Here is a 283,894-nt window from a genome sequence, read left to right on the forward strand (position 1 = left end):
GGCGTCAGTTTCTCGGTGCTCGATTCCTTACCTTTCTTTTGATTGGGGACAGCGCTTCGATCGTGGGGTCGACGTGCGTGCACCAAATCATAGTACAGGTAGCTTGCTGCGTACCCGACAAGCGGTGTGGCAAATCCATTTCGTTTGTGGTCCGGCCAGCGTAGCTTCCCGAATAAGAAGCCCTCTTAGCCGACGGTTCGGAAATCGCGCCCCCGCTCTGTATGATCGAATCCTGTCCGTCTATTCCATCCACCGACCTCCCCCACTCCTCTCTCTCTCTCTCTCCCGCCTCGATTCGTCGTCTAGCTCAGAGTCGAGAGAGAGAGAGAGAGAGAGAGACGTTGCCTGGGCCACTGCAAGTAACGACAGCACTTCAGCTGTCGACGTCAACGAGGTATAGCTCTTTTGTTTTGTTCCCTTTTATTCGTTCGCCGGAACCTATCTACGGAGTTTGTGGAAACCTACAGACCTCCGCGAGCAGAGAAAGGCCCGGAGATGATCGATTCCGAGGACATAGTTCAAATATGGAGTCCCTTCCTCGATTATCTGGTGAAATTGGAGTTGGAGCTCAAGTGTTCCATCTGGTCTGAATCAAGTCATTGACTTCTCATCTCTTTACGAGACGAAAAATGCATGTTATGGAGAAAACGTTTTTGAGTTTTGTGTGTTACTCTCTGTGCTTTCGTTTAATACGTGGGACTATTCGAACGATATGCGTTCTTCTTTTTCTTTCTGGCACTGAAAACTCAAATTTTTATGACGCTCTTGATACTTCTCATCTTATAATAATTTTCTTTGTTCTTTGTGCAGTACTAACTTGCTTAAGGTGCCGAAAGTGTTGCCCTGCGATCATGTGTTTTGCAGGTTTGATTTTCGTACCTTTATCTGTTGGTAGAAAGTTGATTATGGGTAATTTACCTTGATGGTACTGATTCCTGGGCAATGTGGTCTTGAGTTCATGCAGTGGTTGTATAAGTTCTTTGATCGACAAGGGTTCTGTTTGTCCTTCCTGTGACCTGCCTTTTCTTCCTAAAGGTGCTTCTCTCGTGTTATTGGCGGTTTTTTTGTGTTACGCCGACAACATTTATGTTATGAGGTTCTAAACCACCGATTGCAGATATAAGGCTTGCTTTACATGTGGAAAGGCTTGTGAGCATTTTTCAAGAGATGGATGATGCTATCGGCACCATTGTTCAAAGGAATGCATCTCCTCTTGGTTCCCCTGGTATAGACAATTTCTCAAATCATGAATGGTCTCATTTGCAGTACTTTGGTGATCATTAATTGTATAATCATCCTATGCCTTCGTGATGCAGGTGTAAGGATACCTGCCAAAAAAAACCCAGTCTCAGTCAACAATCATATCGAAGCTAAGTCAATAGGAGTACAACATATGCCCCAAGAGAAATCGGGCCATCTCCATTCGCATGGTTCTCCATCGACTGGTGAGGGTAGTAATAAAACTAGACATGATGGAGAAAATCAGGAAATAATTTTAGTTGGAAGCATGAATTCGGAGCAAAAGTCTGGTATAGTTCCTTTGGACAAAGGGTCGCCTAATTGCCCTTCAACATTTAGCGAGAATGGGGATTCTAATTTGGACATTCATGATAGATATTCTGAACATGTAAGTTCGTTGATCTTACCTTTTGCACTTCTTATGCAGATTTACATATTCATGTTTTAGAAGCATCCCCGTGCATTTGCTACAAGATTGTGCTATGTATGGGGTACTATACGTTTCCATCTGCACAGATTGAAAAATATAAAGTAGTAAGGCTTATTTACTTATCAGAAAGGTTAATGCTAGTCTCCTTGCTATCTCTGATAGATTTCAAGTTCAGACTGGCATGGTGGGTGTGTGTAAAATTTCATGTTTTTTTTTTTTTTTTTCTTCAAGTCTTCGACATGCGAGCATTTCTTAATTGGACCTAGTACAAAATAACCTACAGCTTCTTATGAAATGACAGGAATTAGAATATCTTAGTGTGGGCATTAGATTGGAGTTATGTCAGAATCTGTCAACTACATACTTCATTTATCGGTTGTGTTGCAGACTACCAAGAAGTCACCGACAAAGACTATCAAAGCTGATTCTTATGCATCACATGAAGTTAGGAGGCCTCAACTCTCACCTTCCTCTGTTACTGGGCATCCTATAGCAAAAGACGATGGTAAGACAGCTGTAGGCTCTTCTCAAACGAGAGCTGGTGTTAAAAAACAAAAGACTTCCAAGAGGCAGAAGCTAAACAATAAACGTGTCAAAAACCATACCATTCAGCATGTTCGTACACCTAGCATTGTGTTTGGTGATGAATGTGCATTTTGCCATTCCTTCAGGACCACTGAGGTGATGCTTGCAGCAGAGTTCTTTTCTTTGTCAATTTCAGTTTTTAGGTGATTGTTATGGTGTTATGTTAGACACATTGAACAGCTTTGATAGATATACTACATTATTGTTTTTCTGACAAGATGGCATGTCAGGCGTCTGGGCCAATGTGTTGCTACAAAGATGGTAGACTCGTAGCTATGGAGGAAGCAGGCCAATCTCATGTGACACATGCACATCAAAAGTGCATTGAATGGTACGATCCCAATCAACACATGCTCAAATGTCTTTGTATTTTGGACTGTAAGATCGTCGAAGTTTAGCTTAGCAAATTCTTGTTTAAATAAGTGAGTACATCTGAGTTACTGTGGTTGTTTCAAAGAGTCAACAAGTTTAAACAACTTGTTTTATCATTATTGTTGTTCTTCTTTCAGCTGTTCTTTGTTATCCTGTCTGGGTTTACTATGTTGTTGTATATGTTGGATGTTCTCTTTGGTCGACTTTGAATATTTTCTTCGATGACTTTGCATCTGTGCAGGGCTCCACAGATATATTTTTCTGGCGATACTGTAAAGAATTTGGAGGTGGAACTTAGACGTGCCTCAAAGATAAAGTGCAGCAAATGTGGGCTGAAAGGTGCTGCTCTTGGTTGTTACTTTGGGAGCTGTCCTAAAAGCTTTCATGTGCCCTGTGCAGTTGAGATCTCTGATTGTCGATGGGATTGCGTAAGCTTGAACCATAACTTGTTGCTGTTGTCACTATCTTTCTTAAGTGTCAACTTCTTTGTTTACTTATCCAACATGATTGCCTTCTGGTAACAGGTAAATTTCCATGTGTTGTGCCCTAATCATTCTTCAGAAAAATTGCCATGTGATGATGATGGGCGACTTGAAAAAACTTCTGGAACTACACATTTTCCATCAATTCAGATGTATGTCTTCTTGCTGTTGCCATCACCACCAATTTCTTGTTTATTCTTCACGGTCAAGCCATTGAGTGTATATTTCATTTTGCATCTCATCTTTTTCCGATAGAGAATGTCGAAAATCTTCGGGGAAGCTAACAGAACATCAAAGTAGTGAACATCACGCAGCTGCTGTTGGTGTTAAAAATGATAGAATATTTATTGGATCTGCTCTCATGGATTCAGAAAAGGTGATGTCGAAGGCAATGTTTGTTTTCAGTGTTTTGAGTATTTAGATCATAAGATGCAATAAGTGTTATCGTTCTCCAACTTTAAATTAGAACCCTATGATGTTTATTGAATAACTTTTCCTTTATTTTGGCTTATATTCTGTAAAACTGTTTTTCTCGCATATTGTTATTATTTGCTTCTGAGATAATAAATTGCTTGATATTTCAAATAATTTGTGCCTTATTGATCTATTGACAGGAGCTACTGGTCAAGTTTGCTAGCTTGGTTGGTGGAACAGTGACCGAAATGTGGAGACCAGATGTGACCCATGTCATTGCTTCAACCAATGAGAGTAGTGCATACGGTAGAACGCACAATGTCCTAATGGCTATTTTGACGGGGAAATGGGTTCTTACTACAAAGTGTGAGTTTTAACTAAAAGAAATATCATTCTTTATTTTGTCGGCTACACTTTCCTAGATTGATATTTTTGTTTGCCCAATTTAGACAGCATAAGTGCTATAGATGTCTACTATTGTAAACATATATATATATATATATATATACATAAATACATACATACATACATATATATACATACATATATATTGAAGCTATTTGCTGAGAACAAGGACCCTTATGCTTATACACAGGCATGAACTAGAAGATAAGTATGTCCTTAGCTGAGCTCCTGTGTCACTTATCTTAGTGCTACATCACAAATTTTTAAGCCTTCTAATGCTCGTAAATCATATGCATATCTGTGAATTACACTGCACTTAGAAATTATTCTGGTTGATATCAATCTATTTAGTTACATCTTACTACCGGATGATTCCTGTTATGTTTGTTGATACAAAATAACATTTTTCTTTGGCACCACATATCTTTTTATATAGACTGCTATTAGTTGCACTTGCAAGAGAATATGGTTTGAGTGGTTCATTCGTTCTAATTAAGTGTGTGCTGATATGTCGTGCAGCAAATTATCTTAGTGTTGTGTATTCATTTTGATTTATTATCATATGCAGGGGTTAAGGTTTGCATGGAGGCTGGGCATTTTGTTTGGGAAGAACCCTATCAAGTCCGCTTTGATATGCATGGTTTTACAGATGGGCCGCCCATGAGAGGAAGGCTTGGAGCAATGGAGAAGGTACCTCTACTTGTTTATGTGTCTCTACCTTGCTCTGTTCCTACAAGAAATGGATTAGTATTTCTTTTGTCTTTTCTTGATATTGGGAAACCGAATGGGTCATGGGTCATTTTATCCAACCAAATTTGTTACTATAAAAATAATTACTTTGAATTAAATGGATTATTAATTCTTCTCTTTTGTTAAAATTAACACCTTAGTGCAGGATATCTGATCCTTCGGTTTATGCTGGTCTTCACAGACATCCAATAGCATTTTTTCTCTCCTTGTTTTAGGATGTATGATTTTTAAATTTCACGTTGCTAATCATGCTTACTACTATTATATTACACATTGATACATTAACTTGCATCCATTTGGCATCTTTCTGGCAGGCACAAAAGTTGTTCGCAGGTCTAAGTTTTCGTCTAAGTGAGCACTTCACTCTCTCATGCAGGCAGTCCCTAAAAGAACTTGTTGTCACTGCTGGTGGAGTTGTATTAGAGGATGATATCTTAATTCCACAGGACCCTTTTGCCATAGGATTTCCAGCTCTCTGTTTTATTTACAATGAAGAACCTCCACAAGAATATGATCGAAGAGGTCTTGCAAAGGTTAAAGATGAGAGATGTGAAGAGGCTATTGACTTTTTTAAGAAGACTGGTGCTCAAGTTAGAGGCCACACCAGGGTTTTGGATGCTATTGCTGCTTTGGATATCCGATATTTGCTTATGGAAAGTGCGCCTAAGGTAAAAATGTTGATGCTTTTGTTTTGTTGGCTGAGCTTGAACTTTATGATTCTTCTCAGCATGTACTATGTCATTTTTGTTGCACTTGTAGACAGTTGGAAGCGCCATCTGTATATAATGCTACATTTGGCTTGGTGATATTTAAAACTCAAACTCTTCATTATGAACTGCTATTATGCATGAAGTAGGCATTCGGTTGATACAATATCAACTTCATCGTAAATTTATTAATGTGCTTGTTATTATGTAGTGGCTTTTTAGAAATGATGCCAATATCATTTCATTTATTAAAAATTCCAGACTTTTGGTTTTATCTTACCTTGGCAAAAAACTTGCACATTTGATATCTTCTAGCAGCCAGTCATGTCATTTTGATATTATATATACTTGTTAGCTGCTATTCCTATTGATCAATCTAAAGTAGGATACTAGTTTCTGTTGTTTAAATTGAGTTTTCACAGTGGTTTAGAGGTAATGAGATAAATTCCATTAGCCCATGAAATCTTACGAGGTAGTAAACTTTGATAGACCAAATAATTACAAGTTCCTTTTAGTGGCTGAAAAATAGTGGTTTTGTTGCGCTCTTTGGGTGTTTATTCAGAGATTTTATTTGAGTATGACAGGAAGCATGTCTTTTTTGTTTGAACCCCCAATGATAACTTCTGATTTAGGATTCTATAGTTGAATTAGGATTTTATTTTGTTATTTTTGGGAGCATGTGGGCAGAAATCCACCAACTTCATTTCACAAGATATTTCAAATATCTTGCGAAAAAATGAAAGAGAAAAGAAAATTCTTGGGGTTAAAAATTGAAGAACAACTCCAAGTGGAAAGACACATTACTTCTACACTCTAAAACCCAAAAGTGAGATGAGAGGCATGCTGAAGATTCTTTACTTGAGAATTTGATCTTTTCTTGGTTGAGTGCCTCGTAGAAGAAAGGAACGCCAATATTTCCAGCCAAGGGGATTCCGAAAGCACTTTACTATGTGCAGCCAAGGGGATCATACACAGTTTTCCTACCTGAAAGCTGTGTATGATCATTTCACAATGGGAAGAAAGGAGGGGCTTTGCTTGTCACCTTAGGAGGCATAACCCCTTGGACTGTTACTAGTAAATGATAGTAACCACAAGACTTTATTCTCATGAAGATCCAAGATTCAAACAAAGTGGAAACCATGGACAAGATCAAGGCAGCTTTAACAGCAAACTCTTGGCATAAGAAAGGAAGATGGACTCTTAACATAATTTATTGTCGAGACACCACCAATAACCTAGCCACCATCATCGACATCATTTTCACCATGTTGTGCTCATGTAGCAGAGTTGCAATGCTTGGTGCAGAAGCATCGGCGACGGAGGCCCCTGCAATGGCCTCCATGGAAGCCTTCTGTCTTGCAGACATTTGCACAGTTGCTGGCCCGAAAGCAGAGCCCCTTGAACTTGTGGCTCGCCGACTCGCACTTCCTCGCTTCCACTGATGTCATCCCCATGTCTTCCACAGTGAGAATAAAAGCATTATTAGTATATGAACACTCACACAACAGTTTACTAGAAGCAAGAAGACTCCTTGATGCAACAGAACCTTGACTTTTATGGAAAATATATTAAGAAATAAGAGAGTTACATGGGCCTGCTTGATACTTGCATGTCTTATTGCTTAGAATCCTTGTTTCTATTAGTTTCAGACTGCTAACATGCTATGTGTTTTACTGTTCTAGTTGGATCCTGATAACACCTAACTGCAACATGTATGGGGAGAAGAAAGCAGAACAGGAGAGCACCAGAGGAGATCAGTAGCAGGAAGAGCAGAACGATGGCTGGAAGCATTCTCCGAGAATCCTCCATAGCCGAAGAGAGAGTGAGAGAGAGCAGGGGAAGTTAGATGCATATGAAGGAAATGCTTCTGCATTATATAGAAGTTCTCCAGGGTCCTGTAAGCATTTTACAGATTGTCATAGCTGGTATTTTAATAGGATTTTATGAAAAGTGACCTACTTAAAACAACCCCACTAGATTTTCTGTGCTGCTTACGAGTTCATGCAGTCATGATGCATCTTCTTTTTTTCAAAGAAAGGATTCTTTCTGTTCTCACTGGTTTCACGAATTAGTACTGCCGACAAAATTTAAAAAGTCATTGATAAGGCTGGATTCTTTTCATGTCTAGATCATCAAAGAAGCAAGATATAGTGAGGTGAAGAAAGTTCAGAGCATCTGAAAACATTTCTGGTGTTTTCTCATCAAGATTGTGTTGACTTTGTGGATTCTAGTGTGATAAAAATGTGCACGAGTGAAGTAAATGCTTAGCGATATGATACTTAATATGGTTTCATATTTTTCTTCAAGTGAAATATTGCTTCATATTATCATTGACTCATGGTAAGGATTCAATTTTAAAGCTATCTAGGTTTCCAAGGTCTTTATGATGGAGTCAGATATCCATAAGGAAGGTTGTCATGAACATGGGGTTGTTATGAAATAAAACTGTGATCTTACAAAGCTTTCTAGCATACCTTTAGACATGCTTAGTTTCTACAGGCTTGCCGTCATACCAAAGTAATTCTTATTTGTGAGAGCACAATGAAAAAAGAAGCCAGATGAGTCTAGAAAATGAATAAAGTGATGAAAGATGGCACACACTAGTGCTTCAACTATTGGCTTTTGTAATCTCTTGATCTTCTGTGCTTGAATCCAGCCAGCTCCTGCCGGAAAACTCCTAGACATGCTTACTCACACCTGAAGTGGGGGGTTGGCAAAAAAGCAACAGGCATAAAGATGGCAGCAGGATCAGCAGCTTTTGTGAGCAATCTCAGTATCCACCAGTGTTGCACATCCAGTTGGTTTTAGATCATATGCAGCTTTCCAAAGCATGGCTTTAACCATCAATGTTTCACATTCAAATTGGTGTAATGCCAGCTGAGATGTCGATGCCTGTTTTCTTCAAGATCAGCAAGCTGGAGTGATGGCATTGCAAAGGAGAAGGCTTATTATTATTCAATGGTGAAGTTGTATTCTGCTTTCCCTCTTTTATTATCTGACAACCTGGTCATGTTGAACTATCAAAACTAAATATTATTTAACATCTTTTTGTACTAAATTTGATTGGTGGTGCATTTATATATTACTTGTGGGAAATCTTGCTTGTTCAAGTGGCTGAGGGAGAACACAAGCCCAGAGATGGTCATCATGTTTGTTTTCTGATTGCTAACCTAGGATCACATTGCTTTGGATTGGCTACTTGCAGCATGCAGCTTCTTTGTGAACTTTTAGGTGGGATAACAACAGCCATCATATGTTGATAAGTCTGCATATTTGTGAACTTATATATATTAGTTTTAAGATAGCAAGTCCATTGCAGGCTTCTTCCAGTGATGCCAAATGTCAAATTGGGTGTTTTTTCAACGTCATAGACATAGTTAGCACGTTCATCATAGTTAGCAACTCCTTATGGAGGTCATGAACAATATCATCATCATTATTATTATTAATGTTTATATGGCTACTATCATCAATAAGATAATCTTTAGGGTTGTCATCTGTGAATTTGTTCGGAAATATCTTATTTGACTAAATAAGATCGTCCAGTCTCTATTGAACCTATCACTACTTATATATATATACTCTATACAGTGATTAACATCATGGAAAATGTTGATGAATTAGAAAGAAACTTTGACTACAGCTTGAACATATCCCATATCGGACGGTCGTTCGAGCGCACTTGTTCGGGGAATCTTAATGCAGTGATAAAAATAACTGCCTTCCTTCTCCATCTTAAATAGACAAATCTCGAATGTTAATGCAGTGATCAAAATAACTGCCTTCCCTCTCATCTTAAACAGACATCTCTTCTCTTCCCTTCGTTTCCTCCTCTCATCCTTTCCCCTATTTCTATTGCTTGTTCTTAGGGTTTCTGCTTGGATCATTAGGGTTTTCCTTAGGCTTCACCTCCTCTCGTCCCTCCCATGTTTCTTTTTGTCCTTGGGGTCTCTCTAGTTCCTTCTCGATTCTTTAGGGCTTTCTCGCCCCTCGAGATTGGCTCTCCCTTTTGCACCACCCAGAAACTGGCGAGAGCTCATTGACGGTCTCCGACGCCTCAGATGTATGTTCTGTGTAATTGCGGCTCTTCGACCGCGCCACGACCTCCAAGATTGTGTCTCCGCTCTTCAGCGTTTGCCTCGACTCGTTGAGGACTCGCGTGGCTCGTGTTCTTTCTCCTTGTTCTCTCCGTAGCACCGGAATTTTCTTTAATCTTTCGCTTTTGCTCTATTGTGGTTTCAGCAGTTCACGGGGTTACTAAATGCCAAGGCGTCGAAGAAGTGCAAGAACGACCTAGAGAGCGCTTTGGAGGATCCAACTACTAAATGTAACAAGGTAAAGCGCCACAGACTCATTTTCTGAATCATGATGTCAATCGGTGATCATATAATTATTGATTATGTGGTGAGACACTTGTTTTATGATAATGTATGTGAAGTGGTTGTTGAAATGGCTGAACCACAGAAAAACCAAGAAGATGGTACAAAACTATGTGTAATTAGCAAGTATCACGAGGCGAAAAGAAGATTTGGGAATATGCAACGATCAACGGACGGGTGGGTGGTCATTCTTGATTTGCCACTGATAGTTCTTCATTACTGCATAAAATGATAGGCTATGATCCCACTTGTATTCTTCATGTAAAACGGAAGAGGAAAGATGATTGACTAAGACTCGGCAACATGTCGTTGTCAAGTTTTGTTTGTCAATCGGTTGCCTTAACTTGCGAGTCCAAGTAAAATTTCATTTGAACTACTCGTTACTAGCATCTTTAGACTGCTTGTGCATTGTTCACCTCACAGAAATATGAACCCTCGCGATGTGATGATGAATTTCACTTTTGACATTTTGAGAATCATTGTCTTCGAAATTTTCTTTCGGGTTCTAATATTGATCACTGCAGTGGCAAATATCTATTCTACATCTAAGGTGTCTATACTATTATATTTATATATAGATAAGACATTTAGCTTCTACATCTAAGGTGTCTATACTATTATATTTATATATAGATAAGACATTTAACTTAGGTTCGTCGGGAACGTAAGGAGCATCACATGTATAGTAAAAATAAAATAAAATTATTTTTAAAAAAAATTATATTGATCATCGTGTAAAGATAAAGAGTGTAAAATTTATGAAAAACGTACTTAGAAGATATGGTATATTTCTTAATCTACATAACAACTTCGTTCAATGAACCATTCGTCGTTTTTGCATGCTTGTACATAAACATGACAACCTGTTTTGCCTTGGTCTTGTGTGTTTTTGCTTGTAAAAATGCATGTTCGAATAGGTTGCAACGTTACAGTGCGATCGCTTGCCGCGCCAAGCCGAAATGCCCCAAAATGGCTCCATTTTCGTGAGCCATGACTTGTTTTCTGCAAGTCGTAGCAGCACACCAAAACATCAACCATCTCAGCACCTTGGAACCCCCCGGATGGCACAAGGCTGGATGGGGCTTCGATATATTATCGAGTATTAAAAAATCTTCACAAGTTCACATGTTAACTTGATGGAAACTTGCCTTTGCGCTCGGCACCCGGTGAGTAGTTGTTTGTGGACCTACAACTATTCGTTCTACCTTCCAAAGTCCTTGTTTTCTCATTCCTCTCTTTTCTCTCTTGCACTCAAGGTGTTTGCTAAATTGCTCGTAAAGCTTCCCTCTTCGCGAGACATCGAGACTTATCCATCGCTCGTTTTCAAACTAATTAACTTTCTATTTTACAAGTCCTTCGGGGCCTGTACGAGGTTGCAACTAGGCTAAACCTTTGCGGACGCATATGTCGCAAGGGCGCCTTATGACTTAAGCAATCCCAACTAAGTCCGAGGAGTTGGTGCAAGGGTACTTCATGACTTAGGCAACTTTAGCTAAGTTTGTGACTTTGCCGTAATAGTGCCTCACGACTTAAGCAATTTGAGCTAAGTTTGTGACACCCATGTTGCTATGGAGGTGCTAGGGATGCAAAAGAGCTCGAGAATTTTTTGTTTGACATGAAATAGTACTTTCGAGCTATAAGGCCTGATTCTGAAGATACTAAAGTTTCAATAACAACCATATATCTGAACGGGGATGTAAAACTTAAGTGGTGAACCCGTTGGGGAGATCCAACAAGGTCAGTGTCGAGTGGACACATGGGAGGACTTAAAGCTAGAGTTGAGAACTCAGTTCCTACCCGAGAACACAGAGATCGTCGCAAGGAGGAAGTTGAGACAACTTCGCCAAAGTATTTACATCCAAGACTACGTGAAGTAATTTTCTATGCTAATGCTGGACATACAAGACATGTCCGAGAAGCATAAACTATTCAGCTTCCTCGATGGCCTAAAACCATGGGCTCAACAAGAATTACATCGAAGGAATGTCACCGATGTGATCGGGGCAATTGCGGCCACAAAAAGGCTCACCGACTTTGTTTTCTCGGATGACTCAGGGAAAAGGAAACAATCTTCAAGAAATCGCCTTCTAAAATATTCTCGAGGGAAGGAGCCCGGGGGCAAACAAAGGAAGAAGAGTTCCCGCAAAGGGCCAAGCTCAAAAGGCAAAGCCCTAAAACCTAGCGGTGCTTCTTGTGCAGAGGGTCACACATGGTGAAGGAGTGCCCACATAAATAAGCACTCAATGCTTTAACAGCTTCAATCCACCCTCCCAAATCAGACAAGGGCAAGGTCGTCGCCCTCAGTTCAAGTAGTTTAGAATCTAGTAGTGACAATGAGGAGTCGTAAGGTCCCCGAATGGGAGCAATGTGTTTGTTGAATGCATTGTAGGGTCAAGTGGGGGAGAATATGAAGGCAAAGCCATTGAAAGCAAAGAGTAGCGAGCTGATGTACGTGGACATTAAGCTCAATGGCCAAACAACCTATGCAATGGTGGACACTAGTACTACCCACAACTTTATTGTCGATCGAGAAGTAAAGCAACTTAGGCTGATCTTGGAGAAGAACCCAAGTCGGATGAAGGCAATGAACTCGGAGGCCAAGCGAATCTCCAGATTGGCAAAGGGAGTCCCCATCAAGATCTAAACATGGAGCGGGAGCACGAATATGATGGCGGTGCCATTGAACGACTTCCAAGTGATTTTTGGAATGGAGTTTATGCACGCAATGAAGTTGGTGCCAATGTCGTTTCTAAACTCTCTATGTATGATGGGAAGTGACGACCCTTGTGTGGTTCTCATCTCTCGGAGAGGAACCAAGAACCCTCAACAGATATCGGCATTACAACCGAAGAAATGGGTACAAAAAGACGAATTAACATTAATGGTTGTTGTGAAGCTAAAGCCACTCGACGAGAAGGTCATTCATGAACTTGTTGTGGTGACAAAAGTTCTGAAGGAGTTCACAGACATTATGCCACCTGAGTTGTCGAAGACTCTACCACCACGCAGAGGCATGGATCATCATATCGAGCTAGAGCCAAGAGTGAAGCCTCCAACGAGACCACCCTACTGCATGTCCCCTCCAGAGCTGGCAGAGCTCAGAAAGCAGTTAGATGAACTACTAAGCGATGATCTCATCCATAGCTCCAAAGCACCATTCGGAGCTCCAATTCTCTTCCAAAAGAAACAAGATAGGAGCCTCCAACTATGCGTCAATTATCGAGCCCTCAACAAAGTGACGGTGAAGAACAAGTATCCCATCCCACTCATCGCGGACTTGTTCAACCAATTGGGTAAAGCCAAGTATTTCTCCAAACTTGACCTTCGGTCAGGGTACTAGCAGGTGCGCATTACTGAAGGCAACGAAGCAAAGACTACTTACGTGACCAAGTATAAAGTGTTTGAGTTCTTGGTGATGCCTTTCAACTTAACCAATGCTCCGGCCACGTTCTGCACTCTTATGAACCAACTATTCAAAGAGTATTTGGATAAGTTTGTGGTCGTCTACTTGGACGATATCATCGTCTACAACCAAACGCTCGAGGAGCATGTCGAGCACGTTCGAACAATTTTCTACTAGTCATAGGTGCCCAGCAAGCCAATCACGTGAGTGATGGCACGTGTGATTTGATACAGAATCTTTTTGCTTATTATATTTTGATATATATCACTTTATAACTATTATATATATATATATATATATATATATATATATATATATATATATATATATATATATAGTGTTGTCCTTGGATTTGTGCAATGGGAATCGGATCGTGATGAGATCACGAAAATGAGATCGATTCACCTTTAAACACATATCCTAAATAATCTCGGGCATAGGTTCCTCGAGAGGGACATCGTGATAACTGGACAGACTGGTGTGCTGTATACCCATCCATATGATGGATGCAGCTGGTCTCATAGTTGCTCGTGTAGGGACACTAGGGATACACTACAGGTGCTCATTGGAGAATGAGTTCACTGATTGATCCGCTTACGGAATGTTGGATGGTTGATGATGCCTTATTGTCATACAGCGATTCTGTAGTCCTAGTGGTATATCTGGTCCTTAGACTTGAGACACCAAGGATGTCCTGTATGAGTACTTCACTCTTTGATACCAGACTTATAGGTCTGGCTATCCCAGATCTAGTACAACTAGTCATTGGGAGTGGTAGTCGACCTTACGAGGGCTATTGAGTGTCGATAGAGGATCATCCACTCTCGGCATCATGAGAGGAATATCCCATGTGTTTTTGCTTAGATAAATCCCTGGCCAGGGTTATTCGGGTTGAGAGAGAAAGAGTTCTTCGGGAGAATCCGATTAGAGCGAGACTCGAGTAGAAACCGTATGGGTCTGACAGCACCATGCTCGATATACGGTCTTTGGGATATTAGATGGATAAGGGACTATAGGTACATGGTAACTGAGGACAAACAGGTCCAATGGATTGGATTCCCCTGTATCGTCTGGGGACTACAACATAGTGGCCTAGTACATCCGTAGTTGGTGAGTCGAGTGAATTATTACAAAGATAATAATTCACTGAGTTAGAAGGAGTTCTGACAGGTATGATTCACGGCCAGCTCGATATTGGGCCTAGAGAATCACACACATATGGTAGGCATTGCGATGAGTAGAGGTTCGGATATGAGATATCCGACGGAGCCCTTGTCTTATTGGATATCCAATAAGCCCCTGAATTATTGGATCTCATGGACGAGATTCAATAAGAGCCCATGAGAGATTATTGGATAGAGATCCACTAATCTAAAAGGCTCAGGTTATTGGATGTAGATCCAATACCCACTAGGGGAGGATCCATTAGGGTTTGATAGGGGACTTCTATAAATAGGAGGGATTCAGAGCCTCATAGGCTAGAGCCTTTACTTGCCTCTCCTATTCTCCTCCCCCTCTCCACCTCAGAGCAGGCCTGGAGTTTTGAAGAGTGTCATCGTAGTCTTGCTGTGTGGATCACCGCTAGAGAGGAGGACGCTTGACCTCCTTCACCCTCTCCTAAAGATCTGCAAGGAAACAGGGATATACGATCTCCCTAGGTAACACAATCTACTCTATACGCAATTTTAAGTTTCGCGGATTTTGCGCACCAATCTTCGCACGACGACGAACATCTCTTTGGGAATTGGGGATTTTGCTTTCTTGTTCTTCCGCTGCGCATGTGATGTCGCCCCCCAAAGATTTTCCCAACGTTTTCAAGGTTCTTAGGGAGAACACTTTGTTTGTGAAAAAGGAGAAGTGCTACTTTGTCCTAACGAAGATCTTATTCTTGGGGCATTGAATCGGTGATGGCTCCATTCGGATGGACAAATCAAAGGTGCAAGTTGTTGCGGAATGGCGAACTCCAAAGAAGGTGCTAGAGCTGAGATCCTTCCTTGGTTTTGTCAACTACTATCGGCGCTTCATAGCGGGGTATTCGAAGCGTGCAACTCTACTAACGGAGTTGCTGAAGAAGGAGCAGCTTGGAGATGGTCTGATAAATATGAAGATGTATTACAAGATCTGAAAGCTGCTGTGTTGGAAGAACCAGTACTCAAATTGCTGGACTATGGAGAGCCCTTCAAAGTCCATACAGAGACTTCAGACTTTACTATTGGAGGAGTACTCATTGCAGGAGGGTCACCCGGTGGCCTATGAGAGCACCAAGCTCAATGAGACCGAGTGACAGTATCCAGTGCATGAGAAGGAGATGACAGTGGTGGTCCACTGTCTACGAGTTTGGCAGCACTACCTTCTTGGATCGTGATTTGTGCTGAGGATAGACCATCATTTTGAGCTATTTCCAAACTCAAAATAAACTCTCTCTAAAGCAAGCACGATGGCAGGACTTTCTGGCTGAGTTTGATATGGTAATGGAGTACAAGCCCGGAAAAGCAAATGTTGTGGTTGATGCATTGAGCCGGAAAGTGGAGCGAGTAAATGCCATACAGTTGGAGGGCAAAGGCCAAGCAAGTCAGTTGCACTCCAGCTTCCTTTCCAGGATAAGGGATGGACTGTACAATGATCCTCAGGTAGTAACCCTAATGCAGCTCATCAAAGAAGGCAAAGCACAACGATTTTGGGTCTATGAGAGACTCATTTACACAAAAGGGAATAGAGTTTATGTTCCTCGGGTAGACAATTTGAGGCATGAACTCTTAAGAGAGTATCACGATTCCTTTTGGGTTGGACATCCAGGTATTCACCGAACCTTGGCTCTCGTGGAAAGGGCCTTCTACTGGCCGAAGATGCCGGCAATAGGGGGACTCGGATCGATACTCGCGGTAGTTGATCGATTTTCAAAGTATGTAACTTTCATTGCTACACCTCTACACTGTTCGGTAGAGGAGGCGGCCAAGTTAATGATGAAGAATGTGGTGAAGTATTGGGGAGTCCCACACAATATCATCAGTGATGGAGACGCTAAGTTCTTGGGACGATTCTAGACCGAGCTATTCAAATTTTTTGGGTCTAAGTTATACTTCTCTATAAGACTCCACCCCTAGACGGATGGTCAAACTGAACTGATAAAATCGCTCCTTGAGCAATATCTTCGGCACTACATGAGTGCCAACCTACGAGATTGGGTGAAACTATTATACATAGCTCAATTCTTCTACAACTTACAACGGAGCTCTGTGTCAAACAAGAACCCCTTCGAGATCATTACAGGACAACAACCGTCAACTCCTCACACCTTAGCTATTGGATATATTGGGAGTAGTCCGTCAACATATCACTTTGCAAAAGAATGGCACCAAAATGCAAATATTGCGTGGGCTTACTTGGAGAAGGCAATCAAAAAGACGAAGAAGTGGGCAGACTTGGGAAGGCGATCGCAGGAATTCAAAGTCGATGATTTGGTGTTGGTAAAGCTTCAACCAGCATCACTCCAATTCTTTTTTATGCTAGCAACTTGAAAGCCTACCACTCAGATCCGCAAGATGATTCCCGAAGTGTTCCAACTTAGCTACCCCCCACCAAAGCCTCCTACAAAAAGCGAGTTGAAACCATTTTAGCGGATCGCAAGATAAAGCTACCCAATGGAGCTGAGCAGACCGAGTACTATATGAAGTGGCGAAAGCTTCCCCGAATTGAAGCCAGTTGAAAGCCCGAAGATGCCTTACGACATGAAGAAGTAGTCATCAATAACTACTAATAAGCCTTGACGAGGGCGTCGACAGTTTAAGTGGGGAGAATGTCATGAACGGTCGTCGTGCACTCGCAATAACTTCGTTCAACGAACCGTTCGTCACTTTTGCATGCTTGTATAGAGATATGGCAGCCTATTTTACCTCGGTTTTATGTGTTTTTTCTTGTAAAAATACATGTTCGAATAGGTTGCAACGCTGCAGTGCGACCGCTCGTTGCACCGGACGAAATGCCCCAAAATGACTCCATTTTCACGTGCCACTACTCGTTTTCTGTAAGCCACAGCAGCACACCAAAACGTTAGTCATCTCAGCACTCTAGAACCCCCCGGGTGGCACAAGGCTGGATGAGGCTTCGGTATATTGTTGGGCATTGAAAAATCTTCACAAGTTCACATGTTAACTTGATGAGAACTTGCCTTCGTGCCCGGCACCCAGTGAGCAGTTGTTTGTGGACTTGCAACTGTTTATTCTACCTTCTAAAGTCCTTGTTTTCTCCTTCCTCTCTTTTCTCTCTTGCACTCAAGGTGCTTGTTGAATTTCTTGTAAAGCTTCTCTCTTCGCGAGACGTCGAGACTTGTCCGTCGCTCGTTTTCAATCTAATCAACTTTCTATTGTACGAGGTTGCAGCTAGGATGAACCTTTGCAGACGCATATGTTGCAAGGGCACCTAATGACTTAGGCAATCCTAGCTAAGTCCGAGGAGTTGGTGCAAGGGTGCTTCACGACTTAGGCAACTTCAACTAAATTCGTGACTTTGTTGTAAGGGTGCCTCACGACTTAGGCAATTCTAGCTAAGTCTGTGACAATATAGAATCCATCAGAGTTTTACTTTGTCGGATTCTCTTAGAGAATTTTTTCAATCCGAATGATCATGGCCAGGGATTTGCCTGAGCGAGAATACAAAATATTCCTCTCATAACACCGAGAGTGGACGATCCTCTATTGATACTCAATTGCCTTTATAGGGTTAGCTGTCATTCCCGATGACTAGCTGTGCTAGATCTTGAACTTTCAGATCTATAAGTCTGGTATCAACGAATGAAGTACTCATACATGGCATCCTTGATGTCTCAAGTCTAAGGACCATATACGCAATTGAGACTAAAAAATTATTGTTTGACGATGAGGTATCATTAATTAACCAACATTTCGTAAGCGGATCATTCGGTGAGCTTATTTTCTAATAAGCACCTATGAGACCAGCTGCCTCCATCATATGGGTGGGTATATAGCACATTGGTTTGTCTAGTTATCTTGATGTCCCTCTTGAGTAATCTGTGATCGGGAATATTTATGGTCTTTGTTTATAAGTGAATTGGTCTTATTATTATGATCTCATCATGATCAATTTTTTATTGCATAGATCAACAGACGTCAAAATATATATTCATCATCAATATAAAGAGATAAAATATCATAATAATAATAACCAAAAAGAGATCAAAGCTTATTATATATGTGATATATACATTTGTGAGCCTACATGCTCGTAATTAAGTTATAAATTGTACAAGAATGTGCAAGGGGAGCATGTAGGTGCTAGAGGGACCCAAGAGTACGAGGCAGATGATCGTCAGGCATGGAGGTGCATTGAGGTGTCGGTGGAACCCATGAGACAAGATAGATGATTACCAAGCATAGAGATGCGTTGAGACACACATACATCTTTATGTATGCAATCATGCCTTTTGGCTCAAGCCTGATCACACTAGGTTCTAGTCCATGATCATATGGTGTGGATGAGTGTTTATGTATATGATATATATATTTCTACACATACTAGGTGTGTGTGTGATCGGGAATATTTATGGTCTTTGTTTATAGGTGAATTGGTCTTATTATTATGATCTCATCATGATCGAATTTTAATTTTATAGATCAACAGACGTCATAATATATATTCATCATCAATATAAAGAGATAAAATATCATAATAATAATAATAACAAAAAAGAGATCAAAGCTTATTATATATGTGATATATACATTTGTGAGCCTACATGCTCGTAATTAAGTTATAAATTGTACAAGAATGTGTGAGGGGAGCGTGTAGGTGCTAGAGGGACCCAAGAGTACGAGGCGGATGATCGTCAGGCATGGAGGTGCATTGAGGTGTCGGTGGAACCGATGAGACAAGATAGATGATTACCAAGCATGGAGATGCGTTGAGACACACATAGATCTTTATGTACGCAATCATGCCTTTTGGCTCAAGCCTGATCACACTAGGTTCTAGTCTATGATCATATGGTGTGGGTGAGTGTTTATGTATGTGATATATATATTTCTACACATACTAGGTGTGTGTGTGATCGGGAATATTTATGGTCTTTGTTTATAGGTGAATTGGTCTTATTATTATGATCTCATCATGATCGAATTTTCATTGCATAGATCAACAGACGTCACAATATATATTCATCATCAATATAAAGAGATAAAATATCATAATAATAATAATAACCAAAAAGAGATCAAAGCTTATTATATATGTGTATATACATTTGTGAGCCTACATGCTCGTAATTAAGTTATAAATTGTACAAGAATGTGCGAGGGGAGCGTGTAGGTGCTAGAGGGACCCAAGAGTACGCGACGGATGATCGTCAGGCATGGAGGTGCATTGAGGTGTCGGTGGAACCGATGAGACAAGATAGATGATTACCAATCATGGAGATGCATTGAGACACATATAGATCTTTATGTACACAATCATGTCTTTTGGCTCAAGCCTGATCACACTAGGTTCTAGTCCATGATCATATAGTATGGATGAGTGTTTATGTATGTGATATATATATTTCTACACATACTAGGTATGTGTGTGATTGAAAATATTTATGGTTTTTGTTTATAGGTGAATTGGTCTTATTATTATGATCTCATCATGATCGAATTTTCATTGCATAGATCAACAAACTGTCACAGACAAACTTTTAAACAAGGTGTTTGATGTAATGCTTATGTATGTCCATGTCTTTTGACATGTTCTTGCCTTGTACAGCATGTAGAGGGGCGGCCGAAGGCTTAATAGTCCCATTTTAGTTGAGTTGGTTGCCTCTTTAGGCTTGTAAATAAAGGTTGTGTCATGTGGACACGTGCGAGAGATTTTCGGTCTGTAATGGACCATTTTACCCTTTGTTGTGCCACTGTTCAGAGCTTATAAAGTCTGTTTGTAATTTGCATTGTCTATGAAGTGTTTTTCGGAGATGTTTGCTTGTGGATCCTGATTGAGGCGTTCTCTCTATCCCGTTCTCTCTTTTGGTGGTCCTAAGAGACAATGGGAGGCTTCGGGGAGGCTGACCTTTGCGGACGGACACGCAAGGGTGCGGCACGGCTTAGGCAAAACCAGCTAAGGTCGTGACAGATGGTATCAGAGCGGGACAAGCACTCATAGAAACACTTAGCATGCAAACGTGGGGGACCTAGCGGGACTGCGTTGAGGGCAGTCAGCACACGCGCGACCGTTTGAGGGAAAACGGGCATGGAGATGTAGGGAAAAGGAGTCGCTCGGAGGAGCGGGCATCTGACATTGGCATTCAGAGGAATGACCAACCCTTCGCGCAAGAGGCACCACGAGAACAGGCAAGCTTGGAAGAATGTGGAGTGCACAAAGGTTGGGATGGCTGAGTTTGAGCTACGGCTCAACGTTGACAACTATACTTGATGGTGCTCAAGGCAAGCAAGGCGCATGGTAAAGGATGAGACCATCCAAGGTGGAATGGGTTGCTCAACGACTAAAAGAGTTATGCAAAGCTCACAGAGGTGAGGGGAATTGCTAACTCGAAGAATTTGGTACTCATGCATGGGCTTGTATGCGGACGATGGAATGTTCGTGGCCATCCCAAGGCGCCGAAACTCGGTGCCATTGAGCATTGAAACTTTCTCTTCGACATGTGAAGGATACGTCCGTAGGAGGTTGAAGTGTGCAACGAGTTCAGCATGTTGCTAGGCCTTGAGGGGTGCAGTGGGGGCTGTATTGACGTGGAAACGCAATCTAGCAAGTGCGTTTGCAGGAGGAAGAACAATGCATAGTTTGTTCAGAAGATCGGAGTAGTCCAAGGGGATGGTGGTCTCCGAAATGAAGAGAGATGTTGCTCCAATGGGACAGTTATCTAGGAGGGATAAGTCTCGGCTCTCTAGAGGGAGAATTATGTGCGATGGACCGCACATGTTGAGGAGGAGTACCTCAACAAACAACAACTCCACGAAGCTCAATGGACTGAGCAAGCGGCGAGGAGTCGTCGCATGATCTCGCTTGAGAGAATGCATTGGTGGATGCATTGTGAGATCAAGTGGGGGAGCGACCCAAAAGCAACTTAAATGAAAGCACACTTGGAGTCGATATGGAGATCGGACTCAAGGGAGGGCTGACCCGTGAAATGGTGGGCGCGAGGGCCACCATCGACTCAATGCAAAAACGAGGAGCAGAGCAACTTGGGTGTAACTTAGCGAACTACCCAAGCCGCATGAAGGGAGCCAGCATAGAAGTTGGAACATGGAGCAGAGGCACAGTGCTTTCCTTAGACAGAGGTCAAGGACATGAACTCTTGCAGAGGCAAGAGTAGGATCATGTTGTTCTATGGGTCCTTCATTCTGACGGAGTAGACTCATCTTGCATGGTGCCAAAGACGAAGGGATCTTCGGGGCACATGCACCTTATCTCGGAGAAGCATTTGATGGAGGAACTAAGGCGACTCAATTTACGGAGGCGAAGTTGGGTACAGAAGGCCTTAGCACGGGGCAAGAGGACTCAGAGGCAGGTACTCTTGAAGAATATGCCACAGTGTTTCCATTCGAGTTGCTATGAAGGAAGCGGTGCGCAGCGGAGATTGTGCTGGTAGGGGCAGAGGCCCAGGATCCAGACAATGGTGCACAAATTACAGTGAAGTCGGTGGACTTCGGGAGCTACTAGGCGACGGACTATCCTAGAGCGGTGCTTCATCTAGGTGTGACCCAAGAGTGAGTGGATGAAGGTCGATTGCCAAAGGAGCGAACAAAATCGAAGGTGGAGGAGACCCTGCGATGTATTGGCAGAGGCCACACATGGAGGGTTCACAATTCGAGTTTATTCCACAAGGATCACAATGCAATGGAGATGTCACCAGGAGACGACATGGTGCAGCGGATCATGGTGGAACAGTTCGTGGCAATGCGATACACACGACCTAGTCCCGGGAGGGACTAGATCATATGGAGGTATGATCGGGAGCTACTAGGAGCTCCACTTCGGTGAACAACACGACGGCAAGAAGGGCTATGGATTCAAGGAGTGAAGGCCATGGTACCGCAGAGGCGGGTCTTCCGGGCGTGCATCGAATTTTGCATCGGATGAAAGTCTTGGTCATTAGCATATGGGGGCTATGTTCCACCAAGGAAAAAAGTTCGAATGCAAGTACCAGTGAGTCCCATGGGAGGGACTTGATCATGCTGAGGTATTATCGAAGCAGCTGGAGAGTTGGATTGCTCCAGAGCTCATATTCGCTTAAGGGAGCCCGGCAAGTCAGAGGACAAGGTCGAGTAAGCGAACGTTGCTACCAAGGAAGCTAAGGAGAACAGAATCGGTGCAAACCCTACAACGTGATGGCAGAGGCCATGCATGGGAGTTGTAGTCTGTCTTTCCATCGACTAAACGGACTGCTTGGAGAACACAGAGGTATTGAAGCAGGGGGTCGAAAGGGGCGAGGAAGCGACGACGAGTCCAGAGGGACTTAGCTACCCAAAATCAAGCAATCAGTTAGAATGGAGGTGGACTCGGAGGAGTGTCACGGAGGCATATCTACTGATTGTGAAGAAAAGAGATGTAGATGCGAGGCGACGGATAGTAGGGCCATGGGCATGGCAGCGCCATGGTACCGCAGAGGCGGGACTTCCGTGAAAGTCATTGATCCCTTGCTCTCATGGAGGGAGAGCGCTTGGTCGTGAAAGGGGCAGAGGAGGTGGAGAATGCAGAGGCAATCTCCAACTACCGAGACAAGGCTGAAGGGCAGAGGCCGAAGAACTTCGTAAGACCGGTGTCAATGTGCTTCTCATCAAGATAGCTGAAAGTGAAGGACTTCGGGTCATGCAAGAGTGCATAACCAAGGAACGAAGCAGGCAGTACGCAGTGTTGTACCTTTGCTACTCAGAGGAGTAGGCGGTAGGGTTGATGGAGAAGACGGTACAATCCCAGAGGCGACCAAACCTATGAGAGAATTACTCCAAGTTGGGGTGAAAACTTCCTGCATTCCAAAAGTTCAATGGCATTGAGAAGGTGAATCACAGTAGCTAACTCAACGCAAGGAGTGCAAACACTTCATGTGCTTCAGAAGTGTGAGCAAAGAGCAGGCGAAGGCCAGTAACCAGCTCTATGCATGAAGTACAACCTCGAGGAGGCGGGCGAAGTCAAGTAACCTTTGCCTTCTCAACTCTTAAGAGAATGGGCGAAACCGAGTACCTCAATTCTCTTATCTATCCAGTAGAGGAGCTCTACATATGTTCAAAGACCCTTCGAAGATAATGGAAGACAATAGTTATCAAATCCTCACCAACGGTGATCAGTGCTACTGAGAGTAGATTGTCCGCTTCATTTCCTAACAAAATGCCAATCGAAAGCGGAAGTGATGCGAACCTGCTTGGATGTGACAACTAAGTCAAAGAAGAGTCAATGAGCAAATTTTATGGAGGAAGGACCCAAAACTTCAGAAGTTTGCGAGACGATGCTCGTTAAAGCTCCAACAAGCATCCACCCAGTTCAAGCAGCATGAGGAATTTGAGAGACTAGCGCAGTAAGGATGGTATTTTCCTTCATCTGGGGGATCCGCAAGAATCAACAATGATCAACACAACTCAGCCAACCCCACACCAAAGTCAGAGTCAATGGTGAGTTGCAACAGCATGGCGGATCAAAGGTTCGACTACTCAAAAACAGCAGCGGAGAGCAGTTGGGAGCCAAGAGGCGCATTGTAGCTGGAGTAGAAGATTGAAGACTCAGCAAAGGCGAGGAGTTGTAGTGTCGACAAAGGCTTCAACGAGGACGTCGAAGGAATAAGTGGGGGAGAATGTCACGGACAAACTTTTAAACAAGGTGTTTGATGTAATGCTTATGTATGTCCGTGTCTTTTGGCATGTTCATGCCTTGTACAGCATGTAGAGGGGCGACCGAAGGCTTAATAGTCCCATTTTAGTTGGGTTGGTGGCCTCTTTAGGCTTGTAAATAAAGGTTGTGTCATGTGGACACGTGCGAGAGATTTTCGGTCTATAATGGACCATTTTACCCTTTGTTGTGCCATTGTTTAGAGCTTGTAAAGTCTGTTTGTAATTTGCATTGTCTATGAAGTGTTTTTCGGAGATGTTTGCTTGTGGATCCCGATTGAGGCGTTCTCTCTATCCCGTTCTCTCTTTTGGTGGTCCTAAGGGACAATGGGAGGCTTCGGGGAGGCTGACCTTTGCGGACATGCAAGGGTGCCGCACGACTTAGGCAAAACCAGTTAAGGTCGTGACAAGACGTCACAATATATATTCATCATCAATATAAAGAGATAAAATATAATAATAATAATAATAATAACTAAAAAGAGTGTGCCGCATATCGCACGTGTTGTCACTTACGTGATTAACTTGTAGGGCACATGTAACTAGCAATCTCTCACTTGACCTAAAATCAATCATCTATATGTCTTATTCCCATTAGACCCTTGTGACACTAAAAAATAATATGAGACAACGGCTTGGTTAGTGGATCTACAATGTTTTCTTCAGATAAAACTCTTTCCACTGCTACATCACCATTAGCTATGATCTTTATGATCAAGTGGAATCTCCTCAAAACGTGTTTGAACTTCTAATGAGACTTGAGTTCCTTTACTTGAGCAATCGCTTTGTTATTGTCGTGATATAAGGGAATCAACTCTTCGTTGTTCGATATATATATATATATATATATATATATATATATATATATATATATATATATATATATATATATATATATATATATATATATATATATATATATATATATATATATATATATATATATATATATATATATACACACACACACCTAGTATGTGTAGAAATATATATATCACATACATAAACACTCATACAAACCATATGATCATGGACTAGAACCTAGTGTGATAGCCAAAAGGCATGATTGCATACATAAAGATCTATGTGTGTCTCAACGCATCTCCATCCTTGGTAATCATCTATCTTGTTTCATCGGTTCCACTGACACCTTAATGCACCTCCATGTCTGACGATCATCCGCCTCGTCCTCTTGGGTCCCTCAAGCACCTCCACGCTCCCCTCGCACATTCTTGTACAATTTATAACTTAATTACGAGCATGTAGGCTCACAAATATATATATCACATATATAATAAGTTTTGATCTCTTTTTGGTTATTATTATTATTATGATAATTTATCTCTTTATATTGATGATGAATATATATTGTGACGTCTGTTGATCTATGCAATAAAAATTCGATCATGATGAGATCATAATAATAAGACCAATTCACCTATAAACAAAGACCATAAATATTCCCGATCACACACACACCTAGTATGTGTAGAAATATATATATCACATACATAAACACTCATCCACACCATATGATCATAGACTAGAACCTAGTGTGATCCGGCTTGAGCTAAAAGGCATGATTGCGTACATAAAGATCTATGTGTGTCTCAACGCATCTCCATGCTTGGTAATCATCTATCTTGTCTCATCGGTTCCACCGACACCTCAATGCACCTCCATGCCTGACGATCATCCGCCTCGTACTCTTGGGTCCCTCTAGCACCTCCACGCTCCCCTCACACATTCTTGTACAATTTATAACTTAATTACGAGCATGTAGGCTCACAAATATATATATCACATATATAATAAGCTTTGATCTCATCAAGGAGAGGTACAACACTAAGGGAGATAGAAATACATGTTGGATATAATGAGAGAGAGGGAGGCTCGTAGACCCCAATAATAATAATCATATATACACATCACATCATCACACATGGCTCATGATTATATATCCACATCATATATCGTATGTATATAAACATGTAGGACTACTAGGTAATAATTAATTAGACTTAGATTAACTTTTAATCTAATTTTGAAAACCATATCCCTAAGGTAAGGTGCCCTTGGTGGTCAGGAAACCCTGGCCGCTAGGGCTACCCCTATAGCCAAGAGTCCTGGTCGCCATGGCTACCTCTAGCCAGGCACTCCTCGACTAGGGTTGTAAGTAGCACTTGACCAAATATGTAAGGCAACAACTTTTACTGCCCTTCTGCCTTACCATATCAAATATCCAAAAGTTCTTAGGCAACAAATCGGTAATAGCGCAACTTGTTTACGAAATACCAATTAAACACACATGCAGTTTATAACCAACCTTCACACAAGCAACTTAGCTCTGATACCACTGTTCGAAAACCACAAAGAGCATCACATGCATAACGGAAATAAAAAAACAAAACTGGTTTGCCAAAAGAATCAAATCGAATCGTGATGCAAAGATCGAGAGTGTAAAACTCGTGAAAACTGAAAACTGCGTAAGATATGTAAAACACTCTCACCTAGGGGATATCGTATATCCCATAATTTGTAGATCCTAGTTCATGGATGAAGGAGCTCTCGTAAACTCCTCTCTAGCAATAATCCACACGATGGATGAAATGGTGATGCACCTCCTCTCATAGTACGTTCTTTCCTCGCCTTTGTGCACACCATGCAATGGCAAAACAAGAAGAGGTCAACCCTTCTTACTATCCTCATGCCCAAGTAGGGACCAATGGTAAGGGAAGAAAGGGGAGGAGAAGAAAGGAGGTAGGTAACCAAAGGAGTTCAACCTATGACCCTTTAGTCCATCTCCTATTTATAGAGAGCCCTCTCAACTTAACTCTAATGGATCCTACCATATTGTGCATTGGATCTTCACCCAATTATCCTAGTATATTGGATATTGGATCTCCATCCAATTATCCCTAACTTAATGAAAATTGGATTTCTATCCAAATATCCACTCTATGCTTCTATTGAGTTTCACCCAATGGATCCAATAAAATAATGGCTTATTGGATATCACATATCCAATCCTCTATTCGTCATGTCATCCACCATACGTGTGTGACCCTCTAGGCCTAATACTGAACTGACTGTGGGTTGCACCTATCAGAACTTTTTCTGACTTCGAACTCCTTCTAACTCAATAAATTATTATCACATAATAATTTACTCAATTCATCAATTATTGGGACTAAGAACCAGATACACAAGTGGGATTACATAATTGTTGTATGACAATAAGGTATCATTAATCAACTAGCATTTCGTAAGCAGATCATACAATGAACTCATTCTCCAATGAGCACTTGCACTATGTCCCTAGTGTCTCCACACAAGCAGCTATGAGACTAGCTGTCTCCATCATATGGACTAGTGTATAGCATACCGGTCTATTCAGTTATCTCGATATCTCTCTCGAGTAATCTATGATCGAGAATATTTATGGTCTGTATTTATAGGTAAATTGATCTCATTATTATGATCAAATTCTCATTGCACATATCTAAGGATGTCACAATTTATATTCATCATCAATATAAAGTGATAAAATAATAATAATAATAATAATAATAATAATAATAATAATAATAAATATTATACAACGTGTAATATATGTAATATCCGTGTGATTGGCTTAGAGGGTATCTATAATTAACATAATTTTTAGTGCCGACTCAATCCTAACATCTCATAGAGCATGAAGAACTTCAAAGGCAAGTGGATGAGTTGGTGAAAAAAAGATTAATTCGGAAGAGCATAAGTCCTTATACAGTTCCAGCCTTGTTAGTGCTTAAGAATGATGGTTCTTGGAGAATATGTATGGATAGTCGCACCATCAACAAAATCATAGTAGACTATCGTTTTCCCATTCCAAGGTTAGATGATTTACTTGATCAATTATGTTGTACTTCTATTTTCTCTAAAATTGATTTAAGAAGTGGCTATCACCAAATAAAAATGGGACCTAAAGATGAGTGGAAAACAACATTTAAAACTAGAGAAAGCTTATATGAATGGTTGGTTATGTCATTTAGACTATCTAACGCTCCTAGCACTTTCATGAGACTTATGAATCACATACTTAAGCCTGGCATTGAGACTTTTATTATGGTTTACTTTAACGATATATTAGTATACTGAAAAGGAGTATGTGAATCATCTTAAGAAGATCTTTTTTATTTTGAGACAACAAAGGCTTTATGCTAATATGAAGAAGTATGATTTTTTTACTCATAGTGTGGTATTTTTTGGGTATATTGTTTCAAAAAATAGAATTATAATAGATCAAAGCAAGGTAGAAGTTATTCTCAATTGGGCAACACTTACTTCATTGCATGATGTGAGGAGTTTTCATGGCTTAACTTTCTTTTACAAAAGATCCGTCAATGGTTTCAGCTTTATTGTCGCTTCAATCACCAAATGTCTGAAATGTGATAAGTTTAAATTGACTAGTGGGGCTAATGATGCTTTTGAACTTCAAAAAAAAAAAAAGACGATCGATCTTAGTACTACATAATTTTGATAAAGTGTTTGAAGTTAAATGCGATGCATCTAATGTGGGAATTGGTATTGTTTTGAGTAGAAAGTTCATTGCTTCTTTTACTGAGAAGCTAAATGATACAAGAAGGAAATATTCTACATATGATAATAAGTTATATGTCATTTATGGAGTTTTATCTCATTGGAGTCAATATCTTCTTGCCAAGTCATTTGTCCTATATTATGATCATGAGACATTAAAGTTTATTAATCACCAACACAAGCTAAATAAGAGGCATATAGGTTGGGTGTAGTTCTTGCAATCTTATAATTTTACAATCAAGCATAAATCTGGTGTTCAAAATATAATTGCTGATGCATTGAGCAGAAAATATTCTTTATTATCAGCAATGGAAGTCTAAGTGGTTGGATTTGAAATATTCAAAGATCTCTATGAGAATGATATAGATTTCAGCTCAATATGACATAATTGCAAATTAGGTTCCTTTCAATAATTTTCTATCTTTGATGATTTTCTTTTTCGAGCTAATATATTGTGTGTTTCATCTTCTTTGAGACAAGTAATTCTAGTTGAAGCTCATGGTGGTATTTTAGGAGGGCATTTCGGTAAGGACAAGACTCTAGCTCTTGTTCAATCAAATTTTTATTGGCCTAGGATATTTATGTTGAATCTTGGGTTTTGATGATGAAACCAATTAAGAGTGTTTATGATCTAATGAGTGTTTTGAGTAATGCAAGGCTAACGTCGATCAGAAAAGGCAAATTGATTAAAGCAGGAGGAATTGAACGTTGGGCCAAAGCAAACATGTCAGAAGATTGGACGTCGGGCCGGAGGAACAGTCGATGTATCAATAGAAGGCTTCGGGCCGTGAATTCGAGCATCGGGCTAAGAAGATCGGATGTTGCGAGAAGACAACATGTGGATTGGGTAATACATCGAAGGAGAGGATGATGCGTCGAAGGATCGGATGAAGCGTCGGATGAACCAATGACATGTTGGACAACAAGGATTCGCTTGTGATCAATTATGTCTAGATCGAGTTAGTTTAGAGTATAATTGAGTGGGTTTAGAATATAATTAAGCCAACTCAGTTAGGGGCCAACTGGGCCCAAGTTTGGGCTATGTTGGGTCAAGTGGAAGGCCCAAATAGTGACCCAATATGTGGCATTGTCATGGCACAGTCTTCGAGATTATGTCAGGCGGTGGTACTATCAGTCTGAGCAGTGGTACCACCCAGTGTCAGTGCTGTAGGCAATGGTACCGCCCAACATAGGCAGTGGTACCGCTAGGACCCCGAAAATCGGGGATAAGACATTTTTATGCTCCAAGTTTAAATCAACTTGAGGCCTATAAATATCCCTCTCATCCCAAGTTAAAATACATAAGAATTGAGAGTGAAAAAGAAAGAAAATGTTGCTATAATCTTGTGTGAACTCCTCTCAAACTCTAAATGTATAGAATTCTATTTAGGGAGGAGTAAGTGGGGGTATAAAGGTTATCTCCTGAGCCTGCAAAAAGAGAATAGAGTTATAAAGAGATGGTTGGTCTTCGCCTATTGAAGGAATACCTTTAGTGGATGCTAATGGCCTTGACGGAAGAAGAATCAGGAATGAATATAAGTCATGACGACCGAACCATTATAAACTCAGTTTGCATTTCTTTTGAGCAATTTACTTTAACTGCAAACTTCCTTACTTACTATACTCTTCCGTACACTTTCAATTTAAGTATCTTTACGAAATGAGTTTTTTTCGTACGAAAGATTTTTAAAACCGACGACTTTTATCCGTTGTACTTATTCAATCCACCCCCCCAACCCCCACCCCCCCTCTCTTATTGTCGACTCATTCCTAACAATTCAGAGATATGGAGAGACATGTAAAGCAATGTCGAGTGTCATTTAGCAAAAACAAGAAGTCAAAATTTTAGTTTGTACATTTCATTGCTAGTACCAAATGCTCCATGGGAGGAAGTGAGTCTTGATTTCATTTTAGGACTATCAAGAACTTAAAGGAACAAGGATTCTATCATGGTTGTTGTTGATAGATTTTCAAAAATGTCTCACTTTGTTTCATGTAATAAATCAAATGATGCATCTCATATTACTTATTTATATTTTAAGGAGATTGTTATATTACATGGTATTCCAAGAACTATGGTGTTTGATCGAAATTCAAAATTTCTTAGTCATTTTTGAAGACTCTTGGAGGAAGCTGAGTACTTCTTTGAATTTTAGTAGCTCACATCATCCACAAACCAATGGACAAATTGAGGTAACAAATAGAAGCTTGAGAAACTTAGAAGTTATGTTGGAAAGAACATTAAGCAATGGGATCTCGTTCTTTCACAGATTAAGTTTGCCTACAATTATTCCATGCATCATAGCATTGGTAAGAGTCCTTTTGAGGTTGTTTATGATACTAATCATATTGGTCCTTTGGACTTAGTCCCTCATTCGACAACTAAGCAATTTAGTGGAGATGTTGATGAGAGAGTTAAGCAGATAAAGAAGCTACATGAGAGTGTTAAAGCAACCATAGAAAAGCTAAAATGAGAGGCATATGCAAGTTGCTAATAAACATAAATAACATGTGAAGTTTAATGTAGGTGATTTGGTTTGGATTCATCTAAAGAATGAGAGGTTTCCATCGGGCAAATTTAAAAATTGAAACAAAAAGCTGATGGTCCATTCAAGGTGCTTAAGAGAATTGACAAAAATATTTATGAGATCGAGCCACCTGTATATTACAAGTGTCCCCAACATTTAATGTGGCTGATTTAAGTCCTTATCATAATCATCTTGATGAAACAAATAAGGACTTGAGGATAAGTCTTTTTCAACCAAGGGAGATTAACATAAAAATGCCTAATTTATTACAATATACTCATATGAACCATACTAATGCTATGGTATTTTTTTCAACTCATAATGTTGCCTCATAGTCTTCAACTCAGTCCACTCAAATATGACAACTCATGAGTATATTCTCAACATAAAGTTAAAACGATTTCAAAGTACTTTTCTTCGTGACTAAGGAACATATTAAATGAGTTAGTTATCGATTATAAAATATTTAATCTCATAATTATCAATGAATGGTTGTTTCATGCTCTAGTACTTATTTTGGTATTTTAGGGTTAAAAGTTTAGAAATCGACGATATTGGCATAAGTTCTCTTGGAGTTCTCTTTTAAACTCTATATCTCTTGGATACTTCTTTGAGTAGTGAGTCTTTTGTTTTCAGTTCTATATCCATGTTTATTATCCTTAGAGTGATAAACTTTCTGTATCCCTTTGTGATTTTAAACTTATAAGCTATTTTTTTGTTTGATTAAAGTATTATCATAAATTTGTTGCTTTTCTACTATTCACTTTCTTTTAAAATCCATTCTACGTTATACCTCCTATCAACATCTCTCTCTCTCTCTTGTTTACTTATGGTTTCGAAGCGTTCTTGATTACAAGCGGAAGTTGCCCCTTTCTCACTCTCTTGTTTGCTTCTTGTTTCAAAGCATTCTTGATTGCAAGAAGAAAGTGCCTTTTATGTATTTGTTTGTGTTTAGGATTTTGATCTTCTAGTTATATACAAGTCTGGGAATGCTTAGGGTTACATATATATTACATGAAGGATCCATGGGGCGTTCTGCCAAACAAAGTTCTTCAAATTCGTCAACACAGTAGGAGATCAGTGGGTGCAATGAAGTCGTCGACTCCCTCCGAAGCGAGATCACTACTAAGGAGGACCAAGTGCAGGCAATGGACGAACTCATCAAGCAACACTAGGTCTGACCTCTTTCTTGGGTCATCTTCCTCAGCTTTGTGCTCTCATGGGAATGCACGATGATCAGGCGAAAGTGTCCGACATCGATCAGCAGCCGAGCGATCACATCCAAGAGAACGCGGAGATGAAATCCAAGTGCCGAGAGAAGTTGATGAGTTCATGTCAGGTGAGATGATTGAAGATGTTTTTTTCCACAAAGACGCAGTCGGAGATAATTGACTGAGGTATGTGTTTTTGGTACAAGATCATAAATTATCCATCAATCTTTATTTAATCAACCCGAATCTTAACGCAAGGATATATATATATATATATATATATATATATATATATATATATATATAAGTCCTCTCTCTCTCTCTCTCTCTCTCTCTCTCTCTCGTTTCTTGGGCTGCTGGGTTTGGAGGTTTCTTGGTCCCAAACCAAGATCCTCATCCTCCCCTTTGTCCTTTTCTAGCCTCTTTATCTTGCGACCATTAAACACTGCTCACCGCCAAACAATACTCAATTCCGCCCCTTGTACTTTAGCCTCTCTCTCTCTCTCTCTCTTCTTGTGTGCGCTGGGCATCCAAGGGGAGGATGGATCGTGTCACCCGGCTTTCCCATAACACTTGTGAAAGCCATCTCGAGTGATAGCTAATTGTGAATGCATTAAATCTTTAATTTGTTAAACCTCTTTCCAAATAAAAACTCATTATTTAATTTCCCTCCATATCGGACGGTCGTCCGAGCTCCTCGTGGTGCGTTAATCTTAATGCAATGTGGTGGTGCACCCCTATATAAGACCACCGCCTACTCTCCGCTCCCTCCGTTCCATTTATCTTCCTCCGATCTTTAGGGCGGGCTTTGGTTTCCTCGAACAATGTCTCGCGCTCCTCCATCGGACGCCGACAAGGGCTCGCCCGGCGACTACGAGCTCGAGGAGGACTCTCTGCAGAAGCTCGTCAACTGCGAGAATCGCTGCCGCGAACTCCAAGATCAGATCTCGTCTCTCGAGCGTGAGGTTCTCTCGTTGGAGGATCGCCTGGAGAAGCGCCGGGTTCGTGTTCTTTTCCCGTTCCTGTGTCAGATCCTTTCCCTTTTTCTTTTTTTTTTTGTCTTTTGCTTTGCTCTGTTCCTGACCTCGCTATGGTGGTCGCAGTACGGGGCGAGACTGAGCGACGTGGCGTTGGACAAGTGCATTAGCGCATGGAACGATCTGGAGATGGAGAAAAAATTCTGGGTTGATACGTATGGGAAGTCACCGAGAACTTGGTACAAAGTCGACGATGATGTGCGGTGATATCCTTTTTGCTTTTGGTGTTGATTGAAGAATCCTTTACGCTTTTCTCTTCATGTTGTTTCTTGATCGAGATCATGCTGTGTGATGATGTCGTCTCTTGATAGTCATATTGCTTTTAAATTGGCTAAACTAAAGGAAGATGAAGAAACTGGAAGGGAAATTAGGGTTTAATTGATGCCAGTCGACAGCGCAATAACTGTGGAAATTGGTTCGAAATTTTTGTTGGTTACACAGAGAGTGTTGTCTTCAACTTTAAGTGGCATTCATGCATCAAGTACCAATTCCCCTATTACTCATTGCTGCGTTCGTTAGATCGATGCGTTGCGGGCTGAGGTTGGATCCTTAAAAGATAGCAGGCAAGTGCTGTGGACCAATGTGCGACAAATTCAAGAAGAGGTATCAAAGATAGATGAGTTGTTACTCTCCTTTGCCTCATCACATCAGTAATCGATGTCATATTTTGTTGAAGGTCAAGAAATGCAATGAAGAGAATCGACGATTGCTGAAACAGTTGAGCAAGAGGAGAGATGACAAAGGATCAGAGGCCGAACACAACAGCAGTGCTGATAAAGTGAGCGAAAGTTTTTTTTTTTTTTAAATAAATCATTCTTAATTGATTGATTATTTTGGTTTACAATTCAATGTTGTGTCTCCGCTAATTAGTTCAAGTCTCATCATGCGCATAGGGAAAGCGAATTCGGGTATGAAAAAGCGAGGCATTCCCCTTGATCCTTGGGTTTAGGTTCCTTTGATGTTTAGGGATCGCTTCTTGTATGCACCATGAAGAAGCTTGTTAGTTAGTAATTCTTGCTTTGTGATGGCTTTCAACAGTGATACTGCCATCTAATGAGTGAGGGGTATTCACCATGGCTTGCAACATGTACAAGGAATTGACTACCGGAATATAATGAGTGAGTGGGTAATTCAGACTCATGTCAATGAGTAATTGCCTTTCAAGATTGATTGATTCAGAGTGGAGCTTTCTTGGTTCTCCCTTTTCTTCTCTGTCCTCTTTATCTTCTTCCGCTGCTACTGCTGCTTTTGTGTTCAAAGCTTTGTTTATCGCCAGCAAGGTCCTCCTCTTCTTCTCCCTCTCTTCTTTCTCTTGTTGCTGTGTCCGGGTTCACAGCAAAGTAATTCTCACTTTGCATTTCTACTGTCCTACATAATTATTCCATGTTTGGTTATCTGTTCTCAATTTTAATCAAAAGCAAAACAAACAAGGCGATGCTTTATGTTTTGATCATTTCTGACACCAACATGTTTTTTTCTTTTTTTTTTTGGTCTTTATCATGATGTTGCACCTATCTGATTAACTGCATTTGGAAACAGAAATGGAGCTGGAATAACCGGAGGCCAGCGTCACCTCACCCTCCACCTCCACCACTTTGTGATAACATAGGTAGTGCAGCCTTTGACCATCCTTGTACTACTACCAGGATGGTTCACAATGAAGAAAAAGTGCATCGCGGAGTCGTCGGCTTTGGTGGTTCTGTATTTGGATTATGGTTGCAAAAGAGACGAAGCCGGTGAGATTGCCAAAAGGTGCTATTTGATGATTACTGGTTTCTTTGATGTTCGTCTCTTTCTTAAATAACATATGCAGAAGAAAAACACTAGGATTCAAAGTGCATGGCATTGTGGAACTATACGTGTGTTACATGTGTGTGTGTGTGTGTATAATATATTTATATTACAATATGTAGTCAGAGCTACGAAAAGTTAACAGCTTATGTCGATGGGCACAAAATTCATAGGTCACAAGTTCAAGTTTGGCAGACATTCAACAAATCGAACAAGCTTAGAACCAATAATCAAGCATTTGAGAAAAGTTTGGGCAAAACTTAGAACCAATCAACAAATCGAAGTTCTGTCTTAGAGGTGATGATAACCATCCGATCAACTCTCTACTACAAATGATACTTGATCTTTCAACTAGAATGCTTTTCTCAATAGGTGGGGCAGACTTGAAGTGGAGAACAATAAGTTGGATATGTGTAAAATCATTCAAACATTATTGCAAAACAAACTACTATGATGATTTTCTGAATAAAGGAATGAAGCTTCTAACTTTGATATGACGACTAATTAAAAAAATACAAAAAATAAAAAGTTTTAGTAAAGGTCAATTTGGAAGTTCAGATATTTTGGCTGTTCAAATTGTGGAACATGATAGTAGAAGCATTCTGCACTTGTATACTTAGGCACGGTGATAGCTGCTGCCAAGTAAATGAGCTAGGAGGGATTCACATGGAAATCGCCTATCCTATCATCAAGTGTCAATAATTTTAACCAACAGATCGTAGCTCTGAATCAAAATTCATAATTAATCAGATTTTGAAATTTATAAAGTTCAAGAATTTTTCTCGCTTGAGTTACTGGAAGCACTTACGATGAACTTACAGATCCTTTATTGTTCACTTCTGTCACAACTCTGCTTTCTGCAAGAAGAGTACGAGCATCAATATGATCAAAAACCACTTTTTGATGAGCCAACCATTTCTTTTTCCTATCCTCATACCTTGCCCTGGGTTGTTTTAGCTGTTCTTGATCATTTGCCAAGGTCTTAATATGATCCTCCAGTTGTTCAATCCAGATGAGGGGGATTCCGCCGGGCCCTTCGAGATCTTTTCTTGGATGGAGATCATACATGCGGTCTCAGAGGTCCCGAACCCACCAAGATTCCTTCCCGGCACCGAAGTGGGCACGAGCAGAGAAGGTATTGGTGTTGACAAACATATTCGTTTTTGATCTGACAATAAGGTCAATAAGTTAATCATTATGCAACTAAAAAAGCACTGATGAACAGTGCAACACACCAAATGAAGAACTATGCAAATCCATCCTTGTTTTGCCAACAAGTAAAGAGGGTTATCTATACACACGGAAGATTTACTGGTTGGTTCTTTCTTCGATCTTTCGCTGCAAGGCAGCTGCCGATTGATCCTGCAGATTCCGGAGTTGCTGCGTCTTCAGATCGTCTGGTTTTTGTTCGTCGTCTTTGCTGCGGGAACCAACAACGGCAGCAGGGCGTATCCCATGGGGAACATCCAAACCATTCTCCACACCTCGGATCCAACGACAGCAGGGCAACAGCGACAGCTTCGCGACTGCCTGAAACTTCTCTCTCGTCTACGAAGTCTGCTCTATCAGGTAATCAACGAGGACAAGGCGATGAAGAAGCGCGTGGGAGAACTCTGGGTTGCATGCTTTCAGCCAATCTACTCTCTCTCTCTCATGACATAGTTTCTTGAATTCGTTGACGACCAAGATTCCTTCCCGGCACCAATGGAGTTCCAAGAACTCCCAAGAAAGAACTCCGATGGGGGATCAATAAGGAGAGGCGCAGCATCGAACATTCCAAGAACCAACAGAAGAGAGAAGAGAGACGGGACGGGCAGGTCATAACACGGGTCCTCTTAGGGTTTTAACCCCAGAGAGAGAGAGAGAGATCCAAGAAACAGAGGAAGCGCGGAGAAGCAAAGAAGAAACGAATCAAAGGGTATATATATATATATATATAACGCCTGACCCGATTCAAAATCAAGAATCTGGATCCGACCCGGTACAATATCGGGTTTATCGGGGTCCAAGACTTATGACCCGGAACCAATTCGAAACCCGACCCGGTTCATAATCAACAACACACTATGGATCCGACGCTTACTGCTTAAAACCGACCACACCGCCCCCACCCGCCCCCCCCTCTCTCCCTCTCTTTCTCGTTCCATTAGTCTTCTTCCTGAAGCAGTCCACCAAAAGGAATCAACGAGGCGATCCATGGGGAACGACCAAAGCACCCCCAGGAACGAGGCGGCCTTGCTTCTTCAGCTCAGCAACTACGACGACACGATCCGTCGGCTCCGGAACAGGCTCTCCGCGGTGGAAGACGAAGAACAGTGGATGAACAAGCGCGTAGAGAGCGACCGGGTCTGGGTTCTCTTGCCAAGCTTCTCTCTTGGATTCCTTCGTGTGATGATGTTTTGATTGGAATGCGTAGGTTAAGTCAATCAAATCCGCTGAGGAGTTGAAGGATTGCATGGCGGAGTGCCAGAAGATGGAAAGCAAGCACGATCGTCTGGTGAGGCGCAAAGCTACATACGATGTAGAGGTAGGAAGGATAGAGACTTTTCTTGATAGCATTGACTTCTTGGAATCAATAACCAAGAAAAGAAGATGTTTCTTTAAGCACTCACTCGATCTTTCTTCTTATCTGTACATTTGTGATCCGGAAATTGTTGCATTCCGTAGGCTGCAAGATTGGCTAATGACATCAAGCTTCTGGAAATCATGAGGTGAGCCGCAAAAACTTCTTCCTTCTTCCGTGGATGATGCATATCTCCGGCCGCTCATGTGTATACATAGTCATCATATTTTCTTCATACTGACATCCAGTCATCATGAGCTCCAAGATCTCTAGCATGCATAAGATCACCACTAAACATTCTCTCCATGGGCAGGCCGCAAGATGGAAGAAGAATGTGAGGAGACGGACGAGTCGATCACTGTCGTAAATGTTACTGAGCGTGAGTTCCTGAGAAATATGGCCATGCATGGCTGGAGCAATTGTGAAGCTCCCAAATCAACTGTGAGGATTCAAAATTTTGTTGGGTTTGAGTTCATGTACTAATAATCAAGAATTGTCGTGTTTGCATGCTTTTTTTGGTATAGCGGTATCCTTTGTCAATCAATTGATTGACAAAGAACATCAATCAATTCATCAGAACTTGACAAAGAATCTTTAATGTTTCTTTGTTCACCTTTTAACTTGGAGTTGTTTTATGTTCTTTAAGTACAACTGTTCCAGCTAGAAATGCGACCTGGTAGTATTCTCTGCTACATGACACCAATGTGGGCAGGAGCAGAGAAGGTATTGGTTTTCAAAAACATAATTCATTTTTGATCTGAAAATAAGGTCAATAAGCTAATCACTTTTGCAACTAAAAAAGCACTGATGAACAGTACGACACACCTCACGAAGAACTATGCAAATCCATCCTTGTTTTGCCAACGAGCTAATCATTTTGCTGGTTGGTTCTTTCTTCGATCTGTCGCTGCAAGGCAGCTGGCGATTGATCCTGCAGATTCCAGCTCTGCTATCTCTCGAGCCAACGTCTCCTTCTCCCGGTCTGAGATCTCGTCTGCTCGCTCGTTGCAGCTTCGTCAAGGCCGCAGAGCAGAGCTCGGGTGGAGGAGCAGATAACCAAAGAACAAGAAAGCCGTTCCCAAGAACACAAGAATCTTGATGCACCATATTGCCTACCTCGACCCACTATAAAAGCACGTCGGCGTTCTCCCTCTGCATGCCTCCCATTCTCTCTCGATCTCCCTCTCCCGGTGAGATCAAAGGTTTCTTGAGCTTTGCTTTCTCCTCCCATTAGTCCTCGTCCCGAGTTGCTGCGTCTTCATATCGTCTGGTTCTTGTTCGTCGTCTTTGCTGCGGGAACCAACAACGACAGCAGGGCGCATCCCATGGGGAACATCCTGACCATTCTCCACACCTCGGATCCAACGACAGCAGGGCAACGAAAACAGCTTCGCGACTGCCAGAAACTACTCTCTCGTCGCCGACGTCTGCTCTATGAGGTAATCGACGAGGACAAGGCACTGAAGAAGCGCGTGGAAAAACTCCGGGTCTGCATCCTCTCTCTCTCTCTCTCTCTCTCTCTCTCTCTCTCATGACATGATTTCTTGGATTCGTTGATGACAGGCTAAAGCACGCGAGACTGCGGGCGAGCTGAAGAAATACAGGGATGAGTACCGGGAGCTGAAATCGAATCACCGGGATCTGGTGAAGAGCAAGGAAGAATATGATGCGGAGGTACGACCCGAATCTTGTAATGTGTCGAATCTTGATTACCATGAGAATGGAAAACAAAAAGATTAAGGAGAAACTTCTATCCGTCCATCATCTGAGAACTGTTTTCCGGCTAGATCAAGAGATTGACAGATGAGATCGAACTTCTGGAAACCGGGAGCGGAGACAATGATGCAGAGGTACGTGGTGTGAATCAAAACGTTTAGGTCTGCTTCTTGCAAGTCATGTTAGCTCTGAATTATTTGCTCGATTTCCTCGGTATTTATTCTGTACGTTAAACCTTCTTTGATCCGTTTCTATCTATCTGGATATCGCTGCACTGTGTAGGCAAGCGGTGAGATCCAACATGCAGATAATCCAGACAGATATCGAAGAGGTATGAAGTAGAATTTTTTCCTTTTTTTTTTTTTCTCTTTTGGTGTATCGACCATAATATTTTCCAAACAATTAATTTACCGACGAGAGGAGAAGAAAAAATAATAATTAAAGGAATGTGAATTATATTATTTTGAACTGTTGCTCATGGCACACGTACACCACAGGTTGCACCATCGGCTAAGAACTCGGAAATGCACTTATGGGGACGGTGTTGATTCCGGTGGCTTCAGCCGTTCAGGGCATGTGAAATGCACATGAATCTTGTTCTCGTGTAATGGTTGAATCTTGCAAGGATGTGTGTTTGACTTGGAAATGAAACAGGCTCTCAACTGGTAAGTTATTCTGTGCGTTTGACTTTAGGTGCCAGTTCTGCATGGCATGCTCGATCGCAGATTCATTCACTGGATTGGGTTAGTAGGATCGATTCGCACCGAAGATTGGGTTACTGTTGGCCACGAATCCGACCCAACTCGAACGCCTACGTGCACAATCCAACGCCGTTGCTTTCAGCACAAAGGCTTGTTTTGTTGACATAGAAGCTGGTAGGAGTACACCGTCGGTCATTATAATCATCACAGTGTGTCCGAGAAGATGATAAGATATTCTATTATTTATTTATTTATAGTAATATTTATATTTATATATTTTGAGTTGCTAACTTTTGAGTGTCCAAAGAATCCGAACTAATTCAGATCGTATCGAATTAATCAGTTCGTCAATAACTTAATCCTTCGACAAAAGCCTCGATTGAAATGTCAAGAACACAAATAGAAAGCTCGGATCGGAACACACTGAGACACAATTCTTCACGTATAAGTCGACTAGATTCAGGCTTTCAAGTCCAATCAAAAGGGTCAAAATTGCAGTCAGGTAGCTTGGTTCGTCGAAACGATTAACGTAATCATTCCTTCCCATCCAAATCTGCGTCGGTGATTACCCATCTTCCATGGCTCGCAGGAGGCGGAGTGGTAGCAAAGCGCAGTACAGTGCAGTACTAAGATACTACACAAACCACACAATAGAAGTACCACTATTTGAAGCTCGGGCAGTGGGAAAAGTACACCTTTGTACTGCCCCGACACACTCGTTCTCGGGTTTATAAAAGCAGAGCCGATAAGAACGCATCACAGGAGAGGGACAGAAAGAGACTAGAAAGAAAGAAGGGGCGCTGAGGAGGTAGCAGTAGCAGTGGAAGGGGCATGCAGAGGAGAGGAGAGGAGAGGAGAGGAGGGAAGGCGAAAGAAATCCTGTCTCCTGTGCCTGCCCCTCCCACCCCTGCTGTTACGACTCGCTTCTGCCGGTCACGGCAATTCCTCCTCGACATCTTATCGACGAACGGTATGGTTTGACTGATGACTCTTTGATCTTTATTTCTTCTTTGTGGTTTTATCATGGAATCGCTGCAGCTTATAGCGAACGAAGGTAAGGGGGAAGGGGGGAAAGAGGTCGATTGCCATCTTGGAATCGCTCCTCGCTCCTGGATCTGAATCTGGATTTTGGCCTTACGAACGAACAGGTAGCAATCTTTTGTACACGGACGGACATAAATGAATTTGGGTTTCATAGCAGGAAATTGCGTGTAGGATTCTTGAAGCGAAGACCTCGATTGCCAGCGGTAAATGATTTGTGGGAGTCAGCTGCACGTTTGCTGTTCCCGGAGAAGCAAGCGTATTTGGTAATCTTAATTTTTCTGTGTGTGTGTGTGTGTTGTGAGCATTATTATGTTGCAACTTCTTGCTTATTGGTCAGTGTGTGTCTCTCCACCAGACACCAGTTGCTTATTTTGCTGCAACTTGGTTGAGAAATATTACATTTTATGGAGATGTGCATTGTTTGTCTATCGCTAAGGTAAGTGTGAGGGAAATTTGAAACAAAAATATGGCAGCATTTTGTCTTGGTTTGTGCTGTGTCGTCTTTGTTCTCACACGTAATTATTGTGAACAGATTTGCCGTTGGATGGATATTCATCACTCATAAACAAAAATGAATGGATGGATATTCTCACAAACAAGGATATAAAGAAAAGAGTACATTTTATATACCAACAAATATAGATAGATCGTAACACACTGAAATAGAAATTATAATTTATTATAAGAATAATAAAAATATAAATTTCAGAATCTTTTCTTCAAAATTTAAACAACGATATGAATAACTAGGATACAAGGATTATATACATAATATCTAAATTCTTCCTATTACATTACTATACATAATAACTAGGTAAGAATCTACTAACTTGAGATAAGAACACTGTTTAGATGATTGAGAATAGTCTTCCTATGTTATCATTGTCTTCTTCCTTTTCATTCTTTTTTTTATTTTGTTTAAATCAAGCTGCTATTGTAGTTTTCTATCTTGTTGCTGTAATATTTCTCCTAATTTTTCGTAATCATCACTTATTAGATCTAGGGTTAGATTAAAAAACATGTAAACTATGGGTTGAACTCATGCGATGTCGGCCCAACACACAAGGATGAAATTATTTTGAAGAGTTAAAGCCAGGGTGATGTTCAATTGAATTTTTTTTTAAGAAAGCTTCAATTCAATTCAATGATATTGAAAGCTTCTGATAAACCAATCATGAATATTGAAAGCTTCTGATAAACCAATCATCATGATGATTCTCTATCAAGTTAATAGAGAAGATTTATATACAAATAAGATTCATTTATGTTTGAAATAAGAGGAGGGAGAGATAAAACAAGAGTTTGGTTGTGCATTTGTTCTGAAACTATTTTGGTGATTACAGGTTTTTAATACACCTGCAGGTTAGAAGGCAGCAGTTATGATGATTTCTTATCTAATAGTGAAGGCGATGATGTTTGGGTCAGTCTTTTATTTTGGATAAAGATTTGTATCTTTTGGGTTTGAATTGTGGTTAGTTGACAAATTCTATTTGTTTTGTGTCATCGGATACAAAAGTATATTTCTTTTTGTCACATATTATAGTTGCGTACAAGCATTTACCAATTCATCACCATTCCACGATGCAACACTAAGAATACACATTCATAAATTGAGTGTTAATGAATTTTCTATTCATTGCATTTCTCCGTTAGAAGGGTACAAACAACAATATTCAATATCTGTCCCAAATTTGTAACTACAGGTCCCTCCCTTACACATATAATTAATTGATGAAATATAAACAAAATAACATAATCAAATAGAACAAATTAAATGAAATCATAATCAAATAGAATACTAAGATTTACGTGGAAATCGTTTCAATGTGAAAGGTAAAAATCATGAGACAAACTAAAGATAATTTATTATGTTAATAATAAATATATAAATATCAATGTTTTACCCAAAATCCTAGCAACAATCATAAGAGAATAATTGGGATACAAGGATCACGTCACTATGCACAATATCTAAATCCTCCATAATTCTCCCCAAGTAATCATAGTAAGAATTTACCTCTTTGTTGTCTTTTTCTATCTCTTTTTATAACCACCATATCTCTCTAATATAAATAGGGTTAGATTAAGAGGGAATGAGCTATGAGCTGTCAGTCCAACATTAATCGTATACAACTTGATGCAAATGTAGAGATTGGACCCTAACACAATCTAAGCAAACACATTACATTTTTTGCAAAAACAGAACAATTAACCACAATTGCAACCCAAGAAATGATAAGGGCTCCTCAATAAAAATTCCTCCATCTACTTTTTGCCAATTCCACTTTGAGAGGATTGGAACTACTACTATGTTTGCTCGTTCACACATATAGGTGGATCTCAATCCAAGTAAAAAATTGACATCTCCCTATGCTTCGATCACACCATAAACACAAGCATATTGATTACATTATCAAATAAATCTTAATAAATAACTAGACCACAAATCATTACAATGAAATCAATGTAACTGGTAAGAATAAAATCCTTCACAATCCTCTAGTAAAATAAGTATAGTTAGAATGACAAGAGTAAGTAACTCTTTGAACTCACAAGTACCACTTTGACACAAATCAAATCAGGTTCTTCTTCGTCTAAGATATTTCTATTGTAAATTCATATGTCGTAATAATATAATTTATTTATATTCAAGCTAGAGTTAAAACTTTGACTTAGACAATGACATTCTTATTCTAAATTACATACTAAATTAATATCATTGTAATCGGTAAAGATAAAATCCTCAATAAATTCTCGATAAAATAAATACGATTGTGCAACCAATAAAGGTATAATCATTAGAATGATAAGAACAAGTAATCCTTCGAATTTACTCGTAGCACTTGATGCAAAGCGAATTGAGTTCTTCTTCGTCCATGGCATCCTTATCACAAATCTCATAGCACAATAGCATAATCTATTTGTTTTCGTGCTCGAGTTAAAACTTTAACTTGACATTGATATCATTATCGTAAATTGCATACCAAATTAACACCTATATAACCAATAAAGATAAAATCCTTAATAATTTCTCATAAAATAAAGATTAATTGCATGGTACCCCTTGCAATTAGCTACCTTTAGTATCTTGATTTCTATATTCTTAAATGTTACATTGGGATCCCTATACTTATAAAAGTAAAACATCTAACCTCGTTTCTCCGCACGTTATCGATTCTACTAACGGAAATATCGTAGGGTATATCATTGAGCACAAGCGGACTCTACCTTACTTCGGTTTATCACTAAGCACGTACAGTATTTTTATAAATAGAATCGATGAGATGAGTAAAAACGAGGTTAAATATCTCATTTTTGTAAATATAGGGATTCTAATATAATTTTTTAAAAATATAAAAATAAAAATACTAAAGATAACTAATCATACGGATAACATATAATTAGCTCGTAAAATAAAAAATGATTATTCAACTAACAAAAATATAATCGTTAGAGAGCAAATCTAATTCTTTTTCCTCTAAGCTATTCTTATCACATGTCATATATTATAATAATATAATTCATAGTGTCTAGTGTGAGAATTTGTTGATCGCTAAGAGGAGAGGTCGGAGCGTTAGGAGACTTAAATTTGAGACTTTTTTAGAACACTTAAAATTTGACAAAAATAAAAAATTAAAAAAAAAACCATTATGTTCTTTATTTAATGACAACTTACGCACGACTTTCCGTGAAAGTGCCATATGACCCCAGAGATAATGGCATCACGTTGGAATAAGAGTCACGCGATGCCGAATATTCTTTTTCGAGAAGAAACGCACGAATCTTGAAGTACTCGACGTTGGCTGTTAGCGCCAGAGGGCAATGTCGTGATTGTCGACAGAGTTGATTTGGATTCCGTCAAATCGGCTCCCGTCATGTCATTAGCGACGGAGAAATGACTCCGTATTGCCACATCAGCCCCGAGTCGACTCAACTCACGGTGGATTATGACACCCGCACTCCGGCGGACGGCGTTAGCACTCGAACAAGCGGAATATTCGCAGAATGCCGTTCGCTGGGAGACGGCTCCGTCAGGAGACAGTTGGTGCGGCGTGGGTCCCACGGATATAATATTCGAGAAGGGGAAGGGTTGAGTGCGACGAAGCGCGTCTCCGTTGTCCGTTCCCTTTCCCTTTCCCTTTCCCTTTCCCCTTCTCGGATAGACTGTTACCATTCTTTCCTGCTTTCTCCACGCGGAGGTTTCTTTCCTTCTTTCTCCGTCTCATCCGTTCTTTGTATGGCAGCCCGAGTGTTAGTCACTGGAGTCCTGGGGAAGCGATTCGTGAACCGGATCTGGGCCGCTCGGGATCCCGCGCCGCCCGCCGTTGCTTCTTCCAGGTTCGCCCCCCTTCTTTTTGTCTTCTTTTCTTGCTCGATCTGATGTTGCTCCTACGAACACGGGGATACATGCTCTTGTTTGGGGGAAAACCATGGACCTTCTTCTTCATCGTAAACCACTCTTAACAATTTCTTGGTCATCTCCTCACACAAGAATCTCTTGCGACAAGTATTAAAATCGGTTGCTTAAAACAGGGGTTTTTGGTCCGAATCTCTAATCTCTAACGAGCTGTCTAGTACTGATTTATCGACCATGGAAAAATCCTTCGGTGGGTGGTAGACACATCTTTCGTATCCTCTCACGCCAGATGGGAAGAAGGACTGTCCTTATTGGTTGCGAGTGTCGCTGAGATGATCCAGGCGATATCAGCCGTATGATACGTTCGTCGAGGTCATCGACGTCTCCCTTCTTTTTTCCCTTGATCTCGTTCCAACCGGTTTCTTACCCTCGCATGGTGTACCGGTGGAACCCGCTTGCTACCGTGACACGCATTACTCCGCTTCCTCGAGGCACCGGAGCGGGTACGTGAGCGGGTGAGGAGGTCTCGTACGGTTGGGATTTGCTAGCTGATGGTGGCATCTTGGCTCTCGATTGGGGAGTTTTTCTTATTTGTCTGAATACTATGGAAAAGATCCGCTGCATCACCGAAACAGCATGCAGCTATAGAAGTCCGCTTCTGGCTTGGTGCAGGAAGAGGGGAGTGCACGCGTCGTCGTACGATAAGAACGAGGACGAGCCGGTGGGACCCACCGCGGTGCCGGATAATGTGATCGACGCCAAGGCAGACAAGTACTACTGGGGCCCCCACCCCACCACCGGCGTCTTCGGCCCCGCCGCCGAGACTGGCGCCTCCTCCGTAGCCGCCGGCGGTGCGAAGACGGCAGCCGGCCCGTCGGCGTTGGACGAAACCGTGTGGTACCGCCCCCTGGAGGACGTCGACAAGACGCCCCACGCCTGAACGCGGCCTCGGTAGCATCAGCTATCACGCAATAAGCAGCGGGTGTATGTGTGTGTGTTGAATGCATGTAGGAGAACCTGTTTGCCTCTGCTTCGATCGTCGTTTTGCTTTCCGGTATGGCGTGCTTTAGCTTTAGCGATGATGTATTAGTAAATGGCTTGCTGAAAACTTCGTTAATGTTACGTTGCCATCGCTGCACAATTTGCTTTCTTTTCCTCTTTCTATAATTCGCTGTTTGTCTGCCTTGCCATCGTCGTACATACGGTGCAGTCCCACCGAGCTAGTGGGTTAAGGGATTAGGCCTCTTGGATCGTTGTGCCGACACAAGCTTGCTTGGACTACGGCCATCGGATCCAATACGGAGTCGATGCGTTCTGTGATCCGCACCGATAGGATTAATCATTCATGTTGGCAAACCCCGCCGCACCGAGCAAGTAAAATTATCATAAGACAAAATATATCACAATTAATATAGGACGAATTCCAGGAAAACACTCTATTTTTAGCTTTTTATTTTCCGTAAGCATACTCATATTTTTCATTTTTTGTCAAACATTCCACAAAATATCTCCAACAAGCCACAATAACAATTCTCGTTTATTCTTTTAAACCAAGCTTCAGGGTAAATTGATCTACAGAGTGACCAACAAACATACTTTTTAAAATCATATTTTGTATATGAGAAGTTCTATTGAATCTTGAATCAATTTGTGTTTGTTATAGCATTTTTAAATAAGCATATAATATTTTGATAAAGGTTTTTAAAATACTGCAAATTTATAAAAAATAATATAAGTGACGCGTGAATTTTATACATGCGAGGCTAATATTGTCACCCTGTGACCATCGATAGGGTGTACCCAATACTAGTTAGTATAACTCCCTCGTCAAAGGATATTTCGAAATTGTGAAAAATAAGATCTTCTTTAGAAAAAAAAAAAAAAAAAAGGGATCCATTTTGGAAAAACTTCAAAATAAAAATAAAAAATTGACCATTTAATATAACAAAGTTTTCTTAGATATTATTGTATACTCAATACTCTCACTGCTACCAATAAAGATTTCTTAGACGCGACTCCGAATCAAATCGAATTGATTCAACTATCAACAAGATTTTGGGACTAAGAGGAGGATCACACATCCTAAAAGTATCTCTCATCTTACCCTCAACACTTCTACATCGATGAATGATCCCGACCTCCGTCCTCGGGTAGGAACGTTACCCATATAATGATCCCAAGGGTACATTTTCTGCTGAACTAAGGACATGTATAAAAGCCGGGTGGGATGATGCAGCAACTCCAAGGCCTCTTTCGAGGTAGCGAAGGACGAGGCCTCCCGTCTACACAACCATCTCAAGCATCTCGCCCACGATTCTGCCGTCGATGCCAAGCGGAGATGGCTCGCCACGGACCACGAGGAACGGGATCGAGCAGAGGAACCCGTCAAGAAGGCCAAGCGTCGAGAGAGAAATGGCTGCTCAGTTGCAGGAGGAGCTAGCCGAATTCCCGGCGAGGATGGCCACGAAACCAGCCGCTACCCCCTCTTCATCTACAAAAGTTGTTTTCCGTTCGATCTCATAGTTTGACAGCACTATACATTCTAATTAGAATTAGTTTGAAACGTTAGGCATTCTTGATTTACATGTTTATTTATTTAGGCATCCTTGCTTTGAGGATTATTTCAACATGCTTTAGAGGAAGATATCCATCGGTGGAAACTAGGTCTCGGGTCAAGCATTCGATATACGCTGGCAGCCACCTTCGGCAAGAACTTACAGCTCCGACAAGGTCCCTTGGGATTGGAACGTGGGCGATTACACTGCCGCCAAGCTCCGCTATTCGAGAGGTTTGGAGGCGTCGAAGGCGTTGAGATCAATTATCTACATGTGCTTAAAATTGCATTGCAATTATCACCCGATGATATTACAACGGAAAGTACCAAAGCAGATAAGCAATTAAAAAAAAGTGATAATTCTGATGTTGAAAAACATTGAGCTACAAAATGAATTTTGAAATATTACTTATTTTCTTGAAGACGAAGATATCTCTGTAGAATTACTGAAATATTTCTGTGGGTTAGGAAAGTATACATCCAATCGTTTTTTCTGCCTCTCGGATATTAAAAAAAACTGGGAGATCGACTTCTTGTTTTCGGTAAAAGAAAAAAATTAAAATACTTTCTTCGCAGATAAAAACAGAGATAATAATGGAACTCTCGTATCAATATTAATTAAATATTTTCAACACAAACATAAAATTGCAAATTATCAGACGTTGAATGGATTAGCAATCGCGGAGATCAGAGTCCTGGCTTGATCTTCTCCGTAAGGGAGAAGACAATAGCGCACAGTGTGTTCATAGTCGATCATCTGGGGAAAGGCTCATCATCTCGCCGCGACCATTGATGTATCATCAACGGCAACAAAGCATCAGAAATCAACAAAACTAAAAAAAGGAAAATAGAAGATGGAAGGATGGAGATCAGAACCGCTGGCTTGAATCTTCCTCCTCCAATCTGAGGAGACAAAGAAAAATGCACAGTGTATTCACCGTCGATCATTTGGGGAAAGGATCATCACATCCCGTAGAACACCTCCATCAGTCTCTTCCAAATCGGAAAAGAAAATGAAACAAAAAGAAGAAAGAAACCAATCATGGATTTATCAACAGACATGAACACAAACGCTGAGAATCTAACGCCGAAAAGATCATGAAATCTAGAGATCTCGACTACGAAGCCTCCGCGAAGAGAGAGGAACCTTAACTTTAAACGAGGAGGCGAGCTACTTATAGAAAGGAAACGAGAAACCCAAATGGCCATCGGAAAGGAGATCAACGATTGCACCATGCCAGCCATTGGATTGGTTGGCAATCGCGGAGATCAGAAACCTGGCTTGATCTTCTCCTTGAAGGAGAAAACAATAGCGCACAGTATGTTCATAGTCGATCATCTGGGGAAAGGCTCATCATCTCGCCACGACCATTAATGCATCAACAACGGCTGACAAGCATAAAAAAATTCAGAGAATCTTAAAAACAAGAAAGGGAAGAAGACGATGGAGGGATGGAGATCAGAATCGCTGGCTTGAATCTTCCTCCTCAAAAATGAGGGGTAGATAAAGAAACACGCGCAGTGTATTCATCGTCGATCATTTGGGGAAAGGATCATCACATCTCATGAAACACCTCCGCCGATCTCTTCCAAATCCGAAAAAGGAAAACGAGAAAGAAGGACGAAAGTGAAGTAGGATCCATCGACAAAGAAGAGGCGCGAACCTTCGAGATCTCGCCTTCAAAGTCCTACAAAACCACGAACCCTAGATATGTCGCCTCCGAAGCCCCCGCCATCAGAGAGGAGCTTTGGGCACCGAGGAGAGAAGCCGTGGAGGCGACTTACTTATAGCGAGGAAACGAGAAACCCTAATATCCATTAGGAAGGAGATCAACGGTTGGGATATCGCAACGTCGTAGCTCCGAAATGAGACCCTATGACCCAGGAGGCGGCGGCAGGAAGGAAACCGATCAAATCAAATCTGATCAACGGCTTTTAGGGTTTTATCCGTATTTACAACTTTATCTCTGTAAAAATTTTAATTACTTAAATTCTATAGATTAAATTATAGAGGAAGAATTACATTTTAAAAATTAAGACTAAGATAATTAAGCTCCAATTAATTTTTTATTGTCAGTCTTTGAAAAAAGAAACGACGACATTGAAAGTTAAGTCAGATGCCTCACATATAAAAGATTACGACTGAAAAATATAATAAAATAAAATCAATATTTCATTATATTTTCTTGGACGAATTCCAGGAAAAAAAAAGCTTTTTATGTTTGAAATATCTTTTTTCATTCCATATTCTATCGATCGACCCATAGTATGATCAGGTGTGATTATAATATTTTTTATACTATATCATAGTGTTTACAATAATACTATTGTATAAAAACACTATAATATAGTGTTTTTATAAATAGTATAAAAATATATATTTATAGTATTTTTATATTATATTATAGTGTTATTAGCAATAGCAGAAAATTGTTATTGCGTAGCAACGAAAACATTGTAATATAGTATTTTTGTTTTTCGTAATATTAGGAAGATATTATAACATTATTTTTTACTATATTATAATTATATTTAAATATTATTAAAAAAATACTATAACAATGTGTGAAAATACTGTAATGGGATCGGTTCATCCTATAGACTTGTTCATAGAAAAAAAAAAAGGATAAATGATTAAGGGTATTTTAGATATTAGAGAATAGAGGAGCGGAGAGAGGGTTACGATCGCTCCTCTTTGCATCCCTTGCTCTGATATCGGAGGAAGGTTGTTGTAACGGTACCCTTCTCGTGGTCAGCGGTGCTCTGCTGCGGTCGGCGGTTCCGCATCTCCTGCTATCCTCCTGTTCTGCTCGGTGGAATAGAGGAGGGTTTCTTTGGGGGTGGCTACTGCATGCAGCCCTCTACTCTCCTTCTTCCCCTTCTCATTAGGAGGAACAAAGGTGAGGTGGGCTGGGTGACAGCGGCGGTGACTGCAACGAGAAAGTTGGGATCGTCGACTTGCTGTGATCCCTCTCTGCAGCCCCTCTTCTCAACAAACATGGATTCTGCGCGAAGCCCCCAACGCCATCTTCCCCTTCTCATCGGAGAAACAGAGAAGAAGAGGGCCGGCAGTTCTGCACTCTCCTCGTCTTCTCGGTGGAATAGAGGATGGTTTCTTTGGGGGGCGGCGAGTGTGCAGCCCTCCCAACGCGGCAGGGACATGGCAGCGATGGTCCGACGGTGGTGGCAGGGTAGATTCGACGGCGAGGCTCCCTGCCCTTACCTCTCAAGTTGATCCTCCCCTATCTTCTTTCCAGCCAGATGCTCCTTCGACGAAGCAGGTCACGCTCTAGATCGTAGCTTCCTTTTCCAGCGACCCTCGATTTTTGACTAACCTCTTCGAGGTTCCAGTTGAAGTCTGGATCTCAACTTGGATTTCTTTGCTCTAGAAGTTCAGGCTGACAAGAATATTGCTGTGTACCAGACTGTTGATTCTGCATAGTTGATTAAGACATTGTTTATGGCAATCGTTAGATATGTGGTAGGTTTTAAAAACATCCAATTTCTCACTAGTCTCATTTATCAAAACTACATATGGAATATCGACATTTGATCTTCACAAGTTGAAGAACGGTTTTTTTTTTTTGCAAGCTATACTCTGAAGAAGATTTGCAATGGATCCTCAAAGAGTTTTGAAGTATTTGCGGCCACCTAATGATTCTACGATGTCGGTCTCCTGATATACGTTTGGAGCTAGACAATCTACGGTCTATTCCTTTATGGGTATTACAAAATTATGCAATACTTTGGGACAATCACTCTACATCGACAAAGCAATAGCTACGCAGACGAGATTAGCATTTGCATGAGCATGTGCACTGGTTTCTTCCAACGAAGATCTTCCTAATGAGGTATTTTATCGTGATCTTGATGGGAACACCCGTAAGGTACATATCTCATATTCTTTGAAGCCACAACGATGTTAGAGTTGGTTATCTTTTGGCCATGCAAATGGAGCTTGTCAGCAATCTTCGAAATCTATCACTAAGGTCTACCGATCACGTTAGGCGCCTCAGCAACAAGGCGAGTCTCTTCTAATGGTTGTAGCACTGGTGGTGACAAAGACGATTGAGCATTCCAACTCGCAACTCGCAAGGACAGCACTAGGGACAGAATGACAAATCAAGAACTTCGTCTCTTCCTGTTATGTTGGAGTCTTCCATAATAGAAGTTTCCCGTGGTACTCGTGTGGTACTTGTGTGGTACTCGTGTACACTCGTGGACAGGAGAAGCATTAAGTCAGGAACTCCATCTCTTCCTATATTATCGGCTCCATCTACAACAAGAATTATAATATCTACTCATCGCGCCAATCAGGACTTTGTGTCTCAACAAACTCAAGCCCTAACAAACCTCGTCAGCAAAGATATTCTGCCTTAACTATCTCATGCCTCAACAAGCCATACTATCCAACTACTTGACTCAAAGTATAAAGTTTAAATATTTATAAGGTGTGGATGAAGTAGATAAATAGGAATAAAGCCGTAAGGATATTGTGCGGGAGGAAAATGTAAAATCTAATGATAAGAAAAAGGATGGTACTATCCATTCAAAGTCGTAGGATGAATACCTTACTTCCTTTTCCATTTGTTTTATTTCTGGTGAAGATAATCTACTGAAATGTTCATGGAGTTAATAAGCCTGAAAAATATCAGGAGCTCTACAAAATAATCAAATATGCTGCATGCAATATTGCTATTCTTGTGGTAATAAAACTAAGCAATCGTGCGTTTATGCTCAAAAGAATTTAATATGGTCAGACGTAAAACTGTTTAGACTCTAGTAAAACTTTTGATAGAATATGGGTCTTATGATATCCTAACTCTATTAATGCTTAGTTTATTTATGCTACTGATCAATTCATTCATCTTAAGGTTGAGGACAAAAAGAATGGTTGTCAATTCAATTTCATTGGTATATATGCTTCAAATAGAATACAAGAAATATATATACTATGGATTGATCTGAGTAACATTGCAAATGACTATCTTAATGTACCTTGGATTGTTCTTGGTGACTTTAATATTGTTTGGTATATAAATGAAAAAGTGGAGGGTATACAGCTTTTAGAAAGCCAACTTCAAAGTTTTAATGATTACATCGATACTACTGCATTGATTGATATGAAATATGTGGAAATGGGCTCTCCTGGAGTAATCAATGTGTTGCTAACAGAAAAATAATGGCTCGACTCGATCGGTTTCTGATTAATCAATAATGGTTTACAGTTTACCGTGATTCACTTTTTTAGTATGATGCACCCTTGTTTTCTGATTATTCTTCAATGTGTATAACAAAGCAACACTCAGAGGCAAGATACCTTTTAGATTCTTTAACATGTCGAGTACTCATCCTCAGTTCCTTTTGTTATCAGATCAGCTTAGGAATGTTAATATGTTTGGTTCGCCCCCTTACATCTTATGTTAAAAGCTCAAAGCCTATAAAGTAGCACTTAAGGAGTGGAATACAAACACCGTTGGCAATATTACCACCCGGGTTCAATTTTGCAGAAAGGAACTAATAGCAATGCAACATGAGCTGCAACTTCAGCCCCGTGATGAGAATCTTATCTACAAAGAGATAGAAGCTAGAAATAACTTTATGCAAACCTTAATGCAGGAGGAAAGTTTTGCAAAGTAGAAGTCTCGACAGCATTGGCTTACTCTAGGAGATTCAAATACTAAATTTTTCTATGCTTCCATTACTACACGAAGGTTCGTTAACCACATTACAAAATGTAAAGACAAATATAATAATCTTATTAAGAATTTAGATGAGGTTAAAGCACACAATGAGTAATTTTTTTATTCCTTACTCAATGAAGCGGTGCAACCTAATAACATTTATGTAGAGCCAACTAGAAAGCTTGATTCGGGTGCCATTTCGATCCTCAATACCCCAATTATATATGACAAAATTGTAAGAGTTGTCTTTAAGTCACCGAAGCACAAAAGCCCTAGTCGAAACGGATTTGCACTGAATTTTACCAAATTATATGGTCTATTATTGGTAATGATGTGATTAAAGTTTGTCAATATTTTTTCTCTTTAAGTCATATTCTTAGATAGATGAATTATACTTTTATTTCTTTAATTCCTAAGAATGCAAGGGTTGATTCACTAGAGAACTATCGACCCATATCATTATGCAACTTTATTTACAAGATCATCTCCAAAGTGTTGTCAAACAGAATGCAAAAGGTAATACATAGGATTATTAGTCCTAATCAGGCTGCTTTCATCGAAGGGAGAAGTATACATTATAACATTCTTCTTGCTAATGATTTGGTCAAGGATATGCACTCAAAAACAAAAGGGACAAAATTATGTTTTAAAATTAATTTATGATTCAGTTAATAGGAAATTTATCTACAAGATACTCATCAGTATTAACTTCCCTCAACAATGGGTTAATTGGATTCAATGTCGCTTGAAAACTCCAAAGTTTTTTATACTCTTCAATAGCTCACCTATTGACCTTTTTTTTAGAGCACGAATGACATCCAACAATGTGATCCACTCTCTCCATATTTTTTTACTATTGCAATGGAAGGACTCAGTTGTATATTAAAACAAGCAGTCTCTAATGACAGTATTAAGGTACCCAATGCTAGTTTTATTCATATATGACACATAACTTTTACAGATGATTTACTTATCTTTCTTAAAAATGATTCAACTTCAGTAAGGAACCTAGCTACTATTTAAATGACTTTGGTATAGTTTTTAGCCTTCAATTAAATTATACGAAAAGTAAAATCTATATGGATCCTTGTATTAATGATAATGACTTTATTGCACACACTTTAGGGACTTGTGAGGGAAGTCGACTAGTTCCTTGGGTCTTCCACTCATATCCACTAGTATTCACAAAACCTCAACCTATCCTATAAAAAAATAAAGAATAAAATTTTCTTCTAGAAAAATAGGCTTCTTTCAAAAACATGTGTGATTATAATATTACTAGTAAATTATTAAAATAAAAAAAATTAAAAAAATCTAAAAAATGGGTTTATTTTTATTTTTATTTTTTGCAATAGGATGCCGATTAGAGCTTTTTGTGATTCAAAAGAAATATCATCAGGCATGTTTTGATGTTTGAAACTTTGGTAATACAATAAAGCACAAATCACCGAAATCTTATTTTGAAATATTATATATTATTATTAATAGTGTGTGTCCGACATTTCATAGCAGTTCTTCTAAGGTAGGAGATGATTGAGGGAACAGCTCAGAAGACATTAGACGCTCTAACGATGGATGACGTGAAGGTGATAGAGATCGAACAGCTCAGAAGACATTACACGCTCATCTTCCTCCAACTACGGCATGGTTGATTCAATCAATGGCACAGCCTTCGATCCTCGAACTCACTCGTCCTGTTTTGACTTCTTGCCCTCGGAATTCTTCACCATCCCCGTTGACAAACCCATCGGTCTTCCATCACAACCCCCTCTCCCTCATCATCTCATCCACCTGTTAAACCTCCTTCACCAACAATTCGTACACACACATATGGAATCCATGACCGTCACCATCAAAACCCACAGACACAGCCCACTCCCACCAACCCTAGTGGAAGGTAGGCAGGCCTTCACATTTCAGCTTTGATCAGGCTTTAGAAAGATAGAGGTGCACAATATAAACAACCCTCTCCTATCTACCTATATGTACGTATAAAGACTATATAGTCAGCGTGGGTTAGACGAAGATTTCTTTGATGGCAGGTGTCTCTTTATATATATACATAGTTGTGGAAGGACCTTCCGTCCACCTTCGTCTCGTGCTGCTATAAACAAGAAGAGGTGTTGTGTTGTGTTGTCCACCTATGGAGGAGGTCGAAACTCCCCGAGCTTTTGATTCACCAAAGGATTCCACTAAGGGGGAGATAATGGCCTCACTGCGCTTTGGTTGTGATGATTGGCCTTAATGTATTGAAAGAATGCTGTGATAGTGAGAGGTTGTGTGTTGTTTATCCTGCAAAGACACAGCTTCGGCATGTCTGACATGGACAGAGGCAGATGTTGTATTAGGAAGAGGATGATATTGCCACCTGTGCTAACACAATAACAGTCTAACTTAAGAGAGAGAGAGAGAGAGAGAGAGAGTTGTGGATTGACATCCATATCACAACATACCCTTTGTTTACTTTATAGAATGTCTTTGCAGGACATAATTAAGGGCACACACTAATCTCATTCTCATCCCCAAGGCTTAGCTTGCGTTAAACTAATGTGATTATGAGAGCTAGCAATGGCTTTATCTTTTCCAATTCCTTTAGGGCACACACTGATGAATGTGGATGAAGATGGCGTGAGCTGTAGTGGAAGTAGGTGTCACAGCTGAGTCGGGGAGCCTCCACCATCCTGCTAAAACCACTTCCATTTCTTAAGCCAGCCTCTCAAAAGAAGAAGAAGCGTCACACCAATCCATATGTTTGATCGATCGGCTCTAAAATCTCCTCTTGTGGTTCTAAGCATTAAATTTACTGTATATTGATTGATGGTGGTGTTGCTTATGAGAGATTCAGGCATGTCTTCCACAGCAGTAAACATCAGAGACCAGTTGAACGAGATTGCTGTGATCAGATTTAGTTGAATTTGTTGGTCATCTTGTCAAGCTTAAACCCTAGTTTTGTTGTTTGTTTCCCCTCATTGGAGCATTGGTTTTGCTGCTATGGACAGCACTCTCAAATTGCACTGTTTCCATCTGCTATCACGTCACTTGCACTATACTTACCTTCTTCTATAGACTCTGCATGTCCATTTCTTTTCCCACTTCACTTCTCATGCGCAGCTGCACTCACGCGGCTGGGGAAGTTGTGGAAGAGAGCAGTACTGAGAGCGATCGATGGCACCCTTGACATCTCAGCTTCACCACCACCACCACCACCAAGCTTGTCCTCGGTGCTTTCCACTCGCTCGTGATATGGTTCCTTACAAAGAGATCAGGAACTGAGAATAAATGGTCTCAACCTTGTAAACTTCATTATCGAACATAAGCATGCACGCACGGTTTCGGGGGAAAACGGAAGAAGAGTCTTTCGATTGCACCAGTCAAAGGTTAATTAACAGCCATTAAAGCCATTAATTAACTGTGTCACACAATTGAACTACACTTTCATGTTGCGTGGCGAGTGGGGCTAACGCCATAATAATTGCCCACAACCCAAGTGGGAAGAAACGACACGAGTTGAGTACGCTTTGCTGTCTCCCATCTCTCTCTCTCTCTCTCTCTCTCTCTCTCTCCATCTCACGCTGATGTCATGCCATCGGCTGTGCTCTCCTTATATATCCACGAGTCTGCAGCAGAAGCCAAAGCAAAGCTCACTATTACGACGCCATGGCTCAACAAGGCCTCGAACTCTCGACGGTGCCCAACGACCGGTGGGAGATCCACCCCAACCCCTTCTCTCGGACCGCCATCACCCAGTGCTGCTCCAACGCTGCCGCCGCTGCATCGTTCGCTGATGCTTCCAGCCACTCAGCCCTCAGCATGGACTCCTCGTCTGGTGATGTTTCAGGAGAGCCAGCGGAGAACCGCCACATGTGGAGCCATGTCCTGCTGTAAGTGTTACGGAAGACGCCATACATAATTGCTACTCATGGTGATCTATAGATCTTTCCCTCTGAGTACATAAGCGAACCAAACTCGTCCTCTGAAAGTAGGTGTCGATGTTGCAGAGACGTAGAAGATGCTGGGGAGGTGGATGATGGGGAGAGCTTCCTTGAAGTGCTGAGCTCACGAAGGCTAACAGCAGATGTGTTCGAACCTGCATGCGCTAACTCCAAGAAGATGGACAGCTGCAGGGAATTGCATCCATTCTCTCTTCACTCCTTGGGAAGCATCATGCAGCCAGATTTCGCTAACAACTGGTCTCTCGCTCCTTCGAACCCACAGCTCGAGCATCATCTTGCACCATCAACGTGCAATGGCTATATCTCTGCTTCGATGTTGATCGATCACTTGGCGTCTGATACTTCTCACGTTACGCATGAAATCCCGGTTTCACCGTCGTTTACTGTCGACGCAGTTGTAGGAGAAAGCAGTAGAAGCTATTATGATCACAACGTGAAGCCACGGAGTCACCAAACAGGTCTCAACCATGAGTTCTGCGGTGGAATGGCAGAGGCTTCATGGTTTAACCGAAGAAGTCCGTCAGACCAAGTCCCCTTTGGTGGATGCTTAGGCAAGCAAGCTGGAATGGAGTTACCAGCGTCAAAGCCTCGTGTAAAAGGCTCAGATTTGTGTTGTGGCAATAAGCAAGCATATGAAAGATCATCAGTAACTCTCTCACTCTCTCGCTCTCTCTTTCTCGTTTACAGACACAAAACCCTCAAAACATTACATGTAATTGTTTCTGCTAAGAAGTAAAAGCTCATTTCTTATTGCAGATAAGGGGAAATAGCAGGAATACCGGAACAGTTGAAGGAAAGAAGCAAAGATCTGATGAAGAGAGTACAGAGACACTCCTCAAGAAATCCAAGTATGATAGCTCGATGGTTTCACCTGCTAAGGTTAGGTTAAAGATACGCATTTATCATACTGTTTCTTGGAATATATAGCACAGGGAGATAATGTATTCTTGTCGGAAACAGCTGCAGGTGCCCAAGGCAAGGATGGCAGCTGAAAGAATCAGTGCTCTACAGCAAATTGTATCGCCATTCGGGAAGGTAACCGATTCCACCATGTTCTTCGTGATCAGATAGAAAAGCATGAGGTCATCCAACACTCTCTTTTGCGAATTTGTCAGACAGATCAAGCATCTGTGCTCATGGAAACCATATTTTGTATCAAAAGTCTACAAGAGCAAGTACAGGTAACACCATAAACTTCTCGTCTTCTGGGAGGAAAAGTTCTATTATCATTCCTATAACTTTACTGCTTCATCAGTTTTGTCTTGATTAACAAGAATATGTTGCATCAGAGACCAAAATTGAGGTTTAAGTCACTCGACCTCAACCTTTTGCTCAAGATTTCTCAATCTCAATCTCTGTATTAGTAATCACCAATTAATTGACGATAATTCTTGTCCTAACCATGCAGTTGCTAAGTGATCCATACATGAAGTCAAGTGCTAGCAAGGTACTTCAAGATCTTTCCTTATCTATTTCTTACAGTGGCAAATGGACTGCTACATGATCTGTATCTGCCCTTCGCAGGATCACAATTCATGGGGACAATTGGAGAGGAAGGTAAAGGCTCAGGCAAAAGTTGATCTGAGGAGTAAAGGGCTTTGCTTGGTTCCTATTTCATCCATCTCTCAAGATCATACAGACAATAGCAGACCAGATTACTGGATGCCAACATACAGAAGTTGTTTCTACTAGTTAGAGCCTTCTTGCGTAGATCTTTAGATCACCAATTCTGTCAACGACATGTAATTGTCCGACAACATAAATGTTTCTACCAGTTGTTATTATTTTGATGGAATTGTTGCTGTATTGTTTTGTTTAATACCACGAAAATATACGGTAATGCTATTTAAAAACATTATAATTGAGTAATTTCTCGTATATTTTAACTTCAATTCTTTCGTGAAAAATGAGAAAATGGTATCGTATGATTTTTCCAATTAATTTTACTCACATATAAAGGGTTGCACAAATTATATTTTTTACAAACATAAATCATCCACACAAATCAATCTAACATACCCAACAAATCAATGGCAAATGTTAAATAGAATACAGGTGCATAGAGATGTAATGTTTATGTTTGGTAACACAAAAACAATGTAACTTTCTTCATATCTACGTTGTGTTAACAGTAATTAATGATGCATTAGCTACAAACTCGCCTTACTGGAAACATTATATACATAGTTAACTGGTTTACGGCCAACGTCATGATTATATCAAATTAGAATATATTAAGAAGTTTGCTATTCACAATCCTTAAAAATAATAAAATATTTTTTTATTATTTATTAACAATCTTTTTTTTTCTTCCCTACAATGCCACCATCACAAACACGATTTGTTGCCTCTCTTTGATGTCCCTGGATGCTTATCGCATATGTGTTTGACTGATGGCCCACCCATGTGGATTTTATCAGTCCACAGCCCACACCCCCTTTTAACCTAACCCTAATTAAGATTAGGGAGGTGTGGTGGCTGCATTTTAGAGGTAGATTAAAGCTATAAAAAGGCAGCAACGAGGCAGATCTTTGCAGCCACGAGATTCCAAAGAGAAGAAGGAGAACAAGACAAAAAAAGGAAGAGAAAGAAAGGGAAGAAGACAAGGACAACGCAGAGAGACTGTTCTCAATCATCTAGTAGTGTTCTCATCTCAGGTTAGATCAAATCTACAGTAGGCTCTTGCTGTGATTACTTGGGAGGTTTTAGATATTGTGGGTAGTGACGTGATCCTTGTATCCCAGTTATTCTCTTGTGGTTGTTGCTAGGGTTTTGGGCAAGAGATTGAGATTTGTACATTCATTATTCTCATAGTGGATTATCTCTAGTTTGCTCCGTGGTTTTTACCCTTCACATTGAAGGGGTTTTCCACGTATATCTTGGTGTTCTGTTTGATTGTGTTTTCATTTTATTCCGCTGCGTATTTTGGTCTTCTAGTATTTGTTCCTATACAAAGGTTATTCCTGTTTATATCCCCTGGTATCAGAGTGGGGTTTTGGTGATTTAATTTTTGTATTTGAACATGGAGGCCAGTAATATTTCTCGTATGATTAGTTTGAATGGAAATAATTGGATGATTTGGAAACCAAGAATGGAAGATCTCTTGTATTGCAAAGATTTGTATGGACCTTTGCAGGGGAATAGTGCAAAACCTACAACTATGACAGGTGATGAGTGGAAGAGGTTAGATCGAAAAACAATTGGGTTTATTAGACAGTGGTTTGATGATAGTGTCTTTCACCATGTTTTTACTGAAATTTCTGTATATTCCCTTTGGAAAAAATTAGAAAGTCTCTATGAAAGAAAAACAGTTGGCAACAAAGCTTTTTTGATCAGAAAACTTGTGAACCTAAAATATAGAGAGGGTGCTTCTATTGCTGAACATTTGAATGAAATGCAGAGTATTACTAACCAGTTATCCTTTATGAAAATGTCTCTTGATGATGAGTTACAGGCATTGTTACTTCTCAGTTCATTACTAGAAAGTTGGGAGACACTGGTGTTTCCCTCAGTAATTCTACACCAGATGGTATTGTCACTATGAGTCAAGTAACAAGCAGTTTGTTGAATGAGGAGTTGAGAAGAAAGAGTTCAGCAACATCTCAGAATAATTCACAGGCACTTATCTCAGAGAATAAAGGAAGGTCAAAGTCTAGAAGTAGTTCACGTATGGGTAGGAGCAAGTCAAGATCAAGAAAAGATATTGTTTGCTATAACTGTGGTAAGAAAGGACATTACAAGAACCAATGTAAGCAACCTAAGAAGAACAAGAAAAAGGGAAAAGAAGTGGAGTCTACAGAGTCAAAGGATAATACTACAGCTACAGTGCATGGTGGTGATTATTTGATTTTGTCTCCTTCTGATGATATTTTTTCTTGTGTGTGTCAGGATCTTGAGTGGGTGATTGACACAGGTGCTTCTTATCATGCTACACCTCGGAGAGAGTTTTTTGCTACATACAGGTCTGGAAACTTTGGTATTGTCAAGATGAGCAACTATGACACAGCAGACATCATTGGCATGAGTGATATACATTTAAAGACCAACCTTGGCTGCAAGTTGGTACTTAAGAATGTGAGGCATGTGATTGACTTGAGGCTGAATTTAATTTCAGTTGGAAGACTAGATGATGAAGAGTATGAAAGTAGATTTCACAGAGGGCAATGGAAGCTCAGTAAGGGTTCTCTTGTTATAGCTAGTGGAAAGAAATGTCATACTTTGTACAGGTTGCAGGCTAAAGCTTATGGTGAGCAGTTAAATGCTACAGGGAAAGACTTCAGTATGGAGTTGTGGCATAAGGGGCTGCAAGCTCTTTCCAAGAGAGAGGTATTACCAGATCTCAAAGGTATACATCTGAACCCTTGTATTGATTGTTTGGCTGGTAAACAACATAGAGTTTCATTTGCTAGTGCTGCTTTGTCTAGAAAAATGCATGCCTTAGACCGTGTTTATACATATGTATGTGGTCCTTTGAGGACAAAAACTCCTAGTGGATCTGTTGATGTTCTTGGTATAAGTGGTGCACTTTATTTTGTCACTTTTATAGATGATTTTTCCAGGAAAGTTTGGGCTTATGCTTTGAAGACCAAAGATCAGGTTATTAATGTCTTCAAAGAGTTTCATGCCAGGGTTGAAAGGGAGACAGAAAGGAAATTGAAATGCATAAGATCAGATAATGGTGGTGAGTATACGGGATTGTTTAATGACTATTGCAGGTCACATGGGATCCAACATGAGATGACAGTTCCTGGTACACCTCAGCATAATGCAATTGCAGAGAGGATGAACCGCACCATCATGGAAAAGATCAGATGTATGCTTTCACAGGCCAAGCTACCCAAAAGGTTTTGGGATGAGGCTTTGATGACTGCAGTTGATGTGATCAACTTATCACCATGTACAACCCTAGATGGTGATGTTACAGAGCATGTATGGTTATGGAAAGATGTTTCCTACAGGCATTTGAGAGTGTTTGGTTGCCGCGCATTTGCACATATTCCAGACAATGAGAGGTCCAAGCTGGATGGTAAGTCTAAATAATGTATTTTTCTTAGTTACTCACATGATCAGTTTGGTTATAGGCTTTGGGATCCAGAAAAGCAGAAGGTGTTCAGGAGCAGAGATGTGGTCTTCTTTGAGGATCAAACCTTTGAGGATTTGAAGAAGAAGGCACCAGCCAAGACTTCTATAGAAGGATTAGCATATTGTGACCCAGTTATTCCTCCAGTATATCAGGGTGATGGGGGAAATGTGCAGGAAAATAGTGTAGAGCCTGATGTTGATTTACCTACAGGACATGTTGAGCAAGAAGAAGTAGGAGAGTAAGTTCCCGCAGAACCTCAGTTGAGAAGATCTTCTAGACAACGTCAACCTTCCAGAAGATACTTTACAGATGAGTATGTGATGCTTACTGATGCAGGTGAACCAGAGAGTTACCAAGAAGCAGTTGAGAGTGAGCAGAAAGAGAAGTGGTTAGTTGCTATGCAGGAAGAGATGGATGCTCTTCAGAAGAACCACACTTATGATTTGGTGCTACTACCAAATGGAATGAAGGCCTTGAAGAACAAGTGGTTTTTTAGGTTGAAGACTCAAGAATATTGTTCTCAACCAAAGTACAAAGCTAGATTGGTTGTGAAAGGCTTTGGTCAAAAGAAAGGTATTGACTTTGAAGAGATATTTTCTCATGTTGTTAAAATGTCTTCTATTCGTGTTGCTCTTGGTATTGTTACTAGCTAGGACTTGGAGGTTGAGTAGTTAGATGTGAAGACAGCTTTCCTTCATGGTGATTTGAAGGAGGAAATTTATATGAAGCAACTAGAAGGCTTCAAAGTAAAAGGTAAAGATAATTTTGTCTGCAAGTTGAAGAAGAGCTTGTATGGGCTAAAGCAAGCTCTAAGACAGTGGTACAGAAAGTTTGATTCATTTATGACAGAAAATGGATATAAAAGAACGGCTTCAGATCATTGTGTGTACATCATTCAGATCATTGTGTGTACATCAAATGGTTTGGTGAGGATTTTATTATTCTCTTACTTTATGTTGATGACATGCTTATTCTTGGGAAAGATATGTTTAAAATTGACAGGTTGAAGAAGGAACTGAGTGAGTCTTTTGCAATGAAGGACATAGGGCCAGCAAAGCAAATACTAGGCATGCATATTTCCCGTGATAGGAAAAACAAGAAGATTTGGTTGTCACAAGAGAAATACATCGAGAATGTATTGGAAAGATTTAGTATGAGCAATGCTAAGCCAGTTGGTTCTCCTCTTGCAGGTCACTTCAAGTTGTGCTCAGAACAGAGTCCGTCAAGTGATGAGGAGAAGGAGAAAATGCAAAAGGTTCCTTATGCTTCAACAGTTAGAAGTTTAATGTATGCAATGGTATGTACGAGGCTAGACATCGCATATGTAGTGGGTGTTACTAGCAGATTTCTTGCAAATCCAGGCAAAGATCACTGGGCAGCAGTGAAGTGTATTTTTAGATATCTCAGAGGGAGCTCTAAGGTTTGTTTAAGTTTTGGAGGTGAACCACCTATGTTGACAGGTTACACATATGCAGATATGGCAAGAGATATAGATACGAGGAAGTCTACTTCAGGTTATGTACTTACTTTTGCAGGGGGAGCTGTGTCATGGCAATCCAGGTTGCAAAGGTGTATTGCTCTCTCTACCATAGAAGCAGAATATATTGCTGCTACAGGGTATGCAAAGAAATGTTATGGATGAAAGAATTCAAAGAAATGTTATGGATGAAAGAATTTTTACAAGAATTGGGGCTGAAACAGGAAAATTATGTGGTGCATTGTGACAGCCAGAGTGCCATCCATTTGTATAAGAACCCAATGTTTCATTCCAAGTCAAAGCATATAGATGTCAGATACCACTGGATTCGAAATGTATTTGAAGAGAAGCAGTTGCAGCTTCAGAAAATTCATATAGATGGCAACGGAGCAGACATGTTGACGAAGACCCTACCAAAGGAAAGACATGAGATATGCCGACAACTGGTCGGCATGACTTCACATTGAGGAGTCATGGGACAGCCTCCCTTATGGGCTGAAGGGGGAGGTTGTTGGGCTGATGGCCCATATTCAGCCTATGTGGGCTTTATCAGCCCACAGCCCACACCCCCTCTTACCCTAACCCTAATTAAGATTAGGGAGGTGTGGTGGCTGCATTTTAGAGGCAGATTAAAGCTATAAAAAGACAGCAACGAGGCAGATCTTTGCAGCCAGGAGATTCCAAAGAGAAGAAGGAGAACAAGGCATAAAAGGAAGAGAAAGAAAGGGAAGAAGACAAGGACAACGCAGAGAGACTGTTCTCAATCATCTAGTAGTGTTCTCATCTCATGTTAGATCAAATCTACAGTAGGCTCTTGTTGTGATTACTTGGGAGGTTTTAGATATTGTGGGCAGTGACGTGATCCTTGTATCCCAGTTATTCTCTTGTGGTTGTTGCTAGGGTTTTGGGTAAGAGATTGAGATTTGTACATTCATTATTCTCATAGTGGATTATCTCTAGTTTGCCCCGTGGTTTTTACCCTTCATATTGAAGGGGTTTTCCACGTATATCTTGGTGTTCTGTTTGATTGTGTTTTCATTTTATTCCGCTGCGTATTTTGGTCTTCTAGTATTTGTTCCTATACAAAGGTTATTCCTATTTATATCCCCATCAATATGTAGTCAGAGGTGACATTGCTTGCTACCTCTCTACTCACCGTCGACATTGCTTGTCACCTTCTTTGATGACACAATGTCTCTCCGCTTGTTGTTGGCATTGGCGATTCTTGTTAGACACTTCCTTCGTTATTTTTATTTGTAACTTCCTCAACTTCTTCTTCGTAAACATCACAAACATCCACTATTGCCAATCGTTTACTCCTCTCCTTTGTCTCCTCCATAGCCCTTTTAAAGAACCTCAAGTATCAAGGGGGTGTTAAGGTAGTCAAGCTCTAGCGACCACCCAAACAAACTCGAGCCATCACTTATTGCCACTTCCATCAATTGTTTGTCCCTCTATGATTATTGCTCATGTTTGCTTTGATCATTGTCAATCGAATCGAAGAGGAGGAGGAGGAAGAAGAGTATGAGATATACGTTAATTTATATAAAGATATTTTAAAAATATTTTAAAAAATAAAAATAAGATTATAAATAGTAAAAAAATTGTGAATAAAATTCTCCTAGATTAACATCATTACTTGTTGACATTTTTAACCTCAATTAGAGCCAATCCAATCCGGATAAATAGTCCCGGAATAAAATGAAAAATCCTAGAATTTAGAGGAATAAAAGGGATATTTCACTATTTTTCTATAGAATTCAAGAACAAGAAAGTACTATTTTAATTTCCATTTACTCAACACCGACAACAGAAGTCAATCAAGGTCAAAAATAAAATATTGTTATATATATTTTTTGTTTTACAATAATCACACTAAGAAAGAGACCGAGATGTAAATTGAGCCGCATGATGGGCCCAATTCGGCCCATGAAAGGGTCCGTTACGGTCAACCTTACAAAACCCTCGATCACGTCCTTCCGTTATATGTTTGCGGTGGCCTAAGTCTTGTTCCAGTCTTTCCTGCCTGGTTCGATCCAGAGAGCACCATGGCGATTGTGTCCCGCTTCGCCTTCTTCCTTCTCTGGATCTCGGTGCTGTCGTCCACCACGCACTCCGAGCTCGTGATCTCGAGAATCGATCGACGGGTGTGTAGATCTACTGTCCTCTCTGTTTTTAGGGTTTTGGGTGATCCTAAGTCCCCCCCTTTTTTTGGGTAGTATGAGTGCGATCGGTTTGTACGATGTGGTAAATCTGGTATTTGGGTTTCGATCTGCTACATGAAATTGGATCCTCGTCAGAAAATGATGGAATAGCTCGTAGGAAGTATTGGGGCTTTAGGAACATAGATCGTGTAAAGATCCTTCAATATGCACCACAAGTGGATTCTCCACGTGCATTGTGGAATTTATGCAGTGGGTCCTGTCATTGAGATATGAAAGATTTTCTGGTTTTTGAATACTGCAATTATTCTCCTGTGAAGCCCTTATGTTTTTGTCGCACCAAGTTTGTGTTATTCAGGTGTTGGATATGTAGTTTAATTTTGCACTCGAGCTGTAGTGTCAACGCTCCGAGCCTCTAAGTTTGCTTGCTCTTGTTGGTAGATGTGGATGAAATCAGAACGATCCTCCATTTTTGACTTAAGGATTCCTCCTCCAAAACGGTTTGTTGCAATGGTGGTTAACTGATGCTCTAATGCAGTGGTCAGAGAACAGGAAATCATGCTGATGATAGTTATTTCTCCATAGTAAACTGTTTAATCATTTTCTGTAATAGCCTATTTGCCAAAGTCTAAAAGCTTTGAGCCACTAGTTTGAGTACAATAACTTAACTCTGCCAGAATCATGATATTTGCAGCAGCCAGCTATGATGACAACCCAGTTTTAGGTGAATATAATGCTCAGTAATTAACAAAATATTTACTTGACTGGAGTTCACAAAAATTCTTGGGGTGCCAGAACTATATCACTATGTTCTCATCTTTAGTTTTTTTTTCCCCCTAGAATTTTGCAAGTGATTTTAATGGACACAAAAACCAAGCTGAGCTTGCTGGGATTCACAGGTTTAGGATTGATTGTAGTACTTACAAACTAGGAGTAGTCTTAGTATTGGGGATTAAGGCCTGTCCATGTGAGCTGAGTCATACCATCTGGGCCAAGTCTTTCGAAATGAAAGATGATCAATTGGGATCTGATTGAGCGAAAATATCAAGATCTGGGAACAGTCATTCGAGGCCACTTGGTAAGATTGATTGATTTTAATTTATTTCTGGTCAACTAGTTACTCTTTTGCAATTATGTTTTGCAAGGGCAATATCACTAGCAATTTGAAGTGTCATTGATTATATATATATTATTACATTCTAAGTTAAAAAACACCCTTAATTCTGCTGCATTCTAAGTTATCTTCTGTGCACAACACAAGCTGCCAGGTCCCAAATTGATATATTCTACGTGTGATGTCATATGCAGTAACACAAATGGATCAGAATGCCTATGATTGTTGATTGAATGTGAAAGTGTGAAACAATGCAACATACATTGTAAACAACCTGATACTAGATATGGCAGCTGATTTTTTTTATTGGGTATATCCTAATTAGTTAATCATGGGTGGACTAAATGCTACTACGCGTATTGGACTGCAATTTCATTCTTGATGTTGTAGTCATATGAACCACAAAGTGAAAATTCAAGCAAGAGGTGTAAGGAAGGTGATGAAATATATGACACTTTACTGAAGGCTAGGATCTTTTGAACTAAAAAGATTTGTAGTTTTCATGATCATATTGTTTTAGACATTTGACTGTGTAATTTAGTGAGCTACTATGTTTTTTTATATCCATCAACCTGTATAGATTGACGCTACCTTGTTGAAAACATGCTTTGGAATTTTGATATTCACTGATCTTGATGTTGATATGTTGTTTAGTTTATGTTGTTTGCTATGGTTATCGTGGTTCACTAACCATGATGCATTTATTGCTAACAGGTTGATTTGTCTTCTCACATTGTACGGGCCCTATTCTCAATGAAGGTAATCTGCTCTATTATATTTTTCATAATCTTTAGGGCACTAATGGGTTACTCATTACTTTTTTTACACATTTTTTTTCTGCTTTCTGAGCTCTGTGATCATAGATCATTTCATGTATTTTTTTCTTCTGTACATGAGATATGTGGTTAGTGACTATTAATTTTTTTAATCTTTTTGTTAGTTTGTGTTATGCATGCATATGTATGTTGAGAGCAAATATAACTGAAATTGAGCTTCATTGCCATGACATGAGCTAATTATTACTTGTCTTTCATAAAAAATATCTTACTTAAGCTTATCTTTAAGTATTTTAGTAATTATGATTTTGTTGTTTGCATATTCTTTCAAAGTATTCTGATAAAGAAAAATCAACTAAAGAGATGGTATCCCCTTTAATCATACAAAATCTTGTTCTTAATAACCTGTGAAATCAAAGTGAACTGAGAAACAAGGCGACATAGTTTGAAGCCTTTTCTAGTCCGACAACAGGTTGAATGTTTTTTACTTCTACAATGGCTGCACAAGGTATCAGCTTTTAGAGGTCTACGTGGCATCTATTTGGATGACTGTAGTTATAAAATGAGCATTACATTACATTCGTGTTGCTGTTGGTGGTTGGGATGGAATGCACTGTTCCAATGCAGCATGTCAACACCCTACCAACATAATCATGCTAAATAACACAATCATAGGCAAAAGGGGAGAGAGAGAGAGAGAGAGAAATTAAAAAAATGGTGTCATGTCACTTCCACCTGAGGGCATCTCCTTTAGTCTCCGGTGTTTCTCCTCCATTATGGTTTTGAAGGAGGATTTAGGGCCTGCCAGTGGTCTCATTTATTTTAATACATTTACTGCAAGTGCAAAAGCATCTTCACTGTACCAACAAGTTAATTATCTAGTTGAGCCATATCATTTTGTCAGTGGTCTCATTTATTTTAATACATTTATTGCAAGTGCAAAAGCATCTTCACTATACCAACAAGATATGTCTAGTTGAGCCATATCATTTTACTATGACTCAAGTCTCCCATTTGAGATAAGTTATTGTCTCAGATTCTGAGAACCATTTCCAAACATTTGACTGGTCAAAAATATTTTATGTATTTCAACTAGTCAATCATTACTTCATATTCTGAATTGATCTTTTTAGTGCTGGTGGCAGAAATAGACTTGCTTTTTCTGCTTAGTTCAGAGGTTTACTTAATAATATCAATTTGGTCATGTAAACTTCTTTTTTCCCCATTGTCTAGGTTGAGAATGTTGGCAGTAAAGTTGTATCTGAAGTTTTGCTGGCTTTTCCAAACATGCAAGCAAAGAACTTGGCAGCGCTAAAAACGTTATATAATGAAGGGAGAGGAAAAGTGAAAGCTTCTAGTGTTAGCCTTCCTACTGCAGTTGTTGAGCCAGAGGGGATGCCCCCAGAATTGACCTTTTACTCCGTATCTTTACCTAAAGGTTTGGAGAAGGGAGCAACTGTAAGTTTGGATGTTTTGGCCATATTTGCTCATTCTCTACAACCATTTCCCGAGGAGATTACTCAAGCTGATGGACAGCTTGTTGTATATCAGGATAGTGCTTACTATTTGTCTCCTTACACAGTAAAGGTCCAGACTCTTGGTATAAGATTGCCTGGTGGAAGAGTCGAGTCTTATACAAAATTTCCAAATGCAAAGCTTGTTGACTCAGAAATTACGTATGGCCCGTTCGAAAACCTTCCGGCCTTCTCCTACTCACCTGTAATTGTTCATTTTGAAAATAACTATCCTTTTGCAGTGGCACATGAACTAGTGCGTGAGATTGAGATTTCTCACTGGGGTAATGTTCAAATTACAGAGCACTACAACCTTGTTCATGGAGGTGCCAAGACAAAAGGCGGTTTCTCTAGGTTATTTTTTCGTTCATTTATTTGTTATGCTTTCTTCTTTTGGGAGCTTTTCTTGGAATCTGTTTCTTACTCATTTTTCGTTGTTTGCAGGCTTGATTATCAAGCCAGATCATCCGTTAGGGGGGCTTCATCATTTAGTCATCTAATTTTTAGATTGCCACCAAGGGCTCACTCTATATACTATAGAGATGAAATTGGAAATATTTCAACATCACATTTCTGGGGTGATTCCAGAAAGGTACTTGCTATATTGTTGGTTCAACAGAATTATCATTTGCAGGTCACTGTATAGCTTTGAATTTAACTGGTAGTGTCAGTCTGAAGTTCACATTAGATGTTTTTTCTCTGCAGACACAACTTGAAATAGAACCTAGATTCCCAATATTTGGTGGGTGGAAGACATCTTTTACAATTGGCTATGGTTTACCATTACAAGATTTTCTATTCAAGGTGGATGGAAAGCGGATGCTTAATATCACATTTGGTAGTCCCATGGATGAGGTCATTGTTGACAATCTTATTGTGAAGGCAAGTTAACATTGTTCTATTTGATATTTTCATGTAACCTGTACACTATTTATTTACTTCAAGTTGTATTGACAGAAGGCTTCTCTCTTTAGAACAGTCACTGTCACTTGGTAACTAAATTACTAGATGATTAACTTTATGTTTTTAAATCATTTACTTAAAAAGGTTTGTTTGGCATTTATGCTGTATAATTTCTCTGTCACAAGTATCAGTACGGTAGAAGGGGAAGATGTTTTGCATCGTGTATTCAATCTTCTTTTTTTACACAAATGAATCCCAAAATTCTCTTTATGTATAAGATTCAGTGTTTATATCTTGATTTTAGCAAAATAGTTTGTATGAAATGTTAATTAAGCATGGGCATGCACATGGGGTGAGAAAATTGAATACGATATGACATCAAAGGAGGTCGATCAACGAATATGTTGTTTATAGATAATTGGATATAAATTCATTTATATCTTCACAAAAACTCATTGTTTAATTAATAATCATTTCAAAATTCTTATGGTTCATTTTGGCAAAAAAAGATCAAAGTTCTTTGAAGGTTGCAATCAACTAATCAGACATTTGTTTATGAGAATACATCATTCATTTGTCATAAAGCTGATATTTCTGCTCATTAAGTTGATGATTTCAGGGATGGGATTAATTGACAGTAAAAAATGTTAGACAATTTTAGTTTGGATGCTGATTGAATCAAGTTTAGGTCCGTGTTTGATTTGAGAGTCTGGATTAACTTTAGGATTGAGTCGGGATATAATTTCTATGCTTGTGGATAATTTGGTAGATATTTGAGGGCTCAGCTATAATATTCTTTAAAGGAATCCAAGTAACATATCCAGAGTGGTTATTTAGGTAGCCCTCTTAACATAATAAAAAAGATACTAAATGGTTTAGATACTCAAGAACAGAGCTAAACCTTTTAGGCAGGATACTGTTAGTAAACTTCTTTCCTTCTGTCAGATGCCTTGTCCAAGCAGTTGAACAAGGTTCAAATTCTGATTCGTACATGGTACCCCTTCTCTTGCCTTCTCAGTATGAAGCCTTTCAAAATTGACCTTAGTAAACCAACATTTTTTTTGAATATATAACATTGTTGTTATGATTAAAGCACTGTTTTAGCTGAATTGTATCACTGAGATCTTGATGAGTTATGTAATATTTTGTCCATGGGGATTTTTAAGTATTCTTTTGTGATCTCAAATCATCTCTTGTTCTCTGATGAAAAATGAAAATGCTCACTGCAGGTTGTTCTCCCTGAAGGTTCAAATGGAATTTCTGCTTCTGTTCCTTTTCCTACGAAACAAGGGGAAGAGGTAACTCTTAATATTTGAGCATTTAAAAACTTTTTAGATGCTATTGACATCAGCCAGCTTATGGATATGATACTGAAAATGATTTCTCTTTTTCAGATAAAATATTCCCATCTAGATATTGTTGGAAGGCCTGTATTAGTCCTAGAAAAGAGTAATGTTGTTCCGGAGCATAATCTCTATTTTCAGGTATGCCTTTAAATTTGTTAGAAGTTGATATAGTTATAGCTTCTTTTGTTATGTGACATTCTAGAAATTTCCATTGCTTTATGGTGCTAACAGTTGACAACAATTCTCCAAGATCATCACTTGATTGAGTTGTCTCTGTAGGGGTATTTAGTTTATCCATTTGATAAACTAAAAAGAACCCCTTTGTAAATCAAAATATGGTTCGTTTGAAGAGTACTTCTTATTTTTTTAATGAAAACACACTTTTTCTGATAAAGTTTATTTTAGATCATCATGTTTAATATGTAGATCTCACTAGAAGCAAAAATCTCCAAACACTTTCTGCATTTTATTATGGAAAAGTACAGTTTTTCAACTGTTGAGTTGATTTCATATTGCTTACCCATGCCTCAAAATTTGGCACTTGAACTACTTGTGGTTACTTCTGTTGATCCTTTTCTCAACCTTCCTATATTTAACATACGAATGGCATGTGCATTGAGATTTAAGCGCTAAATGGACAGAGAGACATATGTGAACTCAAGTTTTTCCTTGTATTAACATGCGTTCGTAATTTCATACCATACCAGCATTTTGAGTTTAGCTCGGTACAGTACGGTACGAGCATACTGAGTGATATGCTAATAATAATAATAATAATAATAATAAATAAATAAATAAATAAATAAATAAATAAAGAGCGACATCGCGCCATTTCTTCTCAGTCATTTGAAATTAAAATTCTTTGTATTAACTACAGTCTACCAATGATAATTATTTTTACTATATCTCAGTCAAAATTTGTGTATTTGCTAATGAGCAAGATATTGTGGAACCAAATATAAGCTCTGAGCAGTCCTATGAACCACTGGAGGTTAGTTCTGTTGATTCTCTTTTTTCAACCCACCTATTGTTATATTCAGCATAGAAATGGCATGTGCATTGATATTTAAGCCTAAAAAGGACAGAGCCACATGTAAACTCATATGTTTTTTCTTTGTGTTAACTACAATATACCATTGATAATTGTTTTTACTATATCTCAGTCACAATTGGTGTATTTGCTAAGAGCAAGATATTGTTGAACCAAATATTAGATCAGAGCAGTCTTATGAATTGTTGATACTATTAGAAGAAAAAGTAGCTTTTTGTACCTTGAGATGGCAAAGAAAATTTTATTATTCAACATTTGAGATGTGCAATGTTGTTTTTTGCTTTAAATGAAAAAGATCCAGTGTACTTCTGATTATTATATAACTGAATAGCTAACATGACCATTCATATCTACTTATATTAGGATCTTTCTTTTACATTTTTGTTGTTGATTCTTTGCTTTTCAGAAATACAATTCTATATTTTTCGTAAAGCAATTACAAGTCAGATATAATCTCCTTTGATGGCAGAAGTTAGTCATGTAGTTGGAATTTAGCTTTGGTTTTAAGAAATTTCATCTTGTTATGATTGTCTAAGTCTAATTAATATTAGATTAAAGGAACAATGTGCCTTATCCTTTCGGAGATTGAGCTCATAGGAATTCTTGCAAGTAGCCTCTTACATGTAATAAAAGATTTACCTGTCTGTAGCAAGGCAGATATCATGGCAGTACATTTAGTTCTTGATTCTTATTTCTATTTGAAACATTGTTGATACAAGAATTATGCAGGCTATTTTAAAGTGATGTTTAATACATGAATTTTCATTTTGTTCTCATCTTGTTACTTGTATTTTTTTCATTAAATGAACAAAAGATTGGATTTACTGATTTCAAGTGTTTTTAGGTGTACTACCATTTCAACAACCTCTCGTTGCTTGGGGAGCCAATGATGCTGATTTCTGGCTTCTTCCTCCTTTTTGTTGCTTGCATTGTTTACATGCATACTGATATGTCAATCTCGAAGTCTTCTGCTTCGTATCTTGCAAAAATTCAATTAGAGGAGGTACGAAAATTTTGTTTTCTGTATCTTCCAACTAGAGAAGCTAAATTGATAGAATCTTCTTTTTTGGTTTAAACCAGAAGGCATAGCTTCTACTATTAGGTTTTATGCATACTATCAATTTGTTGTAATGGATGAACGATCTACTAATTACAAACACTTTACTTTCTTGAAATAGTACAAGGTCTTCTATCTTAAGTTGCTAATTGGTTTTCAGAAAAATATTCTCATTTATCAAATTTTGGTAGGAGGATTTATATTCTTTTGTGGCTTAACTAATTAAGGTTTTATATGAAGAGAGCATCCAGCCATTGATTCATCAACTTGAGGCAATCATTTAAATGGTGTGTCCAAAAGTGAAATTGGTTGTTGATATTTTGAAAAATGTGGGCTCAGTCAGGAAGGAGTAATGGCACTTCTCGAAGGAAATAGCAGCCATGTCAGTCGAAGATTGAAGGTTTTGTTTGTTTTAATATAAGTGAACTTGTGGTTGAGATGTTGGGCATTTGCATCTTGCTATTAACTTGTTGGTGATGTTTGGATTTAGTAGGCTATTAAGATAATTAATCTAGTTTGAGCTAAGCCCTACACATTGACTGAGGAAAGGATTAGTATTATATACGAAAAGGTATCTACAACTATTTTGTTTTTTGCTTATTTACATTAAGATTGATGAATTGAGATATGATGTATATGGAGTTAAATGGATTGTATATGCTTCATTGAATTTTTTTAGGGGTCAATAATGACAGATACATGCTTTCCATACTTTCTTGTGTTCTTTCATACTGAACTTCTGTGATACTACCAAACAGTTTTTTGTCTACTTTTATTTTCAGATGACTTTTGGGTCTATCATGTACACACCAAACAAGGATAACTTTTACTTGCTACCTTTGAATGCTTTTAATGTTTTTTGTCAAATTGTCTTGTATTATTTACTTTGACAATTGTATAGGTGTACATATATTTTATGTGCTCTTTCTACTCAATTGAAAGACTAATGATATTTCCTATCATGTTGCGGAAGTTTGAAGTCTAAAATTGAACCTTGTTGATCTGATCATAGGTGCAAGCAACAGTTCAGCAGATCCAGAATATCATCAATCAATGTTTAGCAGTCCATGACAAGCTGGATGCTTCCCTACGAGATCTCTCGAGGACAGGAGATGTCCAATCATGTAAAATTGCTCGTAAGACAGCTGATGCACAACTCAAAGAATTGGTCAAGGAGTTGAAGCCATTGGTGACGTTTCTTCACCATTCTCCTCAGGCTTCCCATATATGGCCAAAGGTTAACCTTTTTTTTATATAGCCATGCTTATGTTCCTTGATTGTTTATTAGCATACTCTAAATTTGTTTTACTTTAATGAATAAATGAAGTAAACCTTCCCATGAAATATATAACAACAACAAAGCCTAAGTCCCAACTATTCCTATGAAATGTATTAGACAAAATTAGGTGGTCAGCACAATTATAAAGTTAGCTACTCTACAATCAAGCCTATGCTAATCACTGCTAGGTTTGTGGTGTTTATACTCTTTGTATGAAGATTAATCTCATATGGCATCTTAGGATAGTTAACAGCATCAGGACTTATTGTAACCTAATTCTGTATAACCAAATCCTAGTTCATTTTAATCCTGGTTTGAAAATAACTCATGTGCCAAACTGGCATCTGGATTCCGGACAATTAATTTTGAGGAACTGGATATGTTTCAGTCAAATCTGACTAAACCTGTTTACTTGTCTGAGCTATCAGAGCTGTCAGAGTTAATAATATCAAGGTTTTATTGTTGAATGGAGGTCTTCTGGTTATTAATCATGCCACTCAATGGAATTAGTATGATGCCATTCTCCATTTTGACCTACTGGCGTTGCATGACCAGGACAGATGGCATGTGCAATCCATGGTCAGAAGTGGGATATAGTTACAAAGAATTCCTTAATAAAAATAGAAGAAAAAATACTCGGTGAAAAGATTTCTGCAAACTGAATATATACTTGGATCTGATTCCCCTGTTGGTTGTCACCTCTGTCATTTGAACCATGTCTAGACCTGGTTTTTGGCTGAGGTTCATAATGTCTGAATCCAGAGATAGGATTCCTTAGGTAGGAACACATGGGGCATACTAGCTTGGTGCTAGTTTAAGGTCTCTTTGAAGTCATTAGCAGTGGCGGACCTTCCTATTGTTGCCATCATAAAAACATTAGTATTGGTCGCTTCCACAAACTTTTGAAGCCTGTAAATATGCTGGTGGTCTTATTGGTCTGTGTTCATCCTAAAGTGCCTTGGAGTTTTGTGTGAAAAGGTATGCATGGATAATTTGAGTATAGCATTACTGATGACAATATGTTTTTCTTGGGTTTTTTTTCTCATTGTTGTTCAAAATGACAATATGTTTTTGTATTTAGGTAGAGGAGCTGGTTGCAAAGGAGAAAGATATGCAAGAGAAGATGTTAATGAGACATTCCACGGTGGTTGATTGTTTTGAGAAGAAACTTGGTGGGCGAGAAATAGAGAACCGCGTTGCATCACAGCAGCAGAAATTAGCGGCCTTGAGGCAAGAGGTCGACGATCTTTTGGAGTTCCTCGATGAGATCTAGAACAAACCATCATCTCATCATAACTATGAGATTTTTCTTTAAGATTTTGATGTCAAATCTTGCATGAGCCCAAAAATGTTATTCTATCATGTTGGTATTTAAGTTTACCGAACCACATCATCTGAGGTCATATTAGGACATCCAGGGACAAGACAGTGCCTTTTTCTTGAACATGAATGTCATGTGTGTAGATGTTATGGCTGCTGGTAATCTGGCTCTAACCCCTCTTTAAGTGATTTATTCTACTGTGCATTAACCCCAGGGTGCTGGTGCAGGAAAGAAAGATTACTTCCAACGAAGCAGGTCAGTCAAGTAACCCTGTTTGTCCCTTTAGTTTTGTGACTGAAACTAATGTGGAATTAATGCCTTTAGAAGTTAGCTTGAGCGATTATACGGTCACATATGCACTGATTGAAACTCGAGCAGGTATCACTGATCAGGAGCATGCTTATCAGATTAGCTTATTTTTTGTGATCATGTATCTCAATAATATCTTTTGCAGCTAACCTCTCCATGCATATAAATTCATCCTGAAGTGGTTTTTGACATTATTTCCCATTTTAAGTCTTCTTATGAGGGGCACCGGAATGCCTCGTTTACTGCACTCCTTCCCATGCATGTAAATTCATCCTGGTTTTTTGTCAGGGTTTATTTCACCCCTTTTTGACTCCTCTGGTTCAGCCAATTGATGGCGGTGGAGCTTATCAGGTTGACCCTTGGCACCCTCTGTCACATCTCTTTCCGATAGATTAAGCACCCATGTCATGGCATTCTGGCCCATCCAAGAGGGTCAGTAATGTGGCTCACAGAGACCACCATCATGTGAAAGATTGGTGATCCTCTGATGTTTTGACAGGCATGGGAATCCCTGGGTGGATGGATGGGTACCTCAAAATATCTATCCACCATCTCCTGTTGACTCCTCGCAGAAAAAAAGATACTTTGATGAACATGGTGGTCTTCTTCACATGACAACCTTGCAGGTGAGGGGCATCCGTCTTTTCCCTTTAGAAATGGAGAGTGAGGCTGTGAAGTTCTCCATTGGCTTCAGGTATTGATTAGCCTCTTTTCATGCATTTTTGGTGGTGGAAAATCTTCTTATCAGGTTTTAATATTATCTTGTTTATATCCAATCCAATCCAAACGTAAGTATTCCAATTTAAGCCTTGATTGGCTGTCTAGAAGAAACAATCATCAAAAGAAATGTGCACTGTATGATCATAGTGGAAAGGGACCCAATTTATCAGCTCAATTTAGCCATCATTGTTCACTCGAGTGGCACTCAGCCTCACAACGAGCTTCAGATTTTGAGTGCTCATAAAGCTGTGTGACAAAAAGAGGAGCAATTTTGAAGTGATCAATTCAGAATAGGCTGATATGCCACTGAGAAACTTCTCCTGACTGAAATGATTTGTTGTGAAAAAGATGGCAAACGAAAGGACAGGATTGCAAACTGATGCACAGTGGAGTTGGTGAGGTATCATTTGCATTTTGAAAGTCACCGTTGATCCTACTCGTCTACTACGGAGGTAAGAAACACTTGGGTGTTCTGTAACCAATGTTCCAAGAAAGAAGAGAAGATGTGGCACTCGGATTCAGGAGGAACTCAACGCTCCATTGCCACCTCTTGCTTCTCTGACCGAATCATCCTTCGCCATTTATTTACCTCTCGTCGAGTAAAGTGCAGTAGTGCGGGACTAGATGTCATCACAAGAAGAAGTTTCGGTTGCAGCTGTGACACTATCGCTGCATAATTTCTCCTCTGATGCTGGTCGCAGTGTAGCAGTTCCTGGGACAGACAAAAAAATCCTATCAAGAGTGGTGCGAAAACCCTGTTCCAGTTGGATCAACTACCTGTGTAGGTACAGTATACGAAAAAGATGGTGGTGTTAGCCTGGTCCAATGAAGATATAATTCTGAATCCAATCCTCTTATATTGTCTGCCAATCTCATGTTGAGGTGGAGGCGCATGCAGAAAAAGGATGCCCGGTAGGACAGGGCAGGAGAAATGATGACAGTGTTAGTGAAAGCGAAGGCCTGCTTGCCACGGGAGAAGAAAGAGAGAGGGAGATGGTCTTAATAGTTGGAGCTTCTCTGAGAGTATCATTCACCAACAACGAAAGAACAAAAAAAAGGAGTCACGGAAAAGAGATTCGCGGAGAACATGATGAACACCGTCCTGCTCACTCTACCGCCCTCGCTTCATCCCGTATGTGGCAACGCGCAAGTGCGTCGGAAACACCCACTTTTCCTTTGGCATCTACTGCTCTCCCCGCACCAGAGAGCATGTGATCGCATCGCCCTCGAATCATCTCCGAGAAGGAAAGCAGATGGCCCTCCTTTACTCTCTTTGGAGCTTTGTGTCTCTTGGATCTCCTGGTTTTGGACCCAAGCAGAAGAAGAGGCGAGCTGTGTCTCATGTTCCGTTGCTTCCGAAGGTACGAGTATCCGGAGTAGCTTTTGATCTCTCGTTTGTCCTTCACTCATTTTTCTTCTTTTCTTTTTTGCAGCGGTGAGTTTTGCATGGCACATGTTTCCTGGTTCTTATTCGTCTCCAAAGTTCAGTCACCAAATGGCTATATAAATCTTGCAGGAGCTTCGGAATGAGCATCTCCGGGGGCTTTCTCATTCAAATTACGTCTGCTACGAATGATGCTGACTTCCGTTTGCAGTAAAATTCTACTTCGTTTTCCTTTATCTTTCATAACGGTGCCGATCGATCTCGAGATGACAGGACTGATACCTAAAATTTTCAAGTACCACATAAACCAAAATGCAAGGAGAGTATAATCAATCTCTATCGAGTTGTCGTCACATGCAACTCATTTGGTAGAGTCATATATATCATCAACCCGGCAATGCATTGTAGAGACGGATTGGAACAAGGCAGCACGAGGCACTAAAATCCATGGCACTTAACCACGTTACTCTGGCCCAACCAAATCATGCCACCGGCAACGCCGCCGTCCACCACCCACGCCTTTACCCGCCTTGGCGGCACATGAACTCAGCCATCATGTCGCCGGCCCCACATGACACTTCCAAAGAACAATCTTTTATCCACGTTAGTTCGCCTCATCATCATGGGAGTCAATAATTCTCTTCGGATCTGCTGGTCTTTAGACCGTTGAACTATCTATGATGAAACAATGTTAATAATTATACATAAGCACGAATTCTTATATGTATGTAATTACAGCAAAAGTTTAGGGTCTTTTACGTCAAAGCCGTGTTTGTACATGCTGGTAATTTCGTTAAAGATCGAGGGGCTTTTCCGTCAAGTAGTTTTAGTCTGTGTGTTATATATGGATGTGAAAGGGCGTCTAAGATTGCTGATTCCCGAGTCTTCCCTCCCCCCTCCCTCTCTCTCTCTCTCTCTCTCTCTCTCTCTCTCTCTGTGGTCGACAAGGCAATGCCTCCATCGGCGAGAATCTTGCAGACGAGCTCCGGCTTGCTTCCCGTTGCGGAGCCTCCGGAGCCGCTGTCGGTGGACTCCGACGTGGTGGTGATACTGGCGGCGCTGCTCTGCGCCCTGATCTGCGTCGTCGGGCTCGCCCTCGTGGCGCGCTGCGCCTGGCTCCGGCGGGCCTCCCCCGGGGCACGGCCCGCGCCGCCGAGCAAGGGGCTCAAGAAGAAGGCGCTCAGGGCGCTGCCCAAGGTGTCTTACGGCGCCGCCACAGCGGCGGGCGGGAGGCTCGCTGAGTGCCCCATCTGCCTGGCGGAGTTCGCGGAGGGGGACGAGATCCGCATCCTGCCGCAGTGCGGGCACGGGTTTCACGTCGGGTGCGTCGACACGTGGCTCGTGTCCCACTCGAGCTGCCCCTCCTGCCGCCGCGTCCTTGTCGTCGCCGCCGATGCCGCCCAGCCGTCGCGGTGCCAGAGGTGCGGTGCCAGCTCCAGCGACGCTGCTGCGGTCGCCGCCACAGCGGCAGCCGAGGAAGTGGCCAAGGCTCGAGAGGACGGCGATGCCAATAGGTTCCTCCCCTGAGTCCTCCTCTCCTTTTCTGCAACTTGTCAAGTAAACAAGATGCAATTTCTCTGCTTAGGGTTTGGACTGGGCGGTGGACTAGACCGCCATGTGTTTGTAGTATGGTGCCTTAGGGTTGTATAATAGTGTAGAATTCAAACCAAAGAATGATAAAAAGTCACTTTTGGTGAAGCATCTGGGATCTGTCTCCCCTTTTAAATGCTGATTGCAGTTAAAAAATGGTTTTCTTTAGTAGAAAAACCCAGAAAGATAGATTTTTTTTTTCAGCCCTTTGATTCCCTCTTCCAGTTCTGAATGAGAAAGGCAACTCCTTCTCCACCATTGTATTTGGGTGGTGGAATTTTGTTTAAGAAAATCTATCAAAGAAAGGAATAAGGAGCCAATTAGAAAGTTCCTCAGTGAAGCCCTTTTGATAGAGTACAACTTATAGGAGTAAAGTGAGAGGGGAACAAGGAGAGTAAAGGGCATGCATTGTTCATCAAGAGAGGCACATGCAGTTTGGTATGTTTTAGTGGGAGTAGTAATTGTAGTAGGGCAGTGTTTGGGACCTACTTACTGGTCTTCTGACTCAAGTTACCATGTAGAGCTGTTTATGTACTTGGAAGTTTGGAGGTTGGAGCAGGTGAAGGGGGTGCCCTCCTCATTACAACCCACCAAAAAAAAAAAAAAAATCATATAGCAGTGCATAAACAGAGGGTAATCTAAACCCTAACTCAAAGTTATTTATTTTTTTAATTTATTTTGCTGGATTTGAGTGAAATGAATGTCTCAGATACAAAAAAAAAAAAAAAAATCCACTCTTCTCATAATACTTTAAATTGGAATAACATGACTGTGGTTTGCTTTTGGCATTCAGCTTGCAGTTTATACAAGTGGTCAATGCAATTCTCTGCATTAAGAGTGTCTGGGATTAATCTTAGATCAGTATTTGAGAAAGATGGGCATTTAGAATCAGATTCTCTGTAGAGGATTTCCAACTGACATCCCTATGGAGGGGAGTAAACTTTTGTGATAGATCTTTTCATGTAAATGCAAGTAAGTAAGGTGCTAATTCTGTTGGCAAAAGATCAAAGGGTTGTCAAGTTTAGCATATTAATGCACATAGGTTGGCCTGGTCTTATGTGGATTAATTAGAACGGGCTGGTGCTATATATATTATATACTCATGCTTGTTGGAATAACTCACTTTTTGGATTTGGTTGTTTCCGCAATCTGATGAGAACACAAGTTGTATTTGCTTCTGGAGCAATCCATGAAAAGTGTGACAAAACAGTTTTGTAACTCACACTGAAAGCATGACTAGCTTTTCCAAACATCTTGGCTGCACCCATCTCTTTTGTGGGTTGCAATGACTCACCAAAGAGTGTTGAATTAAACTTCAGTTGGAAAGTTGAATGTTAGTTGCAGTTAGGCCAAAGTAGGTAATCAGTCAAGCTTCATTGTTTAGCTTATCAGCGTCTGTATGACATGTGGCAAAGGTCAATGAGGGTTCTAATCCTCAGCCACCATTTGTCTTTAGTCTTTACATATATATACAGTTACCTGAAAGTGAAAAAAAGAGACCAGGATAAAGAAAAAAGGTACATTCCTTTAGTTAAAATTTTTAATTTAAGAAATGACAAATCAAGATATGAAATCCCATAAGATTGCAGCTACTTTGTTTTTGGAGCGAAAAATACTTTGTTTCAGATTAGATTTTCTTAATCTGGATAATCAATTCTACATCTTTTTTGTTAAAAGGATAGGGAAGAATTATTTCAGGACACCAAATAGTTTTACCTTATCTAAAAATAAACCTATTCTTAAAACACTAAAATTGTTTGACTGGTTAAACAAGCTGGTTAGTTTTCTTTAACCTTGTAATGTGCATATATATAATAATGATAAGAAAGAAACAAATAGAAGAAAAGTTCTAATATTTCCCTGGCTCCATCTTGCGGTAGTACTCTAGTTTCCCACATTTAGTGGTCTATGGCTTTTTGGGCATATTAAGCCTACTTTTTGACTGGTCCTACTTGTTGGTCTCTTGTCACTTCTTTCTATTGGATCCAACCATGTGGAGTATGTGGGCAAATACCACTTGAATCTTGACCACTGTTCCACTACTACCAATCTTATATATCAATGTTCGCAAGTAGTGAAAATGAATTTATTGGAGAAGAAAATTGAAGTGAAAGTTTTTGGATGAACTTGCGATCCTCAAATCTAGGCGAGTCTGAGGATTTTGATCGACTTGAAGTTTGTGAAGAATGAAGCCCGATAGGAACCCAAGAGAATTCAATCAAAAATTGTAAAGATGGAGCATGGTAAGAAATCAAAATTTGACGAGCTTGAGTTCCTTGTGGACATGGTACTTGGATGACAAAGTGTACAAATTTCTCGTGCCATAATGCTACCAGAGAGAACCAACCAGAGCTAGAACTTGTCTTTGTTACCAAGAGGGAAAAGGACTTCATAACTTTATTAGCTGTGCTTGATCTTTGGATAAGATTCCATTACAGAATTGGTCGCTTGAGTCTACTGCTGGTCGAAATCTTATCATTGTCAGAATAAGGAATCCTGGTATTATAGACATATACAAACGAAATTTATCCCTACATAAACAAGACCTGTACAAGGTAACCCAGTTATGATTAGTAATGAGGAGATAAGGAAGACATGAGAAAGCCTCATTATTAACGGCAAAAGAGATCTTATTGCTTTTTGTTTGATTAGGGATATTGTTTTCAAACAGTATCCATTATTATGGCTTGTTATCATCGTTTAACATCATTCTCTGATTAAACGTAGATCATTTGCTGCATGAATTCATGTATGTTTGCAGTTGCACACTCTTGCATTTGGTCATTTGCAAATCCATGAAATATCATGATTTTTCAAGTTCAATGATAGAAGATTCAATTGTCCTTAGCTCCATAAAAGCATGACAGAAACTTTTCGAACAAACCAACTCTCGTGTAGGGTTACATGCCTGCCTTTACCAACCATCTTAATGGCAACCATCAAACTTTAATGGTTCCACCATTCTTGTCATGGTGTTGGTGGCTTTCTGAATGGTACTGAATCAGGATTTATTATCAGAGGACAGGAAGGAATACTTGATCAAAATTGAAAGCAAGAGGTCATAATTTGTATCCTGTTGCTGTTTATGCCAATCAGGTAAATGATTAAGCCCATAAAGAAAAGAGCCAATAGTTTAGGTAAATTTAAGTGTTGACTAGAGTAAAACTAAGTTTATTTTTATTTTAAAATCATCATTTTGTTAGGTCCTAGGAACAACTTGCCGCTAGTCCATGTCTTAGTCCAACTCTGGCCAACTTTCAGCAATAAACATAATTGACACCTAGGATGATGCTCACTTTCCCTAAATCAATTCCCTTGAAGACTTTATAAGGTTGGTAACATCACTTTAGGCCAAAGCAGAAGTGCTATAAGTTCCTCTTGGCATCACCAGTCCACCTTCCAACTCTCTGGGACATCCACTTTTGTCATCTACTGGTTTACTAGGACCTACTGCTTATCTTTGCCTCCACCAAGCATGTCCTTGACTATCATGACCATTTATGTATGCTTTTAAGTATGTTGTCAAGTTGATTAATCTTCTTGTTCTTCTCTAATGACCTCATGTCTTCTGGATTTTGTTGGTGAATCAATCCCACTTGTAAAGTGAGATGCTTGGTTCCTGGAAGCATCCAAAAGGTCATTTGAAATATTTTTGTGTATCTTACCATCTTTTGGAGATCAAACCACTACAATCCCATTGTTGTTGGGTTTGCATCATCTGATCCTGCTTCTTATGCATATATTTTGTGAATCATCCTGAGGGCAATGAAGAAAAAAAAAAAAAGTAACTTGATCCACTGTTCACCTGTGCATGTATGAATTAGCTACCCTTTTTCTTCACAAGGAAGCTACTGATCCTGGTCCTCCATTACCTTGATCTCCATGTCAGGATCATCTTTGATGCCTTCTTCCAAGTGAAGACCATGAGGAAGAGCATCAGGCATGGCAGCCACAGCATTGTTGGTTTCAGCTTCAATTTTAGCTCCACCATTTCATGCTTTACATTTGTACCTGAACAACTTGGCTATTTACATATTTCACCATCATCACAGTACATGCTGTGACAAACAGTAGAAAACAAAGATCAAGTAAATGATATTACCATGTGTTGAGCAGAAGTGCAATACATGGAACAGAGGATATAAATAAACACTCTGATATGTGCATATACTGATATTGTAATTAGAAAAAAGTATATCTAGAACCCAGAAGCTAGAAGCTTTGGCTTGATCTTTCTTTTATCCTTTGATGAAATAGAAAGTGTGGTATTACGTGCATACATTGATTGACTTGTTGATGAAGCACATCTTCCCTATCATTGAGTCAAATTACATTTGCCTTCTGCCAATACTGCAATTTTGTGTTGCATAAAATGGGAAGAATGTATGCAGAAGAAGATGATAAACCATATAGCGTAATTTAACTACCAGAATCAAGCAGTCAGTAGCCGCAGCCTAAAACCAAATTAATGATGGAAGACAGTAAAATACCATTGGAAAAGACTAGATAGGGTAGCAGGAATAAGGACAAGCTCAGTGTTGGATCCAGCACAAGCTTCAATCGCTTATGTTATGCTTGATACACCATTCTAGAAGCAAATTTTCCTTAAAATTAGTGGAATTATATTTCATATGCCCCATCCCAACACTACAAATTAGTTTTGCATAAAATGGATTCTCCATATTAATGTATTCTTGTTCTATGCCTCTGAATGAGCAGACTGGTCAGTAGCAAGATTGCCTCTGCTATAGGAATATTTCAAGCTTCTCAAGAATTGCAACCTAATATTGTGAAGCAATTCAAGAAAATTTCTGCAGATAATTGGAGTAGGATCATGCACAGGGATCTGAATCAGTACTTAGTGATCATATAACATTACTCTTCTACAAAGCAATTGAGAAAACATTATATATAGATGGAGAATTTGAGAGCACAAAGGCACAATGTGAAATAAAAGCAAGCATGAAGAGAAACTAGAAGATGCAAAAGGAGAACACAGAGAGGATTTGCACATCACCTCATGTAGGTAGAATGAGTGACTTCCATCCTATGAAACATGCTTACTTGGAATGATTCCTCAGAGAGGAATGCCATCAACCAATGCAGTACTGGCGTATCAGCATGAGACAAGACATTTGACTTTCTTTTTTGCATCATTAGATTGAGGAGATAGAAACATGGATTTGATCTATAGTTTTATTATTGTTGTTGTTGTTGTTGTTGTTGTTGCTGCTGCTCCTAGAAACAATCAATATTAACTTGTTTGATTAAATATATGTCAATCAATATTTTTAATAAAGATTAACATCTTAGTTTTTAAAATTATTCTATATATTATATTATATCGGACCATCCTTATCAACACAATCTGTTTTGTTTTGAGGATGAGAAGCAAGGAAAAGCAATCAAGGCTTGATTGAGCCCAATTAAGCTCAAGCAGGCTGGTTTAAATTCAGATTCCAATTTGGTCATGAACTATTTTTATTTCATCATCAATTAGGCTAATTATATATTATCATTTTTAGTTAGCTATCTTTAACATTCCGATCCCTACACTCAAAAGAATTATATTGACATCTTTATAGTTACGAAAATAAAATATTTAATTTTATTTCTCCTCGTGTAAAAATGATACTAAAAAAAGGGATAAAAAAATAATTTTACTATTTTATCATCTAAAAGATATTAATTTCATACAAGGATAATTTTTGTCAAAGTTTCATCATCCTCCTATTCAGCTTCGTTCTCCTCTTCGGCTTCATTATCCCCTTGGACAACTTACCCGACAGCGGTGTCGGTGGCTATCCTTATCTCTTGCATTGTCTTATTTCTCTTGCTTTGCTATCTTTCGCTCTGGTTTTGCTATCCTCTCGGATGGCCTATCCAATGATGATGTTAGTGGTGATCCTCACCTCCTACACTATCTCATTTCTCCTACTTTGCTATCCTTTCCTCTGGCTTCGCTATTCTCCCGGATAGCCTAGCTTACCCAACTGTCATGGATAAAGCTGTAAACGAGGTGTTTGATGTAATGCTCATGCATATATGTGTCTTTTGATTTTGTTCATGTTTTGCACAACATGAAGAGAGCTGGCTATAGGCTTGGCAGCCCCATTTTGGTTGGCTTTGGTGGTCGCTTTAGGCTTGTAAATGAAGTTTGTCATGTGGGTATTTAAATCTGTAGTGGACCATTTTAGATCTTTTGTTGTGTAATCGTTCAAAGTTTGCAAAGTCTATGTTTGTAATTTGCATTGGCTATAAAGCATTTTTTGAAATGGTTATTTGTGAATCCCGAGTGAAATGTTTTCTCTAATCTGTATTCTCTTTTGTAGGCCTTAAGGAATCATAGAAGGTTTCAGGGAGGTTGACCTTTGAGAATAAACATGCAAGGGTGCCGCATGACATACGTAAAACCAATTAAGTTTATGACATTTGGTATCAGCGTGAGACAAGCACACTTAGAAACACTTGGCATGCAAACGTGGGGGACCTAACGGGGCTGCGTTGAGAGCAGACAACACGTATGACCGTTTGAGGGGAACGGGCATGTAGATGTAGGAAATAGAATCGCTCAGAGGAGTGAGCATCCAAGATTGACATTCAAAGGAATGACCAACCTTTTGGGCGAGAGGCACCACGAGGACAAGCGAGCTAGAAGAATGCGTAGTGCACAAAGGTTGTGATAGCTGAGTTCGAGCTATGACTTGACGTTGGTAACCAAATTTAATGGTGCTCAAGGCAAGTGAGGTGCTTGGTAAATAATGAGACTATAGAAAATGGGATGGGTTGCTCAGCGATCAAAAGAGTTATTGTAAAGCTCACAAAAGTAAGGGGAATTGCTAACTTAAAGAATTTGATACTCATGCAAGGGCTTGTATACGGACGATGGAATATTCGTGGTCATCCCAATGCGATCGAAACTCGACACCATAGAGCATTGAAACTTTTTCTTCGGCATGAGAAGGAAATGCTCATAAGAGGCTAAAGTGTGCAATAAATTTAGCATGTTACTAACTAGGCCTTGAGGGGTGCAACGGAGAGCTGCTACTAGTCATAGGTGTCTTGCAAGCCAATCACGTGAGTGATGACATGTGTGACATGATACACACTCTTTTTGCTTATTATTATTTATTAGTATTTTTCTCACTTTATGTTGCCTATTGTATATATTGTGATATACATATATCTGTGCAATGGGAATCGGATCATGATGAGATCATGATAACGAGATCAATTAACCTTTAAACATAAACCATTTATAATCCCAGTCATAGGATACTCGGGAGGGACATTGAGATAACCAAATATACCAGTGTGTATGTTATATACCCATCCATATGATGGAGGTAGCTGGTCTTATAGTTACTCATATGGGGACACTAGGGATATAGTGTTGGTGCTCATTAGAGAATGAGTTTACTGATTGATTCGCTAATAAAATGCTGGATGGTTAATGATACCTCATTGTCAGATAATGATTACGTCATTCCAGTTATGTATCTGATTTTTAGACTTGAGATACTAAGGATATCCTGTATGAGTATTTCATTATTTGATATCAGACTTATAGGTTTGGAAGTTCTGGTTATAGCACAACCGGTCATTGAGAGAGGCAGCCAACCTTACAAGGGTAATTGAGTATCGTTAGAGGATCATCCGCTCTCGATGTCATGAGAGGAATATCATTTTTGCTCTTGCTCATGTAACTCTCTAGATAGGTTCATTCAGATTAAGAGAGAAAGAGTTCTCTAAATTAGAGCAAGACTCAAGTAGATTCCATATAAGCCTGATAACACCATACCCGATATACGGTCTCTAAGATATTAGATAGATGAGCGACTATAAATAATGGTAATTGAGGACAAATATGTTTAATGGATTGGATTCCCCCGTATCGTTTGGAGACTACGACGTAGTGGCATACGCTTATGATAATTTGAGTGAATTATTATAAGAGATAAGAGCTTATGATAATTCACTAAGTCAAAAGGAGTTCTGACAGATATGACTCATGATCAGCTTGATATTGGGTCTAGAGGGTCACACAAATATGATAAGTATTGTGATGAGTAGGGGTTCAGATATAAAATATCCATTAGAGCCTCTATCTTATTGAATATTCAATAAGCCCTTGAATTATTGGATCTTGTGAATAAGAGCCAATGAGAGATTATTGGGTCGAGATCCACTAATCAACTAGGCTTGGATAGTTGGATATAGATCTAAAACATAATAAGACAAGATTCATTAGGGTTATGTTGACAGTGACCTTTATAAATAAGGGAGAACCAAAGGGGCATAGGCTAGACCCTTTTTGGCTGCCACCTCCTATTCTCCTCCCTCCCTCTTCTCCTTAGTTGATAGCCCTAGTTTGGGGTATGAGGACAGTAAGAAGGGTCGACCCCTTCTTGATTACATAGTATGCAAGGAGAGAAAGATCGTGCAATGATTTGAGGAGCGTCCTCGCCGCATCTGTCATGTGGATCACCGCCAGATAGAAAGATAGTTGACCTCCTTCATCATCTCATACAAATCTGTAAGTTTTCAGAGATATACAATCTCCTTAATTAACATATTTTTCACATACGTGTAGTTTTTTATTTTGTGGGCATATGCACATCAATCTTTGCACGACGATGAGAAACAATTTTCTTTTAAAATTTTAAGATTTTTGTTTTTCTATTATTTTGCTGTGCATGTGATGCTTTGCTCGAGTTTTTCAAAAGTGATATCGGAGCTAGGTTGTTTCATACGACGATTTGTTTTTTAAATTGCGTTTATTGTTAAATCGCGTAGAATTATTTTTTTTGCACAATTGATACATTTTTTATCGTAGTTTTTAAATCTAGATTGTACCCTCTCTCACTATTGAGAGATGCTTTCGGGCTAAATCACATTAGGCTATGGTCTATAATCATATTGTGTGATTGCTCGTGTGATGCGTGATTGATTATACACATACTATATATATATATATATATATATATATATATATATATATATAAATATATACACATGCGATGTAGATATATATTAAATATGTATATGCGTGACATCATATTAGGAGACCAAATCAAAATCTCCTCTTACGATAATATTAAGTTGATAAACATGAGACAAGTAAATTGATCCACGTGGCCTTCCATCGTTATGGGGAGAAATCGATTCTCAACGTAAGTTGAGTTGATCGAGTCCCTCGAGGCTCACCTATATTGCGATTCGAGATCTTGCTTACAACATAGAAATATCACCGGTCGAGTCCCTCGATGTCATATCATTGAATTAGACTTATCTTGTAACGATGGTGATAACTTAACCGAATATCGTGGTTAGTCGAGTCCCTCGAGGCCATGATGGTTCGGAGGCTAAACAGGACGAGAATCACAAGGAGTTATGATCTATAAGAGTTGTTTACCTTTTCAAGCTTAGTGTGATTGGTCGAGTCTCTCGAGGTTACACTAAGACGTTGATTGGATCTCGATCCCCACTAGAGATCCATTGGTGGGTCTTCAATGTACATACCGAAGGGTGTTGTGTGTTTCACGAGAAAATAGTGAGAGTTGTTAAGATCAAGAAAGACACTAAGAGGGGGGGGGGGGTGTTGGTGTGAATTAGTGCAGCGGATAAAAACCACGTCAGTTCGAAAATCTTCGTACGTTCGATAAATATCGATAAAAAGTGAGAAGCTAATTTTCTAATATTGCGATAACTTCACGGTGATTGCTCAAATGAGGGAACCCAAGTCTCATCAGAAGTATTCTGATGAGGTTCCAACTTATTAGAGAGATCGTGACCTGAGGAGATGTAGTGGTGGAAAGAGTTCCATCCGAACATAACATTATAGATCCACTAATAAAGCCAATATCTCAAATTGTCTTTGATCGTCACAGGGGTCTAATGGGATCATACACATAGGTGATTAACTTTGGGTCAAGTGGAAGATTGCTAATCATATGTGTCCTGTAAGCCAATCACATGATTGATGACACGTATGACTTGACACATAATCTTTTTTATTATTATATTTGGTATTTTATCACTTTATATTGTCTGTTGCTAAAATATATTATGATGTCCATAGATCTGTGCAATAAGAATCGTATCGTGATGAGATCACGATAATGAGACCAATTCGATACTTGTTCTAAGTTGGGGTAAAAACTTCTTGCATTCTTGAAGTTCGATGGCAATGAGAAGGTAAATCATAGTAGCTAATTCATTGTAAGGAGTATAAACACTTCGGGTGCTTTAGAGATGCGAGCAAAGAGTAGGCAAAGGCTAGTAACATACTTGATGCATGGAGTATAACCCTCAAGAAGGTGAATGAAACTAAGTAACCTTTGTCTTCTTAACTTTTAAGAGAATATGTGAAACCGAGTACTCTAATTCTCTTATTTATCCAACAAAGAAGTTATGCACAAGTTTAAAGACCTTTCGAAGAAACCTAATAGAAGACAATAGTTATCAAATCATCACCAATGATAATCGGTGCTATTGAGAGTAGATTGTTTGTTTCATTTCCCAACATAATGCAAATTGAAAATAGAAATGATGTGAACCTACTTGGAAGCGACAACTAATTGGAAGAGGAATCGATGGGCAAATTACAGAGGAAAGACCCTATAAACTTCAAAAGCTACGAGGTGATGTTCGTTAAAGCTTCAACAAGCATCCATCCAGTTAAAGTGACATGAGACGTTTAAGAGACTAGCGCATACCAAGAATGATATTTTCCTTCATATGAAGGATCCACAATAATTAACAAGGATCAGCACAACTCGATCGACCCCGAGAGGCAGAAGCATTGGCGAGTTGAAGTAGCATGACATATCAAAATTTGACTACTCAATAACAATATCAAAGAGTAGTTGGGAGTCAAGAGATATGTTGCAACTAGAGCAGAATATTGAAGACTTAGCAAAGGCGAGGAGATGCAGCGTCTACAAATACTTCAACGAGGATGTTGAAGGAATAAGTGGGGGAGAATATCACGAACAAAGTTGTAAACGAGGTGTTTGATATAATGCTCATGTATGTCCGTGTCTTTCGGTTTTGTTCATGCTTTACACAACATGGAGAGGTTTAGTCATAGGCTTGGCAGCTCCATTTTGGTCAGCTTTGGTGGCCACTTTAGACTTATAAACGAAGCTTATGTCATTTTGGCACTTGTGGGTATTTCAATATGTGGTGGACTATCTTGGATCCTTTGTTGTGTGATCGTTCAGAGCTTACAAAGTCTATATTGTAATTCGCATTTGCTATAAAGTGTTTGCTGAAATAGTTGCATGTGGATCCTAAATGAAACGATTTATTTAACCCATTTAATTTTTTGTATGTCCTAAAGGACCATAGAAGGTTGACATTTGCGGACGGATACGCAAATGTGTCGCATGACTCGGGCAAAACCAACTAAGTTCATAACATAACGATGGATAGCGAAGTAGGAGAAATGAGATGGTGCAGGAGATGAGGATTGTCGTTAACATCGTCGTTAGGTAGGCGATTCAGGAGGATAGTAAAAGTAAGAAAAATGAGATAATGTAGGGGATGAGAATAACCACTGACATCATAGGCTGTTCAGGAGGATAACGAAGTTGAAGGGTAGGATAGTGAAGCTTTTATAGAAATTATCTTTTTATAAAATTAATATCTTTTGAATGATGAGAATAATAAAATTATTTTTAAATATTTTTTAGTGTTATTTTTTACATGTGTAATATCTTATGTTAGTACACTCTACGGTACGAAAATAAATATAATTAAATAATTTGTTTTTATAATTATAAAAACATCAATATAATTTTTAAAATATAAAAATCAAAATACTGGAGATACCTAAATTAGATAGGTACCCTATAATTAGCCCTCATCAGGCCCAATCTCATATCCCAATCTAATAACCGCTGCATTTACTGGATGCCTATCGGAGTCTCTCCGGTCAGTTTATTCACTCTTCTTTTCGTCTTGATTCCTTCGTCTCTCTCTCTCTCGAGACGCCGGCGTAGAAAGCGATGGCTTCTCTCGCCGCCCATGTCTTCACTCCACCCAAAGCTCCCATCACGAGCCCCGCCGCCGTCTCCTCCTCCAAAACCCCCAGACTACGATACCATCGCAACTACCCACCACACCGGCTCCTCTCCTTCCCCTCCCCGTCAGCCTCTGACTCCGCCGCCGGTCCCATCGTCACCGACTCTCATCCCCTGGCTACCGCCGCCGCCACTTCGACGGCTTTATCCAGTCCGATTTACCTCCTTAGCCCTCCGGGTTCCTATCCAAATTTGTTCTTCGTAGTGTGAATTTGTGCTTTTCTTTTGGTTCCAGATTGGGTCGAGTTCGCGCGGAGAGTGTCCGGCGAATGGGACGGCTTCGGCGTCGAGTTCACTTCCGAAGGAGCGCCTGTCGAGCTTCCGGAGAACGTCGTCCCCGGGGCCTTCCGCGAGTGGGGCGTCCAGGTCTTCGATTGGCAGACCCAGTGCCCGACCCTCGCCCACGAACATGGTGGCCTTTTGCTCACCTACAAGATGATTAAGCTTTTGCCCACCGTCGGATGCGAGGCCGATGCCGCCACGAGGTACAGCGTCGAGGAGAGGGTCGTCGGGGGGGAGGACAACCAGGTCTCGGCGTTTGCGTATGATTCTAGCGGGTCTTTCATTGCCGTTTGTCCAATGGAGAGTCCGGGTGGGCAGAAGGTTCTTGAATTGGAGCACTGCTTGGTGGATCCTCGGGATAAGGAGGCCAGGATAAGGGTGATTCAGGTGGTTCTGGTGGAAGAAGGGGCGATGTGGTTGGAGAAGATAAGGGTATTCTCAGAGCACTGGGATGGGCCGTTTCGGAATGGGGAACTGCTAGGTGGGTGCGCCATTAGGGACTCTGCGTTCGCGACCACTGCAGTGGTGGATGTCTCTGAGGTGGTTGGAGTTTGGCAGGGTACTTCCTTAGCCATTGCTAGATTGCAGAGTGAACACAAGGTGAGATCTTTTATTCGAGTCTACATACATTTGTTATGCTAAGTACCATATGCATCATATACTTCTCAGGTGGAATAGCTTTATTTTTTATCTCCTTGTTCCTTCATTTATATTGTCAACTTGTTTATCCTGTACCCATGGCAACTTTCCTGTTGTTGAATGAAAAACTTGGTGAGTTCTTATATTGGCAACTATTTTAAAAAATGTGTGGCGTTCGTGCATTGATCCTTACAGTAGACTAGTAAATTGATGATTATGCTTGCCTCTTTCTTGAGACCATCATTTGACCCTGTAAATGCCACAATATATATATTTATAGTTTTCTATAAAATGAAGGTTCATGTGTGATGGATGAACCCTTCTCTTAGGTCTGATTAGATGGGAAAAGCCAGCATAAATAAGGCCCAACCAAGTCTTCGATCAAGTTCAATGCTCCAAGTTTCCCTTTAGGTCTAAAGCTACTGCAGTTAAAATATCAACTAGAAAAGGTGTGAAGATTTATTTGTTAGTGCTTTAAAGGTTTTGTTTTAAATAGGTTGTTATGGTTTCAAAGAGCTCTATTAGAAGTTAAATAAATTATTTAAGTGTCTCATCAACAATGTAAATAAGGACCAGACTTGTGTTTGCTAGCTAAAATTTGAGTCTTTGGTGCATTATTTAAATTCTTGAATTGACTGGTCTATAAAGGGGCAAACTGGGGTTTGTAATTGCTATTCTGGCTAAGTGCATTACGGAAATTCACACCTTAGCAGGAATTCTGATGGGAATCTGATCCTGTATTGGATAAAGATAAATCATCAACTGACTCTTAGTTTCTGTGCAGGATGTCCAATATGTTTTTCCTGTTAAAATACAGGTTTCCTGGCTGCAGGTCCTTTTCTTGTTACACATTATTTCTTCTTAATTTCTACCGATCTCGATTTTCTCTCCTTGGTATGTTGTGAAAGAGACCTTCAGCAATGGGTATATTTTAATCAGTTAACAGTAATGCTATACTATCCAGTTATTGTTTCTGGATGATGCTGGATAACTGATTTCACCTATATGTTGGCACTTTACTGCAAAGAAATGCTAGTTGTTGGAACTTGGAACAATATATGCTTTACTTTTGAGTGTAGACCAGTGATTTAAAAAGCGCTAGGCGCCAAGGTCCAAAAACGCCCAAGGCGCTAGGCGCTCGTCCGAGCAAAGCGAGGCGCTAAGAAAATCTAAGATACAAAATCACAATGTCACATTAACAAAAAGTTTCAAAATTCAAAACAATAAAATTTTACATCAAAGTCATTCATTATAATCAATATTATCGTCATTTTCACACAAATCATCTTCATTGAATTCGTCTTCTTCCTCTTGTCCTTCGATTCTTTCCTCTTCATCAAGATATGTTTCATTCTCTATATCTTCAACAATAGCAGGAGCCGAGCTTGATGTTTTTGCACTCATTTTTCTCTTTGACATCTGTCTTGTATATGTTTGTAATTCTCCAGCACCTGAAGCTCTTGCCACATCTTCCCATGTCAATTTATCATCTTCAAATACAAGCTCGTCTTCAGCATCTTGCAAGTTAGCACCCATTTCTCCTACTAACCACTCATTTGAATCATCAATATCTTGCAATGAGATTGAATCAAATCTATTTTTCAAATCATGACGAGTCTTCAAAGCTTGATTATACTTTATGTAAATAAGATCGTGCAATCGTTGATGTTCTAACCGATTTCTTCTCTTCAAGTGAATCTGTCATATCATATAATTTAAAAATATATTAATACATATATCTAAATAAATAAATTAATTAAAACAAAAATATTTAGTAATACTTACATGCTCAAAGACATTCTAGTTTCGCTCACAACCCGAAGCACTACATGTCAAACTAAGTACTTTAATAGTAAATTTCTGTAAGTTCGGGATGAAATTTCCAAATAGACTCCACCATTCAGCTACAAAATTTATGTTATTATTAGTAATAACATAGTAACATAATATATATGAAATTAATTATATCAAATTATTAATACCTAGAGAGGTAGTTGTCCTGGATCGAACGACAATTGGAATTCCAAAAAGACCTTCAGCATTTTTATATAAAGATAATTCATGAATAACCTTATCTTGAACCTCACGGCTGGGAACTAATCTTGCAACGCACTGATATAACCCACCCAAAACTTCTGCATCAAGTCCAACAGATTTAATCTTATAAAAGAATTCAGGGTTCAAATAATATCCTGCTGTATGTAAGGGACAATGAAGTTGACAATTTCATCTTTCGTCAATAATTGTAAAAATTTTCTCATATTTTTCTTTATTTTCATTAAAAGATCTTTTAATCGTCTCCTTTGCTCTATCCATAGCCTCATAAATATATCTCATTGCAGGCTTATTTTCATTATCCACCAACCGAAGGACTCGAACAAGAGGGCCCATTACCTTTAATATATAAACTACATGATTCCAAAAGGATGACATTAAGATGATATCAGCAACCCTCTTGCCTTTTGCTTCTTTTGCCCATTTGCTTGTCACCCATTTCTTAGAGGTAAACATATTTCTCATAGTATGTTTTTGACGATGCACGCTCTGTAATGTCAAGAATGAAGTAACAAATCGGGTGACACCATGTCTCACTAATTCTTTATTCCCTGTAAATTCTCTAATCATATTCAAAGCCCCAATATGATTATAAAGAAATCCAACAACAAAAATTGCCCTTTCTATGGTTTTCTTGATTTCTAAGATCTTTTCAATATCCTCCAACATTAAATCAATACAATGGGCTGCATATGAAGTTCAATACAAGTGTTGTCTTTTTTATTTAACCAATTTACCTGAGACAAAGGATAACAAAAATGATAAGACTTAAGAGTTTAACACACTTAATTGAAGATAAAATAATTAACAAAATCAAAAGATGAATATTACCAGTTAAAACATAGTTGCTTCTATTGTCGGTTATGATTTGAACGATATTTTGTTCTCCAATTTCTTCCACGAAGTTGTCAAGTAAATCATATAACTTGTCTCTAGATTTTACAAAAGATGAAGCATCTATTGACTTCACAAACATAGTCCCTAAAGAACAATTAACCATAAAATTAATTATACTCCTGCACCTCCTATCAATCCAAACATCTGACATAATAGAGCAACCATGTGTTGCCCATGATTCTTTATGACCCTTTAGTAAGTCATTTGTATAATTCAACTCTTTTTGCAGCAATGGAACTCGCACCTCATAATAACTTGGAGGTTTTAATCCTGCACCATATCTTCCAATAGCTTCAATCATATCCTTAAAACTGTCTAAACGAGTTGTACTAAGGGGAAGACCAGCCTGATAGAAGAAGCGAGCAATGTGCTGAATTGTTCTTCCTCTTATTTCTTTATCACAAGCATCACTTATATTTGTTTGTCTAAATTTTGAGCCTCCTGCTTGCCCTTGTTGTTTCTGGGATCCTTGAAGCATATATAGATCCATCGGTCCTTTTTTACCTTTCTTAGTACTCATAACTTCTTTTCCCTTTTTGTCGTATACTCTTTTTTCACTTGGGTTAATACTCATAGAATAATCTTCTTCTTCATCCCTGAGATGTTCAACATTATCTTCTGGTAAATTCTCGTAAGATTCATTCTTTTGTGTCTTCTTTCCATTCATATAACTCAGCAACTCTTCTTTTACCTCAGGTGGACATTTTTTGCAAGCTGCTGCATTCTTGAAATTTCCTACTAGATATTTTTTTTCACGAAAAATACCACATCTGGTAGTCTTATCGCAAAATATGCAAGTCACTGCATTATGATCTTTCGGATCCTTCAAATAATTATACTTGCATGCTGGATCTTTTTTTGATACCATTGGAGACTTTATTGAGTTGTTATCTGCACTTGCCATTTATGTTGAAACCTAGCAATAATTTCAAATAAATAAGAATTAACAACATTAAAATCAAAATAATATATTATTAATTTATTAACAGTATTGAAAATTAATCATTTCAAAATTCAAATAAACTTAATATTAAGAGTATACTATATACTGAGCCTGACGGAGAAACGAGGAAGCAGCGGCGAGCGGCGGCAGCGGTAGTGGGAAAGGGAAAGGAAGCGGGAGGCGCGAGCAGCGGGAGGGCTCGCGGGAGTCGCGAGCAGCGGGAAGGCTCGCGGGAGGCGCGAGCAGCGGGACTGCTCGCGGGAGGCGCGAGCAGCGACAGCGACGAGCTGCGAGATCGGGATCGGGAGCGGCAGCAGTAGCGGGTTAGGATTGGGTAAGGGTTAGGGTTAGGTAAGGGTTATATCGGTTTTGTTGGTTCGATTGAACCAACTAACAACCGAACCAGGACCGAACCAGACCTAAAATCCTGGTTCGATCACTTGGTTTACCCAGGCGCTCGCCCGAAGCGCCCAGCACCTGGGCTCGGGCGAGCGCCCAGGCGGCGCCTGTTTGAAGCGCGTCGCCTGGGACATTAGCGAGGCGCTCGGGCCTGGCGCGCCTGGGACATTAGCGAGGCGCTCGGGCCTCGCCTCGCCCGAGCGCCTAGGCGAGCGCCTGAGCGCCTTTTTTAATCACTGGTGTAGACTATCTTATTGCAGATGTATTGACAAATCCTGTACTTCATTTAGTACATGGGTTATTTACACTACTGCAGATTGGATTGTGCAAGCATTGTTGACATTGAGGTATTTTCTGGGCATGTTTCTTTGTTGAAGGCTGAAAGTGTTCCCTGGTCTTTTTTTGGATGTCGATGTGTTTCGATATTGCCATGCATTACAGCAATATAGCTACATTTTGATAGGATTAGTCTGGCAATATTGCACACACACTAAGTCTTAACTTACGACAGCTATTATAACGCTGTCATTCATCAATATCTAATCTGAGCTTCACATTTGCAGGATATTTTCCATGAACTTGTTGTGGATTTGCCATTCAAGACAATTAGAGAAGTTCATGGCCTAGTAGCACTGCCTAAGCAATTATGGTCCTTGTCTGGTGAAAATAAAGATGGTGAAACTCGGTGGGAAGTCGGATGGTTGTTAGATCATGGAAATGCCATAACATCCAGATGTGTCTTCCTTAATAATGGAATGCTGAAGGCAAGTTATTCTCTTGCAAGATTTCTTATGCAACTTTGCTTGCTTTCCGGAATGAAATGTGCGATAACTATTTAGATTGTTTCTGTGTGATACATCAGTTTTTATTAATATATTATGAACAAAGTGTCATGATTCCTTTTGCTGGCTTGGATCAGGTCTGTGTCATCTGGATAATGATGCTTGAACCTCATGAGTTCTCTATCAAACAAAAATGAGGAATCTTAGATATATCATTTAAATTATTTGTGTGCTTGAATTTTGGAGTTTAAACACACCACTAGAATAGGTGATGTTCTCTTGGTTATCATCAGTCTCATTTATTATCAGTTTATCAACATGTTTCATGTTCAAAGTTTTAGATGAAATATATCTTTTTTGTTCCTACAATAAACATGTTTACCTTCTGTGGACTTTGGTTGCAGGAGATAGCAATCGGTCGTGAAACTGCAGTTTCCAAGGATATTTGAATTGTAAGATCAAGGTTGTCTGTTCTTATATCCTATTCCTTGTAATGTTTTGGTTGTATATATTTAACTATATTTATATAGTTTGAGAAGTAACTCACCAAATCTTGCAGTATGTATGGCCTTATGTTCAAGTTCTGAAATGAAATCCACATCCTTAGCTTTCGTATCTGAAACCTCCGAATGCTTAGCCATAGAAACCGAATGGAAAAGGCTGCTGATGTTTATCTCCTCTTAAACTTTGCTCTGCTGTCTGTAGAATGCTGCTGCTTAACTATCACAATTTCTTATAAGAATAAAGTAGACCTTATCTTAATGCATTCTTGGTAATAAAAAATGGAAGGGGCATAAATTAATCATCCTAATAAGAATTATTATGAGTAGACAACACATGACCCTAAAAACTTCTTCTTTTTTTCTCTCTTGGTTTCCTTGTATTTTATTTATGGAGTTCATTCCATTTGGAGTTTAGGAATTGTAAAATAGAATTTCTTCTGTTTCTCATCAATTGGAACTTAAGAGTTATAAGCTTCCTTGTGGCAGAAATGTGAGTGGCCGCAACAACGGGGATTCTCATGGCACTTGATAGTTTCATCATCTTTGAGCTTCTACAAAATTCTTGAAAGATACCAATTATTTATGAAGAAATAAGAAAATACAAAATAAGGTTATTCTCTACTAGTTTCCTACGGTGGTTTTGCATGTGATGTTTGTTTACCACAAGAAACAATTAGCCACTGCTGCACAAATGAGGTTTATCTGCTACTTCATAGTATAATTCGTGGACTTTGTTAATCTAAAGCAGGTTAATTTCATAAATATTGTTTATCATCGTCACCAATTAACTGTCTCTATCCTGTCGTCTTCTATCACGTCGACTATTAGGCCCTTCTCATGTATTATGATTGTCAACCTTGGTTGAGAGGAAGGAAGTGGTCATGATGAAAGCTTCTCTTCCCTCCTCTCTTATATACGGTCTATTGTCTTAAGTATCGTCCGATGCAAATTAACTCATAATTTTACACTCCTAAAATAGTCATCACCTTTGCTATGAAAAACCTCTCTCCTCACATTTACCATGGCTCTTACCGGTTGTTCTCATCATTGCTAGCTCCTCACGACTTAATTTAATTATTTGATTAAGCAACAATAACGGGTAAAAGTGGATGGACAAAAGTGATGGAAAGCGAGTAAGCATCGATGTCGAGCATGCTAAGGATGAAAGTGAGCAAGTGATGGTGGAGCCCAAGAAAAAGTAAAAGCTTATTGTAATCCCCCTCCGTGAAAAGCAATGTAAGTGAGACGATAGTGATAGATGATGATGAGCGGCATTTACAAGAGTGCAAGGAATATGAGCACCATCTTAAAAAAAAATAAAAATAGCCGCATTGTTTGAGAAAAGCCCAAAAAATTCATACAAAGGAGATCAAGCTCGTTTGACCATAAATTAGCTCATGATGGTCGGCACAAGTGTGATCTCCACCGTTCATAATAGTTTGATGATGAATAATAATAGATCAGTTTCATCTCGTACGTGTGATCTCACAACCTCGCCATCCGGGTCGGGTCGCCTTGAACCGCCAACGCCACCATTCAGGGCGAGCCCCCAAACCGATGTAGGAGAATTAGCTCACGTTCGCCCAGCCTCTTGGGCCACGCGTCGAACATCTACGAGCAGAGCAACAGCGTCTTCGGTGTTTTATCCAGCAAGCCGATCCGCGATCTTCCGCGGACTATAAATAACCGATCGCAGGCTAGCGGGAACGCGACGCTTCCAATTCGAAAACCTTCTCGGCTTTCGTCTCCTCGGCATGGAAGTCGACTTGGAGAACCGCGAAGCCCGAAGCTCTTCGGGAGGAAGCAATCCGTCTACAGGAATCTTGTACTCTCTGATTTCTCCATCTTTCGACCCGTTCGTTTTTTCCCTATTCGGTCCATTTTATTCCGTGTGAAATTTTGGCCATTCTCCTCTGAGTTAGGGTTAAACTCTTTTCTTTGATTTCTTGGTTCGATCGCTGGACGAAAGGTGAGATCCGCGGGTAACCGTACAAGAGACAGCAGTACTACATGAAGAATTCCCTTCACTCTCTCGTACCCAAGCGGAAGCTCTGCCTCCGCGGTGATTCTCTAATTACTGACCGTTTGTGGACTTCTTTCTTGATAGGTTGGGTATATGAGGTGAGAATCGCTTTCCGTTTTTTCTTTTTTACATCTTTTGATGTAATGTTTGATAGAAGATAAGATTTCCTCATATAGCTTGCGACTGTGTGCAGGTACAATGTGGCTGTCCTGCCTTTCCTTATAAGGTCGATATCTTGGTTCTCTTGAATCTTTGTTTTAGGCTATATATCTCAGCATAAACGAATTATTTTATGATATTAGTTTTTCAGTCTTAACTTATCTTTTTGTTGCAGTTAATACAGTTTAGGATATTGAATAAGAGAGAGAATGCATCATTGTCTAAACAATTTACAATCATACGAAACTCAAGCACACTGTTCTTGATGGATACTATAAGGAGTTAAATTTTAGTCGACAGCACCATTCCCGGTGCAAGCCATATTGACAAATATATCTTTGCTTGGATTGAACTTCTGTTTTGCCATTTTATTTGATATTCAATGATCTGAAGTTCCTCTAGCAAACTCTCATAATTTTGTGCAGCCTGATGATCATATTTTATCAGACGATGATAATGGAGGAGCTAAACTCATGGGAAGTGTGCTCGATCTTTTATATGTCATAACAGGTTCCACATCATATATTTGAAGGTTCTGTATGCTTTAGGAAAAGAAAACTTATCTTACTAGTATGTATGTGAACTATGCAAATTCCATTATCCACATGATTCATCATTTTCTTTCCAACAGGAACTATAGTTGCTATTCATGGAAAGGAAACTAGTGATGGTGATTTTTTCTTTATTCAAGATGTGCTGGAAGCTGGCCTAACCCTGCAAAATGAAGTCACCTAGCTCAAGTATTTTGTGACATGACGGTCTCTTAAAATTACAAATGTCCTGCATCTTGACTACTATTAATGTGATGATTGCTTGATAGGACCAGAAGTATGCTCATTGACAAGTGAGGAAGCCTAGATGACTGCTAGAAGAGTCAAAAGTTCCTTTGGCTATAGGAATTCTCTACGAGCAACTGAGAACTTCACAGTCTGCACATTAAGATGAGCTCTAGAACTATATTTGAAGTTTGGCTATAGGAATTCCGAATTCTCTACGTGCAATGGAAAACTTCAAAGTCGCACATTGAGATGAACTCTAGAACTATATTTGAATTAAGTAACTTCACTGTTCACATTTTATGTTGGCTTTAGTTTTTGGTCAAAGCGATGGTTTTTTTTTTATGTGCTGACTAAAGCCAATATGTTACAACTAAAATGGACCGACTTCAACTAGTGTAACCCCACAACTTTAATTTGCCAAAACTATCTGAAAATCATGTCATTTTCCACTGAAATCGATTGAAAAATAATTGGAACTCATTAATATCCACTCTCAAAGCCTCGATGTAAGGTTTCATTTTTTAGATCTCTTCTAATCTATTTCTGTAATTCTCCCTGATTTCTTAGCTTGCCAACTCGAGTCCATCCGGATCTTCCCAATAAAAAAGAGCTGATTTAGCTTGAACCAGTCAATGTTTAATAGAAAATATTGGATATTCCCAATACAGAATTTTTTCATAAGCTCAGTTCACAGAGATCTCGGTAAAATACTTACAGTGGTTGATTCCATGATTTTATGAGTCCTTACAGCATCAGCACTGAGTCTTGGATAGAAACCAAGTTGGAAACCTTAAGGAGTTAACAGACACATGTGCTTACTTCAGACTTTTATTGTTGTGTGTCATGGTACATCTAGAACTCTATCAAAAGATAAAAAGCTAAACCAGCATTTAGTGTGCTTTACAATTCAGAATTAATTACTAATTGCTGTGTGAAAAACCAGGCAAGATTTCAGATGTCCTGTTACTCATTATCTTCTGACTCATCTCTTCTGTATTCTGTCATCACTGTGTTCTGTTATTGTAACGTTCTCTACATTTTACTCTCAGTTGCCTAAGGTACCGGTGGATGCCTAATTTTTAACTGATTACTGAAGTGTATCCAAGGCTGGAATGCCTTATGGTTATCTGGATATAGCAACAGAAACTTGCTGGCATGATCTTGTCTTAAAGGTGAACATTTATCTTAGATTACCTTTTTGCAATCTGCTTGGTGATATATCCTTCACATACGTAATGTTCAAAATTCACATTTTAATCATGGCTTTCATCTCAAAATGTTATATATGATGATCCAAAAGAAGTGGTATATTGAGAAACTTGGCGTTTTATTTGAGAAATTTTATTATGCTTCTAGTTGTTTCAATCAGAATATAACTACAACAACAATACTAACAACAAGATCATAAGTTTCAACTATTTGAGATCGGCTACCTACATCTTTTGCCATCATTGAGAATTATAAAAAGTCATAATTATTTTCACCAGAATATAAATGCAAATTATGTTTCATTATGGAACTCCTGATGTTGCACATTTTACTCACTATCCAAGAGAGGACATGGCATTCATGTCAGGGTCGAGCATTGAGAGCAGCATTTTTCTTCCTTCCTCTTGAATACCGACTTCTTATTAATCATATCCCTGGGCATTTAGGTGATGAAGGTGTCTGCTCCATCTTTGTGATGGATATTTTGCTGAAATCATTTTATGAATATATGATATGATTTATTTCACAACACAAACAAAGCAATGTATCTCAATTTTAGCTTATAGTTGCTGAAAATTTTGTACAAATACCGAAGGGACTTCTTGATCTTCGGGTAGTGTTTAAAGATCCTTCTTGTACATTTATATACTCAATACAACATTTCATTTAGCTCTCATTTGGTTCATGAAATTGTCTTGGGAGGTCTTTAATGGTTGTTAGTACCTCTTGAGTGCATATGGGATCTGACAGTGGCCTGAGATATTACCTGAACGAATTAAGGAGATCTATTTCCTTCTAAAAGATTTTAACTCCAGCCTTTGAAAATTTCGACTGTAGTTTAGAAGTCTACAGGAACGTTTTTGTTTTCTTGTCATGGTCTATATATTTTAAATAAGAATATTGTGCCAGTGGCACTTACCTATTTTGCTTTTACAGCTTGGGGTATCTATTGCTATTGATATGAATGTATATTGCTGTATGCCTGGACAGGAGGTCATGCATAGTCAGGTATTTTGAAGAATTCATTAGTTGGTATACTGATCTATGCTCTTTTTTAGCCATCACTTTAACTGATGCCTCTCCCGGGAGCATCAGCGTGTAACACATTTCTGTCATGCGCAAATCCTCATCAATTTGATATGGATGATATTTGTCAAGCATTAAATATTTCTTCTGCAATTCTGCCCTCGTGCCGGGAACTCAAGTGAGAAGGTGATGCACAGGTTTCTTGGAACCTCTTGCTGGAGTATTGATTACCTTTTCGAGTATTCTTAGGCAAGAAGCAAACTTGATACTATGGAGAGGACATCCAGATGTTGGGCAAGCTGGCATCAATTGCTCAAAACACAAGTAGTATTTTACTAGTGATTATGTCCTGATCTCCTTAATGTGGTTTATGTAGGATGCTTCCCCTTCAATGTTTCCTCGTCAACGAGGAAATCTCTCTACTTTATTGAGAAAATTTTTTTATTCTATCGAGAAATTTTTTTTCTCATAATCTGTATAAATAGGAGAGCGATATGTTAATGTATTCAAGCTAAAGCTATTTCAATAAAGTTTCTTCAATAATTATTCTTATTTTTTATTCTTATTTTTTATTCTTTCCATCATGATATCAGAGTCGCTTGTTTAAAACAAGCTTTTTTCTCGTTGTCGACTCATCATTATTGTTTCTTCACCTCCAGCGGCAAAAGAAAAGGCTTTCTACTACTATTTCTCCGTCGTCAAGCCATCGGTGCGATAAATCTTTCCTCCTCGGCAAACTGTCACGGACTTAGCTGGTTTTGCCTAAGTCGTGCGGCACCCTTGCGTTTATGTCTGCAAATGTTAGCCTCCCCGAAGCCTCCCATGTCCCTTAGGACCCACAAAAGAGAGAAACGGGTTAGAGAAAACGCCTCATTCGGGATCCACAAGCAAACATCTTCGAAAACACTTCATAAATAATGCAAATTACAAACAGATTTTACAAGCTCTGAACAGTTGCACAACAAAGGGTAAAATGATCCATTACAGATCGAAAATCTCTCACACGTGTCCACATGACACAACCTTTATTTACAAGCATAAAGCAGCCACCAACCTAACTAAAATGAGACTATTAAGCCTTCGGTCGTCCCTCTACATGCTGTACAAAGCATGAACATAACCGAAAGACACGGACATACATAAGCATTACATCAAACATCCTGTTTAGAAGTTTGTCTGTGACATTCTCCCCCACTTATTCCTTCGACGTCCTCGTCGAAGCCATTGTCGATACTGCAACTCATCGCCTTTGCTGAGTCTTCAATCTTTTGCTCTAGCTACAATGCACCTCTTAGCTCCCAACTGCTCTCCGCTACTGTTTTTGAGTAGTCGAACCTTTAATCCGCTATGTTGCTTCAACTCACCAATGACTCCGACTCTGGTGTGGGGTTAGCTGAGTTGTGTTGATCCTCGTTGATTCCTGCGGATCCCCCAAATGAAGTAAAAGACCATCCTTACTGCGCCAGTCTCTCAAATGTCTCATGCTGCTTGAACTAGGTGGATGCTTGTTGGAGCTTTAACGAGCATCGTCTCGCAAACTTCTGAAGTTTTGGGTCCTTCCTCCATAAAATTTGCTCATTGACTCTTCTTTCACGTAGTTGTCACATCCAAGTAGGTTCGCATCACTTCCGCTTTCGATTGGCATTTCGTTGGGAAATGAAGCGGACAATCTACTCTCAGTAGCACTGATCACCGTTGGTGAGGATTTGACAACTATTATCTTCCATTATTTTCGAAAGGTCTTTGAACTTGTGCAGAGCTCCTCTACTGGATAGATAAGAGAATTGGGGTACTCGGTTTCGTTCATTCTCTTAAGGGTTGAGAAGACAAAGGTTACTTGACTCCGCCCGCCTCCTCGAGGTTGTACTCCATGCATCGAGCTGATTACTAGCCTTCGCTTGCTCTTTGCTCACACTTCTGAAGCAGTTGAAGTGTTTGCACTCCTTGCATTGAGTTAGTTACTGTGATTCATCTTATCAATGCCATCGAACTTCTAGAATGCAGGAAGTTTTCACCCCAACTTGGAGTGATTCTCTCATATGTTTGGTCGCCTCTGGGATTGTACCGTCTTCTCCATCAACCCTGTCGCCTACTCCACTGAGTAGCGAAGGTACAACACCGCGTACTGTCTGTTTCGTTCCTTGGTCATGCACTCTTGCCTGACCCGAAGTCCTTCACTTTCGGCTATCGCGATGAGAAGCTCGTTGACACCGGTCTTACGAAGTTCCTTGGCCTCTGCCCTTCAGCCTTGTCTCGGTACTTGGAGTTTGCCTCCGCATGCTCCACCTCCTCGGCCTCTTTCACGACAAAGCGCTCTCCCTCCATGAGAGCAAGAGATCAATGACTTTCACGGAAGTCCCGCTTCTGCGGTACCATGGCGCTGCCATGCCCATGGCCCTACTATCCGTCGCCTCGCATCTGCATCCCTTTTCTTCACGATCAGTAGATATGTCTCCATGGCACTCCTCTGAGTCCACCTCCCTTCAACTGATGCTTGATTTTGGGTAGCTAAGTCCCTCTGGACTCGTCGTCGCTTCCTCGCCCCTTTCGACCCCCTGCTTCAATACCTTTATGTTCTACAAGTAGCTCTCTTTTGGTCGATGGAAAGACAGACTGTAACTCCCATGCATGGCCTCTGCCATCGCATTATAGGGCTTGCACCGATTCTGTTCTCCCTAGCTTCCTTGGTAGCAACGTTCGCTTACTCGACCTTGTCCTCTGACATGCCGGGCTCCCTTAAGCGAATATGAGCTATGAAGCAGTCCAACTCTCCAGCTGCTTCGATCATACCTCTGTATGATCAAATCCCTCCCATGGGGGTCACTGGTACTTGCATTCGAACTTTTCCCTTGATGGAACCCAGCCCCCATATGTTGATGACCAAGGTTTTCATCCGATGCAAAATTCGATGCACGCACGGAAGACCCGCCTCTGCGGTACCATGGCCTTCACTCCTTGAATCCATAGCCCTTCTTGCCGTTGTGTTGTTCACCGAAGTGGAGCTCCCAGTAGCTCCCGATCATACCTCCATATGATCTAGTCCCTCCCGGGACTATGTCGTGTGTGTCACATTGCCACGAACTGTTCCACCACGATCCGCTGCACCATGTCGCCTCCTGGTGATATCTCCATTACATTCTGATCCTTGTGGAATAAACTCGAATTGTGAACCCTCCATGTGTGGCCTCTGCCAATACATCGCAGAGTCTCTTCCACCTTCGATTTTGTTCACTCCTTTGGCAATCGACCTTCATCCACCCACTCTTGGGTCACACCTAGATGAAGCACCGCTCTAGAACAGTCCGTCGCCTAGTAGCTCCCGAAGTCCACCGACTTCATTGTAATTTGTGCACCATTGTCTGGATCCTGGGCCTCTGCCCCTACCAGTACAATCTCCACTACGCACCGCTTCCTTCATAGCAACTCGAATGGCGACACTGTGGCATATTCTTCAAGAGTACCCACCTCTGCGTCCTCTTACCCCGTGCTAAGGCCTTCTGTACCCAACTTCGCCTCCGCAAATTGAGTCGCCTTAGTTCCTCCTTCAAATGCTTCTCCGAGATAAGGTGCATGTGCCTCGAAGCTCCCTTCGTCTTTGGCACCATGCAAGATGAGTCCGCTCCGTCAGAATGAAGGACCCATGGAACAATATGATCCTACTCTTGCCTCTGCAAGAGTTCATGTCCTTGACCTCTGTCTAAGGAAAGCACTGTGCCTCTGCTCCATGTTCCAACTTCTATGCTGGCTCCCTTCATGCGGGTTGGGTACTTCGCCAAGTTACGCCCAAGTTGCTCCGCTCCTCGTTTTTGCATTGAGTCGATTGTGGCCCTCGTGCCCACCATTCCACGGGTCAGCCCTCCCTTGAGTCCGATCTCCACATCGACTCCAAGTATGCCTTCATTTAAGTTACTTTAGGTTGCTCCCCCACTTGATCTCGCAATGCATCCACCAATGAATTCTCTCGAGCGAGATCATGCGACAACTCCTCGCCGCTTGCTCAGTCCATTGAGCTTCGTGGAGTTGTTGTTTGTTGAGGTACTCCTCCTCAACTTGTGAGGTCCATCCCACATGATTCTCCCTCTGGAGAGCCGAGACTTATCCCTCCAAGATAACTGTCCTGTTGGAGCAACATCTCTCTTCGTTTCGGAGACCACCATCCCCTTGGACTACTCTGATCTACTGAACAAACTGTGCATTTTTTCTGCCTCCTACAAACGCACTTGCTAGATTGCGACTCCACATCAATACAGCCCCCGTTGCACCACTCAAGGCCTAGCAACATGCTGAACTCATTGCACACTTCAGCCTCCTACGGACGTATCCTTCACATGCCGAAGAGAAAGTTTCAATGCTCTATGGCGCCGAGTTTCGATCACCTTGGGATGGCCACGAACATTCCATCGTCCGCATACAAGTCCATGCATGAGTACCAAATTCTTCGAGTTAGCAAGTCCCCTCACCTCTGTGAGCTTTGCATAACTCTTTTGGTCGTTGAGCAACTCATTCCACCTTGCATGGTCTCATCCTTTACCAAGCGCCTCGCTTGTCTTGAGCACCATCAAGTATGGTTATCAACGTTGAGCCGTAGCTCAAACTCAGCCATCCCGACCTTTATGTGCTCCGCATTCTTCCAAGCTTGCTTGTTCTCGTGGTGCCTCTTGCGCTTGGTCATTCTTCTGAATGTCAATGTTAGATGCCCGCTCCTCTGAGCGACTCCTTTTCCCTACATCTCCATGCTCGTTTTCCCCCAAACGATCGCGCGTGTGCTGACTGCCCTCAACGCAGCCCCGCTAGGTCCCCCACATTTGCATGCTAAGTGTTTCTATGAGTGCTTGTCCCGCTCTGATACCATCTGTCACGGACTTAGCTGGTTTTTCCTAAGTCGTGCGGCACCCTTGCGTGTCCGTCCGCAAATGTTAGCCTCCCCGAAGCCTCTCATGTCCCTTAGGACCCACAAAAGAGAGAAACGGGTTAGAGAAAACGTCTCATTCAGGATCCACAAGCAAACATCTCCGAAAACACTTCATAAACAATGCAAATTACAAATAGACTTTACAAGCTCTGAACAGTTGCACAACAAAGGGTAAAATGATTCATTACGGACCGAAAATCTCTCACACGTGTCCACATGACACAACATTTATTTACAAGCCTAAAGCGGCCACCAACCTAACTAAAATGAGACTATTAAGCCTTCGGTCGTCCCTCTACATGCTGTACAAAGCATGAACATACCGAAAGACACGGACATACATAAGCATTACATCAAACATCATGTTTAGAAGTTTGTCCGTGACAAAACGGCAACTGTCTTCTCCACTGTCATTCTGCACCAATGTATGTTCCCTTCCATTGTGATGTCTCTAGTGCTGCGCTCACTAGCACTACCCCACATTTCCTTCTCTGTTACAGTTTCCTCCTCTGTTGTTTCTCCTCTGCTGTAGTCGTCGTCGTCGCAGCCGTAGCAACAACAATACGTTAACGTATTCAAGCTAAAGCTAGCTAATAAAGCTTCTTCGATAACGAGGCACGTGCATTCCCAAATTTTGTGAGTACGGATAACGTGCTAATTGCATTATCCTTTTAGCAAATCGTATAAAATAGTTGAAACGGATCATAAATAATAGAGGAGATCAGAAATAATGTGCTAATTGCAGGACTGCCTTGGGATGAGAGTGACTTAACTAGCTGTAGTCTGCTACATTAATATTGTTCACACTCATCTTCTGATAAGTTCATTAATTTCAATTTCTCATCAACTGACTAACCTAGCTTTTCTGTATCTCTTTGGTCGGCCAGTTTATGTATGCAAGCTATACTTTTCTGTATCACTAATGTTTGCAAGCAGCTAAATCTGAGGAATCTCGACTGTCTTGCTCTCTCAGGTTCTTAATAAATTTGGGATGGGTACATTATGGCCTATATGGACGGACTGCAAAAAGCTGTCGACAAAGTAACTCTCCTACTCGAGGTAAAGAGTTCACTCCTTTTGTTTATTTTGAGATGTTTGCTTAGTCAGTTTCCACGGTCTTGCCAAAACGATAAAAAAAAAAAAAAACATAAAATGAAACAAAACAAAAGGGGACAAAAAGGTAGATTCGAATGTGTAGAATAAAATATCGTAGAGCACGAAGCAAGAGGGGGTGAAAGCGGAGACGAACAATGTGTCATCTCATAAAAAGAATAGCTTAAGGTAGAAGGGTCCGTCGTGGCGTCTCTTCGTCTCTACCTCCGATGGCGAAGGCGGCGCCAGCTGAGTCATAAAACGTTAGGAAAAAAGAAAGAAAAGAGACGGGTGGGCAAAGCACGGACTTTAGCGATGGCCGAAAGGCTGTCGATGCACCGTCACCATCCACTTGACTTGTGTGTATTTGACACATACCCACGTCATGGCTGCCGTGTCAATGATGGCTACGTTAACGTATCGCTTCCGCTAGACCTCCACTCTGATTGACTTCCTTTAAATAGGATGCTGTTCCCCTTCCAAATCAATTATTGACAACGAAACATATCCCGATTTAGCCTTGAGTAGCTGGTGATGTAAATACGTACTGATAGTGTAAACAACCTTAAGTCGTCGTCTCGGGGTCGACGCGGCTTGGTTCGGATCCGGACGATGGGGGATCTTTCCGGGACGACCCTGGAGACCGCTAAGGTGGTCGGCTGCAGTGGTCCGATCGGGACGGGGTCGCCGTTTTCTCCGAGAGGGGGCTCCTCGCCTGGGCGTCCAGCGGGAGGCCTCCGTCTTCGCACCTGCACACAGGTCGGATCGGGAGAGCTCGACCCGACCCCTCCGACGATCAAGTCAGTGGATGGTAAAGGGGGTTTGTTCGTTCCCTCTGTCTGCCTCCACCATCCCGTTCAGAATGTGAGGGTATTTATAGGGAAGCTTACTGTTTCCTGATGTGCCTGCTTGCAGGGGGCAAGCTTGTACTTCTGGTAGCGTCTGACACTGATGTTGGCATGGCGTGAAGGATTGAGCCTGAGCAGGACGTTAGTGCGTCTCGACCGATGTTCTGGTTCGTTTGATCAGGTGCTGTCGGGTCAATCGAGACGTGAGGCGTCATCTGAGGTAGTTGACGTCAGGCCGAGTCTTGTCGCCATTATTATTCTCGTCACTTACGTATCATTCATCAACATGATTGGCTTTTTGAATAAAAATGTAAATCTGATTTATGTTGTTAGATTCAAAGTGATTAAACAGTTAAAGTAAATCTTTTTTCTTAAACAACAAAGAACAATTAATCAGGTTGGATGAGTCTCCCAACAACCTTAAGTCTAGTAATGATGTATTAAACCCATTATCGATTGGGAATCGGAGATGTCAACCGTTAAATTTTATAAAGATGCCAGTTAATGGTGTATTCTATTTTCTTGACTATCAAGATGTTGATTTGATAATCGAGATCAAACCTTGGTTATCTCAAGTCCGAAGGAGTATTCTATTGTATCTTCAATTTTCGTATTTCTAGTGACTATTCATTCCAACCAACCATACGGATTGGTTTTTGGGATGATCATGTGTTGACACTCATGATCATTCAACTACGTAATGAAATACGTAAACATTTATGATTGACTTGGAATCAATCGTGTTCAATTGACACCGAGAAACTTGTCGGCACGAGCTCGTGGAAAGTTATTAGGATTGACTTTTCTGAAATTTTGAACAAAGTTGCTGATGTACACAGCAGAGCGAGGCAGATGAGAACAACGCGTAAGTGACAGAGACATTTAATATGTCATATCTTCAAATGGCTCAATTGCCAATTCGTAACAACAATGTCAGTCTCCGGGGTCTACCGAAAGCTTGGCCGTCAGAATAGGCGCACGGTGTTCGAATAGTTGGCGCTCTTTTTGACGAGCCATTGGGGCTTGGGGCACGTGACCACTGCTTGGGTCTCCTCGTGGGGCCCAAAACAGTAGCCCCAGGTTGGCTTATTCTTTTACTAAAATATCCTTGCTTTTACAGATGTTGGGGTTTGAGTGAAAATAATATTAACTATTTGATATGAAATGTTTTTCCAAAACATGATCGAGTATAATCTTTTTTAATCTGAATTTGTACAGAATTATTTCTCGAAAACATTGATCCACTATCATATATCATCCATATTTCAAATTTAGTTAATTATTTTATTATTCATTTTCCTAAAAGAATTTAGATTTTTTATAATCAAATAATTCTCTAAACTAAACTCTAAGTTTAGAATCTTATGTTATTCTTGCAAATCATCTTTTATTTTTCTAAATATAAAATTATTTTTGTTCTCTACCTCACCTGTCATTGCCTTCGCCTCATTTTGACCTCCTCCATATCGTTGTCTTACTATAGCTGTTTTCATTCTTCATCTTTGCCTCATCGTGCTACGTTTTATATCGCTTTTGCCATCGTGAGACCTTTCGTCGCACTCATTGCCTCCACTTCCCTCCATTTGCTTTCATCCTTTTGCTCCCTTCAAATGTTCTTCTTATGCTGATGTCGAAGATGAGGATGCAAGGTGAGCATGAGGTAATAAGGCAACCATCGATGGATGTAGAGTTGTATGAGGGGTAGCGGGTGAGATAATCATGGGGATGAATATAGAGATAATATGATTATGGTAGTCGATGAGATAAGTGAAGGTGAAAGACCTAGGAAGGAAAGGGCTGTTTATAGGACGATATGTAGAGGTGATTGTCGATGTTAAGGAGGGAGGAAAATTACAACGACGCGATGTCAAAGGAAAGTTGTTGTGCCTCTTCCGTTACCCTCTTATAACTTCACCTTTTATGACTATTATCTTATCATCCCTTGTTTATCTATGAAGGGATATAGGATGGAGGTAGGAGGAGGAGAGTAGAGGCGACACACAGGATGGAAGAGTCTTGTTGTAATGGAGATGGCTTACAACGTAACGTGATGGGGCAGAGGCGACGTTGAAGGACGAAAGCTAATGATAAGATGATGATTTGGGATAATATCATCTCTAAAAGAATAATGAATACTATGCCAAAATAATACAGAGAATAAAAAAAGCTATGTTAGAAAAAAATTGAAAACTTAGAATTTTTGTTTTAGAATTTGCTCATTACAATTTGATTATTCCTCTATCCAGCAATATACATAGTTCTTGTATTATAAAATAAGGCTTCATCTTGCATCACATGGTTCTTGTAATTGAGACATGTGACATATGAGATATGATAGATAGAACTTGTATATTAAGAAGTCGGATAATGACAAGATAACTACCGATATAAGAACATAGCGCAAAATAATCGATTAGAATACAAATTTTTTCTTGAAAGAGAAAGAAAATGTTAAAATTATATAACTACTTGTAGTGCTAATTCATTTTCCTGAATTAAGACATGGCGCATAGAGGCATAGAGCAGCAGACCATATTAGGGTGTTCTTTTACAAGAGTTACGATTTAGTTCTCGAAAAAAGTCGTGAAGTTAGATGTTGCTTCCGAACAATGTGTAGGTGTCTCGTTATTAAACAAAGACCGGTTCTCAATCAAAGTCATACATTAAAATCCTTCACGTGATCGAAAGACAAATAAGAGATTACTCATATTCTAACTTAACCCATATCGTAACATCGGTAAAGGAATGCTAAGGATACACGTTGAGTCTCACTCCGTAATTTTGATTGATAATTTAAACAACGAGAGGCCATTTCTTTAAAATATTTTGAAATATTATTAAAATATATTTACTAATCTAGAGTATTTTGAAAAGTATATGATATGATAAACCATATCATAACATCAACCGGTGGGATTGGAGCCAACTCTTAAGTGAAGGAATGCCAAGATCCATGTTGAGTCTCATTCAATAACTTCGATTGATACTTTGAACAGTGAGAGATCATTTCTTTAAAATATTTTAAATATTATTAAAATATATTTACTTATCCAGAGTATTTTGAAAATTATATGATATGCCATGTAAATAAATATTCTTCTTTCACATATCTTTATACTTTATTTAGCTCCAATATCGAAAGGATTTTAGTTGACTAGTTAGCTAACTTTTCGAGATCATTTCGATCATTTTTACCTTTCGAGCTCCTCTTTGGTGTGCTGATTTAATAATTACCACAAATGTTCGAATAAATAGTTTCAAACAAATAATATATTTCTTTTTTCGTATGGTTAAAAGAAAACAAATAATTCCATGTAACCGACGGCTGCGCAAAATGGAATCCTCAGCCGAAAACGACCGTTACGACTTACTAATGGCGTTGTCGTAAATAATCAGCAGATCGGCTCCCTTTTTTTGTTTTCTGTTGGCCTGCTCCTCACCACTCTCCCCTCCTCTCTGTCGGCGTCGTGCCTTTTTCTTTTTCGTTCTCCCTTTCTCCATTCACCCCCTCTCCATCGTTTCCCTCAAAAAGAAAACCTCGGTAGCGTCAACTCACACCATATTCTCCACTCGCTTGCTCTGTCTGTGTGGAATTCTCAGATCCGCGATCGTCTTCCTCCGAAAAAGGAATCTGGTAATCTTCTGCTGGTTCTTGATGATGTTTCCTTTGGTTTCGGGTTTGACACTATGACGACTTTAATTGCTAGACATGGGGAAGTGGAAGCGGGAGTGAAGGCGCAAGCGAGACGGTGGGGATCGTTGTGATCGTCTTCCTCCAAGGGAAGAAATCGGTAAGCTCCCGCTCGATTTCGGGTTCGAGTCTCGTTCTTTTGAGTCCTTTCTTGCACTATGATGACTTCGATTGCTAGTCTTGGGTAAGCGGAAGCTGAAGCGAGGTGGTGGTGAGGGTTGGAGGAGATGGCTTCCTCTCGAAGAGGGGCGCAGCAGCCGCCAGCGCGGCAGATACTCCGGACGCAGACGGCCGGCAACCTTGGAGAGTCGATGTTCGACAGTGAGGTCGTGCCATCCTCCCTGGACGACATCGCCCCCATCCTCCGCGTGGCCAACGAGGTCGAGCAGGAAGACCGCCGAGTCGCTTATCTCTGTGAGTCCCCCCCACCTCGTGTTGCTCAATTTCTTGGAATCTTGGTCATCTTTATGGGAATCCGCTGATGGGCCTTTTAAGTTTTAACTGTTACTCTGCCTTGAAATAGCTATAGTTCCTTTGGTTTGTGCTTTGCGGTTTATGTGGGTTTACTGGTTCTGTGTTTGCTGCAAGCTTCTTGCCTGTTCTGGTGTACTACCTTAAAACAAAAAAGATTGATTCGCAGGCCACCGAAAATTGCTTTTCCTTATTTCCAGAGCCTTACTGATTGTTGTAATAAATGAAGATTGATCTTGATAACTGCAGAAATCCATGTGTTTTAGGTTTCGTTGTTTGCACCCTTAATTACAAACCTTTCCTCTGAAGGTTTGATTTGGACTCCATGAAAGCAACACATCTTAGTTTGGGACTTCACTAGTCAGAGGATTCTAAAGTGAAAATTACAATAAAAAGGAAGTGCTTGTAACAGCAAAAGTTAGCCAGATTGTTATCAGCATGGCCCTGATGATGCTGTGCACGCATGCTCTCAAGAAGCTAGAAACATTGATGTGCATTGTCAAATTTTGGGTGCCCTCCTGATATTAAAATTGTTGGCATGGTAATGCGTTTGTTTGGTAGGTGCTTAAGATGATTAGAAATGATGGAATTGTTTCAGACCATGAGTGTAATCAACAACTTCTTGTCCTGGTAACTCTTGTACCAACCGATTCATTGTACACCACGAAACAATTAACTGAAATTTCAACTTTTTGACCTTTTAATCTCTTTCAGTATGTTGTTCTGCATGTCCCCCAACCCTCGAGTTAACCATCTTGTATGATGTAGTAGTTAAAAACAGACCTGTTTTTGACTGTCAAGGTTTGCATCACCGACTCATTGGTCTGACTGGTGGTTCAATTGGTCGAACTATAGATTTAATATAAAAAAATTCAAATAATATATTATATTCTTCATTTTTTTTGTTTTTCTTCTTCCTTCATATCTTTCCTTCTCGTCTTATGTTCTTATCTCCTCTTTTTGTTCCTCTCAGACTCTTCTCCCTCCTTTCCTTTGCTCCCATCTTCTTTTCTCCTACTTTGTCTCCTTCCCATGTTCCTTTTTTCTCCTCCTCCTTTTCTTGCTTCCTTCACTCCTTTTCGCCTCCTTACTCTTCCTTTTTTTCCTTCCTTTGCTCTTCTTCTCTTCCTTCCCCACTGGTTGATTAAGGATTTGACCATGTTAACTGGTTCAAAATGTTTTTTTTTTTTTTTTGACTTACCTAATCTATTGATAGGACTGGACTGAAGCGAACCCATGATTTCCCTTGTTACCTGCCACTTTGGTCTGGTTTTGATAATAATACTATGCAAGGCTGAATATTTTGTCCAAATTCTATCATCTGCTGGTTTATGAGTAGATCTTGTTAGTACTTAGTAGATCATAGGAACATCTAAATCTTCATATCATTTTGGTTAAATTGGCTTAGCAAATTTGACCATGAACAAGAATAAGCTTATGTTAATAGCTTAACCAAAGGCTAATGTTTTCTCTAGGTTAGCATACATCCATGCTTTATTTCAGTATCATTAAAAGGCAATATTAGTGACAACATTCTAAGGAGGAAAACTGGATCCTCAAACATGGTTATGTAAAATGTTGTTTCCACTATCGTGAACAAAATAAAGAATGTAGACCAAGGGAACTTTTTTGGATGCTTTTTGATAAATAATAGGACTTGGAATAACTTCCAAGATATAATGGTCTCTCTTTTTTATTGTCGTCTTTGCTTCTTGCTTAATTCCATTGCATTATAATTTCTTTTTATTTTTTTGACTTTTACCTTGCTAACTAAAAACCAAGCTATAGTTTTATCAGTTACTAAGTCACTTATTAGTCAAAGGGCTAATATTAATTTCATTGACATGAATATCATTGTCTTTTATTTTACTTTTTCATACCCTCGAGAAGAGTATTCAAAACATGTATTTTGGGGGAGGGTAGTAACTGATATACTATCTCTAATTATAGCCCACATCTGATGTGAGATTATTTGAGTATCACAAACTCCCTCTCTCAAATATTTGGTATCCTCATCTAATTCGCAGACAATCACACAACAACATTAATCATTTCAATTCTGCAAGGTGTTGTGGGATCTTGGAGGTGTGATGACCTGTCATGTTGTCACCATTGTCTATAATGGTTCTCTACCATATTGGAGATTCACCAGGATGCACAATAAGTCCCAAGTGTCACATGGCAGAAATGGTTGTAAGCTTAGATATCATTATCGTCATGACTTATGCTTGGAAATCATGTAGGCCAAGCACAACATGGGAAAGAGGTACACAGAAGGTGTTCTTAGGTGTACTATCTCAAGTCATAACCCATACCTGGTGGGTCTATCTCTGGATATCACATTTTTGTGTCTAAAATCATTCTTTCAGAAAGAAATCAGAAATTTGAATTTTTGCCATTTTTCTTACTTAATTTGATTGCATTTATTCTCCTCAATGAGATATATTTTGGCAACACCATCTATACAAAACTCTCCATTTAGAGTAGGTCTAAAAAACTACTTATAAAGGACAACTACAGTACATAGCCACTCCAAAAAAAAGGGACTCTGGGCTGACAGACATTCTCAATGTTTCAGGGAGAGCCAGTCCTTTTTGATGTGTTAAGTACCACAATCATTGATTTATTTATCTTTATTTATTAGTGGCCCAATAGAAAAGAAGACACAATCTTTTAAAGCATATTCCCTCCTTTGTCAAAATAGCATAAGAAGTCCAACAATTTCAGCTCAATTCTTGTAAGTGTTGCTTGTCTACTGTGAGAACTATTCTCAATCCTAGCTCTAGAGTTTGCCATGTAAATAGAGTAATATACTCTTTTATCTTCCAAATATTTTCCTTCCCATCAGCTATCCATCTTCCACCATTAATATATTTTCCACCTTGCCACCAGGATGCACACTTATTGCGTGTTGCTGTAATTTGTTGTCTTTCTTGTCTTTGGAACTTAAGATATGGATTTGGCCATACTCTCCCCTTTAACGCTTCACTATTCTTTTATTTCTATATATTCTAAACATCACATGCAATTTTTTATGCATTTAGCAACTTCTATGATTTTTATGAAGGGTTGACATGGGCGTAATAGAGGATACAATATGAAGCCTTTTCAAGGCTCAGGTTTCTCAATACTCCTGAATGTCTGAACCATATGCAAGCACCACAAGGTTGCCATTAGGTTTTTTTCTCAAGTTGGTCATGCCTCTGCTCTTGTAAGTTGCTAAGGTTTGAGGCAATATGATTGCATCATTGCCTTCAAGTCTTTGAAAACCCTTCAGCATTATATTTCAGCCTTTTCATAATGTATTAGCTATGTTGGAAGATCACTTCCTCTCTCTAGTTGAGCATATAGGTCTATATTTTCTACGTTCGAGAACTTGGGAATCCTTGCATATTGTACTTTCCTACTTGGTTTGCTTCCTACAAAGGGTTTTAAACTCTTAATTACCACAAGCTGTGAATTTCATCTTGTTAGGCATGAGTTCTTCCTAAGTCATGTCCATATAACCACAGTGGTTATGACTACTAAAGTTGTAACATATAACCACTCATTTGTTGACCTTTGCTGAGTTGTTATGGTTTGATCTTGTGAATTTATTAATTTCCCCCCTATATTTTTAGATTTCACTTAAAAAATTGGCCACATATGTTCTTATATAGTTACAGGGACTCTTTCTCTTCTTCTTTGGCTGCATAGTAGGTGCTTCTAGCTTTGGTGTTTTCTATGTGATTCTTTTATTAAAAGAAAGTGTTTTTTGTTTTTATTTATCAGTTTATTGAAGAACTCACTGTTCCGTTTAATATCACAATAGGAGAACTATTATCAATCCCTTCCATTCTATACTGACTACATCAGGTACTGGTTTTACGTTGGGTATCCCCTTAATGACAAAGAAGTGTGAATCTCACATGCTGATGTATCTCTTACTAGGAAATATGGCTGGACCATATGCATGAAGAACTTAAACAATCTATTACGGGTGGTATGCCCATCAATTTTACGTATGCTGGTTGAACCAAATAACTTGTGATGCTCTCAAAATTCTCGCTACACAGACTTTCTTTCTTTGAATAATTTGGTAGGATTCATTTATTTATTGTATTTTATCTAGCAGATAACTCATGGAATAAAAATGAGGTGTAGGAACTTATAAGGTTCTTTTATCTCCTAATTAGGAACTCTACTAACTGCTTTACAGGATAAATCATTTTCCTTTTTCTTATTCTATGGTTGCTGCTCATTTTTTATGCAACGTCCCTGGATATTGAGCAAGTTTTAAGTTTATTTAGTCAATCATGTGGATTGTACATGAAGATATGCACATCATAATATTATATTTGTTCCTTACATTAATTTGAATTAACTGTCAATTATTATTTTTTTGTTGAGTAGGTCGGTTCTATGCGTTTGAAAAGGCTCATAGACTAGATCCAACTTCAAGCGGACGTGGTGTTCGTCAATTCAAGACTGCTCTATTGCAGCGTCTAGAAAGGGTTCGTTTCTTATACATAATAATTGCTGATAATTCTTGTAATTAAAGAGTATTTTACTTTTCTGTCAAAAATTTATAGCTTACCTTTTTGCCAAAAATGTATGCTGATTACAAGCTCTGGGTTATATAGGAAACCGTAGAGTTGGCATCAATTAATCTGGTTTACTTCAAACTTTTCCATTCAAATATATTATGTTATATTAATTTATTGATTTAATGTCAATATGAAGATTGGATTCCTTTAGGAAAGTAATTTCCAAATTTAAAACAATTCCATCGAGACATATTAAAATAGATATATTATTTTCTTTATTTACTGTCTTTATTTTCTTTTTTGGCCCATTTAGAGATGATTTTAATAGTAATAGTGCTACTGAAATTCCCAGTTTGCATTATTCATAATTTCATATATGCTGTGAGGTTATCACTGTTGTGAGACCATGGCCTTTGGTTATGATTTCTAAGAATAGGAGAGACCGAGAGTCTAAGTAACCAACTTTCAACATGCTTGTTTCTTACTTGATTCTTATCCCTGATTCCTGCTTCCTTTATATCCTGCCACGAGCTAGAGGAAACAACTGATCTATTGCATGATCAATCTGTAGTATCATGAAATTGTGTATCAAAACAACCATTAAGATGATGATGCATTATGTTTATAGTTTTGTGATATTTCTATCAAATGGAGCTTATATTCTAATTCTAGCTGCTGTAATGTCGTGACAGATCGTTTGAATCTACTTTAGATGCCACCAATAAACTCTTTTTCTTCTTCTGTTTCATCTTTTATATATTTTAAGAAGGCTTTAAGAATGGTATAGGTCTACCCTTGGCACCTTGTGACGTTTGCTTCACTGTGACATCAGTGTCAAAATCTTGAGTCATGAAACAACCTTCTGAACATAGCTATATGATTGCATGTCTTTCCCTTCACAGACCTTCCACCAGGTTACTCTTTTTGTTAAGTTACAGGTTTGATGCATAGGTATTCACCTCCTTTTGATAATTGCAATTTCTCTAGAATTTTGTCACTTTCAGCTCATTCTTTTGCATGAGTTCAGAACAGCAACAGACATTCTTTGCTGTAATCTAGGTGGTAGCCCAAGTAACGTTTGCTTCACTCTGACTTCAGTGTCAAAATCTTGAGTCATGAAACAACCTTACTGAACATAGCTATATGATTGCATGTCTTTCCCTTGGCAGACCTTCCACCAGGTTGCTCATTTTGTTAAGTTACAGGTTTGATGCATAGGTATTCACCTCCTTTTGATAATTGCATTTTCTCTAGAATTTTGTCACTTTCAGCTCATTCTTCTGCATGAGTTCAGAACAGCAACAGACATTCTCTGCTGTAATCTAGGTAGCCCAAGTACCATGCTGCTCCTTGTTATTGCTTTTGAGTTTTAGCCATTCCTCTTTAGTTTTCTTTTGCTTATCCTGGCTCCTCTAATCTGGACTGGCTCACTTCACCTCACTAGTGCATTTCAGATCTAAATCTAAATCTCAGTGGTTCTATTACTTCTCTCTTACCAGTTGAAGTTCTGATTCTGCCCTAGAAAACTTACATTGGTTCTTGTCCTACACATGGTAGACAACTGGTAGGTTCAAACAATTGCCAAATATTTATATATTTCAGACATCAAGGGTATAAAGCATATGGGGCCACTACATATTTACTTACTCTTAGGATTCGTATGGTGTATTATCCTGTAGTAAATGTATTTTTCAGAATGCTGCTTATTGCAAAGTGTTTGTATGGATGAACGCAAAATTGCTTTGCCAATAATTTTTTTGACATTAACTAACTTCACTGAACATAGTTTGCTTCACAACTGAGCAATCACTCTTTCTATGCATTTTTGATGATAAAAGATGTTGCTTGATAAATGTCTATGACTCTATGCTTCACCACTGAACATACTTTGCTTCTCTTTCTCTTCATTTTTTATGTTAAAAGATGTTGCTTGATAAAAGAGGTATCTAGGATCTATGTCTACTGTTTATTGTTATCGAATAATTTTTGTAGGAGAATGATCCCACTTTAGAGGGAAGGTTACAAAAAAGTGATGCACGCCAAATGCAGACCTTTTATCAACAATACTATAAAAGATATATTCAAGAGCTTCAAAATGCTGCTGATAAAGCTGACCGGTGAGTTTTAAACATTCAATGAGAGGTGACTAGATTGCAAGTGTGACTGATGTTTAGCGTGTTTTTCTTGTCAAAAGTTCCTGATTATTGTGATTTATCAGTGCTAAACTTTTCAAAGCATACCGAACTGCTGCTATATTATTTGAGGTCTTAAAAGCTGTCAATCTTACTCAATCTGTTGAAGTTGATCATGAGGTGATTGCTATTTCTTTTCTGTTTGTTTTACACACGCTGCTTTGTAGTCCAAAATCCAAATTTTCAATAGCTAAATCTTTTTTAAATAAACCAAATGATTGGATTATTTTTAGATATTGGAAGCTGCCCATAAAGTCGAGGAAAAGAAAAAGGCACTTGGACCTTACAATATTCTCCCTCTTGATCCTGATAGTGCAAGTCAGGCAATTATGCTGTATCCCGAGGTTCTGCTCCTATAATTGGTTGGATCTGCTTTTGATCTGAAGAAATAATCCAAGGATCCTCTAATTTTGCTTTAGGTTTGTTCTGCAGATTCAAGCTGCTGTCAGAGCTCTTCGGAATACCAGGGGCTTACCATGGCCAAAGGGCCACACTAAGAAAGTAGATGAAGATATTCTCGACTGGCTACAGTTAATGTTTGGTTTTCAGGTAGAGAAGCCATTGTTTCTTCTCATTTATTTTCATGCTGATTGTATGCTATCAGGTATTGTTTAGTTTGAACATTGCAGTCAGTTATGTTGTCATATATGCAGAAGGATAATGTATCTAATCAAAGGGAGCATCTTGTTTTGTTACTGGCGAATGTCCACATACGCCAAAACCCGAATTCTGACCAACAACCAAAGGTTCACTTTGTCTTGTGCAAATTATAGAATGATGTGAAGTTGGTCTTTCTTTTAATATTTCTCTGGTCAATAACAAAAGTGTTTCATTTTCAGTTGGATGACCATGCATTAGATCATGTTATGAAAAGGTTGTTTAAGAATTACAAGAAGTGGTGCAAATACCTGGACCGCAATAGCAGCCTTTGGTGAGTTTGGAAATTGTCTACCAAAATATATTGTGTTGATTGTTCCTTTTCTTTTGTTGTCATCTATAGTTCTGCAAAATGTTAAGAAATTTGCTTATGTTTACTACTACTATGCAATTACTCTCATCCTGAAGTTCAGGCTACCAAATATCCAACAAGAAGTGCAACAACGAAAGCTGCTATATATGGGCCTCTACCTTCTTATCTGGGGTGAAGCTGCAAACTTGCGATTCATGCCCGAGTGTCTCTGCTATATCTATCATCATGTGAGTTATCAGGCCACAAACTTTTGCTAGTTTCATGTTTCTGTTTGTAATAATACCTTTTCCCTGTCCCTCATTCTATTAATGTTCCTGAGATAGATAAGTTTGCTATGGGATTGCCCTTGGTTCTTACTGTGACTTGTTTTATTAAATCCCTTATAAGATATTCCTTTTTGCAATATATGATCCATTTTCATTGGTCGTATACTATTATTTCTGTTGCCATAATATTTTCAAAGGCAAAGAAATGTATTATTGTTCAGATCAAAGTATCAGATATCGATATTGGACCAGTACTGGTCCCTAGTTAGACCAATACATAGCAGCATGCCAATAAATGTTATGGCAGTGAACTCTTTGGCACAGACTAAGAGAAAGAGGGGAGAAAGGAGGGCCATAGGAGGAGAAAGAGGAGGAGAGGAGCAGAGTGGTAGGAGGAAGCGGAGGCAGAGTTTGAGGAAGAGAAGCGAGATGGAAGAGGAGGAGACGAAGACAGGAGGTGGAGTATCAAAGACAGAGGAAGAAACAGTGGTAGTGAAGAAAAGGCTGCAATGAGGCAATAAGTGGCAGTGGTAAGGCAGCAAGCAGTGGTGACAAGGCACAGCAATAAAGATTGAAAGAGAGTGAGGAACGTGGGGGGAACAAAACAGAAAGACAATTGTCTGTATAAAAGGAAAAATTGATAGGTGTATTGGGCAGTAAGCTTACCTCTTGATATCCTCAGTTTTAACCTTTAAAATTGAGCAGTAAGTCTGGGTTTTGCCCAACTTAGGTGAAGTTTTGGTCTCTGGTTGTGGCGAAAAGAGGAGAAAAGGATACTGTTTAGGTGCAGGAGAAAAATGTTTTGGTGGTGGAGATAATGATGTGGTGGAGCTGACATGGTAGAGGAGATGATGTATCAGGGAAAATGTCATGGTGGAGAAGGCAATGCCGAATTGTTGAATAAATATCTGAACCATCATGTCACGGACTTAGTTGGTTTTGCCTAAGTCGTGCAGCACCCTTGCGTGTCCGTTCGCAAAGGTCAGCCTCCCCGAAGCCTCCCATGGTCCCTTAGGACCCACAAAAGAGAAAACAGGTTAGAGAAAACGCCTAACTTGGGATCCACAAGCAAACATTCCAGGAAACACTTCATAGACAATGCAAATTACAAACAGACTTTACAAGATCTGAACAGTTGCACAACAAAGGGTCAAAATGGTCCATTACAGACCGAATAACTCTCGCAAGTGTCCACATGACACAACATTTATTTATAAGCCTATGAAGGCCACCAAACCCAACTAAAATGGAGTTGTTAAGCCTTCGATCGTTCCTTTACATGCTGTGCAAAGCATGAACAAACAGAAAGACACGGACATACATAGGTATTACATCAAACATCCTGTTTACAACTTTGTCCGTGACATTCTCCCCCACTTATTCCTTCGACGTCCTCATCGAAGCCTTTGCCGACAATGCAACTCATCGCATTTGCCGAGTCTTCAATCTTTTGCTCCCGCTGCAATGCGCCTCTTGGCTTCCAACTGCTCTCCGCTGCTGTTTTTGAGTAGTCGAACCTTTGATCCACCATGCTGCTTCAACTCGCCAATGACTTTGACTCTAGTGTGGGGTTGGCTGAGTTATGTTGATCCTTTGTTGATTCCTGTTGATCCTCCAGATGAAGGAAAAGACCATCCTTACTATACGCCAGTCTCTTAAATATCACATGTTGCTTGAACTGGGTGGATGCTTGTTGGAGCTTTAACGAGCATCACCTCGTAAACTTTCGAAGTTTTTGGGTCATTCCTCCATAAAATTTGCCCATTGACTCTTCTTACACTTAGTTGTCACTTCCAAGTAGGTTCGCATCACTTCCGCTTTTGATTGACATTTCGTTGGGAAATGAAGCGGACAATCTACTCTTAGTAGCACTGATCACCGTTGGTGAGGATTTGACAACTATTGTCTTCCATTATCTTTGAAGGGTCTTTGAATCTGTGCAGAGCTCCTTTGCTGGATAGATAAGAAAATTGGGGTACTCGGTTTCGTCCATTCTCTTAAGAGTTGAGAAGGCAAAAGTTACTTGACTTCGCCCGCCTCCTCGAGGTTGGACTCCATTCATCGAGCTGGGTACTGGCCTTCGCCTACTCTTTGCTCACACTTCTAAAGCACTTAAAGTGTTTGCACTCCTTGCGTTAAGTTAGCTACTGTGATTCACCTTCTCAATGCCATTGAACTTTTGGAATGCAAGAAGTTTTCACCCCAACTTAGAGTAATTCTCTAATAGATTTGGTCGTCTCTGGGATTATACCGTCTTCTCCATTAACCCTGCCGCCTACTCCCCTGAGTAGCAAAGGTACAACACCGCGTACTGCTTGCTTCGTTCCTTGGTCATGCACTCTTACATGATCCGAAGTCCTTCACTTTCGGCTATCTTGATGAGAAACTCGTTGACATCGGTCTTACGAAGTTCCTTGGCTTCTACCCTTCAGCCTTGTCTCGGTACTTGGAGTTTGCCTCTACATGCTTTACCTCCTCAGTCCCTTTCACGACCAAGCGCTCTCCCTCCATGAGAGCAAGGGATCAATGACTTTCATGGAAGTCCCGCCTCTGCGGTACCATGGCGCTGCTATGTCCATAGCCCTACTATCCGTCGCCTCGCATCTACATCCCTTTTCTTCACGATCAGTAGATATGTCTCTGTGGCACTCCTCCGAGTCCACCTCCATTCTAACTGATGCTTGATTTTGGGTAGCTAAGTCCCTCTGGACTCATCATCGCTTCCTTGCCCCTTTCGACCCCCTGCTATTACACCTCTGTGTTCTTCAAGCAGCTCCCTTTGGTCGATGGAAAGACAAACTGCAACTCCCATGCATGGCCTCTGCCATCACGTTGTAGGGTTTGCATCGATTCTGTTATCCTTAGCTTCCTTGGTAGCAACGTTCATTTACTCGACTTTGTCCTCTGACTTGCCGGGCTCCCTTAAGCGAATATGGGCTTTGGAGCAGTTCAACTCTCCAGTTGCTTCGATTATACCTCTGCATGATCAAGTCCCTCCCATGGGACTCACTAGTACTTGCATTCGAACTTTTCCCCTGGTGGAACACAGCCCCCATATGCTGGTGACTAAGGCTTTCATCGGAAGCAAAATTCGATGCACGCACGGAAGACTCGCCTTTGCGGTACCATAGCCTTCACTCCTTGAATCCATAGCCTTTCTTGTCGTCGTGTTGTTCACCGAAGTGGAGCTTCCAATAGCTCCCGATCATACCTCCGTATCTAGTCCCTCACGGGACTATGTCGTGTGTATCGCATTGCCACGAACTGTTCCACCATGATCCGCTGCACCATGTCTCCTCCTGGTGATATCTTTATTGCATTCTGATCCTTGTGGGATGAACTCGAATTGTGATCCCTCCATGTGTGGCCTCTGCCCATACATCGCTGGGTCTCTTCCACCTTCGATTTTGTTTACTCTAGCAATCAACCTTCATCCACCCACTCTTGGGTCACACCTAGATGAAGCACCGCTCTAGGATAGTCCGTCGCCTAGTAGCTCCCGAAGTCCACCGACTTCACTGCAATTAATGCATCATTGTCTGGATCCTAGGCCTCTGCCCCTACCAGCACAATCTCCGCTGCGCACCGCTTCCTGCTTGGCAACTTGATTGGCAACACTGTGGCATATTCTTCAAGAGTACCCGCCTCCGCATCCTATTGCCTCGTGCCAAGGCCTTCTGAACCCAACTTCACCTTCGCAAGTTAAGTCGCCTTAGTTCCTCCGTCAAATGCTTCTCCGAGGTAAGGTGCATGTGCCCAGAAGTGCCCTTCGTCTTTGGCACCATGCAAGATGAGTTCGCTCCGTCAGAATGAAGGATCCATGGAACAACATGATCCTGCTCTTGCCTCTGTAAGAGCTCATGTCCTTGACCTCTGTCCAAGGAAAGCACTGTACCTCCGCTCCATGTTCCATCTTCTATGCTGGCTCCCTTCATGCGGCTTGGGTACTTCACCAAGTTACACCCAAGTTGCTCCGCTCCTCGTTTTTGCATTGAGTTGATGGTGGCACTCGTGCCCACCATTCTACGGGTCAGCCCTCTCTTGAGTCCGATCTTCATATCGACTCCAAGTGTGCCTTCATTTGTGTTGCCTTAGGTCGCTCCTCCACTTGATCTCGCAATGCATCCACCAATGCATTCTCTCAAACGAGATCATGCGATGACTCCTCGCCGATTGCTCGGTCCATTGAGCTTCGTGGAGTTGTTGTTTGTTGAGGTACTTCTCCTCAACATGTGTGGTTTGGTGCACATGATTCTCCCTCTGGAGAACCGAGACTTATCCCTCTTGGATATCTATCCCGTTGGAGTAACATCTCTCTTCGTTTCGGAGACCACCATCCCCTTGGACTACTCCGATTTGCTGAACAAACTGCGCATTGTTGTACCTCCTGCAAACACACTTGCTAGATTGTGACTCCACGTCAATACAGTCCCCACTACACCACTCAAGGCCTAGCAACATGCTGAACTCGCCGCACACTTCAGCCTCTTATGGATGTATCCTTCACATACCGAAGAGAAAGTTTCAATGCTCCATGGCGTCGAGTTTCGACCGCCTTGGGATGACCGCGAACATTCCATCGTCCGCATACAAGCCCATGCTTGAGTACCGAATTCTTCGAGTACTGTAGCAGTTCTCGGCACTCTTGAATATACCGCTCGGTACACCTGGGTGTACCGAGCGGTATACCGTACCGTACCGGTACCGAGCCCAGGTCGAAACTCCGGTACGGTACGGTATTGCGAACCTTGGTTTGCACATTACAAGTACCATTAATATGCCATCTAGGATATTTGTGAGCAAGGTCTGTCATACCGTACCACCCGGTACGGGCGTTGTGTACCGGTCCGATAGGCTAACGGTATGCGGACCACTCGCTACCGGTCCGACTGTAGCAGTGTACTATAGTAGTATAGTAGTACAATGCACAGAGCAGTATAGTGCACAGGAGCACTGCAATAGTCAGTTACTGTTGCAGTACACTGTTATAGTAGCATTACAGTGTACCAATACACTGTAGCAATGCACTGTAGGACTGCTACAGTGCTCGGTGCACCTGGGTGTACCGCTCGGTACACTGTACCATACCGGTACCGAGCCCAAGTCGAAACATCGGTACGATACGGTATTGCGAACCTTATTTGTGAGTAAGAAGGAGAGTTCACAGACATAACATTTTTGCGTTTCTAACCATTTAAAACATCAAAGCCAATAAATTTGATTGGTATTGGAATGTTCTGCAATGAATGAATTTTCTGACTGAAAACTTTATGAGATGGATCTTGTTTTTTAATTCTTTATTTTTCTAATTGTCTATACATATTCTTGTGGCTTTAGCACCTCCTGTTATATTTCTGAAAACTTTATGGTTGGTTGGTCTCTAGCTAAAATTGTTCTTTATGATCATTCTTATTGTTTCTTTATTTTCTAGATGGCATTTGAATTATATGGCATGCTAGCTGGGAATGTGAGTCCAATGACTGGTGAGAACATAAGACCTGCTTATGGGGGTGATGAAGAAGCTTTTCTGAAAAAAATTGTGACTCCAATATATGAGATAATAGCAAAGGTGCTCAGGTTACTTGTTTCTAATTTCTTAATTGTTGTTATTATGCTGCATCTTGATTCTAGTGCACTTGCATTGGTATAGGAAGCTAAAAAGAGCAACAGTGAAAGATCAAAACATTCACAATGGAGAAACTATGATGATTTAAATGAATATTTTTGGTAAGCACAGCATATAATGATCGGTTGCCAAAATACATATTGGGCATATGTCATTAATCTATACTTTATTTCCTCAGGTCTGTTGATTGTTTCCACTTGGGTTGGCCAATGCGGGCTGATGCTGATTTCTTTTGCAGTCCACAGAATTCACGTGATGAGAGAAATGAAGTAAGCTAGAATTTTCATATATCACATTTAGTATATGATCGCATCATATGCTTATAATATAGCAGATTATTATCTTTTTATTTTGTTAGCAATGGGATGTCACAAAACAAAATAGAGATGTTTAAAATAGAGAATGCAAAAATGCCAATGTTAATTAAATGAGATTATTATTTAATTTTAAAAATATAAAATTGTTTACTTATACTGTTAAATGACTAAATGTTGATTTTATAACCTAATAGGTTTACTTATAGTTATAATCATTAATAATTAAATAGATGATTTAATATAATACTAAATGAAATTGATGGTAGCTGTTATTTTGATAAAAAATAAATGTTGTATATGTAAATTTTGATTAAAATTTTAATATTTTTACTATTATATTCATTTCTTTATTTTTATGATTATTTATAAGAGATTTCGATTTTGCTGACCTGATCTAGCTGATATGCATTTTGTTTATGTGACTTTTTTTTTGCATAGGACCTAATGATATTCTGGTTTGGAGTTGTTCAGGACATCTAAATGACAATTTGGTTAACTAGTTTGTTTAATAAATTTTGAGGAAAAAAAAGCAGCCGATGAATTGAGAAGTATTTTGGTGTTGATTTATAAGAATAAGAGAGATGATGTTGCTCAAATTATAGATGAGCCACATTTTGAATCCTGGATAGAGAGTGACTGAACAAATACTGAAATTTGGAACTAGTATTTCTAAACTCAGTTTGATTTGATGTCTGGAAGATCAATAATAAAAGCTACTTATTTATTAAGATTGTTATTGGAGAAGAGGAAGAATAATGACTTGCGCTTGGGTTTTTGGATTTAGAAAAATCGTTAATGTTAGATTTCATAGAGATTTATAATGTTTGGTGAAAGATAAAGGGGTATTTACTATTTAGTAGTCATTATTAGTGTGATAGAAGATATGTATGATTTTGTTGCCACTTATTTTAGGACTCCAGAAGTGTCTTGCAAGTTCTCTATAAATATAGGCATACAGAAGGCATCCACTTTGAATCGGCATGTTTTTGCTTCTTTAATGAATAAATATACTTGCTACATTCAGCATAAACTTCCATAGTATAACATTATATTTTGATGGTATTGTTTCAGTTAAAGAGAGTTCGGGTAGATTTATGTCTAAATTAACTTTTTGGAGTGAAATGCTCGAAAGTGAGTATATGGAGAAGAGTATAGATGTAAATCACTTGTTGTTCTTTGGATTTATTATTCAGCAATAAGGGAATGCTGATCAAGATTTTGTTTAAAGAGCATTGAGAATCTTGTATGATAATTGTCTGTCCCAAGGTCTTTTAATTTCGAATAATACCGTCCGTACTAGGTGGTACGTACCGGTCCGTCAACAGATTGGTACACGGATCGCTCGCAACCGGGTGATACCATTGATTGAGACTGTTTCTGCCCCGGATGGTGACCGACGGAGAAGAAAGAAAGGGAGAAGGGTGGTATTAAGCGAGGGAAGAAAGAAAAGGGAGAAGGAGAGGAAAACCTGGAGATCGGTGGCACTCTCCCTCCTCGTTTGTCGACGACTTTCTCGGTGTGGGGAGAAGAGAGGCGACGTCATGGGCAGAAAAGAGGAGACGTCATGAACAGATTTTTTTTTACTAATAAATATATATATATATATGTGTGTATATATATATATATATATATATATATATATATATATATATGTATATATAAAGGCGACATCATAGAAATTTTTTTTACTTATATATATATATATATATAAACAAGGCGATGTCGGCTCGTTTTTCTGTGATGTCGCCTCGGCTTTTTTTTCGCGTTGGGAGAAGGTTAATTATATATATCGAGGCAAAAAGGGCGATGAGGCCGTTGATTATTTATTTTTATTTTTATATATATCGATCGGTATATCGAATTGTCTCGCTCGGTATACAATATCGTACCATACCGTATCGAGCAAGTCTCTGGTATAGTACGAAATTTCAATTTTTGGTCTGTCCCATTAAATTATTAGAGGGAATTTTATAGTGATATTGTAAGGCTAATTATGTAGGATGAGTTGGAACGTCTGGTGGTTAGGAAATATATCCAAATAGTCATGTTGAGATGAGAATGATGAGATGGATAGATAGGATACGAAAAAATGGAATAAATAATTTTTATATTCATGAATAATCAGGTATAAGCTTTGTTACAAGATTTAAAGTGTATATATATATATATATACATATATATATATACATATATATATATACATATATATATACATATATACATACATACATATACATACATATATATACATACATATATATACGTACATACATACATACATACATACATACATACATACATACATATATATATGCCTTAATTAGACAAAGTGAGTTGATTATGCACAGCGGTGTAAGAAGTGATAGTTGGAAAACAAAGAAAACATATGTCGGAACAACAAAAATACTGCCTTTTGTGAATTTATCCATGTACACGAAGAGATAGTTGGAAAACATAGAATGCATGCCTGTACCTGTACCAGTGACCCAGACTGGTATGGGTCCATTCGAACAAAAAGTTTATACAAGGAAGAGAAGGCCTTTTGAAGTGTCCTTGTCCTTTTCATTGCACACTATTCTGGCAAGTTCAACAGAGTTGTCCATGGTGTACTGTGGTGAGCAAGCTTCTTTTAAGGCAAAAGCAGCGAAGCTATGGACATAGTTCATTGAGCTGCAAGCTCATTTCATTAAGCTCTGAATCTATTTCATTCTGCTGATGAAACAAGTGCAGAGAAAAGCAAAGATAACAAGAAATATAAGGAGAACAGATAATCAACTAGGGACTGCAACTGTTTTTTTGACTCCCAGGTACCAGGGCATTGCTGGTTTCAAAAGGTTAAAGCCCATACAGAAGGTTCTTATGTTTTATCTGTGTCTTCTAACCTTTATTATGGTAGTTTGAATGGCCATTATTCATGACATAATTTGCATTGTATTTTTCACATGTAGTGTATATTTCAGTGTATTTTTGAAATTAAGGTTAGAATTAAACCACGGAAATGACAATTGTTGTTTTTGTTGAACATTTTTTCATATTGCTAATGTTTTCTTCTGGTGGTTTCTTCTGTTTCTACTATGGAATATTTGGTATGGTGATACTTGACTTCTACATAATTAATTGTAACTTGAAGTTATGTAGCTTGTGTTGGATAGGTGACTATGCTTTCACATTTTGTTTCTACTAATGATATAGTTATTAATGCTCCATGCCATCTTATATCAGGAATCCAAGCTTGCTAAAGGACAACAATGGATTGGGAAAGTTAATTTTGTCGAGATCCGTTCATTTTGGCATATTTTTCGTAGTTTCGATAGGATGTGGAGCTTCTTTATCTTATCTTTACAGGTTACATCTTAGCTATATACCATTTGTAGTTTCTGTCTAGTTCTCTAATTTATTTATTGCTATTTCTGGTCATGAATTCATTTATTTTCCCTTTGGGGTAAGGTCATGATAATTCTTGCCTGGAATGGTGGCTCACCAAGTGACATCTTCGATCCTGCAGTATTTAAAAAGGTGCTAAGCATCTTTATTAGTGCTGCCATACTGAAGTTAGGACAAGGTAAGACGAGAGTGTGCATGTTGTATTCTTATAATACTTTCTCTTCCTGGTTTGGTCAAGTAAATCTTATGTCTAGTTTGTTGATTTTGTTTCTATTCCACCACTTGTTTTTGTTTCTAATCAGGTTGTCCTTTAGAATTATCTATATGCTTTCTCCGTGATCCAACTCTCAAACACACATACATAATATGATATGCATGTGCACATATTGTATTTGACTGTGAAATATGTATAGAGTCACAGAAATATGTATGTGCATATATACCCCCCATTCATTCAAATGTGTTTGGACTTGAGCAGTAAAGTTGCAACTTGTTGGTACGTTATCATCTGATGTAGATAACTACAGGGGCTTGTAGAATTGTAGACAATTATGCAAATTTTTAACACTATATGCTTTCTGAATTGCTAACATAATGAAATAAGTATATTTTATAGCCTCTTTCCTGATGGTCATGTTTTTCCAAAACTGTTCAACTTTATAATAAATGTTTTGCTCTAATTTTGGCTAGGGAGTGTTTTAAAAGATTTATCCTTCATTTTTTGTTCTAATTCTTAGGTAAATACAAGTCCGGTGAATGTCTTAGACAGGGTTCACTATTTCAGGTACTGGACCCATCTCGGAGATTTGTCGTGTTAGTATGCACTGGTCTGTACCAGTGTACTGACATGGTACACTAGGGTGTGCCAACAGAGACTCACAATCTGTGTCTTGGTTGCTAATTGAACCGGTCCGTACCATACTGACTCAAGCGGTACAACAAACTTCGGTCTTAGGTTATAAGTCTGCTGACTTCTAGGTAAGCAAGTGAAATCTTTTAGCATTGTCCATTTTATGGAACTTGGTGGATTGGTTAAGTATGAATGCTGGCAACATAAAATATCAAACTTAATTTCTTCATGTTAATAACATTGTACAACGTAAAATGCATCTTGTAATCATAATTTGCAGTTTGGTGGTGGCTATATTATGGTAAATTCTTATCATATTTTAAGAAAACTACAGTGCTCATTTTATTGAAAACCATATCATATATCGGTTGCAAGCAAAACTAGTCAACCTTCTTGATACACTAAAAAATTCACAATGTTTATAGAGCTAGTGTATATGTACTATAACATTTGTTTTAATCCAAGGATAAAGAATTTAAGAAGATTGAGGAAGATCCATTTTTCCAATTTGTTTATAATGATTCAGATACTCTGATGGACTAGTTATGCACAGCCATGGACAAGGTTAATCCACTTCTTGACAGGGCAAGTGATCCATCAAATCCAGTGAAATTCAATTTTGAATAGGTTGTGGAGGACCAGCAATAATTCGAGGAGGATGACAAGACTTACCCTATGATTTCCATTTTGGTGAGGTTGGGATTGATAAGAACAATGAAGAAAACTTTCAAGGGTGTTGATTCTTATGTTTTCCTGACAAAAAGAGGTGAATGGGGGAAAAAGCAACAAACCTCTGTTCGTGTCACCTAGGATGAGGATCATGGCTCTAGATTGACCAGAATTTATGAAAGGAAAAGGGGGAAGGCAATTGATGACTTTGAGGAGATGAGAAAGAGAGAGAGAGAGAGAGAGAGAGAGAGTGTGGGGGGGGGGGGGGGGGGGGGGGGAGGGAGATTACCTGAGATTGAGTCTGACATGATTTCCTTATCGTCGCTGCTGACTGGCAGCATGGATTTTGTGGGCTGGAGTATGATTTTGGTAATTGGTGCCTATTTGCTGAATTAATAATGGCTTCATATTTCATTGATTGCACAACGAATCTCCAGCAGGTACCAGAGTGCCTATAGCATTCAGTTGCCCACTTAATGAGCATAGTGCCTTGACTGTTACTAATTTGATCTGCATATTGTCTGTCATCTATCATACCAAATGCCTTGGGAGCAATATCATTTGTACAACAGAATTGTCATCTTGATCTCCGAACAAAGGCATGCTTTGAGGCATCACGGGCCCCTAAATTATGACATATTGACATGCAATCAAACTTATGTTGTTAATATTTTTTAAAATATTTTTTATACTTTTGGATGTTGTATAATTTTGTGGTATATCATTCATAATAAAGGTTTGTAATATTAGTTCGGTACCACCAATATTTATCTACCCAACAGTCTAATTGGCATATGGACTAGGGTAAACTAGGTAATATGCGTGTATAGTACCAAATAATAACCTTTTTATTTTTCAATCTTGTTTAAGGTCAAAACTCAGTATGTACTAAAGTATCAACACATGGTACATTGGTATGGTTTCGGTCTGTACTTGTCCAAGCTAGGATTGATATGAGTCTGATAACCGAGATTAATGATCTTACTTAAAACTTAAAAGCAATGTTTGCTGTACCATTCGAGTTGGTACGGTATGGATGGCATGGGCTGGTCTGACTAGCAACCGAGACGTGGATTGCCCGAGTCTCTGTTGTCACGCTCAAGTGTACTATGTGTCAGTACACCAGTATAGACTGATATGTACTGACTCGACAAATCTTCGAGATCGGTCCAGTACCCGAAATGGCAAACCCTGCTTAAAAGTATATTAAAGGACATAATTAAGGCGAAAATGCAATATATAATTTATCTGACCAGTTCGGTACTGATATCAGCCATTTCAATTGGATTTTAGATATGGTGCATGTTGATATCTAAACTCTTCTGCTGCAACAAAGAGCTGATATTGGTACTACTTGACTGAGATTTAAAACTGTGGTCTGGGCTGCATTTCAGTCTACTTTGTAATACTGAACATCCATATCATGCATTTTTTTGAAGTGTGGTAATTTGTAATTGATTTAATAGGTTTGGTAAGGGTTCCTTGATGAGATACCGTGGTTAGGGTTGTGTTTCAATCTATTTTCAATCATTGATATACATTTTCTTAAATTAGATTTTTCGCTGCATGTGATTTGGTAGTATGGGATTCAGCATGAAGGTATATGATTTTAAGCTGAGATTGTATAGGATGGTTAGGTGTTTCAGCCAAAAGATTTGATCTACATGTTGATGCAACACATCCAAGTTTGGTTGTTCTTGTTAGGATATTATAACTGTGGAGGGTTTTCATTTTTTAGAATCTCTTTTTTGGTATTATTTCAATAAACAAATTCTATATCTGTAGAAGATATAGTGAAAACTAGTTATTTCCCTGATTTCTTTCTCATCTTCTTTTGTGTTTCTGGTTAGTTTAACTGGATTGCCATAATATTGCTGTTCATGTCTACATGACTGGGATGATCAGCACTTGACTTGGATTATCAAATCTTGGGCAAATGTTCCAGTAAGTAGATATTTTAATCAAGAAACTCAAATATGTTGAGTCATGGGAAATGGTTAGCATAAATTATAATTTTCAATATGGCCTTTAAATGGAATATACTGGCAAATAGGACTCATATAAGTGCTAAGTATTTAGTTTAAATTGTCCCCTTTGAAATTTTCTCTGGACTTTCTTTGTTGTTATTAGTTTTTATATTTACTTTCTCTTGGACTCTTTAGGTTACTTGCTGTTTTTTAATTATACTATCCAGCTTGTATAATTGGCAGAGAAGTCCTTTAAAATATTCTTAAATTCTTTAGTTTTTGCATTTTCATATTTTTCATATTTTATGTATTCTGAGATTGTCGGTTCTTTCAGTTTACTTTTTCTGCAGGAATGTTGTGCTAAATTGATCTCCTAGAAACGGTTTCCTGTTTGTAACATACTGTAATTTATTTTGCAGCTATCCTGGATATTATGCTTAGTTGGAAGGCAAGAAAAAGTATGTCATTACCAGTTAAGCTGAGATATATCTTAAAGGTAATTTCAGCTGTTGCATGGGTGATAATATTGCCGGTGACATATGCCTACACATTAGAAAGTCCTACTGGACTTGGAAGGATTATGAAAGGTTGGGTTGGTAATGGACAAAGTCAGCCGTCAATATACTATTTGGCAGTTGTCATATACTTGTCACCAAATATGCTTACAGCTTTGTTGTTTCTGTTTCCATCACTGAGACGGTATCTTGAAAGTTCCAATTACAAAATTATCATGCTGATGATGTGGTGGTCTCAGGTACTTGAGTTAGTTATTACTTTGATTGTTGGTACTTGGTATGAGATGTTTTGACTTGTCACTATAATCTTTGAGATATCAGAAGATTCTGAACTTTTTCTTATATTCTTCTTTTCCCTTATGTGCCTCTCATTCAAAATGGCAGCCTCGTCTCTTTGTTGGGAGGGGAATGCATGAAGGACCTTTCTCACTTTTTATGTAAGACTGGATAAATCTTGATCAACCATTGTCCATCTTAAGCTGCACAAACAATGAATGGTTAGACATGTTTATATTGAGAAGCATTTACTTGTGTCATTGCCAGGTATACATTATTCTGGGTGTTGCTCATACTAACAAAGCTGGTGTTTAGTTACTATATTGAGGTACAATTTTGCATTGTTATTATTTTTTGATGGTCTGTCACTTTTTATTTGTATTACTTTGGAAATTCCAGATCATAAACTATTGCCAGAGTTTATACTGTAATAGCATGTAATTCTATAGCTTGCCAGAGTTTGCACATCCTTTGTATGATATGAGGTAAGTTATGTATAAGCATGGACATAAGTGTGGGATATGGATTCAAAATGATATGGCACACTATTTAGAAAAATATAAACAAACTGAAATAACATTGGTCTTAAGACAACAATTTAAATCCGTGGTTTCTGTGTTTTGTTTTACTTTTATGTATCCATGTATTTTTCATACAATTTATTAAACCAATTGTCCTTGTTTCCATAACCTATAATGAGCATAGCAACATTCATATAAATAGCAATCATTTACAAAAATACTATGCACATAGAAAATATTCATGTATGTTGTATGTAAAACAGTAAAAGTCCTACTATTTGTGCATTTTGCTAAAGTTGTTCCTATTGGATATGCTGATAAGCTTTAAACAATATACCTATCTTGTGTGTATGGCATATTTAACATAAATATGTCTAGTTAGTGTGTTTTAAAGTATTTAATTCATGTTGATGGATATGACATAGAGTTATGAGCACATCGACCATTTAGAAGCGCCCTTGCTTCATAAATGCTTGCATTTGTAGACAGGCTTTTGCAGTGTATTTTATTAAATTTAATGCACTGGATGGATACTGTTCTGACGGAGGAAAACTTCATAGCTTTCTTGGTCTCTTTCCTTTGTTGACTTTTTGAGAGTTTGGCAAGCGAGACTGAATGCATTAATTTAGCAAATTAACAAGTGGATGCTGTTCTGAAGGAGGAAAAATTCATCATTTTCTTGGTCCCTTTCCTTTGTTGACTTTTTGAGAGTTTGACAAGCGAGATTTAATGCATTAATTTAGCAAATTAATAAGTGCTTCATTTTAGTTTGTGCACAAGGGCTCAGATTATATAAGAAAAACCTGAGTTCTCATTAGAATGAAATTATGAGGAAAATTTTGTAAATTTAAAAGATAAAAGGGAAAAGAAAATTTAATTTAATTGTGGTTCTGGAAGATGAGTAGGTTAGCTGTTTGAGACAAATCTTGAGATGCTAGTGGATGTTAACTTGTTAAGTCAAAAAGGTTGTTATGTTATTCTTCTATAATGAAAAGAGGAAAAGGGAAAAAATGAATAGGTTAGCTATGAATTGGAGATGATTATAGGAGAGAAGAATTTATAGGTTAGCTATGAACTGCGATGAAGGTTGGGATGTGCCAAAATATGATATTCTAAACTATATATTATCAAGTAGTTAAAAGAAGGTGAAACTTGGTACCAAGCTAAGCTTTCTCCTCAACAACCTTGGCTACTAAGATTCAAGTTGTAGGAGTCTCCTATTTAGGTGATTTGTCTATGTACATTAACCTTCCCTAGACCTTCTATTGGCGGAGCCTGTTGCACTAAGATGCTTCTTTTAGCTGACTTATAAAAAATTAAAAATGAGAATGTAAGAGAGGGAGTAGTGTTGAGTAAAAAATTTCTAAAATTTCATGGCTGCCTCAACATGCCATAGAATGACAAGTAAGCTGTTCAAGATTAGAAAAAGGAGAAAGTCAACAAAATTGTTAGTATAAATATGGAAAGATTTTGGAGAAGACACTGACTTTAGAGAGAAGTGCAGAACAAGAATTAAGATTGACAGTGATTAACAGAAACTGGCTATGCAAAAGTTGGATGTTTTGGAAGACAGAATGGGAACATCCTTTTGATGAACAAAACTTTAAATTATTACAACGCGTGACAAACAAAATTTTGAAATCAAGTCAATCTTCTTGAGATAGACTTTAATGTTTTTATTGTTTGCTGAATGATCCAATAAGAAAGATTGTAAGCACGTCTACTTGATTTGAAACTCTAATGCAAATTTAAAAATGGTGACTTTTGCTTGTTATGTTCCAAGTTAGATGATATTTAGAGATTGGTGGAACTTCTAGAGTTTCTGCATTTTGAAGGTGTAAGACTATTTAGGGATTTCTTTTTGTTTTTATATACAGATTAAGCCTCTTGTTAGCCCGACAAAAGATATCATGAGAATTCCAATAAGAACTTTCCAGTGGCATGAGTTCTTTCCTCAAGGTAACAGCACAAACTGAATTGAATATGTGCTCTGGTTCGACTAAATGATTTGTGTTTGTGCCCTTTTCTTTTGCAGCAAAGAACAATATTGGTGTTGTAATTGCCCTTTGGGCTCCAATTATTCTTGTATGTTTTTCTTTACCATTTCTTTATTGTTATGATAACCATTTGGCTTGTAATTGTTATTGATCTTACATGTTTTGCTAGGTTTATTTCATGGATACTCAGATTTGGTATGCAATCTTCTCCACGTTAGTTGGTGGGATTTATGGTGCTTGTCGTCGTCTTGGAGAGGTTGGTGAAGCATCTCTCTTGATATTCTGTGCATATGTTTGTTCTTTATTTTTAGCCAGTTGCTTCATTTGGGTCGAATTTCGTATTTTACCCTTATGATTATGATAATTAAATCGGTACAACAAGATTAGAAGACAAAGGTGTGATTGCTATGCTTGGTTGTTAATGTGAGATTTTCAAAGAATCATGATCCAAATTTTCATTTATTTTGATAGTTTGAATCAAAATTAATCTAGTGCCACATAGCTTTAGCCTTGTAGCAAGATACAGACTTGACAGGTTGGTATGTGCCTATGGGTTTAAAAGAACTAGCACATAAATCGTTGAAATTTAATATGCATTTTGTTGATGAACTAAGATAAGCTATTTCATTTTTTTATGTCTAGAAGATAATAAAAGAATTTTCTTTTCATTATTTTGTATATATAATATATGGTATAACTACTTTGTGACCTAAGAGACTAGAGTTCGAGTCACGGAAACAACCTTATTAGACTTAGGGAGGTAAGGTTGCATACATAGAAGTATTGTACCTCCATAGACCCTTCATTGGCGGGAGCCAGTATGCCCTTTTATTTTACCATATGTTCTATATATACTATATTGGGAGGGTTTATGAAATGTGAATTATGATATAATTCCATTTCTCCAAGTATCAACAATAACATCATGTTATAATGCCCCAACTATTTAGAGTCAACAATATGTATAAAGTAATATCCTTGGTGAAATTAAAGGTATTTAATTTTTTATTTAGATTTTTTCATTATATCCTTAATTTCTTATAAGGTCTCTCATTAGCTCTTCATATACTAAAAACACTTATTGTCTCACTGCTTCTAATTGCAGCATTTACAAGACTCCTTAGCATAAATTCAGACATATGAATCAATTATTCCTCATTTTATCCTCTATTAAAGTTATACTTATTCCTATTAAATACACGTATCCATCTCAACATTCATAAATGAGTGAAACATATATTTTTATATATTTTATTTTTTAACCACCTAGTATTTAGATCCATATAGTATTATTAGCTTGACAAAAGGCTTGCAAGATCTACCTTTTAATTCAAAAGAAATCTAGTGATTACAAAATTTTTGGTGATCCTTTCCATTTTATTTATCCAATTTTTACTCTTTTTGAATAATATTTTTTACAATCCTTTCATCTTGTTAAATAATTAATTCACAATACCTAAAACTTTTAATACTAAAAATTTATTCATCTAACTTAACTATATTCTCAATTCATTTTCCCAAGCATAACATGAGTCTGCCAATTGAAGGCTTAATATTGTATAATCTATCACATCAATATTGATCCCTCTCTAACAAATAATTGATATACTTTTTGAAATATCAGGAAATGAATCCATTAAAGATGGTGAAAAAGATATATATCGAATTGCTAAAACTAGAGAAAGAAAGTGTAATGATTTAGGTAATATTATATGCGTTAAAGACGAAGATCAAAGAACACTTATTAGTGATAGCAAAATTAAGAAAAGATGGAGAAATTATTTTTATAAATTATTTAATGAATATTTCACATAGGATTTAGTTTTAATCAAGGTTCATAAGTTCGTATCGTACCAGCTTTTCGAGCTTTGCTTGATACGATACGGTACAAGCACACCGAGTGGTACGCTAGGGCGTATCGCTTGGTACATGTGTGTGTGTGTATATATATATATATATATATATATATATATATATATATATATATATATATATATATATATATATATATATATAATATGTGTGTGTGTATTGCAGTGTATCACTCGGTAAGTATATATATATATGTATGTATGTATGTATGTATGTATGTATGTATGTATGTATGTATGTATGTAAAAATAATATAAAAATATAAAAATAATATAAAAAATAAAAAAAGGAGGCGTCCACTGCCTCGGTGATGTTGCCACCTTTTCTTCTCTTCACGTCAGACGAGGAGGTCTTTTCCTCATCTGCGGTGTTTGGTGAAGACGTCGAAGGCTGTAGATGTCTCCGGCCTTCGGCGAAGAACGTGCCGAAGGCCACAAGCGCCTTCGGCCTTCTTCTCCCTCGGGGCGAAGAAGTCGAGTCGTTGCCTCTCCGTTACCTCTTGGATCGGGATCGTCAAGGGAGGGTAGCGCCGGATCGGGAAGCGTCGAGGTTCTCCCGATTCTCCCCCTTCTTCTCCCTCTTCTCCCTCAATGCTTCTTCTTCCCTCGTCGCAGCTAGATTGATACCGCTCGGTGGTGGGCGACGACAGTCGAAATCGACCGTTACCACCTGATACAACACTGTATCGGACCTAGATCAACGGTACCACCCGATACGAGCGGTATCATTTGGTATTGTAATTCTTAGTTTTAATCAAGGTCTGCCATATCGAATCGTACCGCCTAGTACGGGCGGTACGTACCGGTCCGACAAGCTACCGGTACGCGGACCGCCCGCTACCGGACGGACCGTGCTACAGTGTGTGTGTATATATATATATATATATATATATATACTGAGCGGTATACCTTTCGGTATACAGTATCATACTGTACCGAACGAACATCAAAACTCCGGTACGGTACGAAATTACGTACCTTGGTTAAAATGACGACGGGTATCACGAGTCTTGTGTAATTATCGGATACTTTTATGACTCAAAAGAAAATTTTATTAGACAGTTGTGAGATTAACAATGCTTTATGGATTTTGAGTATTAGACAGTTGAAAAACAACATAAATAAAAAGTTTGTTGCTGAGACGAAGATACTAAGATGAATGTGTGGAGTTACGAGGAAAGATAAAAAAAGAAATATTTTTATTTATGAACAACTAGGTGCCACTTCAATAGAGGACAATATGAGAGAGAGTTGTTTAAGATGACATGGACATATGCTTAGGAGAGCAGATGTGATAGTTAGAAGAGATAAAATGATTAATATTCATGGTACGAGAAGAGAAAGAGGAAGACCTAAATAGACTTTAATAGAAATTATAAATAAAGATTTAAGTATCATAAACTTAACTAAACACATGACTTTTTATAGATCCCAATAGCGGTAAAAGATCCATATGGCTAATCTTTAATAGTTGGGACTTGCGGTTTTGTTATTATAGTAGAAAACATATCCATGGTTTATTAAAACTGAAGCTCGTAAAAATTTTTAAATGCTAATAGGGAAAATGAGTTAAGCTTTGACTAGTTAGAAGATTCCACACGTACAACATAAGAAGTTGTTCTGCATGATTAGGTCCCTCTCCAGAAGTTATGTTAGAAATTTACCAAATATCTGTATGAAGTTATCCATATTATGTTTACAGGTGTAGGGAAGCTGTGATGTGGAAGGTGCAGTGATGTGCCTGTAGTGCGGGCCTAACACAGGAAACCTTTTTTCTTTTTGTGGGCAATGGCTGAAAGCCTGCTAACTCATCTTTTTAAAAGGACTAAGTGGAGAGACAAAAAGGAAAAAGAAACATCATGGTTAAGGAAGTGATTGAAGGAGCAGAGCAAGCTTCGAAGAATGATCACTGTGATACAGGCAGAATACCAAAGTTTTAGATTTAAGGATCTCCTTAGTTTCTCTCCCTCTATATTTGGTCTAAGGTCCTATAGTTTCCAAGTTCCCCAGCAAATTAATCTTAATAGTCTATCTCAAAAAAGGCATACACACTTTAATTGTGATACAAGTTGTTTGAGACACTATAATTCTATATTTGGATCAATTTTTTAGCTATCATGTCTCTTTAATATAAAATGTGTTTAAATGTCCCAAGAACTTGCTAGTTTTGATTTATTTGCTCTGTTCTTCTTTTTAAGTACTTGCACACCATCATCTGAGCATGTAGAATATTGGCATATCGGGCTCTTATTTGGCCACATTGTCACGGACAAACTTCTAAACAAGATGTTTGATGTAATGTTTATGTATGTCTGTCTCTTTTGGTAAGTTCATACTTTGACTAGCATGTAGAGGGACAGCCGAAGGCTTAATAGTCCCATTTTAGTTCGGTCTGTAATGGACCATTTTACCCTTTGTCGTGCAGTTGTTCAAAGCTTGTAAAGTCTGTTTGTAATTTGCATTGTCTATGAAGTGTTTTCGGAGATGTTTGCTTGTGGATCCCGAGTGAGGCGTTTTCTCTATCCTGTTCTCTCTTTTGTGGGTCCTAAGGGACCATGGGAGGCTTCGGGGAGGCTGACCTTTGCGGATGGACAAGCAAGGGTGCCGCACGTCTTAGGCAAAACCAGCTAAGTCCGTGACAGATGGTATCAGAGCGGGAGAAGCACTCATAGAAACACTTAGCATGCAAACGTGGAGGACCTAGCGGGGCTGCGTTGAGGGCAGTGAGCACACGCGCAACCGTTTGGGGGAAAACTGGCATGGAGATGTAGAGAAAAGGAGTCGCTCGGATGAGCGGCCATTTGAGATTGACATTCAGAGGAATGGCTAACCCTTCGCGCAAGAGGTACCACGAGAACAGACAAGCTTGGAAGAATGCGAAGCACACAAAGGTTGGGATGGCTGAGTTTGAGCTACGGCTCAACGTTGACAACCATACTTGATGGTGCTCAAGGCAAGCGAGGCGCTTGGTAAAGGATGAGACCATGCAAGGTGGAATGAGTTGCTCAACGACCAAAAGAGTTATGCAAATCTTAGAGAGGTGAGGGGAATTGCTAGCTTGAAGAATTTGATACTCATGCATGGGCTTGTATGCGGACGATAGAATGTTCGTGGCCATCCCAAGACGACCGAAACTCGGTGCCATGGAGCATTGAAACTTTCTCTTCGGCATGTGAAGGATACGTCCGTAGGAGGCTGAAGTGTGCAACAAGTTCAGCATGTTGCTAGGCCTTAAGTGGTGCAGCGGGGGCTATATTGACGTGGAGTCGTAATCTAGCAAGGGCGTTTGCAGGAGGCAGAACAATGCACAGTTTATGCAGTAGATCGGAGTAGTCCAAGGGGATGGTGGTCTCCGAAACGAAGAGAGATGTTGCTCCAACGGGACAGTTATCCAGGAGGGATAAGTCCTGGCTCTCCAAAGGGAGAATCATGTGGGACGGACCTCACAAGTTGAGGAGTACCTCAACAAACAACAACTCCACGAAGCTCAATGGATTGAGCAAGCGGCGAGGAGTCGTCGCATGATCTCGCTTGAGAGAATGCATTGGTGGATGCATTGCGAGATCAAGTGGGGGAGCGACCCAAAGCAACACAAATGAAGGCACACTTGGAGTCGATATGGAGATCAGACTCAAGGGAGGGCTGACCCGTGGAATGGTGGGCGCGAGGGCCACCATCAACTCAATGCAAAAATGAGGAGCGGAACAACTTGGGTGTAACTTGGCGAAGTACCCAAGCCATATGAAGGGAGCCAGCATAGAAGATGGAACATGGAGCAGAGGCATAGTGCTTTCCTTGGACAGAGGTCAAGGACATGAACTCTTGCAGAGGCAAGAGCAGGATCATGTTGTTCCATGGGTCATTTATTCCGACGGAGCGGACTCATCTTGCATGGTGCCAAAGACGAAGGGAGCTTCTGGGCACATGCACTTTATCTCGGAGGAGCATTTGATGGAGGAACTAAGGCGACTCAATTTACGGAGGCGAAGTTGGGTTCAGAAGGCCTTAGCACGGGGCAAGAGGACGTAGAGGCGGGTACTCTTGAAGAATATGCCACAGTGTTGCCATTCAAGTTGCTATAAAGGAAGCGGTGCACAGCGAAGATTTTGCTGGTAGGGGTAAAGGCCCATGATCCACACAATGGTGCACTAATTGCAGCGAAGTCGGGGGACTTCGGGAGCTACTAGGCGACGGACTGTCCTAGAGCGGTGCTTCATCTTGGTGTGACCGAAGAGTGGGTGGATGAAGGTTGATTGCCAAAGAAGCGAACAAAATCGAAGGTGGAAGAGACTCTGCGATGTATTGGCAGAGGCCACACATGAAGGGTTCACAATTCGAGTTCATCCCACAAGGATCAGAATGCAATAGAGACGTCACCAAGAGGCGACATGGTGCAGCGGTTCATGGTGGAATAGTTCGTGGCAATGCGATACACACAACCTGGTCCCGTGAGGGACTAGATCATACGGAGGTATGATCGGGAACTACTGGAAGCTCCACTTCGGTGAACAACACGACGGCAAGAAGGGTTATGGATTCAAGGAGTGAATGCCATGGTACCGTAGAGGCGGGTCTTCCGTGCGTACATCGAATTTTACATCGGATGAAAACCTTGGTCATCAGCATAAGGGGGCTGTGTTCCACCAAGGGAAAAGTTCGAATGCAAGTACCAGTGAGTCCCATGGGAGGGACTTGATCATACAGTGGTATGATCGAAGCAGCTGGAGAGTTGGACTGCTCCAGAGCTCATATTCGCTTAAGGAAGCCCGACAAGTCAGAGGACAAGGTCGAGTAAGCGAACGTTGCTACCAATGAAGCTAAGGAGAACAGAATTAGTGCAAATCCTACAACATGATGGCAGAGGCCATGCATAGGAGTTGTAGTCTGTCTTTCTATCGACCAAAGGGAGCTGTTTGGAGAACACAGAGGTGTTGAAGCAGGGGGTCGAAAGGGGCGAGGAAGCGACGACGAGTCCAGAGGGACTTAGCTACCCAAAATCAAGCATCAGTTAGAATGTAGGTGGACTTGGAGGAGTACCATAGAGGCATATCTACTGATTGTGAAGAAAAGGGATGCGGATACGAGGTGACGGATAGTAGTGCCATGGGCATGGCAGCGCCATGGTACCGCAGAGGCGGGACTTCCGTGAAAGTCATTGATCCCTTGCTCTTATGGAGGGAGAACGCTTGGTCGTGAAAGGGGCCGAGGAGGTGGAGCATGTAGAGGCAAACTCCAAGTACCGAGACAAGGCTGAAGGGCAGAGGCCAAGGAACTTCGTAAGACCGGTGTCAATGAGTTTCTCATCAAGATAGCCGAAAGTGAAGGACTTCGGGTCATGCAAGAGTGCATGACCAAGGAACGAAGTAGGCAGTACGCGGTGCTATACCTTCGCTACTCAGGGGAGTAGGCGGCAGGGTTGATGGAGAAGACGGTACAATCCCAGAGGCGACCAAATCTATTAGAGAATTACTCCAAGTTGGGGTGAAAACTTCCTGCATTCCAGAAGTTCGATGGCATTGAGAAGGTGAATCACAGTAGCTAACTCAACGCAAGGAGTGCAAATACATCAAGTGCTTCAGAAGTGTGAGCAAAGAGCAGGCGAAGGCCAGTAACCAGCTCGATGCATGGAGTACAACCTCGAGGAGGCGGGCAAAGTCAAGAAACCTTTGCCTTCTCAACTCTTAAGAGAATGGGTGAAACCGAGTACCCCAATTCTCTTATCTATCCAGCAGAGGAGCTCTGCATATGTTCAAAGACCCTTCGAAGATAATGGATGACAATAGTTGTCAAATACTCACCAACGGTGATCAATGTTATTGAGAGTAGATTGTCCGCTTCATTTCCTAATGAAATGCCAATCGAAAGCGGAAGTGATGCGAACCTACTTGGATGTGACAACTAAGTGAAAGAAGAGTCAATGAGTAAATTTTTGTGGAGTAAGGACCCAAAACTTCAGAAGTTTACGAGACGATGCTCGTTAAAGCTCCAACAAGCATCCACCCAGTTCAAGTAGCATGAGGCATTTAAGAGACTGACGCAGTAAGGATGGTCTTTTTCCTTCATTTGGAGGATCCGCAGGAATCAACAAGGATCAACACAACTCAGCCAACCCGACACCAGAGTCAAAGTCATTGGTGAGTTGAAGCAGCATGGTGGATTAAAGGTTCGACTTCTCAAAAACAGCAGCGGAGAGCAACTGGGAGCCAAGAGACGCATTGCAGCTGGAGCAGAAGATTGAAGACTCAGCAAAGGCGAGGAGTTGCAGTGTCGACAAAGGCTTCGACGAGGACGTCGAAGGAATAAGTGGGGGAGAATGTCACGGACAAATTTCTAAACAAGATGTTTGATGTAATGCTTATGTATGTCCGTGTCTTTTGGTAAGTTCATACTTTGACTAGCATGTAGAGGGACAGCCGAAGGCTTAATAGTCCCATTTTAGTTCGGTCTGTAATGGACCACTTTACCCTTTGTTGTGCAACTGTTCAGAGCTTGTAAAATCTGTTTGTAATTTGCATTGTCTATGAAGTGTTTTCGGAGATGTTTGCTTGTGGATCCCGAGTGAGGCGTTTTCTCTATCCTGTTCTCTCTTTTGTGGGTCCTAAGGGACCATGGGAGGCTTCGGGGAGACTGACCTTTGCGGACGGACATGCAAGGGTGCCACACGACTTAGGCAAAACCAGCTAAGTCCGTGACAACATGCCAATGCTTGCTAGAAGGGGCATAGCAACAAAATAAACATATCAGTAGCTGTGTTAGTTGACACACTAATGTGACCACCTGCCACTAATCTACTACCATCTAGTTTAAAGTAATTCATTTGGTTGCAGTACTGTTTAGGATAATGTTCATTGTGATATTAGGGATTCATCAGAATCCTGTATGTGTTGGCATCACTAGATTAGGATAAAGTTATCATCTTATTTACTTTTACATGAATAATGGTGTGTGGGCTAGAGATGTAACATGATTCTCAAAAACTATGCTATAGCTTTTTCATTATGCCATATGCCCAACAATTATGTCAATTAAATACTAAAGGCATCTTTTCTTTGTTTTGCATATGATTGTTTCAATCTTAAATTCTTTGTTACATGAATCCATCTGATTTATTTGAGTATCTCAGTTCACTCTGTACAAATTGGGTTTTGTTCCTCCCAAAGGATGACATTGTTCGTCTGTGGCATATTCTTTTAGTCTTTATTAATTTTTTGTATAATTAACTTTTGTTTGTTTTGGGCCCCATTACAGATTCGATCGTTGGAGTTGCTACGATCCAGATTTGAATCACTTCCTGACCAATTTAATGCCCGTCTTATTCCAGTTAACAATTCTGAGAACAAAAAAAAGGGGCTAAAGGCTTCTTTATCCCGTCGGTTTGGTCAGGTTTCATCAATTTTTGGAAGCCTTTTTTCCCCAGAGCCCTTGTTCTTCATGTTTATCATATTCCTGATCACTTGTAACTCTAGAATATTTGCTTGTTTCAGATGCCTAACATTGCTAAAGAGAAACAACCGTATGCTGATAAACAGATGCGAGCTAGATTTGCTCAAATATGGAACACAATTATCACAAGCTTCCGGAAAGAGGATCTTATAAGCAATAGGTAGCATTGCTACTCTGACACTTACAGGTCCCTAAGTATTCTTTTTTTCTGACAAACTTTAGTGTGGACCATTTAAATTCACACCTTGTGGTGAAGTTCCTGCAGCATGACTTGATGCTTAGGTATATTTTTAAGCCAGGCCTAAACCATGCTTTTGATGTACAAGCTGCACATGGCCATTTGCTTAAAAATTTGGCTCCATGTGTGATCATCCTGCAACAGTGTAAATCTTGGAAAAGTTAGCCTATCTGATCACTGTCCCTTAGCTTTCAGGTGCGTGATATATGCCAAAAGAGAGAGAGGGATCAAATATTGATCAGGAGAGTTTGGAATAACAGAGCTAGTAAGGCTAGTGGACATGTTGGAAACAGTGATTGATAGATAGATAGAGATAGAGAGAGATTGTAGCAGATTACAAGGATTGCCATGTCAGATTGTGCAAGCTGACATGTAGTGTACTGGAAAGGTACTAGGACTGACATGTACTAGCGCTAGTATTGGTAGTGTCTCTGAGTTATGGGCTTTTTTCAGTGACAATGCACATGAGCAATAGGAACAACACCGTAAGGCATGGTTAGCATGTGTCATATCATGTGCTTTGTTGACTTAGTAGTTAGTATCATCATGCCCGTTACATGTGGCATGTTAAATCATGGTCAGTTGTACTCAACAGGAGAGTGGATGAAACAAAGACAAAAATGACAGGCTGATGGGAGAGAACAAGATGGAAAAGAGGACCATCGTTTTATGATCGCAGTTGGAGGGAAATATGTCTGGTATGTTTTGAAAACAAAGGACTAGTCAGTCTGGTCTAGTTCTAGCAAAACGTATGCTTAATCCGATTTTAGAGGGATGGATTAGGACTGTCCAATATTTGAGATTCTGAATGCCCATAATTTTCTGATAGGTGTAGAAAGATGATATGTTGAACTGGAGGGCACCAATATTTTTTGAGTAGGCTATTAGGAAGAGACCTTTTTCTATTTCATTACAAATTCTCCTATGTTTTGTCAATCCAAATTCCAAGGCTTTGCAATAGTCAGACCATACTTTTTTCTTTTGTATCTATCTTGTAGGTCATGCTTGGATCTAAAAAAGATGGTCTACTGGTGCTAGTTTCCATCTATATTTATTAAGTTCTTGTATTTAAAATGATCACTACATTTGCAACATAACATCTCCTGATTGGAGGTCCTTTTGATATCGGTCTCCACTGTGCCCAAAATGCATAATAGCATTGAATGGACAAGAGTGCTTGGTAAAATATACATAAATATCTGAAACATAGTAAAATAATTAACTAAAGTCAGTACTTTTCATATTGCTTAATTCCAACCTTCTTCAGTTACAAGTTATTTTAAAGAAAATTGTATTAAAATGACCATCTAACGATGATTGATAAATTGAAAATCTAACTCCACATGTCAGGCCATTTTGTCACAGCAATGAATGCAAAAACTCTCCCTGCTAACCTGGTTGATGCTCTGTACAGCATAACTGGTACGAACCAAACTAAGTAGGGGACAAACAAGTATAGGAACACAAAAACCTTTCTTTTCTTATGTTGAACTAGTGTACAGATGCATGGTATGCGGACATGTACTGCAGTGCCATTTTGCTTTGGGAGGGGAGGCTGCACCAGAGAAAAAGAAGGAAGAAGGGAATAAGGAGGATGGGTACCGATCCGCCAGCAGCAGGCGGACAAGCCTGTGACTCCCGTATCATGCATTTGCAACTTGTGGCAAACTAGCAGACACATGTGAAACTCAAAGCAGGGTTCTAAAATAAAATGTATATTGCAGTTGACCACTCGAAAAGGGGTGGTTCACATCCTGATTCATGTTCGGATTGATACTATAGGTCGATGTGGACCAGTCCAGTCAAACTTGCATTTCTTGTTCTTAATTTCGATCAATCTTTGACTGGACTGATTGGTTTCCATCATGGCTTTTGATCAAAGGTATCTTTTATTTTTAAAATTGTTTTGCTATTGCCTACTAAAATTGTTCAATGTCCAGCCTTTAAATTTTCAATCTTTCCACCATCTGCTGTATATGTGAGGATTAATTTGGACCACCTTTTAAGTCTTAGATTGTTCTTTTTTCATGAATTTTTTTCTCTTTCATTGGTGATGAAGACTCAACATTTCAAATTTCATTATTATAATTTATAAATAATTTTTCTGTTGCCTTTTGGAAAAAATAATCATTGGTGAGAAACTATCTGATAAATAAACATTACAATGAATAATGAAAAGTCAAAATGCTCAACCTCACATGACAATTTTCTTGTTCCAGAAATTAATTATGTTCAAGACTTCAAGGTAAAAGTGATTTATCATCAATCCAGTAGTATTTAAGTTAAATTTTCTTCTCCCGTTGATTATTTTGTACATGGAAAACACCTGGATTACTATCGATTACATGTGTCTAAATGATTTAACACAGGCTTCAATGTGTTTAGTATTTCCAAAATATTTTTTATTTAGATCTACTGAAATTTCCATCTGGGATGGTCTACAGGGAGATGGATTTGTTGCTTGTTCCATACTGGGCAGATCGGGAGCTTGACCTACCCCAATGGCCTCCTTTCTTGCTTGCTGGCAAGGTAAATGTTAACCTCACTGAATGATCAACATTTTTTTAATATGTAATCACGTGGGCTTTTTTTGTTTTCAAGATTCCAGTAGCTGTGCACATGGCCAAAGATAGCAAGGGAAATGACCATGAACTTCTAAAAAGGCTCCAAACAGATGATTATATGCAATGTGCTGTTCATGAATGTTATTTGTCATGCAAAATTATTATTAGAAACTTAGTTAAAGGTGCTCGTGAGGTGGTGTAAGCAATCATCCTTTGTTATTTTTACATTTCATGCGTAATATAATGTCTGTCTGTGCCATGCTTGGAATCAGTTTAACATTTTACTGTTTGTTACGAAATTCACATGTTTCTGTTTTTGGTTATTATAGGGTCATTAGGAAGATATTTGACGTGATTAATTCACATATATCAAGTAAGACACTCATAAGTGAATTGCAAATGAAAGCTCTTCCAGATCTGTATGATCTATTTGTCAAGTTGATTGAATACCTGGTACTGATGCTTATTTTCTTCTCTCTTCAATTGTATTTAGCACTTTAGCGGAACCATTTTCAAGGTTGCCTTGCTTATAATTATTTCTTTCATGTAGATGGATAATAATGCAGGAGACTTCAAGAATGTTATCCGTTGTTTCCAAGACATGCTTGAGGTTGTGACGAAGGACATAATGGAGGGAGAATTCCCTAGGTACTGAATTCTATCAGAGAACTTTGCATGGTTGATATTCTGTCATGCTATGCATGTTGAATTGGCATAAAACACAGATATTGCACCAATGTTGTTCATGTTTCTATTGTAACTTGCAAATTACATACCATGAGGATTGTTACATAGATTAAACACATTAAATTATAAAAGTGTCTTCGAGATCTGCTAAATTTAGACCATGAACTTCAAAAATGATATATCCCAAAAGTGGCAAAAAACCTACCAGAAGTCTACCTATATTAAGCATTACACTTTGGACTTTCTTGAAAGGCTCTATATTATTTACAGTATGCCAATTGTCAAGAGATGTCAACACAGGCATTTAGCAAACTGATTACACCTATTTAACCACTTTTCACCAGAAGTGTCTTGATCCAGTTTGATAGGATAACTGGTTAGAACTTGATGAGTCAAGAATACCTTGGCCAAAGTTAATAGTCGTTCATCCACCCTGGCTCTCTATTCCAAGTTAATTTGCCTACCACATCCAACGTGGGACTAAACCTGGGGTTTCACAAGAAGTCAAGAAGTCTTGAATGGCCCAAGCTTCATGGCTTTCTTTTTTTTTAAATCCCTTAGCAACAGATTGTTAATCGATTGAACTCAGAGCTTTTGTCATCAGCACACCCATAAGAATGGGTTACCCAAATTGTATTGGATAATGTAACAAGCTCCCACCTGGTCATTAGGGTCAAGAAACATGTTAGTGTTTAATCCCCACCAGCCCAATTGGGATGCAGGGAATTCTGTACCAGTGCGAAATTAGTACCTGTGTGGTTAATTGCATAGTGTGTGACAAGTCATTTTCCATATGTTCCACAATATGGGCTTGTGGTTCTTATATGTTGGTTGGCATATATAAGGTGTTAAAGCTTGATGCATTGGTTTGCTTTCTCCAAACCAATCACTTCTGCACCTGGAAGCTGTAATCTTGTGATTTTAATGACAGTAGATCATCTCAAATATCGGCTATTCATCATCATTTCCTATGGTTGTCAGGAGTGCATTCCTCACCACAGAAAGCATTAATAGTAATAAAATTTAATTTTACTTTCAGAGGTCTGATTTGTGCTATATCAAATTTGTTCCTAGTAATATTATTTTCCTATGTGATTATGCTTGACGCATCAAGTGTTCAGGTTGAAGCGAACTATGAAATTGACTTCAGGGAACAATTACACAATGAAAGGACAATACAACTAATTAAAAGGATAAAACCAATCTAAAATTAAACTTTGCACTGATGTGAACAATATGATCTGTATGATTTATTTAACTCATATATTGATTTAGATTGTAAGAAATGACTATATTGTCACTTTGAAATGAGCAGTTGTGGATTATGTCGGTATTCATCTATCTAATTGCTAAGTTGCACAATCTCAGAAAATCAGTCTCATGTTGCCTACCTCATGTGTCTGATTCTAGGTTGGTCTTCCAAGTTTAAATCTAAATCTAAATCTAAATTTTGCCTAACACATTCATTGAACCTAAATCTGCATGTGTATGAATAGCTAAAATACATCAAACACTGACACAAAACAACGGCAGTAGTTTTATCTAAGGTTATTTAATTTGAACCGTCATTCTCTTTCCAGTTGTCGCATATATTCATGCAACTCTACATGTGTGTGATTAATTCACATACGTGAATTAATTTGAACTGCTATTGAATGTGATTAATTCACATTCTCTTTCCAGTTCTCCTTAATTTGAACTGCTATTGATTTGAATCATCATTAATTCAGACCATTACTGTCACTACACTCCTTTTGTAAGCACACATACATCAAACCTATGTCTACATTTATGGGATTAATTCAGATACATCAAATGGCATACCATCAGCTTTAGTTTTCTTTCTAAGTCAACCAAGTCAAAGTTCACATTTTCTATTTCAACCATTTCTTTTGGGCTTCAATCAAGTGGTAATGATTTTCAAATTTTCCACATAACTATTTCAAGCTTAAAATGTTGCAGGTAATATGAACTTTTGAACCATGGACTATTTTCTGCATGCATTTTAAATTGTTTCAAGCTTGATGATGACAGATTTATGAAAATTATAAAAGTCATGCCTACCTGGTCAAGCTACCAACACTAATGACAGGTAACCAATAAATTCTGCATAAATATGTAGATATTTGTTATTGAGGAACCTAAGAGTCGCGATGCTGGCCAAAGATCTCCAAAAGTAGTAACTCAGAACAATCATTTTCATAATTTTAGGAAAACAACTAAATTTAATGAAGTAGGCACAACAAAATTATTTCAAGTTTCCAGCCTAGGAAAATGACCTAAGCTGGTTGACAGGTGTCCATTTTACAATATTTTATTGATATTGCTAAACCTTAAATTCGAGTAGAAGCACGAGATCACTTGTCTTGACATGCAAGTTCGTGCTTTCAAATTTTTTTAATGTCATGATAAATTAGAATCATAATTTGGTATGTAATAATATGTTGTATTCCGGTCATCGGCCATGAGATTTCTTGAGAATGATTTAACTGATCAAATAGAAGTTCTCTTTTGAACCACTTGTGGTTTCACTAATTGTTAAGCTTCCTTCACTAGTCATCTGATCTTAAACAGAAACCAGTGCTAAAGCAAAAAAGATGTCCTTTTTGTTTGTTTGGTACCTCTTAACTTTCTTTTTTCTTTTCTATTTTTCATGGTTGATATCAGGATACTATGGAATAATTAGTTTATTCTATTTAGATCATTGTCCTTAGCTGAGATATTTTCTTCTTTTCTGAAAATTGAGGCTATGTTGAGCATTAGGTTTTAATTCTGTCATGTTGCTCTTTCATAGTATGTTAGATTCTAGTAATGGAGGTTCAAATGGAAGTCATGAAGGCATTGCTCCACTGGATAATCAGGCTCCATTGTTTGCATCAACTGGAGCTATTATATTTCCTTACCCAGTGTCAGATTTTTGGACGGAGAAGGTACTTCTTGGTCGAGCAACAATGTACTTTCTTACTCTTGACTGAAAAATCAAAAGTATGTTTTTCTCTTTTGAATATCAGATCAAAAGGCTATATCTGCTGCTTACTGTTAAGGAGTCTGCAATGGATGTACCAACTAACCTTGAAGCCAGACGGCGTATTACTTTCTTTAGTAACTCTCTTTTTATGGATATGCCTGATGCACCAAAAGCTCATAACATGCTTTCATTCTCGTGAGTATTGAGAACTCCATCCTAAAAGCACTGTTGTTGATTCAGCATTGATTTGCTTCATGGGTTTTGTTGCACAACACTTAGTCATTTAAACAATTTTTCTCCTTTTTATGGCTTGTAAAGCATGATACATTTATGTGCACAAAATGTTCTCTTTGTATATAACCGCTTGGTTTATGTGTGTTTTAGCCAAGGTTCGTAATACCGTATCGTACCGAAGTTTCGACCTGGGCTCGGTACCGGTACGGTACGATATACCGCTCGGTACACCTAGGTGTACCGAGCGGTATATTCAGGCGTGCCGAGCACTGTAGCAGTGCTACACTGCTACAGTACTGCTACAGTACTGGACCGGTAACAGACGGTCCGTATACCGGAAGCCTGTCGGACCGGTATGGGCGGTACGGATTGGTACTGCAAACCATGGTTTTAGCTGCTTGTAAATTTGATAGTGTTCTTTTTCTTGCGATGAAAAATGAATAATCATGTAGGGCAACCTTTAAGGATTTCTAAGATGCAAGGGAATTGGATAGAAGAAAACTGAGTGAAAGCATATTTTGAAGAAAAACAGATTCGACCATGAAAAGTACACTATCAGAGAAATGTTCAAACATATACCAGAATTTGAGAAAACAGAATCGACCCTTCTATAGTAGTTCCAGTTGGTTGTGTTAAGCTATCTGTTTGCCTCCAATGTAGTAGAAATGCAGCAGCTTCCTGGCACTAAATATTTGGCAGTTTGGGGATCCAATTGGTGGTTGAAGAGCAAGGCTTTTTTGTTAGAGAGTAAGGCTATTGTTTGGTTGTAATTTGGAGGGTAGGTTAAAAGATTTAAATCTTGGTTCAATGCCAGTTTTTGTAATTGGTTGGGCTGCTACTTTACCAGTGTACCAGATGGTATACCAATTCATACTGCTTAGTATCATCAGAAAAAATAATAAAAAAATCCAGCCATTATGGACCTGTATGATCTGGTATCATTCCTTGGTTGGACTGGTAAATACCAATTGGTAATTGGTAATATCAGTCCGGTCAGTGTTTGGACGGTAAACCATAAGACAAGTTTCTTGGGCTTCATGGCTTGTATAAAGAGGAAAAGTATAGACAATATAATTTGAATTTGAATGGTGATGCTAAGTATGGTCACTTTGGGCTGATATTATCTTCGAAACTCAATTGAGGGGTTGATAGTGACTTCCCACCAGTCACACATGATACAGAAAAGTGAAACTTTATTCATTCAGTCATCTCACTGATTACAATACTTCTTTATATAGAGCCCAAGTACAAGAAGAAAATTAAAACTAAAAAAATAAGGCAGAAACATTCTAGACATCTGATTCCTTGAGTCAAGGTTAATCCACCACAAAATGCATCAAGGGGCCAAAACCCTCGAGGTGCTAGTTGAGTGAAGTGAGGTACTCTCAAACATTAAAATATAGAAAAATACATATCGTGACTGATAAATATGATCACTAAAATAAAAATGACATCAAATTGTATTCATTTGAACTTTGAAGTACCAAATTACATTGTTCAACTCCAATAATAAAAATGATAAAACAAAACAAGATTGTACTTCCATATAGGATCCTTTTTTGAGTTTCTTATTGATGATTCATGAAGGATTGCCTATTGTAGCCATGATCTAACATCCTAAAGCTGCAGTGACAATCCAAAACACTAGGAAATAGCAATGAGCCAATTACATATTCAATTGTTTACATAATTCATTGGTTATATTAAAAACAGCCAATCAGTTGGAAGGGGAGCGCATGGTGCAAGGAGGGGGTTGGTGGGGTATAGGAGGTGGGTTGGTGGGGTATTCTTGGAGAAGGGGTTGGTGGGGTATGGGAGGTGGATTATTGTTAGTTGGAGGGGAGCGAGGAGGAGGGGGGCTATTGAATTTCGGGAAGGTCGGGGAGTTGTGATACTAGGGGGGAATTAGAGGATGAGGCAATCGGGGTTCGGGTGACAAGTGTGTGGAGGAGATGGTCATGGTGAAGGAGGGAAGTGGTGATGTCGGGTCCGAGGAGGGGCAAGGTGCGAGGGAGTTATTGAGGATGAGGTGGAAGATCAAGGGGAAGAGGGAGGGGAAGACACCAGTGAGAGAGAAGGCGACTATGGTGGAGAAAGGAAAGGAGTGTTGTCAAGGTCCAAGGAGGGGGAAGGTGCAATGAAGAGAGAATTACTGAGGATGAGGTGGAAGGTTAAAGGTTGCGGTAAAGGAGTGAGGGAAGACTCTAGCAGGGGGAGGGAGGAGAGGCAGGGAATGGTGCTGGGCCGCGGGGAGGTAATCGGGGTTCAGGTGATAGTGTGTGGACTATGGAGAAGGCTATTGCGATATAGGAGAAGGGAAAGGGGTGTTTTCGGGATCCAAGGAGGGGAAGGGGCCAACGACAGAGGAGAGAGTGTGTGTGTATTATCGAGGAAGTGCCTGCCAAAGATCGCACAAAATCCTCATGTCAGAGAAAGATACCGCTATTAGTTGTCGATGGAGAGGAAGACATCGTTGTTTGTTGATAGGGAGAAAAATGCTGATTGTGCACCCTTGTATTTTTCAAGGAGGCAAGGGATCATGCATGCAACGAGGGATCAATGAGTCCAATTAATTTAGGCTCAAACCATACCACATTTGGCTCCATCAAGGTTTGCGTCGCTCGACACCTACTTAGGCCACGCCCAATTAAAGGTGCTCGGGCCTCGCCTCGTCTTGCGCCGGCGAGCACTCCTTGAGTGCTTGGTGACTTTATTGGGTTAATCAATTGCTTATCTTTTTTTTTTCTTTGGAGAAGATTACTTTTTATTTGTTTGACATATAGTCTTCCCTTCTTGGACAAAATCTTCAATCAAACTCAAAGTCTTTTCATTTTTTCTTATCTCCTTGGAAAAATCTTCGTGATCATACATATGTTGTCTTATCATTTGACAACTTATTACATTTGAAAAAGGAAACCCTTCAGTAGAGAGAATACGTTAGAAAAATAATAAATAAATAATTCCAAAGACAAATGAAACAGAATAGCTACTGTATATATAAACATCTATCATGCAAAAATTATTCCTTCAGGTAAGAGATATATAAACAACTTGATGGCATCCCTATTGAGGTTTGAAAGAGTTTGAGTGATCAAGGAATAGTTTGGTTTGGAAGAGTTTGAGAGATCTAAGAATAGTTTGGGTTCACTAGTTTATTTAACAAAATCTTGACATCAAGAAGAATGCCTAATCAGGAGAGAAAGTATCTTGGTACCAATTTATAAGAATAAGGTTGATATCCAAAACTGTTCTAATTATAGAGGAATTAAGATTATGAGCCACACTATGAAACTAAGGGAAAGAGTGATTGAAAATCTGATAGCTATCTTTTTATGGAGGCAACTAATGGAGAAGGGAAGAGAAGGGGCTGGGCACGCATTAGACTTATCATCCAATATAGCTAGGTACTGCTCAGCAAACTGGTTTAGCTTACAACATTGTAAACCTGGGACATTAGGCTTACCTGCATGGTAAGGACTGTTTCAAACCAAACAGTGTGAAATTGCTTGGTATGTATACCAATCACCCAACTGTATTACGTCTAGTGAAAGAATCTTTCAGATTGGTTTCCACAAGTATCTTTATTTGTTCTCGCTGTTTGGAATGTGACATCCAAGATACATGATAATAATGCATGGCAGTTTCTTTATATGTGCTTCTAGCCTTCTTGTTTTCTTTTGTTCATAAAATGCCAACTTAAAGTCCTTGTGCAGCTTTTGACTGGTGTCGATCACTGTGGTTTCACCGGATTTGTCTATCTGAACTAACTAGCTGCATGATTAGAAATCTCTCTTTCCTTAGACAAAAAGGAGTTATACCATATTAATTGTCAGAAATCAATCTTTAGATACTTCTTGTCTGCAGAGTTTTGACACCTTATTACAATGAAGATGTTCTGTTCTCTCTAAGTAATCTCGAAGAGCCAAATGAGGATGGAGTATCTATTCTATTTTATCTGCAGAAAATATATCCAGGTTTCCCTTTATCTTCCACTGCTAGGAAATTGAGGATTATTCTAGATATCTATAGGTAGTCAGCAAACATTTAATGGTATTGAGTCAGATTTGCTGTTATGCATCACCAGAACAATGGACCAACTTCCTTGAGAGGGTAGATTGCAAAACAGAAGAGGAGCTAAAAGCTTCTGAAGAGCTGGAAGAGGAACTTCGCCTTTGGGCTGCATATAGGGGCCAGACCTTAACTCGGACAGGTATAGTATCAAGTCAACTGCAGCAGCAGTGCTAAGAGATGTTTCTCCATTTTACATGCCAACAATTGTTTACCTTATTCAGTTACAAGTCAAATTTAGGATTCCATTCAAAAATATTTGTTACTAAAGATTGATTACATGATCACTACTCACTAGTTAGAGGAATGATGTACAATCGGAAAGCCTTGGAACTTCAAGCTTTTCTGGATATGGCTAAAGAAGAAGGTACTATAGTAGCATTTTCAGTATGTGACATGATATTTTTCTACAACTATTGTGATTTTTCATTGTTGATCATCTTCATTTTTCATTCTCGATCATCTTCATAAGCAGATCTTATGGAAGGTTATAAAGCGGCTGAATTGATGTCTGAGAAGCATTCAAAATTAGAAAGATCTTTATGGGCAAAATGCCAAGCTGTAGCTGATATGAAGTTCACATATGTGGTTTCTTGCCAGCAGTATGGGATTGACAAAAGATCTGGTCACCAACGTGCACAAGATATTTTAAAGCTCATGAGAGTGTATGTGTCCAATTCCTTTTGTTTCTGGTTTATAGGTTTTATGTATAATCTATGAGTTTCATCTTTTTATTAACATTTTGCACAGCTAAGTTAGTTTATATAACAACCAACTTTTCAGGTTTTTGTGTTAGATTTATTTTCTGGGTTAGCTTTGTCTTTTGGGATATGAACTAAAAGATGTTAGTAATATACTTATATGGATGTATGAACTAAACCTGTTGAAGCACTTATATATTGCAGGTATCCATCTCTTCGTGTGGCTTATATTGATGAGGTTGAGGTAACTAGTACTACTGAAAGTAGGAAAACATATAAAGACTATTATTCTGTTCTGGTGAAGGCTTCCTTGTCTAAGACTGATGATCCATCCGAGCAAGTACAAAATCTTGACCAGGTGATGCCTTTTCACATATTTGTCATGAATTCTGTTTGTTTTTAAATGCAGAAATGAAAATACAGTTAACAACTTTACTATACTTATATGGTCTATTTGTACATTAGTAATAGGTCAGTACAAAGCATCTACAGCTCAGTGTGTCATAAATCCACTTAGTGTAAATAAATGTTGGTGCAAAAGGGGTCTTAACTGCAAGACCCACCCGTCGAGCAGGGATGAAAGTCGGCCTTAGTGATCTGATGGTGCCAAGTGGAAGGGCCGTTGCTCAACAAATAATAGTTACTCTAGGCTCAACAAATAAAAGTGACTCTAGGAATAACAGGCTGATCTTCCCTAAGAGTTGATATCGACAGCAAGGTTTGGCACCTCAATGTCGGCTCTTTTCCACCTACTAGAACTTTTGAGTAGTAAAAACATTAAAAAAAACTGAAGTATCCATATAGAAGCTAAATGATCTTTTTTCATTGAGGCAAGAAAAGGTGACAGTCTACCCAATCTCAGTTATTTAGAAATTGAAAAAAATGAAGAAATAGAGGTTAGGGAAACACTGAAGTTTACAAGAGATTGTTTAGTAATCAACAGATTCTTAAAGAAAACAAAAAAAAGAAAAATACATGGTATGTTTGACACTTTAACTCTTCTATTATGTGTCCCAAACATCTAGTAACAGTGGAGATTTGACAGTCTTGCAACACCCATGATTAGTCTAGAATTCAAGAGCCAAAGGATAAGAAATAGAAATGTGGCTAGTATGTAACACCCATGATTCAACCATTGCAGAAGTAGCTTAACTGAGTGGAGTCTGCTTTTAATTGCCAGCTATACAGATAGCTGGGCCTTAATGGACTCAAGAAGTCCTAAGGAATTGTAAATCAAATATTTCTCCTGGAATTCATTAGAAATAGTATTTCCATGAAATCAAGTCACTTCTAACCCTAGCTGGTTCTTAAGCAATTCAAGAAATTTTTTTTTCCTGACTGGGTCAAAGGTAGAGACCAAGAATGAAGGCAAGCTAAATATTCTGTTAAGAAGTTGCAATTTGTTTGATAGCTTCCATGGTTCAAAATTTCGATACCAGACCTGTACCAATCGCTGTTTGGACAGTACAAGTCTGCTATGTACTGCAATACCAGCAATAGTATGTTGGCATACCAGTTGATGCCATGAAGGAGAAGAGGAGCCGTAATAGTAATAGCAGTAGCCATAGCAGTAGGAGGAGATTGGAGGATGAGGAAAGGAGGTGGAGAAGTGCCTGGAGGATGGGCCAGCTAGAAATAGTGAGCTGGCCATATGTTGTACGAGTGCATTAAAAATCCTAAGCATGTCAACCTTTAAAAAAATTGTTCAGAACCAGACCGAGCAAAAAGCCTTGGTCTGCATGTTAGTTCAAACATGGACCAGTAAAACCTGCTCAGTACATTTTGAAAAAAAGAAAAAACTGCTTAGTACATGATGGTCTGAGTGAAATTTAAAACCATGATACCATTATATGATGCTAAGTCACTAACGACTGTAAGGATGTATTGTAATATGATTGGGAATGTTGTTAGTACAGTGGGCTAATGGTGAAAAAATCATTATCTTAGGAACATAAAAGAGCTAGCCATAGTAGCATAATGCCCTATGTTAAGCTTAGGTTTGTTCAACTGAGTAAGCTTATGGGTTTTCCAAGTCAAGCTTTGGATTGTTCAAATAATCAGTTAATTTGATAAACAAATGAAAAATTAATGTGAACATTTTAGTGTATTATGGAGCTCACGAAGAACATTTAAAATCATATAAAGACTGTGCTAATAAATTTAAGAGCAGAGTTTTTTTATCAAGTTTCAACTAAATAAAATGGATATTTCAAGTATACTATTTCAAGTATTGGACACTAAATTATTTTAAAATATTCACAATTATATTTAATTGTGGAAACTTAATTGTATAACATTATGATAATCATGTTATGTAGCTATTGCTAAATCCAGCGATTTAAAAAGGCGCTCGGGTGCTCGCCTAGGCGCTCGAGTGAGGCGAGGCCCAAGCGCCTCGCTAATCTCCCAGGCGGTGCGCTTCAAATAGGCGCCGCCTAGGCGCTCACCCGAGCCCAGGCGCTAGGTGCTTCGGGCGAGCGCTTGGGTTAACCAAGGCGACCGAATCAGGATTTTAGGTCTGGTTCGGTCCTGGTTCGGTCTTCGATGGTTAGTTGGTTCAATCGAACCAACTAAAACCGATATAAGTGACAACCCAACCCTAACCCTCGCCGCTGCTGCTCCCGATCCCATTGCTCGCCGCTGTCGCTGCTCGCAAACTCTACCGCTATCGCCGCTCGCAAACTCTACCGCTGTCGCCGTTATCGCTGCTCGCAAACGCTGCCGCTGTCGCCGCTCCTACTCCCGCTACTGCTGGTCGTCGGTGTCGTCGCTCCCGCTCGCCACTGCCGCTTCCTCTTTTCTCTGTCAGCAGGCTCAGCACCCCTTTACACTTCCTTTTAATAGTATACCTATACTGTATACTGTTAATATTATTAAGTTTATTTAAAATAATTAATTTTAAATACTATTAATAGATTAATAATATATTATTTTGATTTTAATACTGTTAATTTTCATTTATTTGAAATTATTACTAGGTTTCTTAATACTGTTAATTTTATATCTTAGATTTTCTTAATTTAATAGCATATTTTTATTTAAAATTTTAAATAATTATATTTAATAATTATATTATATATTTTTATATTTTAGCGCTTTGCTTCGCTCGGGCGAGCACCTAGCGCCTCGGGTATTTTTGGACCTTGGCGCCTAGCGCTTTTTAAATCACCGGCTAAAACAGCATTTCAATGGCTTAGGTAGTGATGATTTTCTGACGAATGGGGGTGGCAATATACTATTGCCGTATAGGATTGGCTAGATACTATAGAAGGCATTTCGAAATACCTTTTGAATATCATAGGGTTTCCGTGACCTACAACTGGGCATCAACATTGTTTTGTACCACCTTAAATTTCTAATTGTTTAACGACAACAAGAATGCTTTTACCATGTGGGTTCAGTTGCATCAATCTTACCATGTCATTGAGCTGTGTGATTAGATCCTAAACCCTAATTAAATCTCTCTATATCTTCTCACATCATGACTAATCAACTCACCTGGTGTTGCCATTGCATCTATAGTTTTTTTTATGTATTCATATTATTTTAATCTATTTTTCCTCATTTAATCCTCTCGGAGCTATATTTAATTGTTCTTAAATGACTACTTTTGTTTTTTTTTATTTTTTTGTAGGAATCCTGAACATCCACTCCAATTTTAAAATTTAGCTAGACTGAATTTTGTACACGTTTCATGACTTCTGATCACTTCGATACTAAAGCATGGATAGCTTTACATTTCTCTTATAAAAAATTCATTTCAATTGAAAGGACACACAATCGGCACATGAAACTTATAACATCCTTCTCTTGTTTTAACCACCCTATTTTACTGTATGAATATTATCTTCATCAATCTTTCCTTATTGAATAACAAATATGATATATCTAAATTTTTATGTAGTATAACTTTTTACCATTTATCTTAATTAGTTAATTTAACTTTCAGTTCTTAATAAGATTTTAAATATTACTGGTGTTTGCCAATTTGATCAGGTAATTTCATCAAAATGTGTAGCTCTTTTCAGACATACATACAGTCCATTTTATTTTTATTATTTTATTCAATGATACAAATTAACATCCCATCCATATATTGGTGTCAGTCTAATAGGTTATTGAAATTAGTATTGAATTTGTCTTTACAGTATTGCTTTTAAAAGCAAGGACTGTTGTACTGCCAGAAATGATATAGTATGGGCGGTGCATATTGGTCTGGGCATGGGCCAATAGGCGGACCACCCTCGTTTCGGGCAGTCCAGTTAAAAAAAAAAAATGGTGGGCCGCTGTCCAACTCAGTGTTAAAAAAATGGTGAACACTATGACAGAACTGACCAAATTTGGTGAGTCAGTTTGACTCTGGGTGCTTGTCTATTCGTCCATGAATCTAACAAATCTTCAGTTGCAAACCATCTAAACATCAGTTTGGGGCCAGATAGATGAGATCAGTTGCACAACATGGCTGATCTTTTAAGGATTTGGAAGCTAGATTTAGTTTTTTCGCAATGGATGAGAATGTCTGAACATTGATAGTGATTCATTCTGATTCTCATAATTATAAATTTTTCTTGTTTTGTTTGAGCAAAATGGTTCTGGTTATATACTTGAGAAAAAAAGCAAAAAAAGAACTGGTTTCAAAGCTCTGATTGTTGGGCTGGTTTTCTGGCTTCCTTTATTCAAATGTTTAGTGTGGTATGGTGCATATTTCTAAGTTATAAAAAACCATATGCCTCATAGAACATATCAAAGGGTTTCCCACTCATATGCTTTCTATTCACAGGAGATCTATCGAATAAAACTTCCAGGCCCTGCAATTCTGGGTGAAGGGAAGCCAGAAAACCAAAACCATGCTATTATCTTCACACGTGGTGAAGGTCTACAAACTATAGATATGAACCAGGTATATTGCAATTTTCTAATCTTGGATAAGGGGAATTTATATCAGCTGGCTAATATCATCCATCTACTAGGATAACTACATGGAAGAGGCCTTTAAAATGAGAAACTTGCTGCAAGAATTTTTGAAAAAGCATGATGGTGGCAGATATCCTTCTATCCTAGGAGTTAGAGAGCATATATTTACAGGAAGGTTTGTACTTTATCTGAGTCAGATTGACAAAGTAATATCTCGTTTAATTATTTTTCCTTCTGGAGATGGCTTACATATTTTCTTTGTTGTAATTTTGGCAGTGTTTCATCTCTTGCATGGTTCATGTCAAATCAGGAGCATAGTTTTGTAACTATTGGACAACGGTTGCTTGCAAACCCCTTAAAGTGAGCTTCCTAATCTTGGAATTTACATTTTCAGCAAAAGCTATTTCTGATAGAATGCTGTGAAATATGATTGTCACAGTATTAGTTGTTTGGATAGATTGTATTTTTATTTGGTTTATATATGTATCTCCTCTACTTTGCTGGCCTTGCTGTTCAGTCAAGATGTAATGTATGTGAGATCAAGGAATAATCAGGAAATAGTCCTTTTGACAGAGAGAAACCCATTTATGTCTGATTATTCATCTAAAATTAGACCAGAAAATTGGAATCTTAATTTGACACTATAATTTAGAGTGCACAGTTCAAGAATTGAATATGCCTGCATGGGCACTGTTATTACTCTAATGTGCCAATGGCACAAAGCTCATGTGGCTTGATTCACATGGGTCCGACTTAGATCCATGCATATCCAGCTTAGATCCATGTGTGTCCACCCTATATTTGTGTAGATTTAAGTGTAGGTCATATTTTCATTAATTTGTTTGTAATTTGTAGTAAAATGATATCAAATAAATTATTTATATCAAGTTAGCATGGTGGTGTGCTCATCACTTGGATAACCACCATCATTGCAGTACATCCATTGTGATTATACGAGTAGGGGTGAAAGAGTAATCCATCTGAAGTAGCATTAGAATGGTGGATTCCACAATGTGACCAAATGGTCCAAATGTATAAAGGTTCACAGGAGATCAACAAGACTTTCAGGGCAGAGCTGGATGCATGAAAAACTGTAATGGTGCAGCAAAAAACATAGAGTAAGGACATGGATAAGAATAACTAAGTCGAACAACTATAATGAGGGTCAGGACAATGTTGATGATGATCTTGAGCTTACAATGGGGATCTCTACATCCTTGGGCCATCAGTACATACACAAGGAGGCCATGAGATATTGGCATGGATTTGGAGAAGACTATTAGTGTGAAGTGTGAACATCACAATTGCAGTTATCATAGCAATGGTGTTGTGTCTCAGTCAGTTGGTCTTCTGCCATAGAGGCCCAGTGGTGGCAATGCATACGGTTTAGCCATGTGCACTAGGATGAGGAAGTCAAATGGTGCACGAGTTAGACGATACTTCTAGTTTGAGGTAGCCTTACAAAGTTCATTCACAGGAGGCCAGTTCTTGATACTATTAATCTGGATTTTGTGGCTTTATTATGTCAGAGTGCAAAACTAACCAAGATTAATGATGCTTACACTAAGGAGATGATATAGGAAAGGTAATTTAACTTCAGCTACATCATCATAACTACAATCACTTATAGGAAAGGTAATTTATTACCGGTCATGGTGTCAATCATTTAGTGGCATAGTCCTCGTTTGCAATCTTAAATCAATATGAGATTATTTTAGTTATCTTGATGAAAAGGTTGATAAGATCAGAGATTGGATCATCTTTGACCTATACAATGTGATCCTTGTGTGCATCAGGGTTTGATGAAGACTGTGGTAGATGTGACTATACCTCAATTCATAGCGTTACTTGTCAATAATGGGTTTAATTTTAAGGTTGTCGATCAATAATTGATAGATAGTAGACCACATGTTTTCTGGACACCATGTGTAGCCAACTGTGATGTAGATGACAATTGCAAAGGTGTGAAGCATCACCCGTTTCATTTATAATCATCATTTGGGATATATATTGATGTATAAATTCACAGAGGGAGACCACCTATAGCCTGGTGTCACTCAATTTGGCACCCACTTCATCACTTTAAAGTCCATCCAATACTTAAAGACCAAACACAATATGATTCTCACTTTGAGTGATTAGCCTAGCTCCCATTATGGTAGCTTATCAGAAGAAAGACCATGGAGAAGCATATTGTATCCTCCGTATTTTGGGATGCAATGTTTAATGTCATTTTAGTATGTAGGAAGGCTTGCAGTTTTGATTACCAAACCTATGCCGGTCAATGGTCGGACAGTTATGGGCCCATCTGTTCTGGTGTACCCTTATCGACATATCAGAATGTACCACGAACCATTAGGGGAGAGAGAGGAGGAGAGGAAGAAGGAAGAGGAAGAAGAGGAGACGTATGAGCTTTTGACTGGTGGCAGCCATGTGAGAAATGAGTGACAACAAGTGTGGGGCCTTCTCGTGAGTGCAAGGAGTTAAGCTGCTGGAACCTTAACTAAAAGGGTAAAAGAAATATGTTGCATATAATATTTTGAACTGGACCACCCAGTTTGGGTTGGTATATGTACCGATCAATGGTTGAACCAGTAAGTACCGGTCAAATCATACTAAACTGGCCCATATTAAGTTAGAATGAAAACTAGATCATTGATAAACTATGTATATCATTTTATATGCACTTTAACAAAGGAGATTAGGAAGGCACTTTGTAGCATGGAGAGAATTGAGTGATTGATTGATACCACCACTGCTCAAAGATGAACATGGGACACTCAGATGTCTAGAGATTTTCACATGATGGACAAAAAATTTTGGTTGCATCATGTAAGGTTGTCATGATGGATCATAGAATGAGGCTACTCAATTATCAGGAGCAAAGCTTGAATTTAAGATAAGCAAAAGTCATTTTATCCTCCATAAGTCATTGCACAGGACATCAAAGTCAGTCATCTGGCTGTTGCAACAAGGGGAACGTTTAGTCATTGAATCATAATCAATGTGCAAAAAGATGAGCATGGGACACTCAGATGTCTAGAGATTTTCACATGATGGACAAAAATTTTGGTTGCATCATGTAAGGTTGTCATGATGGATCATAGAATGAGGCTACTCAATTATCAGGAGCAAAGCTTGAACATGGGACACTCAGATGTCTAGAGATTTTCACATGATGGACAAAAAATTTTGGTTGCATCATGTAAGGTTGTCATGATGGATCATAGAATGAGGCTACTCAATTATCAGGAGCAAAGCTTGAATTTAAGATAAGCAAAAGTCATTTTATCCTCCATAAGTCATTGCACAGGACATCAAAGTCAGTCATCTGGCTGTTGCAACAAGGGGAACGTTTAGTCATTGCAATCATAATCAATGTGCAAAAAGATGAGCACGGGACACTCAGATGTCTAGAGATTTTCACTTGATGGACAAAAAATTTTGGTTGCATCATGTAAGGTTGTCATGATGGATCATAGAATGAGGCTACTCAATTATCAGGAGCAAAGATTGATGTTAAGATAAGCAAAAGCCATTTTATCCTCCATAAGTCATTACACAGGACATCAAAGTCAGTCATCTGGCTGTTGCAACAAGGGGAAAGTTTAGTCATTGCAATCATAATCAATGTGCAACAAGTACAGTTGGATGACGAGATCTTTTTTGCCTCATGAATTCTTGGTACGTAAAGGTAAAAGGTGTTTGTGAACTCGTGAGTGTTTTCCTTGCCAACACCCGGGGAACTCTCAAGGGTTTCTGGTATCTCTCTATATGACAATTCCCTGGTGATAATTGTTGAACATGATCAGTGATTTCCTTGGAACACTTTATTTTCTTTTTAGCCCCTAAAATTATCAGTTTCTAAATGTTTTATATTATATATTTGTCATCCATGTGCTTAGTAAGTGATTGATTTTCTTATCTCCAGGGTTCGTTTTCACTATGGTCATCCAGACGTATTTGATAGACTTTTCCACCTCACAAGGGGTGGTGTGAGTAAAGCATCAAAGATCATTAATTTAAGTGAAGACATATTTGCAGGCATGTTTTTTTGTCCATGCAATGTTCTGCTTTTGGTTAATTTTCCATTGTCAGTGCATGCTCATTGTTTCTTGGCTTACTGTAATCGCAGGATTTAATTCCACTCTTCGTGAGGGCATTGTAACTCATCATGAATACATGCAAGTTGGCAAAGGAAGAGATGTCGGTCTTAACCAGATCTCACTTTTTGAGGCAAAGATAGCAAATGGAAATGGGGAGCAAACTCTGAGTCGTGATATATATAGGCTTGGGCACCGATTTGACTTCTTTAGGATGCTTTCATGCTATTTCACAACTGTGGGCTTCTATTTTAGTACCTTGGTATGAGTATCATTTAATCTAATGTCTTTAAGAATAAATATTTTCATGTAGTAAATTCAACTGAATTTTATTATGCCTGGTAGGTAACCGTCCTTACAGTTTATGTCTTCCTATATGGTCGTCTTTATCTAGTCCTTAGTGGTCTCGAGGAAGGGCTAGCAACTGGCAGAAGGTTTATCCATAACCAACCACTTCAGGTTGCTCTTGCATCACAATCGCTGGTGCAGCTTGGATTTCTAATGGCTCTACCAATGATGATGGAAATTGGCCTGGAACAGGGATTCCGCACTGCATTAAGTGAATTCATTCTGATGCAGTTGCAACTGGCTTCAGTGTTCTTTACATTTTCTCTTGGAACTAAGACTCACTATTATGGAAGGACATTGCTGCATGGAGGTGCAGAATATAGAGGTACAGGCCGTGGTTTTGTGGTCTTCCATGCAAAGTTTGCAGACAACTATAGGCTATATTCTCGAAGTCATTTTGTGAAGGGGATTGAATTGCTGATTTTGCTTGTTGTTTACCAAATCTTTGGCCAGTCATATAGATCTGTAGTTGCTTATATTTTTATTACAATTTCAATGTGGTTCATGGTGGGTACATGGCTTTTTGCTCCTTTCTTATTCAATCCATCGGGCTTTGAGTGGCAAAAGATTGTTGATGACTGGACTGATTGGAGCAAGTGGATTAGTAATCGCGGAGGCATCGGTGTTTCACCAGAGAAAAGCTGGGAATCATGGTGGGACAAGGAGCAAGAGCATCTTAAATATTCTGGAACACGTGGGATCATCACTGAGATAGTGCTTGCGTTGCGCTTCTTTATTTACCAATATGGGCTTGTCTATCACTTGAATTTTACCAAGAAGACTAAAAGTATTCTGGTATGTTTTCTTTCTTTCTGGTGTTTTGATCAATATTCTAATGTTTCTGTTGTATTATATTAATTGATTGCACTGTCAAGAAAGTTGAAATGGACAGTAATGTCATCTTTTCTGCAGGTATATGGCCTTTCATGGCTAGTTATATTTGTTGTCCTGCTTGTCATGAAGGTCAGTAATGTAATTTGATCTTAGTATGACATAAATTATTTCAATGTTTAGTTTGTCATCCTTGTATGAATTATGTTGGTTCATAAGTCGTAATTTAGCACAACCGGACCATGACTGTGTAAACAAAACGATCACTGTGGTAATATGAAGCGTACTTAAAAATTAAAATAACCTGGCATGAGGTAAACACGCTTTACATGCATCATGACCATTGTGCATGTCAATTTTCATCATTATCTTTGTACGAACCATTTTAAGTCATAAGGCCTTGTAATTTATAACTTTACCATGACTGCAAAATCAAATTGATCATTTTAGGCAATCTGAAGTGCCCACCCTGAAATAACCTGACATGCGGAAAACATGTTTTACCTTCATGGTCATTGTGCATTGTAGATATATACATTTCTTATCCGTTTTCTGATTTTCTCTTCAGACTGTATCAGTGGGAAGGTGCAGATTCAGCGTAAGCTGGTCATTGTCCATTTGTAGATATACATTTCTTATCTGTTTTCTTATTTTCTTTTCAGACTGTATCAGTGGGAAGGCGCAGATTCAGCGCAAGCTTTCAGCTTGTTTTTCGGTTGATCAAGTTTCTAATTTTTTTGGCATTCGTTTCCATTTTGATCACTTTAATTGCCCTGCCTCACATGACAATCCAAGACATCGTGGTGTGCTTCCTAGCTTTCCTGCCGACTGGATGGGGAATGCTTTTGGTTTGTTTAACTGCTTCTCACTAAACATCATTTGTTGTTGCTGCTTTTATCTTGGTCATGTGAATATGATCATTTAACTGTTACTTTTTCCAGATTGCCCAAGCTTGTAAACCTCTTGTCAAATGGATTGGTTTGTGGAGCTCAGTGCGTGCATTAGCTCGAGGCTATGAGATCATGATGGGACTGCTCCTCTTCACCCCAATTGCTTTCTTGGCCTGGTTTCCATTTGTTTCCGAGTTTCAAACACGTATGCTCTTTAATCAGGCCTTCAGTAGGGGTCTGCAGATTTCTCGTATTCTTGGTGGGCACAAGAAGGATCGCTCCTCAAAGAATAAGGAGTAAATCAGCTTCCTCAATTGTATGGTGAGAGTAACTATCTTCTTAATCCTAGTAAATGTTGGAAAGACTACATATCTTTTTTCCTTTTTTTTCTTGCCAATGTATGCATTACCTAATCAAGTACACACTGGTCAGGGGCTGGAGTAGGTGGTACATATGACAACCATCATGTTACATGCTTAATTTGCATCCATCTTCTTCTGTTCTCTGTGGCAGGGAATTTATATCTTTTTACTGAAATTGTTATACAAGATTGGTTAGTGGTTTGCACAACTGGTTTGGCTCTGCATTAGCTGATTTTTGGGTTCTGCTTCATAGTCTTCTTTTTGTTTTGATACACTAAGCTCCATATTGACAATATGTCTTAGTGGACTGTTCAGTCTACTGACAATCTTTGTCTGCATATATGAAGCATATGTAGTTTTCTTAGTGAAGTCCTATCATGTACTAGTGTCTCCGTCTCCACTGAATCTGCCACTTGATCAGGTAATCATTCTTGGTTACTACCTAACAGTGTTAATCTTTGTAATTCTTTTCTCCTACTTTTTTCCCTCTCAGTAACAGGAGTTATAATGTTCTTTGAGGATTCTTTATGTTCATGAAAAGATATATACAAAAAATTTGTGTTGTTGAAATGAAAATATTGAGATGGATATATATAATTACAAGAAAAAATAAAAAAAATATTTTTATTTGTGAACAATTAAATATCATTTCAATAGAAAATAAGATGAGAGAAAATCATCTAAGGTGGTATGAGCATGTGTTTAGGAGGCCTCCGGATATAATAATTAGAAAATATGAAATGATTAATATTAGTGATAAGAGGAAAGATAAAGAAAGATCTAAAAAGATTTTAATAGATTATAAATAAAAAATTTAAGTATTTGAATTTAATTAAATATATTTTTTTATAAATCTTAATGGTGATAAAAGATTCATATGGCTGACCTCATTAAAGTTGTGATTGATTTATGATTTTATTGTTGTTGTTGTAGTATGTTGATGAAAAAGACTTCCTTGGTTAAAGTGCTAGATTTATAAGTGGTTGAACTTTTTACCTGCTTTAGATATGTTTCTTATACTGCTTGCTTTTTGCTCACAAAACTCACTCTTCTCTGCACGTCTTCATCAATCTTTCCATCTGCCAGATTATAGTTTTGCGCATCATTATTACTTGTTGAATGCTAAAGTTCCATGCTCATTGTTGAATTCCAGATGATCCTATTTGAAGATGATGGACCATAAAGCGAGGGGAAGAAAGAGTCATATGAGCCTTTGGAGATGATGATAGGTTCTTCTAGAGTTGCTGATGGATCATTTATCGGTGCCCAGATGCCATGCGAAAGATGAGATGTGTGAGAAAGAGAGAGAGAGAGAGAGAAGGGGTTGTAATCCACATTTTCTGGAAGCCTTTGGTGGATAAATGTCTTGTCTCGCATCACGGATTCTTCTATTTTGCTCACCCACCATTCACAGTATGTTGGAGAGAGCAGGGGAAAAGGGAACCCATTGATAGTGACCATCGACCTCCACGATGATGATGGTAATGATGAAGATGACTGTTTTAGGTTGATGAAACAATTTATGAGCTTACACGTTGAGTTCCTTAATGTCTTTTGTTTCTCCTCGCTTATGTCTCGGATGCCACCCGACGTTTTAGTTTATATTAACAGCCTTTACGCCTGTCATATTTAGTATTGCTTGCTTTATGAATCAATGTGTGCTGTGCTCTATCTCTTTGTTAGTTTAATAAACCTATACATGCAAATCAATGTGTGCTGTGATCTTGTGAATTCTTCTTCCGTGAGGTGATATTACTTTCTTATTGTTATTTTGCTCCATTTATTAATCTTGTACATGGAAACATGATAACTTGTAAACTCTCTACGTTCTCATCGGAACTAATAGTTGAACTGATCACCTTTTTTTAAGTCATACGTCCTAATTGCTGTACGTACAGTCATCGCCAAATGATTATAAAATTTTGAAGCAATTACAAATCAAAATTAAATCAAAAAACATTTTCGTGCATGTGGCCCCACCATTCTTTTTTTTTTAATGTTATTTTAATTATTAGGTGTTACCAAACCTGTGGGTGCCCAAAAAAAGCATTTGTTTTTCCTCCCCCCCCCAAACGTACCCCCCTCCCCTCCCTCCGACTATGACATCACCTTGTCCGTCTCGTCGTCGCTCTCGGTGCCGGGCACAGCGCATTCAAGGGCCCAAACGCCCGGCATCCTCCCGATCCCAACCCTTTTCCTTTCGATACCCCGCTCGCGGCTTATCTGCGGACCCCGCGGTTCTTCCGATGGACGTTTAGGTATTCTCGTGGGTACGTACCTACGTGGTGGTGCCCCTTCCTTCGTGATGACTCCCCCCAGCGAGAACTTTTCGAGTAAGTCAACCCTCTCCTCTCACGGCTCTGAAGTTGACCCGTTATCCATCGCTTCTCTTTTTCGTAGCATCCTCGTAAATAAATCCCAACTGCAGTGTCGTTTCCCCAAGCCTCCGTCTATAACACTGCCCTAATGCCCTCGCCGCTTCTCTCGGACTCTTCCTCCCTCCCTCCCTCCGCCCAAAATCTTGCTTATCCGTCTCGGAACCCTAATTCTTGATCTCCCGAATTCTTCCAAGAGCCTTAATAATTTCTTGGACATCTGCGCCCGCTTGCGAGGTTGAGGGCCGATTGCGTGTTGGATTTGGGATCAGGAGTGGCTCTTGGTGGGGGAGGCCTCGGACTCGCAGGAACTGCAGAGCCGATCTCGGGCGGGGGAGTAGCACCTAAGGGATCCTCCGAGGAGGAAATGAGGGATGTTCTCGTGGATGGGGAGGTTTGTGGCGGCGTGTTGGGCCCCGGTCCGGCGGTACGCGCGTATGAGGAAGGATGAGGAGGAGGAGGACGACGATGCGCTGCTGTGGTCGCGGGACATCGGGCAGCACGCGGCCGGGGATTTCTCCTTCGCGGTCGTCCAGGCGAACGAGGTCCTCGAGGACTACAGCCAGGTGGAGACCGGGCGAGATGCCACCTTCGTCGGTGTCTACGATGGCCATGGAGGAGCCGACGCATCTCGCTTTATCTCCAATCACCTCTTCCTTCATCTCATGAGTAAGTCTCTCGTTTGAGATAATATAGGGATGTAATTATTTTTCCTTTTTCTAATGATTCCTTGTTCATGGGTGTGCCGTTTTATGCCAAGATTTTCTATCATGGTGTCTTCTTGGAATGTTCTGCGTCTCAATGGGGGCATGTATCTCTCTGGTTGTAGTCTCAATGATGTTATTATAGGTTATGAAAGCACAGAATTGTAGATGAAAAGTATCAATTCCGTGTAGACCTTTCTTTTGTTGAAGGAAAGGTCTACATGGAATTTGTTAGAAGTTTCCTTTAGAGCAACTGTAACTCTGGTTAAACCATAAGTCCATTGATATCCCAGTAACTTGGGAGCTCTTTTTCTTGGAAAGGACATCTCAGTAAGTTGGAAAGCTATTTTTTTCTGTTTCCAATACCATGCACCGAGTTTCCATGGAATTATAAGAAAGTCTAACTAGTTGTTCTTGAGGGGGCAAACCTTGCTGTTTGCAATCAGAAAATATTATAATTTTATTTATTTTTCAAAGTTAGGATCTTCTTCATTGTATATTGTTCCGAGAATCTACCACCTGTAGGTTCCGTAAGACAACTAGAGGTAAAGCAAGTGATTCTCAAGATGGCCGTAAGTCAGGCTTATTAGACACTCAGTTTACCTCTCATGAAATCAATTTGTTCAAAAGAGGTTTGTTGTTCGAACTGAACTATTGGATATTTGGTGTTCATGTTATGGTGGGAACTATATGGTTCGATAAGTTGACTCTGGCATATCCCGTGGTAGCACGAGCAAATTTTTCTTTGTGCTCTCCACGGTAGTAAGAATGACCCCTGTCCAGGGTGACACATAAATTGAGAAATGGTCCAAACTTTTTTTTAGGGATTTTATAGGTTTATTGTTGTTGTTGCCGTCTAGGGTATCAAGAGTAGAATTAAGTAAATTCGAACCTAAGGTGGAATGATTATGTGGGATCTAGTTGTCTTTTGGAAAAGAAAAGCAGTTGCCAGCATCCTTGTATTTGGTAATTTTACTTGCTCTTATTTGATAATATCTTAATTTGATTGTGTTCTTTTATCAGCATTATTGTTTTTAGTTAACACTGAGTGAGCTTTGTTTTTTGTAACTGTTTTCACTTTTAACTTCGTATTAATTACCTGTGCAACTCTGGTGATACTGCCCTGTTTAGATTATTAACTTTCGTCAAAGTTCAGCTTTGACATTGTGGGTCAATTCTGGGTCTTTATCCTCAGTCATCAATTGTTTTTTTTTTCTGGTATTGGCCATGCATCTAGATTCATTATTTTTGCAATTATTATATCTTATTTTTCTTGGTTGCAGATGGCATCAAATTCTTTTATTGCTTGCTGGTCACAACCTCCTTGATACACTTGTCTAGTCTGCTGATTTTGTTTCCGTCTGGGTTCTTAATTCGGTTCGAAGTAATCTCCATATAATTGAAGCTAAATAGATTTTTTTAAGTGTTAGTTTCTTACATGGTTACATTCTTGAATTAATGGACCTTCCTTGCTTTTTAGTCAAATGCATTGTTTTGTTTTAATATGTCAAGTTAATGGTCTTCCAATTTTGCTTCATGGCCTCTTTTGTTTCAAACTCATGTCTTAATGGTCAAAGCAATCTGCAAATAGATCTGTGACTTCTCCATGTTGGCCCTTTCCATTTCAAGAAAACTTCAGATGATTGCTCTCTGTCGCCTGAGCTTGAACTTTGGCACAAATAAAAGCAGGTCTCCCTACTTACCAATTTACCTTTTAGGTTTCAGTGGCAGGCCTTTCTTTTAGGTGGAGAATCTATATAGAGGATTGACATCAGGTTGGGAGCAAATTCTTTATTGTACTGAAGTTGGCTTGAGAGGCAAGCGGATGTTATTAGTTCTTTTTTACTTTTCTCTTATTTTCTCTGTTGCATCTTGTTCCATATCATCACAGTGGTTTGGTTTTGCCATATATATATACTAACTCTGCAAGCAGGGGATCTGCTCCAACCTCAATGTGTAATATGTTGATCAACATTTTACAGGGTTGGCTCAAGAAAGTGGAACAATCAGTGAGGATGTTGTCAGGAGTGCATTTTCTGCAACCGAGGAAGGGTTTCTGGCTCATGTGCGGAGAACACATCAAATAAAACCTTTGATTTCTGCAATTGGGTCATGCTGTTTGGTGGGTGTAATCTGGAGAGGAACACTCTATCTGGCCAATCTGGGAGACTCAAGGGCTGTCATTGGTTATTTAGGAAGGTCAAATAACATCATCGCAGAGCAACTGACAAGAGACCATAATGCTTGTATGGAAGAGGTGAGGCAAGAACTTAGATCTCTTCATCCAGATGATTCAAACATTGTGGTTCTTAAGCATGGAGTATGGCGGATTAAAGGCATAATCCAGGTGAGTATCTCTGGTTGCTAGCAGCTCTGTTGATTGTATGTCTTTTTAGTTTGAACTTTTAATGTAGTTTAGGTGCTACAATTGTTTATGTGCTTCATCTGAGGAGGCTCAATTGCTTTATTTCCTGATAATTAAAGTTTAGATTTGAATGTTTCCTGTGTAGTTGGAGTTGCATTGAGAACCATGATCAAACTAGATATGTGGAAGTTTTCTCTCATAAGACTGACTGATAGATGGAATGAAATTAGTCTTCTTAACATTCTCTCAGCTATGCAAGGTTGTTTCAACTTTTGCTAAATGTAGCAAGATTTATTTGATTGGTTTCTTTTGGGTGTAGATGAATTTCATTGCCAAGTTACACTATTTCTTGTTTTGTTAGTTTGAAGTAAGTAATGCTTTGGGTTACTCTAAATCTATTTCTTGTTTTGCTAAATGGTAGTTGTATCTTTGTAAATTTTCAATTACTCTAAATCTATTTATTCAGAGTGATCCTTATCTTTCTATAAATGTCAGAACTTATGTATCTTTCTTTTTATACAATCGGCACATCTTGTTCTTAGGTTTCAAGAACAATAGGCGATGCATACTTGAAGAAGCCAGAATTTGCTATAGATCCATCTGTCACTCGATTCCGGCTCACTGAACCTCTACGCCGGCCTGTTTTAACTGCAGAGCCATCAATACACATGCGAGTACTTCGTCCTCAAGATAAGTTCTTAGTATTTGCTTCTGATGGACTGTGGGAGCACCTGAGTAATCAACAAGCAGTTGAGATTGTCTATAATCATCCAAGAGAAGTATGCTTCCTCTACCACTTTTTTCTTTTGGTCTATGGTCTTTTTATTGTCAAGCCCCTTTGTCCTGCTACTTAACAATTCTTCCCCCACTTTGGTAGGGAATAGCAAGGAGACTGGTCAGAACAGCTTTGCAGGAAGCTGCTCGGAAGAGGGAAATGAGGTATGCAGATCTCAAGAAAGTTGAGAAGGGAATACGTCGCTTCTTCCACGATGACATTACAGTCATTGTAATCTACATAGACCATGAGTTTTTGCGGGAACCAAATGCATCTGTAGCAGAATTATCAATTCGTGGTTTTGTCGATGCAGTTGGACCTTCAAATTTTTCAATGTTGGATGGGCAAAATTGAAATGCTTTTAATGTTTTATAGTAGTATCACATTGTCTTTAATTTAATATACATTTATGTTGCTTTGTTGTGCTGGTTTACTGGAACAATAGACTCAATTCAATTTTCGTTAGTTCAATTTTCCTTAATTCAATAGACTTGATTCATATTTTATGCAAGTTGAAAAATGATCATTAAATCAATTGGCATTATTCCATTTCTCTTTTTATTTTTCTCAGGGTGGTTTGTTCACCAAAAATGTATTGGAAAAAGAGTTGTTTGTATCAGATTTCTTGTTTAGAGGACTGGCACTGAGGTTTGATGAGAACCTGTATTCTGGGAAAATCTCTTCATCTTTTCAAGGAAGATGATCTTGTCCAACCAATGATGTGGTTTGGTGATGACTTGAATTAACCTTGGAACATTTGATTTCAGTTTGTTTTTTTCTAGCAACTCATTGAGTCCTAATATTGATTCTTTCAATACCTTTTCTTTTTTAAAGGTTGATTTTGTTAACCAGTCCCTCCATTCGTATTTAGTATCAGTTTTTCCTACTTAACACTTGGTATGATTATAATAGCTGCAATGACAGTTATCTCCTCATATGAAAAAGAATGAATGAGCTTTTAATGGTATAGTTTGTTTTTCATCATCAATCATCACAGTTTTTGTTGTTATTATCTCATTCATCAAACACATTCTTTTAAAGCCTCAATGATGGCCAACTGAAATTTTAGAATTTGGAATGGAACTTAGAGCATAGAGGATGTAAAAGATTTAAAGTTTTAGAGATCGGTTTGCTGTTGGGTTGAGGACTTAGATTTAGGAAGATTATGAAAACCAAACAAACTTTGAGGAAATCAGGTTTTAAGAAAAAGTGATTGCTGAATGCTATACACCAGTAATATGTCTAAGCTTTATTAAAAGAACAACATTTTGACTATTCCTTTTATCATTGTTAAATTTTCTGAATTTGCTGTGTAGATGAACCCTAGTGGTCTGTGAGAGCAAAATAAGGCATAAGTAGTTAGAATAATGAAGCAAGTAGATGGAATAGATGTTGCATAGGGCCTATTGAGCATGTTAAAGTTGATTCAGGATTTAGTGGTGACTTTTCTTTTGGACACAATTTCCATTGGGGTATCAGGATAGTCGTCTTCTTAACTTGCAGTGCAACAGAAAAGACCTTCAAGGAATGTACACTTCAGTTTCTTGTCACTTATCCGTAATGGGATCTGCTCCTCACTATAAATGGCTTGTAAAATAGATAAACTTTCTGAGAGGAAAAGTAGTTCCTAGATAACAACTAGGTTTATAACAGGGATATTGATTGAAGATGGATTTAACTATGTCAAAGAAAGGAAAGAGTTTGGTGCAATGAATGAAATATTGATCTACAATTCTTCATGAAATTGAGATAATTAGAACCATTTTCAGGATTTGAGCGAAAAGAGAGAGAGAGAGAGAGAGAGAGAGAGAGAGACAGACAGACAGAGAGAGAGTGAGTGAGTGGTAGAATTGTGTGATTACTAGTGACTGACAAGAATCCAATTGACCCATGGAGCTGAATTCCAAATCCATGTAATATTAAGAATATGGAAGCCTTGTAGATAGTATCAGTTTCAGATCACAGAGATGGGAGTGACTCACAAAGATGGGAGTTGCATGTTGCTGTGCAAATATTATTTGATCACAACATGGTAGAAATGACCAACAGGACAATGGCAGTCTGGTGATGTTCTTATTGGATGTAGGGAGTGTATCATTCATAGGTATTGTAATCAGTATACGAACTTACTGCCTCTCAGGGAGACTTACCAGAAGTCATTATGAATTAAACTAATTATCTGGGTCCGTCAAATCCTGTGTCTAAAGTTTGAACCATTAAGCTTCTTGTCTCGTGCTGATGTTCATATAATGTTCACATCAGTTTTTTTTTCTTTTCAATTTGAGGGTTTTGTTCATGGAATTACTGTTCATGTTTGTGACAGAAACAGTTTATACTCATGTTTGATGTACTGGGAATTCGACCTCCTTTTTTATCTTACTTGCAGATAAAATGATGAATTCTTTAGCTTACATTGCTCTTCTGAGTTGCAGTCTTTTTTATTATGACAATCTCAAGTCCTATGCTTTTATAGGAATGTTATCCGAAGTCTGAATTTTCCTATTGAATAGTTTCAAACAGTAGACCATGCTAAATCTATATCCATGTTGGAAAATTTTGCTGCCCCTAAAGAAGTTTTACTTGTTGTCGAAGTGGATCTTTTTATCTGATCCTGGTGATGTGCCTCCTGATTCCTGACTTCATACATCAGGGTCACTTCTTGTGTATGTCCTTTTTTCTAATTACTACTGGTTTATCCTTGCTGTTAACTCAATGCTTTCTGTGTTTTAGTGAATAGTCATGAGTTCAAAACAGAACTCTGCTTTAGTTATTTATACATCAGTAGAAGCTTAACTATAAAGCCGAAGCAAAGTTCTCTATATCTTGTTAAATACAGTATTCTGAATCCAACTGAATCATACTCTCTTCAATTGCCTACAAAGTTCTCTACATCTTCATTCAAAAAATTGAGAGTCAATTTGTGAGATATATAGTTGATGAACAAGGTGTTAAATGATTGTCGTTACTTGTTTTCTTGATGCAGTTTAACATTCTCCTGTCCTGTTCATAAGTTATTAAACAATTGCCCTATCATATGTCAGTCAAATGGCTGACTTGCATGCAGATGAATTCAGGTAAATTTGCTTGTCTCAAGATTTTTCTCAAACTCTTCATATTTTTCTCAACTGTGACCACATTATTTATCTAAGATGTGTTTAGCTAAAATATTTAGTTCCATGTAGTTATTCTTATGAAGTAGATTTTATGGTATCTACTACGCTATAATGTCTGATAGTATGAACTCTTTTTTATATAGACTATGTTCTCACTATGAAATCTCTTCTCCTCTTAATCTTTAGGGTGGGATACAATTTGCCATACTGCTGCTACATGCTAATTTTTATTACAGCTCAAAGATTTGCATGCTAGTTAGTAGTTCTTTTGAGTGGGATACACTTGCTTAGAGGCAGACATGAACATGGGGTTAGGATTGATGATAACTATCTATATATGCTAAAACTCAAATATGGTATAGCAGTCATAGAAGAAAAAGTATGCAGAACTCGAATAGATTATGTACAACATATCTGCTGCAGAAGATCCTATTGAAGCAAGTAATCTATGGAAAAAGAGAGATACATATATCAGTATACTTCCACATTCCACTGTTCTGCTCTCTTCAGTTCCCTTTTGTAAGATAACCAGTCGATGCCTGCAAATTTGTGACACAGATTTTAGTGGATGCTTGTCAGGTGGAGTTTCAAGTGGAACGAACGTTCGACGACATGCCCTGTGCCTTACCGTCGTTAGCAGCCAAAGAGACCATGATATCATCGATACCCTTCTCCATCCCTTTCAACCCACACATGTACACGAAGGTGTTGTCCTTCTTGAGCAGCTCCCACAGTTCACCTGCATACTCCGCCATGCGAGTCTGGATGTACATCTTCTCTCCCTTCTCGTTCGCCTGCTCTCTGCTGACAGCGTAATCCACCCGGAAATTGTCCGGTGCTCTCTCCTTCATCTTCTCGAACTCCTGTACGCCCACATTGCAGACACACACAACCTAGTCGTCAAGCAGTAGTGATACATGGAACCACAGGGAAATGGAGTTACTACAAGCTGACCTCCTTGTAGAGCAGCGAGCTACTCGTGGGAACTCCCAAGAACAGCCATGCGAGTCCATTGAACTGCAATTTAGTTTCGGTGATCAACCCGACCTTGCAAACTGCTTTCAAATCATCAGCAGTCACCCAACTTACCTCGTAGTCATCGTGCTTCTCGAAGAACATCTTCCACAGGAACGAGCGGAAAGGAGCGATTCCAGTTCCGGTGCCGAGCTGCAATGTACATTGTCCGGGGGGTCAAAGGCGAAGCCAAAGTTACGAAGCACCGGTCAGTGCCGTGTTACCATGATGACGGTTGCATTGGGATCTTTGGGCATCAGCATCTCTTTTCCTACCGGTCCTGTTATCTTCACTTCCGCGCCAGGCTTCAGGTCACCTGACGGACATGCGAGCGACCATCACATTTGGAGGATCAAAGCTTGCAACCCTGTTCTAATGGATGTCAGATTTCTTACACAGGAAATTTGAGCAGACTCCTTTCACGACCTCCCCTTGCTCGTTGGTGTAAACCAGCCTCTTCACACACAGAGAAACCTACAGAAAGAAGAGGTGTGGCAACTGATAAGCATGTAGATCGAGTGCAGAGAGAGCTGCAGCCGTTGGAACTTACGGTCTTGGCGTCACCGAAGTCACCGAGAGCACTGCTGGCGATGGAGTAGAGTCTTAGCTTGTGTGGCTTCCCGTTCTTGTCGATGCCGTCGGCGATCACACCGATCGATTGCCCCTCTCTGTAGGGAACCTCTCCTGCGGACGTGCACACGATCAAATTACACCTGATTTCTGAGGCCGACGGATCCAAGGACGGAAGTCAGCTTCTTGTTTCTGAGAGCAACTTTACCCTCTGTGCTGAAGACCATGTGCCATGTCTCGCCGGGCGCGTCGTCGCCGGTGATCTTGGTGTTGAGGAGGCATGTCCCGACGTAGGGCTCCTTGGGCTTGTACTTGTTGGTGACGACACCCTCGTCGTTCTTCTTGGAGACCTTCGCTACCTTGGCAGGAGCTTCGGTGGTTACCTGGGCTCGAACGGCGACCAGCTTCTTCCTGGCATTGGCTGTGGAGACGCTTCTCGAGTACAAGCATGCCTGCCGGAGTTCATCATCAAAGATACGACTCATGCAACCAGGGACAAGGGATTCAACAACACGGCCTCACCTTGTGGAAGCTGGTCCTCTCGAGATTAGCAGGAGAGATGGACGGGGTCTTGCTGAGGGATGAGGACTTGGAGCAAGGAAGGGAGCCGACTGCAGCAGTCACTGCAGCAGAGGCCATTGCCCAATTTTTCTGTGGAAGCAGCAGCAGAGCTTAGGTGAAAGGGAGGTGGGTAAGAGGAGAAGAAAAGGGTGGGGGGGGAGGATAGGGAGATTTAAATGGTTGGTGGAGATTGGTGATGGGAATGAAGTGGTGGGCGTACATTTGGAGTGGATCATAGAAACTAGTGAGATAGTATATATGTGAGGTTGAAGACCTGTTGCTTGCATCGACCCAAGTAATCAAGCGAACCACACATCTGGATTCCTCGAGGATATCCCAAAATCTCAGCTTTCTACTTATAAAGATAGGATTAGGTACGTTAATCCTCTCCAGATGCTGCATCTGTCCGAGCAAGTCTGCAACAATTGGTGGAACTCATCTAGGACTCTCTCAGCTTCAGTGCAATGGATTTCCGGATCTTGCTGGCCAACTCAACAATCTATCACTCGAACATCAATATCTAACTGGAAAACCTTTTATTTCGATAGATTTGGCACGCCTAAACAAGGCCGTCAATGAGTTCTTGATGTTTAACTACTACATAGCATCAACGGGACACAGGAGGCGAACTCTCTTCTCTCCGGTGTGACTCCTATGACAGAGTGGATGTATTCCCAGCAGAACTTGCCACATCTCCACCAGCCGGACCACCACCACCACCACCAGTCTTCTGATCGTTCAGAGATAACAATGCCAGATTGTTCATCACCATTGAATCGGCCATGCCAGCGTACTGGCTCGGTAGCAGCGCCGAATTATAGTAAACGTACTCTCGAGGTCCTCCCGTCAACGCCACCGCGTTCCTCCCCGTCTGCGCCATCGTGTCTGCCATGAACATCTGAGCCATCAGCTTCTGCTGCATCCCGGACAGCGCCGCCGCCGGATCGATCTGTCGTTGGGCAGCGGTGGCCTGTTCCGCGGGCTTCGTCCCCGACACGAAGCAGCTGATGTGGCCGCCGAAATCGCAAGCCCTGCAGATGTAAAGCCACTGAGACGAGGCGTCGAAAGCGCCTCGGCACAGGTCACACAAGTAGCCCCGCCCCGCCCACTAGTGGGATCCTGGTGGACCAGCGTCACCGGGTGGGGATGGGACGGATGGCTCAGCTTCTCAGCGAGACCGTCGCAGGGGAGGTGTCGGTCGAACTGACAGCGAGCGCAGTGGAAGCAGAAGGCGGCTCCGTTCTGGCCGCACGCGTTGCAAAGGAAGGCGCCGGTGGAGTACGCCGGCAAGAGATGGAGGGTGAGAGGGTGGGAGGGATGGGCAGGGTGGGGTGGCGGGGGACTTGCGGCAGCCGAGCGCAGGTCGGGTCGAGAACGTAGCGGCACCGCTCGCACCGGTAGGCCGAGGCGGCGCAAGGATGGCGGCACGCGTGGCAGACGGGCTTCGCTTCGTCTCCTTGCAGATCGGTGAGCTTCAAGGGGTGGAGATGGGTGATGTGGTGAATGGTCTTCTCCGGCTTGTTCTCCCTGTCCATGATCTCACACCCTAAGTTGTCATCTCCCCTGCTTCTGTGGACATTAATATGAGACTCTCAGCTCCAGAGGTGGCAAGCAAGTCAACGGAGCTCCATTATCAAAGATGCCATGGACTCCATGGGAGAGACGCAAGTCAAAGAAAGTCGTCGCTAAACGTGATCACAAAGGCTCTGCTCGCTGCAACTCTGTCAGCTGCTACAGCACAAAGTCAATGTATCGCTTCCTCTGCGTTTGACTATGACTTGAGACCACGGAATAATATCAGTGTCTTAAAACGATACGTTACAATCATTATTAAAGATCATAACGGTTTCGGAGCGCGCGCTACAGATGATAATAACGGGCTTTTATAACCATTGGGCAACGAACTTCGCCAAGCATGTCCGTTCCAATGCCTCCGGGGCTTCGAATCGGCTCGCTTCGAAGAACCCTAATCTCGTTTGAAGCCCCTAAACCCCATCCCGACCGCTTCTGCCCCCTTTCTTCTTCCTCCCAATCCTCTTCTTGCTCTAGTCGATCTCTTCTAAGCGGCTTCATCCGCGCCACCCTTCCTTCCCGCAGATCGCTGTCCTCCTCTTCTCAGGTGCCACGGCGTCCCCACACGAGCAGAATGAGCCCAACGCCTCGCCTTCGTCGTGTCGATCCATGTGTGGTCTCTGAGATCGTTGCATTGATCAGCGGAGACTCAGATGATCTGGAGTCGAAGTTGCGCCTCCTGAATCTGAGCCCTTCGCATGCCCTTGTTTCGGAGACTCTTCGCGTGTTGAACGATCGTGGCGTCTCGGCATTGCGGTTTTTCGGCTGGGTTTTGGGTTCTTACCCCGATTTCAGGCCTAATTCTGAAGCCTACAATCTGATTGTATTGAACCTCGGCCTCTTCGACGATTATAGCACCATGCATCGCGTGTTCCATGAGATATCCTCGAAGGGGCATTGCTTAACAGGAAAGGCCTTCTCTTTTCTTGCGGCTCGCGGCGCTGATGTGATCAAGGATTCTGTCAGAGAACTCGTTGTGTTGCTAAGTAGAGTCGGCGGATCTTGCCGAGGATCGGGAATCTTTTCGTTGATCAAATTGCTTTGCTCTATGAATGCCTTTGATCTTGCTATCTCGGTGATGGAGGAGACGGCGAGGAGGACTTCATATTACAATGTGCTTATCGCTGCAAAGTGCAGGAACCTTGACTTTCAAGGCGCACGTGATGTGTTCGACAAAATGCGAAGGTTTGGTTGTGACCCGAACACGAAATCGTACAATTATTTGCTTGGGAGCCTCTTTAAGAACAAGAGAGTTGTTGAAGCATGCGAGTTGCTCCAAGCAATGGAAGACTTGGGATACCTTCCGGATTCGGTAACTTTTGAGGTCATTCTGGTTCATGCGTGTAAGGCTAACAGGATGAGTTTTGCCATCAAGTTTGTCGATCAGATGTTGTCTGAAGGGTCTAAGCCAAGCCTATCAACACATGCGGCATTCATAAAAGGATACTTCTGGTCAGGGCACGCGGAAGACGCTTACCAGTATGTGGTGGATATGAGCATGAAAGATAAATGTTCGGTCAATATGAATTTTAGCTTACTTGCCAAACTTTACTGTGTGTCGGGAAGGATAGAAGAGGCAGGCATAATTCTTTATGAGATGATGGGTGAGGGCTTAAAACCCAATTTTCCTGTTTATATGAGAGTGATGAAGGATCTCCATAAAATATCGAGGGGAGATTTGGCATTAGAACTTAAAACCAAGTTTCAACAATTCAGCTTACGTACAGATGGCAGATGATCTTATTCTCAATATGAGCTATGTGGCAATATCAATCTCAGTTCATAAGTTCAGAGAATTCTCAGCAATTTTGTTCATGAGTTTAGCTGGGAAGACTGGTTCTATGAAATTTGTAACTCTGAATGGAGGTATATTCTTTGGACAGCTAGATGAATTAACATGCTGCTTATTCTTAACCAAGAAATTGCATTTCATTGGATCGAAATGTTGATTGATGTTCAAAGCTTTGCTCTGTATATTGGATAACAAAGAAACTGTCATGTTGTATGTATGTAGCAACTAACAAGTGCCATTGGGTCCTGTTCTGTATAATAGTCAACTCTTCACTAGGAATGAGCATACATATATTAATGCATGTATACAATTGTGTACATATTTTGATATGTATATTACATAACAAAGTTTGTTATGCTCTAATTGACCTGATGCCTAATTATCGATTATGTCATCCATCAAACTCCAATATAGCAATAATGGTATTGATAAATATTCATAACAATACAGTGAGATTCAAGCAAAGAGAATGTGAGTTCTCCCTCTTACAATATTGGCTTTGTGCTCTTTACATCGCAAACCATTTTCTACTTCAAAATATCCTCTGACGTAATGTCATAGGATCCTGACATATCCCTTGTTTCCATTCTGTTGTGCAGGTCTCATCCTAGAACACATCTTAACTCCTGGAGCACATCTTAATTTCTCTTCAGAACACCTTGGTCATGGCCATCTTGGATTGGATCACCTCAGTTCCTCTTCATTCAGCTACCTCGGCCTGATGGCTGCCTCGGTCATAATCATTTTGGTAATCTTTTGGTACGTTAACTTATTTACTTCAGCAAAAAGGTTGAATCGGCTCAGCATACATGAACAAATTTAACTGCATCATAACACGAAGCACTAATACCATTTATGATATGTCCTTTGTTTACTTTGTTTATGTGACTTCTTGTACATTGCATGTGTGATGGATGATCTATTGCATGTGCCAGGCCCCCTGATGGAAAACCAACGTACAAGACTGCATTGCGCCTGTGTTCGAAGTCTCCACAGCGCTATATCGGTTGTCAGCACTTGGTCTTTCTCCTGTCCTTGTTGGGAATTTTCCTTAGATTTTACATTTAAGTGGATCCCATATTATCACTCTAATCACAAGAGAGAGTTTATCATCCAAAGGTTCCTTGGTGCACTTGAATGGGTGCATACTTCCAAAAACGTATCCACTAATGTAACAGAAAAAATTGTCGGGGGACAGTGAAGAGCCATCATCTTTCCTTTGTACCTGATGTAATCTTCCCAGAGAAGGTAAATAAATCTTCAGGGACAGGGTTTCTCATCTTACCCACCAAGCTGGAGTAGATCTCAAGAGGAGCAGAACGAGCACATGCAGTTGGATATAGGCAAGAAAAGTTCTGGTAGAGTCACACTGAGGTGGGGCTATTCTTCTCATCCACAATATGCTGGTCTCCAACACATGAGCATCATTCAGCTGCCATTGTCCGACCTGCCAAACAAAAACAGAGTGAATGTGGATTGCTCTCAAGATTCTTGACCGGGGCACAGCTTTTTTGGCCCCTCTCAAATCCTTCCTTGTTTGTAGAGAGAGAGAATACACTGACGAGTAGCATTTTGGCTCTCCTGTCCCCTCTCTTTTGGTTGCCCCAAGTCTGTTTAATGGTGGTGAGCCAGTGGATTTCTTTTCCTTGTAGATATCAGAAAGCAGCTGCCGAATGCTGGCTTTGCCATGGTAAAAGAATTCACTCTCTTTCTGGAGTAGTATTCCCCTGCAACTGCTTGAAATATACAGGAATTATAGGCTCAGTAGGAAAACTTGGTATGATTACATGAATGAAAGTTTGGCGAGCATAGCGAATGACTGATGTCTAAATGCTTTGGATTGCAATTCTAATTTTGGTTGACTGGCCTTTCAAAAAAGAAAAAGTTGTAAGACAAGGAAAGAAGGAAGGCTAATATCAATCTGGAGGCTTACTGAAGACTTTTGACATGTAATGCTAGTCTCCGACACAGTCACATGGGTTGCGCTACATTGCAATTATGCTCATAGATGGGACACAATCCATTATCAGCAAGAAAAAAAATGGATCAGTCGAGAGTATCGTGAAGAATGGCAATTCTAAACTTGTGAGATCTACTAAATTGCTTGATCACGAGGAATTGTAGTTGCTTGTAAAGCCATATTGCCGATCGTACCGATTATTATATCTGTAATCACGTATGTTCCAATAAGTGGTCAATATTAGTTTTAAGGTCTTTATGATATAAGAAAGAGAGAGCGGTTCTGTGACGAACATTACGGTTAATGCAGCATCTATGTACCGACGTGGTGGTTTACTTGCCATCAGATCCTCATCAAGCGGCCATCATGATGCCTTGCACTCTGGGCTGCTGCTGTCCTCTTCTCTCCAATCGCGTCAATGTGGGTTGGGATCTTTTGCAGCCATTATCCACAGCCTTCGGCTTCCTCGAATCGGTGGGACACGTGTCTTCGGATGGTCGGACAAACGGCCGAGGAGTACCACGTTTGTTAAGTCAAGGTGAAGTGCACGCTTCATGTTACAGGCATCCTCGAACCTGATCCTTCAAGTTTTCAGATGGCAAAGTATATAAATAATAGTATTTATCCATTAAATTTTTTTGATATTATACATATTCCTTCAAATATTAGAATATATATTCCAAAAGCGTACACTCTAATCTTAATTTAGGTTTTAAAAAATAAGAAATAATTATTAATACTAATTACTAACCATCATTATTAATATTATATCACATGTTTTTTATCTTGCCTTTTTAACCTCACAACGTGAGGTCACAACCAGAGGTGGGGATTAAATTGAGGGAGCGCCACGTGTAAGCGGCTCCTGGCCACATGTATAGAGCAGCTTCTGGAACCATCCCCCGTGTGAATTTTTTTTAAAGGGCAAAAAAATCTCCCCGTCCTACGTGGCATCACCTCCTCTCCTTTTGCCTGCGTGTTTGCATTCTTCCTCCGACCGTGGCTTCCATTCTTAGTCCCGTCTCCCCCTCTTTCTCTTTTCCTCTTCTTCTTCCTCCTTTTCCTCTTGATCAGGACCGGTATCTTGAAAGAAGGATTGTTTGGTGAATCATGACGTGTTCGACTTCTTGAAGATTCCGTCAGATATCGAAGGAGATCGGCGGCGGCAGCTTTGGATGAGAGCAGTTCTTGCGGGGATGGAGAGTCAGGTAGACGAATATTTCTTACCTTTTTGGGTTCTCCGCTTTGTTTTGGGAGTTTTGGAAAAAGTTCGGGAGGCAAAAAATTGTTCTTGTGTGGGGTTGGGTGCGGTTTGATTTGTCGTGCTTCCCCTTTCATTTTGCTGTTTTGAAGCTCGATGCTCGTGTGATTGAGGGTTTGTGGTGATGGATTGTTTTGATCGATTAGGGCTGTGTCCAAATGCCTGTGGATTTGATGGACTCGTGTCCCAAAAAACTGGTTGTTTTTTTTTTTTGCCCCCTTGAACTTCTGAACTCACCTCTCTGTATGTGGGGGAAGATTTACCAATAAGGATTTGCAATCAAGAGGTTATAGAATAATATGAGATTTGAAGGAAAGAATGTTTGCTTTATTTCTTTTCATTGATAGGCATCTTATTCTCGCCATCTGAATGTGAGGATACTGGTTAAAAGTAGGAATTTTCCTAGCTGGTCATGTTAGTGTTCTTAGATCCATCACACACTATTAGATGCTATATATATATATATATATATATATATATATATATATATATATATATATATATATATATATATATATATATATATATATATATATACATGGCCAAGAAACATATCTATCTCAAGTTAGTTGCTGAATTGGGATTTGTATAACCAGGAGCTACACGAAGTCACGAGTCCGAAACCTGTTTGTGATTCCTACAATCAAATGGATGTGGATGCGAAAACATCATCGATGAGTATTCCTCGCTCGAAGGAGATTGATTCACCTGTGACGGAACAGGCTCCCAGGGTATCTTCTATCGTCAATTGTTCTCTTCGAGCTTCGACTTGGTTGTTTCCTAATGAAATTTCTTCTGGGTTTTGTTAATTAGGTGAGGAAACCTTATACAATAACAAAGCAGCGAGAGAGGTGGACGGAGGAAGAACACAACAAGTTTCTTGAAGCTTTGCAGCAGTACGGGCGTGCTTGGCGCCGTATAGAAGGTTATTATGATGCTTTCTTTTTTCTTCTTGTTTTCGGTTCGGACATTCTTAGCCTGTATCTGTATTCACACTTGGGAATTTAATTTGCAGAACATATAGGTACAAAGACAGCAGTTCAGATCAGGAGTCATGCCCAGAAGTTCTTTTCTAAGGTTAATTGCTGCTTCAGTAACTATTTGTCTGTCATAATGTGGTGCCCATGGGTGGTCTTGCTCGACTGATAAAGTCAGTCATTCATGGAGATGAGCACCGAAAGCTTTTCTTTCCAGCTCAATATTTCTCTTTCTCATCCACTTAGGTGGTTCGCGAGTCTGGTAGCAATGACAACACAGGCACGTCGAAGGGCATCGAGATTCCTCCCCCTCGGCCAAAGAGGAAACCAGTGCACCCGTATCCGCGTAAATTGTCTCACTCATCCAACAAGGAGATTCCTGCTCTGAAACAACTTGAGAGGCCTCGTTTGCAGAGTCCTATAATCTGTGAGCAGGACAACAGATCGCCTACATCAGTTCTATCGGCTGTTGGATCGGAAACCATGGGTTCCGTGTTCTCAATTGGCCAAAATGGTTGCTCATCTCCGGTTTCATCTGCTGCTGGTTCAAATGATCAAGATGATCGAGGACAGTCACCTACTATGATGGTTCAAGAAGAGCATAAGCTTCGAGGTTTTGACCCGGCAGTTCCTGCTTCGACTAGGCAAGATCAGCTTCCAGAGGTAATCTTTCAAATAAGCATCAAAACCTGTCGGAGTGATCGCAAAGCTTATTTTTCTGACTGGCCTATTTAAAAATGCTTCAGGTGATAGACCATTGCCCTAATGCATACACCTCATCCGAAGCACCATTACCAACTCTCAAGCTGTTTGGAAAGATGGTAGTCGTGACTGATTCAAACGTTTCATCTGCTTCCGGTGCTGCTAACATCGCACAGCCCCAGCCAACCTCATCCGTTGACATCAAAGGTCTCCAAGAGAACAAAGCTCTTAATTTGCATTCCAAGGCTGAAATGTGGTTGCAAAGAGCAAGACATGGAGTTTTTATTGGGGACTCGATCAGAAGTACATGCGATGCTTACCCTGGTCAGCCACCCCCCTTGTTGTATCGCTTTCCGTTAGTAGGAGGCCACTCTGTAGAGCCTACGTTTCTTTCTCCACCATGGTGGTCCATTTATGGCAACTTGCCTTTCTCGTATATCCATCTGCAACCACAGTATCCTCTGCAATTCGGGATGGAAGCCGCAGGCAATGAAGACATTCAGAGGGAGGGTTCTTGGACTGGTTCTAACACTGCATCGACCAGCGGAGCAGGACTAACCGATCCAAATGCTGTTGTGGTGAACTCAAATAAAGCAGAAAATGTGGCAGAGAGTGATTCAATGCCTTGCACGAGTCTAAAGCCGAGCAGTATGCCGGCTTCCCGAAGAGGGAGCGGGGGCTCCGGAAGGGGATTTGTGCCTTACAACAGGTGTGCCGTAGAGAGTGAAGTGCAGCAGTCAGTGACGGCCAGTGAAGATGGTGAAAGCCAGGCAATAAGGTTGTGTTTGTAGCCGGCATGGCCTCAAATACGATACTAGATATACCTCATCCTACTCACTTCAAATATGATACTATATATACCTCATCAAGCTTTTCGTCTGCAGAGATGGTTCTTTAACAAGAAGGGAAGACTGTTGAACTGTGAATTGTGGTAACAGTTGGAGGAGCGTTAGTTAGGTCTGCCATCTCTGTTGCTTGTTGTATGTAGATCACTTCATGGACTGATGAAGCTTCAGTTCAGTTGTAGCAACTCTTAACTCTCTCTCTCTCTCTCTCTCTCTCTCTCTCTCTCCATTGTCATACAACAGTCGTCTCTGTCGTATGTTGTAAAACATGTTGATGTTGGTAAATCCTGCTGTTGTTCCTTTAGCTGAGTTCGTCTGATCTACATAAATCACATGATCTCTCGTTTGGCTACACAAGCATGAATTAACAATCCTTTGCCCCGAAACCCGTGCGGCAGATGATGGGAGTCTACTCGGAGTTAATTGTTGATCTTTGTAAAAGTGGAAGATGAAGTGGGCAAACCTTTCGGTCACAATGATTCCAAGCTTCCTTCGTCCTAGTTTGGCACAGTGATGAATCAAAGAACTCTGCTTTGCCGCCTGCCGACGCCATCCATCGCCCTCAGGCAGGCATTCATGGATCGATCCCAACACCGCCTCCATTGTCTTTCTTGTTTTGTACTATAAAAATTAAAGGGTAAGTTTCTCAAATAAAATTAAAATTTTATTTATTTTTCATCATAGTATTTTTTTATTTCAACCATTCGTTCTTTATTTTCTAAAAGATAATATTATCTCCGATCTCCATCATCGTCTATCGCTATCATCATTTTTTTCGTTCGTCATATTTATCCTCACTCTCATCCATCGTCCTTAAATTTGTTTTTACTTTTGTTTATTATTATCATCGTGTTCCAATCATGATTAGCTTTATCCTATCGAGGCTCTACCTAGACTTATGCTCATGCGGCCAAAGACAACCACAACGAGATGATCGAGCAAAAGCAACAACTAATTTAAAAATATTTTATAATAAAAAAAGTGAAAGCTTATAATTTTTTTAAAGAATTTACTCAAAATTAAATACTAATAATAAATAAAATAATAATATAGTGAGATATAATGAGGTGGTGGTGGTGGAGAGAGACTAAACCTTCGAAGGGCAAAGCACCCACCGATGGTGGGTTGGATTGACGAAAAGGAAAAGGTGGGAGAGCACAAGATGCAGAACAAAGGGATGGGGTCCAGCGCGGCTGATCCTGTACCGCCACGTGGGTGCTTTCCCGGCACGTGCAGAAAGAGCACGGCGCCACTAAGGGGACGAGCTCCTCGTTGGCCGCCGCGGAGTCGCCCCCTCCTTGCCCGACTTTTTGGACTTCGTCGGCGAGGCTGTGCTTTTACGAGGAATTGCCACCTCACTCATCATATGATACTAATTGAAATATACTTTTTATCTTTATATCTTCTTTGTTTAATTCTAACATGATACAAGAGCTTTTGCGTTAAGCAAATTTGTTTTTCTTTTCTTCTTCTTCCCTGTCCAGCAATAGCGCTTCCAGAGTCGACATCGAGGAGTGGATCGACAAGATCCTCCGCGTCCAACACCTTAAGTCACTCTCACACACTTCTCAACTAGTTGGAACGTAAACATCGATATATCGTAGAAACCGATCTCACACTTCTACATCAAGTCTCCATGCCAACAACATTTTGGTCAACAGTCTTTCAAACTGTCGTCACCTTATTAATCGTCTACTCATTCTAGTTCTGCAATACCAGTCACCATTTGAAAAACTATTTTTCAAATTCTCAAACCTTCAAAAACTCAGAATATTTAATTATTTATGTTATCCATGGCTACGTCCCTATGCCCCACATAAGATAACATCAAGATCTAAGCATTATATCTTCATACGATATTCTCTTGAACATAATGTCTTTCGGTGCTACGAACCTAAAACTCAAGAAGTCTTTATTTCACGTCATTTTATTTTTGTGGAGTCTTGCTTTCCATTTTAAAACCTCTACTATGCAAGCCACTTCACCAAATATACATCATTGGAGTATACCATCGATCCTCTCAAATTAATCTCTTACCACACCATCTAATCCCTCTCTTAAAGATCGATACTCTTCTGTTTTTCCGGTTCAATAGCTCCTCACTCCCTTCATTACTTCTCCTCTTCCTTCTTCACAAGCCTTACCTACTACTGAAACAATATCCTTATAAAGACAACAACCTTCTTTACCTAGTCCCCCTAATGTATCTCAGCCTGCCCTGACCCATGTCAATGCCTCTCCACCACCCATACCAATAACACAACCTACAGCTCCTAAACATCCAATGACAACACGCTCAAAAAGTAGTAGTATCTTTAAACCACGTCAAGTTCTCGACCTACATGCTATCACCAAATCCTCTCCTGAGATCAATCAACACACCACAATTACTCAAGCTAAAAAATCTCCACACTGGCATAAAGTTATGTGTGAAGAATATGATGCTCTACCCCATAACTCCACATGGACTCTTAGACATTTTCATCCTATACAAAACATCATTGGGTGTAAATGGGTCTTTCGAATTAAGCGGAACTTAGACGGATCCGTTGCTCGATATAAAGCACGTTTAGTAGCCAAAGGGTTTCATCAACGATATGGCGTTGACTTCATAGATACCTTCAGTCTCATAGTTAAACCCATAATAATTTGGTTTGTTTTAAGTTTGGCCATCTCCAAAGACTGGCACTTATGACAACTGGACGTTAATAATGTCTTTTTTACGAGGGACTCTAACTGAAGATGTCTTTATGTAGCAACCCCCTAGCTTCGTTCATCACCAGTATCCGGACCTTGTTTGCAAACTATAAAAAGTCATTTATGGACTCCGTCAAGCTCCAAGAGCTTGGTACACTGAACTTGGATCGTTTCTGATATCAACTGGCTTCATCAACTCCAAGTCTGATACCTCTTTATTCCTACGATAACAACATGGAAATACAATATATCTTCTAGTATATGTAGATGATATTATTGTCATAGGCAATGATCCGTTGAAGATTCAGACATTTCTAAAACAATTGGTTGATCGATTCTCCCTCAAAGATTTAGGACCCTTGAGTTACTTTTTAGGAATGGAAGTAACATTTACATCCTCATGTCTCCTCCTCTCACAGAGAAAGTATATTCAAGACTTATTATCAAAGATAAATATGCAGGATGCAAAAGAAGTTGCTACTCCTCTCTCTACTAGTGAATCACTCAAATTATATGATGGTAGCTTGGCTCCTTACAATACTTGGCTCTCACCCGTTTAGATATCTCATTTGCAGTCAATAAATTATTTCAATACATGCACTAACCTTCTACTATGCATTGGTCTGTGGTTAAACAAATTTTGCGATATCTTAAAGGGATCCTTAATCATAGTCTATTTCTACGTAAAACCACTCCACTTCATCTACATGTCTTTGCTGGATAGGCAAGAAACTTTGATGATAAAACCTCCATGTTAGGATATGTCATCTTTCTTGGGTCTAATTCAATCAGTTTAAGTTCTAAGAAATAAAAGACAATTGTCTGGTCTTCAACTGAAGCTAAATATCGTGTCATTATTATCATTGTTGCTGAACTCAATTGGGTTACAAATCTCCTCAAGGAACTCAAAGTCAACTCTACCCTTACTCCAATATATTGTGACAATGTTGGAGCTACCTACTTATGTGTCAATCCAGTATTCCATTGTTAGACATCAACTTCGTGTCTCTCATGTCCATACAGTCGATCAACTAACAAACTCACTCACGAAGCCTCTAGTCGCAAACTATTTTTATTGCATCGGTCCTATCCTTGACATGAGCTCGATGGGTATGATAATAGAGAGATTTCCTTAACTGCATAACAAATGAGATTTTTGAAAATCCTCGCTTTTTACGAGGTCCACTTGGGCCTCATGAAGGGTAAGGAGGAGGTGGTGTCGAAGTAAAGGGACGAAAACTATCAACTCTCGTGATGAGACGAAAACTACTACGACTGGACGACGAGGGAGTCCGGAGGGGGCGCAATAGGTAAAGGTAACATGATGGACGAGATAACCAATTGGAAGAGGGAACCGACAGGCTTTGGCGAGGAAAAGAGAAGAAGACAAGCTTGTGATCCATTGTGGCCGTCGATGCAGATCCAGCAAACCAAAAGGAAGCAAAAGCCAAAGCTGTGAGCTTCTCCCGAACGCCGACGATAATCCACGCTAAAAAGCCATCGCATCAACCTCAACCACAGCCAGAAAAGCCATGGAGATGGGGGGCCGCCCATCTCCCCTTGCTTCCCTTGATCCAAAAGCTATTCCAGAACTCACTATAAAGCCATCGACGAGGCTTGCCCTCCCCTCCCCTCCCCTTGCTTTCTACGTTCCTCTTCCCCGTTCTTGCTTCCCCTTGTCCTCCTCCTCCTCCTCCTCTTCTCTCTCTCTCTCTCTCTCTCTCTCTCTCTGTATATCTAACTGTTAGGTTGTGTGATTAGCGTTTTGTCGATTCGCTGAGGAGAGTAGCAGGTTGCTCCTTGAGGCAAAAAGTTAGCAAGAGCTACTTGGTGTTGCGGTGTTGAGGATTAGCAATGGCGTCGATGAGTCTCCCTCCTGGTTTCCGGTTTCATCCCACCGACGAGGAGCTCGTGGTGTACTATCTCAAGAGAAAGATCAACGGACGTGAACTCGAGTTGGAGATCATCCCAGAGGTTGACCTCTACAAGTGTGAGCCATGGGATCTACCAGGTGATATTTCTCTTTGCTTTATTAACCGCTTTTGATAATCATGTGAACCCTTCCATATCTCATATCAAACAATGCAATCTGTAAGCAAATACATCAACAAAATGATGTTGATATGGAACAAGAAGCTTGCCTTGCCTTGCCTTGCCTTGCCTTGCCTTGCACTCAATTCTTCATCTCCTTCAACTTGGCACATTGATCAAGTCCATATCCCTACTCCACTTCTTCAAGAAAAGACTCCTAGTATTTGATTCCTCGATTACTTGTTGGGGAGAGCCTTCCTAGTTCCCAATTATATATATTCTATATACATGTATGCATACATAATATGGCAGACAAACTCCCATTACTTGGACCTTTGTTCTCATCCCGATCCTTCTTTTACACACTAGACTGGCGATTGCTGATGAGTTAGATGGGCCTCTCATCTTCCAAATTAAGGTGAAGGTCCGAAAGAACCACAGGATATCATTGTTTTGAACCAAAAGGTCAAAAGGTCACTTTGACTTCAGCTACAAGAGAGAACACGATCCTCCTTCCCCCCATCCATTCCAAACACTCGAGCTTTCCTAGAATATCTTCGATAGCTTGCGAGAACAGTAGCACATGGCACTCCAAGACAAAAAGGAAAGCATGGATAGAGATCACAGTGTCGTGTTCACATATATGGATTCTACTGATGATGCACCTAAACCAATCATGGAACGTAATCCAAGGTAGAAGATGCAGGGAAGTAGAGAGAAAGTTGGCGTCATCTTATACTTGTTACCTCATCCTTACCTTTCAGAGAAATCTTTTCTACCGGGCAAAGACCTCGAGTGGTACTTCTTCAGCCCACGAGATCGCAAGTACCCCAATGGGTCGAGGACTAACCGAGCAACTCAGGCCGGCTACTGGAAGGCCACCGGGAAGGATCGGAGGGTGAGCTCCCAACGCCGCGCGGTCGGGACGAAGAAAACCCTCGTCTACTACCGAGGCCGAGCTCCGCATGGCTCTCGGACCGACTGGGTCATGCACGAATACCGCCTCGACGAGAAGGAATGCGAGAATGCCGCCGCAGGTTTACAGGTACGTCAACGTCCTCTTCTTCTTTCTCTCCTTGTTGATGACGAGTTCATGGCCATGGGCGTCTGCGCGTCGATGAAGGATGCGTATGCACTGTGCCGCGTGTTCAAGAAGACCGCACCGGGCCCACAGATCGTCGTGGATCACTCGCAGTGGATGTCGACAGACCGATCCCCGACTGTTGATCTCTCCTCCGATGGAAGAGGGGACGAGTTCGAGAGCCGTGAGATGATGCAGGGGGCGTCTCTCGATGGCAGTGCTTGTGAGGACGGCAAGTGGATGCAGTATCTAACCGAAGAGGCATTCGGTGGTGGAGTTCCGTGTCATGATCCGGGAAGTTTCACTTACATGCCATCCAAGGTTAAGGATCATCCACTCCGATGCTTCCCTGATACCCCCACCCCATCTACTCTGCTCAACCGGTGTTCGTGTTCAGGTGGATGTGGCGTTGGAGTGTGCGAGGCTTCAACACAGGCTCTCCTTGCCGCCATTGGAAGTGGAGGACTTCCCTCGTATGGATCTCACCCAGTCGAAGGCCATGCGTTCCGGCAGCTTCCAAGAAGGCAGTAACCAGGTGGACATCCTGCAGGAGATCTTATCGGTCGCCTCCGCCTCTAATGAACTGATCGACGATTCCAGCTACGCTGACATGTGGGTTGGAACCACTAATCCTCATCTTGACGAATTTGCTTCTTTCTTGGAGCCCACAAAACTTATCGAGATAAGCGATCTGGAAGAGGAGTTGAAGGAGGAGGAGAAGAAGAAAGTGGAGAATCTGCGAGGGGTGAGTTGTGGAGCCAACATATATACATAGCTTAAAACGATGTCACTGTTTCGATTTGATTTGCTTTTACTTGATTCACAGATAGTTGTGGAAAGCGAAGAGAGGAGTGTAAGATTGGGAAGCATTCCAACCTACCAATTCGGGGAGGCTGTAGGCATTGAAGGTACGTCGTCTTCAAGCCGTGACTCCAAAGTCGAACGCTTGGGATACAGGCCATCGTATTAACTAAAAGCTAGATCGCCAGGAGATGCTGATGGCCGCACCAGATCGAATGACGTAGATGATGATGACACGAAACCTATATTTCCGGAGTCTGGACCAGATGATCTTGCCGTTGGTTTTCTCGGCGTCCACCACCGGCATGGCGGCGACGAAGGCCGAGCCGACCATGAGTACGAGAAGGTGGAATTCCAGCGCGGGCTATTTGTGTCGCATGCCGGCATGATCGAAACATTCTTCCACCGCATCGAGCCATCGAAGAAGGTCAGCTTCCATTTGAGTCCAGTGGCGAGAGGAGACATGGCTGCCGAGACGCATGGGGATGCGGCGAGAAGTAGAGGAAGGTTTCCATTCTTCGGCAGGGTTAAGGCATTCATACAAGACAAACTCATAAGAAACGAGGCATGTCAGGGCAATGGAAGAGCGAGTGAAGTGGTAGAAATCGCGGCACTCGTGTTGTCATCCCGAACCAATCAGAGTGATGAGGCGAAGGAGCAAGTCATGGAACAGGAAAGAGAAGGTGGATGCACTACTTGGAAGAAAAAAGAGGAGAATAAGAAGAACCGCAGAGGGGGTGACTGTGAGAGCAACGTCTGGTTTCCAGACATGAGGGCGGGGAGAGGCATTTGCAGAATGTTTTTGCTTGGGAAGTTGCCATTCCTCCTATCTTCTGCGTTGCCTCCCCACGGCTTCAGGAGTTGATCATATATATACTCACTCTTGTCACTGTGGAATCAGAGTCGCTTGTCACCCACAGAAGGAGACAAGTTCGTATTATACTGGACGCCGATGCAATTGTAACATTCATATGATTTCGAATACAGAAATTGCATTACTGGCAGAATGGCCTCGACAAGATTAATCGGACATGCCGATCCGACACAGGAATCATAATCCTGACAAGATGAACATTCCATACAGAAATTGCATTACTGGCAGAATCGCCTCGACAAGTTTAATCGGACATGCCGATCCGACATAGGAATCATAATCCTGACAAGATGAACATTCCGCTCCATCAGTCGTCATATCAATCCGTGATTGCGATCTGCCCAAGAGCTACAACAACAATAAGCTCACATCTCCTGCCACATATAAAATTCACCCACACCCACCGGCACCATATACAAAAAGAAAATGCGACATGGAGCAATCCATTCATTAGACAGTCATTCTTGAAGAATCTCCTACGAATATGATCGTCTTCTCTCATTGTCCCACAAGACTTGATAGATCAAAAAATAAAAAGCCATGAGGTACAAAATTATCCAGTGGCAGAAGCCTTCAAAAACTGTTCGACAGAAGTGAACACACACACACACACACACACACACAAGAAAAGTGCCTTCGGACGCTCTGCTTACATACAAAGAATAACCCAACATATAAAGAATGTCCAGTAGATAATATAAGACAAACTCATACATATATGGTGGAGAAAAAAAAAAAATAATATTCCAACTTTCAACCCCAACTAAGAAAACATTGGGAAACAACGAATATTATATATACTGCACACACGAGAACACAAGCCTAAGCAAACACCCAAACTTCCAATGAATTTAAAGAAACCAACGTTTTCCTTTGAAAAGCACATCTCTGCACTAAAACAGAAAGCCCAAAGCTTTTCCTCATAATGTACCCCTTCTAGAAAGCCCTCCAATTATCAGAATCTTGTCTCGGGGAATGCCCACCTGAAGACTTAAAAGGTCCAGTTGAGCCAAAGGGATCGGCATCATCGAAAGATTCAAAACCCCTTCTGTTGCCAACTTCTCTCTTGCTGCTAATTGAGTCAAACCTCGCCAGGGTTTCAGGCCGAGACATACTGACGTTGGAGTCAAACCTAGAAAGGCTCTCTCGTGCAGTGAAAGAACCACTCTCATGTGTAGCAAAAGAATCAAATCTGCCAAAACTATTGAAACTGTAGTCTTCTCGCCCACTATTGAACTTTGATGATGAAGCAGAGTTGAACATTGGAGAACTTGGAACAGAATCATCAAAGAATGAACTCTTCTCCTTCTCAAATACACTGCTAGCACTTGGAGAGTTTGATTTTATGGAACCAAAGTCAGACATGAAGAAAGTATTCTGAGCGCCACCCCCATACTCAGTCTCCTGTAAGGATTAGCAACTATAAGAAATGCATCCAGTGACAACAATTTCCTCTCCAATTTAAAAGAGGCAATACAAATGCAGAAAAGAAGAACAAGAGAATACAAAGCATCATTCTTTACCTTCCACACCGAATCAGTATCATCAAAGGTCCACGGTTCATCCATATACTTGTCTCCAGAGACAGTAGATTCAGCATCAACTTGATCACTACTGCAAAAGCAAATGTTTTAAAGGAGATTTTTTTATCAGGAATAACATAATACAGATTTCAGTAAAATTCGAAAAATATACAAGTTCATACAACCAAAATTTTGTTTAGTGACCTCAACCAATGAAAGAACAAAATGATTGCAACAGACATTCACAACTTGTTCAGCACATTGGCTGCTAAAAGTCATAATTCTGTCAACATAGACTCACATCAGATAAAGAAAAAAAATGAAGATTTAAGAGAACACAAATACCTATGACTTTCTTTAGTGTGTGAGGAATTATCATGTATTCCAAATTGGGTAGAGTTAAATGGGCTTTCCAAGGTACTTCCAGGACTACCAGGACTTCTTGTTAACCCTTCTTCACTGTTATCATAGGTTGATCCATTCATACGTTCATGTGGATCATAAAGCTTTTCATTCTTGCCATCAACATTTCTAGAAGATGCAACAGGGGAAGTCTCGTCCATGGAAGCCTTATCGCTCCAGATTGAGGGGGATTTGGGGTATTCACCGGAAGCAGTATCAACAACTGACATTAGATCTTTAACAACTGTAAATCCTGGAAGCAGATAATTACCGCTTTAGATTCATCAAGGAAGCTCCACAGATATATCAATCACAAGTTAAAAAAACTCCAATGAACAGCAAATCGTACATTCAGACAAGAATATGAAAAAGTCAGTAATGCTAAACATAAATTGTTAACAGTCTCATAATATTGTAAAAGTTCTCAATGAAGAATAGCTAATAAATTAGGCAACTCCAGCCCAACAAGCTCAGAAATAGAAAGCAAGAAGTGAAAATTCCATCAAAAGGCGTCGACAACCCTCAATTTTGATATTCAGATGTATCTTTTACGTGAAATCAAGAAAACTTGAACGAGTTAACATATTGTTTTAGACAAGCTCCAATGCATTAAGCTCATAAATATGTTTGAAGCAACAACTATAACATTCAGTATTATGAAATATATAAAATAACCAAAAAACCTTATCTTTGACTTGATTAACGTGGACCTAATGCCACAGGAGTACGACCCTTGCTAGAGGCAAGTAGTCTTGAGCAATAAACTGATTAAGCTGGTGACAATTATAGGCAAAAACTTTCTCATGCAAAGAAAAAAAAAGAGCAAAATCAGCTAAATAAATGTAAACACAACATAATGTGATTTTTATCTTAAAAATTTTGCAATCAAGTGAATATCCAATGTATTCATACAAAAGTGTCAAAAAACCAGGTTCGACGGGGTTTGGAAAACAAAAGGTTCAAGATAAAGCTAAGACAAAGGCTAATAGGAATTTGTATAAACATATATCTTTGTGAACAGTTAAGTCAATCCCAAATACAAAAGATAACAACAAGGTTATTGTTTTAGCACACATAAAATTAACATGGAACATTAAAACAAATGCTGAATGCACTTGATTCTTTTCAACAAGACATGCAGTCATACACTTCACAGCAAATGGTCACAGAAGTACAAAGCTTTAGAGAGGTTGGCTTGTCAAGTTGGAAGCTATGCCATTGGCACAGTTGACCTAGCAATACAGTGGCACTTCTACGATGACTCAACATGGCATGCGCCAGTGTCTTTGTAGCCTGGAATGTTTTTGACTCGTGCCAACACATACTGATCAGCAAGACAATCTCAAAAAGAAAACACACATAAAGGAGACATTGTAGAAGGACAAGTTTCTCAAAAGAAAAGCCTTAAAAACTTGAATTGTAGGTGCCTCTTGATGCATTGGCAATCTTATGGAATGTGCATGACTCGCACATTGTATTTTCTTCCTTCCACCTCAAGTCTACTGTATGGAGGTTGGTCCCAAAGCTCGCATGGCTAGCACATACATCAGGGTTACTATATGTGTGTATGGCAGAATATATGACAGTGTTGGCAATATTACACCATTTCCACGTAACTTGTGCTAGCACTTGTAATGTAGCATCAGTCACATTCCAGAAAGTTGCAAATGAGAGGTACTTATACAAAGAAGGCAAACAAAGATACCTTCATCCTCAAATTTATCCCAGTCTTCATCCCAATCAGCCACCCCTTCTGTTGGTCCGGATTCCCAGCCTTCAGAAAAATAAACAAGAAATGACCTTAGAACTGATAGGAAGAGATGAAAATGAAGGGAAAAAATTTAAGAAACAGACTATACACATGCACAATATCAAGGAAAAAAGATCAACTGCTTTGCATGTTGAGATCAATACTGGGAGAGTGTTTTGTTTGCTATAGTATGAACCAAGGTTCGTTGTAGTGTACCACTCATACCGGTTTGTTGGCACACCCCACTGTACCATGTATCGGTATAACAGTACAGTTTGGTATGTACCATACCAATGGCCGGTCGGTACACTGGTAAGGCGAACCATGGTATCAACAGCTCGTTTCTCTAAAAACAGCAAACAAACAATATGATATATACAATATCATCACTGTTTTCTGAGTAAATTAAACTCATTCGTCAAGAATCTTCGAACATAATCAGGCTACTCAGCTATGTATGTAAAAATTGTTTTGAAAAAAGAAAATTTAGAGAGATCATATAATACGATGAAATTATGCCAATTACCAGATATTTAGTAAGGTATAGCCCATTGTTTCCCAACCACAGCAAAAAATATTAATTGCAATCAAGCTAAAGTTTGGTAGCTGTGCTCCTTTCATCCCAGGAATTCTAAATATGTCGACAGTTAATAAAGCAAAGCGCAACTAAAACATAACAATAAGTGTGTACTTCTAAATCTAAAACCATAGCAAAAAAATAAATTGCAATCAAGCTAAAGTTTAGTAGTTGTGCTCCTTTCATCCCAAGAATTCTAATTTGTCGACAATTCATTAAAGCAAAGCAAAACTAAAACATTACAATAAGTGTGCTTCTAACATGTCATCCTTTGACTAGGATCACCAAGAACTTAAAATTCTATCCTTACCAATTTAGAGAATAACAAATTCTATACAAGTGCAGATTAGACAATCTAAAAGAACCACCCCATTGTCACGAACGGTCGTCGCGCACCCGCGACAACTTCGTTCAACGAACCGTTCGTCGCTTTTGTTTACATGTACCGAAGCTTGGCAACATGTTTTGCCTTGGTTTTGTGTTCTTTTGCTTGTAAAAATGTAAGTTCGAACAGGTTGTAGCGCTACAGTGCGACTGCTCACCGCACCGAGCAAATTAGCCCAAAAAGGCTCCATTTTCGCGTGCCACGGGTTGTTTTCTGCAGCCCGCTGCTGCACGCAAAACGTCAACCATCTCAACACCCTGGAACCACCCGGGTGGCACCATGGTGACACGGACTTAGCTGGTTTTGCCTAAGTCGTGCGGCATCCTTGCGCGTCCGTCCGCAAAGGTCAGCCTCCCCGAAACCTCCCATTGTCCCTTAGGACCAACAAAAGAGAGAACGGGTTAAAGAGAACGCCTCAATCGGGATTCACAAGCAAACATGTCCAAAAAACACTTCATAGACAATGCAAATTACAAACAGACTTTACAAGCTCTGAACAGTGGCACAACAAAGGGTAAAATGGTCCATTACAGACCGAAAAGCTCTCGCACGTGTCCACATGACACAACCTTAATTTACAAGCCTAAAGAGGCCACCACCCAACTAAAATGGGACTTATAAGCCTTCGGCTGCCCCTCTACACGTTGTACAAGGCATGAACATGCCAACAGACACGGACAGATATAAGCATTACATCAAACATCCTGTTTCAAAGTTTGTCCGTGACATTCTCCCCCACTTATCCCTTCGACGTCCTCGTCGAAGCCTTTGTGAACACTGCAACTCTTCGCCTTTGCTGAGTCTTCAATCTTCTGCTCCAGCTGCAATGCGCCTCCTGGCTCCCAACTGCTCTCCGCTGTTGTTTTTGAGTAGTCGACCTTTTGATCCGCCATGCTGCTTCAACTCGCCAATGACTCTGACTCTGGTGTGGGGTTGGCTGAGTTGTGTTGATCCTCGTTGATTCCTGCGGATCCACCAAATGAAGGAAAAGGCCATTCTTACTGCGTCAGTTTCTCAAAATTTCCACATGCTGCTTGAACTGGGTGGATGCTTGTTGGAGCTTTAACGAGCATCGCCTCGCAAACTTCTGAAGTTTTGGGTCCTTCCTCCACAAAATCTGCTCATTGACTCTTCTTTCAGTTAGTTGTCACATCCAAGTAGGTTCGCATCACTTCCGCTTTCGATTGGCATTTCGTTGGGAAATGAAGCGGACAATCTACTCTCAGTAGCACTGATCACCGTTGGTGAGGATTTGACAACTATTGTCTTCCATTATCTTCGAAGGGTCTTTGAACTTGTGCAAAGCTCCTCTGCTGGATAGATAAGAGAATTGGGGTACTCGGTTTCGCCCATTCTCTTAAGAGTTGAGAAGGCAAAGGTTACTTGACTTCGCCCGCCTCCTCGAGGTTGTACTTCATGCATCGAGCTGGTTACTGGCCTTCGCCTGCTCTTTGCTCACACTTCTGAAGCACTTGAAGTGTTTGCACTCCTTGCGTTGAGTTAGCTACTATGATTCACCTTCTCAATGCCATCGAACTTCTGGAATGCGGGAAGTTTTCACCCCAACTTGGAGTAATTCTCTGATAGATGAGGTCGCCTCTGGGATTGTACCGTCTTCTCCATCAACCCTGCCGCCTACTCTACTGAGTAGCAAAGGTACAGCACCGCGTACTGCTTGCTTCGTTCCTTGGTCGTGCACTCTTGCACGACCCGAAGTCCTTCACTTACGACTATCTTGATGAGAAATTTGATGACACCGGTCTTACGAAGTTTCTTGGCCTCTGCCCTTCAGCCTTGTCTCGGTACTTGGAGATTGCCTCTGCATACTCCACCTCCTCGGCCCCTTTCACGACCAAGCGCTCTCCCTCCATGAGAGCAAGGGATCAATGACTTTTACGGAAGTCCCGCCTCTGCGGTACCATGGCGCTGCCATGCCCATGGCACTACTATCCGTCGCCTCGCCTCTGAATCCCTTTTCTTCACAATCAGTAGAAATGTCTCCGTGGCACTCCTCTAAGTCCACCTCCATTCTGACTGATGCTTGATTTTGGGTAGCTAAGTCCCTCTGGACTCGTCGTCGCTTCCTCGCCCCTTTCGACCTCCTGCTTCAACACCTCTGTGTTCTCCAAGCAGTCTGTTTGGTCGATGGAAAGACAGACTGCAACTCCCATGCATGGCCTCTGCCATCACATTGTAGGGTTTGCACCGATTCTGTTCTCCTTAGCTTCCTTGGTAGCAACGTTCGCTTACTCGACCTTGTCCCCTGACTTGTCGGGCTCCCTTAAGCGAATATGAGCTCTGGAGCAGTCCAACTCTCCAGCTGCTTCGATCATACCTCTGCATGATCAAGTTCCTCCCATGGAACTCACTGGTACTTGCATTCGAACTTTTCCCTTGGTGGAACCCAGCCCCCATATGCTGATGACCAAGGCTTTCATCCGAAGCAAAATTCGATGCACGCACGGAAGACCCGCCTCTGCGATACCATGGCCTTCACTCCTTGAATCCATAGCCCTTCTTGCCGTCGTGTTGTTCACCGAAGTGGAGCTCCCAATAGCTCCCGATCATACCTCCATATGATCTAGTCCCTCCCGGGACTATGTCGTGTGTGTCGCATTGCCACGAACTGTTCCACCACGATCCGCTGCACCATGTCGCCTCCTGGTGACATCTCCATTGCATTCTGATCCTTGTGGAATAAACTCGAATTGTGAACCCTCCATGTGTGGCCTCTGCCAATACATCGCAGGGTCTCTTCCACCTTCGATTTTGTTCGCTCCTTTGGTAATCGACCTTCATCCACCCACTCTTGGGTCACACCTAGATGAAGCACCGCTCTAGGACAGTCCGTCGCCTAGTAGCTCCCGAAGTCCATCGACTTCACTGTAATTTGTGCACCATTGTCTGGATCCTGGGCCTCTGCCCCTACCAGCACAATCTCCGCTGCGCACCGCTTCCTTCATAGCAACTCGAATGGCGACACTGTGGCATATTATTCAAGAGTACCCACCTCTGCGTCCTCTTGCCCCGTGCTGAAGCCTTCTGTACCCAACTTCGCCTCCGCAAATTGAGTCGCCTTAGTTCCTCCTTCAAATGCTTCTCCGAGATAAGGTGCATGTGCCTCGAAGCTCCCTTTGTCTTTGGCACCATGCAAGATGAGTCCGCTCCGTCAGAATGAAGGACCCATGGAACAACATGATCCTACTCTTGCCTCTGCAAGAGTTCATGTCCTTGACCTCTGTCTAAGGAAAACACTGTGCCTCTGCTCCATGTTCCAACTTCTATGTTGGCTCCCTTCATGCGGCTTGGGTACTTCGCCAAGTTACGCCCAAGTTGCTCCGCTCCTCGTTTTTGCATTGAGTCGATGGTGGCCCTCGTGCCCACCATTCCATGGGTCAGCCCTCCCTTGAGTCCGATCTCCACATCGACTCCAAGTGTGCCTTCATTTAAGTTGTTTTAGGTTGCTCCTCCACTTGATCTCGCAATGCATCCACCAATGCATTCTCTCGAGCGAGATCATGCGACAACTCCTCGCCGCTTGCTCAGTCCATCGAGCTTCATGGAGTTGTTGTTTGTTGAGGTACTCCTCCTCAACATGTGAGGTCCGTCTCACATGATTCTCACTCTAGAGAGCCGGGACTTATCCCTCCTGGATAACTATCCCGTTGGAGCAATATCTCTCTTCGTTTCGGAGACCACCATCCCCTTGGACTACTCCGATCTGCTGAACAAACTGTGCACTGTTCTGCCTCCTGCAAACGCACTTGCTAGATTGCGACTCCATGTCAATACAGCCCCCGCTGCACCCCTCAAGGCCTAGCAACATGCTGAACTCGTTGCACACTTTAGCCTCCGACGGACGTATCCTTCACATGCCGAAGAGACAGTTTCAATGCTCCATGGCGCCGAGTTTCGGTCGCCTTGGGATGGCCACGAACATTCCGTCGTCCGCATACAAGCCCATGCATGAGTACCAAATTCTTCGAGTTAGCAATTCCCCTCACCTCTGTGAGCTTTGCATAACTCTTTTGGTCGTTGAGCAACTCATTCCACCTTGCATGGTCTCATTCTTGCCAAGTGCCTCGCTTGCCTAGAGCACCATCAAGTATAGTTGTCAACGTTGAGCCGTAGCTCAAACTCAGCCATCCCAACCTTTGTGCGCTCCAAATTCTTCCAAGCTTGCCTGTTCTCGTGGTGCCTCTTGCGCGAAGGGTTGGCCATTCCTCTGAATGCCAATCTCAGATGCCCGCTCCTCCGAGCGACTCTTTTCCCTACATCTCCATGCCCGTTTTCCCTCAAACGGTCGCGCGTGTGCTGACTGCCCTCAACGCAGCCCCGCTAGGTCCCCCACGTTTGCATGTCAAGTGTTTCTATGAGTGCTTGTCCCGCTCTGATACCATATGACACGGACTTAGCTGGTTTTGCCTAAGTCGTGCGGCACCCTTGCGCGTCCGTCCGCAAAGGTCAGCCTCCCCGAAGCCTCCCATTGTCCCTTAGGACCAACAAAAGAGAGAACGGGTTAAAGAGAACGCCTTAATCGGGATTCACAAGCAAACATGTCCGAAAAACACTTCATAGACAATGCAAATTACAAACAGACTTTACAAGCTCTGAACAGTGGCACAACAAAGGGTAAAATGGTCCATTACAGACCGAAAAGCTCTCACACGTGTCCACATGACACAACCTTTATTTACAAGCCTAAATAGGCCACCATCCAACTAAAATGGGACTTATAAGCCTTCGGCTGCCCCTCTACACGCTGTACAAGGCATGAACATGCCAACAGACACGGACAGATATAAGCATTACATCAAACATCCTGTTTCAAAGTTTGTCCGTGACAATGGGAGATGGGGCTTCGGTATAGTGTCGGACGTTGAACAATCTTTCACAAGTTCGCACATTAACTTGATGGGAACTTGTCTTCGCGCCCGGCACCCGGTGAGAAACTGTTTGTGGATTTGCAGTTGTTCGTTCAACTTTCTAAAATCCTTGTTTGCCTCCTTTCTCTCTTTTCTCTCGTACATGCAAGATGCTCGCTGAATTGCTTGTAAAGCTTCCCCTTTCGCGAGACGTCAGGACTTATCCGTCGCTCGTTCTTCGAACTAATCAACTTTCTCTTTTACAGGTCCTTCAGGACCTGAGTGAGGTTGCAAATTGGCTGACCCTTTGCGGACGCATATCGCAAGGGTGCGTCACGACTTAGGCAATCCCAGCTAAGTCTAGGAAGTTGGCACAAGGGTGCTTCACGACTTAGGCAACTAAGCTAAGTTCACATCTTTGCCGCAAGGGAGCCTCACGACTTAGGCAATTCCAGCTAAGTCCATGACACCATGGTAATCTTATTTCAATTAACATCAGATACATAAGAGGATAAGATCCTATTTTGCAAATGTGAGCCAATTATTCATTTATAATGCCTTTGGTCAATTTACTTGATACAAAACACCAATACTACTTCAAAAAACACTACATGTTTTTATATGGTCCAAGCAATACCTTATGCACATGAAACACAAAAGGCACAAACAATTAGTTAACCAAAGAAAAAAACATTGATCCTGCACTTCCAGTCCTAACCTAGGTGCGTAAGTTAATTAGGATTGACCAACCAACATACGAAAACTGAAAATCCAAACCACAATGAAAGTTTGACAAACTGTCTAGCCACATGTAAATCCAATTTCCCGAGATCCTATAAACCCACTAAACATCAAATGCAACGGATCATCTTTTTGTTACTTCCTATTACCATCTTCTTGTTTTAATTCCCGGCCCGATCTCATCCAAAGAGATTATAAGAGAGAGAGTCTGCTCACCCTTAGCAACCGTAACCTCATCTCTCTCAACTCTCTATGGAAACAACACCCCACTTCCCTCCTCTCTCATCTCTCCCCTTTTTCAAAACTGTCCAGGGAAAATGAATCTTCTAGCACTTGCGAGCTTTTCCGACTATCTAGAAAATTCAATGGCTAAAATTTGAAAATATTAGCATCTGCATATTTATCGTTAGTCGAATTATATATGAATTTCTACATTTCATATATTAGCATCCACATGAAAAACAACTTGATGAACTATTATGCACGAAAAACCTTCAACGACTACAATTTGAAAATATTAGCATCCACGTATTGATGGTTAGTCAAATTATATATGAATTTCTACATTTCATGGGAAAAATAACTTGGTGAACTAAAAGTAATACTTAGCAAGGGTAAAACCTATTTAAAGATGTTTCGAACTCTGTCTTCTGATAGTAGTATTTAGTGCATTATAGAAACTCTTACTGCAAGCAACTTTTCTTTCATTCAGGAACATTCTTTGAAAGATGACCATAACAATGATTGCCATATTACAGAACTGATTAGTGCTAGCAATCACTGGAACATCAAACCATGCTAGTGGCAGAAAACCCAAGTCCAGAAACAGATAAAAGCACTTCAATGCATCCAATGTTTCAGCCAGTGATTGAAAAAGGCGCTCGGGCGCTCGCCTAGGCGCTCGGGCGAGGCGAGGCGAGGCCCAAGCGCCTTGCAAATCTCCCAGGCGGTGCGCTTCAAACAGGCGCCGCCTGGGCGCTCGTTCGAGTCCAGGCGCTGGGCGCTTCGGGCGAGCGCCTGGGTAAACCAAGGCGACCAAACCAGGATTTTAGGTCTGGTTCGGTTGGTTAGTTGGTTCAATCGAACCAACTAAACCGATATAACCCTTACCCAACCCTAACCCGCTGGCGCTGCCACTCCCGATCCCGATCTCGCTGCTCGCCGCTGTAGCTGCTCGCAAACGCTGCCTCTATCGCCGCTCGCGCCTCCCGCTGCTCGCCGCTCCTGCTCCCGCTACCATTGCTCGCCGCAGTCACTGCTCGCAAACGCTGCTTCTGTCGCCGCTCGCGCCTCCCGCTACTCGTCGCTCCCTCTCCCTTCCCCGCTGCCGCTGCTATTGCCGTTGCTCGCCGCTCACCGCTGCCGCTGTCGCCGCTGCTTCCTCGTTTCTCAATCAGCAGGCTCAGTATACAATATACTATTAATATTAAGTTTATTTGAAATGATTAATTTTCAATACTATTAATAGATTTTCTTAATTTAATAGCACATTTTTATTTAAAATTTTAAATAATTATATTTATTAATTATATTATATATTTTTTATATTTTAGCGCCTCGCTTCGCTCGGGCGAGCGCCTAGCGCCTCGGGCGTTTTTGGACCTTGGCACCTAGCGTTTTTTAAATCACTGGTTTCAGCATCTCCGATGTTCCAACTTATGCTGGTCGCTAAGGAGTACCACTATGCCGTTCTAAGTTGGGTAGGGACAACCCCCTTACAAGATAGTCATCATGCATAGGAACTTTGAAACTCTCCGTTTCCTAGTACCAGGTCAGAACTTATTCTTCTTCTGAAAACTTTAAATCCAGGATGAATTTACATAATTTCCTTTTCCGTGACTTTTTTTCATAATCCCAAAAAATTTTATTTTCCACATTATTATTTTGACAAAATTTTAGTCCTCGTTAGGCATGTACAACGAACTGAAATAAATACTAGAAGATAAACGACAGGGTTATTCATATATCATAGATCTGAAGTGCTAGTATTTAATTTCATTTATCACTACTACAACCTAAAATATTAAAAACCGATACTTATACAACAATCATCAAGCATGAAATTGAAGAGGAAAATTGACTTGTTAATTCTTAGTTATGTACAGAGACCACGGACTCAGAATATACACATTAGACTTCGCAAATGTCCACAATCAAAATAAACAGCACCATGAATAACATGAGCAAAAGGAAGTTTGGGCTTTGGAGTACCAAAAGGAAGCTCAATTGATGTAGTTGCCTTAACATGAACATCATATTGTTTGCAACGTTCATTAAGAGCTTTCTCTAACCCCTCAAGATCAGATTGTATTCTATCAACACGAACCTGTAAAGTAAAATAAATCAGGTATGTGTAAAAAATCAAGCAAATGCAAAAGCCTACCTGAAGCAGACCATCAGCACTGCCACCTTGTTCCATCTTAACTATTGCATTATGCAATTCCATCTTTCTTTCCTACAAAACCAATCACATGGATAACAAAAAAATCACCAAGAAAAGATCACCTCCGGAAGTTGAGAGATATCGAGGTTGCCTTCCCATGTCCATTTTAGCATATCCTATGGTATACCTGAATATCACGGTGCTTAGCCTCTTCGACTGCCAATTTTGAAGCTAACTCTCCAACTTGCTTGTATTTCTCTTCATATTTTTTTGCCAACAACTCAACCTAAGTACATCAAATACATAAAAATTTCAAAGGAGAGAGAAAGACGTGTAGAAGGTGATCTGAGATCAGAAGTGTCTAAAAGAAACCAGCATAAGATTATCATGGTTCAGTGACCATGGAAGTTGGAACTCTCAGCAATTCACCCTGGCAAACATCTACAGTTTAGCAAAATAAGAAGTCAATATCCTACTAAAAGTACCCTTTTATTGATAAAAAGATGATCCTATCGAATTCAACTACAGAAGGTGACATATCAAAAAAGTGGAGGACAATACACCTTGACATCATTTAAATGTCACTCAACGAAACTTTTTAACATATAAAGATAAAGAGGAACTGCAATAAAAATGATAATAATAGTCTTTGTGATATGAAAATCTTAAACATCAGTGACAGTGACTTTGGAGATTTGCTAGCATAATATGGCTCAGCACCATACCGCCAACATGCCCCTTGTCCTGGTCAAAGCGAGCCAAAAAATAGCCTGGTCAGTTGTTAAATTGCCAGCTCCGCACATGTTATTCTCTCCCAAAGAGAACTTCATTCCATGGTAATGTGAAGTTGTGAACTATCTCCACCATTTTTTATTTAAAAAAGAGGCAAAGGTCATATTTTACATGGTTAAATAAAGGCTCTTTAGTTGTATAATGTTGATGGATAAATGCACTAGATACTACTAGTAATAGAATTTGTAAATGGACTAAAATATGTTATTGTCACCAACTGAATGAAAGAATCATGCATACTACAATTATCCAGTGATCTGGTATGCAAAGCATCATGAATCACAGTATGCATAAGTATTATAATGGAGATAAAAATCCCCAAATCACAATACAAGAGAATAGAGGGTTCTTGAATCACAATTAAAAGGATGGAGGGATCCCAAATACTGTGATTTCCAGACCCCAAAAATTAAAATATTCATCTATTGATTATTGGCAAAGAAGCAATATAAAATGACTCTGACCAGAATCCATGAGCAACAGTTTCAAATAAACATTAAGCTATAGGCAACACAATAAGCCTTTTAAGAGCATTTTCTAAGCTAATGCTTCTTATGGAACAATTTTAAGACATAGTATTCAGAAAATAGTTATAAAGCATAAACATAAAGAGCACAACAAAAAGGCAAGTGAAGTCATAATTATCAAAATTTTCTAGTATGAGCACCAAAGTAATTGAGTCAGTAAAATTGTGGTACCTCACGCCTATCAGCAGATGCTCTTTCAGTGATCTCATTTAGTCTATTGTCACATCTACTCTTGTAAAGAACCTAAAACACAAAGAAAAAAGATGTAACAGATAAGATGAATATTAATAAAAAATCTCAATCAGGTATGACCAAGCTAGGCTATAGAGCAAAAGGACGGGTTTAGCTTACAAAAGCTTGATTTGTAAGGACAATTGATTCAATTAGCGAAGCTACCACAAACGTGAGAAGATAAATGATACGCTGAAGCAACGCAAATAATGATCTTTTTCGTGCTGAATTATACAAATACCATACCAAATCAGAAATGTCATGCACAAGATTTTAAGTTTTTCTATAGTTCAATTGTGTAACTTATCTTTCTTTGTCTAATACTCCCAGGGAAATTGTGTAGTTACGAATTTTTAAAGTTTGGCTTAGATATTCCACATATCTAGCCTCTATCATAAACTAGAAATCATGTTTTTTAACGTTTTTGTCTCTCACAGATACAGGTAACCATAGATATCAAATTGTAATCGATGTCATCATTGATAGAATACTACTTCACCTTCATTTAGAAACTTTTACATCAAGGACAATGTCAACCACCTAATATATTTATTTGAACGGTGATAAAGTGGAATGAATTAGAATTTATGTTACTACCATTAAAATAACTTATCACTATGAGTATATGAAATAACTTACTTTCTGTCGAAAGAACAATGACCACCTTCGACTAGATATAAAATGTAATATATTGGTAAAAAGAATCATGCAGAGAATAATCATTAGACTCACAAGTTCTTGCATTTTGGTGCGATAGAACTCAATCTTCTCCCTTGAATCCATGATCTGTTTTTCCACTTCTTGAACCTGAAACCAGAAGAAAGAGAAACTCAATCTTATGTCCCATAGGAAACTAGAAGATTATTAAATACTTCAAAATATAAGTCAGTAGTGATCTACATGAGAGAATTTAGTTCATTAGGAAAAAATACTTCAACAAACAAGAAGGTCAACAGACAGTATCAAGCATCATGCTAGGACATTAAACATGGTGTCTGAACTCCAAACAACATCACCCAATTGTTACTGAAATTTGTCCTTGAAGTCCACGTTGATGTACTCTACCTTGTATGCCTTGTCAAAGTATTTTCCTAGCAGTACATGGGTGCACACCATCATGCAAAAAGATGTCACATAAGATAGACATTAAATTCTCAAATGGTCATGCACTAACATCCAGATCTAATGAAACACAACTGCTACTCCTGAACAAATTTCCATATTGACAATAGTATGATTCTGCAATGTAAATAACAGATTATTGTCACATTCAGAGGATGAAAGACCTATTTCCTATTTTAAATGGTGGTCTTAACAGAATAAGAAATTAAGTATGTGACCTTTTTTATCAAACAAGGAGAAACAGACACAAGGAAAAGACAGAAGACATTTTATAATGTATGAACCTGATAACTCCACCTGATGAAGCAAAAAAAGGTGCAAGGAACATCTGTGATGGATAGATAATAAAACTAAACAAGGTGAAAAAAGGAGCATAGGACTACTAAAATATGATTGCAGGAATTAGAAGTGATACTAAGGAATTAACAATATCTATAAGGATATTGAATCAATCATCTAGGATATCCTAGAAACAAGACAAGAAAACAGAGAAAAGGAAGCTACCAAGATCCGAATGATTGCAGATCATAAATGATTGTAGTTTACATGCTGTTGCTACTTAAACATCAGAGTATTCTTGCATGGTTCAAAGCTAAATTTGCCCACGAAGGAAGCTCAAGAATAGACACAAGATCACCATCTAAGTGATTACACAAATATATAAAACACTAGATTGTCAATAAACAATGAAACATCACATCTTATCCATTATGATGTGGGACAGTATTTCCAGAAGACTTCATTTAAACTGGATATCAGAACGTTTGATGAGACAATTTTATAGCTACATCTTTTTTATGCCAAACGGAAACATAAATCATGTTAAATTCCTCCATAGTCCAAGTACCCCAAAAAAAAAGGCTTTCAGAACAAAAGAGAAATCACCTTATTGTCCACATTTGTTGCTTCCTGGTTCTTCAAGTTCACTGTAGTCTGTCTATCGTTGCTGAGGTTTTTTAGCATGTGATTATCCAGTCCAGGTTTTCCTAAGGTTTGCTGCAGTGGTTGTGCTGCACTAAAAGCCTGTGATGGGTTAGAATTCTGTATCGGGGCCCTTATTCCAGTTGTTGGCATGACAGGATGAGATCCACGAAGAGATTGTTGTGGTAATCCTAATCCAGAATAACAATTAGCACAAGGATGATGTAAAAATCTGCAAAATTAAGAAAAGGTGCTAAGAAATATCAGTACCTGGTTGCCAAGTTGGAACGCCATAAGCAGCTGAAGGCATGCCTGTGGATCGCAGTAACGTCTCATCGTACATAATATTACTTGGAAGCACTGATGGCAAAGGAAACCCTTCTCGGGATCTTTCCATTAGATAGAGGGCAATACAGAACTCTCTCAAAGAAAGCATGCTATCATTATCTTGGTCAGATAGGTCCCACACCTGCTTTAAGACCTCTGGAAAACCAAAATAATAAACAATATAAATAATAAGACACGAGAGAAACATGTAATTTAATAGTTCCCAATGTTCATTCTTGGTGCAATACCCAGGCCTTAACCAAAAACGGCTAGAAAAAAATGAGTAAACTAACATCCTGCATGGAATGACTACGTGTAAATGCAGATTTACTCATATGCAGACATAGGACCCCCCGGTTTGCTCGGGTATCACTTATAATGGCCAAGTGCGAACCTAGTAAAGCAAACAATCTTCCCTAAATCAGATGTCCAAGAGAAAGATACTTGGGTATTAGTTAACTTATGGATGGGAAGCCATTATAGGCGAGATCCCGTTTGTTATAAGTGACTCTTTTACACCTTAAGAATTTACTTTTCTCATCTAAATAATGCAAAAAAGACAATGAAAACATGCAAAGAAAGAGACAAGCTGAAGTAGTTGTCAATATCATGTTGAATATCATGGAAAATTTGACTTCAATAGTAACAAGAAAAACAAAACCACAGTGATGTTAGAAAATAGTGGTCCTACAGCTACTCATGTTTAAAATAGAGACATTTTGCTAACTTACATGTGTAACTTTATTTGCTATTTGCAAAAGAATTTTTTAAAGAAACATTTAACTGTGATCTAGTGGCTACCTCTAGGAAGTTTCCAACTCAAGAACAAGGTCCGTGCCTGTTCACCCGTAATTTTTCCATCTCTGTCCTTGTCTACATTGACAAAAACATTAGTGTACTTCTTAATATCAGCTTGAGTTATCTTTGGCCATTGAATCTGAGGCTGATTTGGAGCTGAACTTGCAAGTCCAGCTGCACCATTGGATGCAGTCGGAGCTGAACTAGTCTTTCGGTTATCAAGTTGATTTTGTTTGACGTTGGACTGAGCCTGTTGCAGCTGGCTACCAGCAGGAAGAAGCAACCCAGCATTCTGAAAAGGATCAAGCTGTCCAGGCCTAATGAAACTTTGAGGACCAGCAGCCACTGAAGCAACACTGGATGAGTTGGCCATATTTTTCACTGATAAATCAAGTATATTAGAATCTGATTTTTCCTGCGAAGCAGCAGAAGAAACATTCGCTCCAAAAAATGAGTCAGAAGAAAAATCATTTCCAGATACAACTGGAGTATTCGGCTCATTGGGTTTAGATGGTGGTAAGTTCGGCTCAAGATGTTTTGGCGAAACTGTGGATGATAGTGCAGATTTCATTTGTGGTTTAGAAGGCACTCCAGTCGTGCCTGAAAGTGTTAAGCCAAAACCATCCAGGCTCTGAGAGGGGATATTGCCTCTATTAGGAGTCTGAGGTGTTCCACCAACCGAAGATCCACTTGACTTGCCACCAAGCCAATCAGTTGATAGGCTCAAATTGCTTGAGCTTGGCAAACGTGGACCTGCAACACTACCTCCTGTGGTTGATCCTAGATTACCTCCCTGCATTTGAGTTGGAGCAGCAGCAGCAGCAGGTGTTGCTTGAGGTGGCCTCATGAAATTGCTGTTTGCTGTGGGAAACTGTTGATTCATCACTGCATTTTGAGGCGATTGTGTTGGCCTGAAACCAACATTTTGAGGTGTGTTTGGTGCTACAGTGCCCAATGGATTAGAAGAAAGTGGCAAAGAATTTGTTGGGACCATAGATGTTGCTGCAGAATTTAACTGTGATGTAGCACCAAACTGATTAGGTGAACGCGAAGAATTTGTTGGAGCTGTAGGTGTAGCTGCAGAATTCAACTGAGGTGCAGGAGACGATACTGGATTTATCTTTGGTGGAGGAATCTTTGCTGAAGCTGGACCATATAGTGCTGACTTTACAATTTCAGTTGTCAGTTGACGACCACTTTGTGCCACAGTGACAAGTTTCAGGGCATTATAGAACTCTGGGCGTCCAAGGAAGCCAATTCGGTTCTGATCAGCATACATCCATACCTGCATAAAACCCGCATCACATATAAGGAGAGAAATATGCTCATCATCATTTGCATGACACATGCTTCAATGGTGAGCAAACTATGGGCTAAAATATAGCTGCCACAATGCTTGAAGCATTTACATTGAATCCAACTCGGTTATCATTGACCAATCTGACATGTTAACATGTAAAACCATGAAGCACCATAAAGGAAAACTTATTGTAGTCATAAGGACTTGAATACACCGTTGCAAGTACCTCGTTCACTGCCCAATTCAGAGTAGTACTTATAGTTGACAAAGATCAAATGTACAGAATGCATCAACCAAGGAATGTTGTTTCACCCAGGCTGATATGAAATGGACAGTATGTATTGGTCCAAGCATAAACCAGCATGTGGAGCACATCGGTTCTGTGCATTTCGATCCACAACAACAACAATAACAAAGCCGTGAGTCCCAACAAATCCATTTCAATCCCACCAATAAAAATAACAATAATAATAATTTAACAGGTTAAGGCCTGAGTTTGTGAGCCCTCTTCCTGACACAGACATGTTGCTGCTACCCGCCACCTAGCGTTGTTTCAGGTATGTTTCCTCCTCTTCTCCTCCATGCTTTCTCAACCTCCTTCCTCTTCATGCTCCTTTCTCCTCCACCACCTCCTCTTATTCCTCTTCCTCCTTTCCCTTCTTTTTTTCTTCATACTTCTCACGTCCTCTTTTCCCTCCACTGTGTCACGGACAAAACTGTAAACAGGGTGTTTGATATACGCAAAGGTGCTACACGACTTAGGCAAAACCAACTAAGTGTGTGACATATAGTATCGGAGCAAGACAAGCACTCATAGAAACACTTGGCATATAAACTTGTGGGACCTAGCGAGGCTGCGTTGAAGGCAGCCAGCACGCGCGACCGTTTAGGGGAAACAGGCATGGAGATGTAAAGAAAATGAGTCGCTCAGAGGAGCAGGCATCTGAGATTAGCATCCAGAGGAATGGTCAGCCCTTCGCACAACAGGCACCACGAGGACAAGCAAGATGGGAAGAATGCATAGCGCATAAAGGTTGGGATGGCTGAGTTCGAGCTATGGCTCGACGTTGGCAACCATACTTGATGGTGCTCAAGGCAAGCGAGGCGCTTGGTAAAGGATGAGACCGTGCAAAGTGGAATGGGTTGTTCAGCGACCGAAAGAGTTATGCAAAGCTCACAGAGGTGAGGGGAATTGCTAACTCGATGAATTCAATACCCATGCAAGGGCTTGTATGCGGACGACGGAATGTTCGTGATCATCCCAAGGCGATTGAAACTCGGCGCCATGGAGTATTGAAACTTTATCTTCGACATGAGAAGGATACGTTTGTAGGAGGCTGAAGTGTACAGCGAGTTTCAGCATGTTGCTAGGACTTGAAGGGTGCAACAAGGGCTATATTGGCGAGGAGTCCCAATCTTGCAAGTGCATTTGCGAGGGCAAAGCAATGCACAGTTTGTTCAGCAAGGCGGAGTAGTCCAAGGGGATGGTGGTCTCCGAAACTTCCAAAAGGAATGATGCGAAGAGAGAAGTTGCTCCAACGGGATAGATACCTTGGAGGGATAAGTCTCAATTCTCCAGAGGAAGAAGTATGTGCAACGGACTACACATGTTGAGGAGGAGTACCTCAAGACAACAACCCCACAAAACTCAACGGACCGAGTGAGTGGCGAGGAGTTGTCGCATGATCTCGCATGAGGTAATGCAATGATGGATACATTGTGAGATCCAAGTGGGGAGAGTGACCCAAGGCAACACAAAATGAAAGCACACTTGGAGCCGATATGGAGATCGGACTTAAAGGAAAGCTAACTCGTGGAATGGTGGGCGCGAGAGCCACCACCAACTCAATGCAAATCGAGGAGCAGAGCCACTTTGGTGTAACTTGGTGAAGTACCCAAGCCGCATAAAAGGAGTCGACATAGAAGATGGAATATAGAGCGAAGACATGAAGCTTTCCTTGGATAGAGGTCAAGGAAATGAACTCTTGCAGAGAAAAGAACGGGATCATGTCATTCCATGGGTCCTTCATTCTGATAGAGCGGACTCATCTTGTATGGTGTCAAAGACGAATGGAGCTTCGAGGCACATACACCCCATCTTTGAGAAGCATTTAACGGAGGAACCAAGACGACTCAACTTACGAAGGCGAAGTTGGGTTCAGAAAGCCTTGGCACGAGGCAAAAGGACGCTAAGGCAGGTACTCTTGAAGAATATGCCATAATGTTGCCATTCGAGTTGCCATGAAGGAAGCAGTGCGCAACGGAGATTATGCTAGTGGGGGCAGAGGCCTAAGATCCAGACAATGATGCACAAATTTCAACGAAGTCGGTGGACTTCGAGAGCTACTAGGCGATGGATTGTCCTAGAGCGGACTCATCCTTGGGTCCTTCATTCTAATAGAGCAGACTCATCCTATATGGTGTCAAAGACGAAGGTAGGGTTTAGAAGGCTTGGCACAGGACAAGAGGACACGGGGGCGGGTACTCTTGAAGAATATACTACAGTGCTGCCATTCGAGTTGCCATGAAGGAAGCAGTGCGCAACGAAGATTGTGCTAGTGGGGGCAAAGGCCTAGAATCCAGACAATGGTGCATCAATTTCAACGAAGTCGATGGACTTCAGGAGCTACTAGGCGTTAGACTATCCTAGAGTTGTGCTTCGTCTGGGTGCAACCTAGAGAGAAAGTGGACGAAGGTCGATTACCAAAAGAGCGAAGACAATCGAAAGCAGAAGAGGCCTTGTGATGTGTTGGCAGAGGTCACGCATGGAGGGATCACAATTCGAGTTCATCACACCATGATCAGAATGCAATGGAGATGTTACCAAAAGGCGACATGGTGCAGCGGATTGTGGTGGAACAGTTCGTGGCAATGCGATACACACGAAACTGGTCCCGTAAGAGACTAGATCTTACGGAGGTATGATCGGGAGCTACTGGGAGCTCCACTTCGGTGAACAACACGACGGTAAGAAAGGCTATGGATTCAATGAGTGAATGTCGTGGAATCGCAGAGGCGGGTCTTCCGTGCGTGCATCGAATTTTGCATCAAATAAAAACCTTGGTCATCAGCATATGGTGGTTGTGTACCACCGAGGGAGAATTTCGAATACAAGTACCAATGAGTGTCATAGGGGGGACTTGATCATGCAGAGGTATGATCGGAGCGGCTAGAGATTTGGACTGATCCAGAACTCATATTCGCTTAAGGGAGCTCGACAAATCAGAGGATAAGGCCGAGTAAGCAAACGTTGCTACCAAGGAAGCTAAGGAGAACATAATCGGTGCAAACCCTACAACATGATGGCGAAGGCCATGCATGGGAGTTGCAGTTTGTCTTTCCATCGACCAAGGAGAACTGCTCAGAGAACACAAAGGCATTGAAGCAGGGTGTCGAAAGGGACAAGGAAGCGACGAGTCCATAGAGACTTAGCTACCCAAACAAAGCATCGGTTAGAATGGAGGTGGATTTGAAGGAGTGTCACAGTGCCATAGAGGCAGATCTACCAATCGCGAAGAAAGGGACGTAGATGCGAGGCGACAGATAGTAGCGTCATGGGCATGGCAACGCCATGGTACTACAGAGGTTGGACTTCCATGAAGTCATCGATCCCTTATTCTCCTGAAGGGAGAGTGCTTGGTCGTGAAAGGGGTCGAGGAGGTGGAGAATGCAAAGGCAAACTCCAAGTACCGATACAAGACTGAAGGGCAGAGGCCAGGGAACGTCGTAAGACCGGTGTCAACAAGCTTCTCATCAAGATAGCCGAAAGTGGAGGACTTCGGGTCGATACAAGAGTGCTCAACCAATGAACGAAGTAGGCAGTACGTGGTGCTGTACCTTTACAACTCAAAGGAGTAGGCGGCAAAGATGATGGAGAAGATGGTACAATCCCGACGGCGACCAAAACTATTAGAAACTTGCTCCAAGTTGAGGTGAAAACTTCTTGCATTCCAAAAGTTCAATGGCATTGAGAAGGTGAATCACAGTAACTAACTCAATGCAAAAAGTGCAAACACTTCGAGTGCTTCAGAAGTGTGAGCAAAAGAGCGGGCGAAGGCTAGTAACCGGCTCGATGCATGGAGTACAATCATCGAGGAGACGGGTGAAGTCAAATAACCTTTGTTTTCTCAACTCTTAAGAGAATGGACGAAATCGAGTACCCCAATTTTCTTATCTATCCAGCAGAGGAGCTCTACATAGGTTCAAAGACCCTTCGACGAAACCTAGTGGAAGACAATAGTTGTCAAACCCTCACCAATAGTGATCGGTGATACTGAAAGTAGATTATCCGCTTCATTTCCCAACAGAATGTCAATTGAAAGTAGAAGTGATGCGAACCTACTTGGAAGCAACGACTAAGTGGAAGAAGAATCAATGGGCAAATTTTACGGAGGAAGGACCCAAAAACTTTAAAGTCTGTGAGACGATGCTCGTTAAAGCTCCAACAAGCATTCACCTAGTTCAAGCGGCATGAGGCATTTGAAAGACTAGCACATACCAAGGATGGTTTTTTTTTTTCATCTGAGAGATCCGCAGGAAACAACCAAGATCAGCACAACTCAGTCGACCCCACACCAGAGTCAGAGTCATTAGCGAGTTGAAGCAGTATGGCATATCAAAGTTCGACTACTCAACAACAACGGCGGAGTCCAGCTGGGAGCCAAGAGGCGCATCGCAACTGAAGCAGAAGATTAAAGACTCAGCAAAGGCGAGGAAATACAGCGTCTGCAAAGGCTTCGACGAGGATGTCGAAGGAATAAGTGGGAGAGAATGTCACGGACAAAACTATAAACAGGAGTGTTTGATGTAATGTCATGTATGTCCGTGTCTTTCAGTTTTGTTCATGCTTTGCACAACATGTAAAGGGCTGACAGTAGGCTTAGCAGCCCCATTTTTCTTTGGTTTTGATAGTCGTATGGGGATTTCGATCTATAGCGAGCATTTTGGACCCTTTGTTTTGTGATCGTTCAGAGCTTGTGAAGTATGTTTGTAATTTGCATTGGCTATTAAATGTTTGCTGAAATGATTGCTTGTGGATTCCGAGTGAAACGCTTTCTCTAACCTGTTTCTCTTTTGTAGGTCCTAAAGGACTATAGGAGATTTCGGTGAGGATGACCTTTGCGGACGGATACGCAAGGGTGCCGCACGACTTAGGCAAAACAAGCTAAGTGCGTGACAACTGTCTCCTCTTCTTCCTTTTTATTCTTTCTTCTTCTTCCTCCACAAGCATCTGTCTCATTGATTCATATTTCAATATGAAATTAGTGGTATGTACCAGCGAACATGACCCTATATATGGACCACCCCATTTCAAGCAGTCTAGTCGGACCAACTATTAGAAAAAAAAAAAAAAAAAATTATTTCACCTATATGGTTGAGTGCTCACTTTTGCAAGCCCTAAAAAATGAGTCAACTTCCCCGTACACATAGAGCCCACAAGTCGTTGTTGTCACCCGCCCATTGATCTTAGGTATTCTACCTCCTCTTTCTCCTCCTCTCACCAATTCCTCTTCCTCCTTTCTCTTCCTCCATTGCATCCTCTTCTTCGTTCCTCGTTCTTCCTCCCTACTCCTTCCTCCCCTTTTCCTACTCCACTGCCATCTATTCCTTCCTCTTATCCTTCTTCTTCCTCTTCGTGTACCATGTGTTGACACATACCGATTCGGCTAGGACAGGATCGGTACGCATGGTTGGTATGAGATGGCAATCCATCCATGGATAGAACTTTTTCTTGGATATGTGACCATATCAGATTTGAATACTCCTGACTAACTAATGACATTGGTTTATCCAAAACTTAATGGCCATAAGACATCCATGTCGCTGACTACAAATGGTTAAGACATTATTGCTCGTTGTTGTGGTTGTGTTGGTTTGTTTGAATAGTTCAAACGATCATTGATCCGTGCAGCAAGCTTAGCATCCTCTTCTTATAGGCTCTTATAAAATCTAGATAAACTTGAAAGGGTAAGGCATATTAATCCAATTTCCACCATATTAACCTCAATTGGTTCCACTCATCAACTTATCAGAAAGACCATCATCTTGTATTGTAACCTTCCTAGTTATTCCATTGTGAGCTCATCGTAAATTGCTCTACCTATTGTGTCATACCTATTGTGTCTACCTAGTATGATTGTACTAGGCACCTAACAGCAAGGCAAAACTTTCTTCAAAGTTGAAACAATATGGTTATAGGAATAAAAACGCCAGAAATGGCACTGGTAATTAGCAAAAAGATGAGAAGGAAAGAAAGCAATAACAATCAGACAAGCAGCGACCAAGAAGAACAAGATTGATTCAAGAAAATCTCAGTCATCAATAGCTTTATCAACCTTCAACTTAAGAAACTCCAACTTTGTTGACAAACATGAACATGAACAAAAAGTAAATTTCGAAAGCAAAGAGGAGAAGAGAACTACCAAGTACCGAACACATGAAATCAAAAAAAAGAAATCCTACTTAAAAATTCTTAACTAATAGAACCATTTCATTTCAAAGCAAAGTCGACCTCACAGATAGGATTTGACAGAGACAAAAGGCAGGCATCTCAGACTTGCTAATGTGGGAAAATTGTTCAAAAATGCGGACGAGAAACAGTGTTATAAAGCTTAGATCACAAAAATACGAAACAATATTGCTGGTGCACCTCTTTCAGGTTTTGAATGTCAGCATCAGTATAGCATGGGTAGACAATTTGGAACTCATAATTATACAGAAAAATATTTAAATGCAACGATACAATGGTTAAGAAGTTTCTTACTCTAAGCTAAATCGCGAGGCAGTCCAAATAAAATAAACGACATAGGTTTCACATCACCAGTTAAGAGAAAAGTAAATCTGATGGGAGAAGTGAATTTTGATGGTCGAGCAAAAGTAAAATGACTTTCTGGATTTGGCAAACGAACGTTCCGGTCATCGTAGCCATATAGTTTCAGATCTGGGTTTGGCATCTAGTTTGCAGATTTATGGGAACTGGATGAACTTTCAGCTATTTTCTACCCAAAACAATGACTTTCTAGAATCGTTTGAGATTGCCACATCTGGAATGACTTTGACGGAAGAATAGAGGCAGATTCTAAGAAAGCAAGAAATCATGAACAAGATCCGAATTTAAAAAAAGCAGCTACGGACCAAGATCCCCACCACAAATCTAACCCATTCGAAACCCTCGATTGAATTTCAACCAAAACAATCAGGTAAAATCTGCCAAGAAACACCGAAAGATCCAGAAAAGAGATAGCAACGGGGGCAACCTGAGCTAAGACGTTCTTAGGCAAATTGGACCCCTGGAAGAACGCGACCGCCTCAGGGCCGCTAATCTTCCCATCCCGATCCAAGTCCGCCCGCTTGAAGTACTCGTCAAATACGTCCATTGAAGCCGAGAATTCCCAGATCAGGTCCGCGCGGGATCTGCCGCGAATCAACCCAAGAACATCGATTCGGGCGCGAAACGACGGAGGGTGATCGAAAGCAAACAGCGAGGAGGTAACGGGAGGAGGATCGTAAGTTAGGGTTCTTTCTCCGGCTGCATTCGAAGGGGTCGGCCTCTCCTCGCGAGATGCGGAGAGTCCCTCGGCTCTCGATCTATCGAACGGGTGAGGAGGTGGGTTGCGATTTCATTTTCCTCTCGCTAGTTCCTGGTAACAGTCTCGTGATGATGGGTCGGTGGAACCCTAGTTATTCTTACCTCTGTTATTTTAATGAACACTCTAATATTGTACGTATTGGATCCCGACAAACGTGACGTTCGGGAACGGGTAAAGAAACAAGTCACCCGTTCTCTTCTCTTGGCCCCACTTAATCTGATAGAACCGGTGGGTCCGGAAAAGACCCACTCCGTGCCCTCCCATCGACGCGAAGGTCGGCCGGCGGGGAAGATGGAGCAGGTAGGAACACTAGGTGGCAAGAACCATGCGGACCGGTTCAAGTGATCCTAAGCGACATCAATGCATCCGCACGTTAATTTTGCGGCCGAGTCGACTCGGATGACGCTGAATGGGTGAGTCCGGCCCAGGTTAATGGGCACGAATCTTGATGTGTTGATCCGTGGGCCTAATTCTGTCGTGCCAGCATCTCCTTATATATCTTTTGATTTTGTGAACAGATCTTAAAGCATCAAATCGAGGGACATTGATATGATTAAGTTTCCAATAAGGGACTACAATCGATCCATCTAATTGATGATTCGAACTTGGTGGTGGTGGTGTTGCGATTGATGCATTAATGACGTGTGCTACAATGTTTGACATCAACATCATATGAAAGCCGAGCTGGCAAAGCGTACGAGACAATAGTCCAGAATAAATTAGGCCCTCCCAGTCAACTTCTTTAATGGAGAGGTGTCGCGTAAATGCGTCGCTCGGTACATACGCATCGATTTTTTCGACTCTCGTCTCTGTGATCTCCGATAATTACGGATCGATTTTTTTTGGCACGATATCGTCAAATCGGATCGATTATTAAATTGGATCGTATTACGTATGCATACTATGAACAAGTAATGATGAAATATTTGTCCGTCTCAACTGCCTACCTGCCTGCGGGTAACGACGAGAGTCCAGCCTTGCGGGGCGTACCGAAGTGGCCCCCGTAGCCAATTAGCCTCTCGGAGGCGCTTTTGATCTGCGATCCGTTCCAACCACCCCAATCCGACCACACCAACCATCGCCTGATTGCTTGATCTGATTTAATCGTAATGCTGTTTCATGATTCTTAGAGCGATCGGAGACACGATTTGGGGTGGTTTCACTCGGTTCCAATTATGTTGAAATCACAAGGCAACCACCACCAAAGCGAGCCAAGCGTGGTCTACTCCATCACGATTATTCGTATGATTTGACTTGTGGTCGTGGAATCGGCATTGTGAATTTATGATTGGATGGATACACGTACCCAAATTCCAATCTCCCGTTACTTTGCATGCCTTCACGATCGAGCTATGAGAGGGATTTGGGAACAAATCTTTGCTGTGGAATGTGTCTTCTCGGTTCAAAATCAATCGCACATCCACGCAATAATTGTACGTCATGTTGTTATCGCTCGGCGCATATCTCCTTCGCTGGTACTCTTAAAACACTTTCGGAAATATGACGTGGTGTTTCCGTGACGATACGGACAGAAAACATTTTCTGTTTTACGGGTCCCTGTGCTGCAATTACTCGGCGTCAACGCGAGGAGTTGTAATGCCGTCTCCTGTGCACGAACTTTTGAGGACGCCGTCCATTCTTCGACGGCATTTATTCCTGCTCTAAACCGAGGGATTTGAATTGCTCGGTGCCCCCACCGCAGCTGTCTCCAGCTCTCCCCTCCATTGCCAGCCCACACCTTTCTCCATCTCTCCCTCTCACTCCATGTCTTCTTCCTTCTCCTCTGCTACCTCTCTCTCACTCCATGTCTTCTTCCTTCTCCTCTGCTACCTCTCTCTCTCGCTCTCTAAATACATATATATGTACACACCTTCCCGACTTCTCTCTACCACCGTAGCAGCGAGAGCTCCATAGACCATTGAAGATGATATCTAAGCTCTCCTTCCTTCTCCTCCTCCTTCCCACTCTTCTTCTTGCTGCATCACCTTTTCCTCGTGGCAGCAAAATCAAAGCAGCAACAGCCGATTTTCAGGCGGCAAGGATGAGATCAGCACAGGGAGCAGGCTCCGGCGCGCTACTGTCGTCGTCCAAGCGCTACGAAGGGTCGTCCGACCTCGTCCACCTGCGCTACCACATGGGCCCCGTCCTCTCCTCCCCCATCAACCTCTATCTCATCTGGTACGGCCCCTGGCCCGCCGCCCACCGGGCCACACTCCGCGACTTCTTGCTCTCCCTCTCCGACCCCTCGCCGCCGCCGCCCTCCGCCGCGCAGTGGTGGTCCACCGTCGCGCTCTACTCCGACCAGACCGGCGCCAACGTCTCCCGCCGCGTCTCCGTCGCGGCCGAGGCCCACCTCCGGGGCCTCCCCCGCGGCGCCTCCCTCACCCGCCTCGGCGTGCAGCTCGTCATCGCCGACGCCCTCGCTTCCGGCTCTCTCCCCGTCGACCACGGCCGCGGCGCCTACCTCGTCCTGACATCCCCCGGGGTCGCCGTCCAGGACTTCTGCCGCGCCGCCTGCGGCTTCCACTACTTCACCTTCCCTTCCCTGGTCGGCCACACCCTCCCCTACGCCTGGGTCGGCCACAGCGGCGTGCAGTGCCCCGACGTGTGCGCCTACCCCTTCGCCGTGCCCACCTACATGACCGGCGTCGGGGCCATGCGCCCGCCCAACGGGGACGTCGGGGTGGACGGCATGGTCAGCGTGCTGGCGCACGAGCTCGCCGAGCTCTCCACCAACCCCCTGGTGAACGCCTGGTACGCCGGGGAGGACCCGACGGCGCCGACCGAGATCGCCGACCTCTGCGAGGGTGTCTACGGCACCGGCGGCGGAGGCGGGTACACCGGGCAGGTGAGCAAGGACGAGCTGGGGAGAAGCTACAACCTCAATGGGAGAAACGGGAGGAAGTTCTTGGTGCAGTGGGTGTGGAGCCCTATCGTGAAGGCTTGCAGAGGCCCCAATGCCATGGACTAGAGAACATATTACCGCACTAGATTTACTGCATCCTCATACGATGCAGGCCTGCAATCGATGGAATCCCATTCACTCTATCTCTGTATACTTTTTGTACACATAAGCTGCTGTATCAATAAGAGCTACTCTGTTGTGAGTTTGCATCGCACGTACGGGTCTCCAACATGAGTTGGTGTGTTGTTTCTTGCTCTCATATGCTGCCAACTAAATTATTGCTGACAGCAGTGGACTGTTGCTCATTTCATGCATGATCCAAACTAAGCTGGATAGAGTCGGCCATCGGACTGTTCATTTGCCGCCTACATGTTCTACCAGAGCAGACATGCATGAAAGCCCCCATTGATCAACTTCGAACAAAGTGTATGACACATTCTATATTCTGGTGGCCCTATTAGCATTGTTTTTTTGTTATTTTAGATTTTTGGCTTATGTTTTCGGAAGGCTAACCCAATAGTTCGTCGAAAATTAAAGTAATAGCTGGCAGGATAAGGTGGGGTGATCAGTGACACCAACATAGGAAGATGATGATGCAACAAGTAGATGTGGCAACCATTAGCAATCCAAGGTGGAAATGTTCCACGTAGTTAAGATCCATTCCACGTGGATTATCGGTGGCCGTCAGTCACCATGAGGTTACACTCATAACCTTTCACATTAAATCATTTGGGCATATAATTTATCTGATAATTTCTCGATTCCGAGTTCTTCATAATTGTGGCAAGTTGCGGTTTAAGCGATCCAAGTATTTCCACGTCTAAGCAAAGCATTCATGAACAAGAAAGATGGAGACAAGAAATCTAACGAATGAAAAGGGTGAATTGATGCATGGAAGACCCGAGTAAGAAGAAGAGGTCTGCCTGCCAAAATTGACGCCGCCGCCTGAGATCAAACGCCGGGCATCCATACGTCGTTGAGGCGTCGCTGTCCCGCCTTGTCGTTGGCGCTGCTCAAATACCGCTGCACCGGATCTGGTTTCGGGCTCTCCTGCTCCGCCGTCGACTCCATTGCGACCACGGCCTCCCCGCTCACGTACTGCTGCACCACCAGCACCGACGCCTGCGTCCCGAAGTCGGCCGACACAAGCATGTCCCCGATCGGCCCCAGTTCTGGGTACTCGCTCCACAGCGTCAACCCGGCGAGCAGCGGCGAAGACTCCATCCCTTTCCCTCTCCCCACCACGTACATGCTGTGGACTCCGTTCATCGCGCGGACCGCCGTCACCGTCTCCTCTATGTTGTTGATGACCAGCTCGGTGTACGTGACCGAGTCGTTGGTCACGTGCCTGAGCCGGAACAGGTTCGTGCACTCGTCGTCCAGCTGCCGCTGCATGTTGGCCTCCGCTACCGCGGTCATGGCCGCCCTCTCGCCGGACGCGCATGAGGGAGCGGGGCTCGGCGGCACCATGGCCTCCTCTCCCGGCAGGAACCGGATAACGGTGAGGATGACACCGGGAAGCTCCGCCATCCGCGACGAGTACGTCAGCGCCTCGCGGTCGTCGGGCCCGCCGAAGAAGAGGACCGCCACGTGGTGCTGCGCGAGCTGACCCGTGGAGGACCTTCCGACCCCGCTAATCCCGCGGTCGACGAGGATGCACACGGTGCAAGGCGAGTGGGCCAGGACGTTCATGTTGACGCTGCGGATGGCGGGGTCGGCCTCCTCGAAGTCCCCGGCCACCGATTGCATCCTGTGGAAGGGGAGGACGATGATGGTGGTGTGGCGGTCCTCGGCGATGTTGAAGATGTCCTCGTGCATAGTGGAGTAAGGGGAGACGGCGGTGACCCACTGGACGGAGACGCCACCGGCCTGCTGCTCGTAGCTCTGGAAGGGTGCTACGATATGATCCGCCTGCAGGGCGCATCCCGATGATTTGGACCCGACCTTCTCCTGGGTGTGCTTTGAGCTGGCCTGGTGGACGATCATCATCGCCGCGCCACGGCCAGTGAGCTCCAAGAGGTGGACGACGTAGACGAAGACCGGGGAGCGCTTGGTGGGGTTGGACATCTGGAGAAGGCTGATGATGGAGGGGACATTGCGGGCCGTATACACGCACGCCACCATCCGCAGCTCCGAGTCCGGCCGGCACTGCTGCAGGTTCCGCCGCTTGTACGCGGCGCGGCTCCGCGAGGTCTTGTGAAAGATCTCCAACGCCGGACCTATGACCGCGGTCGTCAAGATGTATCCGAGCACCATCATGGTGTACGTTCGCTCATCCAAGATCTGCATGCATCATCATCATCAACGACCCACCATCATAATCGGCCCATTGGATCGACGAGCGAGGCGCGGTAATCGATTAGAAACAGTACCGCGATGTCGAAGTCAGAGTAGGCGATGGCGTACCCCTTTTTGTTTGCCGATGTTGAGGATGATCATATCGATGGAGCCTTTGGTGTTCATGAGGAGTCCGAGAGACAAGCCCCGGGAAGCCGGCATGGAATAATACTGAGCAATGAGCAAGTTGCTGCCCAGCTTGGCCACGAAGCAGAGCACCATGATTACGGTCAGTGCGGCGACAAACGCCGCGCCCTGCTCGTCGTCCATCGTGATGACGGACACGTTGGCCTTGAAGCCGCTGCCGCCGAAGTAGATCGGCAACAGGAGGCCGACCACGAAGTCCTCCAGCTTGTTCCTCAACTCCGTGGTGAGCGCCCCCTGCGGCATCAACAGACCAAAGACGAAGGCGCCGAAGACGGATGGGAAGCCGATGACGTCCGCGATCAGCCCGGCCGCCAGCACTCCGGTGGCGACGATGGTGATGTGGGCGTCGCTGACGGCCTCGCCCTCCGGCGTCCTCTGCACAGTCCAATTCATGATCGGCAGCACCACCAACCAGCAGATCAGCCCTAAGCCAATGCCCGACAGCATGATCCACAGAGGCGCGAACGCCGAAGACCTGTATAGGTCTACGACGTCGGGACTAACGCCGTATGACGGGAGAAGGACGCTTCCCGCGAGGAAGACCCAGGCCGTCAATTCAGAGAGGACGGCGGGGGGCACGACCAGCTGGCCGAGTTCGTCGTTCAGGAGCTTGAGTTCCGCTAGGAGCCGGACGAGAACCGGGAACGCCGTGACACCCATGGCAGCGCCGATGAAGGCGACGTGCGCCAAGTAGCTGACGTACTCCGGGGGCTGCAGGTTCATCGCGTGGGCTACTAGGACGGTGATGACGATGGGAACGGCCATGTTGACCGTCGCGATCGCTACCACCTTCTTCTTCATTGCCGCCACCATTTGAATGTCGAACTCGGCGCCGATCAGGAAGAGGTAGTAGGTGATGCCAAGCGTCGACATCGCCTCCAGCTGACGGTAGCTCGCCGGCGGAAATAGTATATCACCCAACGGGAGCGGCTTGCCTCCCTCGCCCCCGCTGAAAGTGATATTCCGGAGCCCCGTTGGCCCCAGGAGGACGCCAGCCTGCCCATGACACACAAAAACATGTCAGAGCTACATCAAATAATCGTCGGAGAATCCTCCATCGTGCATCGCACGCCGTCATCGCAAGAATTCTTGCATTAACGGACAGCGAAATCGGAAATGCAATTCACGGGGAGATGCCCACGAGGATCTCGGCGATAACTCTGGGTTGTCGGAGGGGTTTCAGCAGGAAGGCCAAGCCGCGTGAGATCGCCACCACCAGGACCATCTGCCAGAGCAGGACAGGCAAGGAGTAGCTGTAGAAGGGCTTCGATTGCCAGACTCCGCCGCCGACTATGTTGTCTGGGCGATAGCAGAACGTGATGGGCTCCGTTGTATTGTCCCCGTCCATCGAATTCCAGACGACAAAGAAGACAACAAGCTCTCTCCTCCTCCTCCTTGTGGTTGCAGAGCCACCGCCACGGGGAAATGGAACAATTCGAGGGGTCGGAAGCCGTCCATGTCTTCTTAATGGGAAAGTGAAGAAGACGGTTGGATTACTGTTGCTCGGCTTGTAATTAGGCAGCTGATCGCAACTTTTGGCTCGAAGTCAAACTGGTTAGATTCCGTCCGTCGACGGAATGGCGGTTAAGATCAACGGACGGGCGGCCGTTTGGTCGTGACAGTAGTTATGCCCGGGTGGCAGCCTCCTTTTCCTCCGCCATTCCCCGCAACCGCGAGGCTGCCGCGCCGTAATAAGCAAGAAGACAACTGTAACTTGGAGCCACCTGTCCAGAATAACGGTACAAATATTATTAACCGAGCTTGTTGGCTATTTACTTGTGTGTTCCTAATGTGATGGGATTAGAACCAATAACGACGTGTCCGGGTCGAATTCAGATCAGGGCTAACTAAATAGATCCGATTATCAAGATCCGTATCTGCGCCGCTCATGGTCTCGCGTCGCCCGCCAACTGACACCCGTGCGCCTGGCCTTCGTACGTGCTCGTAGGAGCGAGTCTCCGGGCACGCCACCGCGACAGGCCCCGCCCAAGCGGGGTCGATAAAGGCTTCCCTCGATGCTGCGTCCTGGGCGCTACTCGGGAGCGGCGATGACGGACCGGGACAAGGACAAAGACGTGCTGAGGGCGTGTGACGACGCGTGCGGCTGCGTCGTCCCCTGCCTCGGCGGAGACGATTGCAGGTGATGGATACCCTGCCTGGTATGGCTAAGCCGTGATCTTTGCATCGTTTTCTGAAACTTTTAGAGGATGCGCAGGTGCAGAACAACGGAAGTGGCGGCGGTGGTGGCCGGTGCGGGAGTGGTGCACGCGGTGTGAACGTGCGGGGAGCACTGCAGCTGCGCTCCCTGCTCCTGCGGAGCTAAGGCATCGCGGTCGGTGGTCGGACGGGCGGCGTGCACGTGCGGACCGGCTTGCACCTGCGTGCTGTGTTCGACGTGAGCCTGTAGCAGCAGTCTCTGCCTGAGCCGTGTCATACATGTTTGCTCGGGTAGCAGTCAGTGATGGAATAATGGGAGAAACGTGTGTCGGTACTTTGTGTATGTAAAGCATGCCGAAGATGAAGTCAAAGCATCCGGTTTATGTTAATAGTGTTAGATTTTGTGATCCGGATAAGATAGATATAATATAATTAATTAAATTCTGAATATATATATTGGTTAAAAAGTTTACTAAAGTAAGATTTTTCAGTAGATAATTTTGATAAAAGAATTTTTTAATTATTTATTTTAGGTCTTTTATTTTTATCTATAAATAGATATGACTTTTAGGGATTAAACACAGACTGAATACGAGAAACAAAGATTATACTTGAGAGATTAAAATTTATTTTTAAAATTTTTTAATTATTAATTTAAGTAGTTGTATGAAAAGATAATAATAGAGAAGAATCATCTAGTTCTTTTCGTAGATTCGTATTGATCTGGATGACGATATTTTTATAAATGATTTTTTTCATATGATTATATAATTAATTTTAATTTTAATTTTAATATAAAAAAATAATATTATATTTAATATAATATATTATATATTTTATGTTTATAATTGGTATCGGAATTAGGTTCTTAGGATCAAATATATTATATTTATTATTTTTTATTTATGATATATGAATGATTCTTATTCTTCAATGATTGTGAAGCAGTAATGATCGTAGTCGATCGTACTACATACAATCAACGATTATATTATATTCGGTAATGTGCACGTCACAATGTAGCAGGCGAGAGTACCGCACCTATGCGACGATCGCATGAGGGCAAACAATCGCATCAGGTGGTGGTCGTGAGCGAGTAGGTTGTGCACAGGTGGCTATCACGCACTAACAGTAGCCATGACTAGTTGTGCATAGGCAACAGCTATGCGTGAGCAATAGCGCTCAGGTAGCAGCCACTTATTGGCGGGAACCGTAGTAGTAGCCATGCATAGGCAGGGACAACGCTATGCACTGGCAACGGTAGCACTGCACACGTAGGTGGCAGCGGTGCTGTAGATTAGGTTATTGGTAAAAATTATAGTTTTGTTATAGGGTTTCTTTTTGGTCAAATTATAGTTTTACCCTTATGTATTTTATTAATATCCTTTAATTTTTTTTTTACAATTCTACCCTTTAAAAATCTCATAATTTCAGTTTATATCATGTCAAATATTTATAGTTTTACCCTAAGAATTTCTAATTTATATTCTTAATTATAAAATTGATAAATATGATTTATTATAATTATGATTAAATTTAATCATGATTATATTTTGATTATTTGATTGGATTTAATTTTGATTAAAAAAATATAAATTATGATTTATTTTTATAGTTTTCTCATATAAATTATTGATTATATTTTTATATGTGGTAAATAAAATTTAATTATTATTCTTATATCTTCATTTGGTTATTCATATATATATATATATATATATATATATATATATATATATATATTTGAAATTATAAAATAATATTCATCTTTCATAAAGGTATGATTTATATGTTATCATGATTATCATTCGAGTTTTTTTTTTACTGATTAATGTTAAATAATTATTATAGTTATTATTCTATTATTGAACTGCTTAGTATAAATTAAATTGAAGAAATTTGATAAATATTATTTGTAACTTATCTCCTTAAGTTTTTTAGTTGTCAATGTGGTTTGGGATGATAGGCTTTTATGATGTACATTACAATAAAAGTTTTATTATTTATAAGATATTTTAAATTATATTTTATATTATTGTATTGGTCTAGTAGTCACCAAAGTGACTTAGACTAATAACTTATAAAATAATATTAAGGAATTAGTCCTAAATGATATTAAGGAAATAAGATTCACAATGACACACATAATTATGAGATTTAGATAATTTGAAAGGAGAAACTACATCAAATAATTATGTGATGGGGTAGGATGATACTATTTTGGATATCCTTATAGTTTAGGTTATATACTCAAAGGTAACAATACTATTCCATAAGGATAGTATCAGTCATCCATTGATGATCTTGAGTGAACACTAGATATATCAATATTTCACCCAAATGTATAATATAGATGATATCAATAGTTTATCATTTTTTTAAAAAAATTCAAAGTATTAATATTATTTTATATTTTATATTTTTGTAGTGGTACTTTTGTCCATACATTCTTATACTTCTAGTGTCCTTCTACTATCTGGATCAAATTATTCAGAATAGTTAAAGCATATGCAATTTACACTTGGTGTTTTAGATCTTGATTTAGTATTATTTGTTGAAAAGCTTGTAAACTTGTGTTGGTGTAAACAACTTCTTAGCTGTGGCCTCGGGGCCGACGTGGCTCGGTTCGGGTCCGGATGACGGGTCGTCGTTTCCTTCAGGAAGGGGCTCCTTGCCGACACGCCCGAAGAGGGGTGCTTCGCCTTCGTCCCTGCACGCAAGTCGGGTCGGGATGCTCGACCCGACCCCTCTGATGGTTAAGTTAGACGTTGATCGTGGAAGTCCCCCTCCTCCCGTTTAGAATGCAAGGATCTTTATAGGGGAGTTCAGTGTTACCTAATGTGCCTGCTCGTAGGGGGTAGGATCGTACCTTCTGATGACGTCTGACATCGTTGTTGGCGTGACGTGCGGGATCGAGCCTGAGCGGTCGTTAATGGGCCTCGGTTGGCGTTACGACCCGTGTCAGCTATGCGTTGTCAGTCCGACATGGGTGCCGGGCGTCAGCGGGCTTCACGCAAGTCTTATCGTAATTATCACCCTCATCATACTCCCCCCCCCCCCCAAAGGAAGCTATGCGTCAGTTGCCGAAATGGGGGGGTCTGAGGCATGGCTTCAGTTTTAAAGAACTTTCTCCGTCGGTCGAAGGTCGGTTCGCCGCCCTAGGCGCATAGATCGTGGCGCTTAGCCATCGAGGAAGGTTGGGCGTGCCGTTACGGTGCTGGGTAGTAAGTGGCCGAGGAACCTCGAATAACGACTCGTAGGTCAGATCGGGCTCGGCCGTAGGGGTGGTGGCCCTCTCAAGCAAGCAGGCTGCGTAGGCATGGCCTCGGTTAATGCGCAACTGAGGAGCATGACTCAGGTGGGTGGGCCGAGGAGCTGAACTCGGGCGAGCAGGCCGCGCACGCGTGGTTTCGGGTGATGTGAGGCCGAAGAGCACGATACAGGCGGTTGCTGCAGAGGAGCTGAGCTCGGGCGAGCGAGCCACGCAGATGTGGTTTCTGGCAACTTGAGGCCGAAGAGCACGACACAGGCGGCTGCTGCCGAGGAGCTGAACTCGGGCGAGCAAGCCGCGCAGATGTGGTTTCGGGTGATGCGAGGCCGAAGAGCACGATACAGGCGGTTGCTGCCGAGGTGCTACTTCGATTAGATTTGTTTATGCTGTGCTGCAGGAGGTGCGGGTGGCCGGGTAATCTTTGGTCTGTTCGGAAGTCCAGGGGACGAACCTTTTCATGAATCGCCAGTTTTCGAGAAGACCGGCAACTCAAGCCTGTTGTTTACCATGTGTAACGCGCCCGTTGGTCATTCTGTCAAGCTGTATTTATGACGGAATGACGTTTGCATCATCCCGATGCGACGTGTCCGGGAAGAGAAAGAGTCGGTGTTTTTGGCGGGATTTTGTCTATAAATAGTGTGCAGCTAGCCCCTCGAATGTCTCCTCACTTGTTTCTATTCTACCGCTTCGTACTTCATCATTTCGTTTGCGTTGATCGCTCTTCTTCTTTTTCAAAAGCTCGTAAGGATGGTGCCTTCTTCCCCTTCCTCTTCGTCCTCTTCCTCGGCTAAAGGCGAGCAAACGTCGGTTGTGTCGAACCCCGACTCGTCTTTTGACGAACAGGTGGCCCGGGCGCTTGAGGCCCTGATGTGGCCACATAACCTCGACTCCACCGTGAGCGAGTCGTCGCTCAGTCGCCTCCGGGACCTCTACGGCATCCCAGAGGAGTTTGCCCTCCATGCTCCCGAGCCCGGCCAATGGGCGTATGACCCGATTCCCAAGGGTTTCGCCCTTACCCTTGATGCCTTTGAGGCCGGGTTACGCCTCCCCTTGCACCCCATCATAACTTCGTGTATCTCATGGTGGGGTATCTCCCTGTCCCAGATGGCGCCCAACTCTTGGTGCTATCTGGTGGCATTCCTGGGGGAGTGCCACTACGCTAACATCACCCCGACCCGATCCCTCTTCCTTTCTTATTTCCGGCTTTCCAAGAGGTCGGGGGGTTACTATCTGTCCGCCCGGGTGGGTTTCCGAGTGAGCGGGGCTCCTTCCAGTAATAGAGGATGGAAGGGGCGCTTCTTTTTTGTCAGCCGCTCGGAGGACTGGGGGTTCGGGCTTCGATGGGTGGCGCGCGTAATAGATAACACCGCCCCGGGTTTGGACGATGGGGAGCGCCGAGAGCTCCGGAGGCTTAAAGAGATCCTTCCAGCCTCAAGAGCCATTCGGAATATGTCCGAGCAGTGGTTGGTCGAGGCGGGTCTTAGCCCGATGCCTCGAGGTATGCCCTAAGGGGTAGCTTTAGGGTTTCTTTTAGGGATTAACTAGTCAGCTGACCACTGTTGGTGCTCTTGTGCAGAGATGGTGGTCCTCCGAGATCTTCGTGGGGGGAAGACCCCGACGGCCCCGTCCACTCATTCGTCGGCCGAGGCGAGGGCTGGCTCAAGAGAGGCCCCAGTGGATGTTGACGCCGGTCGTCCTCGGAAGAAGGCGAAGACCTCCTCGGCAAAAGCCACTGGGGAGTCAACGGCTCGGCCAGCGGGGGCCGTCGTTACCCCGGCCGGACGCGCCATGAGAAGCCTCGGGCAGGGTGAAGCCAGCACGAGCAGGGAGGCGGCGGGGAAGGCCCCTCAAGAGCCCTCCATCCGTGAGCTTTGCCGCCTCCAAGCCCGGGGGGGAGACGAGCCCTACCTGGCATGGTCAATGGGTGATCTTCCTCCGGGCGAGCCCTCTGACCCATTGACAGCCCGCTGGGAAGGCCTTTCTCGGGGCTGCCGGGTGTGGGCCGACGGGGATTCTGCGGTCGGATTCATCCGCGGAGGGTTGCATCCCGACATAGCTCGGGATCTGTACACCCTGCCCTCGGAGGTTCTCCTTATCAGGTCTGCTAAGTCGCTGCTGTGGGTAAGTGTCATTCCGCTGGTTTGGTTGCGTGTGTTCGGTTAGCTCTTGTTTGTCTGTAGGGCACTCACTATGCCGCGGCACTAATGGACCGCGTTCGCGATGCGGGGCGGGTCATCGACATTTTGAGTGATCGCAACGCTGACCTCCGGAAGCAGGTGGAGGAGGTCTGCGCCGGGGCGGCTCCTGAGGCGGTTGCGGCAGCCGAGCAGTGCGCCTTGGATTTGGACACGGAGGCGACGCGCCTTCGGTCCGAGCTCAAGGCATCCGAGGAGCGGAATAAGGAGCTTCAGACGCATCTGAAGGCGTCAGTGGCCGAGGCTCGTTCGTCAAGGGGGGAGTCGATTGAGCTAATCCGACGGTTAGAGGAAGCGCGTGCTGAGGCGCGGGGGGCTACCGAGGCCCTTGCCGTCGAGATCCGTAAAAGGCCGGAGAAGGACAAGAAATTGATCAAGGACTACAAAGATTCCTCGGGCTTTCAGCTTGGCCTTGTCCGGACCGGGCGGGTCTCGTACGAATACGGGTACCGGATCGCCCTTGCCCGTTTCAAGGCGCGCCACCCTGGCCTGGAGGTCGCGGAGGATCCTTTCGACTCCTTCCCCGAGGACATGAGCGTCGATATGCCGGACGAAGTCCCTTTCGACGACATCCCTGACGCCCCTGAGGAATAAACGTAGGAGTCCCTATATTTTTCTTTTTTCCACTGATGTAATGCGTTTCCCGAAAAATAACATAGTTGCTTTTATCCTCATCATACTCGTGTGTCTTTTTCCCTACTTGTGGTTTGCCGATCACTGATGCGATGTGTTATTTGATGTCGTAATATTTATGGAAAGAACTTTTTGAGATTTTATGAGTTCCAAGTCCTTGGCAAAGCGTGGCCCTGCATCGTCGCAAGTTGGTATGTACCAACCCTAACAACTTCGATCACCCTATAAGGGCTCTCCCAATTGGGAGCTAACTTACCACGTGCTCGGGTTGGGTTGCTAACTTCGGCCTTGCGTAAGACCAAGTCACCCAGCCTAATTGGTCGAGGCTGCACCCTCCGGTTATAGATTCTAGCGACGACCCTTTTATAAGAGAGGTCTTTCATGTGCGCGTCAGCGCGCCGCTCCTCGAGTAGATCGAGATCAGCTCGCAGTCCCCGAGCCGATACTCCTTCGTCAAATACTACCGTCCTCGGGGTAGGGAAAACCATTTCGGGAGGCAAGACTGCCTCGGTCCCAAATGAGAGGCTGTAAGGGGATTCTCCGGTCGCGATCTTGGGGGTGGTCCGCAAGGACCATAGGATACTGGGGAGCTCGTCCACCCAAGCTGATTGGGCCGCAGACACTCTCCTCTTGAGTCCATTTAGAATAGACCGGTTAGTGACTTCGGCTAACCTGATTGTTTGGGGATGGGCCACAAAGCTGAACCTTAGCTCAATCCCGTAGTTCGCATAGAACTCCTGGAACCGAGCACTGGTGAACTGGGATCCGTTGTCCGTGATGATGGCTTTAGGTAAGCCAAATCGAGTCACGATGTTTTTCCAAACGAATTTCTCCACTTGCCGCTCCGTGATCGTTGCTAGTGGCTCGGCTTCGACCCATTTGGTGAAGTAATCCACGCCCACGACGATGTATTGTCGTTGCCCAGACGCCGGGGGAAAAGGACCGAGGAGATCCAATCCCCATTACGCGAACGCCCACACGCAGTCGATGGGGGACAGAGGGACCGTCGGCTGCCTGGGCGTGCGGGCATGCCTCTAGCAGGGCCCGCACCGCTGCACGTAGATTCTGGCGTCGTGGGACATGGTGGGCTAGTAGTACCCTTGACGGAGGATTTTGTAGGCCAGGGTCCGAGCAGCAATATGCTCCCCGCAGATCCCCTCATGGACCTCAGCGAGGACCGCCTTTGCTTCGTTAGGCTCGAGGCATCGCAGTAGGGGCTGTGAGAAGGATCGCTTGTAGAGCTGTCCGTTCACCTCGGAATACCATGCTTGCGTTCGGCGAATGCGGCGTGTCGCGGCTTCGTCGTCGGGAAGAATCCCATGTACCCACGTGGCGCGTGCTTCGGCCGGAGTTACAACCGAAACCGAGATGGCGTGGAAGGGGAGATCTTTAACCTCGGAGCGGTTTCCGTGGTCTGGTCCTGAAGCCATTTTCGCCAACTCATCGGCTTGTTCATTTTGGCTCCTCGGCACCCTGGATAACGTGAAGTGGGAGAATTTGGAGGCTAGGATTTTTACCTCTGCCAAGTACCTCGCCATGGTCGGTTCTCTGGCTTTGTACCCACCGCTAAGTTGCTCGGCGATGAGCTGCGAGTCAGTGAAGACGTGGATGGCGTCCACCTACATTTCAAGGGCCAGCTTGAGTCTTGCTAAGAGAGCCTCGTATTTGGCTTCATTGTTGGTTGCCCGGGACCCGAAGCGGAAGGACCGTTCAAACGAGCGTCCGTCGAGGGCCAAGAAAACCAACCCCGCGCCGGCGCTGCAGGAGGTAGCCGAGCCATCCACGCGTAGGTCCTACGCCTCCACTGACTACTCAGGGCTTCCATTCCCATCTTCAACCAGTTCCGCGATGAAGTCAGCCATGGACTGGGCTTTGATAGCGGTCCTCAGAACGTAACGTATTGTCACGGACTTAGCTGGTTTTGCCTAAGTCGTGCGGCACCCTTGCGTGTACGTCCGCAAAGGTCAACCTCCCCGAAGCCTCCTATTGTCCCTTAGGACCACCAAAAGAGAGAACGGGTTAGAGAGAACACCTCAATCGGGATCCACAAGCAAACATCTCCGAAAAACACTTCATAGACAATGCAAATTACAAACAGACTTTTACAAGCTCTGAACAGTGGCACAACAAAGGGTAAAATGGTCCATTACAGATCGAGAATCTCTCGTACGTGTCCACATGACACAACCTTTATTTACAAGCCTAAAGAGGCCACCAACCTAACTAAAATGGGACTATTAAGCCTTCGGCCGCCCCTCTACATGTTGTACAAGGCATGAACATGCTAAAAGACACGGACATACATAAGCATTACATCAAACATCTTGTTTAGAAGTTTGTCCGTGACATTCTCCCCCACTTATTCCTTCGACGTCCTCATTGAAGCCTTTGTCGACACTGCAACTCCTCGCCTTTGCTAAGTCTTCAATCTCCTGCTCCAGCTACAATGCGCCTCTTAGCTCCTAGCTGCTCTCCGCTGCTATTTTTTAGTAGTCGAACCTTTGATCCGCCATGCTTCATCAACTCACCAATGACTCTGACTCTGGTGTGGGGTTGGCTGAGTTGTGTTGATCCCTGTTGGTTCCTGCGGATCCTCCAGATGAAGGAAAAGACCATCATTACTGCGCCAGTCTCTCAAATGCCTCATGCTGCTTGAACTGGGTGGATGCTTGTTGGAGCTTTAACGAGCATCGTCTCGCAAACTTCTGAAGTTTTGGGTCCTTCCTCCACCAAATTTGCTCATTGACTCTTCTTTCACTTAGTGGTCACATCCAAGTAGGTTCGCATCACTTCCGCTTTCGATTGACATTTCGTTGGGAAATGAAGCGAACAATCTACTCTCAGTAACACTGATCACCGTTGGTGAGGATTTGACAACTATTGTCTTCCATTATCTTCGAAGGGTCTTTGAACATGTGCAGAGCTCCTCTGCTGGATAGATAAGAGAATTGGGGTACTCGGTTTCGCCCATTCTCTTAAGAGTTGAGAAGGCAAAGGTTACTTGACTTCGCCTGCCTCCTCGAGGTTGTACTCCATGCATCGAGCTGGTTACTAGCCTTCGCCTGCTCTTTGCTCACACTTCTGAAGCACTTGAAGTGTTTGCACTCCTTGCATTGAGTTAGTTACTGTGATTCACCTTCTCAATGCCATCGAACTTTTGGAATGCAGGAAGTTTTCACCCCAACTTGGAGTAATTCTCTCATAGGTTTGGTCGCCTATGGGATTGTACCGTCTTCTCCATCAACCCTATCGCCTACTCCACTGAGTAGCTAAGGTACAGCACTGCGTACTGCCTGCTTCGTTCCTTGGTTATGCACTCTTGCATGACCCGAAGTCCTTCACTTTCGGCTAACTTAATGAGAAGCTCATTGACACCGGTCTTATGAAGTTCCTCGGCCTCTGCCCTTCAACGTTGTCTCGGTACTTGGAGATTGCCTCTGCATGCTCCACCTCCTCGGCCCCTTTCACGACCAAGCGCTCTCCCTCATGAGAGCAAGGGATCAATGACTTTCACGGAAGTCCCGCCTCTGCGGTATCATGGCGCTACCATGCCCATGGCCCTACTATTCATCACCTCACATCTACATCCCTTTTCTTCATGATCAGTAGATATGTCTCCATGACACTCCTCTGAGTCCACCTCCATTCTAACTGATGCTTGATTTTGGGTAGCTAAGTTCATCTGGACTCGTCGTCGCTTCCTCGCCCCTTTCGACCCCCTTCTTCAACACCTCTGTGTTCTCCAAGCAGTCTGTTTGGTCGATGGAAAGATAGACTGCAACTCCCATACATGGCCTCTGCCATCACGTTGTCGGGTTTGCACCAATTCTGTTCTCTTTAGCTTCCTTGGTAGCAACGTTCGCTTACACGACCTTGTCCTCTGACTTGCCGGGCTCCCTTAAGCGAATATGAGCTCTGGAGCAGTCCAACTCTCCAACTGCTTCGATCATACCTCTGCATAATCAAGTCCCTCCCATGGAACTCACTGGTACTTGCATCCGAACCTTTCCCTTGGTGGAACCTGTTATGATCAAGAGCACGAAGAGGGGGTGGTGAATTAGTGCAGCGGAAATCTTACAACGATAAAGCACGTTCGAATGATAAAAATGATTTCGGTGTGAATGCCAATTCTAAGATTACTTTAACTTAAGATCAAGCGAGATGACGTTAAAATCAATCTATGAAGGCAGTTTGCAGTTATGATGAAAACCAGAGTGTAAGTGCAAACTGAAATACGACGTTCATACGAAGAAGCTGATTTACGTCTAAATGCTGATTCATAAATCACTTAATTAGGCGAGATGCAGTTTAAGCAAGTATATAAAGGCAGTTTGCAGTTATGATTGAAATCAAAACGTAAATGCAAACTGAAATATGATGATCGTACGAAAAAATAGATTTACGTCTAAACGCTGATTTGAAAGTGCAAAGCTTAAAACCCGATCGTATATGTGCAGAAAGCAGTAAGCTTTAGAGGAGGTTTGCATAAAGATAATATGCTCAAAGTAAATGCAAACCGAGATTTAGAGTGGTTCGGTCAATCTTGGCCTACTCCACTTTTGGCTTCCTCCACCGACGAGGTTACCGACGTCAACTAGAGGCCTTCCTTCAATAGGCGAAGGCCAACCACCCTTTTACAGTTTCACTCATTTTGACGGGCTTAGGAGACAACCCTTACAGAATTTTCTCTCCTCTCTTTACAACTCAGAACTTGGAAGAATAGAGGGAGAAGAACTTTTGGCCTTTACAACAATTTTGAGCTCTAAGAATCACAGAAAAAGATTAAGATTTCGGTGTTAGTTCCTTGCTCTTTCAGTGCTGAATGGGTGGGGTATTTATAAGCCCTAACCCAGTTTAAATTTGGAGCTCAAAACTATCAATTCCCAGAATTCCGGGATCAGGCGGTTGCACCTCCTGACTGGAGCTGTTGCACCGCCTGGCAGAGCTCAAAGACTGAGCCTCTGGGCGATGCTACCTCCTATCAGGGGCGGTTGCACCTCCTGACAGAGCTCGAAGACCGAGCTCAGGCGGTTGCACCTCCTGACCGAGGCGGTTGCACCGCCTGGCAGAGCTCGAAGACCGAGCTCAGGCGGTGCCACCTCCTGTCAGGGGAGGTGGCACCGCCCAATCTCGCTCGGAGACTGAGCCCCAAGCGGTGCCACCGCCTGGCTGCAGCGGTTGCACCTCCCAGTCTTGCTCGGAGACTGAGCCCAGGCGGTGCAACCTCCTACCTTGGGCGGTTCAACCGCCTGGCAGAAATCAGGGTCCGAATGGGTTGATCCATTCGGCCCAATTTGGGTTTTTCAGGGGCCCAATTACCCCAAGATTAAGTTAATGGGATCACCTCCCATTTTCAACTTAATCATTGTGCTAACTATGATTTTTACTAAGACATTTACTGCAACTTGCTCTGGTGCATCAATCGCTTCTTCCGGCGAACTTCCGTCGATCATCCGATGATCCTTCATTTGCAAGGATCATGTTCAATGACTTGCTACCAACCTCAAATTTCTTCAAGGTGTCCTTAAGTAGCAAGTTTTCCTTTTGGAGAGTTTCTAGATCATGGCATTTTATGCATGAACTTAAACTATCATGATATTCAGTTTTTAACTTATCAAAATTACAAGTAAGACTATCATGCTCCTTTTTTAGCAATTTGTATTTTCTACTAATAATCTTGCATTCATCAAATAAGTCATGGAAGGCATTTAAAAATTCATCAAATGATAAATCTGCATCTATTAAATTTGTTACCTCCTCTTCGATGGCCATCAAAGCGTAATAAGCAACTTGCTCGGTGTTGGACTCCTCTTCTTCGGACACGCTCGAGTCATCCCATGTTGCTTTGAGCGCCTTCTTCTTTGATATTCTCTTCTTGACTCGGGGACAATCACTTTTGTAGTGTCCCGGCTTCTTACACTCATAGCAAATAACTTGGTCCTTCTTGGGTTCAAATTTATTATTTGTCTCATTCTTAAACTTGTTTCTTTTAATAAATTTTTTAAATTTTCTTGTTAGAAGTGCCAAGTCATCATCACAGTCCTCATCACTTGAGTTTTCTCTCAAGTGGTCTTCTGAAGTTTTAAGTGTCATATCCTTCCTGTTCTTTGGAAGGATGTCTTCTTGCTCTTCATGAGCTTTGCAAGTCATCTCATAGGTCATTAATGACCCGATTAGTTCTTCAAGCGAAAAGTTGCTTAGATCTTTTGCCTCTTGAATAGCAGTGACTTTAGGATCCCAACTCTTAGGAAGGGATCTTAGAATCTTATTTACGAGCTCAAAATCCGAAAAACTTTTTCCGAGTCCTTTTAGACCGTTGACGACATCCGTGAAACGGGTAAACATATCGCCAATGGTTTCACTCGGTTTCATCCGGAAAAGTTCGAAAGAATGTAATAGAAGATTGATTTTTGACTCTTTCACTCTACTTGTGCCTTCGTGAGTCACTTCGAGTGTGTGTCAAATATCAAATGCGGTTTCACAAATCGAAACACGGTTAAACTCGTTTTTATCAAGTGCACAAAATAAGGCATTCATAGCCTTTGCATTAATAGCAAAAGCCTTCTTCTCCAATTCATTCCAATTGATCATTGGAAGAGAAGGCTTCGAAAATCTATTTTCGACAAGATTCCAAAGTTCAAAATCCATAGAAATAAGAAAGATCCTCATTCGGGTCTTCCAATAGGTGTAGTCCGTCCCATTGAACATGGGTGAACGTGTAATAGAATGACCCTCTTGGTTTCCGGCGTATGCCATCTCTCTTGGGTTTTAATCCGTTAGAGAGTTAACCCTACTCTGATAACAATTGTTAGGATCAAGAGCACTAAGAGGGGGGGGTGAATTAGTGCAGCGGAAATCTTACAACGATAAAGCACGTTCGAACGATAAAAATGATTTCGGTGTGAAAGCCGATTCTAAGATTACTTTAACTTAAGATCAAGCGAGATGACGTTAAAATCAATCTATGAAGTCAGTTTGCATGAAAACCAGAGTGTAAGTGCAAACTGAAATACGATGTTCGTACGAAGAAGCTGATTTACGTCTAAATGCTGATTCGTAAATCACTTGATTAGGCGAGATGCAGTTTAAGCAAGTATACAAAGGCAGTTTGCAGTTATGATTGAAATCAAAATGTAAATGCAAACTGAAATATGATGATCGTATGAAAAAACAGATTTACGTCTAAACGCTGATTCGAAAGTGCAAAGCTTGAAACCCGATCGTATATGCGCAGAAATCAGTAAGCTTTAGAGGAGGTTTGCAGTAAAGATAATATGCTCAAAGTAAATGCAAACCGAGATTTAGAGTGGTTCGGTCAATCTTGACTTACTCCACTTTTGGCTTCCTCCACCGACGAGGTTACCGACGTCAACTAGAGGCCTTCCTTCAATAGGCGAAGGCCAACCACCCTTTTACAGTTTCACTCCTTTTGACGGGCTTAGGAGACAACCCTTACAGAATTTTCTCTCCTCTCTTTACAACTCAGAACTTGGAAGAACAGAAGGAGAAGAACTTTTGGCCTTTACAACAATTTTGAGCTCTAAGAATCACAGAAAAAGATCAAGATTTCGGTGTTAGTTCTTTGCTCTTTCAGTGCTGAATGGGTGGGGTATTTATAGGCCCCAACCCAATTCAAATTTGGAGCTTAAAACTGTTAATTCCCGGAATTTCGAGATCAGGCGATTGCACCTCCTGACTGGAGCGGTTGCACCGCTTGACAGAGCTCAAAGACTGAGCCTCTATGCGGTGCTACCTCCTGTTAGGGGCGGTTGCACCTCCTGAAAGAGCTCGAAGACTGAGCTCAGGCGGTTGCACCTCCTGACTGAGGCGGTTGCACTGCCTGGCAGAGCTCGAAGATCGAGCTCAAGCGGTGCCACCTCCTGTCAGGGGAGGTTGCACCGCCCAATCTCGCTCGGAGACAGAGCCCCAAGCGGTGCCACCGCCTGGTTGGAACGGTTGCACCTCCCAGTCTCGCTCGGAGATTAAGCCCAGGCGGTGCAACCTCCTGCCTTGGGCGGTTCAACTGCCTGGCAGAAATCAGGGTCCGAATGGGTTGATCCATTCGGCCCAATTTGGGTTTTTCAGGGGCCCAATTGCCCTAAGATTAAGTTAATGGGATCACCTCCCATTTTCAACTTAATCATTGTGCTAACTACGATTTTTACTAAGACATTTACTACAACTTGCTCAGGTGCGTCAATCGCTTCTTCCGACGAACTTCCGTCGATTATCCGATGATCCCTCGGTGATGCTCCTGCGGACTTCCGACAAACTCCTGGACTTGCGACGATTCACTTGGCGAGTTCCGACGAGCTTCTTTGGCAAGCTTATGGACTTCTCGGATTTATTCCCGCAGAACCTCCGATGACTGTCCGAACATCCGTCAAACTCTTGAACTCCCAACGTGATCATTGTCTTGACTCCAGCGCAACTCCTGCTGCATGTCTTACTTTCATCGTGGTTAATCCTGCACACTTATCTCAACATATAGATTAGATAACAAATGACAATTGACTTCATCATCAAAATCCGAGATTCAACAGAACCCAGCCCCATATGCTGATGACCAAGGTTTTCATCCGATGCAAAATTCGATGCATGCACGGAAGACCCACCTCTGCGGTACCATGGCCTTCACTCCTTGAATCCATAGCCCTTCTTGCGGTCGTGTTGTTCACCGAAGTGGAGTTTCCAGTAGCTCCCGATCATACGAAGTTCCTCGGCCTCTGCCCTTCAGCCTTGTCTCAGTACTTGGAGATTGCCTCTGCATGCTCTACCTCCACGGCACCTTTCACGACCAAGCTCTCTCCCTCATGAGAGCAAGGGATCAATGACTTTCACGGAAGTCCCGCCTTTGCGGTACCATGGCGCTGCCATGCCCATGGCCCTACTATCCGTCGCCTCGCTGTTAGAACCCTTGCAGATTCTAAACTTGGGGTTGATCTCTTTAGGGGATCGGCCTCCTTGGAACTCTATAGGGGTTCCTCCCTCCAAGTTGCTGCTCAAAGGCTGCAGAAAAGATTCATCTATTGCTTATCAAAAGAGATGGAATACATGGCTATTTATAGGGCTTCTAAACCCTAACTCCTAATAGGACTCCTACTTAAGACTCTTACTTCTAACCAACTCCTAATAGGACTCCTACTCAAGACTCCTATTCCCTTACAACTCCTAATTCTTCTCTAAGAAAAACCTCCTACATGAATGCCCCTCTCAATTAGGACTCTCCTAGCTAGAGTCCTAACATAATGTCCCTCTCAATTAGGACTCTCCTAGATAGAGTCCTAACAGTTTTACATGAATGTCCCTCTCAATTAGAACTCTCCAAGCTAGAGTCCTAACAGACCCGCCCTCTTCAAATCAGCCTTGTCCTCGAGGCTGATGATTCGTGAATTCTGGGAATTTGATCTTCAAGTCGTCATAGTTCTCCCAAGTGACATCTTCTATTGGTAGGTTCGTCCACTGTATTAGCACTTCATTAGTGGGTCGTCGTCGTCGAGTCACGATCCGTCGATCAATAATGGCACTTGGCTGGGTCTGGAGTTCTCTTTGGGTAGTCATATTTGGTGGGTGGCTTTGGGCTGTCTCCAAGCACCTATTTAAAACTTCCGTCTGGCTCTTGGTTTGTGGGTGATATGTTGTACTCCTTTCTAATTTAGTACCCTGCATATAGAATAACTTTGTCCAAAATCTGCTCTTGAAATTGCAAGTAGAATTTGTCACAAGCACAATGCATCCCTTATAACATAATTCTTTTGAGTCCCGATTGTAATGAGCCACGGAGCTTGGTGCTTCCTCTAATTTTTTTTGTATCTTACTGGTCTCCGAATCTTCCTGCCATTCCATCTTAATATCCTCAAGAAAGTCGTTGGTTGGAAGTAAAACGACCGAAAATTCAGCTTGCTCAAGTAGCTGCGAAAGCGCATCTGCAACAATATTCTCTTTCCACATTTTGTAAGTTATTTCATAATCAAATCCAAGAAGTTTTGTTACCCATTTTTGCTGCTCAGGGGATGGTATCTTTTGCTCCAAAAAGTACTTGAGGCATTTATGGTCGGTTTTATTTTGAAATCGTCGACCAATCAAGTAGGGTCTCCACCTCGTTGCTGCGTGCACAATGGCGAGCATCTCCTTATCATATGTTGACTTATTTTGATGGGAGGGAGATAATGCCTTGCTAGTATATGCGAGTGGTCGACCATCTTGCATGAGAATGACTCCAATTCTGACTCCAGATGTGTCGGCCTCAATAATGAATGGTCGGTTGAAATCTGGTAGTGTTAGCACCGGCGTCGTCGTCATGGCTGCCTTAAGTTTGTCGAAGGCAGTGGAGGCTCTGTCCAACCATTGGAAGACATCTTTTTCTAGTAAGGAAGTAAGTGGTGCACTGATCTTTCTATAGTTTTTCACGAACTTGCGGTAGTAGCCTGTTAAACCCAGAAAGCCATGTAGCAATTTTATGTTTCTCGAGGTCGGCCAGTTTTGCATTACTCCGATTTTGAAGGGGTCCACTGCCACACCTTCCTCTGATGTGATATGCCCAAGATATTCCACCTTTTGTTGAAGAAAGCAAAAATTCATGGTTGTTGTGTGTTCAAAAGGTGGTTTTCCGTATGTCTTCTTCGCATGCTCGTATTTGATGATACCCGGATCAAAGGTCCAGCTTTGTAAAGATTTGTGCTCCCTTTCATCTAGCAATTCATCTACTATTGGAATAAAGTATTTGTCCTTGATGATTATGCCATTGAGAGCTCGGTAATCAACACATATTCGCCTTGTTCCGTCCTTCTTGCGTACAAGTAGCACCGGCGAAGAGTAGAGGTTGCAACTTGGCTGAATAACTCCTGTTTCGAGCATCTCTTTTATAATCCTTTCTATTTCATCCTTCTGGAGATGTTGATACTGATATGGCTGAGCATTTACTGAAGATTTGCCTGGAAGAATCATTATACAATGATCATGCCAACAGGTAAGAGGTAGGTTGCGCGGTTCGTCAAATATATTTGAAAATTCAGTAAGCAAAGGAAGTAGATTTGGATCTTCAAATTCTGTTGGCTCTCCCTTAGTTTGCTGCTCAAGTTGTACCAAAAAACCGCTGTATACTTTATGCAAAACATTCTCCATTTGTTGTGTGCAAATCGTTGTTATGTCGCCCCCACGTTTCCCATGCAATGTCACCTGTTTCTCCTTACTGTAAAATTTCATAATTAGTTTCATAAAATTCCAGGAAATATCACCTAATGTCGTCAACCATTTAATTCTGAGCATGGCCTCATGATTATTAAGAGGGAGAAGGAAGAAATCTGCAATTATCTCTTGGTCCTGCAGCAATAGTTTCTCCTGCGGGTGCCTATGATCACAATTTAAAATCCGTCCATCTGTGACCTTAATATCAAACCTGCAGCGATTCTTGATAGGTAATGATATTCGAACAACAAGCTTACTATTTAGGAAGTTAGTAGTACTTCCCGTGTCGATGAGAACAGTGATTGGTTGTTGTTTGAGAAGGCCTTCAACTTTCATCGTTTGCGGGTTTGAGTAACCAGCTAGTGTATGTACCGTAACTTCAGTCGGTTGTGGCTCTTCTTCTGCATCTTTTTCTTCAAGGCTCTCTTCTGAATGTTCAATGACCTCTTCTTCTATCGGTTCAATCATAAGAAGTCCCCCTTTACTACAGCGATGCTCACGGCTCCACTGCTCGTCACAATGCCAACATAACCCCTTCGTATATCGCTCCCGAAGCTCTTCTCTTATTAACCTCTTTGGTGTAGGGACTTGGTCGACAGTAGGGGGGGTTGAGGGCTTCAATATTACTGGTTGAGGAACGACCCTAGTCCTCCGAGCTTCATGGTTCAATTGCTCCTCTTGATGTCGTGCGAAAGAGATGGCTGCCATAAGCGTATACGGTTGTCGCGCTTTAACTTCTCCTCGGATCTCCGGCTTCAAGCCCTCAATGAAGGTCCTCAATAGCTGTTTTTGAGACCAATCATGATTTTGATTAGATAACCTTTCAAACCTGGTTTGGTACTCCTGAATGGTGGAGGTTTGTCGGATCTTTGCTAGTTGTTCGTCAATATTCTCGTAATCGGTTGGTCTGAAGCGGATCAGTAGTCCTTCTTTGAATTGTTGCCATGAAAGGACTCCATAAGTATGTTCAAACTGTTTAAACCACTGTATAGCATCCCCTTCAAGATGTATAACTGCAATTTTCACCAAAGATGCATCTGCGATTTTGTGGTACCGAAAATATCGCTCCACGTGTGAGATCCAACCAATCGGGTCTCCTTCTTCCCATCTAGGGAAGTCCACTCTCATGCATGGATAGTTGAGGTTGGTCATAGAGCTTCTCCTCTCTTGGAAGTCATATCTTTGGGCTTGGTGCGATTGGGTAAAGCTCTCTCCTTGATGTGATTTCTTCGGGCTTAGTGGTCGGCCCAATCTGAGTTCGGTAAAGAGCATCCCAATCTTATCCTCCATTCGCGCCTCGAAGGCTTCGAATTTAGCATTGAATACCTCCTCAGATATCATAGTATATGCCGTCTAATCTGTGATATCAAGATCTCTCTTTTGTTGTCGGGTTAAAGGTATGTATTGGTTAAGAAAGGTGATGGTCGAAAGGGTTGGTAGATTGGTGGATGTAGGCTACGATTTAGGCTCGTTTTGTGGCTATTTTGGGTGCAGGTTGAGGGTGTGGTTTGGTAGAGTTTTAGGGTGGTAGTTAAAAGTTTTGGATATGTGGTAGATGGTAGCAAAGGTTTGGTAGAAATCAATGGAAGTTGCAGTAAGTATGTGCTGTCTTGTAAGAGTAGAATTGTCGTCGAAGAAACAACGGTTTCTCGACGTAATTCCCACCAAAAACGTGAGAGAATTGAGGAGGGAATTGATAGCAAAATCACAATTTATATGACAGCAAGGATATCTAATTTAATCAAGAAAATTTCGGTAGTATAACAGCAAGGAAATTGGTGCAAGTTGCAATTGCAGAATTCTCGTCGAAAAATTTCAGCAGGATACGACGAAAATTTGCAGCAACATAAAATCGTTTTTTGAGATGAATTTTCTTAATAGATCAATCTTAGATAGAAGCCAAGATGATATATGAAGTGTATAAGAAATTTCATTCAAAAAAGATTGCAAATAGATGGGTTAAGGCAATAATATGCGGCTGAAATTTTCTGCAGCATAGATTTTCAAGTGCAGCAGATTGGACATAAAAGATCAGTAGTTTATATTTCGAATTTTTCGATGAAACCAAAGGGAAATCTACTGTTAGGAAGTGTCAAAGATGTCATAAAAATTTCGTAGAAATTTGGATAGAAAAAGCATAGTAGCAAGATCAAACAGATGGTTCTATGCGGCTTGAATTCTGCAATCCAAGTGCAGCAGATTGGACATAAAAGATCAGTAGTTTATATTAAGAATTTTTTGATGAAACTAAAGGGAAATCCACTATTAAGAAGTGTCAAAGATGTCATAAAAATTTCGTAAAAATTTGGATATAAAAAGCACAGTAGCAAGATCAAACAGATGGTGCTATGCGGCTGGAATTCTGCAATGTATCTTTCGTCGTAGAGATGAAAACTTTGTGACGAAAAGTTTATGCAGCAATATAAGAACGATTTTTTTTTTTTTTGATTTTCAAATAAGGATAACTAAATTGCAGCAGCAGTAAGGTAGGAAACCAGAACCTGTTGCAATTCACGGGGAGATCAAAGGATGATCCGCGGTGGTGGAGATGATGGCGGAATTCGATGACGATCTTTTAAGCAATTGTGGGAATTGCTTGGGATGGTTGTAGAGGGTTGATGGATGGCTGTGGAAGGGCAGCGAGACGCCAAGAACGCTGCTCTGATACCAGGTGTTAGAACCCTTGCAGATTCTAAACTTGGGGTTGATCTCTTTAGGGGATCGGCCTCCTTGGAACTCTATAGGGGTTCCTCCCTCCAAGTTGCTGCTCAAAGGCTGCAGAAAAGATTCATCTATTGCTTATCAAAAGAGATGGAATACATGGCTATTTATAGGGCTTCTAAACCCTAACTCCTAATAGGACTCCTACTTAAGACTCTTACTTCTAACCAACTCCTAATAGGACTCCTACTCAAGACTCCTATTCCCTTACAACTCCTAATTCTTCTCTAAGAAAAACCTCCTACATGAATGCCCCTCTCAATTAGGACTCTCCTAGCTAGAGTCCTAACATAATGCCCCTCTCAATTAGGACTCTCCTAGATAGAGTCCTAACAGTTTTACATGAATGTCCCTCTCAATTAGAACTCTCCAAGCTAGAGTCCTAACACTCGCATCTGCATCCCTTTTCTTCATGATCAGTAGATATGTCTCTGTGGCACTCCTCTGAGTCCACCTCCATTCTAACTGATGCTTGATTTTGGGTAGCTAAGTCCCTCTGGACTCGTCGTCACTTCCTCGCCCCTTTCGACCCCCTGCTTCAACACCTCTGTGTTCTCCAAGCAGTCCGTTTGTTCGATGGAAAGACATACTGCAACTCCCATGCATGGCCTCTGTTATCACGTTGTCGGGTTTGCACCGATTCTTTTCTCCATAGCTTCCTTGGTAGCAACGTTCGCTTACTCGACCTTGTCCTCTAACTTGCCGGGCTCCCTTAAGCGAATATGAGCTCTGGAGCAGTCCAACTCTATAGCTGCTTCGATTATACCTCTGCATAATCAAGTCCCTCCTAAGGAACTCATTGGTACTTGCATCCAAACTTTTCCCTCGGTGGAACCCAACCCCCATATGCTGATAACCAAAGTTTTCATCCGATGCAAAATTCGATGCACGCACGGAAGACCCGCCTCTGCGGTACCATGGCCTTCACTCCTTGAATCCATAGCCCTTCTTGCCGTCATGTTGTTCACGGAAGTGGAGCTTCCAGTAGCTTCCGATCATACCTCCGTATGATCTAGGCCCTCACGGGACTAGGTCGTGTGTATCGCATTGCCACGAACTGTTCCACCACGATCCGCTGCACCATGTCGTCTCCTGGTGACATCTCCATTGCATTCTGATCCTTGTGTAATAAACTCGAATTGTGAACCCTCCATGTGTGGCCTCTGCCAATACATCGCAGGGTCTCCTCCACCTTCGATTTTGTTCGCTCCTTTGGCAATCGACCTTCATCCACCCACTCTTGGGTCACACCTAGATGAAGCACCGCTCTAGGATAGTCCGTCGCCTAGTAGCTCCTGAAGTCAACCGACTTCACTGTAATTTGTGCACCATTGTCTGGATCCTAGGCCTCGACCCCTACCAGCACAATCTCCGCTGCGCACCGATTCCTTCATAGCAACTCGAATGGCAACACTGTGGCATATTCTTTAAGAGTACCAGCATCTGCGTCCTCTTGCCCTGTGCTAAGGCCTTCTGAACCCAACTTCGCCTCCGTAAATTGATTCGCCTTAGTTCCTCCATCAAATGCTTCTCCGAGATAAGGTGCAAGTGCCCCGAAGCTCCCTTCGTCTTTGGCACCATGCAAGATGAGTCCGCTCCGTCAGAATGAAGGACCCATGGAACAACATGATCCTACTCTTGCCTTTGCAAGAGTTCATGTCCTTGACCTATGTCTAAGGAAAGCACTGTGCCTCTGCTCCACGTTCCAACTTCTATGCTGGCTCCCTTAATGCGGCTTGAGTACTTCACCAAGTTACACCCAAGTTGCTCCGCTCCTCGTTTTCACATTGAGTCGATGGTGGCCCTCGCGCCCACCATTCCACGGGTCAGCCCTCCCTTGAGTCCGATCTCCACATCAACTCCAAGTGTGCCTTCATTTAAATTACTTTGGGTCGCTCCCCCACTTGATCTCGCAATGCATCCACTAATGCATTCTCTCAAGCGAGATCATGCGATGACTCCTCGCCGCTTGCTCAGTCCATCGAGCTTCATGGAGTTGTTGTTTGTTGAGGTACTCCTCCTCAACATGTGAGGTCCGTCTCACATGATTCTCCCTCTGGAGAGCCGATACTTATCCTTCCTGGATAACTGTCCCATTGGAGCAACATCTCTCTTCGTTTCGGAGACCACCATCCCCTTGGACTACTCCGATCTACTGAACAAACTGTGCATTGTTCTGCCTCCTGCTAACGCACTTGCTAGATTACGACTCCACGTCAATACAGCCCCCGCTGCACCCCTCAAGGCCTAGCAACATGCTGAACTCGTTGCACACTTCAGCCTCCTACGGACGTATCCTTCAAATGCCGAAGAGAAAGTTTCAATGCTCCATGGCGCCGAGTTTCGGTCGCCTTGGGATGGCCACGAACATTCCATCGTCCACATACAAGCCCATGCATGAGTACCGAATTCTTTGAGTTAGCAATTCCCCTCACCTTTGTGAGCTTTGCACAACTCTTTCGATCGCTGACCAACTTATTCCACCTTGGATGGTCTCATCCTTTACCAAGCACCTCGCTTGCCTTGAGCACCATCAAGTATAGTTGTCAACGTTGAGCCGTAGCTCAAACTCAGCAATCCCAACATTTGTGCGCTTCGCATTCTTTTAAGCTTGTCTGTTCTTGTGGTGCCTCTTGCGCGAAGGGTTGGCCATTCCTCTGAATGCCAATGTCAGATTCCCGCTCTTCCGAGCGATTCCTTTTCCCTACATCTCTATGCCTGTTTTCCCCCAAACGGTCGCACGTGTGCTGACTGCCCTCAACGCAGCCCCGCTAGGTCCCCCCACGTTTGCATGCTAAGTGTTTCTATGAGTGCTTGTCCCACTCTGATACCATCTGTCACGGACTTAGCTGGCTTTACCTAAGTCGTGCGGCACCCTTGCATGTCCGTCCGCAAAGGTTAGCCTCCCCGAAGCCTCCCATTGTCCCTTAGGACCACCAAAAGAGAGAACATGTTAGAGAGAACGCATCAATCGGGATCCACAAGCAAACATCTCCGAAAAACACTTCATAGACAATGCAAATTACAAATAGACTTTTACAAGCTCTGAACGGTGGCACAACAAAGGGTAAAATGGTCCATTACAGACCGAGAATCTCTCGCACGTGTCCACATGACACAACCTTTATTTACAAGCCTAAAGAGGCCACCAACCCAACTAAAATGGGACTATTAAGCCTTCGGCCGCCCCTCTACATGTTGTACAAGGCATGAACATACCAAAAGACACGGACATACATAAGCATTACATCAAACATCTTGTTTAGAAGTTTGTCCGTGACATTATGTCGAATTCTCTGAGTTCTACCGACCACTTGAGGAGCTGTCCTACGACATCAAACTTAGACAAAACCTGCCGGAGCGGCTGGTCAGTGATTACCTCAATCGGGTGAGCCTGGAAGTAAGGGCGTAGTTTTCGAGAGGCCAGCACGAGCACCAAAGATAGCTTTTCGAGTGGCGGATACCGCTCCTCGGGTCCGTTCAAGATGTGGCTGATGTAGTAGACTGGTAGTTGTTCCCCGGAAGCCTCTTTGGTTAGGATGGAGCTGACTGTGTGTTGGGAGACAGCCAAGTAAACGCTGAGCTTTTCCTTGAGAGTAACCGAAGCAAGGCGGGGGAGGTTGGCCAGGAGCCGCTTAACTTGTTCAAAAGCCTCTTCACACTGCGCCATCCACCAGAAGTCCTTAGGGTTCTTTAACGCCCGAAAGAAGGGGAGGCAGCGATCACCAGATCGAGACAGGAACCAGGATAAGGCAGCAAGCCGTCCGTTTAGTCGCTGCACGTCTTTGACCGTTTGAGGGGCCTGCATGTTGATGACCGCCTGAACCTTTTCTGGATTCACATCGATCCCTCTTTCATGCACAATGAATCCAAGGAACCTTCCCGAATTGACGCCGAAGACGCACTTTGCCGGATTTAGCTGCAGGCCATACTTCCGTAGCGCGGAGAATGTCTCGGCCAAGTCGGTCAGGTGGTCTGCTGCCATGCGACTTTTCATGATCATGTCGTCGACGTAGATTTTGATGTTCCACCCGATTTGAGCGGCGAACATCTTGTTCACGGCCCTCTGGTAGGTGGCGCCTGCATTTTTGAGCCCAAACGGCATGACTTTGTAGAAATACACCCCCGGATCGGTGATGAAAGCCGTGTGTTCTTGGTCCTCGGGCGCCATCCTGATCTGATTGTAGCCGGAGAAGGCATCCATGAATGACAGGAGGGCGTGCCCGGCAGTTGCGTCGACCAACTGATCGATTCTTGGGAGGGGATAGCAGTCTTTCGGGTATGCCCGATTGAGACTCGTATAGTCAACGCACATCCTCCAGTTCCCATTAGATTTCTTTACCAGCACTACATTGGACAGCCATCGTGGGTACTTGACTTCCTAGATAAAGCCAGCCGCTAAGAGTCGCTCCACCTCTTTGTGGACGGCGAGTTGCCTATCGGGGGCTTGGCATCGTAGTTTTTGTTTTACTGGCCGGGCGTTAAGTGATACATTCAGGTGATGCTGGGCGGTCTCTGGGTCGACGCCGGTCATGTCGGATGGCGACTAGGTAAAGACATCGGCGTTCTCCTTTAAGAAACCGATGAGCTGCTCTCATTCTTGCCTAGGGAGTTCCAACTCGACCTGGACCGTCCGGTCCGGGCAATCCTCTATCAAAGGCATGTCACAAGTGGGTGCTATTGACTCCAGGTGTGGTGTCGGCCGCTTCTCTTCTCTCGGGTCTTATGGAGGTTGGTCGGTCCTTGCTCTTTTGTGCAGCGAGACCGTCGTCAGATAGCATCGTCTGGACTCTCGGGTACTTCCCCAAACTTCCCCTGTCCCGGCGAGGGTAGGAAACTTCACCGTTTGGTGATAGGTGGAAACTACAGCTCTGACTTTGTTGAGGGTGGGGCGGCTGAGGATGGCATTGTAGGCAGCGGGAAGATCTACCACCAAGAAGGTGGACATCACCGTCTTTGTTATGGGCGGCGCTCCCAGGGTGAGGGCAAGGTAATAGTCCCCAATGGTGAGACTGAATCGCTTATGAATCCCGTGAGTGCCGAGCAGATAGGTTTTAGGGATTCTTTGGCTAACCCCAACTTCCGGAAGGCATCCAGATAGAGCACGTCGGCTGAGCTCCCGGTGTCAATCATAATTCTCCTCACCTGGGCGTTAGCGATTCGAGCCATTATCACAAGCGCGTCGTCGTGCTCCAGTGACTTGGCGTCCTCGGGGGGGGGGGGGGGGGGAATGCGACCTTGGGGTCGGGGCTACGTTGGGGAACGTCCATCCCGGCGGAACGGGCGTATGCCTTTCTCCCGGACATACTGGTTCCACCAGCCATCGGTCCTCCAGTGATGACATCAATGTGGCGCTCCATGGGGCCCTCCGGGAGCGGCGAGAGCTCCCCGTTACGTCGGACATACCGAGTGAGGTGACCCCCGCGGGCAAGCTCCTCGATCTGCCATTTCAGTTCGCGGCAGTCTTCGGTGTCGTGTCCATTTTGCCTATGAAAGCGGCAATGCTTGGATTGGTCGGCGAGCTCTTGTGGGTTTTTCATCGGAACGGGCGCCCTGAGCAACCCTCTCTCCTTTATCTGGAGAAATATCTCCGTTCGGGACGCGCCTAGAGGGGGCAGAGGAGGCCTCGGAGCGGGCAGGTCGAGTTGGTCCAGCTTGCGCCTTATCGCGGCAGGTTGCTGCCCATGGGCCGGCTCCGGTCTAACCCTCGTGTGCTTTTCCTACTTTCCGGCCATCCAAGCCTCTACCGTGACGAACTGGTTCGCACGCTGAAGCATCTCGGGTACCGCGGAGGGGGGTCTCTCAATGAGGGACCAGAAGAATCGGGAAGGTCGCAATCCCTCCATGAACGCCTGCATCAACAGAGAGGGGTGAGTGTCGGATAATCCCCGGATCTGCGTGGCAAAATGGTTCACGAAGTGGGAGAGGGACTCGTCCTCCCTCTGATGTAGCCCGAGAAGCAAGGCGGCGGACGGGTTCGACCGTGCACTGGTTAAGAAGTTGAGCTCAAAATCTCTAGCGAGTTGGTCGAACGATGCGACCGTTCCGGTCCTCAGGCCTCTGTACCAAGTGCGAGCTGGTCCTCTTAGTGTAGTGGGGAACGCCCTGCACATCAGAGCGTCAGAAGTTCCATACAGTGCCATTTGGGTGCGGAAGGCGGCTACATGGTCCGCTGGGTCGGTGGAGCCATCGTATGTGTCCAGAGAGGGGAGACGAAAGTTCTGTGGGACTGTTTGATCCCGTATTTCGGGGACGAAAGGGGACCCCTGATGTACATCCTCCCCAAGCTCTCCTCTTGACCTGTGGACCTCCTTTTGAACCTCGTCAAGCCATTGACTGACGAGGAGCAACTGAGCTCGCAGGGAGTCCATCGAGGCCAAAGGAAAGGCCTCGGGTTGGGTGTGGCCTCTCTGGTCCCACCATCACTCAATCCCTGAGTGGGGACGACGGAACCTGAGGCAAAGTGGGAAGCTCCAGGGGCTGCGCCTGAGCCTGAGCAAGCGGTTCCTACTGTCGCACCGGTTCGGTGGCCGGCGGGTGCAGTGTTTCAGAGACGAGTGGAATGATGGACTGTACCATACTTGTTAGAACTTGGACCTAATGGGTGAGGTCGAGAAAGGCCTCGGATGAGACGGGCGATGGTTCGGCGGAAGGGGCGTTGGGGGGCAACAAACCCTGGTCATTGAAGATCCGCCAATAGCGCTCTGAAGTTATCACGGGGTGTTCACTACGGAGATCCGTCCGCGAGGAATGTTCCCCTTGAGCCCCGATCGGATGCGCCCCCTCAACTGCGGGTTCGGTCGAATCGGCCTGGCGATCCCCCGACATGGGCCCTCCTTCTAGCGCCAGAATGTTGGTGTAAACAACTTCTTAGCCGTGGCCTCGGGGCCGATGCGGCTTGGTTCGGGTCCGGATGACGGGTCGTCGTTTCCTTCAGGAAGGGGCTCCTTGCCGATGCGCCTGGAGAGGGGTGCTTCGCCTTCGTCCCTGCACGCAGGTCGGGTCGGGATGCTCGACCCGATCCCTCTGATGGTTAAGTTAGACATTGATCGTGGAAGTCCCCCTCCTCCCGTTTAGAATGCAAGGATCTTTATAGGGGAGTTCGGTGTTACCTTATGTGCCTGCTCGCAGGGGGTAGGATCGTACCTTCTAATGACGTCTGACATCACTGTTGGCATGACGTGCGGGATCGAGCCTGAGCGATCGTTAATGGGCCTCGGTTGGCGTTACGACCCGTGTCAGCTACGCGCTGTCAGTCCGACATGGGTGCCGGGCGTCACGCAAGTCTTATCGTAATTATCACCCTCATCAACTTGATTGATGAAAGTATTATAGAACAAGTTAATGAAATGAATGCTTGGGAAAGATTGATAGGCTTAGTTTAATATTCATAAGAATGACGATTACAAATAACATAAAGACCATTACTGATTACAACTAGCGCACAAGAATATTTAAAGGTTATTGAAGACATATTTAAATATCTTGATAAGTCATTGGTTGACACACTAATGAAAGAACTAACTACGGCTCAATATGATGACACTCGAGGAATTTAGGATCACATCTTCATTATGGCTGATAAAGCTGCAAAACTTAAAGTATTAGGCATGAATGTTGATGAGTTTTTCCTCGTGTAGTTCATTCTCAATTCCCTTTCTTCTCAGTTTGGACCATTCAAGATTCACTATAATACAAACAATGATAAGTGGGATTTGAATGAGTTAACTAGTATGTGTGTTCTGACAGAATTGAGATTAAAGTAGGAAAGTTCATATAATGTCATGATTGCTACTTGAGAAGCTGGTAACAAGAAAAGAAAATTGAAGCATCATCCATCAAAGAAATTTGTCGAGTCTAGAAATATTAAATAGGCTAATGAAAAGAAAACTTTTACAATGAAGTGCTTTTTTTGTGGTAAGAAAGGAAATGTGAAGAATGATTGCATTAAACGTAAGAGTTGGTTCGAAAAGAAATGTATTAACTCGACCTTTGTATGTTTTGAATCAAACATTACAGAAGTTCCTTCTAATACTTGGTGGATTGATTCCGGTGTTTCAACTCATGTTATCAATAATATGTAGAGATTTCTTTCAATCCAGAAACCAAAAGAACATGAAAGATTCATCATTATGGGAAATCGTCTTAAAGCGAAAGTGATATCAGTGGGAACTTATCGTCTATGCTTAGAGACAGGTCATTTGATGGATCTTGTTGACACATATTAAGTTCCTACTATTTCTAGAAATTTAATTTCTCAATCTAGAATTGATGAGTTAGGATATTGTCTTTCTTTTGGTAACGGTAAGCTCAGTATACTTTATGATTCAATAAAAGTTGGTTTTGGAATTCTATGTGATGGTTTATACATAATTAATCTGAATCTTAAGTTTACAAAGATATTATTGACCCTACAATTAAATATTGGATTGAAACGTAGTTTCAATAATGAAAGATCTTCTATATTGTGGCATAGACGATTAAGGCATATCTCCAATGAAAGAATTGAAAGATTAGTGAAGGATAATATTTTGGAACATTTAGACTTTACTGATTTTGATGTTTGTATAGATTGCATTAAGGGAAAGCAAACTAAATATATAAAGAAAAATGTCACAAGAAGTAAAGAACTTATTGAGAGTATTCATACTGATATCTACGGATCACTCCATATTCATTATTTTAGTGGAGAAAGGTATTTCATCATATTTATATATGACATATCCAGATATGACTATGTTTATCTAATTCATGTCCTTTTGCTAGATTCTCAGAATAACAGGGTATTTGTGCTCAATATATATTACCAGGTGTGGCACAACAGAATAGTATTGTTGAAAGGCGAAATCGTACTCTTATGGATATGGTTAGGAGTATAATGAGTTTTTCTTCTATACTTAAATCAATGTGGGGTAAAGCTATTAGAACAATTATGTATATCTTGAATAGGGTTCCTAGCAAGTGAGTTTCATCAACTCCATTCGAGTTATGGACTGGTAGAAAGTCTAGTTTAATATGTTTACATATTTTAGGATGTCCTATAGAAATAAGAGTATTCAATCCATATGAAAAGAAATTGGATCTAAAGATGTATAGAAAAGTAAAAGAAAGTTGAGCTTGTAAACTTAAGAAATTCATTTATGACCTTAAATAAGCTTCTAGACAATTGTATATAAAGTTTCATAATATCATTACTTCCTTCGGATTTAAGGAAAATATTATTGATTAGTACATATATCTGAAGGTAAGTGGAAGTAAGTTTATTATATTGGTCTTATATGTGGATGATATTTTACTTGTCAGTAATGATCTTAGTTTATTGTACAAAACCAAGATATTTCTCAACAAGAACTTTAAGATGGTTAATATGAATGAGGCAACATATATTATTGGTATTGAGATATTCAGGGATAGATCTCAAGAATTATTAGGATTATCTCAAAAAGGATATATTAATCATATCTTAGAGAGATTTAATATGCAACTTTGCTCAGCCAATTATATACCTATTACTAGAGGTGAAAAATTCAGTCAAAACCAGTGCTTGAAAAATGACTTAGAAAAGAATCGAATGAAGAATATTCTTTATAAGTGCATAGTTTGAAGTTTATTATATGCTCAAATTTATACAAAACCATATATTAGTTTTACAGTTGCAATGCTGAGAAGATACCAAAGCAACCCAGAAATGGAACATTGGAAAGCTGCAAAGAAATTAATGAGATATCTGCAGGGGACAAAAGATTAAATGTTCACATACAGGATACCAGATCAGCTTTAAGTGATAGGATATTCAGATGTTGATTTTGAAAATTACCTCGACAGTAGGAAGTCCATTTTAGGATTTGTATTCATGTTAGCTAGTGGGGCAATTTTTTGGAAAAGTGCAAAGCAATCACTTATTGCATCATCAATAATGGAAGCTGAATTTGTGGCATGCTTTGAGGCCACAAATCAAGTTTTATGGCTGTGAAATTTCATCTCAAGACTTGGTGTGGTCGACTCAATTACGAGGCCACTGAAAATATTTTGTGATAACACCGCGGCAGTTTTCTTCTCTAAGAATGACAAGTATTCTAGTGATTTCAAGTACATCGAGATAAAGTACTTTGTGGTTAGAGAAAGAGTCAAACAAGTGTCAATTGAGAACCTGAGCACACTTATGATGATTGCTGATCCATTGACAAAAGCTTTACAGTATAAAATATTTAAAGAACATGTTCTTAAAATGAGACTTTTGAGCAAGTCATAAAAGAAATGGTGATGCATGTTTAGGTGGATGTTATTATTGATATTTTTCGTACTTAATTAAAGTTATTGTTTATACTATAATGTTTATATTTATGTTTATGCATATTATAGTTGAATGTAACAACAGGATTGTCTTGACAAAACAAATTATATAGATCATTATGGACTATATTAGGAAATACTAACAATGTTATGGTACATAGAAGGGAGTATGACATTGATGATATACAACCGCTATGACTCGCATTGATAGTTAAACTTAATATAGTATTATTATGTTTATTGGACTTATTGGCTTGTTTTAAAATTCATGGCCATATATAAAATGTTTTCCAAATTTTTTGGAATCCAATTAGATAAAAGTGTTTTCAAATAAATTTTATTTTATTTATTTTGATTTTGAATATATTTTTTATATCTTATCAATTAATGGGCAAAGTGGGATAATGTTAGATTTTCTGGCCCTTTATAATTGGATAAGATGTATATAATATAACTAATTAAATTCTGATGATATATATTAGCCAATAGAAAAGAAGTCTACTTAAAGTATGATTCCTTAGGAGATAATCTTGATGGGAGGAACTCTCTTAGTTACTTATCCTAGGCCCTCTGCTCTCGTCTATAAATAGACAAGATAATCTTGATGGGAGGAACTCTCTTAGTTACTTATCCTAGGTCCTCTGCTCCTATCTATAAATAGATAGGACCTTTAGGGACTGAACACAAGAAGAGGAACATAGATTATAGTTGAGGGACTTTTGATGGGAGGAACTCTCTTAGTTACTTATCCTAGGTCCTCTGCTCTCGTCTATAAATAGATAGGACCTTTAGGGACTGAACACAAGAAGAGGAACATAGATTATAGTTGAGGGATTAAAGTCTCTCTCTCAACTCTTTTCCGGTGGTCCTGTGAAAGGATAGAAAGAGAGGGGAAGTATCTATTTCCTTTTGCAGATTCGCAGCGATCTTGGATCTAAAGACAGTATCAAAAGATACACATCGTAAAACTAGATCTAATTATATTTGATTTCAATCCTAACATAAAAGATTATTTCCGTATTTAATATTCATATTTAATATAGTATATTACAGATTTTATGCTTACGCGTCGTTTGTAATCCAAATGGCAATACACTTGTAGTGTTATGGACAAATGCAAATTAGATCTTTGTAGCATGGGTTTTCCATTTGTTGTTTCCTCTATGCTGTTGACTCGATAGTTAACACAGTTCGATTCACTCCATTTGTTGTTTACGTGACTCATCCCAGAAGCCCAAAAAGATCGCTCATCGCATAGATCGTTTGCATGACGAATTCCTAAGGCTTAGTTGGCTCACAATGATTGATGTGATCTTTTTTTGTGAGATTCGTTTACTTGAAAAAATTCAAAGTCGATTCGTTTACTTAAGGAAATTCAAAGTCGTCCTGTTTGTCTTGATCTTATCTGGTGATGTTTTATGTCATCTTGGGGTGCTTCTTTGATCTGTTGAGGTTTTGTACAATTGGTTAGGATCAAGTATTTTGTACAATTGGTTAGCATCGAGTGGTTTTCTATTTTTTAATCCGATCTTTTCGGTAGATAAAATAGATAAGATTTAGCATAACTCTGATTTTGAGGGTTAGTTTTTATATTATTTTTTTTTATCAATGGAGAGTCGTTGGTTTTTATATTTTTTTTATCAATGGAGAGTGGACGATTGTTTGTCCTTTTTCAATTTCTTATATCATTAGAAATTCATTTATATCGACAGCCAGTGAACACGTCTTACTATTAGTTACGTCAGGAAAGAATGGTTAGGGCATACCGTTTGTCAATGTAAGAGTATGCTTGAAACAAAGAGGGGATGGAGATCGATGTTAGATGCCCAAAGAGTTAGGCCACGTCGTCAAAAATTAATGTTCCTTGTGATTAAACGTGCGACCCCTTCCAAAATCATGGTCAAAGACAACGGATCGCTAGTTATCAATGGCACGATCGAAGAGAAGCAAAAAGGTTTGATCGTTAGAAAGTTGAGAAGTTGGGTATGATTGTCGTGTACCAACGGTCGACTTATATGATTTTACATGTGAAGGGACGACGCAAACTCTTGTGTGCGTGTTGATTCCAGATCAAATCAGCAGTTCAATACCTGTGCAATTACTTTCCCTATCACCATTAAATAAAAATTCAAAGATCCTAGTTCATGTTACAGTACATGTTATCAAGTATATAATTAAAATTTATGTTGGATTAAATAATAATGCATCCCAAAGAAAGTCATTACTAAAAAATAGCTACTCGAAATATTCAATTAGATTTGGGATTATTGGGTCACGATTGATTCATTAATTTTATTTGAGTATAAATGATTGGTCTACTATATTCAAATTTAAGTGAATAATAATATGTTTATCTATTTTTTTACCAGCGCATTTAGGTTGCCTTTATGGAATTAATTTGAGATATGGTGCCTGCAAGTTCCAATTCGCATTCCCACTAAATTTGTTGGTATATTCTTTCTCTATTTGAATCTTAACTTAATAATATCATCATTCAATCTGCTAAAATAATAATTTGATTAAAATATAATTTTAAGATTTTTATCTCAGTAAATGAAGCCAAAACAAAAAATTCGTAGAAATAAATACTCATTTAAATTGTGGATTTCTAAGTTCCGCAAGTCAAGGAAAAAGAAGCTCTGCATTATAGTACAATCGAAAATTGAAAACTCTTACTTACCAAAAAAAAAAATTGAAAACTCTTAGTTTAAACTTAAAATGTTCTAACTTGCAAGTATTCATCAGAGTTCAATTTTAGCCTTACTTTTCTCAGTTAAATTTTTATTGGTGTTTGTTTCTATGGTTTATTGCCGATAGGATTTAATAAAATTATAATAAAAGAAAGGGTAGTGTTAGGAAAATTTATGAGGTCTTTTCAACCTTATTCCTGTATAAAGATTTAAGTAAGTGATTCTCATGAGTAGATTTCTTCAACGTTCAAATTAATAATATTATTTTTGAACTATAAATAGGTTTGTAATCGATCCGAGCCATCCCTTAATCCTCGTAAAATATATTTATAGTTGACCTAAATTATCTTTTACATTTTTTAAAATATTTATATATATTATATAGACGATTCGAATTTTAATTTTTTGAAATATTTTTATGGATATTATATAGAGAGTTGATTTGTAAAACTATTCCTTAATCTTTTTGGAATATTTGTCTGAATATTTCATAAAAAAAATTATTCATCTTCCTTACGGTGGTTCTAAAATTGATTTAAGAGTTCAATGTTATGGATAAGAGAACATCAATCATCATATAATACTGATTTAACAAATGGTGAGTAATTGATCTAATATTTTCTATCAAATAGAAAATAAATAAAGTGCACTCAAGTATAATCAGCATGACATATGAGATCATATACTGCCACATATTTTATATTTCTGATAATTATAATTATCATCAGACTTCTCGGATGACAATATTTTCTATTTATATTTACATCAACTCACACATAAGGTCGGACCGATGCGGGGAAGTCCGACTCGACTTCACCGAGGATAATGATTACATGGCGCACGAAGCGACGCTTGTATAGGAGAGGCCTTCCACATTTTGATCGATGTCGTCACGCGTTGGTCCCCCATCTCGCTCGAGCGTCGTGAGCGTCGTATAACGAATGACCCTTCTTTATTTGCTCGGGAGCCTAGGGGGCAATCCCTCACGTGGAGTCGTCGTCTCTCGGGAGTCAAAATCGAGAAGACCGTGCCTCGACGAAGACGGAATGCCTCCCACCGAACGCCCAGGCGAGGGGTCCCCTCACGAAGAAAACAGTGACCCCGTCTAAATCGGACCATCGCGGTCGGCTACCTCAACAGTCTCAAGGGTCATTCAAGAAGATCTCCAATCATTCGGATTAGAACTCAACCGCATTGGCCCCGAGATCACGGCGTAAAGATGTTGACAATAACAGCGAGTAATTGATCTTATATTTTCTATCAAATAGAAAATAAATAAAGTGCATACAAGTATAATCAGCATGACATCTGAGATCATATACTGCCACATATTTTATATTTCTGATAATTATAATTATAATCAGACTTCTCAGATGATAATATTTTCTATTTGTATTTACATCAACTCACACGTAAGGTCGGACCGATGCGGGGAAGTCCGACTCGACGTCGCCGAGGATAATGATTAGGTGGTGCACGAAGTGACGCTTGTATAGGAGAGGCCTTCCACATTTTGATCGATGTCGCCATGCTGTCACGGACTTAGCTGGTTTTGCCTAAGTCGTGCGACACCCTAGCGTGTCTGTCCGCAAAGGGTCAGCCTCCCCGAAACCTCCCATTGTCCCTTAGGACCAACAAAAGAGAGAACAGGTTAAAGAGAACGCCTCAATCGGGATCCACAAGCAAACATCTCCGAAAAACACTTCATAGACAATGCAAATTACAAGCAGACTTTACAAGCTCTGAACAGTGGCACAACAAAGGGTAAAATGGTCCATTATAGATCAAAAATCTCTCGCACGTGTCCACATGACACAATCTTTATTTACAAGCCTAAAGAGGCCACCAACCCAACTAAAATGGGACTATTAAACCTTCGGCCGCCCCTCTACATGTTGTACAAGGTATGAACATGCCAAAAGACACGGACATACATAAGCATTACATCAAACATCTTGTTTAGAAGTTTGTCTGTGACATTCTCCCCCACTTATTCCTTCGACGTCCTCGTTGAAGCCTTTGTCGACACTACAACTCCTCGCCTTTGCTGAGTCTTCAATCTTCTGCTCCAGCTACAATGCGCCTCTTGGCTCCTTGCTGCTCTCCGCTGCTATTTTTGAGTAGTCGAACCTTTGATCCGCCATGCTGCATCAACTCACCAATAACTCTGACTCTGGTGTGGGGTTGGCTGAGTTGTGTTGATCCCTGTTAGTTCCTACGGATCCTCCAGATGAAGGAAAAGATCATCCTTACTGCGTCAGTCTCTCAAATGCCTCATGCTGCTTGAACTGGGTGGATGCTTGTTAGAGCTTTAACGAGCATCGTCTCGCAAACTTATGAAGTTTTGGGTCCTTCCTCCACCAAATTTGCTCATTGACTCTTCTTTCACTTAGTTGTCACATCCAAGTAGGTTCGCATCACTTCCGCTTTCGATTGGTATTTCATTAGGAAATGAAGCAGACAATCTACTCTCAGTAACACTGATCACCGTTGGTGAGGATTTGACAACTATTGTCTTCCATTATCTTCGAAGGGTCTTTGAACATGTGCAGAGCTCCTCTGCTGGATAGATAAGAGAATTAGGGTACTCGGTTTCGCCCATTCTCTTAAGAGTTGAGAAAGCAAAGGTTACTTGACTTCGCCCGCCTCCTCGAGGTTGTACTCCATGCACCGAGCTGGTTACTGGCCTTCGCCTGCTCTTTGCTCACACTTCTGAAGCACTTGAAGTGTTTGCACTCCTTGCGTTGAGTTAGTTACTATGATTCACCTTCTCAATGCCATCGAACTTCTAGAATGCAGGAAGTTTTCACCCCAACTTGGAGTAATTCTCTCATAGGTTTGGTCGCCTCTGGGATTGTACCGTCTTCTCCATCAACCCTACCGCCTACTCCACTGAGTAGCAAAGGTACAACACCGCGTACTGCCTGCTTCGTTCCTTGGTTATGCACTCTTGCATGACCCGAAGTCCTTCACTTTCGGCTAACTTGATGAGAAGCTCATTGACACCGGTCTTACGAAGTTCCTCGGCCTCTGCCCTTCAGCCTTGTCTTAGTACTTGGAGATTGCCTCTGCATGCTCCACCTCCTCGGCCCCTTTTACGACCAAGCGCTCTCCCTCATGAGAGCAAGGGATCAATGACTTTCACGGAAGTCCCGCCTCTACGGTACCATGGCGCTGCCATGCCCATGGCCCTACTATCCGTCGCCTTACATCTGCATCTCTTTTCTTCATGATCAGTAGATATGTCTCTGTGGCACACCTCTAAGTCCACCTCCATTCTAACTGATGCTTGATTTTGGGTAGCTAAGTCCCTCTAGACTCGTCGTCGCTTCCTCGCCCCTTTCGACCCCCTGCTTCAACACCTCTATGTTCTCCAAGCAGTCCGTTTGGTCGATGGAAAGACAGACTACAACTCCCATACATAGCCTCTGCCATCACGTTGTAGGGTTTGCACCGATTCTGTTCTCCTTAGCTTCCTTGGTAGTAACGTTCGCTTACTCGACCTTGTCCTCTGACTTGTCGGGCTCCCTTAAGCGAATATGAGCTCTGGAGCAGTCCAACTCTCCAGCTGCTTCGATCATACCTTTGCATGATCAAGTCCCTCCCATGGAACTCACTGGTACTTGCATTCGAACTTTTCCCTTGGTGGAACACAGCCCCCATATGCTGATGACCAAGATTTTCATCCGATGCAAAATTCGATGCACGCACGGAAGATCCGCCTCTACGGTACCATGGCCTTCACTCCTTGAATCCATAACCCTTCTTGCCGTCGTGTTGTTCACCGAAGTGGAGCTTTCAGTAGCTCCCGATCATACCTCCATATGATCTAGTCCCTCACGGGACTATGTCATGTGTATCGCATTGCCACGAACTGTTCCACCACGATCTGCTGCACCATGTCGCCTCCTGGTGACGTCTCCATTGCATTCTGATCCTTGTGGAATAAACTCGAATTGTGAACCCTCAATATGTGGCCTCTGCCAATACATCGCAGGGTCTCCTCCACCTTTGATTTTGTTCGCTCCTTTGGCAATCGACCTTCATCCACCCACTCTTGGGTCACACCTAGATGAAGCACCGCTCTAGGACAGTCCATCGCCTAGTAGCTCCCGAAGTCCACCGACTTCATTGTAATTTGTGCACCATTGTCTGGATCCTGGGCCTCTGCCCCTACCAGCACAATCTCCACTGCGCACCGCTTCCTTCATGGCAACTTGAATGGCAACACTATGGCATATTCTTCAAGAGTACCCGCCTCTGCGTCCTCTTGCCCCATGCTAAGGCCTTCTGAACCCAACTTCGCCTCCGCAAATTGAGTCGCCTTAGTTCCTCCATCAAATGCTCCTCTGAGATAAGGTGCATGTGCCCAGAAGCTCCCTTCATCTTTGGCACCATGCAAGATGAGTCCTCTCTGATAGAATGAATGACCCATGGAATAACATGATTCTACTCTTGCCTCTGTAAGAGTTCATGTCCTTGACCTCTGTCTAAGGAAAGCACTGTGCCTTCGCTCCATGTTCCAACTTCTATGTTGGCTCTCTTCATGCGGCTTGGGTACTTTACCAAGTTACACCCAAGTTGCTCCGCTCCTCGTTTTTGCATTGAGTCGATGGTGGTCCTCGTGCCCACTATTCCACGGGTCAGCCCTCCCTTGAGTCCGATCTCCACATCGACTCCAAGTGTGTCTTCATTTAAGTTGCTTTGGGTCGCTCCCCCACTTGATCTCGCAATGCATCCACCAATGCATTCTCTCAAGCGAGATCATGCGACGACTCCTCGCCGCTTGCTCAATCCATCGAGCTTCGTGGAGTTGTTGTTTGTTGAGGTACTCCTCCTCAACATGTGAGGTTCGTCTCACATGATTCTCCCTCTGGAGAGCCGGAACTTTTCCCTCCTGGATAACTGTCCCATTGGAGCAATATCTCTCTTCGTTTCGGAGACCACCATCCCCTTGGACTACTCCGATCTACTGAACAAACTGTGCATTTTTCTACCTTCTGCAGACGCACTTGCTAGATTGCGACTCCACGTCAATACAGCCCCCGCTGCACCCCTCAAGACCTAGCAACATGCTGAACTCGTTGCACACTTCAGCCTCCTATGGACGTATCCTTCACATGCCGAAGAGAAAGTTTCAATGCTCCATGGCGCCAAGTTTCGGTCGCCTTGGGATGGCCACGAACATTCCATCGTCCGCATACAAGCCCATGCATGAGTACCGAATTCTTTGAGTTAGCAATTCCCCTCACCTCTGTGAGCTTTGCACAACTCTTTCGATCGCTGAGCAACTCATTCCACCTTGGATGGTCTCATCCTTTACCAAGCGCCTCGCTCGCCTTGAGCACCATTAAGTATAGTTGTCAACGTTGAGCCGTAGCTCAAACTCAGCCATCCCAACCTTTGTGCGCTTCGCATTCTTCCAAGCTTGCCTGTTCTCGTGGTGCCTCTTGCACGAAGGGTTGGCCATTCCTCTGAATGCCAATCTCAGATGCCCGCTCCTCCGAGCGACTCCTTTTCCCTACATCTTCATGCCCGTTTTCCCCTAAACGGTCGCGCGTGTGTTGACTGCCCTCAACGCAGCCCCGCTAGGTCCCCCACGTTTGCATGCTAAGTATTTCTATGAGTGCTTGTCCCGCTCTGATACCATTTGTCACGGACTTAGCTGGTTTTGCCTAAGTTGTGCGGCACCCTAGCGTGTCCGTCCGCAAAGGGTCAACCTCCCCGAAGCCTCCCATTGTCCCTTAGGACCAACAAAAGAGAGAACGAGTTAAAGAGAACGCCTCAATCGGGATCCACAAGCAAACATCTCCGAAAAACACTTCATAGACAATGCAAATTACAAACAGACTTTACAAGCTCTGAATAGTGGCACAACAAAGGGTAAAATGGTTCATTATAGACCGAAAATCTCTCGCACGTGTCCACATGACACAACCTTTATTTACAAGCCTAAAGAGGCCACCAACCCAACTAAAATGGGATTATTAAGCCTTCGGCCGCCCCTCTACATGTTGTATAAGGCATGAACATGCCAAAAGACACGGACATACATAAGCATTACATCAAATATCTTGTTTAGAAGTTTGTCCGTGACAACGCGTCGGTCCCCCATCTCGCTCGAGCGCCATATAACGAATGACCCTTCTTTATCTGCACGGGAGCCTAGGGGGTAATCCCTCGCGTGGAGTCGTCGTCTCTCGGGAGTCAAAATCGAAAAGACCGTGCCTCGACGAAGACGGAGTGCCTCCCACCGAACGCCCAGGCGAGGAGTCCCCTCACGGAGAAAACAGTGACCCTGTCTAAATCGGACCATCGCGGTCGGCTACCTCAATAGTCTCAAGGGTCATTCAAGAAGATCTCCAATCATTCGGATTAGAACTCAACCGCATTAGTCCTGAGATCACGACGTAAAGATGTTGATAATAACAATGAGTAATTGATCTTATATTTTCTATCAAATAGAAAATAAATAAAGTGCATTCAAGCATGACATATGAGATCGTATACTGCCACATATTTTATATTTCTGATAATTATAATTATAATCAGACTTCTCGGATGAAAATATTTTCTATTTGTATTTACGTCAACTCACATGTAAGATCGGACAGATGCGGGGAAGTCCGACTCGACGTTGCCGAGGATAACGATTACGTGGCGCACGAAGCGGCGCTTGTATAGAAGAGGCCTTCCACATTTTGATCCATGTCGCCACGCGTCGGTCCCCCATCTAGCTCGAGCGCCGTATAACAAATGACCCTTCTCAGAGTTAACGAGATGAAGGAACAGAAAACAGCACACGATGGCGGACGGAGCTTTCGACGAGGCGTGCGGCTGCCCTGTCCCCTGCCCCGGCGGCGACGACGTCTGTAGATGACCCTCGCCGCCCCTCGCTCTCCATATCATCCGTGGTCGTGGTCGCTTAACCTTTGTCTTCCGCCGACGACAGGTGCAGGAGAGGAGGAGTTGGAGGAGGAGGAGGAGCCGCGGCAGGAGGCGGCGGTGGAGGTCGTGAAGGGGCGACGCACTCGCTGTGCACGTGCGGGGAGCACTGTGATGGGGATAAAAAGAGGAATAACCTTTGTATAGGAACAAATACTAGAAGACCAAAATACGCAGCGGAATAAAATGGAAACACAATCAAACAGAACACCAAGATATACGTGGAAAACCCCTTCAATGTGAAGGGTAAAAACCACGGGGCAAACTAGAGATAATCCACTATGAGAATAATGAATATACAAATCTCAATCTCTTGCCCAAAACCCAAGCAACAACCACAAGAGAATAACTGGGATACAAGGATCACGTTACTGCCCACAATATCTAAAACCTCCCAAGTAATCACAGCAAGAGCCTACTGTAGATTTGATCTAACCTGAGATGAGAACACTGCTAGATGATTGTGAACAGTCTCTCTGCGTTGTCCTTGTCTTCTTCCCTTTCTTTCTCTTCCTTTTCTGCCTTGATCTCCTTCTTCTCTTTGGAATCTCGTGGCTTCAAAGATCTGCCTCGTTGCTGCCTTTTTATAGCTTTAATCTGCCTCTAAAACGCAGCCACCACACCTCCCTAATCTTAATTAGGGTTAGGTTAAGAGGGGGTGTGAGCTGTGGGCTGATAAAGCCCACATGGGCTGAATATGGGCCATCAGCCCAACAACCTCCCCCTTCAGCCCATAAAGGGAGGCTGTCCCATGACTCCTCAATGTGAAGCCATGCCGACCAACTGTCGGCATATCTCCTGTCTTTCTTTTGGTAAGGTCTTCGTCAACATGTCTGCTCCGTTGTCATCTGTATGAATTTTTTGAAGCTGCAACTGCTTCTCTTCAAATACATTTCGAATCCAGTAGTATCTGACATCTATATGCTTTGACTTGGAATGAAACATTGGGTTCTTACACAAATGGATGGCACTCTGGCTGTCACAATGCACCACATAATTTTCCTGTTTCAGCCCCAATTCTTGTAAGAATTCTTTCATCCATAACATTTCTTTGCATACCTCTGTAGCAGCAATATATTCTGCTTCTGTGGTGGAGAGAGCAATACACCTTTGTAACCTGGATTGCCATGACACAGCTCCCCCTGCAAAAGTAAGTACATAACCTGAAGTAGACTTCCTCGTATCTATATCTCTGGCCATATCTGCATCTATGTAACCTGTCAACACAGGTGGTCCACCTCCAAAGCTTAAACAAACCTTAGAGCTCCCTCTAAGATATCTAAAAATCCACTTCACCGCTGCCCAGTGCTCTTTGCCTGGATTTGCAAGAAATCTGCTAGTAACACCCACTGCATATGCGATGTCTGGCCTCGTACATACCATTGCATACATTAAACTTCCAACTGCTGAAGCATAAGGAACCTTTTGCATTTTCTCCTTCTCCTCATCACTTGACGGACTCTGTTCTGAGCACAACTTGAAGTGACCTGCAAGAGGAGAACCAACTGGCTTAGCATTGCTCATACTGAATCTTTCCAATACCTTCTCGATGTATTTCTCCTGTGACAACCAAATCTTCTTGTTTTTCCTGTCACGAGAAATCTGCATGCCTAGTATTTGCTTTGCTGGCCCCATGTCCTTCATTGCAAAAGACTCACTCATTTCCTTCTTCAACCTGTCAATTTTAGACATATCTTTCCCAAGAATAAGCATGTCATCAACATAAAGTAAGAGAATAATAAAATCCTCACCAAACCATTTGATGTACACACAATGATCTGAAGCCGTTCTTTTGTATCCATTTTCTGTCATAAATGAATCAAACTTTCTGTACCACTGTCTTGGAGCTTGCTTTAGCCCATACAAGCTCTTCTTCAACTTGCAGACAAAATTATCTTTACCTTTGACTTTGAAGCCTTCTGGTTGCTCCATATAAATTTCCTCCTCCAAATCACCATGAAGGAAAGCTGTCTTCACATCTAACTGCTCAACCTCCAAGTCCTGGCTAGCAGCAATACCAAGAGCAACACGAATAGAAGACATTTTAACAACAGGAGAAAATATCTCTTCAAAGTCAATACCTTTCTTTTGACCAAAGCCTTTCACAACCAATCTAGCTTTGTACTTTGGTTGAGAACAATATTCTTGAGTCTTCAACCTAAAAACCCACTTGTTCTTCAAGGCCTTTATTCCATTTGATAGCAGCACCAAATCATAAGTGTGGTTCTTCTGAAGAGCATCCATCTCTTCCTGCATAGCAGCTAACCACTTCTCTTTCTGCTCACTCTCAACTGCTTCCTGGTAACTCTCTGGTTCACCTGCATCAGTAAGCATCACATACTCATCTGTAGAGTATCTTCTGGAAGGTTGACGTTGTCTAGAAGATCTTCTCAACTGAGGTTCTGCGGGAACTTGCTCTCCTACTTCTTCTTGCTCAACATGTCCTACAGGTAGATCAATATCAGGTTCTACACCATCTTCCTGCATATCTCCCCCATCACCCTGATATACTGGAGGAGTAACTGGGTCACAATCTGCTAATCCTTCTGTAGAAGTCTTGGCTGGTGCCTTCTTCTTCAAATCCTCAAAGGTTTGATCCTCAAAGAAGATCACATCTCTGCTCCTAAACACCTTCTGCTTTTCTGGATCTCAAAGCCTGTAACCAAACTGATCATGTGAGTAACCAAGAAAAATACATTCTTTAGACTTACCATCCAGCTTGGACCTCTCATTATCTGGAACATGTGCAAATGCACGACAACCAAACACTTTCAAATGCCTGTAGGAAACATCTTTCCCTGACCATACATGCTCTGCAACATCACCATCTAGGGCTGTACATGGTGATAAGTTGATCACATCAACTGCAGTCCTCAAAGCCTCATCCCAAAACCTTTTGGGTAGCTTGGCCTGTGAAAGCATACATCTGATCTTTTCCATGATGGTGCGGTTCATCCTCTCTGCAATTGCATTATGCTGAGGTGTACCAGGAACTGTCATCTCATGTTGGATTCCATGTGACCTGCAATAGTCATTAAACAATCCTGTATACTCACCACCATTATCTGATCTTATGCATTTTAATTTTCTTTCTGTCTCCCTTTCAACCCTGGCATGAAACTCTTTAAAGACATTAATAACCTGATCTTTGGTCTTCAAAGCATAGGCCCAAACTTTCCTAGAAAAATCATCTATAAAAGTGACAAAATAAAGTGCACCACTTATACCAAGAACATCAACAGATCCACCAGGAGTTTTTGTCCTCAAAGGACCACATACATCTGTATAAACATGGTCTAAGGCATGCATTTTTCTAGACAAAGCAGCACTAGCAAATGAAACTCTATGTTGTTTACCAGCCAAACAATCAATACAGGGGTTCAGATGTATACCTCTGAGATCTGGTAATACCTCTCTCTTGGAAAGAGCTTGCAGTCCCTTCTCGCTCATGTGTCCCAATCGCCTATGCCACAACTCTATACTGAAGTCTTTCTCTGTAGCATTTAACTGCTCACCATAAGCTTTAGCCTGCAACCTGTACAAAGTATGACATTTCTTTCCATTAGCTATAACAAGAGAACTCTTACTGAGCTTCCATTGCCCTCTGTGAAATCTGCTTTCATACTCTTCATCATCTAGTCTTCCAACTGAAATTAAATTTAGCCTCAAGTCAACCACATGCCTCACATCCTTAAGTACCAACTTGCAGCCAAGGTTGGTCTTTAAATGGATATCACCCATGCCAATGATGTCTGCTGTGCCATAGTTGCCCATCTTGACAACACCAAAGTTTCCAGACCTGTATGTAGCAAAAAACTCCCTCCGAGGTGTAGCATGATAAGAAGCACCTGTGTCAATCACCCACTCAAGATCCTGACACACACAAGAAAAAATATCATCAGAAGGAGACAAAATCAAATAATCACCACCCTGCACTGTAGCTGTAGTATTATCCTTTGATTCTGTAGACTCCACTTCTTTTCCCTTTTTCTTGTTCTTCTTAGGTTGCTTACATTGGTTCTTGTAATGTCCTTTCTCACCACAGTTATAGCAAACAATATCTTTTCTTGATCTTGACTTGCTCCTACCCATACGTGAACTGCTTCTGAACTTTGACCTTCCTCTGTTCTCTGAGATAAGTGACTGTGAATCATTCTGAGATGTTGCTGAACTCTTTCTTCTCAACTCCTCATTCAACAAACTGCTTGTTACTTGACTCATAGTGACAATACCATCTAGCGCAGAATTACTGAGGGAAACCACCAGTGTCTCCCAACTTTCTGGTAATGAACTGAGAAGTAACAATGCCTGCAACTCATCATCAAGAGACATTTTCATAGAGGATAACTGGTTAGTAATACTCTGCATTTCATTCAAATGCTCAGCAATAGAAGCACCCTCTCTATATTTTAGGTTCACAAGTTTTCTGATCAAAAAAGCTTTGTTGCCAGCTGTTTTTCTTTCATAGAGACTTTCCAATTTTTTCCAAAGAGAATATGCAGAAATTTCAGTAGAAACATGGTGAAATACACTATCATCAAGCCACTGTCTAATAAACCCAATTGTTTTTCGATCTAACCTCTTCCACTCATCATCTATCATAGTTGTAGGTTTTGCACTATCCCCTTGCAAAGGTCCATACAAATCTTTGCAATACAAGAGATCTTCCATTCTTGGTTTCCATATCATCCAATTATTTCCATTCAAACTAATCATGCGAGAAATATTACTGGCCTCCATGTTCAAATACAAAAATTAAATCACCAAAACCCCGCTCTGATACCAGTTGATGGGGATAAAAAGAGGAATAACCTTTGTATAGGAACAAATACTAGAAGACCAAAATACGCAGCGGAATAAAATGGAAACACAATCAAACAGAACACCAAGATATACGTGGAAAACCCCTTCAATGTGAAGGGTAAAAACCACGGGGCAAACTAGAGATAATCCTGTTAGGATCGAGTGCACTAAGAGGGGGGGGGGTGAATTAGTGCAGCGGAAATCTTACAGCGATTAAAAACCAAAAGCTGCGTTTGTTCAAAAACTATTATGATGCAAAAGCAAATTCTCAGTTTGTATCTAAGTGCAGTTTGCGTCTAAGCGCAGATTGCGTCTAAGCGCAGTTTTGCGTCTAAGCGCAGATTGCGTCTAAGCGCAGTTTTGCGTCTAAGCGCAGTTTTGCGTCTAAACTCAGATTTACGTCTAAATGCAGATTTACGTCTAAACGCAGATTTACGTCTAAACGCAGTTTTACGTCTAAACGCAGTTTTACGTCTAAACGCAGATTTACGTCTAAACGCAGTTTTACGTCTAAACGCAGTTTTACGTCTAAACGCAGTTTTACGTCTAAACGCAGATTTACGTCTAAACGTAGTTAGACGCAGATTTACGTCTAAACTTTGAAACTCGTTTGTATACTCGCAGAAGGCAGTATGCAGTTGAAACCAAGACGTAAACGTGAACTGAAATCTGATGATTGAGCGAAGAAAGCCGATTTACGTCTGAATGCAGTTTTACGTCTAAATGTTGAAACTCGTTCGTAAAATCGTAGAGGACAGATTGCAGTTATTAATAGGATTAAAATGTAAGCGTAAACTGCAAGGAAGCTCGTTCGTAAAAACACGGAAAACAGTTCTGCAGAATCAAACGTAAACGTAAACTGTAATGTATGAAAATACGAGTTTACGTCTGAATGCAGATTTGGAAGAACAGCACTTAGAACTTGTTCGTGAAAGCGCAGAGAGCAGTAGTGATGAGGGAGGTTTGCAGTAATGATAAAGTGCTCGAAAATAAACGCAAACCAGAGATTTAGAGTGGTTCGGTCAGCCTTGACCTACTCCACTTTTGGCTTCCTCCACCGATGAGGTTGCCGACGTCAACTAGGTGCCTTCCTTCAATGGGCGAAGGCCAAACTTCCCTCTTACAATTTCTCTCCTTTTGACAGGCTTAGGAGACAACCTTTACAGATGTTTTCTCTCCTCTCTTTACAACTCAAACTTGAAGAACAGAAGGAGGAGGAAAACTAGCAGTTTTGAGCTCTAAGAACCACTGAAAAGATCAAGATTTCGGGTCAGTTCTTGCTCAATTCAGTGCTGAATGGGTGGGGTATTTATAGGCCCCAACCCAATTCAAAATTCGAGCTCAAAACGATCAAATCGATCAAATCCCAGAATTCTGGGATCAGGCGGTTGCACCTCTCGACTGGAGAGGTGGCACCGCCTGGCAGAGCTCGAAGACTGAGCTCTGCCGATTGCTTCTCTCTGCCAGAGCTCGAAGACTGAGCTTGGTGATTGCATCACCTGGCAGAGCTTGAAGACTGAGCTTGGTGATTGCATCACCTGGCAGAGCTCGAAACTGAGCTCGGTGGTTGCATCACTTGGCAGAGCTCCAAGCTGAGCTCAAGCTGATCCACCTCTCTGCCAGAGCTCGAAGACTGAGCTTGGTGAATGCATCACCTGGCAGAGCTCGAGACTGAGCTCAGGCTGATGCACCTCTCTGCCAGAGCTCGAAGACTGAGCTCGGTGGTTGCATCGCCTGGCAGAGCTCGGAACTTGAGCTCTGGCGGTGCAACCTCTTGGCTGGGGCGGTTGCACCTCCCAGCCTTGCAGCCCTGGCGGTTGCACCTCCTGGCTGGGGCGGTTGCACCTCCCAACCCCACAGCCCAGGCGGTTGCACCTCCTGGCTGGGGCGGTTGCACCTCCCAACCTCGCAGCCCTGGCGGTGGCACCTCCAGGCTGGAGAGGTGGCACCTCTTCACTATTCCAGCTCACTTGGTTTGGCTCCAAACTTGGTCCAAACCAGTCCGAACTTGGGCCTAATTGGCCCCTACTTGGGTTATAGGATTAACACCTAATCCTAACCCTAATTAACGTGCTAACTATGAATTTAAAGACATTTTCTAAGCTATTACAAAGTCCGCAAGTCAAGACTTCTTCTAGCGAGCTTCCGGCAAACTTCCGGCGGTCTTCCGATGAACTCTCGGAAACCATTCTGCGGACTCCCGGCAAGCTCCTAGACTTCACGATTTGTTCTTAGCGAGTTCCAACGAGCTTCTTCGGCAAGCTCCGATCTTTCTCGGCGAGCTCCGCGAACTCCCAACGAATCTTCGGACTTCCGTCGAACTCTCGAACTCGCAACAAATCCTTCGCGCTTGACTCCGACACTTTGTTTCGCTTTATGTCTTCATCGTTATCATAGTTAATCCTGCACAATTAAAACAAAACTTCAATCGAGACAATTAATCCTAAGCAATTAACCAAGTTGTCCGACATGTCATTGGTCCCTCGACGCTTCGTCCGATTCTTCGGCGCATCGTCCTCTCGTGCAGCCTATTGCCCAATCGGCCAGTTGACTCCGCAACTCCGATATCCTTGGCACAATACCCGCTCTTCTTGGCCCGATGCCCGAGTCCACGGCCCGAAGCCTTCTGTCGATACGTCGACCGATCCACCGGCCCGACGTCCAATCTTCTGACATGTTCCTTCGGCACAACATGATTTTCCTGCTTTAATTGTCTCATCCTGATCGAAGCATCCTGCGTCACTCAAAACGCAGATTAAATCATAAACATATATCAAGTAGTTTCATCATCAAAATACGAGATTCAACAATCTCCCCCTTTTTGATGATGACAACCACTTGATGACGGAGTTAAACTTAACTCCCGGAGTTTAAACAAACTCCCCCTATCAATATGCCATATTGATAGAACCTTGAATTCAAACTGAATTCAAGTCATTGCAATATTCATCATGAATACTTGCAACACGTCAACATGAACTTATGCATAAACTTATGCATCACATGTCATGTCATCAACATACTTCTCCCCCTTTGTCATCAACAAAAAGGAGAAGTACTACAATCAAGTGTGTGTGATATTGGTTCAACTCATTGCATGAAAATCATAGTATCAAGTTTTATCATCATGCAATCTTGGAGCTAGAAGATTTAGCAAGTGTTACATCATGCTTAGAACATTCATGCTATCAAGTTTTAGATATGCAAGTTTTATAGCATATAAGATAGCACTTTTGGTAATGTTCAAGATAGCAAGTTCTACATCATGCAAGCTAGCAAATTAGAGATGTTCAAGAAGGCAACTCTTGCTTCTTGAAAATTTTGCTCACTTTGCTAGATGCGCAAGTTAGCATTTTTGCCTCTTGAGATAGGCAAGATAGCACATTTACTTCTTTTGAGATAGCAACTTTTTGCTTCTCTTTAGACCAACAAGCTAGCAATTTTTACGATATACAAGTTTCACAATATATAAGCTAGCAAAAATTTCGAAAGCAAATGCAAGATAAATTTCTTGTGTAAGCTCATGATTCTTGCTTCCTATTGCAATGTGCAAATTGCAAGTTTTGCTTCTTGAGATATTCAAGATAGTGATGTTCAAGAAGACAATTTTTCTTCTTGAAATAAGCAAGTTAGCAATCTTTGCTTCTTAAAATAGGTAAGCTAGCAAATCAAGTTTTTGCATCTTCTTGACTTGTACAAGCTAGCTATCTCCCCCTTTGTCATTGTAAAAAAAAGAAAGAGAGAATACAGTTTTGTAGTTCTCTTTTCCTTTTACAACGATTTCAAAATCATGACAAATGATGAATAATCAAGTTATGAATGTCAAGATAATTTTTCATCATGAATATTTTATCATAGCATGCATCATTATCATAAATTGAAGTATTACATGCATGATATCATATCACCATTCATAATTACATTAATATTTCAATATAACAATTTCTTCTCAAAATGTGTAACTTGGCACTCATAGCATTTTAAATCATGATTTACATCATATGCAATACATCACATCATAATTAGAAAGCACAAGTATTGTATGCATAATTGTACATTATAAATGTTTCATATCATGATGGTATCAATTTTGTCAAATTATATCCTACCATGCATGATCAAAACTTCTCCCCATTTTATCATTGAAAACAAGAAGAAAGTAGGGGGAAGAGCATAAAAGTGTTAAATATTTCAATCATTTTTAAGATTCATAACATGAATAACGTTATTACTATTTCATCAAGATCAGTTTCGAGATTCACATAATATCATGAAATCATTAATCTCGATAAAATGGAAAAACATTTTCTTTTTAAGTGATTCTTTTAACACATCATAAAAAAGAAAAACTCATTCATAATTCAAGTGATTTACAAGATATCATAAATGAATTTATCACTTGTATTTCACCAAAATCGAGAACTCTAGAGTTAGAAAATGATTGAAGGATTTAATCTGATTGAAGAATGATTCATATTTAAAGTGTAGCATTTGTCAAATCTGAAATCATCAAGTATAACTTTAATATTTTCATTGCAACATTAAGCAAGGTTTCATTGAAGATAATTTTGAATGATTCTTATAAATGCCTAAAACTTCTTTAATTTTAATTTATGATTGACTTTATAATAGCATGCTCAAATCTTTATTCTTATGTCAAAACCATACATTATATTTAATAAACAAAGACAATAAAAAATATCAAGCCTTCCAGACAAAAGCCATGTATCGTCATTGAAAAGCAATATGAAAATCATCAAAATATACATTCTTGCTTCTCAAGCACATAAATAAGATTAATCTCACTAGGTGTAAAATCATTAGATTTCTATCTTGCATTAACATAAGACATGCAATTTTCATTATCATTTTCAAGATTACAAGCATGATCATATTTTTGCATTTTCATTATTAAATTATTAAAAATATAATTTTCAAGAAAATTTAAAGAAAAAGAAAAATGCATCATGAAAAGCATCATGTAATTTCGAAGTAAATTAGGGGGATTTCGATTACCTCATCATTGTAGACTGTTAAGGCGTAGTTTGCCGCCTTGCTTTTGTTGACTTTCTCTTCTTCGGAGGAGCTCGATTCATCCCAATTTTTGTTCTTCTTCTTGCGTTTAAAGCAAGTAGTTCCATTCTTTTTGCTTTTTAATTTTCGTTTCATTTTAAGTTCACCATCACTTGAGCTTATGCTCGAGTGGTCTTCAAATGTTCTATGTCCCAAATCCTTCCTGTTCTTTGGAAGGTTGGTTTGTTCATCATTGTCCTCATCACTTGAGTCATCGCTCAAGTGGCATTCATTTGTCCAGAGTTCCAAATCCTTCCTGTTCTTTGGAAGGTGGTTCTCAAGTTCTTCACGTGCATTGCACGTCATTTCATATGTGATCAATGAACCAATTAGTTCTTCAAG

At 41.2% G+C, this 283,894-nt stretch overlaps 18 protein-coding genes, 4 long non-coding RNA genes, 2 other non-coding genes and 2 pseudogenes across 41 annotated transcripts; 16 read left to right on the forward strand and 10 right to left on the reverse strand.

Moving 5' to 3' along the window:
* Positions 1-451: 451 nt before the first annotated feature.
* LOC103994536 (protein BREAST CANCER SUSCEPTIBILITY 1 homolog) lies at positions 452-8,471 on the forward strand. The gene is made up of 15 exons (XM_018830383.2): positions 452-584; positions 811-864; positions 965-1,035; positions 1,118-1,225; positions 1,317-1,627; positions 2,057-2,350; positions 2,485-2,585; positions 2,868-3,054; positions 3,151-3,260; positions 3,364-3,484; positions 3,723-3,888; positions 4,496-4,617; positions 4,992-5,345; positions 7,067-7,281; positions 8,041-8,471. The coding sequence occupies exons 1-14, from the start codon at positions 496-498 to the stop codon at positions 7,085-7,087; spliced, it is 2,109 nt and encodes a 702-aa protein (XP_018685928.2). The 5' UTR covers positions 452-495; the 3' UTR covers positions 7,088-7,281; positions 8,041-8,471.
* Positions 6,464-7,261, reverse strand: LOC103994465 (defensin Ec-AMP-D2). Its single transcript, XM_009414804.3, has 2 exons — positions 7,130-7,261; positions 6,464-6,840 (listed from the first exon to the last, which is right to left on the reverse strand). Exons 1-2 carry the CDS (start codon positions 7,191-7,193, stop codon positions 6,659-6,661), a joined length of 246 nt encoding a protein of 81 aa, XP_009413079.2. The 5' UTR covers positions 7,194-7,261; the 3' UTR covers positions 6,464-6,658.
* A 523-nt stretch (positions 8,472-8,994) lies between the features above and the next one.
* On the forward strand, positions 8,995-10,228 carry LOC135618159 (uncharacterized). 2 transcript variants are annotated; one of them, XR_010488936.1, is made up of 2 exons: positions 8,995-9,719; positions 9,823-10,228. It is a non-coding gene; the product is annotated as an uncharacterized LOC135618159 (long non-coding RNA). The 2 variants fall into 2 exon arrangements; XR_010488935.1 differs by having other exon boundaries at positions 9,849-10,228.
* A 22,878-nt stretch (positions 10,229-33,106) lies between these two features.
* On the forward strand, positions 33,107-35,202 carry LOC135618436 (uncharacterized). The gene is made up of 5 exons (XM_065119304.1): positions 33,107-33,313; positions 33,416-33,547; positions 33,869-33,952; positions 34,026-34,127; positions 34,889-35,202. Exons 1-5 carry the CDS (start codon positions 33,137-33,139, stop codon positions 35,087-35,089), a joined length of 696 nt encoding a protein of 231 aa, XP_064975376.1. The 5' UTR covers positions 33,107-33,136; the 3' UTR covers positions 35,090-35,202.
* A 5,424-nt stretch (positions 35,203-40,626) lies between these two features.
* On the forward strand, positions 40,627-41,659 carry LOC135619169 (uncharacterized). Its single transcript, XR_010489328.1, has 2 exons — positions 40,627-41,090; positions 41,159-41,659. It is a non-coding gene; the product is annotated as an uncharacterized LOC135619169 (long non-coding RNA).
* A 3,627-nt stretch (positions 41,660-45,286) lies between these two features.
* On the forward strand, positions 45,287-46,671 carry LOC135619170 (late embryogenesis abundant protein At5g17165-like). Its single transcript, XM_065120912.1, has 2 exons — positions 45,287-45,502; positions 46,194-46,671. The coding sequence occupies exons 1-2, from the start codon at positions 45,402-45,404 to the stop codon at positions 46,459-46,461; spliced, it is 369 nt and encodes a 122-aa protein (XP_064976984.1). The 5' UTR covers positions 45,287-45,401; the 3' UTR covers positions 46,462-46,671.
* Positions 46,672-48,073: 1,402 nt separating this feature from the next.
* On the reverse strand, positions 48,074-49,888 carry LOC135619171 (uncharacterized). The gene is made up of 2 exons (XR_010489329.1): positions 49,740-49,888; positions 48,074-48,343 (listed from the first exon to the last, which is right to left on the reverse strand). It is a non-coding gene; the product is annotated as an uncharacterized LOC135619171 (long non-coding RNA).
* On the reverse strand, positions 48,758-48,857 carry LOC135621350 (small nucleolar RNA Z103). Its single transcript, XR_010490515.1, has one exon. It is a non-coding gene; the product is annotated as a small nucleolar RNA Z103 (small nucleolar RNA).
* On the reverse strand, positions 48,940-49,048 carry LOC135621352 (small nucleolar RNA Z103; annotated as a pseudogene).
* Positions 49,340-49,439, reverse strand: LOC135621349 (small nucleolar RNA Z103). Its single transcript, XR_010490514.1, has one exon. It is a non-coding gene; the product is annotated as a small nucleolar RNA Z103 (small nucleolar RNA).
* Positions 49,530-49,641, reverse strand: LOC135621351 (small nucleolar RNA Z103; annotated as a pseudogene).
* A 7,508-nt stretch (positions 49,889-57,396) lies between the features above and the next one.
* Positions 57,397-59,496, forward strand: LOC135619172 (uncharacterized). Of its 8 annotated transcripts, none has more exons than XM_065120913.1 (7): positions 57,397-57,640; positions 57,740-58,358; positions 58,469-58,591; positions 58,673-58,747; positions 58,828-58,893; positions 59,121-59,159; positions 59,237-59,496. In XM_065120913.1, the coding sequence occupies exons 1-7, from the start codon at positions 57,417-57,419 to the stop codon at positions 59,402-59,404; spliced, it is 1,314 nt and encodes a 437-aa protein (XP_064976985.1). In that variant the 5' UTR covers positions 57,397-57,416; the 3' UTR covers positions 59,405-59,496. The 8 variants fall into 8 exon arrangements, with proteins under 8 accessions (XP_064976985.1, XP_064976987.1, XP_064976986.1 ...); XM_065120915.1 differs by having other exon boundaries at positions 58,679-58,747; XM_065120914.1 differs by having other exon boundaries at positions 57,743-58,358.
* A 6,774-nt stretch (positions 59,497-66,270) lies between these two features.
* On the forward strand, positions 66,271-76,952 carry LOC135619173 (dolichyl-diphosphooligosaccharide--protein glycosyltransferase subunit 1A-like). Its single transcript, XM_065120921.1, has 10 exons — positions 66,271-66,419; positions 68,263-68,307; positions 69,558-70,192; positions 70,283-70,430; positions 70,544-70,720; positions 71,971-72,039; positions 72,136-72,225; positions 73,983-74,141; positions 75,208-75,432; positions 76,556-76,952. Exons 1-10 carry the CDS (start codon positions 66,321-66,323, stop codon positions 76,745-76,747), a joined length of 1,839 nt encoding a protein of 612 aa, XP_064976993.1. The 5' UTR covers positions 66,271-66,320; the 3' UTR covers positions 76,748-76,952.
* Positions 76,953-80,086: 3,134 nt separating this feature from the next.
* On the forward strand, positions 80,087-80,906 carry LOC135619174 (RING-H2 finger protein ATL80-like). The gene has a single exon (XM_065120922.1). The coding sequence runs from the start codon at positions 80,160-80,162 to the stop codon at positions 80,733-80,735; it is 576 nt and encodes a 191-aa protein (XP_064976994.1). The 5' UTR covers positions 80,087-80,159; the 3' UTR covers positions 80,736-80,906.
* An 11,793-nt stretch (positions 80,907-92,699) lies between these two features.
* Positions 92,700-99,496, forward strand: LOC103994458 (uncharacterized). 2 transcript variants are annotated; one of them, XM_009414796.2, is made up of 4 exons: positions 92,700-93,035; positions 93,120-93,766; positions 98,663-98,863; positions 99,286-99,496. In XM_009414796.2, the coding sequence occupies exons 1-4, from the start codon at positions 92,810-92,812 to the stop codon at positions 99,328-99,330; spliced, it is 1,119 nt and encodes a 372-aa protein (XP_009413071.2). In that variant the 5' UTR covers positions 92,700-92,809; the 3' UTR covers positions 99,331-99,496. The 2 variants fall into 2 exon arrangements, with proteins under 2 accessions (XP_009413071.2, XP_064976995.1); XM_065120923.1 differs by lacking the exon at positions 99,286-99,496 and adding an exon at positions 99,019-99,173.
* Positions 99,497-101,107: 1,611 nt separating this feature from the next.
* On the forward strand, positions 101,108-105,085 carry LOC108953625 (uncharacterized). Of its 2 annotated transcripts, XR_010488973.1 has the most exons (6): positions 101,108-101,209; positions 101,354-101,505; positions 101,601-102,098; positions 102,198-103,517; positions 104,491-104,562; positions 104,778-105,085. It is a non-coding gene; the product is annotated as an uncharacterized LOC108953625 (long non-coding RNA). The 2 variants fall into 2 exon arrangements; XR_010488972.1 differs by having other exon boundaries at positions 101,601-103,517.
* Positions 105,086-114,901: 9,816 nt separating this feature from the next.
* Positions 114,902-173,563, forward strand: LOC135583437 (callose synthase 3-like). 4 transcript variants are annotated; one of them, XM_065120924.1, is made up of 45 exons: positions 114,903-115,066; positions 115,140-115,223; positions 115,302-115,537; positions 119,987-120,087; positions 122,113-122,237; positions 122,339-122,432; positions 122,546-122,656; positions 122,745-122,861; positions 122,942-123,058; positions 123,152-123,243; positions 123,383-123,509; positions 128,980-129,117; positions 129,199-129,275; positions 129,353-129,443; positions 132,714-132,836; positions 132,939-133,053; positions 136,781-137,115; positions 137,261-137,313; positions 137,420-137,480; positions 139,551-139,632; positions 139,709-139,758; positions 139,840-139,926; positions 148,790-148,924; positions 149,026-149,144; positions 151,667-151,751; positions 151,824-151,984; positions 152,116-152,239; positions 152,337-152,434; positions 155,268-155,403; positions 155,485-155,636; positions 159,540-159,649; positions 159,760-159,885; positions 160,042-160,110; positions 160,219-160,408; positions 160,649-160,802; positions 165,225-165,344; positions 165,415-165,533; positions 165,635-165,718; positions 169,290-169,402; positions 169,494-169,723; positions 169,807-170,604; positions 170,722-170,772; positions 171,303-171,488; positions 171,582-171,851; positions 173,046-173,563. In XM_065120924.1, the coding sequence occupies exons 3-44, from the start codon at positions 115,351-115,353 to the stop codon at positions 171,828-171,830; spliced, it is 5,892 nt and encodes a 1,963-aa protein (XP_064976996.1). In that variant the 5' UTR covers positions 114,903-115,066; positions 115,140-115,223; positions 115,302-115,350; the 3' UTR covers positions 171,831-171,851; positions 173,046-173,563. The 4 variants fall into 4 exon arrangements, with proteins under 4 accessions (XP_064976998.1, XP_064976996.1, XP_064976997.1 ...); XM_065120925.1 differs by having other exon boundaries at positions 114,904-115,066; positions 122,966-123,058; XM_065120926.1 differs by lacking the exon at positions 173,046-173,563 and having other exon boundaries at positions 114,902-115,066; positions 171,209-171,488; positions 171,582-171,747.
* Positions 173,564-174,361: 798 nt separating this feature from the next.
* LOC103994456 (probable protein phosphatase 2C 25) lies at positions 174,362-178,597 on the forward strand. Its single transcript, XM_009414792.3, has 4 exons — positions 174,362-174,936; positions 176,954-177,318; positions 177,879-178,115; positions 178,214-178,597. The coding sequence occupies exons 1-4, from the start codon at positions 174,642-174,644 to the stop codon at positions 178,463-178,465; spliced, it is 1,149 nt and encodes a 382-aa protein (XP_009413067.2). The 5' UTR covers positions 174,362-174,641; the 3' UTR covers positions 178,466-178,597.
* A 2,995-nt stretch (positions 178,598-181,592) lies between these two features.
* On the reverse strand, positions 181,593-183,510 carry LOC135619178 (ferredoxin--NADP reductase, leaf isozyme, chloroplastic-like). Of its 2 annotated transcripts, none has more exons than XM_065120932.1 (9): positions 183,331-183,510; positions 183,017-183,260; positions 182,789-182,922; positions 182,634-182,712; positions 182,463-182,554; positions 182,314-182,391; positions 182,179-182,241; positions 181,853-182,117; positions 181,593-181,763 (listed from the first exon to the last, which is right to left on the reverse strand). In XM_065120932.1, the coding sequence occupies exons 1-9, from the start codon at positions 183,445-183,447 to the stop codon at positions 181,696-181,698; spliced, it is 1,140 nt and encodes a 379-aa protein (XP_064977004.1). In that variant the 5' UTR covers positions 183,448-183,510; the 3' UTR covers positions 181,593-181,695. The 2 variants fall into 2 exon arrangements, with proteins under 2 accessions (XP_064977004.1, XP_064977005.1); XM_065120933.1 differs by having other exon boundaries at positions 181,853-182,087; positions 183,331-183,509.
* A 511-nt stretch (positions 183,511-184,021) lies between these two features.
* On the reverse strand, positions 184,022-184,904 carry LOC135620359 (uncharacterized). Its single transcript, XM_065123293.1, has 2 exons — positions 184,578-184,904; positions 184,022-184,417 (listed from the first exon to the last, which is right to left on the reverse strand). The coding sequence occupies exons 1-2, from the start codon at positions 184,902-184,904 to the stop codon at positions 184,022-184,024; spliced, it is 723 nt and encodes a 240-aa protein (XP_064979365.1).
* LOC135619177 (pentatricopeptide repeat-containing protein At5g16420, mitochondrial-like) lies at positions 184,851-188,315 on the forward strand. Of its 2 annotated transcripts, none has more exons than XM_065120930.1 (3): positions 184,851-186,807; positions 187,333-187,492; positions 187,669-188,315. In XM_065120930.1, the coding sequence occupies exon 1, from the start codon at positions 185,285-185,287 to the stop codon at positions 186,677-186,679; it is 1,395 nt and encodes a 464-aa protein (XP_064977002.1). In that variant the 5' UTR covers positions 184,851-185,284; the 3' UTR covers positions 186,680-186,807; positions 187,333-187,492; positions 187,669-188,315. The 2 variants fall into 2 exon arrangements, with proteins under 2 accessions (XP_064977002.1, XP_064977003.1); XM_065120931.1 differs by having other exon boundaries at positions 187,333-187,481.
* A 1,352-nt stretch (positions 188,316-189,667) lies between these two features.
* On the forward strand, positions 189,668-192,782 carry LOC135619176 (protein REVEILLE 5-like). The gene is made up of 6 exons (XM_065120929.1): positions 189,668-189,901; positions 190,551-190,685; positions 190,768-190,879; positions 190,970-191,031; positions 191,178-191,594; positions 191,678-192,782. The coding sequence occupies exons 1-6, from the start codon at positions 189,869-189,871 to the stop codon at positions 192,422-192,424; spliced, it is 1,506 nt and encodes a 501-aa protein (XP_064977001.1). The 5' UTR covers positions 189,668-189,868; the 3' UTR covers positions 192,425-192,782.
* Positions 192,783-196,473: 3,691 nt separating this feature from the next.
* Positions 196,474-200,095, forward strand: LOC135583428 (NAC domain-containing protein 54-like). Of its 2 annotated transcripts, none has more exons than XM_065120934.1 (6): positions 196,474-197,186; positions 197,971-198,251; positions 198,330-198,608; positions 198,685-199,032; positions 199,114-199,195; positions 199,277-200,095. In XM_065120934.1, the coding sequence occupies exons 1-6, from the start codon at positions 197,030-197,032 to the stop codon at positions 199,951-199,953; spliced, it is 1,824 nt and encodes a 607-aa protein (XP_064977006.1). In that variant the 5' UTR covers positions 196,474-197,029; the 3' UTR covers positions 199,954-200,095. The 2 variants fall into 2 exon arrangements, with proteins under 2 accessions (XP_064977006.1, XP_064977007.1); XM_065120935.1 differs by having other exon boundaries at positions 199,269-199,460.
* Positions 200,096-200,582: 487 nt separating this feature from the next.
* Positions 200,583-226,279, reverse strand: LOC135583426 (actin cytoskeleton-regulatory complex protein PAN1-like). 2 transcript variants are annotated; one of them, XM_018830380.2, is made up of 13 exons: positions 225,863-226,279; positions 217,310-218,591; positions 216,452-216,664; positions 216,146-216,372; positions 214,871-214,945; positions 214,079-214,150; positions 212,776-212,874; positions 212,589-212,660; positions 212,417-212,531; positions 203,593-203,661; positions 201,831-202,140; positions 201,486-201,573; positions 200,583-201,366 (listed from the first exon to the last, which is right to left on the reverse strand). In XM_018830380.2, exons 1-13 carry the CDS (start codon positions 225,980-225,982, stop codon positions 200,899-200,901), a joined length of 3,210 nt encoding a protein of 1,069 aa, XP_018685925.2. In that variant the 5' UTR covers positions 225,983-226,279; the 3' UTR covers positions 200,583-200,898. The 2 variants fall into 2 exon arrangements, with proteins under 2 accessions (XP_018685925.2, XP_064977008.1); XM_065120936.1 differs by having other exon boundaries at positions 201,486-201,576.
* A 1,614-nt stretch (positions 226,280-227,893) lies between these two features.
* LOC135619179 (protein EXORDIUM-like 5) lies at positions 227,894-229,314 on the forward strand. Its single transcript, XM_065120937.1, has one exon. It carries the CDS (start codon positions 228,120-228,122, stop codon positions 229,164-229,166), a length of 1,047 nt encoding a protein of 348 aa, XP_064977009.1. The 5' UTR covers positions 227,894-228,119; the 3' UTR covers positions 229,167-229,314.
* Positions 229,315-230,051: 737 nt separating this feature from the next.
* LOC103994533 (cation/H(+) antiporter 15-like) lies at positions 230,052-232,932 on the reverse strand. The gene is made up of 3 exons (XM_009414897.2): positions 232,726-232,932; positions 231,507-232,580; positions 230,052-231,383 (listed from the first exon to the last, which is right to left on the reverse strand). The coding sequence occupies exons 1-3, from the start codon at positions 232,930-232,932 to the stop codon at positions 230,052-230,054; spliced, it is 2,613 nt and encodes an 870-aa protein (XP_009413172.2).
* Positions 232,933-283,894: the final 50,962 nt, after the last annotated feature.

This window comes from Musa acuminata, chromosome BXJ2-8, assembly GCF_036884655.1.
Source record: "Musa acuminata AAA Group cultivar baxijiao chromosome BXJ2-8, Cavendish_Baxijiao_AAA, whole genome shotgun sequence".
Lineage (NCBI taxonomy): Eukaryota > Viridiplantae > Streptophyta > Magnoliopsida > Zingiberales > Musaceae > Musa > Musa acuminata.

What these genes read in the sequence shown, in the direction of transcription:
- LOC103994465 (XM_009414804.3), bottom strand. Translation starts at nt 7,193, where the DNA reads ATGGAGGATTCTCGGAGAATGCTTCCAGCCATCGTTCTGCTCTTCCTG. An exon ending in CCTGCTACTGATCTCCTCTG is followed by an intron (nt 6,841 to 7,129) that starts GTGCTCTCCTGT and finishes TCACTGTGGAAG; the next exon opens with ACATGGGGATGACATCAGTG.
- LOC135619177 (XM_065120930.1), top strand. Translation starts at nt 185,285, where the DNA reads ATGTCCGTTCCAATGCCTCCGGGGCTTCGAATCGGCTCGCTTCGAAGA.
- LOC135619179 (XM_065120937.1), top strand. Translation starts at nt 228,120, where the DNA reads ATGATATCTAAGCTCTCCTTCCTTCTCCTCCTCCTTCCCACTCTTCTT.
- LOC135583426 (XM_065120936.1), bottom strand. Translation starts at nt 225,982, where the DNA reads ATGGACGTATTTGACGAGTACTTCAAGCGGGCGGACTTGGATCGGGAT. An exon ending in GAGTTGGAAACTTCCTAGAG is followed by an intron (nt 216,665 to 217,309) that starts GTAGCCACTAGA and finishes TTGGTTTTCCAG; the next exon opens with AGGTCTTAAAGCAGGTGTGG. An exon ending in GTGCTGATGGTCTGCTTCAG is followed by an intron (nt 212,532 to 212,588) that starts GTAGGCTTTTGC and finishes TTTACTTTACAG; the next exon opens with GTTCGTGTTGATAGAATACA.
- LOC135619170 (XM_065120912.1), top strand. Translation starts at nt 45,402, where the DNA reads ATGGCAGCCCGAGTGTTAGTCACTGGAGTCCTGGGGAAGCGATTCGTG. An exon ending in CCCGCCGTTGCTTCTTCCAG is followed by an intron (nt 45,503 to 46,193) that starts GTTCGCCCCCCT and finishes GGCTTGGTGCAG; the next exon opens with GAAGAGGGGAGTGCACGCGT.
- LOC135583437 (XM_065120924.1), top strand. Translation starts at nt 115,351, where the DNA reads ATGGCTTCCTCTCGAAGAGGGGCGCAGCAGCCGCCAGCGCGGCAGATA. An exon ending in TATATGAGATAATAGCAAAG is followed by an intron (nt 129,118 to 129,198) that starts GTGCTCAGGTTA and finishes GCATTGGTATAG; the next exon opens with GAAGCTAAAAAGAGCAACAG. An exon ending in TCTGCAGAAAATATATCCAG is followed by an intron (nt 159,650 to 159,759) that starts GTTTCCCTTTAT and finishes ATGCATCACCAG; the next exon opens with AACAATGGACCAACTTCCTT.
- LOC103994458 (XM_065120923.1), top strand. Translation starts at nt 92,810, where the DNA reads ATGGCTTCTCTCGCCGCCCATGTCTTCACTCCACCCAAAGCTCCCATC. An exon ending in CACTTCGACGGCTTTATCCA is followed by an intron (nt 93,036 to 93,119) that starts GTCCGATTTACC and finishes TTTTGGTTCCAG; the next exon opens with ATTGGGTCGAGTTCGCGCGG. An exon ending in TTAATAATGGAATGCTGAAG is followed by an intron (nt 98,864 to 99,018) that starts GCAAGTTATTCT and finishes GGCTTGGATCAG; the next exon opens with GTCTGTGTCATCTGGATAAT.
- LOC135619176 (XM_065120929.1), top strand. Translation starts at nt 189,869, where the DNA reads ATGAGAGCAGTTCTTGCGGGGATGGAGAGTCAG. An exon ending in TTGCGGGGATGGAGAGTCAG is followed by an intron (nt 189,902 to 190,550) that starts GTAGACGAATAT and finishes TTGTATAACCAG; the next exon opens with GAGCTACACGAAGTCACGAG. An exon ending in GGCAAGATCAGCTTCCAGAG is followed by an intron (nt 191,595 to 191,677) that starts GTAATCTTTCAA and finishes AAAATGCTTCAG; the next exon opens with GTGATAGACCATTGCCCTAA.
- LOC103994536 (XM_018830383.2), top strand. Translation starts at nt 496, where the DNA reads ATGATCGATTCCGAGGACATAGTTCAAATATGGAGTCCCTTCCTCGAT. An exon ending in CTCTCATGGATTCAGAAAAG is followed by an intron (nt 3,485 to 3,722) that starts GTGATGTCGAAG and finishes ATCTATTGACAG; the next exon opens with GAGCTACTGGTCAAGTTTGC. An exon ending in ATGGGTTCTTACTACAAAGT is followed by an intron (nt 3,889 to 4,495) that starts GTGAGTTTTAAC and finishes TATCATATGCAG; the next exon opens with GGGTTAAGGTTTGCATGGAG.
- LOC103994456 (XM_009414792.3), top strand. Translation starts at nt 174,642, where the DNA reads ATGTTCTCGTGGATGGGGAGGTTTGTGGCGGCGTGTTGGGCCCCGGTC. An exon ending in CCTCTTCCTTCATCTCATGA is followed by an intron (nt 174,937 to 176,953) that starts GTAAGTCTCTCG and finishes AACATTTTACAG; the next exon opens with GGTTGGCTCAAGAAAGTGGA. An exon ending in GGATTAAAGGCATAATCCAG is followed by an intron (nt 177,319 to 177,878) that starts GTGAGTATCTCT and finishes TCTTGTTCTTAG; the next exon opens with GTTTCAAGAACAATAGGCGA.
- LOC135619174 (XM_065120922.1), top strand. Translation starts at nt 80,160, where the DNA reads ATGCCTCCATCGGCGAGAATCTTGCAGACGAGCTCCGGCTTGCTTCCC.
- LOC135619178 (XM_065120932.1), bottom strand. Translation starts at nt 183,447, where the DNA reads ATGGCCTCTGCTGCAGTGACTGCTGCAGTCGGCTCCCTTCCTTGCTCC. An exon ending in CATGGTCTTCAGCACAGAGG is followed by an intron (nt 182,923 to 183,016) that starts GTAAAGTTGCTC and finishes GCACGTCCGCAG; the next exon opens with GAGAGGTTCCCTACAGAGAG. An exon ending in CCAATGCAACCGTCATCATG is followed by an intron (nt 182,392 to 182,462) that starts GTAACACGGCAC and finishes TGTACATTGCAG; the next exon opens with CTCGGCACCGGAACTGGAAT.
- LOC135620359 (XM_065123293.1), bottom strand. Translation starts at nt 184,904, where the DNA reads ATGGACAGGGAGAACAAGCCGGAGAAGACCATTCACCACATCACCCAT. An exon ending in CTGCTTCCACTGCGCTCGCT is followed by an intron (nt 184,418 to 184,577) that starts GTCAGTTCGACC and finishes GCCTCGTCTCAG; the next exon opens with TGGCTTTACATCTGCAGGGC.
- LOC135583428 (XM_065120934.1), top strand. Translation starts at nt 197,030, where the DNA reads ATGGCGTCGATGAGTCTCCCTCCTGGTTTCCGGTTTCATCCCACCGAC. An exon ending in ATGCCGCCGCAGGTTTACAG is followed by an intron (nt 198,252 to 198,329) that starts GTACGTCAACGT and finishes GCGTCGATGAAG; the next exon opens with GATGCGTATGCACTGTGCCG. An exon ending in GGAGGCTGTAGGCATTGAAG is followed by an intron (nt 199,196 to 199,276) that starts GTACGTCGTCTT and finishes CTAGATCGCCAG; the next exon opens with GAGATGCTGATGGCCGCACC.
- LOC103994533 (XM_009414897.2), bottom strand. Translation starts at nt 232,932, where the DNA reads ATGGACGGGGACAATACAACGGAGCCCATCACGTTCTGCTATCGCCCA. An exon ending in GAGTTATCGCCGAGATCCTC is followed by an intron (nt 232,581 to 232,725) that starts GTGGGCATCTCC and finishes TGTCATGGGCAG; the next exon opens with GCTGGCGTCCTCCTGGGGCC. An exon ending in ACATCGGCAAACAAAAAGGG is followed by an intron (nt 231,384 to 231,506) that starts GTACGCCATCGC and finishes TGATGCATGCAG; the next exon opens with ATCTTGGATGAGCGAACGTA.
- LOC135619173 (XM_065120921.1), top strand. Translation starts at nt 66,321, where the DNA reads ATGGCGATTGTGTCCCGCTTCGCCTTCTTCCTTCTCTGGATCTCGGTG. An exon ending in CAAAAATTCAATTAGAGGAG is followed by an intron (nt 74,142 to 75,207) that starts GTACGAAAATTT and finishes ATCTGATCATAG; the next exon opens with GTGCAAGCAACAGTTCAGCA. An exon ending in CTTCCCATATATGGCCAAAG is followed by an intron (nt 75,433 to 76,555) that starts GTTAACCTTTTT and finishes TTTTGTATTTAG; the next exon opens with GTAGAGGAGCTGGTTGCAAA.
- LOC135618436 (XM_065119304.1), top strand. Translation starts at nt 33,137, where the DNA reads ATGTCTCGCGCTCCTCCATCGGACGCCGACAAGGGCTCGCCCGGCGAC. An exon ending in ATCGCCTGGAGAAGCGCCGG is followed by an intron (nt 33,314 to 33,415) that starts GTTCGTGTTCTT and finishes TGGTGGTCGCAG; the next exon opens with TACGGGGCGAGACTGAGCGA. An exon ending in TGCGACAAATTCAAGAAGAG is followed by an intron (nt 33,953 to 34,025) that starts GTATCAAAGATA and finishes ATTTTGTTGAAG; the next exon opens with GTCAAGAAATGCAATGAAGA.
- LOC135619172 (XM_065120913.1), top strand. Translation starts at nt 57,417, where the DNA reads ATGGCTCAACAAGGCCTCGAACTCTCGACGGTGCCCAACGACCGGTGG. An exon ending in TTGTATCGCCATTCGGGAAG is followed by an intron (nt 58,748 to 58,827) that starts GTAACCGATTCC and finishes CGAATTTGTCAG; the next exon opens with ACAGATCAAGCATCTGTGCT. An exon ending in TGAAGTCAAGTGCTAGCAAG is followed by an intron (nt 59,160 to 59,236) that starts GTACTTCAAGAT and finishes TGCCCTTCGCAG; the next exon opens with GATCACAATTCATGGGGACA.